This window comes from Ascidia mentula, chromosome 5 (genome assembly GCF_947561715.1).
Source record: "Ascidia mentula chromosome 5, kaAscMent1.1, whole genome shotgun sequence".
Taxonomy (NCBI): domain Eukaryota; kingdom Metazoa; phylum Chordata; class Ascidiacea; order Phlebobranchia; family Ascidiidae; genus Ascidia; species Ascidia mentula.
In genome coordinates, this window is record NC_138570.1 from 5574253 (window position 1) to 5845988 (window position 271736).

The 271736-nt window shown below is 39.5% G+C and overlaps 44 protein-coding genes, 1 long non-coding RNA gene, 1 other non-coding gene and 1 pseudogene across 55 annotated transcripts; 16 read left to right on the plus strand and 31 right to left on the minus strand.

The window, feature by feature from the left end:
* The first annotated feature begins 6198 nt into the window (after positions 1-6198).
* Positions 6199-7591, plus strand: LOC145904070 (UDP-N-acetylglucosamine transporter SLC35D4-like). Its single transcript, XM_082992299.1, has 2 exons — positions 6199-6458; positions 6688-7591. The coding sequence occupies exons 1-2, from the start codon at positions 6293-6295 to the stop codon at positions 7458-7460; spliced, it is 939 nt and encodes a 312-aa protein (XP_082848425.1). The 5' UTR covers positions 6199-6292; the 3' UTR covers positions 7461-7591.
* A 114-nt stretch (positions 7592-7705) lies between these two features.
* Positions 7706-9465, minus strand: LOC145904071 (NADH-cytochrome b5 reductase 3-like). The gene is made up of 7 exons (XM_082992300.1): positions 9321-9465; positions 9086-9255; positions 8793-8952; positions 8544-8732; positions 8372-8482; positions 8210-8309; positions 7706-8141 (listed from the first exon to the last, which is right to left on the minus strand). The coding sequence occupies exons 1-7, from the start codon at positions 9339-9341 to the stop codon at positions 7969-7971; spliced, it is 924 nt and encodes a 307-aa protein (XP_082848426.1). The 5' UTR covers positions 9342-9465; the 3' UTR covers positions 7706-7968.
* Positions 9466-9569: 104 nt separating this feature from the next.
* Positions 9570-14987, minus strand: LOC145904069 (moesin/ezrin/radixin homolog 1-like). Its single transcript, XM_082992298.1, has 17 exons — positions 14905-14987; positions 14743-14844; positions 14400-14535; positions 14014-14142; positions 13760-13843; positions 13576-13703; positions 13259-13361; positions 12897-13068; positions 12482-12588; positions 12289-12402; positions 11965-12087; positions 11548-11679; positions 11402-11487; positions 11096-11192; positions 10597-10889; positions 10241-10397; positions 9570-10064 (listed from the first exon to the last, which is right to left on the minus strand). The coding sequence occupies exons 2-17, from the start codon at positions 14823-14825 to the stop codon at positions 10032-10034; spliced, it is 1977 nt and encodes a 658-aa protein (XP_082848424.1). The 5' UTR covers positions 14826-14844; positions 14905-14987; the 3' UTR covers positions 9570-10031.
* A 3808-nt stretch (positions 14988-18795) lies between these two features.
* LOC145902383 (exonuclease 3'-5' domain-containing protein 2-like) lies at positions 18796-21656 on the plus strand. Its single transcript, XM_082990324.1, has 12 exons — positions 18796-19163; positions 19232-19408; positions 19585-19694; positions 19758-19866; positions 20055-20320; positions 20385-20491; positions 20546-20711; positions 20771-20903; positions 20962-21022; positions 21094-21226; positions 21287-21359; positions 21421-21656. Exons 1-12 carry the CDS (start codon positions 18906-18908, stop codon positions 21535-21537), a joined length of 1710 nt encoding a protein of 569 aa, XP_082846450.1. The 5' UTR covers positions 18796-18905; the 3' UTR covers positions 21538-21656.
* LOC145902384 (tRNA dimethylallyltransferase-like) lies at positions 21585-24161 on the plus strand. Of its 2 annotated transcripts, XM_082990325.1 has the most exons (12): positions 21585-21859; positions 22100-22237; positions 22299-22451; positions 22506-22619; positions 22720-22852; positions 22925-23021; positions 23077-23138; positions 23197-23343; positions 23400-23548; positions 23607-23715; positions 23786-23950; positions 23994-24161. In XM_082990325.1, the coding sequence occupies exons 1-12, from the start codon at positions 21704-21706 to the stop codon at positions 24155-24157; spliced, it is 1587 nt and encodes a 528-aa protein (XP_082846451.1). In that variant the 5' UTR covers positions 21585-21703; the 3' UTR covers positions 24158-24161. The 2 variants fall into 2 exon arrangements, with proteins under 2 accessions (XP_082846451.1, XP_082846452.1); XM_082990326.1 differs by having other exon boundaries at positions 23786-24100.
* An 8-nt stretch (positions 24162-24169) lies between these two features.
* LOC145902381 (eukaryotic elongation factor 2 kinase-like) lies at positions 24170-30686 on the minus strand. Of its 2 annotated transcripts, XM_082990322.1 has the most exons (17): positions 30435-30686; positions 30234-30380; positions 29703-29790; positions 29530-29574; positions 28857-29051; positions 28750-28787; positions 28462-28639; positions 28255-28404; positions 27930-28033; positions 27382-27538; positions 27177-27294; positions 26475-26662; positions 25916-26113; positions 25542-25715; positions 25362-25486; positions 24978-25165; positions 24171-24719 (listed from the first exon to the last, which is right to left on the minus strand). In XM_082990322.1, the coding sequence occupies exons 2-17, from the start codon at positions 30356-30358 to the stop codon at positions 24610-24612; spliced, it is 2181 nt and encodes a 726-aa protein (XP_082846448.1). In that variant the 5' UTR covers positions 30359-30380; positions 30435-30686; the 3' UTR covers positions 24171-24609. The 2 variants fall into 2 exon arrangements, with proteins under 2 accessions (XP_082846449.1, XP_082846448.1); XM_082990323.1 differs by lacking the exon at positions 29530-29574 and having other exon boundaries at positions 24170-24719.
* A 674-nt stretch (positions 30687-31360) lies between these two features.
* Positions 31361-51887, minus strand: LOC145902380 (proprotein convertase subtilisin/kexin type 4-like). The gene is made up of 16 exons (XM_082990321.1): positions 51547-51887; positions 51278-51382; positions 47299-47409; positions 45760-45888; positions 45144-45309; positions 43300-43472; positions 40173-40385; positions 39323-39423; positions 37323-37426; positions 36651-36817; positions 36162-36307; positions 35389-35513; positions 35200-35324; positions 34715-34772; positions 34587-34643; positions 31361-33263 (listed from the first exon to the last, which is right to left on the minus strand). The coding sequence occupies exons 1-16, from the start codon at positions 51769-51771 to the stop codon at positions 32638-32640; spliced, it is 2631 nt and encodes an 876-aa protein (XP_082846447.1). The 5' UTR covers positions 51772-51887; the 3' UTR covers positions 31361-32637.
* A 1920-nt stretch (positions 51888-53807) lies between these two features.
* LOC145902508 (solute carrier family 68 member 1-like) lies at positions 53808-57432 on the minus strand. Its single transcript, XM_082990511.1, has 11 exons — positions 57331-57432; positions 57025-57212; positions 56735-56900; positions 56445-56593; positions 56236-56360; positions 55978-56152; positions 55782-55904; positions 55327-55481; positions 55153-55236; positions 54713-54808; positions 53808-54361 (listed from the first exon to the last, which is right to left on the minus strand). The coding sequence occupies exons 2-11, from the start codon at positions 57208-57210 to the stop codon at positions 54163-54165; spliced, it is 1458 nt and encodes a 485-aa protein (XP_082846637.1). The 5' UTR covers positions 57211-57212; positions 57331-57432; the 3' UTR covers positions 53808-54162.
* Positions 57433-58005: 573 nt separating this feature from the next.
* Positions 58006-61137, plus strand: LOC145902765 (carboxypeptidase B-like). The gene is made up of 12 exons (XM_082990865.1): positions 58006-58064; positions 58138-58216; positions 58349-58419; positions 58485-58539; positions 58684-58791; positions 59022-59222; positions 59389-59499; positions 59581-59784; positions 60131-60217; positions 60282-60366; positions 60772-60884; positions 61066-61137. The coding sequence occupies exons 1-12, from the start codon at positions 58006-58008 to the stop codon at positions 61135-61137; spliced, it is 1245 nt and encodes a 414-aa protein (XP_082846991.1).
* A 621-nt stretch (positions 61138-61758) lies between these two features.
* On the plus strand, positions 61759-88295 carry LOC145903764 (peroxidasin homolog). Of its 3 annotated transcripts, none has more exons than XM_082991901.1 (35): positions 61759-62020; positions 66728-66799; positions 68889-68960; positions 70949-71020; positions 71468-71539; positions 73052-73123; positions 74154-74335; positions 74961-75078; positions 75143-75225; positions 75454-75572; positions 75638-75758; positions 76716-76823; positions 77130-77291; positions 77434-77541; positions 77607-77723; positions 78382-78559; positions 79495-79625; positions 79891-80010; positions 80656-80766; positions 81062-81136; positions 81216-81321; positions 81548-81750; positions 82204-82351; positions 82652-82789; positions 83075-83310; positions 83597-83784; positions 83846-84011; positions 84353-84468; positions 84760-84912; positions 85036-85184; positions 85266-85398; positions 85792-85998; positions 86293-86453; positions 86683-86918; positions 87165-88295. In XM_082991901.1, the coding sequence occupies exons 1-35, from the start codon at positions 61815-61817 to the stop codon at positions 87479-87481; spliced, it is 4956 nt and encodes a 1651-aa protein (XP_082848027.1). In that variant the 5' UTR covers positions 61759-61814; the 3' UTR covers positions 87482-88295. The 3 variants fall into 3 exon arrangements, with proteins under 3 accessions (XP_082848027.1, XP_082848028.1, XP_082848029.1); XM_082991902.1 differs by having other exon boundaries at positions 74154-74326; XM_082991903.1 differs by lacking the exon at positions 70949-71020.
* A 57-nt stretch (positions 88296-88352) lies between these two features.
* LOC145903765 (quinone reductase-like) lies at positions 88353-89908 on the minus strand. Its single transcript, XM_082991904.1, has 5 exons — positions 89755-89908; positions 89595-89692; positions 88868-89006; positions 88596-88738; positions 88353-88530 (listed from the first exon to the last, which is right to left on the minus strand). Exons 1-5 carry the CDS (start codon positions 89876-89878, stop codon positions 88432-88434), a joined length of 603 nt encoding a protein of 200 aa, XP_082848030.1. The 5' UTR covers positions 89879-89908; the 3' UTR covers positions 88353-88431.
* An 893-nt stretch (positions 89909-90801) lies between these two features.
* LOC145903340 (quinone reductase-like) lies at positions 90802-92876 on the minus strand. The gene is made up of 5 exons (XM_082991418.1): positions 92577-92876; positions 92324-92421; positions 91892-92030; positions 91670-91812; positions 90802-91130 (listed from the first exon to the last, which is right to left on the minus strand). Exons 1-5 carry the CDS (start codon positions 92701-92703, stop codon positions 91032-91034), a joined length of 606 nt encoding a protein of 201 aa, XP_082847544.1. The 5' UTR covers positions 92704-92876; the 3' UTR covers positions 90802-91031.
* Positions 92877-93793: 917 nt separating this feature from the next.
* On the minus strand, positions 93794-96234 carry LOC145902149 (baculoviral IAP repeat-containing protein 8-like). Its single transcript, XM_082990020.1, has 5 exons — positions 96135-96234; positions 95885-95929; positions 95206-95460; positions 94682-94936; positions 93794-94390 (listed from the first exon to the last, which is right to left on the minus strand). The coding sequence occupies exons 1-5, from the start codon at positions 96182-96184 to the stop codon at positions 93949-93951; spliced, it is 1047 nt and encodes a 348-aa protein (XP_082846146.1). The 5' UTR covers positions 96185-96234; the 3' UTR covers positions 93794-93948.
* Positions 96235-96992: 758 nt separating this feature from the next.
* LOC145902145 (kelch-like protein 10) lies at positions 96993-104620 on the plus strand. The gene is made up of 15 exons (XM_082990017.1): positions 96993-97207; positions 97605-97838; positions 98407-98604; positions 98702-98810; positions 99072-99214; positions 99463-99642; positions 100222-100328; positions 100474-100628; positions 101031-101133; positions 101401-101564; positions 101990-102081; positions 102174-102279; positions 102641-102781; positions 103337-103554; positions 103974-104620. Exons 2-15 carry the CDS (start codon positions 97798-97800, stop codon positions 104224-104226), a joined length of 2010 nt encoding a protein of 669 aa, XP_082846143.1. The 5' UTR covers positions 96993-97207; positions 97605-97797; the 3' UTR covers positions 104227-104620.
* A 1591-nt stretch (positions 104621-106211) lies between these two features.
* On the plus strand, positions 106212-107800 carry LOC145902156 (E3 ubiquitin-protein ligase XIAP-like). Its single transcript, XM_082990028.1, has 3 exons — positions 106212-106463; positions 106817-107044; positions 107378-107800. Exons 1-3 carry the CDS (start codon positions 106228-106230, stop codon positions 107682-107684), a joined length of 771 nt encoding a protein of 256 aa, XP_082846154.1. The 5' UTR covers positions 106212-106227; the 3' UTR covers positions 107685-107800.
* LOC145902153 (inhibitor of apoptosis protein-like) lies at positions 107335-110280 on the minus strand. Of its 2 annotated transcripts, XR_014402578.1 has the most exons (6): positions 110177-110280; positions 109982-110029; positions 109602-109856; positions 109085-109339; positions 107991-108833; positions 107335-107603 (listed from the first exon to the last, which is right to left on the minus strand). XR_014402578.1 is itself a non-coding variant. In XM_082990023.1 (5 exons), exons 1-5 carry the CDS (start codon positions 110224-110226, stop codon positions 108611-108613), a joined length of 831 nt encoding a protein of 276 aa, XP_082846149.1. In that variant the 5' UTR covers positions 110227-110280; the 3' UTR covers positions 107842-108610. The 2 variants fall into 2 exon arrangements, 1 of the variants encoding a protein (XP_082846149.1); XM_082990023.1 differs by lacking the exon at positions 107335-107603 and having other exon boundaries at positions 107842-108833.
* A 708-nt stretch (positions 110281-110988) lies between these two features.
* Positions 110989-112239, plus strand: LOC145902155 (baculoviral IAP repeat-containing protein 7-A-like). 2 transcript variants are annotated; one of them, XM_082990026.1, is made up of 3 exons: positions 110989-111350; positions 111512-111712; positions 111900-112239. In XM_082990026.1, the coding sequence occupies exons 1-3, from the start codon at positions 111088-111090 to the stop codon at positions 112213-112215; spliced, it is 780 nt and encodes a 259-aa protein (XP_082846152.1). In that variant the 5' UTR covers positions 110989-111087; the 3' UTR covers positions 112216-112239. The 2 variants fall into 2 exon arrangements, with proteins under 2 accessions (XP_082846152.1, XP_082846153.1); XM_082990027.1 differs by having other exon boundaries at positions 111614-111712.
* A 20-nt stretch (positions 112240-112259) lies between these two features.
* On the minus strand, positions 112260-125949 carry LOC145902152 (baculoviral IAP repeat-containing protein 8-like). Of its 2 annotated transcripts, XM_082990022.1 has the most exons (6): positions 125895-125949; positions 114783-114808; positions 114583-114630; positions 113855-114109; positions 113354-113608; positions 112260-113068 (listed from the first exon to the last, which is right to left on the minus strand). In XM_082990022.1, the coding sequence occupies exons 1-6, from the start codon at positions 125916-125918 to the stop codon at positions 112639-112641; spliced, it is 1038 nt and encodes a 345-aa protein (XP_082846148.1). In that variant the 5' UTR covers positions 125919-125949; the 3' UTR covers positions 112260-112638. The 2 variants fall into 2 exon arrangements, with proteins under 2 accessions (XP_082846148.1, XP_082846147.1); XM_082990021.1 differs by lacking the exon at positions 125895-125949 and having other exon boundaries at positions 114783-114881.
* LOC145902158 (uncharacterized) lies at positions 120134-120655 on the minus strand. The gene is made up of 3 exons (XR_014402579.1): positions 120527-120655; positions 120366-120429; positions 120134-120239 (listed from the first exon to the last, which is right to left on the minus strand). It is a non-coding gene; the product is annotated as an uncharacterized LOC145902158 (long non-coding RNA).
* Positions 124228-125812, minus strand: LOC145901564 (baculoviral IAP repeat-containing protein 7-A-like). Its single transcript, XM_082989295.1, has 3 exons — positions 125501-125812; positions 124877-125104; positions 124228-124531 (listed from the first exon to the last, which is right to left on the minus strand). The coding sequence occupies exons 1-3, from the start codon at positions 125731-125733 to the stop codon at positions 124228-124230; spliced, it is 765 nt and encodes a 254-aa protein (XP_082845421.1). The 5' UTR covers positions 125734-125812.
* Positions 125950-126862: 913 nt separating the features above from the next.
* On the minus strand, positions 126863-128558 carry LOC145902154 (baculoviral IAP repeat-containing protein 7-A-like). The gene is made up of 4 exons (XM_082990025.1): positions 128419-128558; positions 128262-128321; positions 127900-128139; positions 126863-127784 (listed from the first exon to the last, which is right to left on the minus strand). The coding sequence occupies exons 1-4, from the start codon at positions 128490-128492 to the stop codon at positions 127361-127363; spliced, it is 798 nt and encodes a 265-aa protein (XP_082846151.1). The 5' UTR covers positions 128493-128558; the 3' UTR covers positions 126863-127360.
* Positions 128559-131500: 2942 nt separating this feature from the next.
* Positions 131501-136321, minus strand: LOC145902766 (uncharacterized). The gene is made up of 9 exons (XM_082990866.1): positions 136182-136321; positions 136022-136108; positions 135664-135903; positions 134863-135545; positions 133782-133908; positions 133013-133228; positions 132820-132879; positions 132455-132694; positions 131501-132336 (listed from the first exon to the last, which is right to left on the minus strand). The coding sequence occupies exons 1-9, from the start codon at positions 136253-136255 to the stop codon at positions 131646-131648; spliced, it is 2418 nt and encodes an 805-aa protein (XP_082846992.1). The 5' UTR covers positions 136256-136321; the 3' UTR covers positions 131501-131645.
* A 5817-nt stretch (positions 136322-142138) lies between these two features.
* On the minus strand, positions 142139-143924 carry LOC145902147 (baculoviral IAP repeat-containing protein 8-like). The gene is made up of 4 exons (XM_082990019.1): positions 143679-143924; positions 143486-143545; positions 143119-143358; positions 142139-143000 (listed from the first exon to the last, which is right to left on the minus strand). Exons 1-4 carry the CDS (start codon positions 143750-143752, stop codon positions 142310-142312), a joined length of 1065 nt encoding a protein of 354 aa, XP_082846145.1. The 5' UTR covers positions 143753-143924; the 3' UTR covers positions 142139-142309.
* A 50-nt stretch (positions 143925-143974) lies between these two features.
* LOC145902768 (baculoviral IAP repeat-containing protein 3-like) lies at positions 143975-145165 on the plus strand. Its single transcript, XM_082990867.1, has 3 exons — positions 143975-144171; positions 144764-144904; positions 145048-145165. The coding sequence occupies exons 1-3, from the start codon at positions 143975-143977 to the stop codon at positions 145163-145165; spliced, it is 456 nt and encodes a 151-aa protein (XP_082846993.1).
* Positions 145166-145372: 207 nt separating this feature from the next.
* On the minus strand, positions 145373-146987 carry LOC145902148 (baculoviral IAP repeat-containing protein 8-like; annotated as a pseudogene). Its single transcript, XR_014402577.1, has 4 exons — positions 146847-146987; positions 146690-146749; positions 146328-146567; positions 145373-146214 (listed from the first exon to the last, which is right to left on the minus strand). The product of XR_014402577.1 is annotated as a baculoviral IAP repeat-containing protein 8-like (transcript).
* Positions 146988-152001: 5014 nt separating this feature from the next.
* On the minus strand, positions 152002-152725 carry LOC145901565 (uncharacterized). Its single transcript, XM_082989296.1, has 2 exons — positions 152651-152725; positions 152002-152305 (listed from the first exon to the last, which is right to left on the minus strand). The coding sequence occupies exons 1-2, from the start codon at positions 152689-152691 to the stop codon at positions 152002-152004; spliced, it is 345 nt and encodes a 114-aa protein (XP_082845422.1). The 5' UTR covers positions 152692-152725.
* A 20-nt stretch (positions 152726-152745) lies between these two features.
* On the minus strand, positions 152746-153563 carry LOC145902157 (putative inhibitor of apoptosis). Its single transcript, XM_082990029.1, has 2 exons — positions 153275-153563; positions 152746-152878 (listed from the first exon to the last, which is right to left on the minus strand). The coding sequence occupies exons 1-2, from the start codon at positions 153505-153507 to the stop codon at positions 152767-152769; spliced, it is 345 nt and encodes a 114-aa protein (XP_082846155.1). The 5' UTR covers positions 153508-153563; the 3' UTR covers positions 152746-152766.
* A 1175-nt stretch (positions 153564-154738) lies between these two features.
* On the minus strand, positions 154739-156378 carry LOC145902146 (baculoviral IAP repeat-containing protein 8-like). The gene is made up of 4 exons (XM_082990018.1): positions 156249-156378; positions 156056-156115; positions 155693-155932; positions 154739-155574 (listed from the first exon to the last, which is right to left on the minus strand). The coding sequence occupies exons 1-4, from the start codon at positions 156320-156322 to the stop codon at positions 154884-154886; spliced, it is 1065 nt and encodes a 354-aa protein (XP_082846144.1). The 5' UTR covers positions 156323-156378; the 3' UTR covers positions 154739-154883.
* A 1930-nt stretch (positions 156379-158308) lies between these two features.
* On the minus strand, positions 158309-160037 carry LOC145903519 (baculoviral IAP repeat-containing protein 8-like). Its single transcript, XM_082991604.1, has 5 exons — positions 159902-160037; positions 159737-159787; positions 159351-159575; positions 159059-159277; positions 158309-158898 (listed from the first exon to the last, which is right to left on the minus strand). The coding sequence occupies exons 1-5, from the start codon at positions 159979-159981 to the stop codon at positions 158400-158402; spliced, it is 1074 nt and encodes a 357-aa protein (XP_082847730.1). The 5' UTR covers positions 159982-160037; the 3' UTR covers positions 158309-158399.
* A 1019-nt stretch (positions 160038-161056) lies between these two features.
* LOC145902135 (sorting nexin-33-like) lies at positions 161057-171004 on the plus strand. The gene is made up of 9 exons (XM_082990005.1): positions 161057-161324; positions 162270-162479; positions 162665-162859; positions 163092-163191; positions 163474-163679; positions 164242-164461; positions 164700-164879; positions 167073-167194; positions 168987-171004. Exons 1-9 carry the CDS (start codon positions 161124-161126, stop codon positions 169260-169262), a joined length of 1710 nt encoding a protein of 569 aa, XP_082846131.1. The 5' UTR covers positions 161057-161123; the 3' UTR covers positions 169263-171004.
* Positions 171005-171122: 118 nt separating this feature from the next.
* Positions 171123-177836, minus strand: LOC145902136 (uncharacterized). 2 transcript variants are annotated; one of them, XM_082990007.1, is made up of 11 exons: positions 177533-177836; positions 176881-177065; positions 176112-176361; positions 174494-174650; positions 173637-173749; positions 173327-173475; positions 172938-173041; positions 172742-172850; positions 172354-172498; positions 171742-171895; positions 171123-171579 (listed from the first exon to the last, which is right to left on the minus strand). In XM_082990007.1, the coding sequence occupies exons 4-11, from the start codon at positions 174563-174565 to the stop codon at positions 171475-171477; spliced, it is 951 nt and encodes a 316-aa protein (XP_082846133.1). In that variant the 5' UTR covers positions 174566-174650; positions 176112-176361; positions 176881-177065; positions 177533-177836; the 3' UTR covers positions 171123-171474. The 2 variants fall into 2 exon arrangements, with proteins under 2 accessions (XP_082846133.1, XP_082846132.1); XM_082990006.1 differs by lacking the exons at positions 176112-176361; positions 176881-177065; positions 177533-177836 and having other exon boundaries at positions 174494-174829.
* Positions 177837-184609: 6773 nt separating this feature from the next.
* On the plus strand, positions 184610-191311 carry LOC145901812 (uncharacterized). The gene is made up of 10 exons (XM_082989612.1): positions 184610-184887; positions 186038-186238; positions 187315-187512; positions 187601-187695; positions 187915-188144; positions 188509-189480; positions 189781-189958; positions 190018-190149; positions 190350-190580; positions 190824-191311. The coding sequence occupies exons 1-10, from the start codon at positions 184813-184815 to the stop codon at positions 191065-191067; spliced, it is 2556 nt and encodes an 851-aa protein (XP_082845738.1). The 5' UTR covers positions 184610-184812; the 3' UTR covers positions 191068-191311.
* A 729-nt stretch (positions 191312-192040) lies between these two features.
* LOC145902106 (uncharacterized) lies at positions 192041-199395 on the plus strand. The gene is made up of 13 exons (XM_082989969.1): positions 192041-192180; positions 192570-192875; positions 193148-193206; positions 193275-193349; positions 193420-193484; positions 193586-193676; positions 194165-194310; positions 194704-194846; positions 195263-195350; positions 195673-195796; positions 196249-196400; positions 196514-196668; positions 197094-199395. The coding sequence occupies exons 2-13, from the start codon at positions 192571-192573 to the stop codon at positions 198595-198597; spliced, it is 2907 nt and encodes a 968-aa protein (XP_082846095.1). The 5' UTR covers positions 192041-192180; position 192570; the 3' UTR covers positions 198598-199395.
* A 674-nt stretch (positions 199396-200069) lies between these two features.
* On the minus strand, positions 200070-200515 carry LOC145903490 (cytochrome c oxidase subunit 6B1-like). The gene has a single exon (XM_082991573.1). The coding sequence runs from the start codon at positions 200436-200438 to the stop codon at positions 200181-200183; it is 258 nt and encodes an 85-aa protein (XP_082847699.1). The 5' UTR covers positions 200439-200515; the 3' UTR covers positions 200070-200180.
* Positions 200516-201384: 869 nt separating this feature from the next.
* LOC145901883 (chaperone Ric-8A-like) lies at positions 201385-204089 on the plus strand. The gene is made up of 13 exons (XM_082989691.1): positions 201385-201536; positions 201872-201919; positions 201980-202160; positions 202218-202309; positions 202363-202580; positions 202677-202776; positions 202835-202929; positions 202989-203136; positions 203192-203284; positions 203343-203490; positions 203547-203694; positions 203773-203892; positions 203950-204089. Exons 1-13 carry the CDS (start codon positions 201450-201452, stop codon positions 204056-204058), a joined length of 1587 nt encoding a protein of 528 aa, XP_082845817.1. The 5' UTR covers positions 201385-201449; the 3' UTR covers positions 204059-204089.
* A 261-nt stretch (positions 204090-204350) lies between these two features.
* LOC145901884 (splicing factor 3B subunit 5-like) lies at positions 204351-204717 on the minus strand. Its single transcript, XM_082989692.1, has 2 exons — positions 204558-204717; positions 204351-204498 (listed from the first exon to the last, which is right to left on the minus strand). Exons 1-2 carry the CDS (start codon positions 204688-204690, stop codon positions 204371-204373), a joined length of 261 nt encoding a protein of 86 aa, XP_082845818.1. The 5' UTR covers positions 204691-204717; the 3' UTR covers positions 204351-204370.
* Positions 204718-205316: 599 nt separating this feature from the next.
* On the plus strand, positions 205317-211021 carry LOC145903869 (polyglutamylase complex subunit TTLL1-like). Its single transcript, XM_082992046.1, has 8 exons — positions 205317-205464; positions 206340-206422; positions 206479-206608; positions 208342-208473; positions 208942-209111; positions 209194-209385; positions 210113-210302; positions 210669-211021. The coding sequence occupies exons 1-8, from the start codon at positions 205384-205386 to the stop codon at positions 211002-211004; spliced, it is 1314 nt and encodes a 437-aa protein (XP_082848172.1). The 5' UTR covers positions 205317-205383; the 3' UTR covers positions 211005-211021.
* A 101-nt stretch (positions 211022-211122) lies between these two features.
* Positions 211123-212256, minus strand: LOC145903870 (peptidyl-prolyl cis-trans isomerase Fkbp12-like). The gene is made up of 4 exons (XM_082992047.1): positions 212124-212256; positions 212011-212058; positions 211837-211949; positions 211123-211449 (listed from the first exon to the last, which is right to left on the minus strand). Exons 1-4 carry the CDS (start codon positions 212158-212160, stop codon positions 211321-211323), a joined length of 327 nt encoding a protein of 108 aa, XP_082848173.1. The 5' UTR covers positions 212161-212256; the 3' UTR covers positions 211123-211320.
* A 2016-nt stretch (positions 212257-214272) lies between these two features.
* On the minus strand, positions 214273-214923 carry LOC145902290 (peptidyl-prolyl cis-trans isomerase Fkbp12-like). Its single transcript, XM_082990212.1, has 3 exons — positions 214839-214923; positions 214667-214779; positions 214273-214401 (listed from the first exon to the last, which is right to left on the minus strand). Exons 1-3 carry the CDS (start codon positions 214921-214923, stop codon positions 214273-214275), a joined length of 327 nt encoding a protein of 108 aa, XP_082846338.1.
* A 1044-nt stretch (positions 214924-215967) lies between these two features.
* Positions 215968-235911, minus strand: LOC145903973 (piezo-type mechanosensitive ion channel component 1-like). Its single transcript, XM_082992172.1, has 56 exons — positions 235774-235911; positions 235599-235691; positions 235324-235446; positions 234944-234986; positions 234665-234774; positions 234464-234583; positions 234262-234373; positions 234033-234134; positions 233698-233860; positions 233345-233425; positions 233136-233177; positions 232440-232521; positions 232240-232367; positions 232023-232169; positions 231751-231894; positions 231270-231348; positions 230868-231049; positions 230481-230629; positions 230200-230326; positions 229990-230110; positions 229156-229313; positions 228494-228682; positions 228341-228430; positions 227881-228081; positions 227597-227712; positions 227441-227529; positions 227200-227310; positions 226441-226603; positions 226032-226240; positions 225497-225640; positions 225271-225439; positions 224340-224429; positions 224204-224274; positions 224047-224138; positions 223523-223604; positions 223273-223440; positions 223041-223201; positions 222908-222984; positions 222595-222690; positions 222286-222460; positions 221784-221972; positions 221469-221526; positions 221046-221169; positions 220770-220917; positions 220558-220644; positions 220363-220493; positions 220140-220298; positions 219538-219685; positions 219098-219286; positions 218708-218800; positions 218321-218496; positions 217338-217460; positions 217192-217274; positions 216830-217007; positions 216674-216763; positions 215968-216530 (listed from the first exon to the last, which is right to left on the minus strand). Exons 1-56 carry the CDS (start codon positions 235838-235840, stop codon positions 216368-216370), a joined length of 7005 nt encoding a protein of 2334 aa, XP_082848298.1. The 5' UTR covers positions 235841-235911; the 3' UTR covers positions 215968-216367.
* A 2112-nt stretch (positions 235912-238023) lies between these two features.
* LOC145903992 (interleukin-1 receptor-associated kinase 4-like) lies at positions 238024-244126 on the plus strand. Its single transcript, XM_082992194.1, has 13 exons — positions 238024-238228; positions 238300-238485; positions 238555-238612; positions 238794-238870; positions 238939-239096; positions 240096-240296; positions 240614-240732; positions 241012-241189; positions 241576-241662; positions 241721-241810; positions 242016-242193; positions 242256-242386; positions 242652-244126. The coding sequence occupies exons 1-13, from the start codon at positions 238069-238071 to the stop codon at positions 243495-243497; spliced, it is 2469 nt and encodes an 822-aa protein (XP_082848320.1). The 5' UTR covers positions 238024-238068; the 3' UTR covers positions 243498-244126.
* A 77-nt stretch (positions 244127-244203) lies between these two features.
* LOC145903993 (dihydrolipoyl dehydrogenase, mitochondrial-like) lies at positions 244204-248520 on the minus strand. Its single transcript, XM_082992195.1, has 11 exons — positions 248387-248520; positions 247645-247791; positions 247324-247462; positions 246816-246958; positions 246642-246740; positions 246254-246444; positions 246094-246192; positions 245703-245873; positions 245179-245429; positions 244753-244919; positions 244204-244504 (listed from the first exon to the last, which is right to left on the minus strand). Exons 1-11 carry the CDS (start codon positions 248414-248416, stop codon positions 244436-244438), a joined length of 1506 nt encoding a protein of 501 aa, XP_082848321.1. The 5' UTR covers positions 248417-248520; the 3' UTR covers positions 244204-244435.
* Positions 248521-253508: 4988 nt separating this feature from the next.
* Positions 253509-255030, minus strand: LOC145902769 (von Willebrand factor A domain-containing protein 7-like). Its single transcript, XM_082990868.1, has 8 exons — positions 254880-255030; positions 254699-254820; positions 254510-254627; positions 254261-254383; positions 254080-254199; positions 253919-253980; positions 253655-253853; positions 253509-253591 (listed from the first exon to the last, which is right to left on the minus strand). Exons 1-8 carry the CDS (start codon positions 254995-254997, stop codon positions 253509-253511), a joined length of 945 nt encoding a protein of 314 aa, XP_082846994.1. The 5' UTR covers positions 254998-255030.
* A 397-nt stretch (positions 255031-255427) lies between these two features.
* Positions 255428-257606, minus strand: LOC145902770 (uncharacterized). Its single transcript, XM_082990869.1, has 11 exons — positions 257552-257606; positions 257347-257439; positions 257178-257285; positions 257012-257122; positions 256762-256905; positions 256484-256672; positions 256209-256301; positions 256040-256147; positions 255873-255983; positions 255640-255786; positions 255428-255579 (listed from the first exon to the last, which is right to left on the minus strand). The coding sequence occupies exons 1-11, from the start codon at positions 257604-257606 to the stop codon at positions 255428-255430; spliced, it is 1311 nt and encodes a 436-aa protein (XP_082846995.1).
* A 1980-nt stretch (positions 257607-259586) lies between these two features.
* LOC145902771 (uncharacterized) lies at positions 259587-262940 on the minus strand. Its single transcript, XM_082990871.1, has 17 exons — positions 262886-262940; positions 262722-262820; positions 262554-262661; positions 262177-262350; positions 262003-262098; positions 261838-261945; positions 261662-261775; positions 261414-261545; positions 261172-261339; positions 260951-261109; positions 260767-260888; positions 260593-260710; positions 260332-260481; positions 260143-260256; positions 260023-260081; positions 259747-259948; positions 259587-259669 (listed from the first exon to the last, which is right to left on the minus strand). Exons 1-17 carry the CDS (start codon positions 262938-262940, stop codon positions 259587-259589), a joined length of 2061 nt encoding a protein of 686 aa, XP_082846997.1.
* Positions 262941-264200: 1260 nt separating this feature from the next.
* On the minus strand, positions 264201-266043 carry LOC145902772 (hemicentin-1-like). The gene is made up of 9 exons (XM_082990872.1): positions 265788-266043; positions 265565-265723; positions 265381-265502; positions 265204-265321; positions 264939-265085; positions 264748-264861; positions 264626-264684; positions 264364-264565; positions 264201-264283 (listed from the first exon to the last, which is right to left on the minus strand). The coding sequence occupies exons 1-9, from the start codon at positions 266041-266043 to the stop codon at positions 264201-264203; spliced, it is 1260 nt and encodes a 419-aa protein (XP_082846998.1).
* Positions 266044-271538: 5495 nt separating this feature from the next.
* Trnan-guu (transfer RNA asparagine (anticodon GUU)) lies at positions 271539-271612 on the plus strand. Its single transcript has one exon. It is a non-coding gene; the product is annotated as a tRNA-Asn (tRNA).
* Positions 271613-271736: the final 124 nt, after the last annotated feature.

Consider the following 271736-nt stretch of genomic DNA (forward strand, 5'->3'; position numbering starts at 1 on the left):
GCTTTTGAAGACCAGCGGGCAATCGTCAGGCAGAGAACACAACGACTTTGTGTCGATAATATCGTCACTATATAAAAATTTAAACAGAATTAGATTGTTTGGAGTACTTTAATCGAACTGCTGTACGTGTGCAAATTATTAACGTTTAAAATCTCTATTATCTGCAAATATGAATATATCAGAACAGCTCAGTTTTTTTCACTCAAGTGTCTCATTCTACAAATATGCTATAATGTCATTTCTGGTATTTTCAAAACACCCCTTTTTGCAAAGTGAAAGCAGTTTAACACCCGCACAAAACGATGATAATGAACAGCGAAAAAACCGTTATAAAGTAACAGAATGCGCGGTAAACGGTGCATAATGTTTTACCCGTGTGATTTTCTAACACTAAATACCTCAACAAGTTCATGTCGTATGCATTAAACTGCGACGAAGATATTGTACCTGTAGATTTGAAGAAGACTTTTTCCATACCACTCCTTTTCGTTTCGATTCGCTTTTATCGACTTGCCACCAATATGGTGGATCAGCGTGCCGGCCCTAAACGGCCACTGCTCCAACATCATTACCAACACGTTGATATCCTCAATCAACCGACCCATCAGTTTCAGGCGAACTTTTTCAGCAACCTCACTTTTACCGGAACGGACATCATTAAAATTGATGGAACCGGTTGTAATTTCTTCTTCAATCATTTCTTTTTCTACAAATGTCTGCAGGGCTGCATCGAGAGTCCCCAGATCCTGAAAAAAGATGTTCTTGTATTCATCGAGAACTGAAATGTAGCTTACTAGTAAATTGAATTGAAGTTTACTAAATAAACTGCTGGGCGTAGTGGACAAAAACAAATTAAGACTTTTTGTCCCGTATATTTACCAACTCTTTGGCAGTTTTCTCGTCAAAACTCATTTCTGGGAACAAGCAGGTCATAATTACATCCTGAAAAAAGAAAAAAATTTATAACAAAAGTAAAGAATGATCCTGACATTTCCAAAATTTCGTTTTTATGCACAATGCATCGTGTATTCATGGCTTTAAAGCTGAATCAGTTATACATAAAACTCAGCAATATTCGCATTTACTTACATTTAAAGGGTTGTTGCAAACAAATGATATCGTCATGCACATGATATTGCGTACTCTCGACACTATCTGGTCGTTTCCGAGAAAGTGGGACTTGTACAACGACTGTTCTTGGAATTCTCTGCAGCAAGTGATGTAATTAGGTTTAAGAAACTACGGAAATACTTAATTCTCCTACTCTGTCACTTGTTTTAACGTTGTAAATTCGATCAATTCTTCCTGCAAAGAAAATGACATGTGGCTTTGCATTTTAGACCTTTAGGCGACAAAAGTAATAATTGTAATTTTTCTACAGCATGTAAACAATAATTTATTTAAATTCCTCCTCGAAACGTACCGTGCTGTTGGTACTGGATTTTTTGACAAGGGGTTGCCCCTCAATATCAATGTCTCTGGAATCATGTACCTGATCTTCATGTGTGGAATCTCTGCAAAACAAAAAAGTGTGATTTTGTCTTAGTTCTGATTGTAACACAGTATACCCGTTTATGCTGGTTCTGTCACAATCATTTCGTATGGTTTGAGTCTTTGTGTTTTTTAACGTGGGGCCGTCATATTTTTTTTCTTGGCAGATCTGCGATAAAACCATGCAATGTCATAACCACAGTCTTACTGCAATAAAAATAGTGATGTATTTTGAATAATGCACAGCAGTGTCGTTGGTGCATTACAACCCCTGTGAAAGAAAAATCGTACAATTAACATTTACCTCTGGCAAACAGAACGGTATAGTAATAGCTTTCTGCAGGTGGCTTTGCACTGATAACCCGCAAGCCTGACTGTTCATTAGTACCACCGGATCCATTGCCACTAAGCAAAAAAACGGCGAAAACGGCTCACAGAGCAGATATTGCAAGGCGTCAATCACTTGCCAAGCCTACAAATGAAAAACGTTTCAGAAAAATACAAGTGTTTTCTTTTTTAACTCGATTTAACACAGAAAGAATAATAGGAAGAAGAGGCTGTGCATGACTTTTTGCCAACGTCAGTATTTCAATGCAAAATCGATCATCAGTTACGTCACCTGGTCGTTTGAGATCTGGCTCAAGTCATGAATTGCAAGCACAACCTTGTATTCGATATTTTCCGTGTACTCTATACAGTCTATCAAGTCCGTCATCGTTTCTACCTAGCAAAAGGAAAGATTTAGTCTAAAAGCTCGGTTCGATGAAGATGCGAGACTAACTTCAGCTTTGACTACATTCCGAAACTGAAGTGCATTAGACAACTTGTTTTTAACGTTGTTCAACTCTTTTTCAATGCAAACTGCTTGCGAGTCCCAAAGAGCTCTAAAAAGATGCCCGACCTTCCAAAAAATGCCAATAACCGCTGGTATCCACACTGAAACTTTCAACCATATCTGGAAACACGATAATATATTTTCGTTTGTAGTTCTCGTTAAGAGTTGCATTTACGGGGTATTTGCAACCATACCTTGTCTTCGCCCAACAAGCTTGCGAAAGTAATCAGAATAGTTCCTATGAAAACAAAATTTAAAATAACCACAAGAATAGTGGGAATCCCGCACGTCATGAGTGCGTTTCTCCTGAAGTGTTGGTAAAAGCCTAAAAACATATAGAGCTGGTTGATTTAAATTGTGACGTGAAAAGCATTATTTCGCACCTTCCCGTTTCTCAACTTGGTCGCTTTTTTGCGGCTTGATGTACCGAAACGTCCTGGTGGTTAAAGATCCAAACGTGTCTTCGATTGCATTGGCGACTAACGTTATGGAAGCTGTCCAAACGTCGTCTCTGTTGGCGTAATGCCAAGCGTGGAAGTCAGCGAAGATGAATTTTCTGTAAACGAAGCGTTGTTATTCAGCATGTGTCAGTTATGTTGCCAACAGCTGGCGTATTAGTGTACATTAGTGCACGATGGTTCCCAACGTTCATAAACCGGTGAGTCGGTGACGCACTCACCCCTGACAAAATGAAATGACGATCCACGCAAAAATGGGTTTCAAAAAAACAGACAAAAAATTGCACTGTATTTTTTCTATGATACTGGCTGTTTTCTTATCATTGCAATAGCTGAAACGCCATGCAGTATCGTATTAGAACAAAATTTATGAAGAAATGGCCTATGGGAATACTATGAAAAGTTAGTTGTGAAGTCCTAACACTTTAAACGTTGAACCATTTGGCCTCCTCTTTTATACACGATTTAATGCACGACACTTTTGTTTTTCTTTTTACTTCAAATGGGAATATTAGTAAGAAAAAGTCTTAGTAAGAAAAGATGGTCACTATCAGGTAGGTCAATGTAGCCAACAAAGTAGATCTGCTCATGCAAAAATTTCCGAAAAACATGCTGTGACCAACCTTATGGGTTTTCTCTCGGTGGAGGCTGGCGATGTATCGTGACCACACTTCCCATTGTTAGATTCAACTTTTCTCATCGACATTCTGCTGAACGCAGAAAACAGCAGCGTTTTAACCAGCGGCAGCATTTTTGTTTTTCTTTTTACCTCAAATGGGAATTTCAGTAAGAAAACATGCCCACTATCAGATAGGTCAATGTAGCCAAAGAAGTAGATCTGCTAATGCTTAAATTTCCGAAAAACATACTGTGACCAACCTTTTGGGTTTTCTTCCAAACCGAAATTTTTTTCTCTCCTCGGTGGAGGCTGGCGATGTATCGTGGCCACACTTTCCATTGTTTGATTCAACTTTTTTTATCGGCATTCTGCTAAACGCAGCAAACAGCAACGTTTTAACCATCGGCAGCTTGCCGTCCCGACCCATGCAAAACGTTTGATAGGCAAGCAGGATCAGTATCACCACTCCCAGGCCAATGCTAAACCACACCTTTCTTGAGATGCCGAGTACCAGGGCTTCGTCTGCTTTTCTGATACTCTCAGCTACCGGGGAAAACAAAAGCACACAAATGATCGTGATAATTGATAATACCAGGAAACAAATGCACGCCGAAAGCATCCATGTTATTCCGGTAATTTTATGTTTCCTTGTGGGTTTTCGTTCTTCCAGTTCTGAAAATAGTTGCCAAATTTGAATAAAACGTTTAATTGCATTTAACTTCGATTACTTCGAAAATAGCATCTGTAACCCACACCACTGCCAATTTGTTGCTGGTAAATGTAGACAAAAGTCGTGTCTATAAGGTATACAAAAGGCAAAACCTTAAATAACTAACCTTTTCTAAGACGTTGCAATATAACAGATTTGCCACTTCCTTGTTTTGCAAAAAGACCCACTGTAGTTGGACTTTTTACACAGTTTAACTGTTGTTTAATGGTACCGACATATGTGTCTCGGTTGAAGCCAAATTGTCCTGTGAAGCAAAATGTCAAGTTTTTTACTATGCGCCAAATGCAACATTTTATCTATAGATAAGAGTATTTTAGTGCATACGCTATAACATAGAACTGCATCTTATAAGCGTGCATCCTATTCAGCAACTGTAACTTACTCATTTTGGTCTTGATACGATCAACTGAATACAGCACGTCAGTAGGTTATGTCTTAACTGCATTTGTCAGTGTGAACGTATAGCCAAAACCCGCGCTTCTTTAAGTAGCTGCCGCTTGATTCGAAGCCCACTTAGAAACTGAAACTTAGCGCACCAATTGCAGCAAGCAATGTGTCCCTTTTTCAACGTGTTTAAAACTGGATGTTTTGAATTTTTTGTCTGTTTTCGAAACTCAAGTTGTTTCACAGTCTCGGATTTTTTTCGCCTCCAGAACAAAAAAATGCTGTTTTCGTTACCAAACAACCCCGACAATGTCTGATCAAGTGTAGGGCGTTACATAAAAACGTCCACATAAATGATAACACTGCCCTAAATATGACATCTGATAAAAAGGCTATACTCTCAAACTCAAAGTTAATCGATTAGTTTAACACAAAATTAACAATTGCACGAGGACTTATAATCGAACTTCACAAAATCATCACCCGCAATCAATCAAAAACCAGGTGATGCCAGCAGGACATCAATTACTTTAGAATATAAACGTCGCAATACATGACATTATATATGGGAAATATGACATTGACAGATGCAGTAGTTTCTGTCATGGATAACAACTAACACCATATAATTGTTGCTGAAGACCTATTTGCGGCGAAACTACTTACTCGTGCGGTTGGTCTAGAAAGTTTTTGAATTTTTGTCTGTTTTTCTCGAAACCCGAAGCGCGTGACGGGCTCGGCATTTATCTGGTCAGGACAAGGCAAGCGTTGTTTTCTTCAAGGAAATGTCGCGATGTCTGTTTTCCTCAAACATTCTAAACCATTGCGTGAATCGATCGACTTAAAAATAAGAAGTTCAAGTTAATGAATTAAGCCTTCAACTTTTTGCTAATCAATTTATATTCCACTTGTGCTTTGGACCAAACAAATTTAATTTCGGGGGAGTTGCGGAAGGAGACGCGAAAACAAAAAAGATCACTTTTTTTCTGCAAGAATTTAGCTCAGGCACACTGGAGTTCAATGCTTACAGCCTATCTACTTCTATTCGTAATTGTATTTTCCACCCATTTTAAATAAGTCAGAATGTTATAGGCTAATAGTGCTGAAAATCAGACAAAGAAGGTTTTTTGTGTCCTAACCTCCTCGCCCCATGCTGGACCCATTGTCGCAGGAATGCTGGACCCGATTCTATATTAAAGTGTGGCGTGGTGGATAGGGAAGAGAGGGGTTGGAGGTCTTTGAATCAGTCGATCCTGCGCCCACACTAAAATACATACATGTAGGCTTGGTCACTTTATTTTAATAAAAGTTAATGTCAGTTTTCGCAGGCAAAATTCCAAATTCAAAATTCGGTTTCTGAACTTGCTTCTTAAACCGTGGCCCACCCTTTTAAACGCGGGCTCAAATCGTGTCATCAAAGTTGATCAACTAAATCTAGTTTATGAAATAATAAATATGTTAGTCTCGAGTAAAAAATTATATTCTGGGAACATTTTTTGTACTTATAAAGGAAAAGATTTGGCATTTTATAAGATCAAAAGAACAAAGGAAATACTTGCTACCGAAAAAGTTATTTGTGATTTTTATGCTTGTTTGTTGAGTGACGTTTCAGGATTTGCATCAATGCATTTTCAGGTGGAATCGGAAACCTAACAAGTAAAACAACATTATCCAACTGTTGTTTTTGCATCTTTGTACAGGTTTTAGCAATGCCTGCAACTGCAAGGTTTTGGTGTGCGGTAAATATGCCACCGTGATATCTGGGATAAATCGCAATGCAGGTGCGACACAACATCGCAGACTATGCCACCTACTGTGTTCTTTACATGACTGCAGTCCTGTGCAACAAATACGTCTTAACTTCTCTGGGTTTTCAATATCCAACACTATTTCAGGGGTGGCAGACGTTGGTGGCGTTTTTTCTTATCTGTATCTATTCAGGTAAGGCATATGCTGTATGTAAGCCAAAACTTTGATTTGCCATAACTTTTAAAAGCAATTTTAGTTATTGTTTTATGTTGTATCTGAATGTTCAAAATGATGTTAAATTCTACTTGTAGAACACCTTTCCATATGTCTATACAATAAATTATGTTTCCATCGCAAACTATTTTAATACTGATTGCATTTACTAACATCAAAAAATAAATTTCCATTCATTTGATTGCAGGAAACCAACTTCAAAACCTCACTTTGTCAGAGCTTGTGCCATGGATTCCAGCCATGTTCCTTTATGTTGGAAGCATTTTTTCTGGTTCAAAGGCTCTTGCCCACACTTCCATTCCTGTGTTTTTACTAAGCCATGGTGCAAGTGATGTAATATTAATAATTTGTGATGACCATCTACCTTCCAGTGCGGTCCATCTTGGCATTCCATTAAAGCTTTCAGCACTCATGCTTGGGTTGTGGAGCATTCACTATGAAATGCCAATGCTTGATCTTTCCTGGATTCTGATTCATGCTGTGTTTTCAGGTGCCTACAGAGCTGTGGCATTTTGGTATACAAACCCCAATTGGCCATATTCTGGTCTGACAGCAGTGCAAAGACAAACCCTCAACAACCTGATCGGTTTTGTCACCTTACTTTCATTTGCTTTTATTCTTGGTCATCACATAACTGCCACAAACCATTTTCCACATCTAGGCAATGCAAATTTTTATGTTGGGTGCATTTGTAGTGGTGTCTTGGGCTGGGCTGTCAGCCAAATGTGGAATAAAGTGACGCCTGGAAGTTTAAACTCCACTTCTCAAATGGTCCAAATGGCTGCTAAGGTTGTCACCCTGCTTGCTTCAATGCATTTGTTTCCTGTTACTCATACACTGCTTTTGTGGAGTGCAATTGTCTGTGGTGTGGCTGGTGATATTCTACACATTTTAGGCAGTATGTTCCAAGAATCTGATGATTTGAGTCATGAAGTACGAGATATACTAATTGGAACTTAAAGGTTTTTATGTCTGTGGTAATTGGTGCACATTAAATCACTATGCATTTCAATGACCTGCTTCATTTTCTATCTAGTATTGCCATGTTATTGTTGTGTAAGCTGCATTTATTGTGCAATAAATACATAGTTTACATATTACACTGTTTTTTTTTCAAAAATCCACTTGTTGTGTCCAACTGTACATCATTTATTTTCGTTGGTTAACCATGAAGTGCAAGCTGCAGTCTCATTGCTGTGTGGAATTAATTGTAATGAATCTTTTAGGTTTGGTTAATTAATGTATTCTAGATAGGCAACTCATCAGGGGCACATAACACACTGCACACAACATGCAACAGCATTGGAAAGCTACACTGGAATGATTCAACAAAGAAAAGCAATGTCAATCACAATTTTGAATACTGTGGACTTGAAAAATGAAAATGCATTTTTTTTACAATATTAACAGAAACAATTCAGCATCCAAATAGTAGCTCGTATTAAAATTCTTGAAGACTCTGATAATGTTAATACTGCACAACACGATTACTCATATGGCCAGCTTTCTCCAGATTTGGTAAGCATGCTCTTTCCACCATAGGTTTAGGTCCACACAAAAACACCATGGTGTCTAGGCCAGGTGCTGGTAGATGATCTCTAACCATCTGTTCGTCAATGAAGCCGGTTGAGTACTTCCACCCTGTGTGTTTACAAAACATTCTACGATTGATGGCTTTGCTCGCTGTCAGTCAGCCATAAATATTTTACCAGTTGGTGCGCGATCCAATGTGTACCATAACTTGAAATGCCCTGGGTCTTTTGAAACACACTCCTCTAATTCCTTTCGCACCAAGATGTCATCTTCACTCTAGTAAAACAACTTGTAAGATCAAACAAACAACTTTAGAAATAATAATGGGGATATATTACCTGATTGGCAAATATCAACCACAACTTGGTTTTGTCAGTTGGATCTTTCAAACATTGCCGGATCAGCTGCAACATTGGAGTAATACCTGTGCCACCGGCAATCATTCCAATCTACACATCACAAAATACACCAATCAAGTTTTGTTTACTCATTACGAAAGGACATACACACCATCTTTGCCCGCTTGCCATATGAAAGGCCATCTTTCACATATCGCACAGAGAACAGTCCCTTGGTTTTGTACTTAATCAGACCACCAGGTCCTCTGACATCAACAGTCTGACCTAGCGGTAAATTTTCAAGATATTGGGACATTTTTCCACCATCTGGATATTTGGGATGTTGGTTTCTAAAATAAACCTGCAACAAGGCAACGTTGTTGAAGACTATGCATCCTCTGAAGAAATTAAGCAATCACACCTTGATGACCAAATCCATATGACCTTTGTCATCATCAGAGGTTACTGGTGTGTATGGTCGAACCACAAGCTTACCATCAATGTTGGCTGATAGATAGACATGCTTTCCAACATCCAAACCAAGCACATGGTTTTTGGATGGAAGCTCAAATACAAACTTTCTGCAGAAAACAACCAAATGGCATAAGAAAGGACAGGAAAGAAAATTTATCAATACAGCATGTCGCCTAAAATTATTACTCAAAGCGGATACAGTAGTTTTGTTATCTTTGCATAACAATACCATATGCTCACCTTGTATTGTGGCTTACTCTGTCCTTGCGCACAAGTTTTAGGGGGTACTTGGTTTCCTCATTCAGTAAGGTTTTTGGTGCTTGTTTGTCTCCCAACTGACAATGCGCATATGCAACGGCGGCAGTTGTGGCAACAGCCGCCAAACCAAACCTCACGTAAGCGGCTGTCGTCTAAAATTTGCAGCAGATTATTAACTTTAAGGGAAGAACCCAAAACATCAAATAAAATCACTTACCGGTGGGGCAACATCAGCCATGGTTTTGTTAAAACTTGTATTCTCTGCTAACTTACGGCGTCAAACACTAAAAACTAAACTAGCCTTTGCGCAGATACAACTTACCCGGGCGTTACCCTTGGTGGAAACGGCTGACTCAGCGACGTAGTCAGGCGGTACGGGTGCGTTTTACGAGGCAACATTTGTGCCACAGCAAACTTTGCAATTCCAACTAACGACTTGTATCAAGTAAACAAACCTACTCGCGTATCGCAGACTCTTGTATTGGCGGCGAAAAAAATTAAAGTCATCAAACAGAATCGCACAGGCTGGGGTTACCAACGACAAACAAAAAAGGAAGGCACCGACAATATATGAAAGAGGTTAGTTGCAAGCTCGATAAAGCACTTCGCACACAACAAAAAAAAAACAACAACAGCTACTCACATTTTTGCTGAAAACACGATCAATGAAGCAATCGTTAATGACATACCAAGCAAGCACCTTGTGTGGCAAGCGCTTGTGAAATAAAGCAGACTTGAATTGGGTACCGTTTAACGGCCGTGTAATAAAAACATGCTTAGCACCATTAAATTTGCAAACAGTGTGGCTACGGAACAGCAATCAGCACAGTTTTGATCACGTTAGCTTCGACTTCGCAACACTGGGGGACAAAGCAGCTCCTTAGATCACAGTTCTTTTCTCTACGGCATGGTCTCTGTGAATGGCACTTTAACCTTCGTAATACTGTGTTCTCATTTGTGCCTAAAAAAGTTTGGAAAGAAATCAAATTTAACACCTGGTTATTCAATATGTGGAGATTGGGAATGCTTGGTTCACTAAAAACCCATCGTGGCAAACCCTAAAACCCCTTAGTCATGAAATCCGAAGCGTGACGTCACACGCTTCGGTTGCCAAGCGAGTCGAAAATTGTCAAGCACCTCGTTATGTGGCATGTACATCTGCTCCGGGATGTGCTGAGCAGCGCTGGGTGGAAAACTTTGAACTCCATGCTCGTCGAACTTCAAAAACTCCAGTTCTGAGCGAAGTGATTGTAGTTGCTTCTCGATATTGCGTGTTTTCAACTGATATTCCACTCTGAAACGGCACTGGCTCCGTTATAGAACATTAATTTACTGTGACACAGGAATCAGACAAAACCTATGCACACAGGGCGGACGCATGTGCGTGCCATTTTAAAACTTTGGACCTTTCATGAACAAATTATCCACAAACATATCGTTTATAATCGCTGTTGTGAATCAGAATTTTTACATAAAAATAGCATTTAACTTACCGTTCCTTCTCGATCTCTTGCGAGAGTTGATGCATGTCGACATTGCCAGCTGCAACCATGTCACCGCTGTTCCTTTTGAGGACTTCGCTGCTGTCAGACAGGCCGACGGTGCTACTGCCGGGTGAGTACATGTGGTAGGACGCCGGCTGGTGGACGTTGGTGGGCATGGATACGGAAGATGTGTGGCCAGGTTGGTTGGTGGCGTGGCCTTGTGCGTGTCCATGTGACTGATTTACTTGCATCCCGTAACCATTATGTGGCATGCTGGCGGACGTATTCGGCGACTGGTGTTGCTGTAATTATTTTGGATAGTGAAGTGAACGACTTTTCAATGTAACGTCATTCAAATTATTGCCAAACACACATTTGCCGACATTTTATTTTTATCGTTTGGTTTTGGAGTCTGCTGTTGCTAAACTATTATATGCCACCATATATATATGATGTAAATAAAAACATCCGTATTCTGCACTTGTTTTATAATCACCAAAAAACTCACGAGGTTGTTGTTTTGCTGCCAGATTTTCATGTTGGCCTCGGCGAGCGCTTTCTTCAAGTTGTGCATTTCGTCTCTCATCTTCTCGGTCTCGACGTCGCTAAAAAAATGGGCCGTTTGTATTTGCAGCGCGATTTATTTTACGGTGCTGAAAGTAAGCTGAAATGGTCTGGTACGCCATTCCGGTAAGAATTTAACTGCTTTTTTGTCCCAAGAAGTCATGAGAAATTTAAATTAAGTTTATTTTTTCCTGTAAATTAAATCGTTTCGGTCAGTATTTGACTTTCAACCGTGTTATTATTTACTTACTGATTTCTTGTGGCTTCGGACAGCTGCTGTGTGAGTTGGTCGTACTTGTGAAGTCGTTGCTTCAGGTGATGATTCGTTTCTTGAAGCTGAAACCAAAATCACCAAACCTTTTTTTTTGAAAACATGTCTGTGTTTCTTAAACATACCTTGCTTATTTCGGCTTTCAACTTCTGTATTTCCACGTCCTCCTGACTAACTTTTATGTTCAGCAGCATGCTCTCCTCTGCCGACACTTTGGTTTTCTCAGAAAGCAGCTCGTTTGCGTCTTCGGACTTGCGCTGATTAACAAATAAAAAATCAGCGACATTTGACTCTTTAATTGTGACAGATCAAAACTTTACAAGAATAAACAGTGTTACCTAAACTAATTGCACACACTTTAAGGCATGGTAACATTAAGTTATGCCACAATATGAGGCATGGCAACAGTAGGTCTCGCCACAATATGCTTTTTGCGAAGGTCAGCATTTGCATCAAAAGTATATCAAAGGTTTTTTTTTTGACAAAGACTACATCGATTCCTACGGAGCTAATTCACCTAAAATTTCGTTACATAAACACACCAAAGAATCAAGAATTGCATTATTTTCTTCTTGCATCTGTTTCAGTTTTTCTTCCAACTCGTCTTTCTCGTGCTGAACTTGAATTCGAAGATCTTTCTCCCGTTTCAATCTGTTCCTTTCCGACTTTCAAAAAAGACACATCATCAGCAAACTTTCGGTGCATCAAAAATGGCCATAATACAGGCTATTTGCGTAAAATAAATTTAGCATGCATGCTTTTTGGGAAAAAACATTACGCTATATCAGAAACACAAATTCATCATTGACTTTTATACTGTCGAGTTAAATTAAATAGCACTAAACACACTTGTTGATTGAAGATACCTGCTTTCTGGCTTTCTCTTCTTTAGCCTGTGCCTTCATCTGTTGTATCTCCATGCTGTCAACCCTTCTCCTTTGCATGAAAATATCGTGGCTTCCTTTGCATAGATCCAAAATCTATTGCATAAATGGTGTACATAAGGTATAACAGAAAGTATTCTGCATAATCAGTTTCATTTTCATCTACAAAACATACTAGCTTGCTTGTGTCAGGATCATCAGTAAAAAATGAAATTTCCTCCACTGCATTGTCAATGTTGGTGGATGATGTCATTATGCTTGGTCGAATTCGCCCCAGGGTGCCTGTGTAGTTACAAGAGGCACTTGCCAAATACTGACAATCACCGGACAAAATGTATATTGTTTATGCCTAATTGCTTTAAAGATATTTTTTTATATAATTGGTATATATTGTAGCACTACAAGTACCAGCATATTGCCTAAGGAACCAAAAGAATGTTTGTGGTCACTTGTCTATGTTAAATATGTAACAGTTGGACAACAAACATGATTTCAAGGTGCTTGCCTTACAGGTTGAGCCAAAGTGACTTGCAATACCATATTGTGCAATTCTAACAACATTTAACGACCCCATTCAGGACAAAACTTACCACCAGCGGGTGGAAGGGTGGTTTGTTTGATTATGAATTTGTTGCCCGAAAAGGACATGTCAGACAACTCGCTCCACTGATAAGCATTTATTGGGGTCATCTTATTGCTCTTCGGATACAAACAAACTGACTTAGCATTAACTCCCAGCCACATCTCAGTTCCATTTACGTCCTTTACAAAATTCACAAAACCTGTTTTACTAAAACTGTTGTTAGAGATAAGACAGGTTCGTTTCTGCATTTATATGTATTGTTTATGATGCAGAAACTGATGATGCCAATGGAGACTGAACCAATTTTTAATAATTAAAAGAACTACCTGATTTCAATCGAAAACATTGTTACTAAACACAAAATCTCACCTTTATGTTAAAGTAGTTTACACCACACATCTCTAGATCTTGCACAATCTTCAAGTATTCCAATTCAGCTTCATCTCGTGTCAGACCATGGTGTTGGGCATACCTAGAATTATTGGTAATATAAATGGAAATATTCACCAAGCAGACTATTATGAATAAATAAAAAAAATTTTTTTTAAAAAAACATTTTATTTTGACTTTTCACCTCCAGATATTTCGCACCCAACATTTAATTTATTTAGTAAATTCAGTGGACAAATTTCAAGTAATAATAAATATGCTCCAAATTTCATAATTCTACTTCCATTCACAATTACCAGTTGGTTATTTGTTCCTCCCACATAGATCCAGTCATGGTCTGAAATTCATCCAGGACATATTGTGGAAGAAGATGCTCGTCCACCAAGAAGCCAGGCTTGTGTACATCCGGATCATAATCGCCAAACTTGGAAATAGATTTTGCTACAGCACTATCGACACATTTAGGATTTTTTAACTCACCTTAGCCTGTACAGCATAAGAAGCCAACAAAATTGATGCTTCTGGTTGACAAATTAGGTCTTCGTTTAGAATTTGTTGTTGAAACTAAAACAAAGATACAAAAAGTAAGAACCTTCCAAAAGTGTAGTGGTGACATTTCTACCTCAAACAACACATGAAATATTGAGGTCTTGGGTGGTTATTACTGGTATTTTTTGCAAAAAAAACTATCAAATTCCTTTTTTCACAAACCTAAATGTATTTAAATCTCTTACTTGCAAGAAAAACATGTGTCTGGTAACTTCTTGAATAAGGTCCTCTTCCAACGCCTCAGGATAAAACTTTGCAAGAAACTTCAAAGGTATGTAACCTTCATCACTTTTCTGAATGTTTTGATCCACAATCTTTGATCACAATAATTATTTTCAATCAAACACCGAAAGGTAACAGAGCATTACACACAACACAAACAGAGCAACACAACCAGGTAATATAATCAGCTCCTAAAATATTCTGCATCTACAAGAGAAAAATCAGTATATACATATGAACACAACTCACAGCTTTATAAATCTTCAAGACAAACCAACAATTTCGTAGCAGTTACATGGGCTATATTTTTGTCTTTAAACTCAGTACAATTTAACAAACTGTTTTTTACCTTTTTGTCTAGTTTGAGCCAAGCTTCCCGATTGTTGCTGTCTGTACAACAAAGTCCGAAATACCAAGTTTCACGAAGACCAATAGTGTGGCAAACAAGATCAAAAACATGCTTTATTTTTGCCATTTGATCAACACTGTAAATAAAACACAATCTTTATATGGGGAAAACTTACAATAAGTTTGGTTATTGTGTGAAAAAATGTAGCCAGGAAAAAGAAGGGAAATAAAGTGGTTAAGTTTGTAATCAAGCAAAAACCAAATACTGTGGCGTGCTTGCTCTTTAATACGTTGCTACAATACAACTATAATGTTGGTTCTAAGACAAACTTGATGTCACTTACCTAAATTCTAGGTCAGCATCCAACGTCGAAATGCGAACAGAAATTAGCCTGGACCGCTTCTTTTTCAATAAGTTAAGCGGCATCTTGCTAACTGTTACAAACCTGAAAAGATACCTCAATAAAGTTAGAAATAAATGGAGCACCTTTGTTTTATGAGCACACCTTAAACGGTAGGCTATATAGTGTTTTGAATCAAAATCGCAGTAAGGAACCAATGACCAAAATGACCAAAACACACAACAACAACGACGAAATGGGCGCACCGTAGCGTTACCCAAAGACACGCATGGCTAGATATATGACCAAATAAGAATAGTGAATTGAAGCAAGAATATACATAAATATTTGCGTGATAGCCGATGATATTTAAACCACCTGTGAAAACTAAAATAAGAAAATATTGCAATGAATTTTTCCGAGGGAACTGCACAGATTGTGCTTTCAGTTTGATTTGTTTCGTGAATAACCAGGAAACATCCCCTGTTCGTTAAAATGCTAATGTTCATTCTTCAGTGTATTTATGACGAAGTGTATTAATGAGGTTTATTAGGAATATTCAAGTTAATTCAACATCTGTTTGTTTTAGTTTGTTCGTGAACGGCAAAAGAATGTAGTGGACACAGAACACTTGGTGATCTGTGCTGTTCCAACTGATTAAAAATTTTTTGTCAATACTGGAAAAGAACGTTTTTATCTGGTATAGTTTCACTTGTTACAACACTTTAATAGTAGGAGAAGACAAGTGCCAGATAATGGGTGTGTAAGCTTTTTGCCTACTGTATTGCGGTATAGACTCTTTAATTAACTCTGCTTCGGTGGCGCTAACGTGAGAGTCTCAATAATTGTTGAACCAAAATCTGTCGACCTATCTCTCTGTCGGTTTCACCAGCAAACACTTGAATCCTGATAAACAGTTTATTATCAGGCTGTGGGAATAGAGCCCGAATCAGAGAACAGCTGTATAGTCTCAGTTATCTGGTATAGTTTCACTTGTTACAACACTTTAATAGTAGGAGAAGACAAGTGCCAGATAATGGGTGTGTAAGCTTTTTGCCTACTGTATTGCGGTATAGACTCTTTAATTAACTCTGCTTCGGTGGCGCTAACGTGAGAGTCTCAATAATTGTTGAACCAAAATCTGTCGACCTATCTCTCTGTCGGTTTCACCAGCAAACACTTGAATCCTGATAAACAGTTTATTATCAGGCTGTGGGAATAGAGTCACCGAATAGAAGATCAAAGATTGAACGCTGATTCCGAATAAAGTAGAAACGAGCCTAATGCAAATAGCCAAATCAACAGGCGCATGTGACTATTTTTACTTGGACTATCGGAAGCTTATTGGTTGGTTTAATCACGTGCCGTAGCCTACATCACTTGGGCTAATATATAATACAAGAACAAAGATGTGGTGAGCACGGGCGAACATTGTATGTGGCATACAGAGTGTTGAATGAATCACTTTACTTGAAAACAAACGATAATTAAAACATTTGGGTCACATTATAGGATTATGTTTACACTTGGGTCGGTAGTTAAGAAATATACAATGCATCATGTAACGGGGCTTGCAATGCTTGTGCGATGCAAAAGAGTGAAATGTACTTTAAACAAAACAACAAGAATACAATACATCGGTTGTAATTCATATTTTGCAGGTTGATTCTGGCATTTCAAAATTATTGGCGAAAAATATAATTTGACAAGTAATTAAACCATACGAGAAATTTGCTAATCAGAAGTTACATGCTCCATGAAAACGAAACAACACCAAACTGTATTGTAAATAGTGCGGGAGAGTGATAGGGAGTAGAGAGTTGCGTTGCGGCTGACCTTATTGTTTGCAGCAAAGGTAATAGACAATGAAGAGTGGGGTTGTGGCTGACCTTGTTGGCAGCAAAAGAAAACCAAGTCCCGTATTTGTGTGTACAGTAGTTCGTTTGAGGGTTTAAATCCACACTTTGCCTCTAAACGACACCCTTATCGCAGAAAAAAGGTGTTGGTCACAAACTGTTCGACGACCTTACATATGCGTTACCGTATAATACAAATGAAAACATGCACAATACTGAACTAAGTTGTCCTCCTGGGTCCGTTGCATTGTTCGACGGATCACCATCAATGCGAAAAAAAGTGATGTACTTTTCAGAAGGCGAATTATAAACACAAGCGTGAAAAACATGTTATATATATATACGTTTAAATACGAATTACAGCATGGTTTTCGGCGCGTTTAGAGTTCGCATGGGCGATCGTCGCCAAAATTGTTTGTACATTGCACCTCACGGGCTGTGGGTGTCCTCTGGTTCGCTGTCAGTCCATGGGCTGAGGGCATCATCTGGTTCGCTGTCAATCCATGGGATGAGAGCATCCTCTGGTAGGCTGTCAATCCATGGGCTGAGGGCATCCTCTGGTTCGCTGTAAGTCCATGGGCTGAGGGCATCCTGTGGTTCGCTGTCAATCCATGGGCTGAGGGCATCCTCTGGTTCGCTATCAATCCATGGGCTGAGGGCATCATGGTTCGCTGTCAATCCATGGGCTGGGTTGGGCATCCTCTGGTTCAATGTCAGTCCACGGGCTGTGAGTGTCTTCTGGTTCTTCTTCTGGATTTTCCGGAATATTCCAGTCGATCCTTGGGTGTTGGAATCTAATTGCCTCAGAGATATTTAGCAATGTCTCAAGGGCGCAAGGGCATGATGAGTCTCTGTTTCCTCTGAGAATTATTCTACCTGTTTTGGAAAAGTAAACAGACCTTCGCGAATTGTATGGATAACTTTTGTATTTCATAAAGTCATTCTGTTCACCAAAACGGCGCACAACGAACTCTTCGGTTGAAGTAATGTCTCAGAGATATTTTACAGTGCCTCGATAGCGTGAGCGCGAGATGAGCCTCTTCGATAGATAAGCCTGCTTCTGCCTCGTCCTGCTTCATTTAAACGGTACATTACAACTCTGCATGCAATAGAATTACGGTATAGTAAAAGCGAATAGAATGAATGTACAGGTACACACTGGGCTTTTCAAAGCTCTCCATACTGAGTGCTGATTGGTCAATAATGTCACGTGATATCACGAGCCGCTATATTACAAGAACATAAAATACAGGATATTGTCAGCCAGGACACATCGAGGTTATATGTAAACCGGTCACTGGTGAACACGTTCTGGTGCAACATTAACGGAAGGTGATCGTTCATGTGTTATCTGGGACGAATTCAAATGGTTATAGTTTAATACAAGGGTAAAAATGTATCCGGTAAGAATATTTTATGTGGTAAACAGGATATTAAATGAATCACTTTACTCAAAAACATTTGATGGGTTGATCATTTGGGTTGCATTAAGACGTTTTGTTTACACTTGGGTCGGAACTTGCGAAATACTCAATACATCAGGTAACGGGCTTGCAAATGTTTGAACAATGCTGCAAAAGAAATAAATTATGCAATACTTGTGCAATGCTACACATGAAACATTACGCAATAGGCTACACGTAATGGTTTCTGAAGAAGCCTATGTTACACACTCGCTATTGAAGAAAAATCAATACCTAATGCATCAACCAGGTCACTTTTCGGGTTATGTTTTCAGAACATGTCGGTAGTTGCAAAGAGTACAATAAATCATGCAATGGGTTTTCCAATACTTGTGCAATGCTGCAAACGAGGCATTGCGTCACAATGTTCATGGTTTGTAATGGGCTGGGGTTACAGGTGAAAGATGAAGTCATCAAAATTACAGTTTGATTAATTCGTGTAATCAAATTATAAGCGTTTAATTATCTTACACACATAATATACGAAACGAAATCTCTTGGTTTGGCACTCTTTAAGAAGACTGACTTTTGTATACTGAATTCAGTTCGTAGACATAAGACTGATACGGCGCATTTGTGCTTCATGTTCAAAGATAGTTATTTTCACATGACAACGGCTAAACCTTAATACGCAATTTTAGTCGAAATCGCGGATTTAATAGAGATCAGCGGTAAGATCTACGATTTCTATCTGCAGAAAGCACGTGTACTGTTTGTTATTGTTGATTCATATTTGTACAATAGGTGTGTTGATTGTTGCTCCGTTCATTCAACCCTTTTCCAAGTGCTGCGTTGTTCAACACACATGTCAAAGTAATGTGGTAAAACAGTTGAGAGAACGACGGACATGTCAACCACTTGGTCGGCAAGCGATATTAAAACCTTTGCTGGGGGTGCTTTAGCGGGTATTGTTGTAGGAGCAACCATTACATGGGCATGGAAAAGAAAACGAAGCGCGAACTTCTTCCACTTCCTGAAAAGTAGCATTTGGCCATTTAATATGGAGGAAAACAAGAATGGCCTGGAACCAAAGTCTATATTTGTTATCAATGAAATGGCAGATTTTAAATGCTGTCTATCTGTCTTTCTAAATGACACTGACAAAGTAGGGTGTTTTATTCATTTACATGTCAAGATACTGTGTTGTATGAATTTACTGAAATGTACTTGCAGGTAAAACTCATTGGTATAGATTGTGAGTGGGTGAGCATCAATGACAAACAAAGGCCAGTGGCATTGCTTCAGTTGTGTTCCGCTATGGGGTTGTGTTTACTCATCCGCATGTGCAAATTCAAAGACTCCTTGCCACCAGAACTTATTGATGCCTTGGGAAATGCAAATATAATCAAGGTGGGTTACGGCTCTTTGCAAAATATATTTTTGTTGCAATCAAGTGTGCTGAAGAATTACTATCATAGAAATTTCTCCAACTACAAACTAGAGTTAAAATATAATTTTGTAAAAATGTTTACAATTTGGTTGTTTTGCTGTCAAAAAAAAGTTGTTGATAAAACTTATGATATCAGGTTGGAGTTGGCCCTGTTGGTGATGCAAAGAAGTTATTTGCTAACTGTGGAATTATCGTTAGAGGATGTGTTGATTTAAGAGGGCTGGCACACAGAGACCGATGCACAGAGTAACACATTGTCTTGTCGTCGCATTGTTCAGGTGTATATTGACCTTTATCTATCATTTGCAGGAATTTGGGTTTGAAAAGCTTAGCTTGCAAGTATTTAAACATCCACTTGCACAAATCGAAGTCTGTTCAGTGCAGCAATTGGGAGGCAGACAGCCTTACCCCTGCCCAGGTAAATCATTGCAGCACATGTCTTTGTACAGAAAAATGGAAACAACACATATAATAATGAAAAGTTTTATTTCTAAGGGTAAAATCTGTTGACTTTCATGTAAGACAAATATATGTTTCTAAAAAGCATCATCAGTGTCTGCAAAAAATACAACATAAAACACACACATGATTTATATATACTTGCAGATAAACTATGCTGCAATGGATGCACTGGTGGCAGTGCACATTTTTTCAAGCCTGTTGCTGAAGAAAATGTCAAACTCACAAACTGACATGGAAAATATCATTTTGTCAAGTGTGAAGCAATCAGTGTGGAACTTAGCCAATAGCTACTGCCAGGGGTTAAAAGATGTTAATTTCAAACAGAGATCCAACAAAAAATCCAACTCAAAGCAAAGCATGCTAACCAGAGATGAATTGCTGACAAAGGGTGTTAAGTCATACTCATCCAGGTAAGTTCCTATGCTTTCCATTTCAAATACCTGATTTTAAAATGGTATATTTATCTATGTTTAGAAAACTACCAGTATACGACAACTGCAAACTACAGGCACCTGATGGCCAACTACTTTCAACATGTGACCGAAAAAAGGCAAACTGGTATCTGGAAAAACATCTGGCAGGTGGGAACTGACAAACCTGACCACTTTTAACATAACAGTGAAAAAATTGTATAGATGAAGTGTGTACCGACCCGTTAACTGTTCGCCTAAAGTTTGAACCATCTGGTCGACCAAAATCACATAAGGACTATTACCTACAAGACAAAGACAACGTATGTGTTGTTTGTGGTAGAACAGATACTATTGTGCGAAAGAACATTGTTCCACATGAATACAGAAGGTGCAATCATGGCCTATTAGATTTGCTGTGCAACAATTCTATTTCTTGTTTATGTCCAGGCACTTTCCTTTGGTTATGAAAGACCACATATCCCATGATATTCTACCAACTTGTGTTACTTGCCATCAAGTTGCTGGCTATTATGATTGTATTTTGCGAAAAACCATTGCTGATGAATATGAGGCTCCTCTAGTGAGTGGTGATACATATTCTCAAATGTCTTGGTATAATTTTGTTTGTTGTGATAAAGGGTTCCAAACACGCTGTGCAATTGTTGGAGGATCCTGAAAGACGTTCAGTTCGCTCGGCAGGTATTTATTTCAATTCACTAGGCTATGTTTGTGGGCAAAAATTATCAACCTTTTGATTGGTTTATTGAAAGGCCGTGCCCTTTCTGGTGCAAGGAATAAAATTCCTGAACTGAGAAAATCGAAGTTGGAGCAAGTCGTAGAAGACTTTTTTCAGGAGGAAATTAATGATGATCTTATACAAAGGGCTTGCGCTTTGGAAACAAGGTTTTACAATTGGTGGTAGTTGATTATTCACATGCATTGTAATCTTTACAATTTTGCAAGGTATAAAAATGAGGCCTATGCACCACATGGAGAGAAAGTGATCCTAAAAATTCTTGCAGAGCAAAACATGACAGTAAGTGTATCTTAAGGTTAATATTTTAGTATTGTCAAAAAACTAAAAATACATGTTTAAGGGTGTGATTCAGTTTGAAAGAAGATGGAGGCAACACTTTATTGATACAATGAAGCCAAAATACTTGCCAGACCTGTGGTCTGTTGAGCACAATCATGATAGAATGCAAACAGGATAGATAATATCTTGTTTATTTATGGACTTTCTTTGCAAAAATACTTTCGTTGTCCAAGTCGCAAATTGTGTTTACATGTGTTATTTTATTGCTACTTGAATTATTTAAAAAGGTGGAAGAAAACATGTGTTTCAGATATTTGTTAATGTAGATTAACACATGAAAACTTATGCTTGGAAGCAGTAGGCTTTCTGCAAAAGCCATGTCCACCATCACTCATCCACTGGTGGTTGTACTGGGAGCCACTGGTGCTGGAAAGTCTAAACTTGCATTGGATATAGGAAAACACATGAATGGGGAGATAGTCAGTGTTGACTCCATGCAGGTAATGGAAGAATTTGGTAATTGTTGTTTCAAATAGAAACTGTTCCAGACAACAACACAGCCGTATGGACATATTACAATTTAAAATAGACTGATTCTCTGGCATAAAATTAACGCAATTCTAGTGGTACCAAACCCTGATAAAGTCTAGCCGTATGCACACAAAACATCAAAACAATACAGCGTGTTAATTTTATGCCAGAAGATCAGTCTATTTTAAACAACATAACCATTTTTTAAGATTTATGAGGGCTTGGATATTGTGACAAACAAAGTTACCAAAGAAGAGCAAGCAATATGTCCTCATCACATGATAGGTATCCTCTCCCCCCGGCTTGAATTCACCATCACTGACTTTCAGAGAATGACTTTGAAAACGGTTTTACAATTGGAATCTCGCCATTATGTTGTGATGTTGCAAATTCTGTTTGAACGTGCAGATACAAGAAATTCATGATAGAGGTAGACTGCCCATATTAGTGGGTGGCACAAATTATTATGTGGAGAGCATTTTGTGGGACTATCTTGTCAACTCGGTTACAGATGAAAGTGAAAACAAATTAGTAGCAACGAGACTTGATGCATACCGGAAGGTAATGTAGCAAACTTTTTATCTTAGCATTTCCCTGTAAATATTGTGTGTTCAGGAACTAGCTACAATGTCCACTGCAAAGTTGCATGAGAAGCTGAAGGAAGTTGATCCAAAATCTGCCTCTCTCACTCATCCCAATAATCGGAGAAAAGTTGTTCGGGCGTTGGAGGTGTAAAGTTTGTTATAAACACTGTACAAATTTTATCTGCAATGGTTTTGCTTTGTTGCATGGAAATATTTTAAGTCAATCAATGTATAAAAATGTGCAGGTGTTTCATGATACGGGTAAACCAATTAGTGAATATTGGGACGAACAATCCAAACAAGGTACAACAGGTACTTGGGGAGGTCCAATCAAATTCCCCAATGCTTGCTGTTTGTGGGTACAGTGTGAAGAAGTTGGTGAGTTCCTGAATAAAACTCTACTGGCAGTAAGAAATGTTTCTGGTTAACGAGTGCAATTGCACTTTTAAGTACTCAAAGACAGGATCTACAACCGAGTAAACAAGATGATTGAGCAAGGACTTATAAATGAGCTGCAAGGTTTCCATGAAACTTTTAATGAAGAAAGGTAAGAATCAATACACAGAATAACAAATGTTATTCGTGCATTTTCATGGTCACAGATTAAAAACTGGCGATGACCCTGATTATGAACATGGAATTTTCCAGAGCATTGGTTTTAAAGGTACTGAGAAATGTTCAAGCCCTTTGCTTTTTTCATTTAATCAGCTCATGAATGACAGAGTTTCACAATTACCTAACGGCACCAAAAGCTACACCAGATGACGTTAAAGACAAGCTTTTCAAATCAGGAGTGCTTAGCATGAAGCTCCACACATGGCAATATGCCAAGTACCAGATCAAAATGATAAGAACAAGAATATTAAACAGTAGGTGTTATTTAACTCAATTGTAAGTTTGAATGCCAATCGTAAGTATATTGCAGGACAAAATGCACTTCCAGTGTACAAACTGAATGCCACTGACCCTCTTAATTGGGATTCTGAGGTCCTGTTTCCTGCACTTAATCTCCTCTGGTTTTTGTATGGAGACCACTACAACATAAGAAAACACTTGATTTCCTTTAGTTTCAACGTAAGATGTTTGCTTCTGTAGCTGTTGGCAATCACTGATTGTAGTTTTTTTACTATAGAAGAATAATGTTATGGAACGAATGGACACCACCCCTGTTTCTGATCGACGATTAGCACACAACTTCTGTGTGGAATGTGACAAACACATTCCGGATTGTCAATGGGAAGGTAAGCAGAGGGTGTGGGCATGTATGTTCTATCTGCAGTTGTAGTTGTGTTATTGCAAATTATGTTTCAGGTCACCTCAAATCCAGGAAGCACAAGAATAGAGCATACAAAAGAAACAAAACACTTAAAGACACATCAAAAATTTTAAAGAGACACATAAATAACGTGGCAAAGATTAAAAAGGAAATGATCAACCCAGATCTTGAAGTGTTGGAAAATACGTTTTTAAATTCAGATGTTGGCTAACTTTCTTGTTTTCACTTCAAAGTTCACTCCACAACAACCTTCAATAAATGTTTGGCCGAAAGGTTTATTCTACCACCGACAGAGGCACAAAACATACGCAGCTGTGAAATGCTGTATATACATTGAGAAAATTGAGGTATCATCACTAAAACAATTCACACATAAGCAGTTGCTTAGCAACTACAATTTTTCATGATCCCCCTGCAGCAATTATTGGGGACATGATGGCTACACACAGTACCTCAAAATATTTAATGAACCAGTACAAAGCATAGTGGTTAAGAAATATAGTAAGATGTGAAGTGCTGCATAAAAACCTGGGGGAACAGTTTGTCTTTTTAGTTGTAAAGAAAACGAACAAACGTCTTTAAAATATTTGTAATGCACAAAAAGTCTTTTTGTTTAGTACGATTTCTTTGCCCAATGCTCGAATGAAATTGTTTGGCAAACAGGATTTGTTCTTTCGAAACAAGTTGGTCACCACCATTCCCTATTACAGTGATCGGTGACCACAGATGTAAAAAAATCAGCACCTTTTTACAATTTGACTGTGGCATGAAACTTTACCAATGCGTTGGTTTAAAAGCAACGAAGTAGGAATTAAATTCACTACAGCACCAATAAAACAGGTTGGCAACTAGTGCTACTCTACTCCTCAATTTCACACCATGCCTCTTCAGCCAGTGCAAAGTACTTGCTTGCCAGTCTGCCCTTCATAGCAGCTGTTGCAGCCTCAGCCGCTTCATTGTAAAGTTCACCTACAACAAAAAACATCTGTAAGTTGTGTTCATGAAACACAGATATATATTATTTTGCTAATAATAGTTCGATAAATGTAAGCCGTTTTTAGGTTAAAAATGCAGAACTTGTTTTTATACAAAGGGTGTGCAGAAAATTTTAGTTTCACATATGCTTTACAAAAAATTGCATTTTGTACCAATTGCTTTTAATTAACACTGAACTATTCAAAATATTAAGCAAACAAACTGTAACGCTGGAAAAGCTAATTAATATACCTGCTTTGTTCGGGTCTTTTTCCACTCCATTACCACCTTTTAGGTAGATATCAGCTTTGTTTGCCAGGATTTCATACAATGGGGCAAGTCTGGTCAATACAGAGTCATAGCCACCCTCCAAATCCTCCTGATCATCATCATTAACAAGCTTATCAAAACACTCCAAGGATTTCTTAAAATCCACCGATCTGGAAACATCACAATTACATTTAAGTGCATTTTAGGAATTTTCTAAACCTGTTTTATTTTCAATGGGTTAAGCCAATGTAACTGACATATTGTGATTCTTTGGCAGTCACCAATATTTTATTTGTGAACTGGGGTAAATAATTAATGCACTAAAAAGTGACTATTTAAAAATACATAAAGTTACATAAGGCTTACTTTTGCTTTGGAAGACCAGTGCCATTATGGTAAGCCTGTGCAATTATGAAAATAGAATTTTTATCTCCGGCTTCAGCTGCAGATTCCATCATTTCAAATCCCTTGGTGGTATTTTCTTCACAAGTCTAAACAACAAGTTTATAATTTCAAAATCCTTTTAAGTTGATAAAACAATATTACCTCGAGGGTTATTCGTGACAATAGGTCATGAGGCATTCCCATGTACAATTTTGCCATGCACAAAATTGCTTCAAGAGATCCACAGTCTGCTGCTGTTTCCAGGTGAAATAATGCAGAATCTTCATGGTAAGGCACTCTTTCAATATCATAGTACTTGGCCATGTCATAATGAATCTAAAAAACAACAGCATGTATTTTACTGCTTCTAGCACTAGATTAAATACAAAATTAACTGATGGTATCAAAATGGTAACTGTTTGTTTCACAAATAAGTATAATTCTGTTGACTTGCTACATAGATGTAAACCTTTGAATGTGCTTGTGTGGGCATTCAAAATTTATGTGGAATATTTGTGTTTTTATTGTGGTTGTACCTTTCCAAGAATTGACTTCCCGACAATCAGCTTTTCAGTTCGTTTCATTTTGGAAATTTCTGCCACTGCACAGGAGGACCTTCTCATCATATTACAGTTATGTGGGATGGCAAGTGAAATGCCTGTGGGAGAACCATAACTCGGTTTGTTACCAGCCGGCAGTTGTCCATTCATTTCTTCCATTATTTCACAGAACTCCTTAAAATCCATTAAAAGAGGATTAACTAACTAATGGCTGGGAAACATTGAGAAATAGCAAAATCATTCAAGTGCGTTATGCACACCTAAATGGGAATAAATAACATCATTTTGTACCTACAGCTAAATTTCAATGTCTATCCTTTTAAGCGATACCGATGATGCCTGCACAGACAGGCGAAATATATATGTCGTAAAACTTGAAACAGACAGACGACTTAGGAATATTTATCATTTTCTATCCTTTTAAGTGTCAGAGTAAACACACAAGAACATGATTTTTAAAATGTTTGGAATAATTTATGTAACGACCGGAACCCACTTATTTGTAAAACCGAGAAAAATAGAATATTTAACATACGGCATGATCAGACAATTCACTGATGGTTCTTTGTCGTCGCACAGAACCATAACCACTCGATGATCCGTCATAATCATCTTCCGAGCTAAGTTTCCGTGATAACATTCGTCTCACACTGTTGCCATTACTTGAGTTGTCCACACCACTTTCCTGATCTTCTTCTTGCAGGATATACAGGTCGTCATTTCCTGTTAACGATGTGGACTTTGTATAATAAGTATGTTTTACTAGGTCTAGGTGTACATGTGTGGTTGAGGTGTGAGATTGTAAGTACTGGTTAAGTTTTTTGGGTCATATGCAGCAAAACAAAAATATATTTTTATGATTTTAATGGACAATAATAGGGATTTTATTCAATATTTTTCGACATATTTTTTTTCAATGCTGGACAATATATATGATTTGGTGCAAATACTGGATTTTAATGGACAATAATAGGGATTTTATTCAATATTTTTCGACATATTTTTTTTTTCAATACTGGACAATATATATGATTTGGTGCAAATACTGGATTTTCGTGGAGAATAATAGGAATTTTATAGTTGAACTTGCATATTATCAGTTGATGTAAAGCATGTTCATCTTTAATAAAATTTGGTAAAATTTTGTAGATACCCTTTGAGATGCTTGCTTAACAAGTTTGCACACATGCCCCGACAAGTAATTCTTGAGTACTGTTGACATAAGTTGCCAACTCACCTTCAGAAGACCGTGGTGGGAGATAGCTTGAATTCTCCAAGATGTTAAACAAGTCCGTAGAGTTTTTAATCATTGGTGAAAGAGGCTCTTCATAACCCGTTGGCAATGTCCCACGCCGCTGTAGAAACAAAATAGATATCACAAAAATTGTTCATTTTCACTGGAAAAACATGTTTAGATTTTGCAAAAGGTGAAATTCACTTACAGCCATAGAGGATGTTTTCTTTGAATTTGTTATTTCGTGATGTGAAAGGTCAAAAGCAGACAGGTTGAGGCTCTCGCAAATGCGGTTGCAAGTGTGTGAGAAGAAAAACAAAGCCATGCCTTTGGTGCCCAAGTTGCCATCACCATACTCCGTTCCCCTGAAAACAAACGGCATTACACTTAATCAGCAAATTATTAACGGCATCAGCTGTTGGCCTGATGTGGCAAACGGTAAACACACTAGGTGATAAGAACTTTATGATACAAAAACAACATTTGCTTAGCAGACGAACAGGGTTTGCACTTTTATGCCAATTGGGTAGTTAAACTCTGCAAAGTCCCATGAGGCTTGCAAATAGCATCGCTATGAAGAGCATTTGCATTCTAACTGCAAATTGGTGATTTGTGTTGAGATAGTATGGATGGCAAAAAAGATATCCATCAAACTGGTCCGATTGTCTGTTTTTCACCCCAGGGCAAATCATGTTTATCATTGGTATAAGAATAACACAAGTACATGCTGTGTATATGTGGTATATTGTCACTTACTTGTATGTGTGAATTTGTGGGTCTGTCCATAAGTCACCCACACCTTGGATATCCACAACAATCAGTCTGTGCTGGGAACACTCAAAGGTGAAATGACTGAATGCCTGCATGTAAAAAAAGCTATGTTTTACAGTTTTACCTTGTTTCATATCATACTCATTTACACAGTTGTATATTAATTGGAGCTTACTCAGTTTTTCGATATCCTTCATATTTTTTTGTCTGTGACAATTTTACAATGTTTTTTACATACTGCACAAAAATTATAGTTTAACACCTTTTACTTTGTGAAATACAGCTGAACTCTGTTATCTATTGTACTGACCTGGGGTGTTGCCCTGGCATCATCATCAAGCACAAAGCCTGAATTTGAGTTGTACTTCACATAATCTCCTTCAATGTAATTTTCTAAATGGAAGAGGGGCTTGCCTGGGCGATCTGTCATTTCAATTACAGCCATTTGCATGATGTCCACCTTAATACAAAAAAATCATTTGTTTACAAAAAAAAAAAATGTTTCGTGCTTCTGTACCTTTTTAGGGGGGTGGTGTTTGTTGTATTCCTCGCCCCATAGTTTTGCATCCATTTGCAATCTGACATCTTCAAAAAGTGTTTTTCGTGTGATAGAATCTTGGTCCATGTAACGCTTCACCACACAAGCTGTGGCTGTTGACCAGTCATGTGTATGTGTGAAGTTGGAAAGTTTCTTCCTGCAAAAATAAAACAAGATTATAGATAGGATAATTTAAACACAGATACCTAAAATCCATATTACAAAGTTAAAGAATAAATAGTACATGTACAATTTTATAACACTTACGCTCGAAAACATTCCCTCATTGCTCCCTTGTTAAATGGCTGCAAAGCAAAAAACATAATGAATGTTTTCTGAAAGCAAAAACACAATTGGTACCACAAAGTGCTCACCTCTTTTTCAACTTTAATTTGAATTGTATCCTCAGTCCACACTGCCTTTCTTGGACTGTATCTGTATCTGTGAGCAGATTCAGTTTGCATAGAATTAATCTCCTGCCAGGAGTCCTGCCTGGTGGCACGGATGTGTGTTGCGGATAATTTCCACATTCTCTTGTGCCTCTGTTTGTTGTCCTTTATTTTTCTTACCTATGACACCCAGAAAGTTTAAGAGAAGGTCACATCAAGTTGTAACACATGCACATTCCCAGCCCATTGCACAGCACAAATCATACATTGTTTTAACAATTCACTTCTTCCTTGACCCAGATTATTCAAACAGAATTTAAATTAGTTGACGTAATTGCACAGTTGTAATCACAAAGCCAAGCCAGAGTTACACAGAAAAGCAGAGGCAGCCACACTTCATACACAATAACACACAGAGATTTTGTAAGTAAACTGATCTGCAATTTGCAACACAAGAAAATGCAAATATACCGGAACAGAAAGAGTGAATGATTGCTGTGTTTTCTGCCAAAAGGAAATCAAGAAGTAATGAAAGTTTTGCAAACTAAGGTATTACCTACATGATTGCCATCTAAAGCGAAAGCCATATATAAGCCATGCAAACAAAGAGAATTGAAAGAAAATAATGTAATCATGAATTTCTACCATTCTGTAACACCTGGTTTAACTGGTTAAGTAGGATTTCACTTTCTTGTTCTTCGTCCTTTATAAAAAGTATGTTTTTACACAACTTGTGCACACAACATTGCTAGGTTAAACACCACACTGGTACCACTATATGTATACACCACTTGCAAAAAGTTTCAATGCAATTTTTGACATTATTCACACCTGATTTGTCATAGAATTGAAGACCAAATGGCGCAGACTGTTTTCTAGTTTTTCCCCATCATTGACTGCATCATCTTTAACCTCTTTGCTGTAAACAAAAAAATAAAATCAATCGGGCAAAAAACAATGAAACATATTTCTACGTCAGCAGGCAGAAGTGTCCACTGAAGTGCCGTCAACACGTATTAAAATTGTGTCCCTGTGTCACACTACACCAAAGAACAAGTGTTGTCTGGGCTGTGCAGGTTATTATATGAAATTAAGTATTGATTTTGCTGTTTACTTCAACAACAATTAGGATGTTCAAGGTTAAACAATACGCTATGTAATGAAAGATGTACAATTATGTGGATAACTTGCAAATTTGTAGCTTGAATGTCTAAAATGAAAATCTTCCACAAAGAGATATGATGGTAGAATAAGACCTTACAATACTTTCATGTATGGTCCATAATGCCCCATAATTTTTTGTGAACTGTTATGAATTATGCAAACTGTTGCAATTATGCAAAGTAGTTTTAAATGACTTACTTTTCCTTTTCATTATCATGATCAGAAGCACTGGACGATTCATCTGCGTCATTGTCAAAGTCAAAAAGACCTCCGCCCATGTCCATATACATTTCATCGTCAGAATCCGAGAGTGAGTCACTCATGTTTAAGGTTCTGATTTCCAAACTAAAGTAACACTTGCTGAAAATGATTATAAAATCAGACTGAAACCATACACACCTTCAAAAATCCAATTCTTTTTAAAAACTTGGAAGGACGTGTTTTTTTGGACAATAGTTTACAAAGATGTCATACTTTCCTAACTAAACAAGATGATGCATAACTATATCAGATGCTGCACTGAACAGTCACAGTTCTTGTTAAAATCTCACGGCGAATCAACTTAACATGTAGGGATGCAATACCACACCACTGCAGCATACGCTGAGCCTTGTTTTGCACCCAAATCGCTTGGAGGCACTTTGCTCAATCGTTTCCTTTGGAAGTCGACGAGGCGAAACGTTAAGCACAGGCTTACAGGTCGAAGACAGATCGAGCGAACGCTGTACGTGACAACAAGCCACACACCAAATTTTTATTACTCACGCAAATTAGCTGATACCGTGACGTAAATATGGCGCAGAGTTGACGATTAGGCTGCCTAATGCAGTTATACCTAGTTGATGCCAAGCTTTTAGGCCACCAATGCAATGCTACCACAGTTTAAATCTTTTACATTCATTGCAAATAAGCTATGCTAAACCACTGACTAATATAAAAGACGACTTAGCATTATGTAGTGCATACTATCAGCAAACTAACAAAACATATGGGCACTTAAGCGTCTGCAAACTTCGTTGTGCAGCGCTGATTTGCTGAATACAAAAGCCTTTAGTCAGCGTGCCTTTCTTGTAATACGAGTCACGCAGCCCAAATGAACCGTAGTTCGTAGCGAGAACGGGGTTCACATGGGTTTACATCAACGACGTTGCGTCAAACGTTTTGCACAAAGAAAGGTTTCAGAGGCGCGGTGCTACTTTAAACAAATCGCGGACGTAACCTAATTTCGTTGTCAACCGAAGGAAACCATTTACCAAACCGCCGTCTCTTTTATAGCGTTGCCCAGTGAGGCTTACGTTTTCCACTCTAATCCAAGAGGCTGTAAATTTGTTTTTTCGTGTCCGTTTATTCGAAATAAATACGAACGAAAAATGCGACAAGAAATGTTCGAAAGTCGCAAGAAAAAAACAACGAATGGAAGTGCACGTGTGGATACCAACAATTAAGCTTGCTAGTGTGACAAACAATATGAGTAGGGCGCTGTTGTGTGGTGATTTAGCATGTTTCAGATTTTAGAAAAATGGTAACAAAAAACTGGTTCGGCTATGACCAACACAAACCCGTTTCAGTGAGTACAGAATCGCAAAACACACACACAAAAATAACATTTCGCGGGCGGCAAAGCAAATTGTGTGACTGTCTTTTCCTTTGACATAGCTTTTACCATTTCACAATGAAGAAAAAACCCTACGTATTTCTTGCAGTTTTATATGAACTGCAACTACATGGGCAAGCGCGGATTGGAAAAAGAGAATCTCTCAATATTTAGCTCATGCTTGGGGGATTAAACCCGCCACCTACAATAGCTACCAATGGCGAACTACAAGCAAGCAACGGCAAAATGAGCACTGCAGGGCGCATAACGGACAAAATATCTTTAAGGCCACATTCGACACGTACGATTTCACCAACAGAATATGATTCTCAAAGCGAAGAAACATGTATAAGGTGTATAAACAAAAAGGACATTAAGATAATTGTATTTTACAAAAATGGGTGTCTAACAATTGCGCTCATTCCCGAAGGGGAATGTACCAGAAGGCAAGAAGCAATTACCTATAGCTTGTTTGTGACAGTACAAGAACCAACAATAACACCTTATCAAGTCGCCAGCTTGCGGAAGACGGGTGTTTCGCAGGTTGTCAGGCGACTTCAAGAAAATAAAAAATATTTTTTAAGAAATGTTATTTATGAACAAAAAGTTATGACCAATAACAAACTACCACATTTTGCGCATAAGGTATTGTGCAAAATATACAATTTCTTCACAAGTAAATTCAACGAGCGGAAAAAATAAAGACAAATTTGTGACACGTAACTTGTGACCGAGACGAATGTTCGGTCCCCACCATTTCATTGTAAAGGGTTTGCTCTCGGTAGTATAGAGCATAAACACTCCATTGCACCTCGGTTGAAAATTGAAATAAATTTACAAGTGTTCTACAAAACATTGCTATATTTCGAAAATAAACAATTAGTTTGATATTGTAAAATGCGGCTGCGATTGGAAAAACCTACATAGCTGTAAACGCAACGGCCACTTTGGGCTCTTGGACGCCATCTGCCGACTGACAGAAATGTAAAAATTTGAAAAAGGGTTTCTTTACATCGCCCGGTCGTCGTGCAGTTGCAGCGTGTCCTCTGGAACATATGCGCCGTTTGCATAACCGTTCGCTGGTTTAGGCAGATAACCATTTCCAACCGGGCGGTCGCTGTACTGTGTATCCTCGTCGTGGTACGGATCAAGTCCGCTGTCACTGTAGAACCGCGAAATGGCGCCGTCGCCCGTGGGAACGTACTTGTACTGTTGTTCCGAGCCCCCGAAACAGCTTTGTCGGCGTTGCTGTCGTAGCACGTACACCAAAGTGAATGTCATGATAACAAGCGCGAGTACAGCCAGCACTAAGATTGTGTAATATCGCCGAGCCGGGTCCGGTTGTACGGTTGGTTTCTCTGGCATCACGCACACGCTAGTGCCGCCAACCATTCTTGCACCCGCAACACATTGCACGCAGTCTCTTGGCAGTTTTCCTGCGCAACTGTGACAAAACGGTGCGCACTGACGACAAACGAGTCCGTCGTTGATGTCCTTCGGTTCCGATCCACTTGAATTGACTTCGATCGTCTTCTCGCCAGTCTGATCAGGCTTCTCTAGCGCGGCGTAGTGGCCGGCGGGACACTGCAGCCCGCAGGTGTGGTCCGGCATGCGCACACTGCCGCTTTTGCACACTGTGAGTGGGACGTCGCACGTTGATTAGTCAATGAACCGTCACGTGATTTGCATCAGGACATTGACAGTGATGACGATTCGAAGGAGAGAAATGCGAAAAACAAACAAATTACTACAGGGGAGTTAGACAGTCGTGTTAGCGAGCCACCGACCTTCTGTGACACTTATCGTAAATTCCCATCGAAGTTTTCAGCCTGGGTTCAAGCATGTCACGACACGTAGCATGTCAACGATCGTTTCGGAGCGGCGAGCAATAATCACAAAACGATCGACCCATGCAGAGCATACAACGTCAATACTTGCTGTTAAGTCTATATTTTCTGGGCCACCAAGCCGTATATACGTTCTACTTAATTCTGTGTGTCTGCGGCCTAGTTGTCAATCTTGTAAAATTTGTTGCAGTACTTTCGTTCGTGTTATTGTGTTATTTAACGCGAGTTTAGTATTTGAGCGTAGTAAGAACGCATTTGGCGTTTAAACCTCGCAACTTAAGATGGGCACTTTAATAATGTATATGACGAGCCTGCACATTTTCACGGATGACAATTTTCCACTTCAGTTTGCGGTATCAGGAAAATTAGACGACGTTAGTGGAATAGCCGGCGCACACTTCTTTTTTCCGTTATACGTGGAACCTATACGGACAAACCAATGCCTGCGGCAAAATCACTAAGATTTGCCACGAATTATGTTAACGTCACGAAATTGTGACTATATCTGGACGCGTAATCTCCATGTGTGGAGCTGACAGGTGGGTGGCTGTCTAACAACGACATAAAGAAAACTTAAAATATAGATTTGAAAAAATAACCTAATAATAAATTAGTTTTGTTATTCACCATACAGGGCTGTGAAAGGTACCGGTTCTTCATTTTATAAATGTTTGCATCTAATTCAGTTTCGTTTAAAGCAAACGGAGTGAAATGTTAGTTATGAGGAGAACAGTCTCTTTTTACCAGCACCGTTTTCAACAGTTGGTCACACCCCCTTTAACACACGTTTTTTTGGTTGTTATGTTCATTTACGAGTACATGCAAGATGCAAAAAAACAGCTGATCAAAAAAAGCTTCAACAATTATCCGGTCAAACCTCCTTTCACAGCCCTACACAAGCATATTAACACAAAAGCAAACACCCAGCGACTCAACAAACACCTGTGTTTGTTGCTACTATGCTATTTTTTCAAATCGAGATATAAGGACCAAAAATTAACAAGCAATCAACACAAGCTTACTGCGGCAATTTAGACGTCACCAAACCCAGTTACACAATAAAGGTCAAGCGACGATGAGGTCGCACAACAACAACAGATGGCAACTCACCCAAACACCCTGTACTAGTTGTCTGAAGACGCTTGCAGTTGGCAGAAGTTGAAGGCACTGTTTGAACAATAACACACATCGTAAACTTTCACTGCCAAATTCGGTTTTTAACTAAAACGCGTAATTACCTGTTGAAACCGGTTTAAATTGTTGCATTGTGGCAGTTGTGCTGAGCGCTGCGGGGTGCTGTACACAAAAACCGAAAAAGGGGAATGAGTATAAGTTAACACAATATTCGCTTGGAAAAGGTTAATTTTTGTCGTTTGTTAACACACAGAAGAGTACCTCATATCGTAAAATAGGTAATTGTTTCTGCACTGCATGCTGTGTTGCAAAATTACCAAACAATCGGATACACCCGAATAGTTCAATGTATTGTCATAATAAAGACCACATTGTTTTAATTCTGGTTATTCACCATGATATCTGTTCCTGGGGAGTACGGGGAGGATGGATTTAGGTCAGGTTATATTATATACTGCAGTATGAGTTTATATGAATCAGAAGGGAGCGGAAAGTTTTTGGTGATTTTAACGGGTGCCAACGGAAAAACCTAAAGATCTACACGAACTCGACAGCAAAAAAGTTTCAAATGATTTAAGTTGACACCGACCTGCGTTTCTGTGACAACCGACTCGCTTGGTTTGGGCGGGTTGATATCACCCGGATGTACTTCGCTCTCTGACCAATCAGAAAGCAGCGTTCCATAAAACACGAGATCGAAGCCAGACAGAGTGCCTTTGGCGGAAAAAAACACAACATAAATATAAGAGAGCAGCGCTGTAAATAAGTCGGGACTTACCGGTGTAGTCTCGAGGGGCGTCGTCATGAACCTCTAAAATCCATTTTCCTCTAGGATCTTCATCCCATGAATGGGTCGTCATGAACGGCCACTTGTCAAACCCACGCCTCGACATGTCGTCACGTCTGTTAAGCAACACAAGCTTAAATGCATGTTCAAAACCATTCGGCGAAATAGGACTTTCTCGGTAAAACGCAAATAAGCTCTCGTGTATCAAATTATGAAATGGTAGCATTGATTCCAGGCGGGCGTACCATAATACACCAGTGTTTTTTAACCGAGGGTTAATGGTACACCAGCACAGCGTGATGAAAATTTGGGTGGGGTCAACAAAACTGAATTTGTTTTACAGCACAACGATCGTGTCAAAACCCAGTTTTCTTTTAAAGAAAACACGTTCGCAAAACAGGATCATTAGTTCTAACACAAAAATTTCCTTTTCAGTTTCCCGATGCTGTTTGGCGAAACATTTTTCATTCAAATAAAACACGCGTTTTGACACAAGTTTATTTTAAATGTAAGGTTTCCACTTTCGTAACGCACAACAAGCGGCAATAGAGAAAAGGTTTCGGAAAAAGAAATTAAATGTTGTAAGCTATCAACAGATCGCAGTACAGTTTGGATTGGCGATTTTTTTGTGTGACTATCACCTCTAAACAGGTTAAAGCATTTCTTGTTTCACATAATTATGCGAGATGTTTGACATGCCCACGATCAAGTTATGTAAGATTGGATACCATTCACAAAACGGCAATTTTTTTTTATCAACCCACCTTTTACCGAGCAGTTTCGACCGCGTTCCGCTTGGAGACAAGAGATATATGGAAAGGTCACCCCTTCTTTGATTGCGCAAAGTCAGTTGAGCTTGGACGTGTTCCAACCTCTCGATCATAGGGGAACCATCAGTACATGCCGTCGCCTTGCAAATGAAATTTTGTTCATCAGTCGTTTTGGTAAATATATATGTATATATAGTAAATATATATGTATATATTTACACACAAAAAAAAAAACACTTTTGAAAACTTACAATAATATCAACATGCTGCTTGACAAATTCTGGGCAAATTTTTTTTTTGTTTTGTTTTTTTGTTTGTTCAGATTTTAATATAAAAGTGGCATTGAATTTGAGATGCAAATTACGTTCTTATTCCGATGATATTCTCATCAAACCGTTGTTATTAAAATTTGTTATCAGTTTCGGTGCTAGTTGTTCTCGCGTCGGAGAAAGAAACCGTTTCCAAACATTTGCAACATCTCACCAATACTGGGACTTGCATGAGAACTTTGGAAGAAAAGACCCGCGGAGTTTGTTCAGTCGATATTACGGTGATTGTGCAGTTGCGTTGGGGCGGCACCTGTGACCATGTCTTGGCCTGTCTCACCATAGCTAGCGCGTCCATCAGTCCGTAGCCGAATGCGTGGCTAACTGCAAGGAAAATTTAAGCGTGTTAATGACAGGAAATAGCAAAACAGTCGTACGTAACCGATATGCGGAAATTTTGGACTGTTTTCGAAACTTTTTGCTGTTTGTATGCATATAAAAAGTAAAAGGAAATGCTGACAGGCGATTTTGTTGCCCAGAGATCTAACTTCCTATTGTCTGGAACACCTGGGGTTGTGAAATGGGACGAGAAGGCTTGGTGACTCGAACGCCGGGTAAAGTGAGCAGCAAACTGTGCAGACTTCCTGGCAGTTATAGTTTACCAACGAATGAGCAACCGACGAACCCGAGAAATTACAACCACCCAGTTTTTTTAAAAGAAAGTAGCCCTGCTTGCACTTTTAGAGCCGAGAAGCTATACTGTTGAGGCCAAGCGTGAAGGCGCGTACACAAAGCTTTTGAAACAGTAAGGCCACCAAGCAACAGAGCGCAAGGTGTGTCCATGAGCAGACAGGTCGGATATGTGGTTAGTGTCAACCGTATAACTTGCCTTTCCGTCCGACACCGTTCGTCACCCAGTCGTCGACTACCAGGCCTTCGGACTGGGCTGTTCTCACCACTAGATGTTGCATATCCCGCCACGTCAGGTTACCACTGGAAGTAACGCATTGTGTGTTACCAACGGACAGGTTGTTAAACATATGGATGTAAAACTATTTATTCTGAATTAAACACGACCTACTAAAAAGGGACGAAATTTTTTTTTTCGAGTTTGGGGTAAATGATATTTTTGGGCAAAAATCGGTGACACAATCGGTGGTGCAACATCAAACATTTAAAATTTATCATCTATATTTCATTGCACCAAGTCGCAGTCGTGTCAAATAACACACGTACTGGACGTCAGTCATACCGCACCACAATCACACACAATATGAGGAAATAAAAAAAGGCGAATCTTATTATCACAGTTTAACCAACAAGGGGATAATAATAAATTTACAAATTGTCATGACAACGACATACACACGTGGTCAGCATTACATAAACTTAATAGTTAAAGTTTAATTCTTACTTACACGTTTACGCCATCACGTATTGTATGTTGTTGTCAACAACAAAAGGTTTGCCGACAATTTGGTAATTACCAGCTTGTAACAACAGGGTCAGCCTGTTTCTGTTATTTAAAGCTGTTGCATTGTGTGCGTATTGCCATTACGGAGGGCACAGGGAACGCTAGGCCAGCATCTGCAATCTATGGTTAAAATCCCATTTTTTTTTCAAGTTATTTGGTAACAACGGATGTGTAGCGAAACTCAAATGGAAAATGAAACCGCGCATGTTGTGAACATAGTGGAGGTACTTGTACTTTAAATACTGTATTACGTGGCTCGAAATTACCAGGAACACTTGTTCGTGACAAGCAAAAATAACCCACAGGTACGATTTGAGCTCACGTGACAAAATGAAACATGACTGCATGTTTGGTGTGACACGGAATATCAAACTTTTCCATTAAAGTTCCCAAATAAACTAATTGCGTTTAACTGATGGCGTGAGGCCAAACAATAGCTGCACAAATGTTATTCTTGACCGAAACTGCGGTTCCTTAAAGTCGCAATAAATGCACCAATGCAAGAGTCATCGCACGAAATGAGTTCTGAATGATAAAAATAGTTTTTGGATCAGCGTTCCCAAATAGTTCCATGGACTCACCGCCTCTTGCACCAACAAAAATTGTGCAAGAGACGAACTACGTGTCAAAAGCTCCTGGACCGAAGGCGAAAGCGCACCCATCGCCATTAGCACTTACGTCGCTGCATCGATCTTTTGCTCCACTAATAAATATTGCGTGATTTTCCATTTTAAGCACACACTGTAAGACATTGACAAAAAAAAGGTTTTGCCACGGCAGGGCATTTTAGGGTACACGCAGGGTCGTTGGAAAAATGGAACTTTTTTAAACGTTGAAGAGGCGATAGAAGTGTAAAAAGTAACGTGGCATCTGCTTTCTTCGGAGATTTTAAAAATTAATGTTATGTTTTCTATTTTAGGGTCGACCTTTAAAACGAGCGTGTTCTGAAATAGAACTAGCCCAGCATGTTGCATAAAAAACTCTACTTTTTTACACATGACATGACCTTTCGGCCGAAATTTAAACGAGAAAAAAGGATGGCGTCCGTGTAGAATTAATTTCGTTATAGCTTCGTGGCTTTTTGATCGCTTCTTTATAGCACTCTCAAACAAGTACAGTAAGAAATGCAGTTTGCATTGACAACTAACTGCTCGAACCGTTAAGACCAACATGAAACGTTACATACAAGTTTGCATGTTAAGTAACAACTGTATAACTGCGCCGCAACAGGCACAGCACCCCCACTTGCAAAACAGCAGGTAATCCTACACGCGCTTTGCACGCAATAGTGCACCGAAACGTATAAAGTAACCTCACTTGGAATGGCATTCGAAGATTTTCGACAAAATTTTCGGGCATGCTGTGCAGGCATATAACCTTTATAAAGTATGTATAACCCCAAGTCTGTCACTCACTTCGCCTCCAGAGCAAGGGCACATATTGCCGCGGCCAGAGGAGCTGATGCCGATGTACCGGTGTGACCGTTTGTGCATCCGTGTCTCAGATCAGTTGTTACCTAAAAATAAGAGAAAATGTATTGAAAATTGGGTGGAGTTGCGATGGCTTGGAGTGAATGCATATTACACACTCTGGTTAACGTCACAGCCCTGCGAAGACAACATAACCTTCTGTTATTTTTATTATTTTACGCATGTTTGACGAGAATGAAACCGAAAGGCGTTTGAATGCTTTCAGTAAGAAAATGGAACGCCTACGCACACGTAGTCCGTGAATACAGGGATTGACGTGCGAACGATTTCTTGTTAGTTTTTCAGTTTTTTCCCCCTGAAGTGGTTGCGTATTGAATGCAAAGTAACTGTAAAACCCTTGGCCCGAACGAAATATTTTGTGCTCGGACGTGATATTGGTCATGCTGTACTGCCAACGGGATTCCCATTCGAAATACGTCTGAGGGTAGTTTCTATTCTCTACATAAAACTGTCTTCTCGATATAGAAATTTATTTTGGTCATTCAAATATCAACACACTCCACTTATTACATGGAATATTATATGTATAATTGCATAAATCATTATACGGACAAACCGGCTGCCAAATGCACAGACCGATTAAAGTTTCTATTTAAAGTAACCAGTAATTTCGAGTTTGCAGCATTGAGTAGTAAAAACACAATATAAGATATCTTTTTATACAACAATTTTAGGCAACAAAATTATACAAGTATTTTTATACGATAACACGTGTTTGAGCTAACAGTAGCAAAGTATTTACCACATGTTCCCTCACAAACGCAATTTTACTTACGATTTGGGGTTCGCCTATTGATCCACTGCTGTAGGTGGACGCCAAGGTTGATGAGCAAGACTCAGAATACCAGGGTTTCTGCATACGTGAGGTGGTGCTGCTAATCGAGAGTGTGTGGATGCTGTTCGTGTAACCGTCGCAGTTACAGTTGTCGGCATGCTTGCCACCGTTACCCGACGCCCAAACGAATATGGAGCCTTTGCCGTGACGACCCTGTGTAGATTGTGAGGAAAGGGTTAACGGCAAGTTTATGCAAGTTGATCCGTTATTGCAACGCGCGACGTCGGGACGCTGGTGCGTTTTATATATGATTTGTCAAAAGCGGATCATCATTTCTATAATTTCGGTTTCACATTTTTCATATACATGTAACACCTCAGATACAATTTACATTCAACTGATATGATGATTTGCACACGTAAATTTCAGACCACGACGCATGCATTAGATCACATCATTATTGACCCCGTAAGAAAGACAAACGACACTGCGACCCTATAACTACATAATAAATATTAGCATGCGGCTTGTCCAAGTTATTGAAGTTGTATAGTTTGCCAAAGGTGTTGTTACGTAAGCGAGAAAAAAAATGTGTGATTTGATAATTTAATGAACAAAATCGTGAGAAATTTTCGTGACCACCTTCTTTTAAACTCAACAGTTGCATTCAGGCCAAAACCGATTGATTAAGAACACATCTTTTTTAATAAGGTTACATCACCACGGCAACCCTAGCGCGTCACAGGGTATAACATAAGATCTAAAACACGTCATCCGTGAATATATTATTTATATAAGGCGAATGGATGTGACAAGCAGAAACAACTCCCAAACCAACCAAATCAATATTGCAATAAAGCGGATTTGAAACTCCACGACCTCTTAAGCAACCACGCAGCGTTTCATTAAACCTCGCAAAAATGGAAGTATCGAATATTTAGCTGTGTGAGGAGACAAACTTTCAACAAGCTCGCATCTAATAAGCTTCGGCTGATGCTGAACCCTACGCGAATCATCAATATTTAAACTGGGACGTTAAGACGACGACACCTGTCCTAAGCAAACGGGCGACAAGGGGAATTATTAAAAAGTTTGAGATATTAATTCCTCAACTATCCACTCGGTTCAGGCCAAGGCAGGCTGTGTGCTGTGTGCTGATTGTTTAATGTTCTCTATGTACGAAATGGAATTTATCTACACTGTAGCAAATGTTGTCTTTTAATTAATTTTTTTTAGCATTATTACAATAGGAATCTGCATTAGAATTAACAAATCAATAAATGAGTTAAAAATGTCGACAAAAATTCCGCCCGTAATTGTGTTTACGCAATAAAAAAAATTATATTACCATGATTAATATACATCGTCGTAATTACACCGGCTCTTTCAGAAAACGCTTCTCACTAATAAACTGCAATTATGTACTGATAGGAGCTTTCGTCATCTCGCCCAACAACATACACATTGTTTCCAACTGGTCATTTATAAGAGCGCAAGTAAATGAAATGGATCTAAACTCGAGTTAAATGGAGATCTTGGCCAGATCTTGACTCACGCCCACCGCATGACGTCAGTGTAATATCGTATTATGCACACGACTTGCCCCGCGAAATTGCAGCAATTTGAATAGCGAGAGAACGCGTTTACGTATTCGATATTATTAGCTTTCCTGTTATAGCAACATTTAGGTACAACAGCCATCAAATTTACCACCCAGTGCACCTAACAAGGAGCCCGGTATAGTGAAACTGGTTTCGCATGCAAAGTACAACCAATGACGTAATAATGCGCATACGAGCTAAAATTGCTCTTGCGTTTCTTTCAAGCAGTTTCTTTTCATTGAATTGTCCCGCAGTTAACGAGTGCGTTAATTACCATATTTAGGAAAAACGGTATGTGGTATCGGAAGTTGCTGTTTTTCCATTACGCAAACCGACAGGGTATGAAGAATGCTGGCAAGTTACACAATAAACGAAATAACTGGAAGCTACCGGATCGGTTGATTTCAATTGTGTTGTGGTTTCGGCATTTTTCGGCGTCGAATTGCCAACCTAACAGTGAACTTTAGGCGACGAAGCGCTCTGTTGTTGCCCGCAGGAGCGTAAATGTTACGGGTCATCTGTTAATCCTAACTTGACCTTTCGCAGTGGAAATTCAATGCGTGCGCGAAGGTCATCGGACATTGTATGAAAATATGGCGCTTTCGGGATAATGTCTCATCCATTGAGTGCATTACTTTACTTAATTTTTAATGGTCTGAAAATGTAAGGTTGAAAGGGTCGACAGAATCATTAGGATCAGTTGCGCAGATGAACTACTAAGTTTTGTAAAGAACACATTTTAAGCGCTATTGAAATACAAAACCAGACGGCGACCGATCATGCATAAAAAATTTGTATGACCTTCTCCAGGTAAAGGTGAGAAAACGTTGCCACAATATTGTTCAAGTTTTAAAACGCTTTCATTATATCTAACATATTGTCGTGTCTTTAAACACACAAAACATACATTTAGTACAAAGGAGCTTTGAATTGGTTTCCTTTTACCGACCAAATGTATATATACAGCAACTGCTGGGATGAAATGAACAAACAAAAGCCCATGTTCCATTTATACCACCGAAACTCCAAATACGCGCTGAGCCCGCACGTCGCTATACAGCCTAATACCTTTGTACACCTTTTATTTATAGATCCAAAATCGTGTAATAAATTATCGTGCAATGAGATAACAGGGATGCGAAACTCATTTAATGTTGCGGGTCATATTTACATGTGCAGATTATCGCGGGTCAGACAACTGTGCAAATATTGACCTTTTAATTTTTATTCTATTTGTGGTACTGTGGCCCCTCAACACTTCGTCATACAGAAACCCCCAGACAAAATCTTAACAAAACATGTGGGAAGGAGACCTTTATTTAAAATACTATGTGTCCTAAATGTCACGTTTTTGCAAAAACGGTTGGGCAAAGGTTTCACGCACAATTTTGAAACGCAAGTAAAAATCAACTTCCCGAGTCCACAGACTCACGGTATGTGAATGTTGACAAAAAAGCATGCAAGAAATTAAACGACCGATGTTTAAAAACGTTGTCAATATGCAAGAAATTGACTCTTCAACTCACCACGCGCACGCCTTCTCTGAAAGCTTGCTTGGCCAGTGGGCCGGGTCCATCCACTGTGCGCCCGTCGTCGTCGGGGCCCCACGACGCGCTATAAATGTCCACGTGGTCGGGGTTGAGGCCGATGGATTTGGATTCAACTACGTCAGTTACCGGGCCGTCCAACATGCGCACGCCTGATGGTAAAAAGAAAAAGGATTTCTCATCGTTCAGTGATTTTTGACTTTTTAGGGACGGTGTCATAGAAAAACGTTAACTATGCTAGTATTCTTTTTTTCAGCAGGGTTCAATTTTTTTGTTCTTTCGAATCGTATTTAGGGTTTACAATTTGTTTTTGTTGTTTTTGTGAAGAGTAAAATCTGTCTGTTAATAGTAATCTACAACGTTCTACTGATTTTCATCCTTGCGAGTTTAATATATTACAAATATATACACGTAACAATATTATTTCTATGCTATGTCGGTCGTCTTAATTCAGCAGCAGCTTCCTACAATTAAATTGTTCCATCTAACGCATTATTGACGTGTACCATTGTCCAACATAGCGTGCCTTAATAAAGTTTCCAACAAAGAAAAACAACCTGTAGCGTCACCTCTATTCATTTCTATGCAGATCCAAACAGAGCAACTTAATTCGGATCGTTGGAAACCGTGATCCAACGCAAAGCGGGGTAACTATTTCAAGGATATTTTCAATGGCTGCGAATTAGGGTTAATCTATTGCGGTAAAGGCACAGTTAAGGACCGCCGACGTTGGTGCTTATTAGCCATCTTTGGCTTCGTGAACGTGACAGTATCAGATAACAGGGTCTCACGTTCAGCTTTAGGATCTTTTCAGACCCTGCAATAACAGGGCCTCGCAAGTCACGAAGTATTTTGGTGGTAAAATCAATGGAGCAGTATTAAGTACGTATTATCACGTTGTTACGGCGCAAAATTCGGTCGTGAAATCATCGATTCAATACAACTGCCTATATTGCTCTTACAACGTGCAATGCAAATTAAGAGATACGTTTTTTACAAAACAGCTTGCGGGAGTAGTTGATGACTACAACGTTGGTTTGGAACAGAAATATTAAAGGAAACGAGCCGCGTCATTTGCTGTTTAGCATCCGTTAAATACAGCACACACTGCTGACGTCCATGGTGAGCTGCTAGGTTTATGAGACTGCAGTCGCAGGCGGCGTGAAGTGTGAAATAAACGCCTCACTGGATCCAAATGACAGTCGTTAAAGCCGCGAAGCCCCCCAAACACCAATTGAAAGGGGCGCGGTCTCGGACAATTATTTTCGTAAACGCGATCGGTGGCTAATTGAAACATAATAGCAGTGCTAAGTGGTGTTTCCCACTTTCCTATCCTTACACGACACGATAGTTGCCTTGCTCAGGAAAACATGGTTGGACTTCAAGCATTGCAATGAAGCCTACCGGTATGCCAAGGGCACTTGAGAAGGCGGAAGAATACGTAGCACATGACATATATGCTAACGTTCTCTGTATTCATAAGAGCACCAGCACTGTAAAAATGCGCTGTGTAACACATCACATACACAGTAAATCTTTTTAATTTTATAGCAAACGTTTTTTCAGCGCTGACCAGAGGTTTTGTTGTAAAGTTTTGCTTATAGTAAAGCAAATAGGAGAGTTTAATCTGTTTTCTACAATTCACTACCGTTCCTTTCCCCCACAAAAAATATACTGGTTTTTAAGAGATCCACGACTTGCGATTATTAATACATTTATAGAAACCATGAATAATGTATTGGGATTATTGGCATAGTCGGGTGCTTAGTCCGTCTCACTTTTCCCATACATTTCAACTACTCTGGAAAACGCAACCTGCCTACCTCCGATATTTGCATTGTAAGCCACTCCCACCGAACAGATGTTGTTGTCAGCGACCGCTGCCACCTCCCCAGCACATCGGGTCCCGTGTCTGTTTTCGTTGCTAGGGTTGAGACGGGGTGCAGGGTCGTCGTCGTGATCGTTGATGTCGCTCGAAGCCTCGGGGTCCTGTAGACAACGCAAAAGCTCTTCCTCTTACTGGTGAATATCATTGTAATAAAGGGTTCGCCATCTGCGCCACGGAAATACTGTGGAGTATTTTAAATCTGGAGCAAATAGCCGACGCATGTTTGATGTAATAAAAAATCAAAATTCAGCGGCAAATCGTTGGAAAAAACAGCCGTTGCTTTTCGCATAGTTTGCGTTTGAACAAGTAAATCACTTAACCGCGACGAGTGCCAAGTGTACACGACCTTTCACAAAAATATACCCTAATAGCTTTCACCCCGCCTATAAGCAGGTCAATAGACCGCATCATTGAGTTGACGGGCTCTTTTGCCCCACAGAACCCCTCTTCACAGCCGAAAACGTATATCCTCAGGCACGTAGAACCCTTCTCCCATAATTACGAAAGACCTCAAACCCACCGACAAAATTCGCCGAACGCCTGAAACTTACGTAGTTTTTTGCAAGGTCGGGATGGGTGTACTCGATACCATCGTCCAGGATTGTGACGGAAACACCTTTGCCGCTGTAACCTTCCTGCCACGCGTCCACCACATGCATGCTCGGTTGCTTGCTGGGAAGCTGGGGAAGATTGTAAGAGGTTACAAGAAACCAAACAAGATGTTGACAACTTTAGTAAGAGGTCACGGATAAGGCGCAATAATTGTTGGATCATTAAGTATACTTGAAACTTTACGTGAACTATTTAGCAGTGGGTAAAAGGGAAACCCTTCAATACCACAATTGAAAAATAAACATTAGCAAAAAAGGTAGTGTCCTGACAAAAATACTAAATCCCACGATGTGTAAAACTAACAAGACTTTGAACTTGCTTCTACCCAACAAAGCGCGGAAACCTGATCGCTGGCGAAGGAATTTCTCCCAAGCAGCAACAAATAAACTCCCACATGATGTGACGTAACGCGCAAATACACGACGAGCTCATACCTACTCGTTGTTTGGGAAAGGAAGACATACCGAATTGGGATACATGCGCAAGAGCATGACGTGACGTGACTTGGAAAAACCAACTGGAACTTTAATGAGTTTCAAACTATCTAATCGCAAAAAAATCTTATCGCGATTTAAACGAAGCTAACAACTTTTCATAGTTGTAACAATACGCCAGATTACAGACCGCAAGAATTTAGGCATCCTTTGCGTTTGCCGCGAAAACACCGAAATCAAGGTTGTCCAATATTTCGAGATTCAACGAAGCAGCATCCACAATTTCCCAACTACTTTAGGCGACTAACGAAAAACAAACGATTTGTTAAAGCTTGTGGTCAGTACATTGCAATTCTTATTGAAGTGCTGTTTAATCCCTCAAGTAGGGAAGGCGGAAGCTTTAGATGGGCGTAAGAGGTTGGCACAAGGAATCGATCGTCTAAATTAACACAAAACCCTTGGAATGCATTTGGGGGTTTACGGACTTCGACCACTTGAGCTAAATGAACTTCTTGGATTTGCGTATGTTGCCCATTTATATTTGAGTAACTGGATGCAGAGGCAGCCGCGACAAATACTTGCAAGGTTGTAAAAACGTAAACACTGTTTGATAAATGGGAAGGAAGCAACATGCGGCCACGCAAATCCAGTTCGATGCTGTTGCTTTGCTAACGGAAGTATAAGCAAGTAGCAAAAACATCAACTATGCATCGGTCCGTCCTCTCTTGTAAACATGCATAATACAAAGTAATACCTGGTAATGCACAAAATTGTTCAAACGTAAATTACATACACCTAATGCGTTTCATAAGCACACACGTGAAGCAGTAAATCAAAACATAGGTTTGCGCCGTGGTACTAACTGAAAGCACAAGGTCAAAGGACGTCATTACAATGGGCGGGGTGTCAAACTTTTTTAGTTCAGGCCAAAAACGGGGTATGACAGGCTGATTTGGGCCGCTGGCTGCCAGGTTGACACCCCCGAGCTTGGATGTGTCAATAATTGGGAAGTGACTGAACTTAACTTGTTGAAAGCCAACTCACCAAGTACCACATTACGCTCCATCGGGGGTCGTTGGGCCCCTCGTCGCCGTTGAAATGCACCATGTCGCGTTTTCGCCGTACCTTGGCCACCTGCTGCTCGGCCCAGAGCACCTGCCACGAAAAGTAAACACAGCGTCAAGTTTCTGGTAAAGTAATCAACGCAAGCTAACCAGCCGTTTTTCGAAAGCATTCGTGACTTTTTGAAACTCTGGAGTAGTAACTCTGACTATATCTAAAATGATGTTGACAAGTTTGGCGCCCTTACAGGTAAACTGAAACGTCAGGCATTTGTGGAAGCGAAAAGATTACCATAAAACATAATGTGTAATTTATCCACTTAAAGTACATAGTGATGCCTTGGGTCGCCGCGGATGGTAAAGGTCTCCAGTTACAAAAATTTAATGCTAAGGCGGGAAGCAGCATTCATTGTGCAATACATCAGAAACTGAATCACACAGCACACAAATGGCAGCGCAACCAGGCCGGTGGACTAATAATTTCCGCTGTATTATAAGCAGAAGCATGTAGCATGGTTCTGAATGACACCGACATATAGTCTCTGGTTTTGCGCACAATAGCCAACAAGAAACTAACGCGATGAACATTTGGATTTGTTACAGAAGCTGATTAATAAACCGAGTACACAAATTAAGCTTAATCCGTTTAGTTGGCGGTTTGGAATGCCAAATGAAGTAAACATGGTAAGTCCGCCTTGCTGATATCCAAAGACGCCCTAGTCGCAATGCCTGTTAAGCAACGTATCTACAGCACATCAATACAAAAAAAATTGTTTCAAATTATTTACTGTCGATATTGCGATGTCTTAATTAAGGAAAAGGTGTCACTAAATCAGTTATTTTATAATAGGATGGATACAGCGAGCAGTTGGTTTGTACACGAAAGATTTGTGGAATGGCGATATTTCCACACACGTAATGATACGGTGGCCCGTAAGGGCAACGCACGAAAAAGTTTAAATCGGTAAATATATTTTAAAATTTCAATATTCGCCGATCGGAGTTTCAATATTCGCCGATCGGAGTTTCAAAATTCGCCGATCGGAGTTTCAATATTCGCCGATCGGAGTTTCAATATTCGCCGATCGGACTTTTAATATTTTTTATTGGTGAGTATTTGCGCATAAACGCACATGCTTTGAAATTACTGTCATTTCGGCAAAATAATTTTTTTTTCAACAAAATATATTTCACGCACGAGTGAACACAACTTCAAATGATTTATCAAAAACAAAACACAAGTATATACACAAATTAAAACAAAACACAAGTATATACACAAATTAAAACAAAATGACCATCCAAAAACATCAAGTGCAACTTTAGCACTCATCCGTTGTCAATTCTGACTATTCTTTTTTTCACATAGGGATATATTGAGGCAGAAATACTTGCAAATTTAGATGCGAACATACACGAAGCAGATAGTGGTGTAGTCGCTTGATACAGGCGAACATTAGAAACCTTTCCGGGCCGTAGGATGTTTTAAATTTTGCACATAGCTTGCCTGGAGCATGCAGATGAACGTGGTATAAGTTAAAATCCCAAAAGTTTCCCAGCGATATAACCTTTACCGCAAGCACTGAATTGTGTATGAAACAAACCAATGAACGTGATTGATTTTGCAACACCTATTGTTTCATTATCATAAAAAAATCGGTTATTGATGACAGAGGTGTACGCAAGTTTAGTCCCATCGTTGAAACTGTGTCCCCCATAGAAAAATATTTTTACCGACATACAATTGACATTTTTTATTCACTCGTGCGTGAAATATATTTCGTTGAAAAAAATCATTTTGCCGAAATGCGCAAATACTCGCCAATAGAAAATATAAAAAGTCCTATCGGCGAATATTGAAACTCCGATCGGTGAATTTTGAAACTCCGATCGGCGAATATTGAAATTCCGATCGGTGAATTTTGAAACTCCGATCGGCGAATATTGAAATTCCGATCGGTGAATTTTGAAACTCCGATCGGCGAATATTGAAACTCCGACCGGCGAATATTAAAATTCCGATCGACGAATATTGAAACTCCGATCGGCGAATATTGAAATTCCGATCGGCGAATACTGAAACTCCGATCGCAATACATATGTCGATTTTAAAATATATTTACCGATTTAAACTTTTTCGTGCGTTGCCCTTACGGGCCACCGTATAATGAAATTCGTGGAAATTTGCCAAAGGCTAGATAAAGTCAGCACTCTCAATGGGGAGAAATGTGCCCTTGAAACTTTCCAAATAACGTGTGACCGAATCTGCGGGCTTAACCTGACCAGACGCGATTATTAAACGCTAACACAGCTGATCCTAATGTCTGAGAGCGTCCACGCGGCCTGTAGTGCTACGTGTAGAAGTTGAACAACACCACGAGGCTGCGCGAACGCGGTTTGTGGTTGCAATGACTTGAGATGGAATTTCGTTGTTGTTTGTTGCCCGCGGGGTCCCCTGTTTGTTTGTGAACATTGCTGAACTCAAAAACACATCCATAGCGCAATAGTTATGGATGTTGGCAACTATTTCACGGATTTAGACGTACTTTCAATCCAAGATGAAAATATTTATATGTTAATTAGAGTAATCCACTATCATTAGAATTGCTAATTCTTGCTTTGCTTTTTTATAGACACTGATGTTATTTTTAACAAAGCGAAATATATTTGTCCAATTTTGTCCAAAAGACAGACAGATTTTAGCCTGAAACGAAAGTTTCTAAAATAGTGGACATATTTAAAATAAGGTGGAAACCGTCAGGGCCACTTGCAACAGAATGGGAAATGATTCCCAGAATCAATTCACAAGTATTTAATTAGAGTAAAGTTCGATTTTGGGTGAACAATCAAATATTTTTAAGTTTCCAACTTTCGCCAACGCAAGCCGTACACTAAGTCACGTAGTCTGGAAACACACGTGTGCGCGTATTATCAACGCTATTCGCGGATTGGTGAAGTTAACCAGAACACCTGCGCATATTCGATAACCGAAATCTCTTGCGCAACAGCAAATGTGTACAGCTGTGACCCTCGCGGCCACAATTAAAATCTGCGTACACACAACGAGCATTGTTGACAAGCTCAACACAAGATGTCGGGTCAGGTTTTTAGTGAAAATAAAAGAAACCAACGGATGGTGAACGTACGCAGTGGTGGGAAAGGGCGGCGACAATCTGTCCACAACACTTAATTATTAAAAGTGTTTAGGCATGTCTGGAAAAAGCAACGTTTTGTAGGTAGTGAACACATTAGGAGGGGCACTGCTTACAAGCTGTCAGCGAGAATTTTGCTTCTACATACCGCTTACTGCTGTACAAGAGAATAAATGTGATGCCAATCACTTGCACAGGACGGAGTGACAATGTGTGGCGTGTGTCACTAATGATCACAATAATACACAGTCATGATAATACAAAAATATCCTTTACATTAAATATGTTTAATTATGGGTTTGCACGATATGGCTGTTACACGACTAAGATTTTCATAAATTTTTATCCTGGCATAATCGGTGTTAAGAAGGGCAGAGTTTAAGAAACCTTGTAAAGCGCTAGGCAAACGCAAGCCAAACCGCGGCAGGGGAGACCTGGAGTAAGTGGAGTACTTACACCTAATGCGTAAATAATAAACAAGTACCTGTTTCGGCTAATGCACCAAAGGCGTCCTAGCGCCCAAAAAAACATTTGTTTCACGTTGATTGCTTTTGAAAAGAATTACACCAGGTAGGTGTCCTTTGCGTTATTTACGACATCCTTCACTCTGTCGTCACAAGCCAGTAACCGTTTATTAGTTAATTAGTTTTGTCTGGCGCGTGCATTTACACATAATTCATGCCACGTGGCTGTTGCATTGTCAGGCGCCAACATTAAATAGATATTTTTCTGGCCTTAGCAGTTATAGCATAAGTTTTGATAGAACCATTGAAAAGAACATTTATTTGTCTGGTAACATAATAAACTTACATTTTCATGGCTTATTAATCTTGTGTGATGTTCAACATTACTTTCCAATGAACGCTTTCGGAGCCTTGGATGGCTGAACCAATAGAAGTTTGTGTTTTGTAAAATCTGAAATAGGTTCACATATTAGTTGTTACAGTTTGGAAATCATGATTGTACGTACATACTGTTGCAAGTATCTTAATGTACATTGAAGTTAGCTATTGTATTCATATACTTCTCAAGAAACTTGATTTTAATTTTATCTAAAAAAACTATAAGAAAAATCTAACCTTTCCATGATTAATAAATCCATGTGTCAGTGCCACATCATTTGCAACATCTTCACCACCATTTATTTCTACTGCCCATTCATTAACAAAACTTTGCTCCGCGCATGTCATCAGAAAACAACAAACAATCAATAAAAAAGTGCATTGCTGTACAGTTTTGCATATGCCTTTATGGTTTGCAGGTGTCGGTCTCGTAGCAAGGCACATGTGGGTCCTTAAAGCCATAACCACCGATTCAGAGAATTTGGCAAATAGTTGATTTCACTCTTTGATGTATAGGTTCTTTAGAAACAATGCATTTCTTGAAAAACAGTATATAATGTAAACTTTGTTGCTCTTTGGAATCTGAAACAAATTAGTTTGAGTCAGACATTAATTGAAATTTATTTTAACTTGAACAATGCATGTCACAAATCAGTCCCACAGAAATTTTTGACAAATGTTGGTATGTTGTCAATGAACAATTTAATTACAGAATAGTTTATATGTTTCGTCACCTATAAACACATGCTATTAAAAAGTATTGTGTACGCTGTAGAACCTAAATGTTTCCTTTAAAAGTTGTGGTCAGGATAAACCTGCTTAATAACAAGGTAATGTGGGCACAAACCCAGTCATTCATTGTTAATTTTATTAAAAAATAACAACAGCAAAACTAACACATCAACTATGCTTAAAACCATAAACTCAAGCCTGTGAAACCACACAGATGCCGAGATGTGTGAACAAAGCATCACAACCCCCAAACATCGCTTCAGTTTAACTACCTCCTAATGAAGAAATATCCACGACGACAATCGCTTTTACCTAAATTTTGTCGGATGAGCGACGTGACAAAAAAAATCCCCATTCTAACGAAATTTTGTGATCACTATGAATTATTATGACGCGCCAAGCAAAGGGTATTGAAGTGCAGAAACAAAATTTTTTTTATCTTGACTAAATGAAGATTTAACGTAGTGTTGCATAAATGTTATACAACCACAATTTACAATGCAGGTTGGTGAATTATTTTTTTTACTAAACAGGAAAACAAGATACGTTATTGGCAAGTCTGTTTTCTATGGTACCAATCAGGCAAGCAAGTGTTTACAACAGACATTCTTATCATAGCAAGTCAATTTACAACAATTTCTATTATCTTGTCTGGTCGAGATTTCATACCAAGTAACAAAGAATTGTCAGTTTTGTAAAATCGCGATTTGCTTACAATCAGGCTCCACGAGAGGGGGTTGCAGTCAGTGCGCCGCTCCATTGCCCATCTAGAGCAAAAGGTGGGCGGGCAATTGGCAGCATTGGTGAAGCGCCCGACTCATATACCAAGAATAAAACCTGATCGGGATTTGATAGGATATCCTGGGTTCAAATCCCGGTGTGGTCAAAAAAATATAGCAAAAGGGGCTCATGAACGCAATTGTTTACTTTAAAATGAAAGAACTCGGCGCACTTCACAATATTTTGCATTGAGACGTTGTTCGAACGTTTCATTCACAAAGCATTTCTTTCAGGGCTCTGGTGCGTCGCATTTAAAAACCAGTGGCTCAGTGCACTTCCCCCAAAAATGAGAAAGGTTTCATCCATAAGCATAAAGTTGACATAACCGCTTGTGTAGCAAGTCAAATCTTACAACGACAGTCGCCTAGGAGTATCGGGCATAATACGGGACCTGTTGAGCAGGAAAAACCTTTCTGTTTGCGTTTGGTGATCACTTATATGGTATTCCTGGTAATTTGCGGGCCCCAATTATAAACGGTTTGATAAAATTGGTCAAATGCGCTAAGGATCGGCCCTGGAGATCAGGATACTTTCGAAAACCCGAATGGAAGTGACGTCTATGGTAAACAAGTTTATACCTAGAGTATTCTTGTTCTCTCGTACATCAAAAAACACGGTTTTCACACTTACTTCTCCACACCGGAGTAGCTGTAATTCCTGGTATACTTTCGAACTGTTTTGCATAAATCTACGGCAAATGTATAGAATTGGTTGCACTTCTTTATTCTTTTCACTAACTTTCAAGTTCACGCGTTAACAAGACAAGGCGACGAAATTCTTTTTCATCGATTCAGACTTTTGCCAATTTTGTGTCGCAACTAATTTGCTGAGAGTTTCTATTGCACTAGTTTCGCAAAAACAGCTAAATAAATCGTCCTTTGAAGTGATGTTATTATGCATATAAGTGCCTGAAAACCCAGTACTTTCTAAACAGCAAGGCGGGAAAACGTGAATACCGGGTTTCATCTAAAATATGTACATTGTGCTCCAAACAACGGGTTTTATTTATTACTGCTAAAGCCTACAGATATACTTAAAGCGATGAGCCATCTGAACGTTTGAAGGCAAATTTACTTAAAATTTCCACGTTTGACGGAAGCATACGACAATACATTGCCTTCTTCCCAGACCTAAAACGTAAAAGTAAACAAAACAAGTGCAAAAACTTGAAATGCAAACAAATAGAAAACGGAACTGCACAAGTTCAAGATAGTTTCCTAAAAACGAAAAAACTGCTTTGTTTCGACTTTGCAGCAAGGCACAACATGATATAATGTACAACCAAGCGGGAAGTGCAGGTTGTTACATAATTAAGGTAAAAATGCACGCAGCACTACCCCTTCAGTTTTCAGTATACTTGGCATCGGTGGTATGGCTGTCCTTGAGGCGATAGAAGCTCCAGACAAGCACTTGCACGACAGAGAGGACAAATGGAATTAAACACAGAGTGGAGAACATGATATTGTGCAATTGCTGGAGATCGCTTTGCGTCTCCTCGCTTTGATCCCCCTGCAAATCCTTCAGCTTTTCGTAGCCGAAGCTGCACAGGAAATGATAATGCCGTATGAAGCAGATGCTGTCAGGCGTAATGTTAACACAACAAAGAGCTTTCCAGGCAAAACCCTATTTAAATTGTTTGACGTTTCCCTTAAATTCAACCATCTTCCTTGGGATACTGTGCAGTAAGTGCACCAGCTTTTGTGTTGAGTTAAATGATGAAACTTTTGTTAAAAAAATTGGTATATTGTACATACCTAATGGATGTGTAGTAATAAAAATAAACTTGCATGTACGATAATATGGAATCTACAAATCTTATTTACGTTTTAGAGTGAAAAATTATATTCTGGCATTACTGTTGTATGTCACAGTACTTTTGGTAAAAACCTACTTGTTTAATATGTAGACAACCATCATTGGAGCAAGTGAATTGGCTGGTTTAGTGATAAGTGCATTTGTACCAAAAACCATTGATGACTGGGGAGTTCTGCAAGAATGCAAAATAAATGCTAACAAATACATCCCTACTTGATATGTTTAAACATGAGTATGTAACAACATGGCATTCACCAACTGACATGCAAAATAGTCTTGAGGGACATTTGTACTTGATCTTAATATTTTGACATTGGCAAGTTACAAGTTGAATATACAGCCATGTGATGGAAACCCATTTATAATTTCCATAATTGTAAGTGGTCTAGAACTATAAGTATCCGTATATAACTGAAATTAGCATTTCTTTGAGCTAGTGACTATATCAGTACTATTTTTCTTTCTTAGGATGTGGGAATCATTATAAACCTTTGAATAGAAAAATACATTTCTTACTTGCGATTATGTATTTTCATATCTTCATCAATTATGTCAGAAAGGGGAACATTGAAAAGACTGAATGCAAGGGATGGCAATGTCCTGAAAAACATGATTTGTAAAAATACAAAGCAGTGGTTGCTCTGCTGTTTAACGTCCAGAGGAAAGTTTATTTATATCTGTTCTACTTACATGTCTAGCATAAAGAAAAATGCCAAAATCCAATAAAGACTCTTTCCACAAATGAAAACTATCACAGCGGCTATTGATTGAAAAAAGAATGTCACCATGACAACGCGATAAACACCAAACTTGGCAATCACATTGCCTCCAAGCAGGATTAGTATCTACAGCACAAGACATAAACTGTAAGCCATCACAGATTGCATGCTAATGCGTGACAAATAGTTTGAAAAATTTCATTTTGACTTCAATGGACGGGTTTCTTTTAATGAGAAAAAAAATGCAAATGCCATGTCCTATAACACATGTTACATTGCAACAAATATTAGATGATACATGCAAAAACTGGCTTCAATATTTGGCAAAATTATATGTATGCAAATGCACAAATGCACAGAAGCTCCCCACATCTGACCTCATCAACACTTTCTGGTGTAACTTTAAATGTAGTATAACATACTCACTTGGGGAAGAATAAATGATGCACCATATAAAGCACTCATAGCAACTGAAGGTAGAACTCCTTTTGGAATCAAATGATTGGCAAAAATAAGCATAAAGTTTGAACAAAATGTAACATGAAACACCTACAGAAAAAGATACTCCAAAATACATTGCAAATGAACTTAAATATAAAAAATGGAAAAATCAAGAATGTACCTGAAAAAAGTTCATGACAACAAAGGCTAGAAAGTTTTTATTTGACACGATTTGTTTGGTCGTTTTGATTGCTCCAGCCATTCCAAAGTCCTCACTTTCTTTTGGCAACAAGTTTTCTCCATCGACATTCGATTCCTGCCAGTCATATTTTGTTACTACATGTGTGCTGGAGTATCTGTCAAAGCACCACCGGTGAAATCAATTGTTGACATGTTGAGACCAACAAACAGTACAGATACTGTACCTTGGTCAATTTACCTCAAGCAAAGAAATGCAATGATTGCCACAAACACACAAAACAATTTTAGGTTGGTCAAGTTGGTCATGTTGTCAGAAACAAGACTGGACCAAAAGACACTGGTGCTTCCGAGCACAGAGGCAACCTTGAGGTAAGTGATTTGGTAACTATTTCTAGACAATTATATGATGCATTCAATGCATCATGCATTGTATTGATGTATGCTTACTTGGTTATACTTAATCAAGCGTAGTCTGTCTTCCTGTTTTGTTGAAATTTCAGCAAACAAAGCACATTGAGCCAGTAGAACAAACGTCAGCATGGCGTCATATGCACATAAAGTTGTTATTAAATGCAAACCAGCAATTGCTGGGCTTTCTGCAAAATGGGAAATATTATTTTATTACATTGATGTGTATTTTTAGCAAATGTTCAGCAAGGCAGAAAAGATGAATATGCTGGTAACAAATCACATATATACATACATTTTTTAACAAAACAATTTACAAATTGGTATACTTTCATAGTCAGCCCATGGAAACCAAGGAAGCAAAAAGGTAATTGCCCATATTGGTCCTCCATAGTATACAGCTAACTTTCGACTTCTGAAAAGTATCCATGTGGAATTGTCCTGCAGGTAACCAAACAGTGGATCGTTGATTGCATTCCAAAGCATGTAGACAACCTACAAAATAAAATTTTCCACAAAAATAATGATTTCTTTGAACATTTGTAATTCAGAATAAAAGCAGTCTTTCTAAATGTAGAATTAAGTTAGACACTTGTACAACATTTTGAGTAATATATACCTGTGCAAACTGAAACCAGGGTTGCGATACTTTGTAATAATCCAAAAACAGTTTTACATAATAAAAGAAAAAGATGGAGTTCATCATGGACGATGCCAGTGTAGTTGCTGCATATGCTGCAGCATTGCGGTTGATAAACATGTTTCCACCCGACCAGTTTTGAAACAGTAAACACTTTAACTTCATACCTGTATTATAAATAAGATTTTTTTGTGTTTTATGTAAACTTTTTGGCAATGCTAACTTGCCGGGTCTGGTGTACTTTTAGCACCACACCTCTCAGCTATTATCCCTAGCACTACAAACCTGAAACTTCACACGAATGTTCAATGACACCTTACGAGTTCCTCTCTATACGCGCTACGCCCGTCAACGACCACAGATACAACTTGCCCGGCCACTTTGACTAATTGACTTGTGCACGATCTGGTTCTGTATCTTATTAAAAGGTGTATTCAAGCGTGTCGTCAAAGCAAGCATTTTTTTCCAACAAAGGTTTCGCATGTTTTCGCATTTTACATTTTAAACCAGAGAGTCAAGCTTTGAAATAGTATCTAAAACATTAAATGCTGTATCAAGAATTAGTCGCATTTTACGCATAATTTTGAAAAGACCTTTTATTCTGTAAAATTCAGCAGTATTTAACGTTGTTTAAGCAAAAACATATTGAAAATGAGGTCGCTTGTGGCTAAAACTGCAGTACAAGGACTTCCAAAATAAATATGACAAATCTTAGATATAATGATGCTCGTATATTTTAAGGCTGTATGGCAACCCTATACAAACGCATTTTGCGTGTAATACCGCCAACTCGCGGAATATGTTAGTAGTCCACATATGAGGTGTAACGTGCACTTTATACAGTGCCGCTGGGTTTGTGTGGGAAACTTAGCATATGTTTTACTTGGCCACTAAGCCGCATCGCAACTCGTAACCTGCAGAGTAAGTAACTGCGTATCTGCAGAGCACAGCACAGTTATCATGAAAATCGTTCTTGCATTTTTGCTTTTTGCCGGGGTTTTTGCGGCTCGTTTTGACGGGTAAGAATATATTATAATGCTCAGAAACATTGGTGCTAATTAAATGTAAAAATAATTTGTTTGTTGTACATAGGGATAAAGTACTTTCTTTATTTCCACAAACACCGGAACAACTCAATGCAATCAAGGAATTTGGTCGTGTACATGGAATGGTAAAATTAAAATGTTTTTATATACTTATTCTAGACATATGTAGAGTACATCATCAAAACCATATTTAAAAATGAAACTATTTGTTTTACACTAATATTCCGTCCACAAGCAGTTTTGTCTGTTTGCAACAGGTAGATTTTTGGACACCTGACTCCGCAGATCTCGTCAGAGTAGGACAAGTGGTCGACATTCGTGTTCCGAGGTAAAATTGCCCCTCCTAAAAAATTCTTTAAATATTTATACAAATAATGCTGGACTGTTTTACAGCCATTTCCTCTCTGTAGTCAAGGACAAGCTCGAGAAGGTTAATCTCTATCACGAGGTTTGTAAGAATTACTATAAAAGGAGCTGCAGACAAAGCCACTGTTTCGCTTATAATAGGTATCATTAGTATAACTTTGTCTGCAGCTAACTATAAAACACTATTGACTCCTAAGAACGAAATTATCTCAGATTATATTTCCAGACTAAGATTGCAAACGTGCAAGAGCTCGTTGACAATCAATTCGACGTTAGGAGATACCGTCCAAAAAGCGCATCGTACGATTACAATATCTATCACACGTATGATGAGGTATGTAACTCATACGAAAACTTCTTCACGTTACCAACAGTGTTATAATAAGGAAAAGCCGGTGTTTCTAACTGTTGCATTTAGGGAATGGTTCCAATGAATTCCGTTTTTTGGTGGTGGTACATTGCTGCTATAGGAGCAGCAGTAGATTATTTATTAATAGGATAATTGATGCTAATAAACAATATCAACATTATTACTTGTTTAAGCGAGTGACTTATTCTATTTAGATAGTAGCATGGACCGACGATATCGTTGCTGATTACCCGAGTTTGGCTCAAAAGTCAACTTTGACCACTTCAACTGAAGGTAGGACTGTTCCATATCTGGTTCTTGGATCGTCCATCGACAATCCCTTGTTCGTGATCGACTGTGGAATTCACGCCCGTGAATGGATCGCCCCTGCGTTTTGTCAATACTTTACTCATCGCGTAAGTCGCTTCGTTAAGGTGTATGAGGTCATTTCGAAATAAATATCCTACATAAAACTGCCAAAGCACCAAGCGTATATAGCAATTAAATAAGTGTCACCGCTACTTTTACATGATTTACTTCTAATACCCTGTACTATCTTGAACATTGTTGAAACTTGGTCAGATGCTGTCGGAGTATGAAACTGACGATACTGTGAAACGCATGATGGACGAGATGACTTGGGTGGTTATTCCCCTTCTTAACGTGGACGGGTACGCGTACAGTTGGACCGATGTGAGCATTATAGTCCTAATACATCAAACATTGTACGACATTACTCCGAGTAAAAACTCCTACTGTTTTCTAAATGCGCAGAATCGCATGTGGCGGAAAACGAGGTCCAACTACGGTACAGCTTGTACTGGTGTGGACGCTAACCGCAACTACGATGTGAACTTCGGTGGAGATGGATCCTCTCCCAATCCGTGCAGTGAAACTTACCACGGGCCTTCGGCCGAGTCCGAACCCGTTATCGCAGCCAGCGCCGCTAAACTCCGCGAGAATGCCGAAATTACTAAGGTTTGGACAGAGTCTATAGAATTGTTTAATTCCAACAAAAAAATTCTCAAACTTTTAATAGTTATACATTCATTGCTATATACAAATCGGTACAACGACATTTTTTATGTAAAGTATTTAAATTAACTTTATTTCTAAGAATGATTATATTTGTCGTTTATATGATATAAGGCACCGTGGTAAAAGCGACATCTGTCCAGGCGACCAACTCTTTTCCTTGGTTTGCCCAACGCAAATAGTCGAAACGTTTGACTGGGTCATAAATAGTGCTGCGCATGTGCGACACGTCTCACGGCACAGAGCACAGAATTTACTATTCACACGGTTGTCCGTTTGTTTCATCAAGGCCTACATCGCCTTCCATAGCTACACCCAGGTGTTCGTGTTCCCCTATTCGTACAAGTACGACGATCCATCCAATCTCGCTCAATTGGTAAGATTCCGGCAACGCACTCTGTCGTTCGCATTCTAATAAAAATTGTAACGTGGTCTTGCAGGATGACGTCTCCTCGCGCGCTGCTGGCGCCATACAAAGCACAACCGGGAAAGTGTACACCTGGGGACCAGGCAACGAGTCAATGTGTAAGGCTTTTTCTTTGCTTCAAATTAGCGTGCACGATAGTAACCACAGCGCCAGAAATGATTTTGTTGTGACTGTATGGGATAAAACCAACGCGGAACTTTCCGAGTTACCTCCGAGTTTTGCTTGCCAATTGTTTTTCTAGTCCTTACAATGAACACACTGTTTTTTTCTGTCTTTATCGAAAGAATTTTTTTATCTTTGATTACGCCAACATTCGGCTTTCTTCAAATTACATATTTTACATAATGTGTGTACTTCGGTTAGACTGAGAAGGAACACATTGAAATGTGCAATTAACAAATCTTTCATTTGTAGTTTAAACCGTACACTTATTAAACACTCACTTAATTGCTTAATTATACGCTGTGTTTTAGCAAGCGCGGTATTTTTGCTTTACGATACAGATCTGGTTTCCGGTGGAGCCAAGGACTATGCATACGACTTGGGAATTCCTCTGTCATGGACCATTGAGCTGAGAGATACCGGGGAATACGGTTTCGTACTCCCAGAATCACAGGTCAGGCTATACAAAGTGTTTGACTAATCTGGAATGGTCGATTTCAAAGTTATATCGCAAAATCCAACAAGGTAATATCGATATTTGGTAATGCTTGAAGAGGGTAAGGTTTAGGGTAAATCAGAAAAGAAAATTTGACCTTTTACGCCTTGTGTTTACGGTTTAACATTCTATTTGACAGATCGCTGGAAATTGCGTGGAAATGTTTGAAGCGATGATAGTCATTACCGAAGAGGCAATCACTAACACCTAACTCCACTTTCCCTCACCGAAAAAGGAGCAATGACGTGCTAATAAAACATGTTAGGTGGCAGAAAACTGCAGTGTTTTGTTTCTTTGTGTTGATCAAACAGCGGTTTAGGAGGCGCGTGATCATTGTTACTTTTATTTTGAAGACCCGAAAAGTATTTTGTCGACAATGGGCGCTAGAGAGCGCAAAACTTAAGAAACGTCGAAAAAGGAAAAAATGGGCGACCGTCGAATCGGCGCACGGCGGTAAACTCGTCTTTGTCCGCTGGCAGAGACACAGGAAATTCGTTGACTAGTTTTATAAACGAAGACTCTCCAGGCGGCTTCACACGCCTCAGGTAAACGGCAGAAGTCGTTGTGACGTAATGTCTAGTCTTGTTTGACAGTCGCGACTGGCTTGCAATGCTTCGTTCTGTTTGTACTGCTATAAGCACAACTCGTGGACGTAGTGACAAGGTCTTAATCTTAATTGAAGTATTTTGAAAGCTTATTCGTCATTTAGAGTAAGAATGGTGTGGTTTAAATTTGTGTGTCAGGTTAAATGGAGAAAAACACTTTCCCTATGTACGGGAAATGAACAAGACAGAGAAGACGATTAGCGCATGTGCTGTATGTTCACAGACTGGTAGCTCCAGTAGGCTTACCCGTACTTAGATCAAATTGAGCTGCTTAGAACTGGCAATGACTACCCGGCGAACCTGTAGCTTGGCTGCCCTGGTTTGCGTCTCGGCACTGCTGGTCGTATTCTACGGACAAGTGGTACTTTCGCAGCGGCGATACAGCTACCAGTCCTGTCCCACCGGATGCGTTTGCTTAATAGCGACCGTGCGATGTACTCACAGAAGACTGGAGAGTTTCCCCAACATCCCTACGGACACTAGAACCCTGTAAGTATGGACCTACGATTTTCTTGCGGTTTCCATTTAAACGCGAACCAACGCACTGCTGTTGCTTCTGCGCCGTCTCGCAATTTACCCGTCGTGCCAATATTTGCGCAGGGGCCGAGCATTTGTGTGGCTAGCAACTTGATTTCTAAAGTGCAGTATTTCACGACCCTGATTGTCGCGCAGTGCTTGTTTATTGCATTTCAAAGCCGCGTTGCAGCTGAACCGTAGTTTCGGTGAAGAAAATAGTTGAGCACGCATAATGTTGAATATGGGCACCGCAAAGCAAATGTTTAACCCAAATGGAAATACCTCTTATCAATTGAGTCTGTAATAACTTAACCTTTCTTCCTTTGATGGGACTTGACAGACTCTTGGGATATAAAAAGAAGGTTTAAGGGTTTCTGAATCATTTTTCTGTTTAATCACCCAACCTCAACTGGTGCTCTGGCGTTCGCCGTCAAACACTCGGAAAAGCGTTGGTGGTTTCTAAGCCCAATCGCACGACCTACGAGTTGTTTTTTATTTCGAGTTCATAGTTTTTTGTGTATATTTCATACTTGAAAAAATACTACCAAAGCTCAACTTTTTATGTTACGCCTAGTGGTTTCTTTGGAATTAGAGAATTTTTCTAAACCTAACAACCATTGCTGTTAAAAAAACTCATTTTTAAACCAGAATTTGTCATTACATTTCCGCAATGCGGAAAAATTTGGCTCCCCGCTGTTACTCACACATCGCCCATAAATTGGTACATTTACAAGTACACGCGATCAGAGAAAGTCGCGCGTCCTGGAAAACTTGCCGTCGCAGCTGTTTTAGGACCACACGGATTAGCTCACCGCAACACATTGGATTTCAGTTAGCCGAAAGGACGCCGATAGCGATTGTCAGTCTTAACGCGATCGCCTCCAGCCGAACATTGTCGCTGTGACAGATTTGTCTCCATGGATCAATCCATTGCAAAACGGATCGTACGTTGAGCTAAAGGCGGCGAGAAGCTTTGTTGAGGCCGCGGGCGTTCCATTGGTAGTGTTGTGCGGGTTGGGACACATTGCACCACCCTGAACATATTATTTTCATACCTCACCCCACACCCACTTTCAAACACTGTTTTGAACAGCATTGAATGATAGGACGTTTCAATTATAATCCAAAATACATAAAGGGTGCAATCGGAAGTATTTTTATAAAAAAATCTCATTTAAAGTAAGCATGCCTGTTTAGTCCCAACAAATATGTCACTGTAATGGTCGCGATGCCTCCAACGGAGGTGTTGTTCGCCGCTGTTTCAAAATCAGCATAAACTAGGTCACAGTGACATTGTAGCTACAACTGGCGATGAGGCGGCCCTGTTTTAAATCTAAGTATTGGGTGATCTTCGAAAATTTGGTTCACCCAAATAGGTTTTCGTTTGATTTAAAGAAAAACTGAATTGACAAACCTGATATTTACTCAAAGTTAACTCAAATTTTTCCAATGAATTCTTGCGATCGCATTTTCTTGAGTCTTGATAAATTCAAAAACGGTACCATGCGCTTGACGCATAATTTATGAGTGATGTTTTCCGCTCACTAAAACGACCGTTTGAACATTTGAAACTTATCGCAGAGGATTTGCCGCCGGATGAGGTAGCTTCATTTCCTAAACCTCAAGACAGATTATCGCGCTAAATTCGCCACACGATCTTTTAATTTCTATCCTGTTGGCGATTGTGGCGGATGATCCCCCTCCCTTGCTTCATAACTTCGGCCCCCCGTGATTAGATCGTCTTACGATATCTCTCGGCATTTCGCGTCACCCCAGCAGGCCTTGTACTTTTTATTTCAAATGTTGCAAGTATGGAAATGAGTATTTGACTAAATGTCGATTGTTTGAAAACCATTTGTCTGAGACCTGCGTGAGTAAATCTTCCGTTTAAGGAGGTCTGAGCAACTGTTGTTTTTTTGGCGTTGTGCTGCCATGGCAACAAAACCGCAACAAACGAAAAAAGCTCTTCCCCGAAAAAATGCCGACAAAAATGAGGGCAAGTCTCTTGTTAAGTTCAACTCAAACTCTGGCAACGGTTTCTGACTACTTGTAAAACGATCCACGTGCCCTTGGCACTACATCTAATAGCCGGCTTAAACCAGGCTCTTTATTAGATCCAAGGTAAACGTTCGTGGAACCCTGGCACCGCCGCGAGGTGCAAATAATCATAGCGTGGAGAATATCGGGCGATATCAACCGATCCCGGCATGACCTAACATGGACTGGCCTTCCTTAAAAGTGCATTTCTTCGGCTTCACCGCTGCGACCGGCAATGTCGCGTGTTGTTATAGTTCGCGATTCGGCCCCCGATCATAAACCCGAAGCAAAGGAAACCGAGTTCAAGCTGTCATCGGCGCGGAATGCTAATTATGTCGTCATACCCGCTTGCTGCCCAAAAAACCACCTCGCTATGCTGCAGGAACGTTGACCTCTAGGAAACGCGAAATCGCAAACATTTGTAAATTGATGTAGTCTGCGAATGCCCCACTGACGCAGGGGGCTACTCTAGTATGAGCTATAACCTGTTGCTACCAGCGGTAATAGATTTTGATTGTATGAACAATACGCGGCGGACGTTACCATTTTTTAAGAATACTGGTGACGAAGGTAAGTCTATGAACGAAAATTTTTTGCCTACGGTAAGTTTGAAAATATCGGCTAGGGCAGAGGAATGCAGCTGCTCCCTTCAGTCAAAGTCAAATAATAAAACCCATCGCGATTTACGACCGCGCAAATATGTTACCGCGTTGTCGGATTGCGAATGCCAATACGTGACTCCAGAATAAGATGTTCCCCAGAATCTCGTGCACAATACAGAGAGAAGGTTATGAAGGACGATCACATTTAAACATTTATTTTCGTGTCGCGGAGTTATGGAGGCGTATAGGCATTTCCTACAGTCCAAAGGCGCAGTGTTGTGACAACGAAAGGGCGTGACGACTTTTTCGACGTGTTGTGGGTGGCTCCGGCTAATGTGGATGCGAAACTTTTCCTCCAGGGCCCAGTGGCTTGTGCGAATTGGGCTGTCGACTTAAAATTGTTTAGCAAAACTAAATTGACCAAGTTGTTGCATTCAGCGTTTTCTATAGTAAACCCACAGAATTGCTGTTACATCAAATCCTGTTTCTAAATCTGGATGATGAATAGCTGAACTGCAAACGCATAAATATAGAACGCTTGCGATTGAGCGGTGATGTAAGCTGGAATAAATGGACGTGGAGTTTATGCCACCAATGTTGACAAATGTGACGTCTTTGGCTGTGGTCTGCAGATCTACAACCAAGCACTTGTGTTTGCCCTTCAAATGTCATATGTTTTGTGGTTTATCGGTGGGTACATAATGTGACCAAATCACCTTCTTAATTACACCGTATGTTCAAAGCCAGGGCTAGATGTGATGCTGTCGTCAATTTATTCAAGAAAAACGAGGCTTGAACAGGCTTTTTTTTTTGCAAACTACAAAACTGCTTTCATGTAAAGAGTGGGCGCCGCTCTTTTGTACATTACCGTCGCTGTCAATCGAATGGCCGTTAAGAGACACTTTCCATACCTTCGCGGGTCAAAGAAAGGTCGCTTTCACAGCCGTTAAACGTAAACAGAGGCCAACAGCTCAGGGGTCAAAGTCGAACCACATCTGGTTGTGTATGTTTGGTTAGGTTTCTGCTCGTATTTTATTTTCGACGGTACTGAATTTCGAATATGCATTTAACACAAATCATTCACGGTTGTACAATTTCCCATGGTATCTTCCATCTTTCTTCGGTATGACGATTCTTCGAATACACAAACACTCATCAATGCAGTTTCGATGATCAAAAACTAATCAAGTAACTTGTTCAATGACATTTAATTTAATTACTCAAAGCTATACTTTCGGCCTAATCTTCACTTTAACCTCTGGTTATATTGAGATGGGTCATTTCTTCTTCCTGTCCTTGTGCTGATTCCATTGGGACCGCTCTTCGCTGTTGTCAAATTACTTCTGTGCGTCATTTGGGATAATGTAATAGAGAAGATGCAAGCACGCACAAATAAACAGGGTTTGCTAAACTCGACATCTGAGCAAACGTAATGCTCAACTACTTCGTTACCCGTGTTCCTTTCATCAGGCAATCAAGCTAAAGCAACCATGCTACACAGATGCCTCTCTGTGCTAAAAAAACGTAATACACATCCATAGTCTTGCACAGAAATAGTACATGTTTTTTGGGCCAGGATGCGCCAGCAGTATTGTTATGACCAAAAATTTATGACTCTCGAATGACTACTGTTTTATTGGACATCGTCTCTTTCCCACAAAGTTTCAGAAATCAACAAAACTGTTTAAAGCAGATTTGGTGATAAGACACGTATAGTCGTGTGTAATTTGCTTACTGTGTCGACATTATGAGAGCAAGTCAACAAATCGTTCGTTATATCGCCGCCCGGCGCAACGCGATTCACAAGATACTAGCAAACGTGCTATCATGTCGCACGTTGTGTAACAAGCCGAGCCGCAAATATTCCTCCTCGCCATCTTCGAGGGCTCGAAAACGAATTTATTTCGAATAGTTTTCAGGCATTAAAGACGAGCCTTTGAACGGTTTTCCTTTTGATAAGCTTTCCGAATTGTTTCCAAATTAGTATGTTTTTTTTTTAAATACCAATATGTGACAATTAATACGTGTTTATTGTTTACAGGGATCTGCGTTTCAACAAGATCTCAGTCATACCCCCAAACACATTCCGTGGATTGCGAAAAATTAACACAATGTGAGTATATAACATATCTCTAACTAACGCTAAGTGAATTGTAACACTACACAACAAAAAATTTAAATTTTATGAGTAAGTGTATTAGAGGACAGTTCCGCGTTTCGATACGTTATGATAATAAGCGTTTGTAAAGCGTAGCAGACGCTTCTGCGTCACTGATATTTTCAATAAATGTTGCTTAGTTCGGTTAGAGCATTATTGCTGTCGTTTGAAACCTCAACGTTTACGGTTAATTAGTGTCACGTCAACACCGCGATGGATTGCGCCGAAGTGATATTCTGATAAGTTTTGGGTAATGATGGACGAGGTAAGGTGCAACGCGATACGCCAAACCCGGCATATTCAAGTTGCCTTATCGTCGCCTGTCACCAGAAAATCGATCAGGGCCCGTGTTGAACTTGTGCGTCTGGAACCTGGACCTGGCACCGCCCCACTATCCGTTACAAGCCCCGACGCCAAAGCGTCTGCACGGGGCCAAGGCAAATATTGAACCAGATCTGTTAGTTGTATAATCCCTGACGCCCCGTCGCGGTCGGGTGACGGCGAATGTCAGCAAGGGCTCAAGCAACTGTAACGCACATCATCGCAAACCGTTGTTTCAATCTTTGCCTTTGGAGTAGAGATCTTCTCCGGGAACGCTCTGCTTGACCTCAAAACCCTTACTCGTGCGCGGCAGTTTGCGTTGGGCCTTAATCCCTGTTGTCAGCAGCAGATTTGGACTTGAATTTCATAGCTGACAGTTGCACGCATTTATCTCATAGATCGTTGATTAATGACACATTTACACGGCATGACCAGATTTGTATTCAATAAAGATGTAAAAAGATTTTTTAAAATCGTGTTCCTTCGTCAGCGGTTTACACTTGCGCTCAAATGGCGTCATGGCTCCTCCGAAATTGGCCAGAAATTATGGCGACGCGACATCAGCACCGGGTCGAACTGGTTCGCGCCAATCTGTCATATTCCAGCGTTAACGCCAGTCTGCGAAGAGCGGTTCAGTCAACAAGGGGCGTTGTATTATTTGGTCGCGCGCAGCAACAAACCACGATTGAGGCCGCAGAAACACAGAGGGCTTAAGATCCGCGTACTTCCAGTATGACTCAGTCGGGCATTTAAGTTTTATCGCCCAGCGGGCCGAAGGAGAGAAACGACACTCAAACGTACGGAGCTCTGCAAAGTTTTGCATCCGTGAGTTCGGCAATGGGTGGAAATTTGGGGTTTGTAACCGCAGTCCTAAGACCGGGCAAGATATATCTCGGCGCTTATTACTTGTTGACCCTGTTGTTACCCGACCTTAGTATGTACGATATCGGGTTAACCGACATCGTCTTTAATCATGTAAAGCGAAACTTGGCGCCTGGCGTCTATAATACAGCCCTGGCCATCTTTTACAAAATAAGGAAAAGGGGGGAGATCGCATTTTGGGAAAATGAAGGTTTAATTTAACCCTGTTTCAACAGGGCAGAGTGTTAGTATCCGGGGCAATTGCAGTGAAAACCTTGCGCATGCAAAGGCACTAATTAGGGGGAAATCGTCTGCGGTGCATATATATACCCTACTTTTTCAGACCGATGAAATTACATACCTATAGACTGCAAATCAACTCCTGTCACCATATGATGTTGACCGTGCAGGACTAAATGCAATGTAAAAATCACTTATCGGTAATCAATAGGATCACTCAACAACCAGTTTATCGCCCGGCATTAGCGGTTGATTGAAGGTTCGCTTTGTTTGACCTACCACATTCCCAAAGGTTTCAAACACTCCCACGTGACGATGGGGGCACATCTGATTCCCTCATATGCAACGGATTAGTGTCCCTTGGGTCGTCATGGGTGACCGGGGCGAAAGTAGAACGGTGAGAAAGTCACGCGAGAGGGGCGCACCGGCGCTCGTGCGAACTATCAATACGACACGGGACAAAGTGGCCTCAATTGCTGCCGTCCATCGCACCTTTAGGATGCATTGGCCCGCGTGCCAAAAGTCAAGTAGTGATTGATACCCGAGACGTCGCGCTAACCCGTCTCGTTTTGAAACCTGCAGTTTTAACATCTCGCCTGTCACACTGTGGTTTTTGTTTCAGGCTGCTCAACAACAACCTGCTCGAGTCGATCGACCAGGATGCCTTCAAAGGTCTCGTGCAACTCAAATACCTGTGAGTAGAGTTTCGTCGCCGATTTCGCTCGGCAGTTTGCTGCTGTTGCTACGCGATTGTTGCGCTGATGCTTGAGCATGGGGAGCATTTTTTTTTAATTGTTCGAAATGTTGAACAACACAATTTTAGAATTGATGATAAATGTTTGGCAGCTTGACAAAACCACGCCGGAGAAGTAAAGTAAAATGACAAGTAAAAAGCAATTAAGCTTCAGTACGATGACGTACCAAGGCGGTCGATTTTGGAGTGGGCGTGTTACGTTGGTAAAGAGTTAAAATGCTTTAACGGCATACCAATCCTGTTAGGGAAAAGCAATTATAGGTTTGCCGCCATGTTAGAAGTTCAAACGCAAAAAGATCAAACGCAAGTATGCGATTACAACTTTGTTCATGGTTACTTGGAAGCCAAACTCGAAACTGGTAACAAATTTGTTGACAACGATACGCAAGGACGATTTCTGCCTTAGAAATTCCTACCAGCAAAGGAGAAATACGCATTCCAAGTACAGCACAAGTGTGCAAACGTGAACGCCCCTGATCTCAGATAGTGTGGCTCGTCAACCACGCTACCTCAGCAAGTTTCAATAACATCGGGCCACACGACCGCAGTCCAACCGACCTGACGCAAGCTGCATGCCGCGGTCTGTGTGGCATTCCCGCTTCAACTGAACTGTTGTAATTACTGACGGCAATTCATTAGATTCAGTTTGTGAACATTTACCAGGCGGCGACACGAGTTTGAAATTGTGCGCTAGACGCTAACAAGGTAATAATAGTTGTACCTCACCTATCACATATACAGGAGAAGAGGAAGTTGCGTGAAGTGAGTTAATTTCAGGATTTTACCCAACGATGCGATTGCTTCAACATGGTAGAGTGTAGCGTACAGGCCTCAACGTACTGTGGCACGCATATTAACGAAAACACACAGCTTATGATAATCTAGTGAGGATTATGAGGGATTACCCCATACTGATGCCCCACTGACAGGTAGCCATCATCGAACTTGTCACAATTGCCGTCTCCAGTTCTACTGACGCGCGTTGGGCATGTATCCGCATTCCAAACATCTGACCCCGCTTGCGATGACAAACAATAACTAACCAAAAACCGGGATCATCCTGATGTCACGGGGTCTAAGAATGACGAGTCCTCATCCCTCGAATTGATGACGCTGATCCTCAGAAATACGCGATCTCCTTATGTGGCGTGAAGAACTTAAAAAACAAGTTGTTTTCGGTTTTGTGGCGTGATTCAGCAGCTGCTTCCATCGAGCGCGAAATGCTCGCCCGCGGTATTACAATAAAGCGAAAACGTAAGGCACGCGACTGGCTCAACAACAAAATATACGATGACCGCGGCCTTCGCGAAACAAACAGGAGAGCCTTGCCTTCAGCCCGTTGCAACAAAGAAGTCACGTGGTTTGCAGTAAATAGCCAATGAACAATCAGTCGTGAAGTTTACCTCGTGTCTGCTATACCGTTACTGGTTTTGGCCACACGGAATTTGGTAACAAGTATACCGTATCATCTTCCGCCCCATGCTTCCTGTTAATCTATTGAATCCATCAAAATTCACCTTTGCTAGACAAACCGTAGCACCGCAATTTATAAACTTGCGGTTAGCTACCATTTACTGAAGTCAGCAGTAAACGACAAGAAACTGGCATGTTAAACAAACATGCCGTAAGCGCAGTGTATTCTCTGGATCTAATTATTATAAGCACCATGATCTTTTGGTTTTCGGCCGTATTTTTGACCAATAAATAAAACCTATTTATCAGACAAGTCTATTCAAATGATTTGTTAGTTACTATAGAGCAACTAATTCTGGCTTGAACAATATGCATGCATGCTCAGCATTATTAATCGCTGCCAAGGCACGTTTGACTTCAAGTAAAGGTTGAGAAGGCAATGACTTCTTTGTTTAAATAACCCTTTTGGGGGGCATTGACAACCGCATACACTTAGGCTGCTTTTGTGTTTCCAGATACTTGTACAAGAACGAGATAACAACGGTGCACAAATACGGCTTTAGAGGCCTTGATTCGCTCGAGCACTTGTAAGTCTTTTCCACTATTTGCATAAACAACTTCAACTGCTCGACTGCCGCGACTGTCCTTTGCCAGATTTTAATAATGCATGCGGGTATTTTTGGGTGACTTATCAAATGCCAAATATCATGGTTGGTTGAATTTAATTCTGCTTTGATTCTGTTGTTACCAGTAATTGAAAATCTCATTACTTTATTTTCCAAGATGTACGGTTGGCCCTAATTACCAAACAAACATCAAATCTAAATACAAGCAACCTTTCAATTGCCTGCTTTCTCGTGATTTATTTGCAACTGGAATTAGTGTTCCCGGAAATGTTTTCTTTTTCAAATAATTTTGGAAACGCAACTTAGCAGCTGGCTTGTGGTGCATGGCTCCATGATGCAGTAACATTGTGGCACTGCTTGCAAAGAGCGGAGACAAGTTATTAATCCGTGTTTGTATTTTTGACGCAGGTACTTATATGACAACAAGCTGGAGACAATCCACCCCATGACATTTCAGAACGTCCCCAAATTGCAGAGATTGTAAGTTGGCGTCACGCATCAGTGCATGTAAACTGCGCGGTGTTAACTACGCTTTGTTGCGGATTTAGAAAGTAAACACCGGGCGTATTTTGAATCAATTTACACTTTTTACGGTAGTGTGTTGAACGACATTGTTATGTATAGGTTTTGAAATGGAAAACTTTGTTCTATCAAACAGAAAAGGTTCAAACGATTTTGAGTCAAACGATAACATTTGGCTTAGCATATTCTTCTCAAAAACATGTTGCAATAAAAACGCAAATGGCGCTGTGATGATTAAACAAATATTTGACCATATTATTTGACTTCTGTTCTCGAACGTAAGTGAGTCCAAGTCGTACCAATATATACGTTCGAGACTCAACAAGCCAAGCCCCACTAATCGGTAAATAATGAGGGCTTGGGCGAGATTTTAATTTGTACTTGACGCCCTTGCCGCTCTGTACACATGTGATTATCTGAACGAATCGTTGAGTTTTCATTTACTTTAGTGTCCATTGAAACAACAGCAGGTTATGCAAGGGATCGAACTTTTGGGTTTAATGTAGATAATGTACTTCAAGTATGTTGAGCCGCCAATGCGGGTTCAAGTTATTTAGAAATTGTTCGTGGGTACGCATGACGTTGACTCGAGTCCACGATGACACAAGCGGCATACACCCAAAAGCAAATGTATTGTATTGGATGTTCATGCTTGACCACTTTTACGAGGCGCATCTGATCCATTTTAAATGAGAAAATCACGTGGCATCTCCTCTTGCTTTGAGACATTTATAAAGATCATCAGACAGTTTCAAACTTAATACTCCAAGCCCCTAATCTTTTGCGCCTTACAGACGAGAAATGTCAACTATTTTGTCACAATCTGCATGCCAAAATCTTTCCATGGGCTTATTTAAAGAACTAAAATTGATAAATCGGCCCTGCGGTCTGTCGAAACTCGTTCGCTCTTGGGGCGCTTGCTGGAAAGGCACAGGGCAGCAACTGTCTGGGGCCGGATTAGCGGTCGACCATCGGTCTTAGCTCATCATCGCCGGGAAATTGCAAATTGACACAGCTATGCGTAACTTTCCTGTTCGGCTTTTGAGAACCCGGGCAGACTTGACCACGAAATGACCCGGCTTATTGCATGCCGGAGAATAAGATAAGAGCAAATGTACGATGACGAACCCCAACGGGCCCGACTGCGGTTCACTATGGCTATAAACAATTCACGGCTTGCAACAAACAATTGCGCTGTTGCTGTGTCAGGCTGGGACCACACGTAAAGCACATAAATTCTTTAGGGCAATAATAATGGCAAATTGACCCAGGCAACATACGTAAAAATTCCAAGCGGCATCTTAATGGCAAACCACAAGGGTTCCACTCCCAATGCGATCGATGATAAGAAATTGAGTTTCCGTGTAGCATCCCTTATTTACCTGAGCCGCGACTCGAGATCATGGTGCTTGCTACAGGTGCGTGAATATACGTGCAGTGGTAACAACGAAACTTGCTTTTGCGTTGCAGATTCTTGTACGGAAACCGTCTTACCACGCTGGCAAGCGTTCTTTTCAACAACCTCAATCATCTCAGACACATGTGAGTGAGATTACTTGGAATTGGGAGTGTTTATAAGCGCCATTGTTACCGTTATGGCCATATATGTGTTACGAGTCATCACTGCTACGATTTATGACCCCGATTCGGATAGGAAACATATGGACATTTCGCATGGACATTAATTGGTGGTTGGCAATTGTTTTGGCTTCGCTGAGGTGATAGAGAGACCGATTGTCTCAAATAAGGCGTGAAGTACGTCCACTTGCGGATATCTTATAACTTAATTATGCGCGTACTGTTTCGTATTTCTTCCGAGTGTCGTCATACTGGCTCATGTGTAAGTTGGATCGCAAAAGCCTACGGAAAAGTAGAGACTTATCGACCGGATTTCCTTCAGACACGATTCAATTCTCTTTTTCTAGTTCAACGAATTTCTCATAAAACAAAGGGCGCGATTACTTTCGAGAGCATTAAAACGCGTCCGATACGGTTTTGGAAACTTGATCCTTGCAGCAGAGTTTTGTAAATAGTTTGACCTGCGGAGCGGTAAAACTTCTTCTTAGGGGCGGGACGCTCTGAAAGTCTAGACGTCCGCTTCGCTGTCGAGGTTTGCGCCCGGTGTATTGGATGTTAAACTTCCGGACCGGCTGGCTGGCACGCTGAAGCGCCGGCTGCCGGTGCAAGGAAAGTAACTCTGACTAATTAGAGGGAGAAAGCCGTCGAAACACAGTTTTCCGGATTAACTTTCGTATTACCAATGTTTGGCGGCAAAACATTCGCTGTAGCACTGTGTTGCTGCGTAATGGGACTGAGTGTAACGTGACACCGACACGGTTTTGATCAATCGATTTAAACTTGAAAACCATGCGCTTCATGTGGGAATTTAAGTTAACTTTAAGGGAAAAAAAGTCAGTGGATTAGGCGTTTTGAAAATGGCTTACAACAAATAGTTTTAGGAATAATTAATAACACCTGTTCTGTATTCTGTTCCTGTATTGCGTTACCAGGTAAATTCCGTCGAAATAGAGTACATTTTTGTTTCTTAACTCTCACTATTTTTTATGAGCAGTCGCGTCGACAGCAACCCTCTAAAGTGCGATTGCCACCTGTCCTGGTTCGCACTTTACCTGCGTTCTTCACGCCAGCGCGGTATCCACGCATCTGCCACTTGTTTCTCTCCGCAAGCGGTGGCCGGCCAAGCTATAGCCAGTCTACGGGAGGACGCCTTCATGTGCCCGGAAGGTTCCTACAGTGAGAGCAGCACCGAGACTTAAAAAATTGCACAGCAAGTTTGGGTGCTGCATGGTTGTATGTTGGTATTCGTTGTTATGCTTCGGAGCCCAGGGATGATACCTCCGCTGTCGGTCCCTTGCACACTTCAAAGTGGCATAAGACCGCCTTTCTGTGCATGTTTTTTAGAGGAAGAGGAATCCCTGGGCTAGTTACGGTTTGGTTTACTTTAGGAAGGAAAGTAGCATGTCCTATGGTTACTAATATAAAGAAGCTTCAATAAAGAAGCATGTGGCTTACTTTCCATCTTTTTGCCATTGTTGTGGAAAATAAATTTAACCTAAAGAACAAAGAGTTTTTGGCACGAAGCATGTCTGACATGTAGGCGGTTGTCTGTAATATTCAAGTGTAATTAATGTATTTAGTGAGCTCTTTGCGTCGTTCAGTGTTTTTGCTTCTTCGCATGACTTCCCGAATATTAGTAGGGCTGACCAAGATATCCCTGTCACAAACGTACCAAGAAACTTATCTTGGCAACTTCTAAGGCATCTTGAATTTCAAAAGTTATGCATGGAGGTGCTTCTAGATTTTACAAAAACCAAATATAACCTGCACAATGTTTAAACCAATTTTCCATTGTTTTAAGGGGAACCAATCATTACCCTGAATCCCGAGGACGTTGAAGCACGTCAGAGGCTCTCAGTTCGTCTCTCTTGTCGCGCATCCGGGCAACCGCAACCGAGGATCAGATGGACCCACAACGGGTACATTTCTTTTGTCTGTTCGTTCTTGCGCTGACTTTAACTCGGTTTGATTTTCTACTCGTAGGGCGCGTATCGAAACTGACTCGAGGGTTCGAATTTTGAACGAAGGTACCTTACTGATACAGGTTCCACGGCAGTCAGACGAAGGTAACCATACGAGTTGAATTTGTATTGCGCAATAGCTGGCCTGGCAGCTAGAGCATCGCTTATCATGTGATAAAGAAAATGCCGAGTTAGATTTGTCCGTAAACATACCCACTAATACAGTGGACCTCACCAGCACATTGTTTACTACATATTTGCCAAGCTTTTACTGAATCAACACTTTATGTCATATAAACTACATGTATTAAACCTTACCTTTGTCGTTTACAGGAACTTATGTGTGTGAGGCGCGAAACTCCGCAGGTGTGGCAAGGAGCGATTCAGCGGAAGTGACGTATGTGGGTCTAAACGGGCCGCCGGTGTTCCGAGTGACTCCAAGTGATAGCGAGGTGCCTCGACCACAGCTATGAAACTTTATTTTAGGGATTTTGTGGTAAATTACATCTGAACGCAGGTTATGATCAACGATCACGTGACCTTCCACTGCCGAGCTCAGGGCAACCCCCATCCAGTAACGAGATGGTATCGGAACGGAAAACGTTTGCCTATCGTTCCAAACTACATCATTATGCCACGTAAGGTTGCTTCAGATGCATTGGAATAATACATTTCCCAAGCACGCGGCGCGATTAAATTCAGAAAAGATGTAAACCTAATGGAAGACCGGTGGCGGTTTTGACCATCCAACTGGTTAAGATTATTTTAATAAGCTAACTTGAGCGCGAATTGGGCCTCTTTTCTTTTGGGCGATTGTTAAACCTGCTTCTGCCTCGTTCTATAAAGAAACCAGAGTTCGGATAACTTCCCGATTAATTAGTGAATTCAAAACTGTTACCAGCTTCATTAAAACGGTACATTACAACCTTGCAATAGAATTAAAATAGAATCCAAGCAAATAGAATAGACTTACAAGCAAACACTGGGCTTTTAAAGGCTCTCCATTTCGAGAGTTGATTGGTCAAATAGTGTCACGTGATATCATGAACCGCTCAAAGTAATATAATACAAGAACATAAAATACAGGATATTACCAGCCAGTACACATCGAAGTTATATGTGTAAACCGGATATAGTTGATTCACGTGTGCTTGGGAGTCACCGGTTCACACGTTTTGGTGCCCACTAATGGAAGGTGGTCCTTCGCGTAGAATCTGGGACGCATTGAAATGGTTAGTTTAATGCAAGAGTATGTATCCTATGAGAATATTTTATATGGGAAACAGGATATTAAATGAATCGCTCTACTCGAGAACATTCGATGGCTAAATCATTTGGGTCAAATTGTGGGATTATGCAATACATGCGCAAAGCTGCTCGCAAAACATTACGCAATACAAGTATTGGTTTCTGTTACGTATGTTCTGGCTCCGACTGCATGAGGCGAATTTTTGAAGTAATGAGGTGTACGCTTTTAAGGAATCGGCAAAACTGTGTTACGAAATACCTGTCTTTAAAGAGCCCATTATTGTGACACTCGTAGCACTTGAGCAGGAATCTAATCAACCTAAGCTATCTTTTTTCTAACTTCGCAGACACTCTCCACATTAGGCACGTAGGACTCGAGGACAACGGTACGTTCACGTGCGTGGTTGCCAACAGCGAAGGAAAAGCCAACAGCTCCGCCCAACTCCTAGTGCAAAGTAGGTGAAGTTCCGGCCACCGCAACCTATATCAGGTTACAATGGCCCAGATGTGCGATACGGGCAGCTTTTGGTGTTTAAACGAGCGTAAAACCTCCACGGGGTTTGGACACAAAGCGTTTGCGGCAGCGGCGCAGGAAAACAAAGACAGAAAGATGACTCACAGGACGGGTTGAGTTTGTTTTTTGGGGGGAGAAGAGATACACAGTACGAGACTTACCTCAAGTCACAGGTGGCGGGTCTGGTTTTAGAAAAAAGATTCGAAAATACCAGTAAATGTACATATCAGAATAAAAATCTTTTCAGGCCCACCAAAATTTACGACGCCTCCGGAAGACAAAACCTCAATTCAGGGCAGGAGTGCCACAATCCAATGTCAAGCCGAGGGTATTCCCACTCCACAGATCACGTGGCTCAAGGACCGTCGACCGCTTAACCGGGACCAACGGTACCTGATCATGTCCACAGGTAAATGTTTAGGAGAATTTTTAACAATAATTCCATTTGAACAAGATTGTGTATCTTGTGTGAATGCGGCAATGCCGTAAAACTGACGAGGTAAATTTGGGCCTTGGGGTTGTTTTTTAAGTTCGAGTTGTTTTCCCAATAGGTTCCTTACTTATTCGAGCACTCTCCGCTGCGGACGAAGGGAGTTACACATGTCGTGCTTCCAGCAAATCGGGAGTTATCGCTGCCGATGCTTACCTTACAGTGATAGGTACAAAATTATACAAGTTTTTACAAATACATTCATTTGCAGTTAACTTTTAATTTGTTTTCCAGTTCCGCCTCATTTTACCGTCAGGCCACAGAATCAGAGAGTCCGCCAAGGGACGACGGTAGATTTCCAATGCCAGGTGGCTGGGCGACCGCAACCACATATAGTTTGGACAGTTAACGGTAAGACAGTTCGCTTCCACACACGAAACCCCAAACTCATATGTAAAGCTGTTAAGGTCTTGTAAATTGGATTGACTTGCTGTGCAGAGAATGTATTCGCTTAATGAGGCACTCCTTACTGAACGTTATGTTATGACCACAATCCTTGCAACAATTACCTCAGTGTATATATAACCTCTAAATTTGCGCCAGGAGTATTTATTACGCTTCGTTAGCTCAGACACACCCACTGTAAACAGCCGCGGTTGACCCTGGAGTGGGAACAGCTGATTTCCCGATTTTGTGCTCGGGACGTGAATTCAACAGATTAACATTGTTTGGAAAGGTTTCGGATGAAAATAAAACTACTTGGTCACCACACGCATAGTAGGCGGATATACTGCCAAGCACTTTTTGAAACTTTAGTCAAGGCCTCGACGTATTAAAACATACAAAAAGATACAGGCTCATTTTTAAAGTGTCAATATTGGCAATGGCCGCCCACACGAAGCATTATAATGCTGCCATCGAATTTTTATGCGTTTAATTGCCGAACAAGGTCGTATACCCCTCTCCCTGCGTCAGTCGACACACGCAATCGCTGAAACGTGCAAACAATCAATTTTACAACCACCCTTTTTTCATCTTGCTCAACTGAGACGTTTTACTGTCGCGACAGGCAGAGCTGTTCCTGACGATCCGCGGTACAATCTTCTTCCATCAGGGACTCTTCGTCTGCTGCGCGCGCAACCGGAAGACGCTGGTTCATTCCGGTGCGAGGGTGCTAACTCTGTTGGAGCGCAACATGCCCAGGTTTCTTTGACTGTCATCCCCCACACACCCCTTGTATTTGCAAGGTACTGTTTGTTTTCCTCTGTTTGAAACTTTTATGTCTTAAATGGTCAACAAAATTTCGTTTTCCTCAAGCAATGCTGCTGTGTAATAACTTGAGCTCTTATTTAAGTTTCACTCTTTAACGAAATTCAGATCAAACGAGTAAGTAAAATTCGGTAGAGGTAAAATTTTATGCAATGTAAAAAACGTCTCTCTTATATAGGACTGTAAAGAAATACAGGGATTCCATAAAAAGGCCAATGTCCGTCAACGTGGGGTTGTCATTCTATGTTTAAAACTGGTTTATGACTCATATCCTTGCCAAGCTTTCCTGCAAAAACTGAGATCCACGCTTGAGGCTTTAAAGCCACGCACCGGGACTCGCTTGTTTATTTTGAGATCACTTGAAAGAGAGAACAATGACATTGCGCTCAGCTTGCGAAGTGAGCGACTTTACGAGGCGGTTTGGCAGTCACGTAGTTTTGTCTTCGCTTAAGTTTATCATTGCCAACCGCTTCCGCAGTAGATTTCAACATGTATGCTCCTCACAACTTATACCAACGACCTCCGCATGCGCTGAAAACGAGACGCAAAGGTGGTCTGTTCCTTATCAAAGGGACCTTGGCCATCAAGGTCTGTTTGTTTACGGTTACGGTGTTGCGAATTATAATTCTCCCCAAACGAGAGACGGCGTTACACCAAACCCGTGAAGGGATAGCATAGGAAAACCCCGGTTCCCGGTTTCCTATCGGAGTATACGAGAGACGTCGTTACACCAAACCCGTGAAGGGATAGCATAGGAAAATCCCGGTTCCCGGTTTCCTATCGGAGTATACGAGAGACGTCGTTACACCAAACCCGTGAAGGGATAGCATAGGAAAACCCCGGTTTCCGGTTTACTATCGGAGTATAATGTACACCATTCTGTCGTGCCTTAAACGACCACACTGTTTTTCAGCTCCCCTACTGACCAAGAGGTGACATCTGGTGGTGACGTGCATATCACCTGCACTGTGACCGGCGGTGGCGCTGGAGAGCGCGGCACTGATATATATTGGCTCAAGGACGGCGTGCGTCTCGTGACAACAAGTCAGTACACAAGGCATAACTTGTTGATGGTGGATAAATGTGGTAACAAATAACATCCTTGGTAAAAGTGGGTGAAACTAAACTGTCCAAACAAATATTTCTAAACACATTTAAAAAAAACGTGTGCCCGTTTTGTCTCCCTGGATATTAATCACCTTTCTGCAAGTTAGGAACAGTTTTCTCAAGCGTCTTTATGTTTGGTTGTCCTGTCTGACACATCAGGTACCACTAAAACTTTAGCTGACTAAATTTTTCGTTGACGCAGACGGCCGATATTTCATCACTGCAGCGCCATCTAGCGTTCTGACGATATTTCGCGCCGGTCGTGACGACAGCGGAAGATACGAATGCCGGGCTCAGAGTGGCATGGACATGATCACAGCTTGTAAGAACATACTGTTTAATTTTGCTGAATATTGTGCCTTGGGAAAATGTAAGGCTTATCATTAAACAAACAAATCTGGCTACATTTGGCGTAACATTAAGGTTAAATTCGACCATTACAAGTAGGGATGCACCGAAAGTTCGGTTTGCCGAATTTATTCGGCCGAAACTAAGGCTTTTATAATCATTCGGTTTCGGCCGAATATTTTTGCAAAATTCGACCGAAACCGAAACTTTTTTACTGCATGCAACACTGATACGCAAAGTTTAGTACAGTTTAGAATCATAGTTCAAACTGTACTAGTGTGTTTTATTTGTTAATTGTCATCGATATCAACTTTAAGCAGTTGGTAGTGCCAAAAAAGGTTGTATGATAGGATCAGATGCATTCCAGCACATGTTTTGTTTAAATTTATTGCGATTTTTAAGAGATGGATAACAAAATTAGTTTCGGTTTATTCGGCCGAATTTATTCGGCAACTTTTACCGAGTATTCGGTTTCGGCCGAATAAAAAAAATGCTTCGGTGCATCACTAATTACAAGCATGTCCTTTTTGTACATGGAGGTCTTATCTCTCGATCCCCTTTAAAATGTGCTCATCAAGCTGATAGATAAGTCGTATGTCAATCGTTTTTTCCCCTGCAGCAATGACACTCAAGGTGGTTGTGGAGAGTTCGGTTAACGATATCGTGGCAAGTTTGTCAAACCTTCTCCCGCCAAACTGCCTGCGGCACGGATGCACCGGAGAGCTTTCGGGTAACTATAGGAAAGCGTGCTATCTTTCCATTTCCGCCATGACAACAATATAAGCACATGTTAATTTCCTTGTAGACTGCAATATATATGTTATGTAGAAGCCATGTAACATTGCGCACATGCGGCGTTTTAATGTATGTTATAGTGACATGCATTGAATAGTCATTTTCAACGGTTGTACATTACAACATTCTTTGAGTATTCTTATTCCACTTTGCATTTACCACCCTGTATTTCATGTCTGCTGAATATCTTCAAAATCTACTTAACCTTTGAATATTTGAACATTTCTCAGAAGGCGGTGACGGACTGGACCAGATTTTTCATCATTTTGTCGAGCCTCACCCCCACAGGAGCAAGCGGCAAAGCGGTAATAATTGAGCTTGGTTCAATTTGAGTTGGCGGAGACGCCTCTTGTATTTATCGCAAAACAACAACGAGTTTCACAGAATCTGGACGTTTGATCAACCTGGCCGAGTTGGAGGAATCTGTGCATTTAGCGAGTACGTTGGTAAACCGTGGAATCAACGAAACTGTGGCTCATTATAACGACAGGTAATTATATACAACTTATTTGCTTGCAGCGGCACCTACTTAGAAGTAAAATGGCTGGTCGCTACACTGAACAATTTTACGCAGCCTGGGGCTTTAAAAAAGACTTTTGATAAATTGAATTGATTGAAGTAAGGTAATGACTTTTTGTGATAATGGATTTCATTGTAGTGCGATCAAGTCGAGAACTTATCTGTCCTATCAAATTACGATGAACTCTTTATCGCAGGCGCAACCGTCAGACAGCAGGCGACCTCCTCAACCTCATGCGTTTCCCGTCGAGTCAGGCGGGAGTGGACTTAACCAAAGCCGCCGAGGTTTTCGATGTGTCTCTACGCATGATCGAGTGTTGTGTGCGACGGGGCATGCAATTGAAGAGGTTTGCACTCCCCAAACAAAAGGATGAGGCTGACGTTTCCCCGACCAGTCCTGGTACATAAATTACACTTTGATGACGTTTGGAATTGTCTGATGTAATTGTAGCTAGGAAATTCCTACATCCCATAGTGAAGCAACTCCATTGATTACATTACTGTTTAGAACAAACGATCTTTATATGCGCAAAAGAGCCATAATAATCAATGAGAGCTGCAGACAGAGTGTATACACGCACTGTTTCGACCTGTAAGGTCTTATCAGTGCAGCTGTTGATGTGGCACTGTGCTAGCTGGTAGACTAGCAGGCACACAGATTTCCACTTTGTGGTACCTTTCGGTCAATCGTCGATATGTTGGGTACCAAACTAGGTAACAAACGATCTTTAATCATTGATTTTGTTCTGGGTACATCCGAATGTTTACCAAAAATTGCCTTGCGATATAACTTAAAAACCTATTTTTAATTGGTGACAATGAAATACTAGGCAGTATCTTGCTTTATTTGTAGGAGAAACAGACATTCATAACATGTCCAACCCATTTGACGTTGTTCCCATTATCGGAACAGAAGTTGTGGAGCTTGTCGCCAACCTGTCCGGGTGTTCCGGTCACCAGTCAATTCCAGATTGCTCTTCAAACATCTGTTTTCACAGAAAGTGAGTTGCTACATTTATGAAGGTCACCCAATTCCATATCAGTTCTTTACATTACCTCTTTCCTATAACTTCCACGTTTGTCTTAATGTTTTCCTTGTGTCTTTTGTTGTTAGACCACGGGTGACGCTCGGCATCTAAAACCTAAAGGTTATTCCAGCGTCTCCCTGCCCATACTTTAACGCTTTCCGATTACTTTACTCTGTAATATTCGTTGTCGTGTTTGGGCAAAAATAAAGCCAATGAATAAAAGTCGTTTTTTCATGCAAAAACTTTCACTAAAACGTGTGTGGTTTCGTGCAGGTATCGCACAGCGGACGGAACATGCAACAATATTCACTTTCCGCTGTGGGGAGCGTCACTTACTCCGTTCCATCGACTTTTGCAGCCGATCTACGAAAACGGTTTCAATGCTCCTGTGGCCTGGGATCCAGAGCGTCGGTATGTGTTCAGATAAACTTTTAATGAGAAAATGTTTTCCGACACAAGTTTATTTCTGGTCCGGGGAATGGCAATGATTGTCTCGCATGAGTGACATGTTGGATATTTGCAAACTGCATGCGTCCCATTTCATAGAAAGTAAAAAACGCAGTGCGATCTCGGGGGAAAATACAACTTACATTAACTTACAAATGTTTCTTATTTAATAATTTAATATGAGAACTAATGTTTACTTGAATTATTTTACACCCTATAACCTTCTTTTGTAAATTTTTCTCTTTCTAGCTACAACAACCACAGTTTGCCATCGCCCCGCAAAGTGTCGGTAGCTGTGTTGATGTCGGCAGGATCCCGCCCTCCGCGTCAAGACCCTGATTTCACCCATATGGTCATGCAGTGGGGTCAATTTGTTGACCATGATCTTGATTTTACAACTATGGCGCCCAGCATCCAGCGTTTCTCTGACGGCCAGGCTTGCAAGGACTCGTGCGATAGAGAAGGTCCTTGCTTTCCAATTGGAGGTAAGATCGAACGACTGTGCTAGTAACGTTTTGTATAAGAAAAGTAATACTTTTTCATATGAATTCGTAATAGAAGTAAACCTAAAAACGACACAGTATTGCAAACGGCAATTTTAGATTTCGAACGCGTTTTAATAGAAATAAATAAATAAATAAATAAATAAATAAGTGCTTTAGCTTAGTTTGAAAAAAAGTCGTCGACATGTCTTTAAATTTTAGCCAGAAACGATACGAAATGCACTGGCACCCAATACCCAGATCTACTTAAATTGGTTTTGGTTTTCAGTTGACGGGAGTGATCCTCGGCACGGAAGATTTCACCACCATCCACACCCACCCTCATCACTTCGTCGGGGTCATCACCGACATTCCTCTTTAACCTGTATGGAGTTCACGCGTTCCAGCGCCGTGTGTGGTTCTGGTATTACGTCAGTGTTCTTCAGCGCCATCTCGCGACGTGAGCAAATCAACCAGGTAAGAAAGGCTCAGTTTCATATGATATAGATTCGTGTTAAAATAAATGATACTTTTCCAGATTACGTCATATCATGACGCGTCAAACGTGTACGGGAGCACGGAGAACGATACGAACAACTTGCGCGATCTCGCCAACGAGTTCGGGTTGCTCAAGGAGGGACAACCTCTCGAGAAAGAACACAAACCGCTTTTGCCGTACAATGTTTTCAGCGATCTGAGCTCAGGTTTTCTATAGCGTTCTTCTCATAGCAGGACGTGAAAATAATGCTTTTAATGCAAAAAAAAAATCATTCCGAAGAGCTGCAGACAGGTGTACACACTGTTTCGACTTTTAAGGTCCCATCAGTGCAGCTGCTGACTGGCAGTGGGCTAGCTTTTATTCCAGCAGGCACACAAATTTCCACTTTGTGGTACCGTCCGGTCAATCGTCGATCAGTTGGGCACCCAACTGGGACGACAGAGACAAACCTGATGAGACCTTACGGGTCAAAACAGTGTGTACACCTGCTTGCAGCTCTCATTGATTATTGTGGCTCTTTTTGCACATAAATGTCATTTTTGTTAGTTGGAAATTTCATTCGTCCTGTGGCTCCTATCGAGTGTCGCAGAGGAGATGGAGAAAGCGCCCAACAACGTAGCGTCCCATGTTTCCTGGCTGGAGATTTACGCGCCAATGAACAGGTTCAAATTTAGATGTACAAATCATATTTGCACGTACGAGCTGCTGTGACTCGTTTGAAAGCTCGTGATTTTTTAACCTTACTGAAGAGTTATTTCGAAATGGAGAGCTTTTACACTTAGCAAATTAACTAACTTTCTGGAAAGATAAATTGTACTAAAGGTTTACACAATTTTGAGCAAGACATTTAATTCTCCCTGGGGGACTGTATCATAAATCCTAATCCTACTTGTAGTAATTAAATATTTTACCTCATGCAAAAAAAATTGACGTATATGTTCACGATATTCTAGGTGTCCCTGACTGCGATGCATACGATATGGATGCGGGAACACAACAGGATAGCGCGTTACTTGAGACGTGCTAACCAGCACTGGGACGGTGACACGATTTTCCACGAATCAAGGAAAATCGTGGGGGCGCTGATGCAGCACATCACATACACAGTAATCACAACTGTTTATAACAAACAACAAAAAACATTACTGTTAGCTTTTAGTAGAACTAGCGAATAAGTAATAGACTGTCTTAGTTTGGTTTCGTTGTAAAACAATACTGCTATTGTGCAGCAATGGTTGCCAAAGCTCCTCGGTCCGTTCATGGATAAAATTGGACCATACAAGTCGTATGACCCCAACATGCCTTCGTCCATTGTAAACGTTTTCGCCACTGCCGCTTACCGATTTGGACATACAATGATCAACCCAATAATGTACAGGTGAGACTATAAGTGCAGCTCTATCATGCTTTGCAGCTATGAGATTACTCAAAAATAAAACCAGTTTCAATATCTGTTTAGGTTGAACGAGACTTGGCACGAGACCAGTCACGGAAACCTAAATTTGCATCAAGCATTCTTCGCACCGTTTAGGATCGTTCATGAAGGAGGAATTGATCCACTTGTGAGAGGACTTATCGCCAAACCCATGAAGGTTATTGTAAATATTTATTGCAATGTTTTTCAAACTAAATTAAATGTATTTTGCGCAAAAAGCAACTATGAACAATACACTCAACAGAAAAAAAAGGCATGGGCACCGAAAAAACTATAAAGGTTATCAAGTCAGGCACCCATGTTTAAGGTGATTTCCTCACGAAGAATCACTGTCTGTCGTAGGATCGCAGCCGGTCGCACTGTAACGTGATGTGTTGCGACAAGCCGCATATGACGTTAGGTGCAGGCCACCTGGTCGTGCTGGTCAAAGCAAAACCCACCGAAACGCAAACGACAACTCGGTTCTCCATATATATTATATATTTATATATATTTACCAACAATGGTCATAAAGTAAATGCCACAATTTCAAGCCAAATTTTCCCCTTAGGCGAGAGACAGCGACTCAAACATGAACTCAGAGTTGATCGAACGCCTCTTTGCATTGGCGGAAGAAATCGCTCTTGATCTCGGGGCCCTCAACATTCAGAGGGGTCGTGATCACGGATTGCCCTTCTATTCCGATTGGCGCGAGTTTTGCAACTTGTCTCGTGCTGATACTTTCGACGATTTGGCAAAGGAAATCAAGAACCCAGAGGTGGGTAGTCTGTGTGTAGAGGTTTGGGAGGACTTATTTTTGACAGATGTATTCATCAAAAACTGTTAAGAAATGTAAGAATTTAAAATAGAATGAAAGGTATTGCATTTCACAAATGGGATTTACATGGTTCCAGCTTGCGTTTATTCTAATAGAGGTGCGTTATTCACATTTACTTGTGAAAATATAAACTTTTGTCTTTGGTTGGGTATGGTTTCATACAAAAACAACCAGCTTGTTGAGTAGTAAAACCACATACAGAAATTTTAATGAAATCATTTATCCAATTTTCAGGTAAGAAATAAGTTGATGCAACTGTACAAGGTCACATCCAATATCGATCCCTTTGTTGGGATGATCGTAGAAGACATTGTTCCAGGCTCCAGGCTCGGACCAACTTTAGGTTGTTTGCTTAGCGAACAATTTAAGAGAACGAGAGACGGAGACAGATTTTGGTGAGGGGAGAATTTTAAATACTTTTGTGCATTTTTAACTTCACTTTTGAGTAGGAAAAACTATGTGGTCATTTAAATAAAACACCAAAGCCGTATGATTCACGTTCATTTCAGTAAAATAAATCTTTTTTGCCACAGAATCAAAAGATCCGACAAACTAGAAATGCTTTATGTAACTTACTAGCTATTTCTCCACGTGTTGAGTTATATTATGTTTTCTTCAATGAAGGTATGAGAACCCAGCCATTTTCAGTCCAATTCAAGTCAGTGCAATCAAGCAAGCCTCATTGGCGCGAGTTATTTGCGACAACACTGATTCGATAAGCCAAGTACCACGTGATGTCTTCCTCAACCAACCCACGTCCGACTTCGTGTCATGTGACGAAGTACCTGCGGTTGATCTCTCTGCCTGGGTAGATTGCTGTCGGGACTGCGGGGACACTGGGTCGTTTGAAACACTATCAGGTGAAAATACTCGTATTTTGTTTTTGAGAAGACCGTTTTTGAAGTTAAATTGTCATATCTCGTCTCATAAGTTTTGTCGCTAAAGGAATCGTTAGAAAACTAGACAACGCTGTTTATCCCATAAGAGCAATCAACTAACAACTATATTGCAATCCTTGATATAAATGTGACACTAGACCAGATCAATAACCACATAGCATAAATTCTACTCCAAAAAAGCAATCCATTGTATAACTTCTATCACAGGATATGTGCGAAGCAGTTCGCGTTCCAAGCGTTCCGCCAACAACTCGCCATTTCCTTTTGAATTTGACCATCAAGAAGACAACGGTTCGTTAAACGTCACTTTAACGTCACCGGCGGAATCACCACGTGTTGCTCACAAATCCACCGAACACATCACGTTTAGCAAGGAAGCCTCGAAACAAACCGGCTCCAATGTAGAAGAGAAAGCCTTCGACAAACTTACCGCACTCGTGGAGAAACTAGAAAAGCATGTCGGACACCTTCAAGCCGAGGTTCATCGATTAGAGAGCAAACTCGAAGTAATAGACACAGATTAGGCAATTTGGCGTGAGATCAACGTTTCAGGATTTGGAACAACACACGCACGTTTTTGTGTAACGGGCCGCCGTGCCGTTTTTTTGCCGACAAAAACAAATCGCCACGTGGTTTGTTTATTTATTTAGCTCAATTGTTTGCGCGTGCCGCTAGCAGTAAGGGAGCATCTGTAACCTTTTTCCTTTCTTTTTTTTGCCATTATTCCTATCAGTCAGAGTTAAGGGATTTGCAACCGCTTGCGCAAGACCTCAAAGTTTGGCGTCAACGAAACTGTCACACAACCATGCTTTCTAAAGTTTTCCGATTTTCGGTTTCGCTGGCAGGCACCGTTGGGAAAACCTTTTGCAGCCAACTTTTTTACGCTTCAGTCGTCGTTTTGTTTGCGTTTTTTCAGTCGGCGTATTCTTGGACCGCAAAGCCCTGGATCTTGCGCTCTGTACATATTTACCCTTTTCGCCACATCTCGCAGTTCCCTCGCCAAACAGCATACCAGTTAGCTAATAAACGCTGCGTACTTATATCCTTGCTCAACCTTCGTTTTCTGGACTAATACATATGGACGTTATTGGATTTGCAGTGCGTAAATAACTACATTTTTACCACATTCTTTATCACAAGAACAAAACATGCATTAATAACTGTAGCTTCTTTTATAGGAAATTTCACTTGACGAAATAACAAAGCACAGCATGAAAAGCTGCCCTCTGAAGCTTAGTCATTTTGTTGTCTACCTATATGTATAAGTAATTAGACCAAGGATGACGCTTGGCACCGAAAACCTAAAGGTTACTCCAGCGTCTCTCAGCCCATACTCTCACATTCCCCTATCTCTTTTCATGACTGAAATACCATGGTCAAAATAAACCAATGAATGAGTGTATAACTAATACAGCACTACATGCGCACGACTATGTACATAGCGTCTAAAACGGACACTTGGGACGTTGTTAAATCAAAATGCCGTGGAATCCACTCGCTGATGCCGAGCTGCGTGTGCCCACCATTCAAGCTGGCTGTAAAGTTTCTCAAAACCAGGTTCCATTTTGCTTCCCTGTAATCGAATAGACACGTTAGCACCGTGGGGTTCCAATCCAACTTCGTATTTTAAATTCTCGCCTGGTCTGTCTTTTGCGGGAATCCGTTTTCATCGAAACAATGTTGAATTTGCGAGATCGTAAACATGTTGGAAATCGTTACGCACCCCAGTTCGCCCAGGAAAGAGCGAAGTTGGACTCCGGCTCTCGCACCGCCGACCAGCCCTATTGAATACACATAACTTGCGATAAAAAATCTGGTTAGATGTTAGAGATACGAACACTTTTGAGACGCTTGTTTACCAACTACGTGCGTGTACTATGTGACGGGTATTGATATTCAATCGCACTTACCCGGGGAATAGGTAATGATAGCGGAGGGTTTTAAAGAGTACGACTGAGGACTGAAGTAATCCATGGTGTTGGACAATGCTGGTGGAATGCTATGGTTGTATTCTGCAGATATCACCACAATCGCATCTGCTTCGGCAATCTATTAAAAATGAATGAAAGGGCAATTAATTAATCATTTTTGCTTACTTTTGGTGAATTTAAAGTTTACAAAAAATATTTGTTGCCTATTTTTAAAAGATGCAGACACATAAAACTTATAATCTTTATACGACAGACAATAGCAAACATTGGCAGGACGCTTCTCGGCTTATGAATGATAATCCCTATCGTTTGCAAACAAGGCGTTGTCAATTAGTTGCAAATATTCGGGTTCGGGTGTGTCCAACGTCTATTTGTAGATGTGTCCATTGGCTTACTATACCCTCGAGGGCGTATTTTGAAATCAAGTTGTGCTTTTTACTCAACAAAATGACATGAGGTAATAAAAAATACCCTTAATTTTTTTTAGAATTTCAGCAATTTGCCTGGGAGCAACAGCAGCACAATAAAAACTGTTACAACCGTGCTTTGAAGTGTTGATAACTTTATCCTTAATTGGGTTGTGAATTGAGAACAACCCTCAGTGCAATGAAAGCAAAGATAGGAGAACTTTTTGCCAATGCGGGAAGTAGATCTGATCCTATCACAGGCCGCACGCTTTAATTCCAAGGTGTTCAATATATCTGACCTGTTTGTTCATATCAATCAATTGCTTTGGAGCCTTATCCGGTGGTCTGTAGAAATGCACGGGCTTCGTCAGAAGTGGCAGTTTGAATTCCAGGGGGTCTAGAGTCGTGTTACCATATAATTGGAGCGATCGAATCAGAAAAATTGCAGTTTATCATTACCTACTAGCACCACGTCTAAATTCTTTTCTTTCAGCTTGCGACAAACGAATTTGGCAACGCGGTCGCCAACTCTCCCTTCCCTGGTTGTACCCAAGAACACGACAACCTTCTTCCAAGCACTCATGTTCTCTGACCCTTAATTTTACAAGTTAGATTGATCCTAAGAAAAGAGTAACAAAACTAATCATTTGAAATGAACGAAATCATATTCATAAAAATACTGCACCCGTCTGCTGTTGAGTCAACCGACAGCTAAAAGTAAAGCCTCTCACACATGTCCCTCAACCCTATACGCTCAGGTGCGTGGTCATATACACGAAAAAAGTGCTGAATCACGATGAGTAAATATACTGTTTCGGTTGCCGAGCAGTTCGGCGCGTAGCTTACGAAAGCACGAACGTTTTTCTCTTTCGTAAAAATGACCCAATCAGTATAAATTAACCGTTTTTTGGCGGTTAAAATCAGGGACCTTTTTCACGTGACAGTGTAGGGCGGAGGGACTGTTTAATCCCCCAGTTTCAGAGCAAACAATGTTTTTTATGGCCCCCTAGACTCTGGGCCCTGGTGCGTCGCACCGGATGCACCCCTTCTCATAGGGCCTGGTCGAAACAAACAGTAAACGAAAATTACCTGTATCCCGCCGTGAGAGGACAGACATGAGATAGAGATAGAATTTTGTGTCTCACCGTGAAGTAAGTTTATGTGAAAATTGGCGTTTTTCAAGTGGAAAGTTATTTTTTAAGCAATCGGAAGAGGAAGTGATTGTGCAAAACAGCTACATGTTTTGAGGTATTTGCTGACTCATGATTTGACGGAACTGTAAACATGAGTACCAAATGACCCAGGTATGACAGGAACATGACTTGCAAATACTTATCTTGACTCTTTTAACATTTCATTTGTCTGGAGCTATGGGTATGAGCCAACGTAGGCAGAACACACGCTCTGATAATAATTTTCAATCAACGACTTATACGATTTTGGCCAAACTCAGTACGAGGTAGAATTTTAAACTTGTGCAAGTAACTGCAACACATTTCACCCTGGTTATGTATTTGGACGGAAGTGCAATATATCATGTAAACATCCAATGAAAAGCATGCAATATGTGATTTGGTAGGTGAAATATTTCACGAAGTATGCATATCGTGCAAATAGGTAGCTTATCGCTGGTATCAAATCGCACACAGAAGACAAGACAACATTTATACAGTTATGCTTCAAGGAAAATTTTTGCTGATCATGTACATAAAAATGTGCAGCTTCGAGGGGATCACTTAGAAGCCACCAACAGTCTCCCTCTGTTGCTTTGCAGCATTTGCCCACCATTCAAGTTGCTTCAGAAGTTTCTCAAGACCAGGTTCCATTTTTCCACCCTGTGAATTATTTAAAAGTTCAATGGCATAAACACAAATCCATAAAAATTTATTCTAATTGGGAAAAACTTAGAATACAGAACCAAAATTAGATTGGAATAATAATTAAAGAGTAGGCTCTAATTAATATTCTAATCTAATTTTTGTTTTTGTCAAAATTTGCCAGTTGGTCCAATGATCTTTTTTTATTCAGAACAAGTTTAAACAAACACAGGCAAATTGTACAGCACAAAGTTCGTCAGTCTTGTACTCTTGTGGTATATATAAATTGTTTGTTGCCATTCTGATTATATGCTTGTAATTCTAATTTAGGAAAAACCAAGGCACCTTATTCCTAATTCTAATGTAATTTATAAAAAACAAGCTCTAATTTCAATTCTAATCTAAGTTAAAACAGCTTAAAAATGTTGTTGTTCCAGTCTGCAACAATTATTTCAGTTTTGTGCACAAGATAAGCATATGTCAGAAAAGCGACTGATCAAGTTTCATGAAATAGTATGAATACTACATGTCAGATAAAGGTACGAAGTTGCACAAACCTGTGTTGTTGCCTTAGGAACTCCTTGCTCATCCAAGGCCTCTGATATTTGCGAAATTGTAAACATGTTGGAAATGGTCACACACCCAAGCTCACCCAGAAATGATCTCAATTGTACTCCTGCTCTGGCTCCACCCACAAGACCTTTTATAAACAGAAAATTGGTTGGAGGTATTTAATATAGGCCACTGGTGAGAGAAATTCTTTGCATTTAAGCACTCACTTGGTGAGTATGTGATAATCGCAGATGGTTTTCGTGAATATGCCTGAGGACTAAAGTAATCCATGGTGTTTGAGAGAGCTGGTGGAATGCTGTGATTATATTCAGCTGATATCACAATCACTGCATCAGAATTATCTATCTGTTTAAAGAATCAGTTTAAGCAAGATATTTTTGACTGTGCAAAATAAAGCACTGCCTGGAAAATTACTACTTTTTTTGGTTTAACTCAAACAAGCTCATTTAAGCTGATCCTGTAACTATTTTTGTGTTGAGTTATTGTCAAATTGTTTCTTATTAAGTGTCACATTCATTTAAAATTGTTGTTACAAAAAGATTGTGTGTTTAGTATTTCGCTTAGTGCTTAAAAAAGTAAGCTAAACATTTAGTTTTAGTTATTTGATTACACATAAGTCATGCTGTTCATGAAATTACCTTTTTGTTCATTTCCACTAGCTCATTTGGAGCTGTATTGGGAGCTCTGTAAAAATGAACTGGCTTGGTCAGAAGTGGAAGAGGGAATTCCAATGGATCTGCAAAATTAAATAAAAATGTACAGACGTCCTACCTTAGCCCTTATTATTTATGCAATTGCACTTTGGATTGAAAATTAGGAACAGCAACTTCAATGCAACTTTATAAAAGACACAAACCAGTAATTTTATACTACTTCAGTTGATTTGCATACCTACAAAAGTAACATCTAATTTTCTTTCCTGCAGTTTCTTGCAGACAAATTTAGCAACCCGATCACCAACTCTTCCTTCCCTTGTAGTTCCTAAGAAGACAACAACCCTTTTCCACGCCTGAGACATGTTGCTTGTTTAGCCTGTTAAACCTAGACAAGTCATTTTCAATGTTTTTTGGGTTGTTCAGTAACACAATAGACTACAAAATTTAAACAAACATAATAGACCACAAAATTTAATCACGCATGCTAGTGTTTAACGGAATAAACAATGAATTTGGTTTCTCAATAAACACAAACACATCAACTACATGTAACACGCGAATAAATCTCTGCGAAGGATAAACAAACCAAACCTCCCTGCAACGGAACGCCCCTCCCAGAAATTTAAAAATCAGCTTAGTCATGCTGCGTCAGGATAAAAGCTGGGTCAATTTTTAGTTATATTTTGATGGTATTTTCGGCTAAACAGATCAGTGGCATAAATTATGCTTCGATAAGGCAATGACCATTGTATTTGTCAAGATAGTGTTTTTGTAGTGACATTTATAGCATGTACCTTATGTTTATTTGTTTTGCCATATCTTTTCGTCGCCAAATGCAATTGTGATGTCCTCTTTACAGGAAACCGTGTAGCCTACTGATGTTTATCATCACGAGGACGACGTAACGCATGTTGTCACTTCTAATATAAAGAAACTAAAGCATTTCCATACAACGGTGTTGTTATTATGTCAGCCAACAACGTATTTGACTGAAGTAGCCTCCATGCCGCCTACCTGCCTTAGTCCCAAAGGCAATTTTCTTTTATAGTACCCTTTTGTGTTCATTTTTTATATTATAAAAATGAAAACTACTATATGTCACTCTACTACCCTTTTTGTGCCAAGCTACCCTCAGTTTGATTACTTTTTTAAACTGTGTGAACGGATTTTAACAAATTAGGGGCCTTTGTAGTTTTCAAAAAAGAAATGATTCCCAGAAACATGCGTATTAAAGAGTTGTAGCTATAGTCACGGGAATAACGTTTTTATTAGTCATCCTGGTAAACTACGGGGTTCTTTTCCACTGCGGGGTTTTCCAGTACACTTTCTTCAGGTGAGAAATCCCTTTCTCAGGTGCGAAGCTAACTTCCAAGTGCGATCCCAAAATAGGACTGAATCTGCTCATAAGCCGGTCCTTTTACACTGCCGCGCATATTTACAATACATATAAAATCCATTATAAACAGTTTGTTTGATTACGAATATATATATATGTTCAAGACTACAAATATTCACATGTGAACAAATTAACAACCAAGCAAGTTTTATCACGCGGCTTGTCATTTAGACATAAGGTACAAAAATATGTGTAGTTTAGTAATTTTCTCCTAACGATAAAACTTGACGATGCTTTCCATACGAGCTCGACAGATGGGACACTGACGCAAAGCGGAGGCACATTTCACACAACAACATACGTGACCACATGGCATGAGAACGCAGTCGCACTTATTATCAAGACAAACTTTACAAGTTTCATCTTCGTCAACGTCGTCACAGTGTTTATTGCTGCTTACTGCGGTAGGCGCTACTGGGGTTGGTGGTTTAATTACAGTTTCTTCTTTTCCCGGAAACGCCGCGGACATAAGAACTTGACCAGCAGGTTGGTTTCTTATATTTCCAACGTCCTGTAAGTCTTGTGGGAGTTGGGAGGTAAAGTTTGACGTATCGTCACTTGCAACTTCTTGTTCTCGAGTTGCTTCGAAGTTTTGAATGTCGCCGACAAGCTTCGCCAGTGATGTGTACATTTCGTGATTCACATTGATGTATCTGAGTACAAAGTGTAACTTGTGATTGTCTGTTTGACTTTCACCCGGTGCGTAAAAGGCCGGCCGGACTGTGGTGCAACACGATATTGCGCAAGTACGTGTTATAGTCCATGAAAATATGACTTAAACTAAATTTAAAACGTTAGGATCAAGATCGCAATCGTACCATGCAGCTAACTGAGTCGATTTTTATCGAAAATATTCCTACATCATTGGGTATATACGCTGTAACACGTATCAGCACACATCCAATTACCACATTACCAACACGCGATAGTTGTTTCTTGCATACCTTTTTACAACGGTTTCCACTGATTCGGGATCGAAACCGAACATAAGCGCTTCTTCATACAACTCGCTCTGCTTTGCTTCCTTAAGTTTTTCTTCCAAGTTAACTCTGTGAATTGGTGGAGGGACATCGAAGGAAGTTTGAACTTGGGTGACCGTGTCACTGGCTTGACTTGAACTTGGTCGGTGAAGTTGGGGGGACTTGTCGGTAACTTGTTTGATGTATTCACTTCCTTTTTCGTTCAGCATAAATTCACAACTGAGAAACACAAAATCAAAATATTTATGTTGGGCGAACGTGTTACAGATTGTTGTGAAAGTGGGCTGAAGCAATATGGTCGACTACTATGGGTATGGTTACAATGCAACATCGCACAAATTTGCTTTCAAAATGTGATCGCTGAATAACTGTCTGGAAGCACAACACAACTACATAGAATCACGACAGACTTGGTGAAATGGTTTGACGTGATTTTGCGGAAGTAGTTGATGATTAAATTTTTACTTGTGGAAAGATTGTTAACTTACTGCGGGTACCACTTGCAGTGTTCGAACCACGGGTCGTCGTTCTTATCCCAATCCTTTAAACCTCCGCCGCATTGGAAACACATCACCCGGTCACCGTCCCCAAGGTAAAACAAGCCTGCGTTGGCCAATTGCACTGACGTTGCCTTGATGTGATTTGGCCACTTGGAAACGAACGTCATCACTCTTGCTTTAAAAGTCGCCTTCTCGGGCCAATGCGCCTGCGCCCTTTTTCCTCTTGCGCCACCGCTGCCACTCCTGTTTGGTCACACAAAAGGCGGTGAATCAGTGGAATGCTGTGCGTGGGCGGCTTGCGACATGACGTTTATTCAAATTGGTGCAACAAAGGATCAAAAGTTGCGCCCATATTACATTCTTGTTGTTGCTTTCTGCCTATGTAAGCGGCAATAAAAACAAGCAAATATTACCAAGACGTGTGCTGGGCTGGGCAACGCAAAAAAACACATTGAAGCATATTAAAACATACTAAACTTGAATTAGTATTCCATACTTTGTGTTATACCTTGAGCAGCAAACGTATTGCTCGAAACTAATCACTTTGTTGATCACCGCTTTTAGCGTAATAACTTGCAAGAATTTGCTCGTGATGCCAGACGGTTGTAAGGATTTCAAAACTTAGGTACGTTGAAATTGTATGATTAGGTTGACCAACTGTACTTACCGCGCAGATGTTACACTTCCATGGATGTTGTTTTTCACGTTTAATCTGTTACACAAAAAACGTTATAAGCTTAACAAAATATATTTTACAATACACAGTGATTTCTATAATCAGGAATCACAATATACTACGTGATATTACATCTAAAACAACTGTAAATAAACTAAACAACCAAATATATCACTAATGCCTTAAAACGCGCACCACCACTGTCGCATTCGCAAACGACAAAACAGAGTATAAACCTCACCTTGATCGATCTTCGGCCTCAGATGGGCAGTAACAATCACTACAATCCATGTTGAGCGGAACGACAACCGAGCAAAAGCGCACAAAGACGTACCAAACCAGAGCAGTTATACTCGTGACGTTTCAACGGTTGAAGAAAATCACTGCTCACCCGCAAGGTGATTCCCCGAAATTTGTACCGTGTGGTCGAACATCAGGTGTCTGTTTTAAATGCGGAGGAGGCGCGTAGATCAAATGCATTTAAGCTGTTGAAACAAAACGAACCATTTTAGTTACTGTGACACGTTTATCTACTACACGGGTTAGTTAAATTGTTATTTTAGAAGAAACTAAATGTTGTAGCAAAAAGTGATTTTAAAATTCAATCATTTGTCTCTAGTAGGGCGATTTAACATCTGTTTAGAAGTTGCAAAATGCTTTCTAAGTTTGGTTTCAACAATCAATAAGCGGTACAATATATGTGGGGTGTATACAATTAATTTCGGCTATACTTTTTTCTGGCCGCTGATATGGTGAGTAAACCAGTCGACAGTTTAACAATTCGTTTCTGCCCGAGACAGCTTTTGGTGAAATCCAATTCATTCAAAACGGTAGACGTTGCCTTATACTTATACGTTTACACTGTGACCAATTGACAAAAAACAAGCTGCGGCTGCTATTACAATTGAAATGACTGTTTGCTGAGGGCGTCGAAAATGTCCTTTGGCGCAATGAAAAGAGTTTCGTATTTACGTGAACGAAACAACTCGTGACAGGACCTGTGTGTTACATACTCGCGTGATTTATCACCTTCTGTGTCGAACAACATTGTAGCTTGCTATTAGGACAGTTTGAAAACGATGTACGAGGTAAACGAACCTCGAATTCCAGAAATGAGAAATTTCAGGGAAAGAATTAGAACTTTTAGAAATTGTCCAAACGGAATCGGGGTCATTTAACTCCCCGTCAGCTGGCAAGTGCTGGATTTTACTATTTCGGAAGCAATCGTGAAGCTCACTGCTTCTATTGCAACTGGAAGCGTAATTGGGAACATGACGATGATCCGTGGAAACAGCATGCAAAGAACTATCCTACGTACATTAATATGGCTTTAGTTATGTAATCTTATTGCGTATATGGTATTAACGTTTATTTATAAGGGTGGTACAGATCAATCAGTCATATAGGAGGCCTTTACATATAATTTGCATTGGTGTGTCGTTTTGATATTGTTGGGTCATAAGCCTACTTCCATATCATTCGTTGAGTATACGCCTCCTGTCTCAACTTCCAGATTTGCTTTTCAAATTTTATTTCTGCATAGGGTGATTGTGTCACCTAGTTGGAATTATCTGATGTATGATTTTACGCAAGATCATAAACAGTAGACATTGCCAGGAATGAGCTGGAATAACAATGTACCTTTGCCATCAGTATAGCAAAATAATAAATACTTTCAAAACTCAAATAAAAGCCGAAGTGTTTTTTACAGATGTGGATACCTGTCAAAAAATAAAGGTCCCAAATTCGTAGCAAGAATTCGAAGATGCGACCAGGCATTAAATGACCTGAGAAATGCCATTCCTGTAAGTGTAGCACTACTTACACAATCAACACCTCCACAATCCTACAAAACAGAAGACTTGGAAGAACTCTCTCATAGGATTGAGGTTCAAGCTAGGAACATGGGATTCGAAGAGTCATCAATTTCCAATGTAACACAAAGGTAAGTTTACACTGACTTTGTTTGAAACAAACGAAAGCCAACAGTCAAGGCTTTGTGGAAAAGTAAGGACGCTATTTCATTGTTTTGTTCACTTGCTAGCGTCTATTTCGTATTTGACAAAAGGGCTTATGCGTCAAAAACTGAAGTTCACAATTAAGTACATCTGAAACAGTGTGTTTAATACAAGTGTATACTACCAACCATGTTCATATTCTAAGCAATGTGGAGCCAATAATAGAGCCTTGCAGCTTATACACAAATGTTCATATTCGTTTTTGTCAACAAAGCTACCGGAAATAATTGTTTATTTTATTTGAAGTTATATTTTTTATTTTTTTCTGGTGTGTTTAGTGCACTTTCTGATACGTTTCCGAAAAAAATGCGTTACAAGTCATTTAGCACAAAATAAATCACTGAAGTTCTACTATTTCACACAAAATTTGACATAATTCCCTGCTTTAAAGGCTTTTGTCTTGTTGTTGTCAAACGTCATACAGACGTTTGTGACGTAACTATACCATTCTTTATTTGTGCGAGTCACAATTATATTGAAATGGTGTCAATTCAGTCGATGGAGGGCGCTAGCAATGGACATCAGCCAGAGTACGTCAGCTTCGTCCATGGTGTCCGTTTCAAACTCTTGTTTGCCGTCGACGTTTAACGAATTGCGCCACAAAGGAATTTTCTGTGACGTGGTTCTCAAGGTACAAGATGCAAGATATCCAGTCCATCGTTTGGTCCTCTGCGCCTGCAGCGACTATTTCAGGTATCATTTGAAGTGTTTTTTAAAGTTATGTAGTTTGTGCTTTTAATTCTCGGGTTACTGGGTACTTTATACAGTGAAATAAACACTTTGTATGCAGGTCTTTATTTCTTGGTGGTTGGAAAAGTGCCGAAAAGCAAGAAATTGAAATTCCTGGCGTTTCTCCGGAAATGATGTCATGTATTATCAATTTTGCCTACACTGGACAGGTTATTAAAGGCGTTTTATGCACAGCTGTTAACTTTTAACAAGTATTTATAAAGTGTTAAACTTACCATGAGTTACTTGGGCTTCTTTGCAATGTAACCTATACACCACAAAGCAATTTAACACAACTTACAATGAAACAACAAGAAAATTAGTTACACCTACGCCAAATGTATTGTGTTCATACATGGAAACCTTAGATTCAGCATGCATATTATTTTATCCACTAATGTCACACATTGCATTAAATGCAAATTTGTAAGGTTGCTGTGACGTCACTGAATGTGGGAGAACTTCTTTCAGCCGCCGACCAGTTTTTAGTGAAATATATCAAGGACAAATGTTGTGCTTTTCTGAAGAAACAACTCACTCCGACCAACTGCATAGATATTCGCCAATATGGAAGGTGCGCATAATGTTTTTAGTGATTTCAATTATCCAAACATATACCATTGGCGTTTAGTCCGCTAAACATCGGGTAAACTAACATATGTTCACTCTATTGCTCTATTTCCCTTGGTAGGGAATGGTGGTGATTAGATTTGAGTGGTGAAGTTCTTAAAACAAAATTTTCCATGGCTTTTAAAATTCTATGCTACTGTCTCCAGGCTCTTTTTCGAATGTAAATTTCCTAAATTTATGTTCATATTGCAGGCACTATTACTGTTCGAAGTTGATTGACGCCGTTACAACCTACATTCTCTTCAACTTCGAAGAAATTTCTCGAAAGAGCGAAGAATTCCTTTTCATGTCATTCGTGGACCTGAACGACATTATTACTGACGACCGACTTAACGTGCGACTTGAAGAGTCAGTTTGTGAGGCGATTTTCAGGTGGATCCTTAGTTTTCGACACTTATTAATCGCAGCCAACGACATACGTTAATGGAAAACTAATGTTTTGATAATCATTGGGTTATCTGTATCAGTGCTTTTTTGTGAGTGTTTTTTAATATTTTCGTTGCCTTCCACCACAACAAATAAGATTTTTTCTGTTTCAATTTGTGCCCCTTCATTATTTAATTTCACTTTTAATTTCAGTTAGCAATTTTATAACTGCTTTCGGTTTATAGCTGGTCGGTTCTTGTTAATTTTGTGCAAACATTACGCTAAATTATATTTGCCAATGGGACGAGAAATATAAATTGTAATTTCCTATTATGAATTAATAATGGACCTATACTACATACGTGTAGACATAAGAAACATTACCCAATAGCCACCTGTACGTTTTATTCGGAAAATATGTTGTTTAGGTCTATTTTTACTGTTTTTACTATCTGTAATGTTTTCTTGGGCAGTCTTTGGACATTTTTGCATCTATATGTGAGTTATGTATAGGCTATGTGACAAGTATAACTACTATTAATCCATATTGCTTCACCACCAAAGAGGCTATACGCATATGTCCAGGTGGGTGCGACACGATAAAATGGGACGAATAACACACCTCAACGCTTTGTTGAAGGGAATAAGAATGGGACTACTTGATCCAGAGTATTTCATGACCAAAGTAAAAGGTAGAGTCAGAACCATATATGAAATGTTAAAATTAATCTATGTAGAGTTTTGATACAGGCGCTTGAAAAAAAGTTTTTATTTGCGTTTTTATTTACCTTGACTTGGTATAAATCCAAGTACAGCAACATCAACTTTGCGTTACAGGAAGTGATTTGGTGATGGAATGCATGCCAGAGTGTCGAACTTTAATCAAAGAAGCGATGAAAGTGGTTTGCGACCTTCACTCGCATGACAGCAACTACATGGCAACGCGCGAAAATCTGTTCAATTCTTTGCTGCGCCCACGTCTGCCGAATGAGGTGAGATTCACGAAAACCGTCAAACGATAGAAACACTGGGTAATGATTTGCATGAAAAACTACAAGGGACCTCTTCTTTCTAAACATACATTTTACACTTTCAGTAACTTCTGGTGCACTGTTTTAGTTGTTTGTTTGGAAACAGTTTATAGTCACCACAAAAGGGAAGTATTTGCTTGGCCGTTTGGTCGGCAAAGTCGCCTGATAGTCACACCAGCTGCACTGATGAGACCTTATGAGTCGAAACAGTGGCCATGTATGCAGCTTACACAAGTTATAGACTATACCTTAAATTCCAATTACTAAAAGTTAGAGTTATGAGGTGGAGAAGGCCCTAAAGCTTTGAGACCATTAATGTTTTCTTCCAAACATGGACAAAAGTCGCCTTTGGTTTTTCCTCAGGTTCTTTTCGCGGTTGGCGGATGGAGCGGGGGAAGTCCCACCAACGCAATTGAAGCGTACGACCCGCGCGCAGAGACGTGGCTTAATGTCAGCACAATTCCAGGTTGGCTGAAACAAAACAAACCACTTTGCGAAACGTGTTTACTTGGCAAAAAATGGACCTCTGTATTTGCATTACGATCTATTTAAACCAAATTGTAAATGAAATGGCTCGAAAATCTGTCTTAAGATTGTAATCTTTGATGCTACTGTTACCTCACGTCCAGACAATGTCACGCGGAAATAGAGCCTTGGCGTGGCTATTCAAAGTCATACATAGGCCTACAACCCGTCGTTTCAACGTTGGTTTACCCATCTGTGTTTTTGGTAGATACAGACTCTGGAAGTGGATACAGGACTCTTGCCGACATTCCAAGAGCCTACCACGGTGTGGCGTTCTTGAAAGGTTCCGTTTATGTAATAGGAGGTTTCGATGGGAGCACTTACTTCAACCTCGCCCGCAGATTTGACGTCACTACCTTTGAGTGGTTCCAGGTTAGCCTAAAACCAGAAAGTGCAAAACATGGACAACTTTAAGTGCAAAATTTTATCCAAGATTATAAGATTGTGGTTTATAATCTCAGAAAAAGTTTTATTTTTAAAACTTCCTTGCTGTTAGCTTTTTCGCCATTATCTTTTGTAAAAATAAAGTACATCCTATTATATGCACAAAAGAGCCATAATAATCAATGAGAGCTGCAGACAAAGTGGAAATCTGTGTGCCTGCTAGTCTACCAGCTCGCACAGTGCCACACCAACAGCTGCACTGAAGAGACCTTACAGGTCGAAACAGTGCGTGTATACACCCTGTCTGCAGCTCTCATTGAAAGTACATCCTCATTTAACTTTTTTTTATTGCTATACACAGGCCGGTAATATTTAAACAAACTTTCACATATAATTGTTGTTGTTTGAAAAAGGAACCACCCATGCAACACAAACGTTGCTACATCAGCGTAACAGTGATGGGGAAAAGGATTTACGCACTCGGTGGAATGGACGGAGAAAGCAGGTTTGCACCGAGTAATTGTTACCGCTATCGTTTCGGCAAAATACGTACAAATTCGTGAGTGCCGAATTTTTGTATGGATGACTTGTTTATAGACTGAGCTCCGGTGAAGTTTTTGATCCGGAAAGGGGAACATGGGGAGCTTTACCAGATATGAACGAAAAACGAAGCGATGCCAGCGCCACCTCTCTTGGCGGAAGGGTAAACTTGCTTGGTTTGGTGGTTTTAGGAATAAGACCAAAGATATTTGAGAAAGGGGCATTTAGTTTGAGTGTATCTTTAAGTTATACTGGTTACATATATGGACTCATTTCTAATCGACACAAAACTTCCAGAAAACAAATATTTCAATTTTGTTTACATATTACATATAAGCTATATGATAAAAAATCGTATTGAAATTTGTTGTATCACCAGTTAAAATCAAACCAAAAGGTTTTTGCCAGCACGGCCCGAAATTCCATTACATATGCGCCAAGTACAGTATTTTTTGTATTCGTCCTATATAACTATTGCCCATGTCGTTGTTAATGGGTCGTATAGACCGGTTTTGTCGAGACAGGTTTACATAGCAGGCGGCTTCAACGGGCAGGAATGCCTTAATACTGCTGAGTTCTACGACCCTGAATGTGTCGCGTGGACCAGAGTTACACCAATGAGGAGCCGCAGATCAGGAGTATCTATAATTAGCTTTCACGACATGGTCAGGAATTATTGATACCTATTGTTATTGGTATATATGTATTAGCCCTTAATGTACTGCCTCAGTGCTCTGCTGCATGTAGCTCATTCATTCAATAGTACTGATGATGAACGCAGTTCGTGTTCGAAACGTCTACCTAACTTAAGATGATTAACAGCATATTAGGTTTGGCTTTTATATTCGAAGTATTGCCATGTCATACTAAAAGTTAGCAGTTAACGTAGACCTATAGGTTTGCTTTGCCTTTGGCAAAAGTAAGTATTGCCATTATAATGGCCAGTGAAACACTGTTGACCAAATTGTTGCTGAAAGATAAGTTTACAAAGATCAAAATGTAATATTTCGAGTTTCATGTCGCGCTCTAAACAGCACCGAGACTATACAAAACCAACGCAATAGCTATTACGTGATGTCGATGGTTCGGTCGCCTTACAAGCCAAACGAGGACGATTCCACAATAATGCAAAATCCAATTTTATTAAAAAGTTGCCAACGTATTTTGAACCCATACGTTTTTGTTCAGATTGTGTGACGTAACAAACCATACATATGCAGGTTTACGCCGTTGGGGGCTTCGATGGCGTGAACCGTTTGAAACATGCAGAGGCGTATTGCCCGACAACAAACACGTGGCGCAACACTTCCAACATGAACAAACCCCGCTCCAACTTCGGTATCGAGGTGATCGACGACCAGCTGGTAGTGGCTGGAGGTTACAATGGACATCAGACTTCTCCTAATGTAGAGGCGTACGACGACTCCGCAAACGAATGGTAAATGTGTTGGAAATGTCCCTTGTTCAAGAAATAATATTCCTCCGAACGTCACCCGTATTACACAGCGGATTAGCGTTAGTGGAGATGTTTAAAATTCATGTACATTTTCTTCCATTGTCTCAGTAAAACACAGACTAATAATAAACAAAGCACCACTTTTCACTTATAGCAGGCGAAACAGTAATGTTTCATGCAATGGTATGATTGGCGGGATCGTCCCACTGCGCAGGTCCTTACTTGGCGATCACAGCTATCATATCGAGATCATTAGGTTTACAGGCTTTGTTGTAATGGCTAAGCTGGTTTACAGCCTAAAATGCCTGGGCTTCCAGACCTGTTGTAATTGGCAGGAGAAAAAAAATGGACGTTTGTAGTTGTATACCTGAGGGTAAGTTCCTTATAAACTTACTTTTTAGGTTTGAAATCAAGGACATGCACATTTGTCGAAGTGCTCTCAGCTGTTGCGTCATATCATCACTGCCTTACAACGTCATCAAAAAGTACTGCGTGCCACGTGACTTCCCCGACGGTTCCTCCTCTATTAACGTAGAGGACAACGTCCTCTCGGAGCGCAGTGGGATTACCACAGACGAAGAAGAATTGGATGAACGTTATGACTTAGAGTCCCTTTCCCGTAACGACGAAGTTGTTTTGGACGTTGATGAATAATGATGCCAAAGCGGTTTTTCAAGTTTCAATACAGTGACAAAAAAAATGTTCGCTTGCAAACTGTACGTTTAGGTAGCTATGGGATTCTGTGTTGATATTTAGGTTAAACGACAACGGTAAATGCACTTCACAAATCAGTATTTATGGAAACGGTTAAATTTGTCGACTTTCTCATGAGACAAATATATTTTGATGCTACCACATTACTTACACAACGTAATGCCATGACAAGTGTTGTGTCAATGCTAAAGAAAACCTAACGCCGTATTTAAATGTCTTTGAAAATGCTTTCTTTATTACTTCTACGTAATATTTGCAGAAACTGACGATGCTTATGGTAACTTACACAAGCGAAATCGATTTTTCACAATAAAATCTGCTGACGTAAATCAGAGCCTTTTTGCTTCAATATATATCTATGATAATGGTAATGCTAACAAAAATATAAGCATAGACGATCAAACACACTGCTGTGGTTTACATAATATAGAGTTAATATTGAACTGAATCTTATAGTATAGAATAGCTATGAGAACCAATTTGCAAATATTGTTAGCGCTGTAAGGTAGCGGTAAAGGACGAATCCTTCAATCAGCGTATTTAACATAACCTGCTAGCACGTTATAAACGTTATTTAAGATTTATTCCGGACCGTTATTGTAAGCGATTGTTTAAATAGGGCCCACGAATACCAATAACACTGTGGTGAAATAAATGCAATGCAATCAAGCACCCTCATAAACAAAGTACAGAAGTAACTGCAGCCAGCCTTGATGGGGCCTTACCATACCATTTAACATCAATTGCTTTGTTCAAAAAATTTCAAAAGATTTAAAACTTAGGTACGTTGAAATTGCATGATTAGGTTGACCAACTGTACTGACCGCGCAGGTGTTATACTTCCATGGATGTTGTTTTTCACGTTTAATCTGTTACCCAAAAAACGTTATAAGTTTAACAAAATATATTTTACAATACACAGTGATTTACATAATCAGGAATCACAATATACTACGTGATATTACATCTAAAACAACTATAAATAAACTAAACAACCAAATACCTCACTAATGCCTTAAAACGCGCACCACCACTGTCGCATTCGCAAACGACAAAACAGAATTATAAATCTCACCTTGATCGATCATTGGCCTCAGAAGGGCAGTAACTATCACTACAATCCATGTTGAGCGGAACGACAACCGAGTAAAAGCGCACAAAGACGAACCAAACCAGATCAGTTATACTCGTGACGTTACAACGGTGGAAGCTCACCCGCAAGGTGATTCCCCGAAATTTGTACCGTGTGGTCGAACACCAGGTACCTGTTTTAAATGCGGAGGTGGCAAGTGATCAAATGCATTTAAGCTGTTGAAACAAAACGAACCAATTTAGTTACTGCGACACGTTTACCTACTACACTGATGGAATTGAAGCTATTTTAGAAGAAACTAAGTGTTCTAGCAAAAAGTGGTTCAATATTCAAGCATTTGTCTCAAGTAAGGCGATTTAACAACTGTTTAGAAGTTGCAAAATGCTTTTTATGTTTGGTTTTATTCACCAATCAATTAGAGGTACAGTATATGTGGGGCGTATACAATTGATAAAGGTTATACTTTTCTTTTGGCAGACAGTTAAACGTATGTTAGTAAGCTGCGAAAGCTGATATGGCGAGTAAACCAGTCGACAGTTTAACAATTCGTTTCTGCCAGAGACAGTTTTTGGGGAAATCCAATTCATCCAAAACGGTGTACGTTACCTTATACTTGCGTTGACACTGTGGCCAATTGACAATAAACCAGCTTTGTTTAACTGGAGCTGCTATAACAATTGAAATGACTGTTTGCTGAGGACGCCGAAAAGTCTTTTCATGCAGTGAAAAGAGTTTCGTACTTACGTGAACGAAACAACTCGCGACAGGACCTGTGTGTTACATACTCGCGTGATTTATAACCTTCTGTGTTGTACAACATTGTAGCTTGCTATTAGGACAGTTTAAAAATGAGGTACGAGGTAAACGAACCTCGAATTCCAGAAATGAGAAATTTCAAGGAAAGAATTAAAACTTTCCGAACTTGGCCGAACGGAATCGGGGTCACCACTCCCCGTCAGCTGGCAAGTGCAGGGTTTTACTACCTTGGAAACAATCGTGAAGCTCACTGCTTCTATTGCAACTGGAAGCATAGTTGGGAACGTGACGATGATCCGTGGGAACAGCATGCAAAGAACTATCCTACGTACATTAATATGGCTTTAGTTATGTAATCTTATTGCGTATATGGTATATATGGTAGATAAATTAGTCACATATAGGAGGACGTTTTGATATTGTTGGGTCATAAGCTTACTTCCATATCATTCGTTGAGTATACGCCTTCTGTCTTAACTTCCAGATTAGCATCTCAAATGTTATTTTTGAATAGAGTGATTGTGTTACCAAGTTGAAATGCTCTGATGTATAATTTTATGCAAGATCATAAACAGTAGATATTGCCAGGAATGAGCTGGAATAAAAATGTACCTTTGCCATCAGTATAGCAAAATAATAAATACTTTCGACATTCAAAAAAAGCCGAAGTGTTTTTTACAGATGTGGATACCTGTTAAAAAATAAAGGTCCAACATTCGTAGCAAGAATTCGAAGATGCCACCAAGCCTTAAATGACCAGAGAAATACCATTCCTGTAGCACTACCTACACAATCAACCCCTCCACAATCCTACATAACAGAAGACTTGGAAGAACTCTCTCATAGGATTGAGGTTCAAGCTAGGAACATGGGATTCGAAGAGTCATCAATTTCCAATGTAACACAAAGGTAAGTTTACACTGACTTGGTTTGAAACAAACGAAAGCCAACAGTCAAGGCTTCGTGGAAATGTAAGGACGCTATTTTATTGTTTTGTTCAATTGCTAGCGTTTATTTCGTATTCAACAAAAGGGCTTGTGCGTCAAAAACTGAAGTTTACAATTTAGTAGATCTGAAACAGTGTGTTTAATACAAGTGTATATTACCACTACCACTGTGTTGAAATAAATGCCATCAAGCACCCTCATAAACAAAGTACAGAAGTAAATGCTACTGCAGCCAGCCTTGGCAACACATCCTGATGGCCATACCATACCATGTAACATCAATTGCTTTGTTTAGAAAATTTCAAGAAAGTGGACAATTTTACACATCTCTTGAAATGCTTGTGGTGGATCTCCTTGATTACGAGACAGTCCGTATAAGTGTCAATGAAACTAGTACAAGTCGTCGAGACAACACCCCGAGAAACATCAACTCCCAACCATCGGCTGAGCCAAAGCGTCTCAAGCGACCTAAACGAAACAGGCGCCAAAACACTGAAAACTACTTTAATATGCAGTTACAACTCAATGGAAATGGACTTTTCTGTTCTCTTATTTGTTTGTTTCTGCTTGGCATAGCTTGGATTCAAGGCGGGTTATGGTAAACGATCAAAAACAAGAACACTAAGATGAGCACCGACGTAATGTGCCTGAGTACAGATGCCTAAATTCTACTGTGTTGCTGCTGTATCCTACTGAACAAATTAGTCCGCTTACTTGCATGTACGTATCACGTTAGAAAATTAATTGTTGCGACATATGTACGTTGATTAGTAAAATTAAATAAAAACATACAAAAAAATAAATCAGATTCTTTTTATCATCAAACATGTGTAGTTGCAAATGCGTTGCCCAGTATAGATAACCGTATAGCTTGTTACAAACTAGCAGAAGTTTACTTTGAGAGAAACATGTAGCATTTCCAAGGAACAAGACCAACCAGACATAATGAAAACAAATATACGGAAAAGGAGCTGATCCACCTAGACTGCGAAGCCGTTTAATGATTACGGTCAATACATACACGGAAATCATAAAAGTGTAGGCGCAACAAGTGAAAAGTTATTTCGTCATTACGTAATATTGAAATGTAATGTTCATGCGGTCACATTTCTGGGTTTGCCTTCGTGCAAATCACTCAAACTTTTCTAATCACTTTTGAATGATTTAAATGTAAATTCCTTTAATACGGCGTATATAGCAGTCTATAACTTTCGGTTTTTGCTGATGCACTGTTTGTTTAAAAACTTTATTTGCATGAACTTTCGCAATCCTAATGACGCTGAAAGTTAATTTTTCACTAGTTATAAAACTTTCTATGGAGATGCTTTCCATGCGAGCTTGAAAGATGGGACACTGACGCAAAGTGGAGGCACATTTCACGCAACAGCACACGTGACCACATGGCATGAGAACGCAAAAAATATAGCAGTTATTATCAAGACAAACATTACAGGTTTTATCTTCGTCAACGTCGAGACAATATTTATTGCTGCTCACTGCGGTAGGCGCAGGGATAAAGATCGTTTAATTACAATTTTTTGCTTTTTGGAAAAGCAGACAACAGAACTTGACCAGCAGGCCGATTTCTCATATTTTCAACGTCCTGTAAGTCTTGTGGGAGTTGGGTGGTGAAGTTTGACGTATCGTCACTTGCAACTTCCGATGCTTGTTCTCGAGTTGCTTCGAAGTTTTGAATGTCGCCGACAAGCTTCGCCAGTGATGTGTACATTTCGTGATTTGCGTTGATGTATCTGAGTGTAAAGTACAGTAGGGTGTGTCATGGGTTTGTCTGTTTGACGTGAGCTATAGAGACAGGTTGTTCGGAGTCACGCGCAATCGCGTCATCGCATTGCGCAACACATGGCTGCGTTGCATTTTCGGACAAAATAAACAAATACCGACTTTTAAGACTGAAACAAATTGTTACACTTCACCCCAACACAATACCATTTTATTTATTTATTTCACCATATACGATAAAACCAAATTGATTGTTGCATACCTTTTTACAACGGTTTCAACTGATTCGGGATCGAAACCGAACATCAGCGCTCCTTCATACAACTCGCTCTGCTTTGCTTCCTTATGTTTTTCTTCCAAGTTAACTCTGTGAATTGGTGGTGGGACATCGAAGGAAGTTTGGACTTGGGTGACCGTGTCACTGGCTTGACTTGAACTTGGTCGGTGAAGTTGGGGGAACTTGTCGGTAACTTGTTTGATGTATTCACTTCCTTTTTCGTTCAGCATGAATTCACAACTGGAAATCAGAAACGTTTATGGTGCGTGAACCGAAACGAGTTCCCGGAGATATTATCAAACCTTTCCTTATAAGGACTTATCAATTTGTAAAAGTTAAAGGACTCCATTAAAAATTTGTCAGTCATTCACACAGGCCTCTGTAAAGATCTGCTGTTAAACTAGTCGACGATTACATCACGTTGATTACAAACTGTTTTATGTGTTCATGTTTCTTGCCACTTTAAGTTTTGCCATGTTGAACATATGAAATGTGAACTTACTGCGGGTACCACTTGCAGTGTTCGAACCACGGATCGTCGTATTTATGCCAATCTTTCAAACCTCCGCCGCATTGGAAACACATCACCCGGTCACCGTCCCCAAGGTAAAACAAGCCTGCGTTGGCCAGTTGCACTGACGTTGCCCTGATGTGATTCGGCCACTTGGAAACGTACGTCATCACTCTTGCTTTGAAAGTCGCCTTCTCGGGCCATCGTGCTTGTTTCCATTTCCTTTTGCCATCATCGCTGCCACTGCTGTAAGATCATGTGAAATATGACGTTACGTTTCCAATAATAAATGGAACATACGTCAAGGAAAGTTGACCACGAAGAAAATAGCAAACAACATAAACCTGATAATGTAAAATACGTAAACTTACCACGTAGATGGTGTATTAGATTGAAGGTTGTTCTTCTTGTGAATAAATCTGTTGTTGTAGAACGACACTTTTAGGATACTATACTACACTATAAAAAACGTAATGATATAACGTATTGCATTGTTTATGAAAAAAAATACATCTTACTAATCGCAACTGCTAAATAGTTCAAAAACAAAAACTGATAATTCATACCTTGATCGATCTTCGACCTCAGATGGGCAGTAACTATCGCTACAATCCATGTTGAGCGGATCGAACGGCAACCGAACAAAAGCGCAGAAAGAGGAACCAAATCAGCACCGTCATACCAACTAAGCCCGTGAGGCACCACGTGGTGTTTCCCCGAAAGTTTCACCGGGGAAGATATTGCATGAGTCGTGAACTATGGCCGTCTCGTGATGCTGTTGCGAGTTGCGCCGTTAACCGTACAAACTCTTTCAAACCGAATTGTTGCATTGCTCTGTAATAGCATTCAGCTGAAATAGCATTCAGCATCATACACTACAATTACACCATGTGTTCCACGATAATACGTTGAAGTTATTGTTCGAAACCTTTCTTGGCCAGTTGTATCCCAGATCTGAAGCTTAAGTTTTTCACCATTGATTTCAACAGTCCTGATATTAAAATCAACACCAATGGTGGTAATGTAGGTTCTAGAAAATGTGTTGTCAGCAAAACGTAAGACAAGACTGCTTTCCCCAACACATCTATCACCAATTATTGACAACTAAAACAATGATCATACTCTCTTTCCATTGTCCTGTTTGAATTAGCACTATCATAAAATAAACACCTACAAAGCTCAAAACAAATATACAGTTTTAACCTACAAGCATCATGGCTGAATTTTCCGTATTTGGAACTGAAACTGAAGTTTTGTTTTAGTGACGGCGGGTGTTTTCTTCAAAAAGCCCCCGATTGTCGCTATACAAAGGCCGAGTGGCGTGTATAAAGGCTGAGTTCCAGGGCCGAGTGGCGGCTCATACGATGTGATGGAAAGAGAAAGGGCGGTCGAGCGCATTGGCACCTATCTTCGGCGTTCTTGAAGTGGCGTCATACCTTTATTTCTAAATCGCTTTATTTCGCCACAGAGCTCTAAGATGACTTCGCAAAACAGTTTTAATTTGAATAAGTATGAATGGAATCAGCCACACAATCCAGAAATGAGGAGTTTTATACAAAGGCTTAGAAGTTTCAGAGAGTGGACGAACCGACGGAGGCCAACATCGCGTCAGATTGCCAGTGCAGGATTTTTCTACCTGGGTATCGGTGAACAAGTAAAATGTTTTTACTGCAATGGAGGTTTACAAGACTGGTCGGAAGGCAAAGACCCATGGGTTGAACACGCAAAGTGGTTTCCGACGTAAGTACAAATAATTAACCGAGAACAAATATTCTTTAAATTCCAAATATAGCAACACCACAAACCCAATTTACCACCCAACTGTTTATCCACAAACAGCCGCTATTTTCCAAGCAAATGTTGTAAAAGAAGTTGTTGTATAGAATCATTTGTTTGAATAGGTGCGGTTACCTTATTAGGACGAAAGGTCCGTTTTATATCGGATCGATATTGCATCGTCACCGAGCTTCGATTCAGCAGCAATCAAGCACTTCATATTTCAGGAGAATGTTTGGCACAACGGGTCGGCTCCAACAAACACTTTTGGATGACGCAACTAGAATGGGATTTGCGGAAAACTCCATTGCATTTCTTACACGCAGGTGCATAAAATAAAATGTAACGGTCGTCAGTTTTTCTTTTTGTAGTGTGTCCACATAAACATGGCAACTGTGCGCTGTCGTTGGGACTATCCTAGTTGCCGTAATTTTTCTGGGCTTGCTTTGCTTTCTATTATTCAAATTGATTGATTGGTTTCACAACATTATCACGAGTACATTTATCGTGTAGAAAATTTGAAACTACTGGGGAGCCATACACAACCTTGGAAGCATTGGTGTCCGACCTTCAAGAGTTCGAAAATGCTTACCCTCATGAGCGTGTGAATAATCCAGGGCGTCCAGATTTAGCCAACGGGACATCGCAATCACATTCCAGAAGAACAAACATTCGCACGAAGCCCAAACGCGTCGTTGGCAGAAACAGACGAAGAACCGACACTAGATGCCTTTGTATACGTTTTAACTGCTACGGTTCCGTTTTCCTGATGTGCGCGCTGATTGTACTGGTACTTGCTTTCGTTTTAACTTATTGCAGATTTGTGTGAATACATATTTTGCCGATTAAAAAACACGCTTGATCTTTATAGTGTGACCACTACATTTCTTGTAGTGACATTTGTATTGGTCAAAAGCATTCGAGCCGAAAAGTTTTTGAATCAAAATGGTTTTTTAAAAAATGTTAGAAAAAATATCGACAAGCTTGATTGAAAATGACATTTCACAAATAATCAACAACGACTTTGGGTAAACTGTCACAACCACATACATATCACCAGTGCTATAAAATAAACATCTCCAAAATAGTGTACAACAAGAGGCAAATAAAGTTACACTATGAAGTTACACTCTGAAGTACACTATTGCACAACGCTACAAGTAGTCACAAGTTTCTCTTGGTACAAAATTTGCCTAAAATTTTCTAATGACTATCAAATGGTAAAAATGTGTGCATATAGTTTAGTAATTTTCTACTGACGATAAAACTTGACGATGCTTTCCATACGAGCTCGACAGATGGGACACTGACGCAAAGCGGAGGCACATTTCACACAACAACATACGTGACCACATGGCATGAGAACGCAGTCGCACTTATTATCAAGACAAACTGTACAGGTACCATCTTCGTCAACGTCCTCTGCACCACTACTTGCTGCGACGTCCACGGGCGTTGAAGCTCGTTTAATTACATTATTTTTGCTATGCGGAATCGCGGACAACAGTGCTTGACCAGCAGGTTGATTGCTTACACTTTCAACGTCTAGTGTGTATTCAGGGCTGAGGTCTTGGGCAATATTCGTTGCTTTAGGTGTGTGTTCTCGAGTTTCTTCGTATTGTTGTATGTCGGTGACAAGATTCTTCAGGGACGAGTACATTTCGTGGTTCACGTTAATGTACCTGCGCAAAGAACGTATAAAGGACATGACGTTTGTCGTTTTGATGTGCGTCATGTTTTAGAACTTATTTTAAGTGTTATTTGTACAATCGTGTCATTATTTTGCGGTCTCAACTTGTGTTGCGTAAATATCCAACAAGTTATGCTTAGAAAACATTTCAGTGTCGATGTCAACTAACGAAACACTTGTGTATTGCTACACGTCGATACCAATACAATTATGTTTCATTCATTTGACCTTTTTCATTTATTTCACCATTAACCACAGCAAACTGACATTTGCATACCTTTTAACAACGGTTTCAACTGATTCGGGATCGAAACCAAACATAAGCGCTCCTTCATACAACTCGCTCTGCTTTGCTTCCTTAAACTTTTCTTCCAAGTTAACTCTGTGAATCGGTGGTGGGACATCGAAGGAAGTTTGAACTTGGGTGACCGTGTCACTGGCTCGACTTGAACTTGGTCGGTGAAGTTGGGGGAACTTGTCGGTAACTTGTTTGATGTATTCACTTCCTTTTTCGTTCAGCATGAATTCACAACTGGAAATCAGAAAACACGAATCTATATACGAACAGAAATACGTGCCTATGTTTAATGTGTAATCTTTTGCTATCAAGGCTATAACTATAAAAATGCCCGTTTTTCGTTGGAAAGTTGTCATGCATTTAAACTATAGTGACGACAAAACTATAGATTTGTTTTCAGCACCTTTATTTGCGCAATGGTGTTAGGAGTTACCTACATTTTGTTGCCAGCATGCTTTAATTTTTAACATGTGAACTTACTGCGGGTACCACTTGCAGTGTTCGAACCACGGATCGTCGTATTTATGCCAATCTTTCAAACCTCCGCCGCATTGGAAACACATCACCCGGTCACCATCACCAAGGTAAAACAAGCCTGCGTTGGCCAGTTGCACTGACGTTGCCCTGATGTGATTCGGCCACTTGGAAACGTACGTCATCACTCTTGCCTTAAAAGTCGCCTTCTCGGGCCAACGCGCCTGCTGCCTTTTTCCTCTTGCGCCACTGCTGCCATTCCTATAATTCACGTGAGACTGTGAGTCAACGGAAAGTGCGAGGCTTGCGACATACAATTTATTGGAAGTGTTGGGTTAAAGGTTATGTTTTGTGCAATCCGCATTGCAAAACTCTCCATAAACATTCAATGAACAAATAACTATGTTTGGATTCAGAGTTGACAACGCAAAACGTATAGGATTCCCAACGTATTAAATTTAGGATTCAGATACAGGACATTAAAAAGCGACCAGTTCAGTCGTTACTTAGAAGCGTGAAAGTTTGCGACTGTGAAAGTTTGTGATACGGGGTGGTTCAACTTAGCATCGAAATATAGAAACAGCAACAACTTTCGATATAATGCAGTATCACAAACATTAACTAAAACGTTCCCAGACTAACAAGGTTTTAAATTAGAACCAACGACCTGGAAATTTGGCCATAGAAGAAAAAACATAGACTGCCAACAAATATTATAAGTTACATATGCTTACCGCGTACATGTTGAATTTGATTGAAGGTTGTTTTTCTTGTGGTTTAATCTGACAAACAACAACATTTTTTTTATGTCATCACATTAACATACGGTATGATAAACCGGACTGTTTTGTTGTGCACAACATCCGTTACATAAAGACTCACAAAGGTTAACTTACTACAGTCAGAAATAAACCAAACAGAGTATAAATCTCACCTTGAACGATCTAGGGCTTGAGATGGGCTGTAACAATCGCTATAATCCATGTTGAGCGGAACGACAACGAAGCAGAACGCAAAAAAGGGAAGCAAACAAGTACTGTTATACCGACAACGTCTGCGGGCGCCAGAAAAAGGCAAAAGGCACCACGCGGGGTTTCCCCGAGAATTTTACCGGGGAAGCTAGATCGGGACAGTCACCGCGGACGTGGCACGTCTCGTCACATATTATTCTTATATGGCGGTTGAATCAATTATTCAAAACCGCTGGAACAATCGATTTAGGATTGACACAATCAACTTGTGGAACACAAGAGCTGGGGGCATTAAAGGACTCGAATAAAACGCCGCAGCTGAGCCTTTACGAAAAATTTCTAGTGGGTACGTTAAAAGACAATGTTTATTTCGTCATAAGCCGTCCTCTGTTTCAAATATTTCTTTTACTTACATTCATATGTGGGGATAACATTTAGGTTGACAAATCCTTAAAATCTGAAATTCAAAACTGTGTTAGCTTTCTTGTAAAATTCATTCTTTTTAATTCTTGAAGTTTACTAATGTAAGTATTGAATCCATGATTTTAAATGCAACAAACTTGAAGTTTATAAATTTAAACAAAAAAGCAGATGCTAATTTGCTGATATACATTATCAACAAACGTGTGGAGCACGACGACGCCCATCATCAGTGCAATTTGAGAATGAGCTACAACTATAATAGAGCGCTGAGAAAGGAAGACCACTGAACAACCAAAGCAAAACGTCACGAACACGTTACAACACAAATCACGTGAGGGATGCATCCTCCAAACGGGGAGAGAGCGACGAAATCCCACCTTTCCTAGCCTATTGTGGTCCGAATTTTCGCCACTGAACAAGCCACGAAATCCAATCTTTCCAGGGACCTATTTGGTTGCCGCGAGCGGAACTGTTGGGCGGTGTATATAAGCACGGATTCCGTCGCCTTTACCAGAACGTCGAACATCTGTGAAGGCGAACGTAAGTGTTTGGTTCACAGCCAACTGCCATTATCGAAACATCATACACTTGACAGCCATAGTACAAGTATGAGTGGCAATAGCAAGTACGAATGCAACCAACCACGTGTACGGGAAATGAGAATTTTCAGAAACAGGATGAAAACGTTTAGATGTTGGCCGATCCCACATAGAGTTGCTCCACACGATATAGCAGAAGCCGGATTTTTCTATCTGGGAAGCAGTGACCGGGTAAAATGCTTCTACTGCAATGGAAATTTGCATGGTTGGGCTGAAAACGACGACCCGTGGGAGGAACACGCGAAGTGGTTTCCAAAGTAAGTGATCGGGTTTCGTGTTTGCCACCTTTAATAGATTGTCCGCAATAGAGTGTCTATAAACTTAATGTAGAAGTACTTACATCTGTGAACAGAGTTGATATATCGTTTTATTATTTTAACTTTGCTCAACACGGCGTGTGGCTACCTAACCTCCGATGTGGCCCAAGGGTTCGCCCGGTTGAAGCCGTCAAAGACGAAACCGTCAGTTGAACTTTGCGCTTTCTAATATTGTCCACCGCCAGCGTGGGTACGTCGCTTGGTATACACGCTGTCTGCTCTGCACATCAGCCGCGGTTGACGGCCATGATGCTAATAACAGTGACTTTAAAGACGGCCGTTGGTGATACTTCGTAAGGAAAATTTCAATTCGTGAAAAACATCTTTTTATCAGTGGCCAAGCAATTTCATCCTCTTGTTTGTTGTTCATAAGCGCAGCAGATTTTTTATGCAAAATATAATATTTTTTTTTGACAAATTTTAAAGTTCGTTAATTATGTAATCTGACACGATATTGGTTTAATTGGAAGTTTTTGGTTCTTTCAGTTGTGGATACGTGATCAGAATGAAAGGCCCGGGTTTCATAAGAAGAGTTTTGGAAAATGCTGAACACCCTAACCCCCGTCCAAGCAGGCTCGTAACACAACATGTTAATCATGGACGGGACTCATACCCATTGTTTAAAAGGTTAGTGTTTATCGTACAAGCAATAATAAGCCAATAATGATCAGTTAGGTGCAGTTGTGTACACTGTCTTGACATATCAGGTCTCATTCATTTTTGACAATTATTCGTTTTTCATCTAATATCACTACATTTATTAAGTGGTTTTGGTGCAACAAACAAAGCATCACAGCAAAAAAGTTCCAAATTGGACAAATTTACTCCAAAACGACCCCCAAGGATGCAAATAGATTCTGGAAATGGCAACTGTGTGCTCATGCAACTCAACTCCACTGGACTTGTGTTCATTTTCTTGTTCTTTGCTGTGATTTTTATCTGTTGCAAATTTATGTAATGTTATAATTGTTTGTGCCGTTAGTATTGGAAGGGCTGTATTTATAAATGTGTATTGATTTTCAATATTGTAGTCCAACAGTCGAAACGTCTGCACCATGAACTTCTCAAACTTTTGCATTGGCTATTTTGTTTGCATTTAAGATTTACGAAACCGTCAGTAATGTTCCTAAATGTATTGAGTTCGTTTCAAACAGAAAACTTTTGTGTTGAAAAGTATATACGAAAACGTTTTTTCTGGATACAAGGAAAAGAATAAAGAAGCAATGTAAATAAACACAGCATAAAAGAACCTGAGTACCTCGAATATTTCTTAATACAACATATGTAGGTAAGAGTTGGCAACTTAACAACAAGCAGCAATTCATTGACGGTAAAACTTGACAATTTTGTTGATGTTTGTGCGACAAATAGGACAAGATCGAAGAGCAGGGGCGCAAACCGAACAACAGCAAATATGCCCACAATCCATTAACACACAGTCGCTGTTGGCGTCCAGGCAAATTTTACACATTTGCTCTTGTTTAATCTCTTCCATCAGGCGCTTCGAATCCTCACCAATCTGAGGTGAATTGACTTCATTGCCGTAAACAAGCTTTTTGCTTACGTTAATCGCCACAAGTCCACTTTTTTCAAGTGGTCAAGTTCTGTTGTCTGCTTTTCCGAAAAGCAAAAAATTGTAATTTAACGATCTTTACCCATGCGCCCACCGCAGTGAGCAGTAATGAACACTGTCTCGATAAAACCTGTAAAGTTTGTCTTGATAAAATCTGGTAAATTTTTTGCGTTCCCATGCCATGTGGTTACGTGTGCTGTTGCGTGAAATATGCCTCCGCTTTGGGTCAGTGTCCCATCTTTCGAGCTCGCATGGAAAGCATCTCCATAGAAAGTTTTATAGTTAGTGAAAAATTAACTTTCAGCGACATTAAGCTTGCGAAAGTTCATGCAAATAAAGTTTTTTAAACGGTCAGTCCATAACAGTGCATCAGCAAAAACTGGAAGTTATAGACTGCTACATACGCCGTATTAAAGGAATTTACATTTATATCATTTAAAAGTGACTAGAAAAGTTTGAGTGATTTGCACAAAGGCAAACCAAGAAATGTGACCGCGTGTAGCATTGTTGTTTAATATTGCGCATGGACAAAATAACTTTTCACTTGTTGCGCATACACTTTTATGACTTCCATGTATGTGTTGGCCGTAATCATTATGAGGCTTCACAGTCTAGCAGGATCAGCTCCTTTTCCGTATATTTGTTTTCATTGTATCTGTATGGTCCTGCTTCTTGGAAACGCTACATGTTTCTCTTGAAGTAAACTTCTGCTAGTTTGTAACGGTTATCTAAACTGGGCAACGCATTTGCAATTACACATGTTTGATGAAAAAAAGTCTGATTTGATATCTGTTTTTGCATGTTTTTATTTTATTTTACTAATCAACGTACATGTCGAAACAATTAATTTTCATACTATGTAATGCAAGTAAGCGGACTAATTGGTGCAGTAGGATACAGCAGCAACACAGTGGAATTTAGGCATCTGTACTCAGGCACATGACGTCGGTGTATTGCACATCTCAGCATGTGTTCTAGTTTTTGATCGTTTACCATAACCCGCCTTGATTCCAAGCAATGCCAAGCAGAAACAAACAAATAAGAGAACAGAAAAGTCCAGTTTCATTGAGTTGTAACTGCATATTAAAGCTGTTTTCAGTGTTTGGGCGCCTAATTCGTTTTGGTCGCTTGGGGCGCCTTTGCACAGCTAGTGGGGCGCCGGTGTTTCTCGGGGTGTTGTCTGGACGACTTGTACTAGTTTCATTGACACTTATACGGACTGTCTTGTAATCAAGGAGATCCACCACAAGCATTTCAAGAGATGTGTAAAATTGTCCACTTTCTTGAAATTTTCTGAACAAAGCAATTTATGTTAAATGGTATGGCATGAGCCCAGCATCATCAGAGAGGTCGCCAAGGCTGGCTGCAGTAGCATTTACTTCTGTACTTTGTTTATGAGGGGGCTTGATTGCATTGCATTTATTTCACCACAGTGGTATTGGTAATATACACTTGTATTAAACACACTGTTTCAGATGTACTTAATTGTAAGCTTCAGTTTTTGACACACAAGATCGAAGAGCAGGGGGCGCAAACCGAACAACAGCAAATATGCCCACAACCCATCAACACACAGTCACTTTTGGCGTCCAGGCAAATTTTACACATTTGCTCTTGTTTAATCTCTTCCACCTGACGCCTCGAATCCTTACCAATCTGAGGTGAATTGACTTCATTACCGTAATCAAGGTTTTTGCTTTCGTTAATTGCCACAAGTCCACTTTTTTGTGACGTCTCGTCGAAATCTTGCGTGGGATTTTCAGAAGGATCTTGATCCATTTCCTCGGTGGAGGTTCGAGCTTCCGTGAAGGCCTGGATCGCACTCACTATTTCCATAAGTGACAAATATTCTGAACCGTCCGATTCAAGTTTAGATTGCACCACAGCTTTCACTGCCGATTCTTCAAATCCAAAACAAAAAGATTCTTTTACAATTTCCGTTTGCAATGCTCTTGACAGTAGAGTTTGTTATGATTCTGCTGCATTGCTACAAACATTTTGTACCCTTGCTTGCTTCGCCACAGCCTGTGAGGCATCGCATGAGGTTCGTGGTTGTTTTGGAGCGTCGAAAGGGCGCTTGATGTCGGGATATTGGCTTGCGACGGACGAGACGTATTCCATTCATTTCGATTTAAGCACGAATTCGCAACTGCAAAAATGGGTGTATATATATTAAAACGTTATAAAAGTAAACGTTTTTTTTAAAGTTAGTTCAGATTTGTTCTTTAAGTATTGGAATTAGGGTGAAATGAATATGAAAGTACTTACTGGGGATACCACTTCGCGTGTTCGAACCAAGGGTCATCGTTGTGTGACCAATGCTGCAACCCTCCATTGCAGTAAAAACACTTCACTCTGTCACTTTTTCCCAGGTAAAAGAAACCGGCTTCTGCGATATGTTTGGGACTTACTCTAATGTGGTTTGGCCAGTTACGAAGAAACGTCATATGTCTTGGCTGGAATTCTGTCATGTGAGGACTACACGGTTGACTGCACTCGAACAAAGACCTGAAAAGTTAAATAGTAAGGTAAGTATAACATAGTATAGCGTAGTGGTATATATTGCGTGAGCGTTTTCGACGTTTTAAGCAATTAAACCTGTACAAGAATAACAAGATAATGACAGTAAATGACTTATTGGTTTTGAGTTTGTGAAGAGTATCCACTTGTCTGTTGAACGTTCTGACCGACTTGTTTGCTGTAAAAAGAGTAAAAAGCTTAGCTTAGTTACACAGATTTCAAGTAAAGCATGGGTTTAAGTTAACTTCAACTGTTTCTATGTTAAAAACACTTACGTTGTAAATTGGTCGCTTCTTTGAAAGTTGCTTACTCTAAAAGTATATGTTTCTACGCTTTGATGCGGCGACATGTTAGAGTATTCAAAAGATGCCCGTGTACACTCTTCCTATAATGAGTTCATTGTTTCCTGATTTCAACTGATAGAGAAGCTGTACTAACGCGCACATGCTATGCCTCATTCGCATTTGTTTCCCTGATCAATCCCGTGGGGAAACCCCTCTAGGTTATTTTATGGGTGCTTGTTTGAGCAGCACATGACATTCTGAGACCAATCGTCTCTGTCCAAGCGTATCTTGCCAAGAATTTCTGTCCAAGCGTTAGACGAAGCCACTCATGTGTGACGGTTAAAGTGCAACGTTAATGGGAGTTTTGTTTGGACTCCTACAAGTGTTACCTTTCTTTCAAAATGTATTTTTTATTTGTTTTATATTGATTAATGGAAGTTTGGTTTCCAAGTTTACAATTTTTTTCAAATCTCGCGCAAATGACATTGGAACTACGGTTTTTTTTAACATCAACATCGATCATGCGTAGAGCTTAAATTTATGCTTCCTCATGTGTGAAGGTTAAAGTGCAAATTGCCAAGAATTTCTGTCCAAGCGTTAGACGAAGCCATTCATGTGTGACGGTTAAAGTGCAACGTTAATGGGAGTTTTGTTTGGACTCCTACAAGTGTTACCTTTCTTTCAAAATGTATTTTTTATTTAATTTTTATTTATTAATGGAAGTTTTGTTTCCAAGTTTACAAATATTTTCAAACCTTGCGCAAATGACGTTGGAACTACGGTTTTCTTTAATATCGAACGGAGGGAAAAAATTGTGTTCCTATATATGCCCCATCCTGACGACTTAGGGCTAGCGTTTTGGTCATAACCATCTGCGTATATTGCCGCATTAAAGACGTGGCAGTAATAGTCCATCATGAATGCCAATAGCAAGTATGAATGCACCCAGCCACATGTACCGGAAATGAGAATTTTCAGTAACAGGATGAAAACATTTAGTGGCTGGCCGAACCAAATTGGAGTCGCTCCACAAGATATAGCAGATGCCGGTTTCTTCTATCGGGGAAACAGTGACAGGGTAAAATGTTTCTACTGCAATGGAAATTTGCATGGTTGGACTGAAAACGACGACCCTTGGGAGGCACACGCGAAATGGTTTCCAACGTAAGTGACTGGATTTCGTATTTGTCGCCTTCAATAGATTGTCGGCAATAGAGTGTCTACAAACTTAATGTAGAAGTACTTACATCTGGGAACAGAGTTGATATTTCGTTTTTACAGTTTTATTTTGTCCTACACTGCGTGGTGGCTCCGATGTGGCCCAAGGGTTCGCCCGGTTGAAGTTAGCCGACATGAACGCGTCAGTTACACACTACGCTTTGTAATATTCTCCACCTCCAGCGTGTGTACTCAGTGACTCACCTGGTACATCTCGCGTCGCTTGGTGCAAACGCAGTATGCCTAAAGGGCTCTGCACATCAGACGCGGTTGACGACCAGGCTAATAACAGTGACTTTAAAGACGGCCGTTGGTGATACTTCGTAAAGAATGCAAAATATACTATTTTGATTTGACAAAACGCAATGTTGGTTTAATTAAAAGTGTTTGGTTCTTTCAGTTGTGGATACGTGATCAGAATAAAAGGGCCAGGTTTCATAAGAAGAGTTTTGGAAAATGCTGAACACCCTAACCTCCGCACAAGCAGACCTGTAACACAACATGTTAATCATGGACGGGACTCATACCCATTGTTTAAAAGGTTAGTGTTTATCGTACAAGCAATAATAAGCCAATAATGATCAGTTAGGTGCAGTTGTGTACACTGTCTTGACATATCAGGTCTCATTCATTTTTGACAATTATTCGTTTGTCATCTAATATCACTACATTAATTAAGTGGTTTTGGTGCAACAAACAAAGCATCACAGCAAAAAAGTTCCAAATTGGACAAATTTACTCCAAAACGACCCCCAAGGATGCAAATAGACTCTGGAAATGGCAACTGTGTGCTCATGCAACTCAACTTCTCTGGACTTGTGTTAATTTTCTTGTTCTTTGCTGTGATTTTTATCTGTTGCAAATTTATGTAATGTTATAATTGTTTGTGCCGTTAGTATTGGAACGGCTGTATTTATAAATGTGTATTGAGTTTCAATATTGTAGTGCAACAGTCGAAACGTCTGCTCCATGAACTTCTCGACTGTTGCATTGGTTATTTTGTTTGCATTTAAGATTTACGAAACCGTCAGTTATGTTCCTAAGTGTATTTAGTTCGTTTCAAACAGAAAACTTTTGTGGTGAAAAGTAACATATACGAAAACGTTTATTGTTGATACAAGGAAAAGAATAAAGAAACAATGTAAATAAACACAACATAACAGAACCTTAGTACCTCGAATATTTCTTAATACAATACATGTAGGTAAGAGTTAGCAACTTAACAACAAGCAGCAATTCATTGACGGTAAAACTTGACAATTTTGTCGATGTTTGTGCGACAAATAGGACAAGATCGAAGAGCAGGGGCGCAAACCGAACAACAGCAAATATGTCCACAACCCATCAACACACAGTCACTGTTGGCGTCCAGGCAAATTTTACACATTTGCTCTTGTTTAATCTCTTCCATCAGGCGCTTCGAATCCTCACCAATCTGAGGTGAATTGACTTCATTGCCGTAAACAAGCTTTTTGCTTACGTTAATCGCCACAAGTCCACTTTTTTCAAGTGGTCAAGTTCTGTTGTCTGCTTTTCCGAAAAGCAAAAAATTGTAATTTAACGATCTTTACCCATGCGCCCACCGCAGTGAGCAGTAATGAACACTGTCTCGATAAAACCTGTAAAGTTTGTCTTGATAAAATCTGGTAAATTTTTTGCGTTCCCATGCCATGTGGTCACGTGTGCTGTTGCGTGAAATATGCCTCCGCTTTGGGTCAGTGTCCCATCTTTCGAGCTCGCATGGAAAGCATCTCCATAGAAAGTTTTATAGCTAGTGAAAAATTAACTTTCAGCGACATTAAGCTCGCGAAAGTTCATGCAAATAAAGTTTTTTAAACAAACAGTGCATCAGCAAAAACTGAAAGTTATAGACTGCTAGGCCTACATACGCCGTATTAAAGGAATTTACATTTATATCATTTAAAAGTGACTAGAAAAGTTTGAGTGATTTGCACAAAGGCAAACCAAGAAATGTGACCGCGTGTAGCATTGTTGTTTAATATTGCGCATGGACAAAATAACTTTTCACTTGTTGCGCATACACTTTTATGATTTCCATGTATGTGTTGGCCGTAATCATTATGATGCTTCACAGTCTAGCAGGATCAGCTCCTTTTCCGTGTATTTGTTTTCATTGTATCTGTATGGTCCTGCTTCTTGGAAACGCTACATGTTTCTCTTGAAGTAAACTTCTGCTAGTTTGTAACGGTTATCTAAACTGGGCAACGTATTTGCAACTACACATGTTTGATGAAAAAAAGTCTGATTTGATTTCTGTTTTTGCATGTTTTTATTTTATTTTACTAATCAACGTACATGTCGAAACAATTAATTTTCATACTATGTAATGCAAGTAAGCGGACTAATTGGTGCAGTAGGATACAGCAGCAACACAGTGGAATTTAGGCATCTGTACTCAGGCACATGACATCAGTGTATTGCACATCTCAGCATGTGTTCTAGTTTTTGATCGTTTACCATAACCCGCCTTGATTCCAAGCAATGCCAAGCAGAAACAAACAAATAAGAGAACAGAAAAGTCCAGTTTCATTGAGTTGTAACTGCATATTAAAGCTGTTTTCAGTGTTTGGGCTCCTAATTCGTTTTGGTCGCTTGGGGCGCCTTTGCACAGCTAGTGGGGCGCCGGTGTTTCTCGGGGTGTTGTCTGGACGACTTGTACTAGTTTCATTGACACTTATACGGACTGTCTTGTAATCAAGGAGATCCACCACAAGCATTTCAAGAGATGTGTAAAATTGTCCACTTTCTCGAAATTTTCTAAACAAAGCAATTTATGTTAAATGGTATGGCATGAGCCCAGCATCATCAGAGAGGTCGCCAAGGCTGGCTGCAGTAGCATTTACTTCTGTACTTTGTTTATGAGGGGGCTTGATTGCATTGCATTTATTTCACCACAGTGGTATTGGTAATATACACTTGTATTAAACACACTGTTTCAGATGTACTTAATTGTAAGCTTCAGTTTTTGACACACAAGCCCTTTTGTTGAATACGAAATGGACGCTAGCAATTGAACAAAACAATAAAATAGCGTCCTTACATTTCCACGAAGCCTTGACTGTTGGCTTTCATTTGTTGCAAACAAAGTCAGTGTAAACTTACCTTTGTGTTACATTGGAAATTAATGACTCTTCGAATCCCATGTTCCTAGCTTGAACCTCAATCCTATGAGAGAGTTCTTCCAATTCTTCTGTTATGTCGGATTGTGGAGGTGTTGATTGTGTAGGTAGTGCTACAGGAATGGTATTCCTCTGGTCATTCAAGGCTTGGTGGCGTCTTCGAATTCTTGCTACGAATTTGGGACCTTTATTTTTCAAAAGGTATCCACATCTGTAAAAAACATTTCGGCTTTTTTTTGAGTTTTGAAAGTATTTATTATTTTGCTATACTGATGGCAAAGGTACATTTTTATTCCAGCTCATTCCTGGTAGTGTCTACTGTTTATGATCTTGCGTAAAATCATACATCAGATAATTCCAACTTGGTGACACAATGTAGAAATAAAATTTGAAAAGCTAATCTGGAAGTCGAGACAGGAGGCGTATACTCAACGAATGATATGGAAGTAAGCTTATGACCCAACAATATCAAAACGACACACCAATACTAATTATATTTAAAGGCCTCCTATATGTGACTGATTGATCTGTACCATCTTTGCCATATAAATGAACGTTAATACCATATACCCAATAAGATTACATAACTAAAGCAATATTAATGTACGTAGGATGGTTCTTTGCGTGCTGTTCCCACGGATCATCGTCATGTTCCCAACTATGCTTCCAGTTGCAATAGAAGCAGTGGGCTTCACTATTGCTTCCGAGGTAGTAAAACCCGGCACTTGCCAGCTGACGGGGAGTGGTGACCCTGATTCCGTTCGGCCAATTTCTGAAAGTTTTGATTCTTTCCCTGAAATTTCTCATTTCTCGAATTCGAGGTTCGTTTACCTCGTACATCGTTTTTAAATTGTCCTAATAGCAAGCTACAACGTTGTACAACACAGAAGGTTAAAAATTACGCGAGTATGTAACACACAGGTCCTGTCACGAGTTGTTTCGTTCACATAAATACGAAACACTTTTCACTGCATGAAAAGACTTTTCGACGCCTCCAGCAAACAGTAACAATCACTACAATCCATGTTGAGCGGAACGACAACGAAGCAGAATGCAAAAAGGGGATGCAAGCAGGTACTTTTATACTCGACCGACAACGACTGCCGGCACCAGAAAAGGGCAAAATGCACCACGCGGGGTTTCCCCGAAAATTTTACCAGGGAAACTAGATTGCAGTATGGTAACACTGACACCAGAAAAACGGGTTCTCGGACTGCGAATTCTACCCTCCATTCTATTACTTTGATGTTTCTTCGTAAATTTCTCCGAGAAGAAATCTCTTTTTTATCAGTGATCCTCTAGTTTGTTGTTCATAAGCGCAGCAGATTTTTTGTGCAAAATATAATATTTTCATTTGACATATTTTGAAGTTCGTTAATTATGTAATCTGACACGATATTGGTTTAATTGGAAGTTTTTGGTTCTTTCAGTTGTGGATACGTGATCAGAATGAAAGGCCCAGGTTTCATAAGAAGAGTTTTGGAAAATGCTGAACACTCCAACCCCCGCCCAAGCAGGCCTGTAACACAACATGTCAACCATGGACAGGAATCATTCCCATTGTTTAAAAGGTTAGTGTTGATCGTACAAGCAATGAGCCAATAATGATCAGTTAGGTGCAGTTGTGTACACTGACTTAACCTATCATGTCTCATTCGTTTTTGACATGTGTACATTTATTTGTTTTTCATCTAATATCACTACATTTATTAAGGGGCTTAGGTGCAGACTCTGGAAATGGCAACTGTGTGCTCATGCAACTCAACTCTACTGGACTTGTACTAATTTTCTTGTTCTTTGCTGTGAGTTTTATCTGTTGCAAATTTATGTAATGTTATGCTTTAGGTGCCGTTAGTGTAATTGGAACGGCTGAAGTTCTAAATGTGTATATTGAGTTGCAATATTTTATGGCAACAACCAAAACATCTTTATCATGAATTTCTCGACTATTGCATTGGGTATTTTGTTTGTATTGAAGATTTACAAAATCGTCTAATATGTTCCTTAGTGTATTGAGTTCGTTTTAAACAGAAAACTTTTGTGTTGAAAAGTAACATATACGTAAACGTATATTGTTGATACAAAGAAAAAAATATAAAAAGATTGTAAATAAACACAACATAAAAGAACCTGAGTACCTCGAATATTTCTTAATACAATACATGTAGGTAAGAGTTAGCAACTCAAAAACAAGCAACAATTCATTGACGATAAAACTTGACAATTTTATCGATGTTTGTGCGACAAATAGGCAAGATCGAAGAGCAGGGGCGCAAACCGAACAACAGCAAATGTGTCCACAACCCATCAACACACAGTCACTGTTGGCGTCCAGGCAAATTTTACACATTTGCTCTTGTTTAATCTCTTCCACCTGGCGCTTCGAATCCTCACCAATCTGAGGTGAATTGACTTCATTACCGTAAACAAGGTTTTTGCTTTCGTTTATCGACACCAGTCCACTTTTCTATGACGTCTCGTCGAAATCTTGCGTTGGATTTTCTAAAGGATCTTGATCCATTTCCTCGGTGGAGGTTCGAGCTTCCGTGAACGCCTGGATCGCACTCACTAATTCCATAAGTGACGAATATTCTGAACCGTCCGATTCAAGTTTAGATTGCACCACAGATTTTACTGCCGATTCTTCAAATCCAAAACGAAAAGATTCTTTTACAATTTCTGTTTGCAATGCTCTTGACAGTAGAGTTTGTTGTGATTCTGCTGCATTGCTACATATAGTTTGTACCCTTGCTTGCTTCGCCACAGCCTGTAAGGTATCGCATGAGGTTCGTGGTTGTTTTGGAGCGTCGAAAGGGCGCTTGATGTCGGGGTATTGGCTTGCGACGGACGAGACGTATTCCATTCCTTTCGATTTAAGCACGAATTCGCAACTGCAAAAATGGGTGTATGTATATTAAAACGTTATAAAAGTAAACGTTTTTTTTTTAAAGTTAGTTCAGATTTGTTCTTTAAGTATTAGGGTGAAATGAATATGAAAGTACTTACTGGGGATACCACTTCGCGTGTTCGAACCAAGGGTCATCGTTGTGTGACCAATGCTGCAACCCTCCATTGCAGTAAAAACACTTCACTCTGTCACTTTCTCCCAGGTAAAAGAAACCGGCTTCTGCGATATGTTTGGGACTTGCTTTGATGTGGTTTGGCCAGTGACGGAGAAACGTCATAATCCTTGACTGGAATTTTGTCATGTGAGGACTAAACGGTTGACTGCACTTGAACAAAGACCTGAAAAATAAAATAGTAAGGTAAGTATAACATAATATAGCGTAGTGGTATATATTGCCAGAGCGTTTTCGACGTTTTCAAGCAATTAAGCCCGGTTAAGTTAGTGACGGTAAATGACTTACTGGTTTTGAGTTTGTGAAGAGTATCTACTTGTCTGTTGAATGTTCTGACCGACTTGTTTGCTGTAAAAAACAGTAAAAGCTTTTGTTAGTTACGCAAATTTTAAGTAAAGCATCGGTTTTTGTTATCATATACTGTCTCTATGTTAAAAACACTTACCTTGTAAATTGGTCGCTTCTTTGAAAGTTGCTTACTCCAAAAGTATATGTTTCCATGCTTTGATGCGGCGACATAGCGGTTAGACTATTCGAAAGATGCCTGTGTACACTCTTCCTGTAATAAGTTTACTGTTTCCTGATTTCAACTGATAGAGAAGCTGTACTAACGCGCACATGCTATATATATGCCTCAGTCGCATTTTTTCCCCCTGGCCCATCCCGTGGGGAAACCCCTCCCGGTTATTTTTGTGGTACTTGTTTATGCAGCAGATGATTTGTTGGGGGATTTACTGGAAGGTCCAAACGTTGGAAGTAGTTACTTCGCTGATCTGCCTCCGATTTGAATGTTTTTTTCGCAGTTTCTCTTATGTGTTACTAAAAACTTCTTGGTTAAAAGTACAACATTTTATTCGTCGCAAAGTCGTCCCCTGTGTCAAATATTTTAACATACGTGTTTTTTGACTTACATTCATGTTCGGGGACAACATTTAGTTTGACAAAACCTTGACTGTTGATAAATCAGAAGGATTTTATGCCTACTATGGAAAAGCAAAGGAATTGTGAATCACCAATCACTAGTAATAATAACGCACCTTACCAATAACTTGAAACACTGAAGACTAAAATTTAATGAAAACGTCACGGAAGTGAAGTACATAGGGATTTACTTAAATAGACTTTCACAGTCCCCGAGTGCTCGAGCGAAATGCTCGAGTGGTACAAGTTAAAGTGGAACATTATAGAGGTAGATGCTAAAGAACCACCCCACAGCTAGGTCGGCAATTGTGATCATAGAAATCGTGCAAATATGTGGAAAATCGGTTTCGGTAAAGAGTAAACAAACACCTGTCAAATGAATTCGGTAGCATTATTTGCGTCAGTTAAACATTACGCTGCCTAATGTTCTCCGCCTCTATAGCGTGTGTACTCAGTGACTCACCTGGTACATCTCGCGTCGCTTGGCGCAAACGCAGTATGTCTAGGCGTTAAAGGTGATTTAACTTTTCCGCCAGCCGCGTTGATCTGAACCTTGTTTTCGTGGGGTTTTTGGCTTGTTGTGATTAATTTTATGTGGTTTTAGGAAATTCTATTTGTATATGGAGTGTTTGGTGATAAAATATTAGAAATTAATTAATGGATTACAATATTTAATGGATTTGCGGTAATTAATATTTTGGATTTTGTTAAAACGTTCTTTAACGAAATATTGTAGATCAGTTTCACTAACATAGTCATTTGGTGCCCTTACAGAAAAAGCGAACCAAGTAATATATAAGTCGTGAGTAAACGCTCTGTACGTGAATATTATATAGATTATTAAGTTAATTGTCTTATAATAAAACTAAATGAAGTTACCCATGAACGTTTTTACGACACAAAGACGCTCAAGGTATTTTAGATATTGAAATGTTTTATCGCGTTGCCGCCAACCGCACTGCAGGTGTGAATCCCCTTGCCGCTTCAAAAAGCGCGGGAAAAATACGCGACCGCTACGCATCGCCAGCCACAACCGTCAGCCGCGTACCGGGCCCGCCCTCCCGGGGTGTGCAGAGCACTTTAAAGTACAAACTCACGTGTGGGGCGGTGTATATATACACTCGTAGCACGTCGCCTTTGCCAGAACGTCGGAACCAGTAAAAGCGAACATAAGTGTTCAGTTCACAGCCAACTGCCATTATCGAAACATCATACACTTGACAGTCATAGTACAGTTATGAGTGACAACAGCAAGTACGAATGCAACCAACCACGTGTACCGGAAATGAGAATTTTCAGGAACAGGATGAGAACATTTAGAGTTTGGCCGAACCAACTTCGAGTTGCTCCACACGGTATAGCAGATGCCGGTTTCTTCTATCTGGGAAACAGTGACACAGTAAAATGCTTCTACTGCAATGGAGATTTGCATGGTTGGGCAGAAAACGACGACCCGTGGGAGGAACACGCGAAGAGGTTTCCAACGTAAGTGACCGGAATTTGTGTATACTACCTTTGATAGGTTGTCGGCAATAGAGTGTCCACAAACTTAATGTAGAAATACTTACATCTGTGAACAGAGTTGATATTTCGTATTTAGAGTTTTATTTTGGCCAACACAGAGTGGTGTCTACCTAACGTTCGATGTGGCCCATGCCATTGGGTTCGTACGGATAAAATAAGACGACACGAACGCGTCAGTTAAACTCTACGCTTTGTAATATTCTCCACCTCCAGCGTGTGTACTCAGTGACTCACCTGGTACATGTCGCGTCGCTTGGCACAAACGCAGTATGCCTAAAATGGCGCAAACGCAGTATGCCTGAAAAATCACTGATTTATCAGTGGTCATGCCATTTCATCCTCTTGTTTGTTGTTTATAAGCGCAGCACATTTTTTGTTCATAATATAATATTTTAATTTGACAAATTTTGAAGTTCGTTAATTTTGTAATCTGACACCATGTCGGCTTAAAGTTTTTGGGTATTTCAGTTGTGGATACGTGATCAGAATGAAAGGGCCAGGTTTCATAAGAAGAGTTTTGGAAAATGCTGAACACCCTAACCCCCGCCCAATCAGATCCGTAGCACAGCATGTGAATCATGAACGGGAATCATACCCATTGTTGGAAAGGTTAGTGTTGATCGTACAAGCAATAAGCCAATGATAACAAGTTGGGTGCAGTTCTGTACGTTGTGTTGCCCTATCAGGTCTCATCCGTTTTTGACATGTGTACGTTTATTCGTTTTTCATCTAATATCACTACATTTATTAAGGGGCTTAGGTGCAGACTCTGGAAATGGAAACTGTGTGCTCATGCAACTCAACTCCACTGGACTTGTGCTAATTTTCTTGTTCTTTGCTGTGATTTTTATCTGTTACAAATTTATGTAATGTTATGCTTTAGTGTAATTGGAACGGCTGAAGTTCTAAAAGTGTATTGAGTTGCTATATTTTAGGGCAACAACCTAAACATCTTTATCATGAACTTCTCGACTATTGCATTGGGTATTTTGTTTGTATTGAAGATTTACAAAACCGTCTAATATGTTCCTTAGTGTATTGAGTTCGTTTTAAGCAGAAAACTATTGTGTTGAAAAGTAATATATACGGAAACGTTTATTGTTGATACAAAGAAAAAAGTATAAAAACATTGTAAATAAACACAACATAAAAGAACCTGAGTACCTCGAATATTTCCTAATACAATACATGTAGGTAAGAGTTTGCAACTTAACAACAAGCAACAATTCATTGACGATAAAACTTGACAATTTTGTCGATCTTTGTGCGACAAATAGGACAAGATCGAAGAGCAGGGGCGCAAACCGAACAACAGCAAATATGCCCACAACCCATCAACACACAGTCGCTGTTGGCGTCCAGGCAAATTTTACACATTTGCTCTTGTTTAATCTCTTCCACCTGACGCTTCCAATCCTCACCAATCTGAGGTGAATTGACTTCATTGCCGTAAACAAGGTTTTTGCTTTCGTTAATTGCCACAAGTCCACTTTTTTGTGACGTCTCGTCGAAATCTTGCGTGGGATTTTCTAAAGGATCTTGATCCATTTCCTCGGTGGAGGTTTGAGTTTCCGTGAACGCCTGGATCGCCCTCACTAACTCCATAAGTGACGAATATTCTGAACCGTCCGATTCAAGTTTAGATCGCACCACAGCTTTTACTGCCGATTCTTCGAATCCAAAACAAAAAGATTCTTTTACAATTTCCGTTTGCAATGCTCTTGACAGTAGAGTTTGTTGTGATTCTGCTGCATTGCTACAAATAGTTTGCACCCTTGCTTGCTTCGCCACAGCCTGTGAGGCATCGCATGAGGTTCGTGGTTGTTTTGGAGCGTCGAAAGGGCGCTTGATGTCGGGGTATTGGCTTGCGACGGACGAGACGTATTCCATTCCTTTCGATTTAAGCACGAAATCGCAACTGTGAAAAAGGCACGAATACATTAAAACCTTATAAAAGTGAAATGTGTTTCAAATGTAAGTTCAGATTTGTTCTTTAAGTATTGGAATTAGGGTGAAATGAATATGAAAGTACTTACTGGGGATACCACTTCGCGTGTTCGAACCAAGGGTCATCGTTGTGTGACCAATGCTGCAACCCTCCATTGCAGTAAAAACACTTTACTCTGTCACTTTCTCCCAGGTAAAAGAAACCGGCTTCTGCGATATGTTTGGGACTTGCTTTGATGTGGTTTGGCCAGTGATGAAGAAACGTCAGAATTCTTGGTTGGAATTTTGTCATGTGAGCACTACACGGTTGACTGCACTCGAACAAAGTTCTAAAAAAAGATGGCATGTTTAATAACAATAAGCAAAGCGCATCTAGAAGTTTTAGTCAGGGCGTTTTTACTACGTTTTTACTATGGAGTGAAATATTACAGCAAGTTTCGGTAACATCACTTACTGGTTTTGTAATTGGGAGGAGTGTCCACAGGGATCTTGAATGTTCTGCCTGTTCAGTTTTCTGCCAAACAAAAGCAAATAAATATGTTACTTTGTTATATAAGTGGCACAATTCCATGTATAGAATATGTTGTTTTAAAGCAACTACAGTTTACAGTTGATAAACTGTTTATATTCATTATAAATACACTTACCTTGTTAGGTGGTCTCTTGTTTGAAAGTTGCTTGGTGCGAAATGAACTGCTTGTATGCTTTGATGCGGCGACATAGCAGCTAGTATATCCAAAATGCCTATGTACACTCCTCCTGTTGTTAGTCTACAGTAACTTCGGTTTGTGTGTGACAATCTGACGCGCTCATGCTTTATAGCGCGTTGAAGCTTTCCCCCGGACAATTTAGCGGGGATTCCCCTGGAGGTTTTTTTGTTGCGCAACGGTTTTTTTGCCAGGCGTCTCCACCGATTTATCACCAGCTACGTCATCTTGCGCAAATGACGTTGCAACGACGGTTTTCTTTAACATCGATCAAGCGTGGGATTAAGGAATTGGACGGTTTTGACTCTTCATGTGTGACGGTTACAGTGCAACGAAGCAGTGATCGGGTAAAATGTTTCTACTGCAATGGATATTTGCATGGTTGGGCAGAAAACGACAACCCGTGGGAGGAACACGCGAAGAGGTTTCCGACGTAAGTGATCGGAATTTGTGTATACCACCTTTGATAGGTTGTCGGCAATAGAGTGTCCACAAACTTAATGTACAAGTACTTACATCTGTGAACAGAGTTGATATTTCGTATTTAGAGTTTTGTTTTGGCCCAACACGGCGTGGTGGCTACCTATCGTCCGATGTGGCCCATGCCATTGCAAGGGTGCCCAGATGAAATACGACGACACGAACGCGTCAGTTAAACTCTACACTTTGTAATATTCTCCACCTCCAGCGTGTGTACTCAGTGACTCACCTGGTACATGTCGCGTCGCTTGGTGCAAACGCAGTATGCCTTAAAAGGCTCTGCACATCAGACGCGATTGACGACCATGATGGGTTTCGAAGTACGCTAGTGACTTTAAAGACGGCCGTTGGTGATACTTCGTAAGGAAAATTTCCATTCGTGAAAAATCACTTATTTATCAGTGGCATTTCATCCTCTTGTTTGTTGTTTATAAGCGCAGCACCTTTTTTGTTCATAATATAATATTTTAATTTGACAAATTTTGAAGTTCGTTGATTTTGTAATCGGACACGATGTCCGCTTAAAGTTTTTGGGTATTTCAGTTGTGGATACGTAATCAGAATGAAAGGGCCAGGTTTCATAAGAAGAGTTTTGGAAAATGCTGAACACTCCAACCCCCGCCCAATCAGATCCGTAGCACAGCATGTGAATCATGAACGGGAATCATACCTATTGTTGGAAAGGTTAGTGTTGATCGTACAAGCAATAAGCCAATGATAACAAGTTGGGTGCAGTTCTGTACGTTGTGTTGCCCTATCAGGTCTCATCCGTTTTTGACATGTGTACGTTTATTCGTTTTTCATCTAATATCACTACATTTATTAAGGGGCTTAGGTGCAGACTCTGGAAATGGAAACTGTGTGCTCATGCAACTCAACTCCACTGGACTTGTGCTAATTTTCTTGTTCTTTGCTGTGATTTTTATCTGTTACAGATTTATGTAATGTTATGCTTTAGTGTAATTGGAACGGCTGAAGTTCTAAAAGTGTATTGAGTTGCTATATTTTATGGCAACAACCTAAACATCTTTATCATGAACTTCTCGACTATTGCATTGGGTATTTTGTTTGTATTGAAGATTTACAAAACCGTCTAATATGTTCCTTAGTGTATTGAGTTCGTTTTAAGCAGAAAACTATTGTGTTGAAAAGTAATATATACGGAAACGTTTATTGTTGATACAAAGAAAAAAATATAAAAACATTGTAAATAAACACAACATAAAAGAACCTGAGTACCTCGAATATTTCCTAATACAATACATGTAGGTAAGAGTTTGCAACTTAACAACAAGCAGCGATTCATTGACGATAAATCTTGACAATTTTGTGGATGTTTGTGCGACAAATAGGACAAGATCGAAGAGCAGGGGCGCAAACCAAACAACAGCAAATATGCCCACAACCCATCAACACACAGTCACTTTTGGCGTCCAGGCAAATTTTACACATTTGCTCTTGTTTAATCTCTTCCACCTGACGCTTCGAATCCTCACCAATCTGAGGTGAATTGGCTTCATTGCCGTAAACAAGGTTTTTGCTTTCGTTTATCGCCACAAGTCCACTTTTTTGTGACGTCTCGTCGAAATCTTGCGTGGGATTTTCGAAAGGATCTTGATCCATTTCCTCGGTGGAGGTTTGAGCTTCCGTGAACGCCTGGATCGCACTCACTAATTCCATAAGTGACGAATATTCTGAACCGTCCGATTCAAGTTTAGATCGCACCACAGCTTTTACTGCCGATTCTTCAAATCCAAAACAAAAAGATTCTTTTACAATTTCTGTTTGCAATGCTCTTGACAGTAGAGTTTGTTGTGATTCTGCTGCATTGCTACAAACAGTTTGTACCCTTGCTTGCTTCGCCACAGCTTGTAAGGCATCGCATGAGGTTCGTGGTTGTTTTGGAGCGTCGAAAGGGCGCTTGATGTCGGGATATTGGCTTGCGACGAAAGTGACGTATTCCATTCCTTTCGATTTAAGCACGAATTCGCAACTGTGAAAAAGGCACGAATACATTAAAACCTTATAAAAGTTCAATGTGTTTCAAATGTAAGTTTAGATTTGTTCTTTAAGTATTGGAATTAGGGTGAAATGAATATGAAAGTACTTACTGGGGATACCACTTCGCGTGTTCGAACCAAGGGTCATCGTTGTGTGACCAATGCTGCAACCCTCCATTGCAGTAAAAACACTTCACTCTGTCACTTTCTCCCAGGTAAAAAAAACCGGCTTCTGCGATATGTTTGGGACTTGCTTTAATGTGGTTTGGCCAGTGATGGAGAAACGTCAGAATTCTTGGCTGGAATTTCGTCATGTGAGGACTACACGGTTGACTGCACTCGAACAAAGACCTGAAAAGTTAAAATAGTAAGGTAAGTATAACATAATATAGCGTAGTGGTGTATACTGTCTGAGCGTTTTCGACGTTTTAAGCAACTAAACCCGTTATAGTTAGTGATGGTATCTGACTTACTGGTTTTGAGTTTGTGAAGAGTATCCACTTGTCTGTTGAACATCCTGACAGACTTGTTTGCAGTAAAAGGGTAGAAATCTTTGCTTAGTTACACGGATTTTAAGTAAAGCATGGATTTTTATTAACTTTAACTGTTTCTATGTTACAAACACTTACCTTGTAAATTGGTCGCTTCTTTGAAAGTTGCTTACTCTGAAAGCATCGGTTTCCAAGCTTTGATGTGGCGACATAGCGGTTAGACTATTCGAAAGATGCCTGTGTACACTCTTCCTGTAATAAGTTTACTGTTTCCTGATTTCAACTGATAGAGAAGCTGTACTAACGCGCACATGCTATATATATGCCTCAGTCGCATTTTTTCCCCTGGCCCATCCCGTGGGGAAACCCCTCCCGGTTATTTTTGTGGTACTTGTTTATGCAGCAGATGATTTGTTCGGGGATTTACTGGAAGGTCCAAACGTTGGAAGTAGTTACTTCGCTGATCTGCCTCCGATTTGAATGTTTTTTTCGCAGTTTCTCTTATGCATGAAGTCTTGTGTTGACAACCTCTGAAAAGCCTTGAAAGTCACTCAAAATAACCTTGAGAATCCTTGAAAATAAAAAATTACTTTAATATCTTTACAATACCATCACCTAGTATGTTACTAAAAACTTCTTGGTTACATAACAGTGCAACATTTAATTCGTCGCAAAGTCGTCCCCTGTGTCAAATATTTGTTTTTTGACTTACATTCATGTTCGGGGACAACATTTATTTGACAAAACCTTGATTGTTGATAAATCAGAAGGATTTTATGCCTACTATAGAAAAACAAAGGAATTGTGAATCACCAACCACTAGTAATAATAACGCACCTTACCAATAACTTGAAACACTGAAGACTAAAATTTATGAAAACGTCACGGAAGTGAAGTACATAGGGATTTACTTAAATGGACTTTCACAGTCCCCGAGTGCTTGAGCGAAATGTTCGAGTGGTACAAGGTCAGTTAAAGTGGAACATTATTGACAGTATTGTTTTCATTGTTACAAGTGGTGGCTTTATTGTAAAATTCATTCTTTTCAATTCATGAAATTAGCTGATACAAGTATTGAATCCAAGTTTTTAAATGCAACAAATTTGGAGTTTGTAAATTTAAACACAAAAGCCAAAGCTGATATGCTTCTATACAATATTTGTAACGTTTCGAACAGGACTGCGACCATCGTCAGTGCAATTTGAGAATGAGCTTTAACAAAGAGAGCGCTGCGGTAGACAGGCAACTAAGCAAGCAACTTAACGCAAAGTACGTCACCAAGCGACAAAACGAATTGCGTGATAGCTGGGACAAAAGGTCAAAAAGGGAAAAGAAAAAGGGGCGTTATATATAAGCTCGATGGTTGCAACCTTTTCCCAGGACAGTGAAAATCTGAGAAACGAACATAAGTGTTTTTATCACAGCCAACTGCCATTATCGAAACATCATATACTTGACAGCCATAGTACAGTTATGAGTGGCAACAGCAAGTACGAATGCAACCAACCACATGTACCGGAACTGAGAATATTCAGAAACAGGATGAAAACGTTTAGAGGTTGGCCGAACCAAATTGGCCTTGATCCACACGACATAGCAGATGCCGGATTCTTCTATCTGGGAAGCAGCGACCGGGTAAAATGCTTCTACTGCAATGGAAATTTGCATGGTTGGGCTGAAAATCACGACCCGTGGGAGGAACACGCGAAGTGGTTTCCAACGTAAGTGACCGGATTTCATGTTTGCCACCTTTAACAGATTGTCGGCAATAGAGTGTCCACAAACTTAATGTACAAATACTTTCATCGGTGAACTGAGTTAATTTTGCCAATACGTCGTGGTGGTTACCTAACGTCCATAGCGGCCTAGACCCATGCAAAGGTTAGCCTGGTTGAACCTTCCGTCTTTTGCGATCTTCCGGAATGTTTTTTTTCACCAGAGGGATACTTGTCCGCGAGGAGCTCATTTTTTTGTCTGTGGCTACGCCAAATGCGCAAGAGGAGCGACGCAGCGCTCAATCGGTCTCGCACTCAATCCGTTCAAAGAAGGTGTATTGAATGCGCTTCGCTTAATCGCTCCGTCCGTCTTTTTTAACGCAAAAGGAGCGACGCAGCGCTCATTCGCTCTCGCACTCAATATGTTCGTATAAGGTTTTAGTTGTGCGTCTATTTTAAGTTTGTCACATTGCATTAGATAAATGACAAACATTTAAAGATAAGTGCTTGACATAGGTTTTAAAGTAGTTTTAGGTGTAGACAATCCACATTGCATGCAGTGTAATGCAGTCCAGCACACTTTATCATTTCTTGTGTTTTTCTCCGATTCCATCGCAAACAACATGCTGTTCAAGAGAATTTCGCGTATTTTTAGATGTGTCATGAAATTATTTTCTACTGCAATAACGGCTCACCACTAAAGCCCAAAATCCCTCACACTGATTTCACTAAATGGGCGTCTCTTTAATAAACGAACTAAAATGATGATAAAACGTACGTACATACAATCAGTAAACACCAATAAAAAAACCTCCAATACTTTTTACTCGTTTTGCGACACTCAAAACAACCGCACAGCACGACGCCCATCTCATGACTACCTCGGTCATCCAGAAAGCACCTCTTTGCACCGGCCAATCAACCAATCAACGGTTTACATCAATGGAGCGTTACGGGATGCTGCAAACATAGAAAAACGACTACAGTGTAAAAATAAAGTGCGAGAAAAGATGGAAAACAAAAGCACAGTGCGATGTGATGTGCGCGTGTAGGCAATAAAGAGTGATTTAAATAAACAACGCAGGTGAACAAAGAAAGCATAAAGAAAAGAATTAGTGCCGTGTGTCGTGTGTCGTGTGTCGTTTTCGCCACAGATGTTTGTTTATTTTACCACGTTTTTTTAGTCAATCAAGAATTACCAAACCTCACATGTTTACACTTTTGAATTATGTATTGGATTGGGATGTTCCAATTCGTCTCACTTCCGGCCAATCCGATTCGCTTCCGGTCGCACATGTTGGTTTAATTCGAAGTTTTTGGTTCTTTCAGTTGTGGATACGTGATCAGAATGAAAGGCCCAAGTTTCATAAGAAGAGTTCTGGAAAATACTGAATACCAAAACCCCCGCCCAAGTAGGCCCGTAACACAACATGTCAACCACAGACGGGAATCATACCCATTGTTTAAAAGGTTAGTGTTGATCGTTCAAGCAATAAGCCAATAATGATCAGTTAGGTGCAGTTGTATACGTTGTGTTGACCTATCAGGTCTCATTCGTTTTTGACATTTATACATTTATTCGTTTTTCATCTAATATCACTGCATTTATTAAGGGGCTTTGGTGCAACAAACAAAGCATCACAGCAAAAAAGTTCCAGATTGGACAAATTTACCCCAAAACGACCCCCAAGGATGCAAATAGACTCTGGAAATGGCAACTGTGTGCTGATGCAACTCAACTTCACTGGACTTGTGCTAATTTTCTTGTTCTTTGCTGTGATTTTTATCTGTTGCAAATTTATGTAATGTTATGCTTGTTTGTGCCGTTAGTATTGGAACGGTAATGTTCCTAAATGTATTAAGTTCGTTTCAAACAGAAAACTTTTGTGTTGAAAAGTATATACAAAAACGTTTTTTCTGGATACAAGGAAAAGAATAAAGAAACAAGGTAAATAAACACAGCATAACAGAACCTGAGTACCTCGAATATTTCCTAATACAATACATGTAGGTAAGAGTTAGCAACTTAACAACAAGCAGCAATTCATTGACGATAAAACTTGACAATTTTGTCGATCTTTGTGCGAGAAATAGGACAAGATCGAAGAGCAGGGGCGCAAACCGAACAACAGCAAATATGCCCACAACCCATCAACACACAGTCACTGTTGGCGTCCAGGCAAATTTTACACATTTGCTCTTGTTTAATCTCTTCCACCCAACGCTTCGAATCCTCACCAATCTGAGGTGAATTGACTTCATTGACGTAAACAAGGTTTTTGCTTTCGTTAATCGCCACAAGTCCACTTTTTTGTGACTTCTCGTCGAAATCTTGCGTGGGATTTTCGAAACGATCTTGATCCATTTCCTCGGTGGAGGTTCGAGTTTCCGTGAACGCCTGGATTGCACTCACTAACTCCATAAGTGACGAATATTCTGAACCGTCTGATTCATGTTTAGATTGCACCACAGCTTTCACTGCCGATTATTCAAATCCAAAACGAAAAGATTCTTTTACAATTTCTGTTTGCAATGCTCTTGACAGTAGAGTTTGTTGTGATTCTGCTGCATTGCTACAAACAGTTTGTACCCTTGCTTGCTTCGCCACAACCTGTAAGGCATCGCGTGAGGTTTGCGGTTGTTTTGGAGCGTCGAAAGGGCGCTTGATGTCGGGATATTGGCTTGCGACGGACGAAACGTATTCCACGGATGGCAGGCAAAGCGTAGCGGTTGCGTATTTTTTCCCCCTATTGAAGCGGCAAGGGGATTCCGTGGATGTGCAGAGCCCTTTAAAGCACAAAATCACGTGTGGGGCTGTGTATATATACACTCGTAGCACGTCGCCTTTGCCAGAACGTCGGAATCAGAGAAAGCAAACATAAGTGTTCAGTTCACAGCCAACTGCCATTATCGAAACATCATACACTTGACAGCCATAGTACAAGTATGAGTGGCAACAGCAAGTACGAATGCAACCAACCACGTGTACCGGAAATGAGAATTTTCAGGAACAGGATGAGAACATTTAGAGTTTGGCCGAACCAACTTCGAGTTGCTCCACACGATATAGCAGATGCCGGTTTCTTCTATCTGGGAAACAGTGACATAGTAAAATGTTTCTACTGCAATGGAGATTTGCATGGTTGGGCTGAAAACGACGACCCGTGGGAGCAGCACGCAAAGTGGTATCCAACGTAAGTGATCGGGTTTCGTGTTTGCCACCTTTAATAGATTGTCCGCAATAGAGTGTCTATAAACTTAATGTAGAAGTACTTACATCTGTGAACAAAGTTGATATTTCATTTTATTATTTTAATTTTGCTCAACACGGCGTGTGGCTACCTAACCTCCGATGTGGCCCAAGGGTTCGCCCGGTTGAAGCCGTCAAAGACGAAACCGTCAGTTGAACTTTGCGCTTTCTAATATTGTCCACTGCCAGCGTGGGTACGTCGCTTGGTATACACGCTGTCTGCTCTGCACACCACCCGCGGTTGACGGCCATGCTAATAACAGTGACTTTAAAGACGGCCGTTGGTGATACTTCGTAAGGAAAATTTCAATTCGTGAAAAACATCTTTTTTTCGGTGGCCACGCCATTTCATCCTCTTGTTTGTTATGCATCAGCGCAGCAGATTTTTTGTGCAAAATATAATATTTTCATTTGACATATTTTAAAGTTCGTTAATTATGTAATCTGACACGATATTGGTTTAATGCGAAGTTTTTGGTTCTTTCAGATGTGGATACGTGATCAGAATAAAAGGCCCAGGTTTCATAAGAAGAGTTTTGGAAATTGCCGGATACCAAAACCACCGCCCAAGCAGATCTGCAACACAACATGTCAATCATGGACGGGAATCATTTAAAAGGTTAGTGTTATTCGTACAAGCAATAAACAGTTAGGTGCAGTTGTGTACATGGTCTTGCCTTATCAGTTCTCATCCGTTTTTGACATTTATTCGTTTTTATTTAATATCATTGCATTTATTAAGGAGCTTTGGTGCAACAAACAAAGCAACACAGCAAAAAAGTCCCAGATTGGACAAATTTACCCCAAAACGACCCCCAAGGGTGCAAATAGACTCTGGAAATGGCAACTGTGTGCTCATGCAACTCAACTCCACTGGTCTTGTGCTAATTTTCTTGTTCTTCGCTGTGATTTTTATCTGTTGCAAATTTATGTAATGTTATAATTGTTTGTGCCGTTAGTATTGGAACGGCCTGTATTTATAAATGTGTATTGAGGTGCAATATTGTGTAGAAACAATCAAAACGCCTGTATCATGAAATTCTCGACTATTCCATTGGCTATTTTGTTCGCATTTACGATTTACGAAACCGTCAGTTATGTTCTCAAGTGTATTTAGTTCGTTTCAAACAGAAAACTTTTGTGTTGAAAAGTAACATATACGAAAACGTTTATTGTTGCTACAAGGAAAAGAATAAAGAAACAATGTAAATAAACACAACATAACAGAACCTGAGTACCTCGAATATTTCCTAATACAATACGTGTAGGTAAGAGTTAGCAACTTAAAAACAAGCAGCAATTCATTGACGGTAAAACTTGACAATTTTGTCGATTTTTGTGCGACAAATAGGACAAGATCGAAGAGCAGGGGCGCAAACCGAACAACAGCAAATATGCCCACAACCCATCAACACACAGTCACTGTTGGCGTCCAGGCAAATTTTACACATTTGCTCTTGTTTAATCTCTTCCACCTGGCGCTTCGAATCCTCACCAATCTGAGGTGAATTGACTTCATTGCCGTAAACAAGGTTTTTGCTTTCGTTAATCGCCACAAGTCCACTTTTTTGTGACTTCTCGTCGAAATCTTGCGTGGGATTTTCGGAAGGATTTTGATCCATTTCCTCGGTGGAGGTTCGAGCTTCCGTGAACGCCTGGATCGCACTCACTAATTCCATGAGTGACGAATATTCTGAACCGTCCGATTCAAGTTTAGATTGCACCACAGCTTTTACTTCCGATTCTTCAAATCCAAAACGAAAAGATTCTTTTACAATTTCTGTTTGCAAGGCTCTTGACAGCAGAGTTTGTTGTGATTCTGCTTCATTGCTACAAACAGTTTGTACCCTTGCTTGCTTCGCCACAGCCTGTGAGGCATCGCATGAGGTTCGTGGTTGTTTTGGAGCGTCGAAAGGGCGCTTGATGTCGGGGTATTGGCTTGCGACGGACGAGACGTATTCCATTCCTTTCGATTTAAGCACGAATTCGCAACTGTGAAAAATGCACGAATACATTAAAACCTTATAAAAGTTAAATGTGTTTCAAATGTAAGTTCAGATTTGTTCTTTAAGTATTGGAATTAGGGTGAAATGAATATGAAAGTACTTACTGGGGATACCACTTCGCGTGTTCGAACCAAGGGTCATCGTTGTGTGACCAATGCTGCAACCCTCCATTGCAGTAAAAACACTTCACTCTGTCACTTTCTCCCAGGTAAAAAAAACCGGCTTCTGCGATATGTTTGGGACTTGCTTTGATGTGGTTTGGCCAGTTACGGAGAAACGTCATAATCCTTGGCTGGAATTTTGTCATGTGAGCACTACACGGTTGACTGCACTCGAACAAAGTCCTAAAAAATATGATGGCATGTTTAAGAACAATAAGCAAAGCGCATCTAGAAGTTTTAGTCAGGGCGTTTTTACTACGTTTTTACTATAGAGTGAAATATTACAGCAAGTTTCGGTAACATCACTTACTGGTTTTGTAATTGGGAGGAGTGTCCACAGGTATTTTGAATGTTCTGACTGTTCTGTTTTCTGCCAAACAAAAGCAAATAAATATGTTACTTGGTTATATAAGTGGCACAAATCCATGTATGGAATATGTTGTTTTGTAGCAACTACAGTTTACAGTTGATAAACTGTTTATATTCATGTTAAATACACTTACCTTATTAGGTGGTCTCTTGTTTGAAAGTTGCTTGGTGCGAAATGAACTGTTTGTAAGCTTTGATGCGGCGACATAGCAGCTAGTATATCCAAAATGCCTATGTACACTCCTCCTGTTGTTAGTCTACAGTAGCTTCGGTCAGTGTGTGACAATCTGACGCGCTCATGCTTTATAGCGCGTTGATGCTTTCCCCCGGACTATTTAGCGGGTATTCCCCTGGAGGTTTTTTTGTTGCGCAACGGTTTTTTTGCCAGGCGTCTCCACCGATTTATCACCAGCTACGTCATCTTGCGCAAATGACGTTGCAACGACGGTTTTCTTTAACATCGATCAAGCGTGGGATTAAGGAATTGGACGGTTTTGACTCTTCATGTGTGACGGTTAAAGTGCAACGAAGCAGTGATCGGGTAAAATGTTTCTACTGCAATGGAAATTTGCATGGTTGGGCAGAAAACGACAACCCGTGGGAGGAACACGCGAAGAGGTTTCCAACGTAAGTGACCGGAATTTGTGTATACCAGCACCTTTGATAGGTTGCCGGCAATAGAGTGTCCACAAACTTAATGTAGAAATACTTACATCTGTGAACAGAGTTGATATTTGGTATTTAGAGTTTTATTTTGGCCAACACAGCGTGGTGGCTACCTATCGTCCGATGTGGCCCATGCCATTGCAAGGGTGCCCAGATGAAATACGACGACACGAACGCGTCAGTTAAACTCTACACTTTGTAATATTCTTCACCTCCAGCGTGTGTACTCAGTGACTCACCTGGTACATGTCGCGTCGCTTGGCGCAAACGCAGTATGCCTTAAAAGGCTCTGCACATCAGACGCGATTGACGACCATGATGGGTTTCGAAGTACGCTAGTGACTTTAAAGACGGCCGTTGGTGATACTTCGTAAGGAAAATTTCCATTCGTGAAAAATCACTTATTTATCAGTGCAATTTCATCTTCCTGTTTGTTGTTTATAAGCGCAGCAGATTGTTTGTTCATAATATAATATTTTGATTTGACAAATTTTGAAGTTCGTTAATTTTGTAATCTGACACGATGTCGGCTTAAAGTTTTTGGGTATTTCAGTTGTGGATACGTGATCAGAATGAAAGGGCCAGGTTTCATAAGAAGAGTTTTGGAAAATGCTGAACACTCCAACCCCCGCCCAATCAGATCCGTAGCACAGCATGTGAATCATGAACGGGAATCATACCCATTGTTGGAAAGGTTAGTGTTGATCGTACAAGCAATAAGCCAATGATAACAAGTTGGGTGCAGTTCTGTACGTTGTGTTGCCCTATCAGGTCTCATCCGTTTTTGACATGTGTACATTTATTCGTTTTTCATCTAATATCACTACATTTATTAAGGGGCTTAGGTGCAGACTCTGGAAATGGAAACTGTGTGCTCATGCAACTCAACTCCACTGGACTTGTGCTAATTTTCTTGTTCTTTGCTGTGATTTTTATCTGTTACAAATTTATGTAATGTTATGCTTTAGTGTAATTGGAACGGCTGAAGTTCTAAAAGTGTATTGAGTTGCTATATTTTAGGGCAACAACCTAAACATCTTTATCATGAACTTCTCGACTATTGCATTGGGTATTTTGTTTGTATTGAAGATTTACAAAACCGTCTAATATGTTCCTTAGTGTATTGAGTTCGTTTTAAGCAGAAAACTATTGTGTTGAAAAGTAATATATACGGAAACGTTTATTGTTGATACAAAGAAAAAAGTATAAAAACATTGTAAATAAACACAACATAAAAGAACCTGAGTACCTCGAATATTTTCTAATACAATACATGTAGGTAAGAGTTTGCAATTTAACAACAAGCAGCGATTCATTGACGATAAAACTTGACAATTTTGTCGATGTTTGTGCGACAAATAGGACAAGATCGAAGAGCAGGGGCGCAAACCGAACAACAGCAAATATGCCCACAACCCATCAACACACAGTCACTGTTGGCGTCCAGGCAAATTTTACACATTTGCTCTTGTTTAATCTCTTCCACCTGACGCTTCGAATCCTCACCAATCTGAGGTGAATTGACTTCATTGCCGTAAACAAGGTTTTTGCTTTCGTTAATCGCCACAAGTCCACTTTTTTGTGACGTCTCGTCGAAATCTTGCGTGGGATTTTCAGAAGGATCTTGATCCATTTCCTCGGTGGAGGTTCGAGTTTCCGTGAACGCCTGGATTGCACTTACTAACTCCATAAGTGAAGAATATTCTGAACCGTCCGATTCAAGTTTAGATTGCACCACAGATTTTACTGCCGTTTCTTCGAATCCAAAACGAAAAGATTCTTTTACAATTTCCGTTTGCAATGCTCTTGACAGCAGAGTTTGTTGTGATTCTGCTGCATTGCTACAAACAGTTTGTACCCTTGCTTGCATCGGCCACAGCCTGTAAGGTATCGCATGAGGTTCGTGGTTGTTTTGGAGCGTCGAAAGGGCGCTTGATGTCGGGATATTGGCTTGCGACGGACGAGACGTATTCCATTCCTTTCGATTTAAGCACGAATTCGCAACTGCAAAAATGGGTGTATATATATTAAAACGTTATAAAAGTAAACGTTTTTTTTAAAGTTAGTTCAGATTTGTTCTTTAAGTATTAGGGTGAAATGAATATGAAAGTACTTACTGGGGATACCACTTCGCGTGTTCGAACCAAGGGTCATCGTTGTGTGACCAATGCTGCAATCCTCCATTGCAGTAAAAACACTTTACTCTGTCACTTTCTCCCAGGTAAAAGAAGCCGGCTTCTGCGATATGTTTGGGACTTGCTTTAATGTGGTTTGGCCAGTCACGAAGAAACGTCAGAATTCTTGGCTGGAATTTCGTCATGTGAGGACTACACGGTTGACTGCACTCGAACAAAGACCTGAAAAGTTAAAATAGTAAGGTAAGTATAACATAATATAGCGTAGTGGTGTGTACTGTCTGAGCGTTTTCGACGTTTTAAGCAACTAAACCCGTTATAGTTAGTGACGGTATCTGACTTACTGGTTTTGAGTTTGTGAAGAGTATCCACTTGTCTGTTGAACATCCTGACCGACTTGTTTGCTGTAAAAATGGTAGAAATCTTTGTTTAGTTACACGGATTTTAAGTAAAGCATGGGTTTTTGTTAACTTTAACTGTCTCTACGTTACAAACACTTACCTTGTAAATTGGTCGCTTCTTTGAAAGTTGCTTACTCTGAAAGCATCGGTTTCCATGCTTTGATGTGGCGACATAGCGGTAGAATATTCAAAAGATGGCCGTGTGCACTCTTCCTGTAATGAGTCCACCTATTTTCGAACTGATAGACAAGCTGTACTAACGCGCACATGCTATTTGTCTGCCTCGGTCGCATTTTTTCCCCTGGCCAATCCCTTGGGGAAACCCCTCCCGGTAAATTTGTGGTACTTGTTTGTGCAGCAGCTGATTTGTTCGGGGATTTACTGGAAGGTTCGAACTGACTGATCTGCCCCATTTTGATTGTTTTTTCGGAGATTCTCTTGGGCCACAAGTCTTGTGTTGACAGCCCCTGAAAAGCCTTGAAAGTTACTAATAATAACCTTAAGAAACTTTGGAAATAAGATAATTACTTTGACATCTTAAAGATACACCAGCACCAGGACCGTTACTAAAACTTCTTTGATACGAAGAAGTGCAACATTTAATTCGTCACAAAGTCGTCTCCTCTGTCAAATGTTTTAACATACGTGTTTTTTGACTTACATTCATGTTCAAGGACAACATTTAGTTTGACAAATCCTTGAGATATAAAGTTTAAAACTGAGATGTTTTGTGTTGATACATCAGAAGGACTTCATACTTGCTTTAGAAAACAAAGGAAATGTGAAACACTAATCACTGGTAATGACAACGCACCTTACTTTAAACACAGAAAACTGAAATTTACAAAAATTTCACGGAAGTGGAGTACAGGGATTTACTTAAATGAACTTACGTCACAGCGTCATATGTATCTTGCAATGCACGCAAGTACGTCATTTTTTTCTATTTTAGAACAAGCGCTCGAGCGAAATGTTCGAGTGGGACAAGATCAGTTAGAATAGAACATAATTGACAGTATTGTTTTCATTGTTACAAGTGTTGGCTTTCTTGTAAAATTTATTCTTTTCAATTCATGAAGTTTACTGATACAAGTATTGAATCCAAGTTTTTAAATGCAACAAATTTGGAGTTTGTAAATTTAAACACAAAAGCCAAAGCTGATATGCTTCTATACAATATTTGTAACGTTTCGAACAGGAATGCGACCATCGTCAGTGCTCTTTGAGAATGAGCTTTAACAAAGAGAGCGCTGCGGTAGACAGGCAACTAAGCAAGCAACTTAACGCAAAGTACGTCACCAAGTTAAAAAACGAATTGCGTGATAGCAGGGACAAGGGTCAAAAAGGGAAAAGAAAAAGGGGCGTTATATATAAGCTCGATGGTTGCAACCTTTTTCCAGGACAGTGAAAATCTGAGAAGCGAACATAAGTGTTTTGTTCACAGCCAACTGCCATTATCGAAACATCATACACTAGACAGCCATAGTACAGTTATGAGTGGCAACAGCAAGTACGAATGCAACCAACCACATGTACCGGAAATGAGAATATTCAGAAACAGGATGAAAACGTTTAGAGGTTGGCCGAACCAAATTGACCTTGATCCACACGATATAGCAGAAGCCGGATTTTTCTATCTGGGAAGCAGCGACCGGGTAAAATGCTTCTACTGCAATGGAAATTTGCATGGTTGGGCTGAAAACCACGACCCGTGGGAGGAACACGCGAAGTGGTTTCCAACGTAAGTGACCGGATGTTGTGTATGCCACCTTTAATAGATTGTCGGCAATAGAGTGTCTATAGGCTTAATGTACAAATACTTTCATCTGTGAACCGAGTTGATATTTCGTTTTCACATTTTAATTTTACCAATACGTCGTGGTGGTTACCTAACGTCCATAGCGGCCTATACCCATGCAAAGGTTAGCCTGGTTGAACCTCCCGTCTTTTGCGATCTTCCGGAATTTTTTTTTGCACCAGAGGGGTACTTGTCTGCGAGGAACTCATTTTTTTTTGTCTGTGGCTACGCCAAATGCGCAAGAGGAGCGACGCAGCGCTCAATTGCTCTCGCGCTCAACCCGTTCAAACAAGGTGTATTGAATGCGCTTCGCTCAATCGCTCCGTCCGTGTTTTTTTACGCAAAAGGAGCGACGCAGCGCTCAGTTGCTCTCGCGCTCAACCCGTTCAAACAAGGTGTATTGAATACGCTTCGCTCAATCGCTCCGTTTGTTTTTTTTTACGCAAAAGCAGCGACGCAGCGCTCATTCGCTCTCGCGCTCAATATGTTCGAATAAGGTTTTAGTTGTGCGTCTATTTTAAGTTTGTCACATTGCATTAGATAAATGACAAACATTTGAAGATAAGTGCTTGACATAGGTTTTAAAGCAGTTTTAGGTGTAGACAATCCACATTGCATGCAGTGTAATGCAGTCCAACACACTTTATCATTTCTTGTGTTTTTCTCCGATTCCATCGCAAACGACATGCTGTTCAAGAGAATTTCGCGAATTTTTAGATGTGTCACGAAATTATTTTCTACTGCAATAACGGCTCACCACTAAAGCCCAAAATTCCTCTCACTGGTTTCACTAAATGGGCGTCTCTTTAATAAACGAACTAAAATGATGATAAAACGTACGTACATACAATCAGTAAACACCAATAAAAAAAACCTTATACTTTTTATTCGTTTGCGACACTCAAAACAACCGCACAGCACGACGCCCATCTCATGACTACCTGGGTCATTCAGAAAGCACCTCTTTGCACCGGCCAATCAACCAATCAACGGTTTACATCAATGGAGCGTTACGGGATGCTGCAAACATAGAAAAACGACTATAGTGTAAAACTAAAGTGCAAGAAAAGATGGAAAACAAAAGCACAGTGCGATGTGATGTGCGCATATAAGTAATAAAGAGTGATTTAAATAAACAACGCAGGTGAACAAAGAAAGCATAAAGAAAAGAATTAGTGCCGTGTGTCGTGTGTCGTGTGTCGTTTTCGCCACAGATGTTTGTTTATTTTACCACGTTTTTTTAGTCAATCAAGAATTACCAAACCTCACATGTAAACACTTTCGAATTATGTATTGGATTGGGATGTTCCAATTCGTCTCACTTCCGGCCAATCCGATTCGCTTCCGGTCGCACATGTTGGTTTAATTCGAAGTTTTTGGTTCTTTCAGTTGTGGATACGTGATCAGAATGAAAGGCCCAAGTTTCATAAGAAGAGTTTTGGAAAATGCTGAACACCCTAACCCCCGCCCCAGCAGACCCGTAACACAACGTGTTAATCATGGACAGGAATCATTCCCATTGTTTAAAAGGTTAGTGTTATTCGTACAAGCAATAAGCCAATAATGATCATTTAGGTGCAGTTGTGTACGTTGTGTTGACCAATCAGGTCTCATCCGTTTTTGACATTTATTCGTTTTTCATCTAATATCACTGCATTTATTAAGGGGCTTTGGTGCAACAAACAAAACATCACAGCAAATAAGTTCCAGATTGGACAAATTTACACCAAAACGACCCCCAAGGATGCAAATAGACTCTGGAAATGGCAACTGTGTGCTCATGCAACTCAACTTCACTGGACTTGTGCTAATTTTCTTGTTCTTCGCTGTGATTTTTATCTGTTGCAAATTTATGTAATGTTATAATTGTTTGTGTCGTTAGTATTGGAAGGGCTGTATTTATAAATGTGTATTGAGTTTCAATATTGTAGTCCAACAGTCGAAACGTCTGCTCCATGAACTTCTCGACTGTTGCATTGGGTATTTTGTTTACATTTAAGATATACGAAACCGTCAGTTTTGTTCCTAAATGTATTGATTTCGTTTCAAACAGAAAACTTTTATGTTGAAAAGTATATACGAAAACGTTTACTGTTGATACAAGGAAAAGAATAAAGAAACAATGTAAACAAACACAGCATAACAGAACCTGAGTACCTCGAATATTTCCTAATACAATACATGTAGGTAAGAGTTAGCAACTTAACAACAAGCAGCAATTCATTGACGGTAAAACTTGACAATTTTGTCGATGTTTGTGCGACAAATAGGACAAGATCGAAGAGCAGGGGCGCAAACCGAACAACAGCAAATATGTCCACAACCCATCAACACACAGTCACTGTTGGCGTCCAGGCAAATTTTACACATTTGCTCTTGTTTAATCTCTTCCATCAGGCGCTTCGAATCCTCACCAATCTGAGGTGAATTGACTTCATTGCCGTAAACAAGGTTTTTGCTTTCGTTAATCGCCACAAGTCCACTTTTTTCAAGTGGTCAAGTTCTGTTGTCTGCTTTTCCGAAAAGCAAAAAATTGTAATTTAACGATCTTTACCCATGCGCCCACCGCAGTGAGCAGTAATGAACACTGTCTCGATAAAACCTGTAAAGTTTGTCTTGATAAAATCTGGTAAATTTTTTGCGTTCCCATGCCATGTGGTTACGTGTGCTGTTGCGTGAAATATGCCTCCGCTTTGGGTCAGTGTCCCATCTTTCGAGCTCGCATGGAAAGCATCTCCATAGAAAGTTTTATAGTTAGTGAAAAATTAACTTTCAGCGACATTAAGCTCGAGAAAGTTCATGCAAATAAAGTTTTTTAAACAAACAGTGCATCAGCAAAAACTGAAAGTTATAGACTGCTAGGCCTATATACGCCGTATTAAAGGAATTTACATTTAAATCATTTAAAAGTGATTAGAAAAGTTTGAGTGATTTGCACAAAGGCAAACCAAGAAATGTGACCGCGTGTAGCATTGTTGTTTAATATTGCGCATGGACAAAATAACTTTTCACTTGTTGCGCATACACTTTTATGATTTCCATGTATGTGTTGGCCGTAATCATTATGAGGCTTCACAGTCTAGCAGGATCAGCTCCTTTTCCGTATATTTGTTTTCATTGTATCTGTATGGTCCTGCTTCTTGGAAACGCTACATGTTTCTCTTGAAGTAAACTTCTGCTAGTTTGTAACGGTTATCTAAACTGGGCAACGCATTTGCAATTACACATGTTTGATGAAAAAAAGTCTGATTTGATTTCTGTTTTTGCATGTTTTTATTTTATTTTACTAATCAACGTACATGTCGAAACAATTAATTTTCATACTATGTAATGCAAGTAAGCGGACTAATGGGTGCAGTAGGATACAGCAGCAACACAGTGGAATTTAGGCATCTGTACTCAGGCACATGACGTCGGTGTATTGCACATCTCAGCATGTGTTCTAGTTTTTGATCGTTTACCATAACCCGCCTTGATTCCAAGCAATGCCAAGCAGAAACAAACAAATAAGAGAACAGAAAAGTCCAGTTTCATTGAGTTGTAACTGCATATTAAAGCTGTTTTCAGTGTTTGGGCGCCTAATTCGTTTTGGTCGCTTGGGGCGCCTTTGCACAGCTAGTGGGGCGCCGGTGTTTCTCGGGGTGTTGTCTGGACGACTTGTACTAGTTTCATTGACACTTATACGGACTGTCTTGTAATCAAGGAGATCCACCACAAGCATTTCAAGAGATGTGTAAAATTGTCCACTTTCTCGAAATTTTCTAAACAAAGCAATTTATGTTAAATGGTATGGCATGAGCCCAGCATCATCAGAGAGGTCGCCAAGGCTGGCTGCAGTAGCATTTACTTCTGTACTTTGTTTATGAGGGGGCTTGATTGCATTGCATTTATTTCACCACAGTGGTATTGGTAATATACACTTGTATTAAACACACTGTTTCAGATGTACTTAATTGTAAACTTCAGTTTTTGACGCACAAGCCATTTTGTTGAATACGAAATGGACGCTAGCAATTGAACAAAACAATAAAATAGCTTCCTTACTTTTCCACGAAGCCTTGACTGTTGGCTTTCATTTGTTGCAAACAAAGTCAGTGTAAACTTACCTTTGTGTTACATTGGAAATTAATGACTCTTCGAATCCCATGTTCCTAGCTTGAACCTCAATCCTATGAGAGAGTTCTTCCAATTCTTCTGTTATGTCGGATTGTGGAGGTGTTGATTATGTAGGTAGTGCTACAGGAATGGTATTCCTCTGGTCATTCAAGGCTTGGTGGCGTCTTCGAATTCTTGCTACGAATTTGGGACCTTTATTTTTCAAAAGGTATCCACATCTGTAAAAAACATTTCGGCTTTTATTTGAGTTTTGAAAGTATTTATTATTTTGCTATACTGATGGCAAAGGTACATTTTTATTCCAGCTCATTCCTGGTAGTGTCTACTGTTTATGATCTTGCGTAAAATCATACATCAGATAATTCCAACTTGGTGACACAATGTAGAAATAAAATTTGAAAAGCTAATCTGGAAGTCGAGACAGGAGGCGTATACTCAACGAATGATATGGAAGTAAGCTTATGACCCAACAATATCAAAACGACACACCAATACTAATTACATTTAAAGGCCTCCTATATGTGACTGATTGATCTGTACCATCTTTGCCATATAAATGAACGTTAATACCATATACCCAATAAGATTACATAACTAAAGCAATATTAATGTACGTAGGATGGTTCTTTGCGTGCTGTTCCCACGGATCATCGTCATGTTCCCAACTATGCTTCCAGTTGCAATAGAAGCAGTGAGCTTCACTATTGCTTCCGAGGTAGTAAAACCCGGCACTTGCCAGCTGACGGGGAGTGGTGACCCTGATTCCGTTCGGCCAATTTCTGAAAGTTTTGATTCTTTCCCTGAAATTTCTCATTTCTCGAATTCGAGGTTCGTTTACCTCGTACATCGTTTTTAAATTGTCCTAATAGCAAGCTACAACGTTGTACAACACAGAAGGTTAAAAATTACGCGAGTATGTAACACACAGGTCCTGTCACGAGTTGTTTCGTTCACATAAATACGAAACACTTTTCACTGCATGAAAAGACTTTTCGACGCCTCCAGCAAACAGTAACAATCACTACAATCCATGTTGAGCGGAACGACAACGAAGCAGAATGCAAAAAGGGGATGCAAGCAGGTACTTTTATACTCGACCGACAACGACTCCAGAAAAAGGGCAAACGGTACCACCGGCACCAGAAAAGGGCAAACGGTACCACGCGGGGTTTCCCCGAAAATTTTACCAGGGAAACTAGATTGCAGTATGGTAATTAACACTGACACCAGAAAAACGGGTTCTCGGACTGCGAATTCTACCCTCCATTCTATTACTTTGATGTTTCTTCGTAAATTTCTCCGAGAAGAAATCTCTTTTTTATCAGTGATCCTCTAGTTTGTTGTTCATAAGCGCAGCAGATTTTTTGTGCAAAATATAATATTTTCATTTGACATATTTTGAAGTTCGTTAATTATGTAATCTGACACGATATTGGTTTAATTGGAAGTTTTTGGTTCTTTCAGTTGTGGATACGTGATCAGAATGAAAGGCCCAGGTTTCATAAGAACAGTTTTGGAAAATGCTGAACACCCTAACCTCCGCCCAAGCAGGCCTGTAACACAACATGTCAACCATGGACAGGAATCATTCCCATTGTTTAAAAGGTTAGTGTTGATCGTACAAGCAATGAGCCAATAATGATCAGTTGGGTGCAGTTCTGTACGTTGTGTTGCCCTATCAGATCTCATCCGTTTTTGACATGTGTACGTTTATTCGTTTTTCATCTAATATCACTACATTTATTAAGGGGCTTAGGTGCAGACTCTGGAAATGGAAACTGTGTGCTCATGCAACTCAACTCTACTGGACTTGTACTAATTTTCTTGTTCTTTGCTGTGATTTTTATCTGTTACAAATTTATGTAATGTTATGCTTTAGTGTAATTGGAACGGCTGAAGTTCTAAAAGTGTATTGAGTTGCTATATTTTAGGGCAACAACCTAAACATCTTTATCATGAACTTCTCGACTATTGCATTGGGTATTTTGTTTGTATTGAAGATTTACAAAACCGTCTAATATGTTCCTTAGTGTATTGAGTTCGTTTTAAGCAGAAAACTATTGTGTTGAAAAGTAATATATACGGAAACGTTTATTGTTGATACAAAGAAAAAAGTATAAAAACATTGTAAATAAACACAACATAAAAGAACCTGAGTACCTCGAATATTTCCTAATACAATACATGTAGGTAAGAGTTTGCAACTTAACAACAAGCAACAATTCATTGACGATAAAACTTGACAATTTTGTCGATCTTTGTGCGACAAATAGGACAAGATCGAAGAGCAGGGGCGCAAACCGAACAACAGCAAATATGCCCACAACCCATCAACACACAGTCGCTGTTGGCGTCCAGGCAAATTTTACACATTTGCTCTTGTTTAATCTCTTCCACCTGACGCTTCGAATCCTCACCAATCTGAGGTGAATTGGCTTCATTGCCGTAAACAAGGTTTTTGCTTTCGTTAATCGCCACAAGTCCACTTTTTTGTGACGTCTCGTCGAAATCTTGCGTGGGATTTTCGAAAGGATCTTGATCCATTTCCTCGTTGGAGGTTTGAGCTTCCGTGAACGCCTGGATCGCACTCACTAATTCCATAAGTGACGAATATTCTGAACCGTCCGATTCAAGTTTAAATCGCACCACAGCTTTTACTGCCGATTCTTCGAATCCAAAACAAAAAGATTCTTTTACAATTTCCGTTTGCAATGCTCTTGACAGTAGAGTTTGTTGTGATTCTGCTTCATTGCTACAAACAGTTTGTACCCTTGCTTGCTTCGCCACAGCCTGTAAGGTATCGCATGAGGTTCGTGATTGTTTTGGAGCGTCGAAAGGGCGCTTGATGTCGGGGTATTGGCTTGCGACGGAAGTGACGTATTCCATTCCTTTCGATTTAAGCACGAATTCGCAACTGTGAAAAAGGCACGAATACATTAAAACCTTATAAAAGTGAAATGTGTTTCAAATGTAAGTTTAGATTTGTTCTTAAAGTATTGGAATTAGGGTGAAATGAATACTAAAGTACTTACTGGGGATACCACTTCGCGTGTTCGAACCAAGGGTCATCGTTGTGTGACCAATGCTGCAACCCTCCATTGCAGTAAAAACACTTCACTCTGTCACTTTCTCCCAGGTAAAAAAAACCGGCTTCTGCGATATGTTTAGGACTTGCTTTGATGTGGTTTGGCCAGTTACGGAGAAACGTCATAATCCTTGGCTGGAATTTTGTCATGTGAGCACTACACGGTTGACTGCACTCGAACAAAGTCCTAAAAAAAGATGGCATGTTTAAGAACAATAAGGAAAGCGCATCTAGAAGTTTTAGTCAGGGCGTTTACGACGTTTTTACTATAGAGTGAAATATTACAACAAGTTTCTTTAACATTACTTACTGGTTTTGTAATTGGGAGGAGTGTCCACAGGGATTTTGAATGTTCTGACTGTTCTGTTTTCTGCCAAACAAAAGCAAATAAATATGTTACTTGGTTATATAAGTGGCACAAATCCATGTATAGAATATGTTGTTTTGTAGCAACTACAGTTTACAGTTGATAAACTGTTTATATTCATGTTAAATACACTTACCTTGTTAGGTGGTGTCTTGTTTCAAAGTTGCTTGATGCGAAATGAACTGCTTGTATGCTTTGATGCGGCGACATAGCAGCTAGTATATCCAAAATGCCTATGTACACTCCTCCTGTTGTTAGTCTACAGTAGCTTCGGTTAGTGACAAACCGTCTGACACGTTCTGCTTTATAGACGCTTCTTTCGGACGATTGAACGGGGATTCCCCTGGTAGTGTTTTGCGTGGCGTAATGCTGGGTTGTTCTCTAGGGGCTTTTCTCGATGATTCCTCCGAAATATCCCCAGCTACGTCATCGCCATATTTTAATTAGAAATCCTGGCTTGGTTTTTAGAAGTGAAACTGCAAGTTTTTTCGAAAAAAAACAACTAGATTTTTACGTGTTGGATAGAATATTTTGTCGATAAATGCCAGATTTTATTTCCTCCGTGTAGCGTGTTGTACTGATAATCAAAAAATACGACAAAGAATAATCTATTGTCGCAATAATATCAACACGGACCTACTTAAAACCGACTTCCCAACACCAATGTTCTTTTCCATATGAAGGTGGTTTCCACATTACAATAAATGACGTCATAGCATAGGCAAACTCATACCCATTCTGCATAACCTGATGAAACAACAAATTTCACTTGACATGTAATCTTTATTTCGTCGCATGGCGCAACGAACATCATGTCGATTTACAGCTGATGGTATATCAATTTCCTGGAAGGCGCATATTGAATAAATGTTTGTACGTTTCAGTTTTGTCTTTTAAACCGTACGTTTTCGTCAGTTTCATTGTTGTTATATCATACTTTTCGTTAAATCTTAACCGTTTTCTTGTTGTCACTACCGAGTCACCATCCACTTATCGCAACCCTTCTGTCAATTCCCAGGAAGTCGCAATCCTTAGTGGTAAAGTACCATTTGGTAATAACAAACCCCACAGCGACAATAAGCTAAACTTGTATTAACTTGCAACACGCACAGAAACTGCGCACTGTTGACGTGGTGTTCAAATTATGTTGTAAAGCCGTAACGCAATGACTGGTGACTAATTGGCATGTGATTTGATTGATCACCACAAAGGCTTTCACCATGATGGTTTCATTCTCTTTTATTTGATCGTTGGCATTTCCTTAGGGCCTTTGTTTGTAAGGTGAAGATCTTCAATGATACAATTCAATTGGGTATTCTGTAAAATCTATATTGTCATAAGGCTCCCCGCGAAAGACTACTTCACCATTTAGGGTATTATAAGCGTATCTGTATTTCATTTGTGATAGACGTACAGGCAAAATATTGATTTGAATGAAAAACTAGGTATAAAGTAAAACTTAACAGAAAAACAATTTACACTTATCACCGATTTTCTAAATCACAGGTTGAAGAAATCATGATTCATTTTACAATTCCAGGCATAAGGAATTGAGTTTTGTATGACGCCATCCTGGTTTCGCCCTGACGCAATCGTATCCTATTGACCACTCTATGGTATCCCAAATCACCAGTTCCGCGGATTTTTTTTGCAGCCTAGCTTTAATAGGCGTTTTTTTCTAAGAATTTGAGTGAATTCGTGGGGCAAGGCACAAAAGCTATTCATTCTTTTGGACAAATTCTTTTTCGTGGAGTTCATTTATTTTACTTAGTTTATGCAATACTTCGTTAACAACAATTGTCTCAAATTTTTTTTCCAATAATATTTCAATTACATGATAGTAATAAACTCATCATAGTAATAAAAAAGTGTTTCTACATATTTCTACGTCATTGAAAAAAAGCTTGTGGCACATTAGTAGCTCTTTTACGTAGTTTTGATTTCCAAAATAACTAAAAACTCATCGTGCATGCAGTTTGTAACAAGACGATAAACATACCAGTATATCCGAAAGCAATGTCAATATTTCGTCCGCTGTTCATCTACGTATTTAAAAACGTTTTTCTTATGAGCTTACTGGGTCATGATTATTACTGCAGCCCGCTGATTATTATTGGCTAATTGGCATCTTACGTATTTTTATGTATAGCACATTTTGCGGTCGGGTGCTTGGCAATATAAAAGCGTATAAATGACACTTGTTTTATTAAGCAACATATGTATAAAATCACATTGTCAAATTGGTACAAGCCTTTTAAGCAGCACTATAAATGAGAGCCGTATCTTGTCAGCGATAAAACTTAAATATTTTCACCATCTTGTCTCGGCATATCGGGCACAACTTTATGCCGGATGCGCATTCCAGGCAGCAACACATATGACGACAATTCATCAAAACACAATTTATCGGTCGGTCGAGACAAATCTTGCAGAGATTTTCCTCTTGCAGGTCGGCAAGCCTCTCTTGGTGCAAATGATCATTCACCTCGAAAGAGTTTGAGCTGGGCCTGCCCCCAACGCAAGCGGAACTTTTTACAACTTTCTGTTTCGGGCTGTTGATTCCGTTCACAGGGACGATCGTCGTTTGTTGCTGACGGGGAATAAAATTTTGTGTCGGGACGGGTTCTTCCGGGGACATCCGCATCTTTTCAAAACGCATTGTGGTGTTAGACGATAGATTCTTTGTTGATATTTCTTGGCTTTTCGTTGCTTCCTCCTCGTAGTTGACAAGCGCTCCCACCAATTCCTCAGCACTCTCGAACCATTTCTGTGTCGCCATAAATTTTCTACAAAAGAAGTCCAAAGTTGCCAAATTTTTTACAAGTACGTTATGTTATGGGGCTAATCATGCAAACATCGTTGGAAAAAAGATAGAAAAAGGACAAATAAACAGGCTCATTTAGCTCCCATTCCGTACATAAGTTTCTAAATATCCCATTGAAATACCTTCTTCCAACTTCCAGAATGTCTTTCTTCTCAAACCCAAGCATTTTAACATCTTCTGTGATCGAGGAGGAAAGCCATTGATCAATCAAGTCCTTGGAGATAAACAATTCTTCCTTGGGTGTTTCTAAGCGAAGTAACTTGGGTCTTTGAAGATCGGGAAAGGCTTTTTTTACATCTTCGACGTAGTCCGAGCCCTTGCATCGCAACACGTACTCACACCTGCGAAGTCAGAAGACGATCGTTTGGAACTCTTTTGACTCCCAAAAATGTTGAAACAAACGTTGATACTTACTCAGGAAACCACTTTGCATGTTCGAACCAAGGGTTATCGTTTCTGCTCCAGTCCATCAGACCTCCGTTGCAGCAGAAGCATTTAACTTTGTCTCCCACTTTTAAGTAGAAAAATCCGGCAGAAGCTATTTGAACAGCAGTGGCCGCAACCAGGTGCGACGGCCAGGAAAGAAACGTTCGAATTCGAGCTTGAAACGTTGCCATGTTGGGGTGGGCTGTGTTTTTCCTGTATTCAAATAAAATTATATTTGATACAACTTTTTATAAACTGTTTCGTGCTGAGTTGTATATCGTCTTCAAGCATACAATAATGATTGGAGTGGATTGATCATACGCAACATTTTTGCAAAAACCGATTAGATGACATATAAGTAGACACAAACTTACCCATCGTAGCGATTTTTGCATTTTGCACTGCAATTCAATTCCTTTCTCAGCCTAAAAACAAATTGCATTCTTGCATAAAGCAAAATAGCAGAGAATTCCTCATCAATAGATATGGTATATGTGCGACAGCTTTTGCTTGAAACAAAAATGCACTTTTGCACCAACCTGGTCTCAATGTTGTTCTTGCGATCACTTGAATCCATTCCAAATTGAACTTTACTTGCATGCCATCGTTGCTGATTCATAGACCGTATTTATCGTTGCACATTTGGTTTAGGTCTTTTGCAGAGGTTCCTCTCTCGAATGGTGCAATACTTGTTGACATCTAGGGAAAGTCCCTGGTATTCTCACAAAATATTCTACGGCATCAATCAATAGGTATTAAAGGAAAGATTATCCAATATGTCGTGTTTTGGCTTGGTCAACCAAGTCGTGACATAAAAGTCATTTTTACAAAAATTGGGCAAAAACACCGTTTGTCCCAGCAATAAAAACTCTCTAGCACCAAAAGTGCAACCCAATAAAGCCACTACCTTTTGTAAATTAACCAACCAAAACACACAAGAAAGTAACAAAAAATGTTAAAATATCGACATAAACTTGTATATTTTGAAATACATTGAGTAAATATCTGGTGGGTAATGTTGGATGAAGCTTGTCTTACGTCACAATCGCGTGCTCGTCAATGCATGACGTTATGAAAAAAACCTTGTGTGATTACTGGTCACTTCACATTGTTGTCTGGTTACTTTTTATGCGCGTGGTTTTGTGTATCAGTGAAACAGCCTCGATTTTTGTACAATAAGTGTTAACCATGCATAAGATTAAGCTTTCAATTATTATGTAAAATAAAACTGGATGATTTTAACTTGTTTCAGACTCAGTTGTGTTTTTATCACTTCATGTTTGTTTCTGCGTAGTGCCATGTTATGTCCTTGGCTATCTGGTATTGGCAGTCGTGTGCGTATACGATTTTTTTGTACTGTTTTTTGCCCTTGTCTATCTGGTATTTTTTACTAGAGCACTTATTTATGGAATACCTACCATTAAAATTTTATACAATCCATAATTTAGTAATGATGATGTTCAGCACAACTTTCAAACCTATTTTTGCTTGTGATGTAACATCTCTTTTTTAACTACTTTTCCGAAAATTTACTGTTAATCCCCCCCAATCAAAACGTGCAAAAAACAAACTTTCTAATCTGGCAAGCACACAAATTATTTAATGTGATTAGTTTTTACAATAAGCGATATAAGCCATCGTATTTAAAATCAACCTAATTATCTTTAAATTTAATAATAAGTATTTTTAGGTTTTCCAAACAAAATTTGTAGGCATTTTAAATCCGCTGCAGTTACATTAAAGCTTTTAAGCACTCAGGACATGACTGAGCAAGCAAGTGTGCTGTACAACTTTGATGGACTAACTGAGAATGGGGAGATATCACTTGTGGAAGGTGAAACTATAAAAATCCTAAATAAAAACATTGGAGATGGATGGTGGGAGGGTGAAGCAAGTGGTGGAAGAGTAGGCCTCTTTCCAGAGGCCTATGTCCAACTCATTGTTGTTCCTGTGCCCGATGATGTAAGTTACCTGCTTTACATTGCACTTAAACATTTTATAGTATCTGGGATAGTTGTGAAAACAGTTTCATCCTTATTTCCCAAAGCTGCAAGCCTTGTGCTTAGGCATTACTAAATAGTAAATATGAAGAGATGGACTCAAAAAGTTTATTGTGTGCAAATACTCCAGAGAACAAAATTTATACATATTTACATTGTTGAGAACATCAACAAAGTGAGACTTTTTGAAATTACTAAAAATTTTATTCAGCATTGCCAGAAAACTTTTTATAAATGTGCCAGTGTGTATGACTGGTTGTAACAAATTCAGGTTATATTTATAAAAAAAATTATTTACTATGTATATATATGTACTTGTTTCTTTTGTACTATTATAACTTTTTACCATGCCACAAACCCACACTTTCCATCATGTAGAATTAATATTGACATACAATTATCCCAAAGCTGCCAGCATTTTGTTTGACTTGACTATCTGTGTATAAAAATAACACTGCATTTAATGACATAGCTGTCACATGACAATGGGATATGCTTGTCATAGTTTGATTAATTGTCCATCTACCTGGTCCTTCCATGACTTGAATTGTGTCCCGCGACGGAAACCGGTACTGCTTTGCACTGATGACTGTCCAAAATAGTGCTGTTTAATTGCTTCCTGCAAAATGTGATTTGTCACCACGCAGTACGCACATGATAAATAGGTTTACGTCATAAAAACTTGAACTGTTGCTATTTTATGACTTCGTTTTTGATGTGAAAATCTTTGACAGTTATGTTTACATAATCATATTTAAATGTAGGAACTCTTCGTCCTCGACATTCACTTTTTAGTCAACAAAGCCTTTCAGTCATTTAGATAAATGTTTCATTTTCTATACATTTTGGTACAATTCTTCTGACAAGAAATTGCGAACTTAACTGTTAGATTTACCTTTATTTTCAGAATGCATTAAACACACCCCGTTACGCTGATGTGCCTCCAGAGGTCTTTGATCAACAACAGAGTTACAACCAGTCCGGACAACGTAGCCCAGCAGCAAACAATGTTAACTATCCCACCAACTACAATAACACACAGAACAACTACAATGATGATGATGCATGGTCAGAAGACTGGGACGATTCCTCCACTGTTGCTACTACTGTTGTACCGGTATGTTGCTTCCAGTCGAAAAAAAAAACAATATTGCCTAATATACAATTGTCAGACATGATTTGGCTGAATGTCCCTGGTCATATTGTATTTGAACCACAAAAGGTTTTCACATTACATAAGCTGGACTAAGTATAGAGGCAAATGGTGTTGGGGGCACTAATAAACATGATTGTTTCATTTAGATGCATGCTGGTGCAGCAAGGCAATATGGTAATGAGGCACAGGATGTATCTTCGATCAACTCAGTTGAAAGTAGATCCTCCAAGGTGTCGGGCTCGGTTAGCAAGAACTTCAACAGGTTTTCTTCCTTTGTAAAACATGGTGGTGAAAGTTATATGTTGGGCAAAGCTGATGCAAGGGTACGACAAGTCGACCAGGTAACTTTGTTACTTTGCTTGACGAAAGATTAGGCTTGTCGATTGTATTTTTATTCCTTAGTCATGAATTCTCAAGCAACTAATTAGAATAATGTAAAATTTATTGTTGCATTTTTTGTTTAGTTTTAAGCTGTTGATTAGTAAACTAGGGTTTAAACAGTATATAGTTTATGTTGTTATTGCCAGTTCATATTGCATGCAAAGTATACACTTTTAATTCTACCTCATTCAGGTTCGAATCGAAGTGGATGGTGAAGGCCCCAAGTGGCAGTATAGTGAACACATATTCACCTGTACCATTGGTCAACCTAAGCAACAAAGTAAAATGAAAGGTAAAAGATGGTGACAGAGACAAATCACAAACTCCAGCGATATTAGTGACGTCATTAAGCATGCAGGCACTTTCAAAACTCTGTGTTTTGTTGATTAGTGCCTCTTACCAAAGTAAACAAATGAGTTTCAAGCTATAACTATTAAGTAGTGTCATCACAGCACAAATGTCACTTGGAACTATATCTGTACAACTGTACAAAAGGGATATTTCCCAAATTTATGTTTTGTAATAATCTACGAACAATGACTAGTTTGGTACACATAATAAATTTTGTTAACAGGTTTGAAGAAATTTGTGTGTTATAACTTGACACCGAGTGACACAGCTGTCACTGTTGAAAGAAGATACAAACACTTTGACTGGTTGTACGACCGCTTAGTGCAAAGATATCCAATGGTTGCTGTACCAAGACTACCTGATAAACAGGCCTCAGGCAGATTTGAAGAGGATTTCATTGAAGGCAGAATGGCAAGACTAAAGTTATGGGTGGGTGACATCAATTACTTGTTTAAACTTATCACAAAGACAAAAAAATGGAACAAAATTGTGTTATTAGTGTGGTATGTTGTGCAGGACATCCTATTGTCAATGTGTGTGGGCACAACTCCTTCTCCGAAATTGCATGACTGTTGTTATGTGCAGCAGTTTTACCTTGCACTCCTACACAGCTGAATAAAAGTTATGCACCCACAGCTTTATACAAATTTACATTGCACTCTTTTGCAGTTAATAAATCATTACATAAATCAAAAACTGCCTAAAAACATTTCTGTCACAAAATAAAAAAAGGTTCAGAATTAAAAAAAAAATTATGTACATGTTACATGTAAGTATAAACCTGCTTAGATTGGCCCTAAAAGGTATTGATGTTTGTAACTACAATTTATGTCAAAGTTCACAATGATTTAGTTCAAATGCTGTGGTTTTGTTTGATCAAATCTTAGCAATTTAGTTTAGATTAAATATTGGTGATTTTGTTTAGTTCTAGAAATCGAATTGAAACTTTCCTGTGTGAAAGTAATATTTTTTGTTTGTAATTTTTTCCAAGGTTGCTTATATTTGTCGCCACCCAGTGTTATCAAAGTCTCAACTTTTCCGCAACTTTCTCACGTTAACCGAACAAAAAGCATGGAAAATGAGCAAAAGGCAAGCAGAAAAAGACGATCTGTCCTCGGCGAACTTTTTTCTTACTGTTGCATTGCCCCCTGCTATCACCTCTGTTACAGATGCTGATGGTCCCTTGGACTTGTTCAAGAAATTTGCAAAAAGTCAGTATTATTTCTTTGCTTGTGCAATGGTTTGCACAGCTTTACATTTTTTTAGAGTAACTCTATATGTTCAACATTTTTGTAGCTATAATAGCAAATTTTGTGACTTTGCTGTAACTTAGTGTTGCTTATCAAACAGATTACTCTTTATTTGAGTTTGACATTCTGAAAAAATCTTAAACCAAATCTGGTGTGTGTTGCTACAGTTATCAATTTTGATGAAAAATTTTGTGCTCAGCAATGGACGACGGTGTGTCCCAGTTTTCGACTTGTGCCCAGTCTTTGTCAAACAAACACGTGGGCATATTTAAAAGGGAATATCAGTCCTTCGGCAAGTCAATCACATCGGTTGCCGCCGCTTTCAACCTCCACCAGACAACTGACAACAAAACGCTCACGAATGCAATGAAAGCAGCAGGTACAGCGGCTTGCACCGCATCGTATATTTATTTTTGGGTTGTGTTTCCCGTTAGCGCAATGACGCTTATTGCCAGCACGCTAATTGTGCGCTTGCGACAATGTAAGGTCTATCACCTCTGCGCATATTGCTGACTCATTAATGTGCGCAGTCAGAGTAATTTTTTACAAAAGTTGTCTGTGATGCAACACTATAAAGCTCAACTAACACAAACTGCCCACGTTAGCATTTTTGTGCGCAGTCAAATCCATCTTACAATCGCCTTGTAGCGCAGAGCACTTGCCGACAGCCAGACTTGGATGCCGAAGGCTGTTTTGGCTTGTGCAATGTAGTCATTCATCCGCGCCCATAACGATCAGTGTTGTTTCAAATCGCCTTTTTTGTGGATGTGATTAACCACGTCATCATAATATTGGCCGTGTGCTTCCTCGCCTAACTTTTTTGACCCAATAAATGCTAAACTGACGCCCACAACCATACCTACTTGGCTGCAAAAACTATTGTTGTGACAAAACACTCGCATGACCAGCTAGAGCAGTGGTTCCCAACCTGGGGGTCGCGACCCCTAAGGGGGTCGCGGGAAGGCTATCTGTGGGTCGCGACATATATGTGATGTTTTCATAACTTGTTACAACACATACCGGTAGGCTACAACTAGTTGGGCCTACTATCGCTTTGTCTTGTCAGGGACGATAAGCAGTAGGCTATGTGCCACTAACATTGTGCACAGGCATTGTCATTGAAACATCACAGCAATTATTGTTATCAACAATGAAAGTATCAAAAAGCAGTTTAGGGCGTTCAGTTGTAAGTAGCAGTGAGATATCAAGGTGCAGTGTTTTTCTTTAACTCTGGTCATGGAGAAGAAGCGTAAATATGTTGAAGAATATTTGAAGTTTGGATTTACCCGCATAATCTGCACTTGCACTGAAAAGCCTCCGTGTGTCTTGTGCAACGTGGTGCAGTGCTGAATCAAGCCGTCTAAATTAAACCGCCATTTACACACCATGCACCCCCAACACGTGAAAAAAAGATTAGGAATTCTTCAAACGTCATGAAGCCGGTTTGAAACGTCAGAGATTTGACTTGGGAGGTAGTTTTCAGATTTTAGCGTTGTCAAATACTCAACCTCGGATTTCAAACGTGGCTATGAAGTTGCAAGTCAGCCGTCTTATGGAGCAAAGTGATTGCCAATAAATGATATACTGTAAAATGCACTTTGATTGATATTGCTGTTGGAAAAAAAATGGTGGGGGTCGCAAGTTAGTTTAAATCAATATAGGGGGTCACCAACCACAAAAGGTTGGGAACCACTGAGCTAGAGCGAGTGTCACGTGACGCAGGTCTCCGAAAATCCCCGAATTCCTTCTAAGGATTGCCTCTTTTTCCTGTGAGTCATGCGTTTCCCTTGTAATTGTCCTCATGGAAGCGAGCGCTGGAAACCGCCACGGTTTGGTTTTCCTGAAAGAAATGTGGGCACAGGCACATTTACCAAATTCGGTTAAAATTTTTCGATATTGCGCCTGATTTCAACACATGTCTGATCGAATTCTTCCACAGTTCGTTTGTTTTGACACCAGGAAACGACACATTGCGTTTAGAAAGGCAACAAACCATATGTTGATTAAAAGACATTAATACATAAAAGACAAATGAACGACGAAAACCCGTGTCGTTCATTGTCAGTGGTACTGGAGTAATCTCCACATAATATTTTTCCCATTACCCAGACAGTCGTAACATTTCCATTTTCTTGAGTTCTACGAGTTCTGAAGAGTAGCTGTCAGAACTTTGTCCAGCGACGTCTTTGTGTACAGTTGTCGGCCATGAAATATATGCTTCGAGATTTGTACATCATTGAGGGAACGGGCACTTTTATTTCCCATACATGACAAAGGCACTTTCCTGACCTATGTGTGGATAGGACCTCAGCAAATACTAGCTAAATATTTCCTTCACGCTCTTCCAATTTGCCGCGAATTTTATGTACATAAGAACCATGCTTTGCACCAGTACAAATACTTTTAGATCCCTTTGTTGAAACATTGGGCATCAAAACATGTTTCAAACTTGCGGTCAATTTTAGAGAACTTATGTCGGCCTGGCGAGTGCTCACAAAATACCCCTTATTCCCAAGTTTGACTTCTAAAAATTAAGGCAAACCTTCACCTAAACCTCCCTTTTTACAACCAGGCCAGTCGTACAACCGGGTCGGTGAGTTGTTTGCCGTCCAACCCAAAGAAGACCTCCACAATGTGATCGACTCTATGTGGCTGTACAAGGGATTGTTGGAAACCCTGCCAGACGTGTGGCATGTAAGTATGACCATATAGTTACACAGAGTGGTATGCAATGTATGTTTTCACTGGTACTGGTCCTAGTTTCGATCTAATTGTAATAAAGTGGGTAATTTCCACGTTTAGTTGAACCCCGATTTTCGAAAACCTCGTTTCAAAGCTGGGGTCATTTGTTAAATCTTTTCTCCCGGCACAATTATGCGTACACTTCATTGACCCAACTTTCGCCTGCTATACAGTTTGACTTCCTCAATGTATTGGTGCAGCATACAACCTAGTATCGAACCATGTGAATAATTGAGAAAACGCAAGACACTATAGTTTAATTGTGGTCGAAGAACAGATTAATTGAATTGCAATATGCCAGACAGCAACAAAGCTATGGTCGTTTGCATCAAACGTTTTAAAGCCATTGTTATATGCTGGCGTAACATAGAACTGTGGTATAAAAGGGTGCACCTGTTTGTTTGAATATAACATAAAATTTTTAGCTTACATTTTGTATACCCAGCCCCTGTTTCGGTCACCTTGGCTGTGGTAAACGGCTGAGGACTCGTGGCGTAGGTTTAGGCGCAAGCCTGTGTTTGGTTCAAGTAAATAATGCTCGAAACGACTATGTAAGTACACCTGACAACAGTATGTATGATCGCCTCTCTATATAATCTCCAGATTTGTGGATAAATAACCTCTTGCATCGGTGGTTAAAGTACCATTAAGATTAAACATGCGATTTTGAAACAAATGAGAAGATGATTGTTTTTTTATATTTGCAATGTACTGGAAGTTGTCAGAAAATCCTAATTGGCGCCTGTAGTAATACTAATCTGGAAATATATTGGTAATATTACTCTTGACATGTTGCGGTCAACAACACAATTGTAGAAAGTTACAAATAGCAAGATTTTCCACATAAAGCTGACGCTTTGTTGACGGTGGCGAATCAGCGGTTTAACCGCAGTCCAAACAAATTGGAAATGTCACAAAACCAAAAAGAAATTCACGAGTTCGGAAATGGGAAGGAAATCCCCGATTTGTTGACAGACATGTTCCGAAACTTCTCAGTCTCTGGTGGCTCAATCCATATGTTTAACAAATGTCGATAAGAGAATTTGCATAGCTTCTGGAAAAAGTAACTACGTCATAATGTCTCTTTAACACATCACGAACACAGTTGCGAGTTCCTCTTGTACCACGAAAGCTGTAAATTCACCCTACGCCCGCAGCAAGTTGCAATAACCCACATACGAAAATTTACTACCAGGTTCAACGAACTGGTATAGTTTTGCCGGGGGTATAGAGCGGTGTTTTACTCTGCGGGATGGCGGCTTTGTGTGGCTCGGTATAGAGTTACGGCATTGGCGTTTGTTTGTTTTATAGGGAAACGCTCATTGTGTCACGAAGTATTCGCCGTTATAGCCGGGAAGTGGGTGTGACGCTTTTTCGCTTTGAAACGGTTACCGTTCTGTTGAGCTGTAACCGCCGACACATTGGGTTTATGTTCTTGCCTTAACATGAACATTTTTCGTGATACGCGGTGTTGTTTGGGTCTTTAGTCATGCTCAACGGGTAGTGACGTGACAAATTGACCCTTGTACGAAACAATCTAATACACAGTTTTTTCCCGTAAGCGTAGGCCTGAAGGTCAAACAGTATGCAAAAATCAACATATTTGTAAAACTAAAGTACATGTGCGATATAGCGACGAACTGTTCGCCATTCACGAAGCTATCGCGTAACGAGAAAACAGTTCTTTTGGAAGAATTTCAATCGTTTTATCCTGCAATGTAACGCAGTTCCTTCACATACGCAGATTCAAACAGGAGCCATGCGCAAAGTACGCGAGTGCAAAAAGCTAAAAGAGGAAGGAAAGATGACGGACGTGGACCTGGGAGCCGTAACGGAACGCGCCGACCGCGTGGTGTGCTGCATGCGCGCCGAAATCGCGCACTTCCACAAAGAACGGATTCGCGACTTCGCCATTTCACAGCGCGATCTCCTGCGGAAACAGGCCGAATTTTTTGAAAGCGTGGCAGGGGAACTGCGTTCAGCACTGGGGTCATTTGATGAGTTGGATCTCGATTCTTGATCTTGGCACGATGTTTCATCGAAGCAGAGGCGCCTTCGGGCTTACTGGACTCCCAAAAAGCGACGACAGCAACCACGCATATGGCGGAGCAGCAAACGACGCTAAACCTGTCCACCAAGGACAGTATGTGCACTTTCTTTTCTCGCATCGAGATCGGGTTTCTCCCAACCTATGGTGATTTTAAAATGCCTTTTCTTCTGTGTATATTCATATCACGTGTCAGTTTGTGTATGTTTAGTCGCAGGCACTTTTATGTATAGTATTCTGTCTGCCTCCTCGGCTTGTTAAACTTGTGGTGAAATCCTGTTCCGTAACCTTGCACCAGTGACGAACTTAAATACTACGCAAAAACGCATTAAGTTTTGGGATGGAGCCATTTATCGACGATAAAAACGTATGGTGATATAGTACAGTAGTTGTTTTTTAATTCCAACTGGTAGAGACTTTTCTTTCGGCGAAAACAATACTATTTTTCACTTTGAAACACTGAGCCGAAGTTAGCGCGAAACTACCTTACGACGCAACTGTGACCTAATTTGTAAATGAAGGATCGAACCTTACGCGTCCACAATTGAAATTATACGCCTTGGTATTTCAGTAGCAATCCAGTATCAGACTAAACAAAACAGATTGGTGTCTAAAAACAACGAGGCGCTTGTTTATACTTGTTCTCAAGACGCGTTCGTCTGTTTACCCTTTTCTGGCGTTTAAATGTAAAAAACTGCACTTTAACAATAACAAGTGCGTTGTTTAGCTCAGGGCTTCCCTGACGTTTTGCTCACGTTTCACATTAATATTTGGATGTTTTATTGCAGCAAGTTAATTGTAATATAATGTCTAAAAACCTCTCAGGAGGCCGCACCAAATGAAATAATACATGCTGTACTTTGAGTGTCGTTGACTTACTGCAAACCATAAAATTCGGCCCGATACCAACGGCATGGGAAGTCCGTGTCAACCTGACAATCTACACACAACAAAAACACCATTTTCACCGTTTATCCGACCCCACCTTCATACATGTCAAATGATACAGATTTTCAGTATTCCTAATGTTTGTATTGCAAGCAAAATGCTCAACATAATTACGATAACTAGTTCAACATGCAAGTTTCCGCCAGTCTTCTCTTTCCACTGCTGGCCTTGGTTTCACTTGTAATCGAAATTTTATCGGCGCCTGCAAGGTTGAAATTTAATCGCATGCAATTCTTTGTTTATTTTTTATGTGACTCTATTTATTGTGAATTGACGCGGCAAAAGTTGTAAATTTTACTTGAACTACAAAATTGTGAACCTATGGTGTTGTCCCTCCAGAAGGTTGGAGCAAAGCTTGTCAGTTTTCTCGCATCTAAGTCGCGTTGCTCTCATTAAAACCATCATTTTAACAGTTCTATTTACGTTTACTCTCACCCAACCACGGTTTCACGAAGCTTGATATGAAAGCTTGTTACCTGGTCCTTCCGAGCAGCAATCAAGTATATTAAAATCTCACATGTACAGTCGGGATTCACAAATACGTCACTCAAGACATCAGTCTGTGGACAAGCTTCCAATAATATGTTGTCAGTTGTGTTTTTTTTACAAATTTCTGGCGTATGGTTTTCGTCCGCGAATTGCAATCAAATGTTTTGCGCGTAGTTTTTTATTTTCTATCCTTCCGTCGCCCCTGTCACCTTATCTTATTTCTCCTTACAACACCTTTACTGATCACACGTTTTACGCAAATAAAGTCTTACATCTGATCACATGACGTCACACTTCTGACGTCAGTGTCGGGGTTTGTTTGCGTGTGGCGGTTGTAGTACGTCTTGTATCACGTGAACTTTAGCGCTGTGCATATATGCCAAGTGCATTTCTCCTATGTCTGCCGTGAAAAGCTTTTTTGGCTCTATCTAGCGGTCATTTTATTTCACAAAGTTTGGACACTTTTGGCGTGGCATCTTTAACTGCACAAAACCGAGATAAATTACAAACAGTCAATTTGCCCCAGGTAACCGTTCGGTAAATCATTTAAATCAAACAATTTGTTTATAAAGTGCGGAGCTGTAGCAAGCAGTGATCGAGTGTAAGTGCAATGTGACGAAGTGCATTTGGCGCTATTAACGTTTGTTTGATCTGTTTTTAAGTCTTAAAGCGTGCATAAAAAAGTAGGGTTTGCGGCCCAACACGCAAACAACTAAATGCAATTAAACATGAAAACGTTATAGCGACATCACAGTTCCCACTCAGGGTGGATCTTGAAGTCACGTGGCACGGGTGCTCTGGGCAAAACGTACATTGACCTGGTGTTGTCCACACGTCCACGGTACGAGTAGACCTAAAAAGGTATTGTGTAAAGAGGAAGTATTTGCTCAGCAGGGCTACGGTTTGTGTGTGCTTTTATTTACAAGTGTTGGTAAACTAAAACCGGTTAAAAGATTAGTTACGTCGATTTTTGTAAAGTTGTGATGTCAACGAAACAGCATTTTTTCGTACGTACCGGCATGTGATGCCATGTTTGGAATTCTCTGTGATGAACTCTGGTTTCAGGAGTGAGCAGACGAAGATGCTTCCGGCGAGCAGCTTTTAACAGATTCTTGATGTTGTCGTCGATCGTCTCGTGTCGAACCACACCGCTCTGGCGCGCCTGGCCCCTACAAACGCAATGGTTATCACTCAGATCGCGTTAGCAAACAGATGGTACACATACAAAAACTTGAGTGTGTGAATGAAGAGTGCGTTGGATGGCAAGTAAGTTAATTTTTACGTTTCACCAACACATCAATATGCCCAATTCAAGTTTTATTTTTCCTCGGCCATAAGACAGAGCACTGCCTTACCCGGTATGAGCATTTTCGTGGATTGTCACTGAAATTAAAGTTATTAGTAAAAGTGAACGAAAAAAGACAGTTGGGTATATTTAAGTGTGTTCGTGAGATACATTCTAATTTTAGGAAAAGGTGGTCCGCCAAGAGGCCGTAAACAATATCAAGAAACGAACAAAATGAAAATATAACTCCTTTATATACCGAAAAATTGTGAACTCATTAGGTTGACATAAAATTATGAGACAATTATTGAGCAGATATCATTTTATTTTTTTTAAGCTTACTTGTTTTCTTGCAGAGCTTTCAAAATAGCCATTAATCGGGCATCGGATTGGCCGTGGACGTTAGATGTTGGTCGGTAACCGGTGGAACCTTCCAGAAGTTTGGTACCGGCGAGAGATGTAAAGAACTTTATGGCCGTGCGACGATCTGTGCAAATAAATTTCCTGTTTATGCTACACAAGTGCCATTATATCTTTTTGAGTGTCCTCTATCCATGTTAAGTGTATCCTATGCTTTATTTGGCAAATACACCCCCAGAAAAGAGTCGGTCTTATGTACATGACACTAGCCCACTTGGTGCATACTCTGTCTGAATATACATCATATGGGCGGTTTAACCGTCTCACGTTGGAATATTTAGTCAGCACTCACTGTTACACAATATTTTACCAGTTTCAGTTGCAGTCTTGAGCCATTCCAATACAGCTTTTTTGGCATTTGGCTCAAGTGTGTTGGATAAGATGCGATCAACTTCCGATCGGTGTGTTTGTCGTAGAACCTGTAGCGAAAAGTCTGGACGTAACTTTCATCAGCACCAACCGCATGCAATATTTTGTAAACTTGTAGTAGGTTTAAATAATCTTACTTGATTTGCTAATCTCTCTTTTCCAGGGTTGTCTTTCAGCCACCGTTTTGCCGCCGAAAATGTTCGAGGCTCCAATGGCTTTGCACTGAATGAAAGTCGAGGAACTGAAGAAAACATGTTTTTAAATTGACGGAATACCAATGGCGAAAAATTCACAAGCTATTGTGTTATGAATCCGTTGCATGATTCTCGCAAACAACCACGTTGTCCCTCGTTTGTTCACGCACATATTTGCACAATGTAAACTGAGTTGTTTATCAAAAACACAAAATGCCTATTTTTATGTGATTGAACGAAAAATCATTGGAGTTGAAGATGATGGTCAAGCGCTAACCGTAACAGTCATGAAATCCAAACGAAAATCCTTTGAGACTCCTTAGTGCACTCACGTGTGGTAATCTTGCCCTCGCCAAACTTTTTGAGCATCTCCTCCTTCTTAAGCACCTCCTGCATGTGTTCCTGTTGCTCGGACTGGATAGGTTTGAACTTGCCCTGTGGCGGCGCGTGGTGAGTGGTCTGAGTGAGGCCGTGCTGGTGACTGTACACACACCACGTTGTTTTTAAAGTTAATGCCTTCCTTGAAACGTCCATGTTGTTACAGTACCAATATAGCGAGTGGTTTCAAGGAACGAAAACAAATGTAAATAAAGTTGTATTGAAATAAGTGTGCAACTATTCCACGCGCTGTACAGTATTTACCCAGTGGAAGCTCTCGTTGGATCTTTACGCATTTCTTCGATCAAACGGACTTCGCGAGTTGTTGGTCGACCATCCTCAGAATATCTGCTGGGAACTCTCCAACTCATAAAAGCCTGAGTAGACAGCGTACAAAATCATTACCCATTATAGCAAGAAAATCACGTTTACTGTTTTTACGTAGAACGAAAACATTACGCGCAGGTACTGAACTGGTTCGTTTCTGCAAGACTTGACACAAGTTCGTACCTTGGCATGCGGTGCCAACTCCATGTTGAGCAGAAATTGCTTGAATTGTATTGCAGCGGCACAGTCTTAACGAAATTTTGTTCAACCTATTTGCTGCTTATAACAGAAAAGATTTGGATTGCACCAAGCACTGCTTTTTATTGACCTAAACAGCTGGCACTTTGATATACAACGGCATCATTAATAATCCTTACTTGTCGCCAATTAACGGCTTCCGTGCGGGAACGTTACCGGCACTAATGGCAATATTATCTCGACTGGCGAATGGAGCCTTTCCACGCGCATTCTTTGGGCGAGAGGCAACAAAGGCCCGGAGGATAACGATTGCCTCAAGGACGAGCGAACAAAGGGCGCAAAAGGCGGCACAGTGAGTGGTTATATGTTATTACGCGCAAGACATGGACGGCGAGTGATACGCGATCCCTCACAAACAGGGTCGTTGTAACCCCGATATGAAAACTGGTGGCCCGTTGCATGAGCTTTGAGCGCTGTGTTAATGTCCTGCACACGAGGAAAAAGGTACGGGTATGGTGTCTTTCGTACGAGGTTAAGTCGGAAAAACAGCGTTGCAATGTTTTGTTCAAATCACAAAACAAGGTAAATTATCTCACCTTGCTCGGCTGAGGGTTATTCCTCCCTTCAAGCGGATGCTCCAGGGGAAGCTGGACTCGCGAACTCTCCATTTTGCTTCTCCTGCTTGCGCTACCGTCCTGCGCCCGCTTCTTGCCCAGGTAAGAAATTGATTCGCTCCAGTCGCGTCCGTACGTGCTGTTGCATGGGAAGATGTTGTTACTGGTGTCGGTGTGCACAGCTTTAATTATTTTCGAGGCGAATTGCCCGGGCGGCACTTCAGTCGAAAGCACCATGCGTTGCGCTTCGAGCGCCATGGTTTTCACTAAACCGATTTATGGAATTGGGATGCTGATAAAACTAAAATGCCGTTTTAAATTTGCTTCAGTGCACTATGACGTAAAAACCTCCTCTGGGTATTGAGTGCATCAGACTGTTGGTCTTTTAACGAACCCGTTTGCTACTCACACCCACATAACTGCTACACCAATATCACATTAATTAATTAGCACACCCAGCTGCAAATTTAACCTCTTAGACATGCGGAAACAGTATCTCAATTACGTCTGAGCTACCCTTCAGTACGCACCGCGGATCTCCTGTCACGTCTACATACGCTGCATGTCTTGTCTTACCGGCGCCAAGCTAAACTCTTTCTTTATTGGCAAGTTCTTTATATCTCCTAAATTCTGCAAGTCCTCCTGCTTTCGTGTTAACAAAGGTACAATGGTACTTCAGCCTGTTGGACACAAAGCCCACAAATTCATCATTCACAGCCTATGACGCTCTCAAGGAACTTGATGTCCCGACAACCAGCGCTATAACCAAGTAGTCGTTAAAACTATGGCTCCCCATAAAAAGTCACGTTTTTAAGTTTATTTAGTCGTTTCAACCTCGTTCAAAATGATATTTACGTTTTATGTTTACTCAATAACACCGCAAGATTTGTACCAAGTTTGAATTCACCTATCCTATAAAATAACCTGGTGGTGTGCGCATTAACGTGCGTTAGCTTTTGTTTATTTCGATGGATTTATCCGACAAAATCGAGATATTCCTTGACATCTATGCTTCGTGTCGAAACGCATCAAGTCAACTGACCCTGTGTGGGGGAATTGTTCGGTATACGCGATGAAGATTCACCTGTCGCAGCATATCAGTTACGCCCCCTTTTCAAATTCATAAACCGTCCGCAAACGAAAGGCGCATCGCGCAAGCCACAACAATACACAACCAGCAAATAAAACCAACCCTTCTCGCGCAAACAATGCTGAACCTGAGCTACCTTCGCCATCCGAGACTGAATGGTTTTACGTGAGAGTGTAAACGTATAGGATACTGGCTTGGTTATTTATTGCATTGGTATTTTTGCAACCCTACCTCATGTGCATGTTTTGTTGGAAAACGTAGTCAGTGGGTTTGACTAAAGGTAATAAATAAAAAAACCATGTACCACATATGTACCCGCTATAACTCTAACGTTTCGCTGCACTGAGAAGCAAAGCCTATATATGCATACGTTATGCGGTGTTTGCTTGGTTAAAGTACGAAAATTGTTCGTTTGGGCCAAATTTTATCTGTTAATATGAGTCACTTTTTTACATCACGGAATCCCGCTGACCAAAGCGAACAAACAAAGCAACAATAAACAATACTTACAGAATGTGAAGTCCAGTTCTGACGGCAGACCTCCTTCAACGGACAGCAATCTCAACGAATGTTCCCGCATGCCGACTTGCCCACGAAGCGCGCATTAACTTTACCGTGTTTTCTTTTGAGACCCCATTCACGGGTACAATGGTGAGCTCGTCGACTCGCACGGAAATCCATGTTTCGGGCCGCCTTCGATGCCACGCGTCGCCCCCTGACAAAGCGAGCAACACGGGCGACGAATTTGTGCGAAGGTGACCTGTGATCCCAGATTGCTTTGTCGTAATAATGATTAAGTTGTAATATTTGTTGAGATTTCAAAAATGCATGATGATTTCTTGAAAACAATATTTCTTGTTTGTTCAGGAATTCGGGCACTTTACAACGTTGAATGCGGGGTTGCGCAACCAACAACTCACCGGCAATTATATGTTTTTTGTTGAACTTTACATTTTTCGTTGTTTTGACATCATTTTTATTAGAGGCATGTTTTGGACAAAATTTTGCGCCAAATTTATATGATTGGAAATATTGCTCTCTTCAACGATAAAATAGTGTTACATGGTTCGGACCTAAAGTGACGGTTTCTAAGAATTATACATAGGACATTTGCATTCTCCTTGCATTTTTACCTGCAAAAATCAAAATGCTCTTGAATCAGAGCGCTGTTTGTTGGGAGAACACAGACACACAATTGGCGTTTTACGTACAAGGGCGAATTGAACAGGAAACCCAAAACTTTACGCAAAGGAAGCTTTCCAGTTATATTAGGACTCACATTGTTTCCGTAGCGACGTGGCAGTGCTCGATTGTCCTTTCGCTTTCAGCCAATCAAATGCAAAGTTTGGACAAAATTTTTACAACGTGGTGCCGACGACGGCACCGTGACGTCAGTTGCAACCATTCCTGTTGGTTTTTTTGAGGTTGGAATGTTTTCTCTGGAGGATTTTTGTACTGCAATGTCTGCGGTATATGAAATGACATATAATTGCACAAAAAGGACCGCGTGTCGTTTAAAAATATCATAAAAATCAAAGTTAGCTAAAATAACGTGCGTTTGAAAAAATGCTAAATGCCGGTTTGGTACCAGAAATAGACACCAAGAGATTCAATCGTATTACTTTTATTAATTGTTTAAAAGTCATTGCTGTCTATTGATGCGAATTACTTAAATAAGGTACAGGAAGTTTCCTGTTGCCTAAAACATATGGAAAAATATCTTGCGTTGGTCGGTATGCCGAAACTAATGAACATATCCAACAAATATAATTTTACATTGAACAGAGAACGCAATAGTTTCATGGCACGTAGATTGGAGCCCAATAACACAGACCACTATTTCATGATAGACTTTAAACCAATTTATTTAGGCATAAAAATTCAGATAGAGTTTTCGACAATAAATGTTCAGCGTCTTTGTCTATGCCCACCCGTTTTTCCAATTATTTTTTTCTCCACAAAGAGATTCGAACCCAGGTACCCTCACCACGAATTTCGTTGATAGATTTTCGTCTTGGTATATCTAAGTCGGACGTCTTGGCCTATGTTGCTAATCGCTCGCCCCTTTTTATCAATTAACAACGACCATTGTCCAGTGACAGTGCGACACCTAACGGTTGTTCTTACATCAGATTCTTGTTTTTTATACTTTACAAATTGTACACGATTTTTCGCAACCACCTAACTTCCTTTAAAAAATCGAAACCTCGCCGCTTGCCATCATTGACTGACTTTGTAGCTCTTTGCCCACGAGAATGCTTTATTACTCACGGTACGAGATGATATTTGCTTCTACCTGGTACCGTAGGTAACAAGGCAGCATCGAGAAGCAACGACACAGTCATCTTTCCACTCTGTGACCCAACAAAATCCTAACAAGGCCCTAAACCTTTCGTGCCTATGCACCGGGTCGAGTTGAACGCTTATAATCAACGGGTTGCAGGGACTCAAGCACTTCTTTTTCCACACCACGTCAGCGCTTGAATCCATAGGATGCAAAGTGCTTGTCGATTCGGCCGGTCGCCAAACGCTTTATAGCATCACTAGGGCGGAAATGAATTCGCCTGCGATACTTCTATTTTCATTTCTTGGCCAGCGACTGAATATTTTCCGCTGTCCCGCGAACGACCGGTGGAGTCCTGGTAGAGCCAAGCAGGCAGCGCGGTAACTTTCGAGGACCGGAAGCAATAGGGCTTGGCGACGTCGTGTACTAGTCCGCCGCATATTCGCACTGCGTCATTCTGCCCTATTTGGCGGAAAATCGCGGCATATGCACTTGTTGAACGGTGATACACTGGTACTAAAGACTACTGTTGTACGCTGCTGTACGAACAAATGTCTTTCCCGTTTCGTGCAACTTGTTCATTACACCTGCTAGGCTACAGCTTGCTGATATTATGTTTATTGGGTTTGTTCATTACATGTGTTCACCGTCTTCAAAAAAATTTCTTTAGCAGAAACCCGCATCTATAATTTTGATAAAATAACTAATTAACTCCGCCGCTCAATGAATGCCAATGTTTAAAAATAAGTGTCAAGTCTTTACCATGGTGTAATTAATAATGACCTGTCAACTAAAGAATTTATTGCTAATACGTTAAAACTGGACCAACCAACACACTTGCATCGCTCAATGAAAGTGCATTGGATGGTGAATTTCCGCACTTTCCAGGCGATGAATGGGAGTCACGTCTTGCCATTCAATCCCCCCATCTCGCTGGCGCACAAGGAAACAGATTGTCAGCATAAGTTTGTCGGCAGCCTATTAGTATTCCAGTAATCAGGTTGGAGACTTACTGGCGCTATTTAAAAACGTGTTTCAATACCATAATGTGTTTAAAACAAGATCGTATCGCATTTGGCTTCCAGTCAAGATTCGTGTATGACGACCGAAACGTGGATCAAATAAACAGTTCTTTTTGCCGGAAGAGCTTTAAAGTTGGATGAAGGTTCATGGCTTAAACTCAAAGAGAATCTTTCAATTTTTCATTTTTGTTGGCAACTAAGTAAAGTTTTAGAACATTCTTATGCTCAAATATGCCGCCCGATGCACACAAACAACCTGTACAAGCAAAGCATAAATACTCAATAGAACACTTGCCAAGTATGTTCTGTATCTCTTGAGCAGACATGTATGTTTCAACATTTCCAATACTTTTCATTTTTATTCCGTTACACAGAACGTACCTGATTCCAAACTATAAAATATTTGACTGGTGTTCAAGTTTTTTCGAACTTCTGTATGTTCAGATCTTAAAAGTAGATAGCAATCTGAGGCTGAACATAAGCATGTCGCAGAGGTGACGACAGTCACGTGACCTCACATTCACAAGTCTTGTTCGTACCATTTTTGTACTTTCTTGCTCTAAGTAAACCCATTGTATCTTCCGACACGTTTGAGTCTATATCTCTCTACAGCAACATTCTTATTTATAAATCTTATACAACAAATCCGAACACGTCGTTGGACACAATGAGCAATGCTGAATACTATTTTTCTCCTCTCATAGCTTTACTTCGTGTCATTTACGCTGCTCACCATAAACCAACAGGCATTTTTACTGAAGGCGTGAATTAGCGTAATAGCATGACTAGCTACTGAAGCTATACTCATGGCGTCTGGGGCGCTCTGGCCTAAGTGGCCACACTTACGGACAGTTGTGCAAATACAGTCGCGGGAACCCGGCCTTTTTGAACAACCGGCTTCGATCCTTTGACAAATTTGTTGATTTCTTACTTCTATTAAGAGAAATAACACACACAATCGATTTTATATTAGTGAGTAACAGCTATTTGTGCAGATACCGCGTCGTACGTCAAAGTTAAACTGAAACAATGATAGGTACCAGGAACCAAAATAGTTGGCGGCAGTGCAAATTTCGGCTGTACTGCTTGTGCGATGCATAACAAATCCAACACTTTACATCTCGCCATATCTTACACACGTGCGTCCAAAAGGATTAAGATAATTTTTTAGACAAAGTGCAAAACCATACACCGAAGTTAAACATTTTTTCACAGTTAGTAATGTAAACTTTCTTGTTCAGCCCTTATACTTAAACCTACCTTTCAAATGACACCTCCAATGCAACACGTGGCTGCATGTGGGACCAAAACTGAGTTGAGCTGATCGCTCCTAATACCAGAGTGAAGCGCAAAAGACAATCGCCTCAGCAAATACTTCCTCTAAATTGGAAGGCGCAGGAAGAGGCATGTCGCTATGAGTCACTTTCTTCGATGGAAACCATGAAGCAGCCGGTGATACCATGCCTGATACCATGCTTGCTCAAAAACACAACATTTCCTAATGCTCTGTCTGATGCGTACTGATGCATGCTTGATGCAATGAATATAATAGTTTATGTTGGCAGTAATGTATAGGCTTAGTGTGATACTAAATACCATAAGTGCGTTAATAAAGGCTGGTAATAACTCTTCTGTGTGTGGTGTAACAGCTTTGCAAAAATTTCACAACACCAGGAAATTTTAAATTAAGATGAAGCCTTTAAAATACAATTCTATCGTATATGCATTCTGTACAACAAAATTAATTGTTTTATTTATTCTGATTCACAATGCGCGTTGCAACTATCTTTATTGACTATATTTACGACAAACGCATCCCTATTTCTATGTCACATTGATTCAACTTTTTCCCGCAAGGGGCGGTACAGGGCAAACTTGAATCGCCCAATATGCGCTTGTGTCTGAACAACGAGGAAACAAAATGTAGCGTAAATTGCCTTAAATGGGATTTTTATATTTTGGGCTAAGATGACATCATTTTCACGTACTTTTAAATGTATCTTTTTTATTTTCTCTTATTCCAAGCGCATATTGCCAGAATACATGTTGTACCACATTTAATAGCAATCCCAGCTTTTGTCACCTATCAAAGCAGCCTGTCTTACCGCTTTAGCAACAACATGTGTCAATGTATTTAGCTTGAATGCTAATTAGTTGCCCTTCGGCCTCGCAGGTTGGGAATAGTCAGCAGTAGCGTTGTTACTCGTTGAACTTGTTTACAACGTATGTCGCTGATGCGCAATCCTATTCCGCATTAGCGCTTCGGGATTTTGTGGTTTTGGTGACGTGAGGTTGTTTGGCCGACGTGCAGGCTGGGGAACGAACATGCCTGGATGCGTTACAGACGCACTTCCCAGCTGACAAAAGAGCAGTCGGCTATTTTTGTAGGAAACACTGTGTTCCAGCTGTGGCAGATATTGAGACGATACAACGTCCCTCGCGCGTTGGATTGGCAAAACCTAAATAGCGAGATGGAGCGATTTCGCGCAAAACTGCGGGTCGAGTTTCTCCCATAAAAGGTAACGACGGAGATTCCGACTAAAGCCTAGGTCGCGCACAGCAACGAAGGCGACAGACCGCGCGCGTGTAAAAGTTGCATGCACGTAAAACCACAGCGCGGGTGTCGCTGTTACTCCCTATGAAGTTTAGCAATGCCTAAGTAACAGTATCGCTTACTGTCTCTTAAAAAACGAATTACTTTTTCTGCAGTTATTTCATTGCACAGATAGAGTTGCAGATCAGTTTTCCGCAACAGACCTCACACAGACAGGTGGAAAATCAAAATATATAAAAACAGTTCAATCGTATCGTATCGCTATTAGGCCTATATCGCGGCGGGCGCGTTATTCTGTCAACGCGGCATTAATGAGTGTTCGTGAAAGTCAATAGCACGCCGGTATTTGAATACGAAAAGTCAAGTGCGTACGATTCTTGTTCTTTAAGGTTCAGTTGGGATAAATGACACTTTTAGGATCGACTTATTTCATCGTACCTCCCAAACCCCCAATTGACATACCACTAATGTGGGACGAAATTCGAGCTTCGAATCCAAATTGTTACTTCGCGGTGTCGGCGGCGTGAATTCCACGTACTATTTTGCGCACCGCTGATATTTGCTGACGGGTAGACTATTGAGACGCAGGATTTATGCGTCACATAACTACAAAAGTTTTGGTTCCAACGATCGCTTGTAAGGGAGGTCGGCATTGGGTGTCAAGGTATATAATTGTTCGTCGTATTTGCCGTTTGTTGATGTGAAACGTGAATTATGAATCTGACGTTCTTCAGGTGAAAAACAACAAATATACACCTTTTGTTTAAAAAAGATTGTATTTTCTGACGTGAAGTACGTGAGTATTTAAAGTTAGATTCACAAGTATATAGCAATCAGCGATTTATCTACTAAATACCTTAAAAATTAAGGCTGTAACTACTGCGAATAGATTGTTGCTGCGCCTAAAAAAGTTAAAATACATCGTCGAAATGACATCACTGCAGTTTTAAGTGCAAGTTCCTAAGATTTCCACCAGGGGAGTTGTGTGGTCACAGGAGAGATTAAAGAGCGCAAATTTTGGCATGTCGATAAATTAGCGATTATTTGGCTAATGCGACCAGAAAGGGATTTCGTGCTATGTAATAGACTCCTGGTTTCCTGTTTACGAGCTTCCACACAAGCGCAAGGGACTTTTTTGGTTAGTGCTTTAATGTCGATTGTTGTGTGGAACAAGGCAAATATGTGAGTTACATCAATCAAAACATTGTGGTAGTGAAAACAGTCCGATCCATTAAATTTGCGGAGATTTGGTCACAAACCAATTTGTTTGGTCATAAACCAAGGCCAGGTATTCCCAATTTGGCGTAAAGTGCTCACGAATACATGTAAGGCTGTTTCCAAAAATCTATACATCTCAATCCTCGCCAAGCGATTGAAGATGCCAAAATAAAAGGATCACGTTTTTTTACGCAAGTCGGCGATCCTTGGTTGAAGATAACCATTTAAGGTAGTTACGTTTCGAGAACGCTTCGATTGAACAAACACCGACGCAACTTCCAATCAGCGCCGTTGCGGCGTGTGCCGCGCACAAAGTTGCAACTTACGCCTGGAAGCGTCGATTGTTGCCGCAACAAACTACCAGTTAATTTCATTGAAATTTTTCCCAGCGAAGATCCATATTTAGCTCCAAACAGTGCTAAACATAGCGACCTGTCACTTGAAACATGATGAACGTAGGATAAGGCGACATAAGGTGTTTGTTCTTGCCGGTAAGAGCCTTTCGAAGCCATCATGTGCGCTGTATGATATGTGCTCGTGACGTAGAAAGACTGTTTGTTGTGAATCCAGCCACAGTTGTAACAGAAAGAGCACTGTCGTGCTATCTAAAGGCGTTGTATTTTGGTGAACCGAAATAATGAGTAAGGGATGGAAATTGTGATAGTCGAATGTTTTATGAAACAGTCAGATTGAAAATACTCAGTGGTAAGAAAGAATATCGGTTAGTTTGCATTGCCAGGTGATAATGGCAGTTAATATGCGAATTGGGTAATAATTTTTTACGTATGGAGAAGATATCTAGATATTGTTTGCCAAGTTTGGATGACAGATTACTGTATTCACCAGCTATAGACGAATGCGCATTAACCCGCGTTGGTATTGAAAGATAATTGAATTATCAAATTGACCATGCGGTCACTTGGCCTGTGCTGATCCTTAGAATAAATCTGCAACCTAAGACCACCCCTTGGGACTAACCTTCTGCAGGTTATGACCTCGTTTTGCGGGTCAGCCAGGTCTGAAATTATCCCATAGAGCGAGCCTGTGGTGACGTCGAAGTAGGGTGCTCAAACAATCCTCGCAGTGTCCCAGTCGCGAGTAAACGCGTCCCGGTTCGCACTAAGAGGCCTTCGTTTGCCGCAAACACGCGCACAATGGCGAGTTCTTTGGCGCGGGGCGATCAGAGATTCGGTGTCAGTTCTTACAGATGCAGAAGTGATTCGTGGTTGCGGAGGTTGGTAGCACGCGCTGCATGAGAGATGGTTAAGCACTGGGGACCGGTTGCTGCGTGATGAAAAGGGGCACGCAGAATCGTTTGAACTTAAGTGTTTATTGCTTTAATGCAGTAAACTATATATAACATCTCACAGAAAGTAATTCGTGTGATACCTAATTCCATTCATAAAGTAAACGTGCCGCCGCTTAGACTAATCAATTTTGACACAAAATCCACAGGCTTGTTAAAAACGAGACAAACGTGCGCGTAACCGCGCAGACCGAAGTAATATTGACGAATCAACACAGCGAGTTTGTGTTTGTCTTCGCTTGCGCCAGGCAAAATTCTCCAAATCGGCGACTGAAAGTCAAGGCTGAACAAAGAACGCTAGTACAGTGTTTAATGGCAGAAAGGGTGACGTGCGTTTATATGATGTGCAGTGACTGGCGCTCCGCGGGTCGGGATTAAAATCCAGTCGCTTAAAAGTTGGTAAAAAGGGTTTCCAGCTGAAAGAACTCGTTGAAGGAATGCTTTTGTAAGTGATTTTCTGCGACAAGGACAGAATGCGCTCCGAGCTAATTTTGCGCTCTAATAATTTGAGTAAATTTCTCGGCACGAATCAAACGCTTAGAAAAGTTCTGTGAGGTAGCTGATTACGTGACCTTTATTTTAAAGTTAGATATGCAGTTTCGCCAGATCATCACATATTATCCAATCTTCTACCACCCGTCACAGAGCTTTAGATGCAGGTTTGCTGATCATACAAAAACAACCAGTTTGTAGGAGTGTCTGGGCGTAGACGGTGGCCTAGACAAGCCCACCACACCGTGCTTGTTGTGATCACGGGACTTCAAACGTCAACACAAGTGCGTGGCTGTGGTTTTCTTACTGCTAGGACCCTTGGTCTCAGTAGCGACATGGGTAACATCCGATTGTTCCTGTGGATCGCTGTGGTCACTGCAATATCGTACGTTGCCCCAAACAGCGCCCAGGTAAGTGTTTGTCGGCAGAGTTAACTAGATTTTGTGTCATGTTTTTGCTATGTTAACCTTAAATATTTAACAGCACGTTCTGTGTTTACTAAAAATCCTTGATTGAAGTTTACGCTGTTAGTATTTGCTTCTTAAACCTAAACGTGCGGCAGGTAAAATTAGCAGAACAATATACTGATAAAGAATAACAATTAACAAAACAAGTGCAAAGAGCTCCAATTAATGCAAAATTTTCAACTGTTTTCTTGATGAAATACGAGCTTAAACGCGGCCGGAACGAAGTTTCTATAACAGAAAGCCGAAAGCGGAATGAAATATAAAAAGTTCATTTCGACACCACCAAGTCGATGTTTTTCGACCAGATAAATGTCACCAACTGCAACCCACGCCCGTGAATTACATCAATGTGGCGTTGTTTGACATTTTGAGTTTATTTTCACATCCGCCAGAGGCCGAAAACTTTCTGCGTCAGAATAACTTGGGACGAAAAGTTATCAAATGTCACGTCCATAAAGTTTATTTTGTGTAGTAAACAGGCTGATGTAATGGATTTGTCGAAACGGCATTGGATATATACGTTATCAGCCGATCATCGTTGCTACGAAAATTGTGGTTTGGTATGTTGCTGGAACTCGCGTGTGGTCGAACACCAGTGCTTAAAATGTCAAACAATAAACAACTACCCGAGATACAGCATACGTAGGGTAACCAAATAAGTACACAAAAACGCATACACAAAATACATAAAAAGTCTTATATAATGTCACGGAAGAATGTTGCAAACAAAAAGAATTAACCCCAGCCTATATCGTGATATTGTCACGTACAGCAAGTTTAATTGTGGTAACTGTGTCATGCTCATCATTGCCGATAAGGAGCCACGGAGTTTACTTAGTATAGGAGTGCCGAAGTCCGGCCGGACTGAGTCTATTGCTCAATAGCAATTGCAAATATTTGAGTTTTATTAGCTGCATAACCAAACAACCAAAGCACAGTAGGTGTTGAACAATGAAATGTTAAACAATCAAAAACAACTTCAACCGAAGGAATATCGTTGTTATAAAATGCATTATTGCCGTCGCTAGGGAGTGAACTTTATATAATATAACATTACTGTCTAAATTCAAATGCATATATTTTACATTTTCAGAATGCTCTTTCTGAAGGCCAAATACGCTCAGTCTCAGTGGGTTCAGACTGCCAATGTAGTTGTATTCTTAAACCTGTGGACCTGGGACCCTGTCCAAGAAGACCACGAAGACGAAATGTTCGATACACTGTCGACACCGTGTCGGGCGGCTCTGACTGCCGGTGTTCGTGCTTCGCCCCCGTGCCAACTGACACTTGTCAGGTTTGTGGTTTGACATTGCTGAAGAATGATGTCTGTTGTTTTTGGATTGGCGCAAACACACAGAGGCTGTGCAATATTTCCCCTGTGCACACGTCATGTAACTGATAATCAGATGTATTACATTATACGATCGTAGCACTCTGTATGTACAACCACTTGAAATAATTGTGGAAAGTAAAACGTTAATTGTAATAGTGATGATGCTCTAAGGAAAATAATGATCCCTTTTTGTTTTTTACATTTTGCGTAATCGATATCACAGATCATGCTGAGAAAAAAGAACAAAGGCAAGTTCGCGTTTCGCATCAGAACAATTCCATTTATTCGATAAATGATAAGAATTCTTTAAGGTTAAAACGCAACGAAGACGATATCTAATCTTTTGAATTGTAGGCCTAATTTTTTGAACATCTTGTATTTGTTGAGTTCTACGCTGCCGACATGCGGGGAGCTCTGACAAAAAACAGAGTTCACTGTCTATTGTGCGTTTATATACTTGTAAGACTACAGACGGTTAAGTGTTTGCAAACAATTCTGTTTAGGATTGCACTCATTTAAAAGCTTTGTACATCGTTGCATAAAGCCGTGCTATACTTGCTTATTTGAACAAGCTCTGGGATAAATCAAATTAGTATCCTGGTAATCTGCTCGACTGTTTGTTAAACTCACCGCAACTGAAGCGCGCTCATGTTTTGGGGTTGCTATTGATCCGGAAAATTCACGGTTCTTTTGTGTGCTTAAGGGTCTTCCACGTTCTCGAACGCGGCCGGCTTGGGGCGCATCTGTTACCTAAACCGCGTTACGGTTTTGCATTAACATCATGGTTTGTGTTTAAACCTAACCATCTTTGGGCATTGGAGTGCAGCTTTAGAGCTTCAAGTTCGTGCGCATAGTTTGGTAAATTGTCGCTACAGGTCGTTGATGCTCATGGCATTAAAATACCGAATAGTGCTGTTAACTGGAGTTTCTACCTATATCTACTTTTACTTTTTTTTTCACACACAGATAAGCTGGAAACAATAACTCCAGACACGCCGCTATGCTTTTGAACAGATTTGTTTTTCAATTTTACGTAGTTGCCAAAAGAATCGGACGATACAGACGCTTCACCCATCGTTTCACGTGATTTCAAATCGACATATCGGGCAATTACGTCATCGGACAGGAAAATAATCCAGTCGAGGTTGAAGACCATAGAAAACGCTTTGCGGCAGTTGGAAAAGACTTTGTTGGGCGATAATATTGATGTCTCGTCGCCATCCAATCCATCCAAGGTATACGACAATTAGTGCAAATGAATTTTGTTTAAGTGGAAATGTACTTTAACCAAAATTCACATTAAAACACATGTGCTTTTTTTAGGTTGGCGAAATATCGACAATAAAGGATGCCCACAATACGACCAAAGTTGAGCTGGGTACAATACGCAACAAGACGAGCGAGCAACAAATCAACAGGTTTGGCGAAGGTTCAACGTAATAAATCGTACCAACTCTGTCTGTCTGTCGAGTAACACATTAAAATTCTTCATCATTTTACATGTGGTGTGATAAAGAGCTTTCACGCGTATTTTTGTTGAACATAATTATCTGACAGTGCGAACCGACAAACTATTTAAGATTTGTAATTTTGTTTGTAAAAAGAATCACTGAAAACCTTTGTTTTTAAAATTACAGAAACAAACCCGTGGACAACGACATACCGCCTGAGGGAAACAGAACGACGAACGAATCTCAACCCCTTGAAAATAACGACTCCATCTATGACTTTTTAGACCAATTCGAATTGTTTCACAGCAACACGACGACTGGTGATACAGACTTAGTGACAAACGCTTTAAAAACCACGGCAGAAACACCAGTAACAACAAATCCTGAAACAAACCAATTGAAAGTGTCTGAAGAAGGTAAAATTTGCTGCACAACAGAAGACAGTTCAATAAAGTTTACCTCAGTAATTTCAACGCCTATGTTGACATACACAAGTCACATGGGTTTGCAAGCTAACAAAGTTTGAATAAAGTCATAGGTAAAAATAAAGCCCTTTTCAGCATACAAGTTGCAGCTAGATCACGTCCCTGGTTCGAACATGCGACCATTCGCACTCCAGGACATTTTTTGGATGACTTGAACCCAAAAAAAGTGACAAAGAACAAAAAAATAACTTTAACTATGGGGCAATATCAGCATATATAAAAAAAAATTACGTGCACATTATCTAATCGAAAATATTGATTATGGAACATTGCCAAACACTCTTTGTTTTGACAGACTCAAACATGCCTCTCGTGCACCCTCCAGTGGTAAACCCTGGTCATGCGGACAAAGTCACCCCAGGCGTTAAACCTCCAAAACACAAGCCAACCATATCTCCCGGTACACACAACGAAGGCGCCGCTCAACGAACCTCCCCTGTCGTTTTCACTGTTGTTAACACAACGTCAGAAAGCGTTATGACAACGACCGATGTCACTCCCTTGAGACTGTCAACACTAACTTTAAGTACCGATGCGCTAACGCAGTCAACTACACAATATTCGACAAAAGCGGAATCTATGCCAAAGACCGTGGCCAACGTCTCTACTGGACAACCTGTTAAAAATAGCACGTTCACAAACGGACGTGTTCATTTTATTCCTTACCGCGACCATGATTTTGACGTCATCTCTGCCGATCAAGATGACGCAAAAACCGGTGACGCATTGACCGAGGATAAGTACAGCTACGAGTACGACGACGACAAGGAGGTGGTCAACACGCCACAGTCGTCGCTCGTAAGTGGAACGGAAGTTAAAAAGGGAGTCGATGAGTTTGACGTTGGCACACACAAAAGATCAACCACCAGTTCATCAGTTCACGTTACAACTGCTCCAGCACTTGCCACAGAAATTAATACAACTCGTAATAAAACAACACAGTCTACAAAGACTGAAGTGTCGCCCACCACTTCTTCCAGCACATCTCTTGATCATCAGCAAATAACATCGTTTCAATCAAAGAATGCGGATGCTATGTTAACCACATCCTCCACAACTTATTCTACAACCGGCACACCGACCACCACAGCTTCAGGTGGGTCGGTTACACGTATTGAAAGCGGTGATGGTGACTTGAAGTCGAGTTATTATTCTACCGTGGACGACGACGAAAACATTTATCCAACAGATGAGGATGATGTTTATTTCGATTACGAAGAGGAAACTACCACGGTCGCCACAACAACCACCGCAAGTCCGCCGGAAGGTGAGCGTTTGTTTAGATCTGTGGTCGTGTGTAGGTTGTAAGTAATAGAGTTCCCTTGGTATGGTTGTTAAACCGATAAAGGTTTCGGAAAAAAAAAATTAATATTTGTAGTTAGTTTACTAGTTTCAGAGAGGTTTTATGTTGCTGTTGCTTCCAGGCATATTATATTTTAATAATTTGTTCTTTTGGCACAATTAAACGTAACTTTTCAGAGAGGTATATGTTTTATCCAAAAGAAATTGTAGGGGGCCATATGTACAGTTTCATCGATTTCTCCATGTTTCTTATATTTGCATTCAGCTCGTTGTGGAACACTTTATAATCTCTCCGTTCCACATCTGATTCACGACTTTGGTCGGCGGGAGGGTAATTGGTTGGTGGACCCACTCGCCGCTGGAGTCATGAGAGGAAAAATCTACGTGACCAACTTTTACTACGGCAACACTTTGATCGAATTTGATTCCATGGCAAAATTCAAGTAATTTAAAATCTATTTCGTGGCCAAATTTATCGCTGACGTTTTTTCCGATTATGCAGGAAGTTTCGTTGGAGTCATTCTCACATGCTCCCGTACAGTTGGATAGGTACCGGCCACATCGTATACAATGGATCTTTTTACTATAACCGCGCCTTTTCGCGAAACATCATCAAATACGATCTAAAGAAAAGGTTTGATAAACTTAAAATTATCTTAAAACTAGCCATTTAGTTTTGTTCCAGAAGCCAAATTCGCATGTATAGTGATATTGCATAACACCAAGTGGTATCATTTTACTAAGCGCCCATTCGCGAAAAAGGTTATTGTACCTTACATGACGTAACCCATACAGCCTCATGTATACGCATACAGTATAATTGATTGTCATCAGGTTCGTCAGTGCATGGGGGCATTTGCGCAACGCTGTGTATGATTCGACGACCCCGTTTACGTGGCGGGGACACACCATGGTGCACATGGCTGCAGATGAATCCGGTTTATGGGTGATATACGCCGCGTACAGCGACTTTGGGCGCCATCCAAACTCGCAGCACTACGTCGTAAACAAAATCAATCCGGTCGATTTGCAGACAATTCACAGCTGGAGAACGCCAATACGAAGGTATTATTACGTTTTTATTAGCATTACGGAGTAGGACATTACATATTTTAAGAAGTGCGTTGACGTATCTTTCGCAAATGACGTAACAAATGTGTTGTAGCCTATATCCCCAAAATTACAATTCCAGTACAAACACAAAATTGGTGTTGGCAAAGCAATATCTTGTTTGATGCAATAAATCCCACCTAACGAATTGCTGCGTCATTAAGCAGAGTTATGTTTCAACTTTACGTTGTATTATAGGAGAGGTATATCCCACCTTTTTATCATTTGCGGTGTGGTATATGCTACTGACCGCTACGACTCTCGTCGGGCTCGCATCACACATGCATTCGACACTCACACTGGCGTGCGTCGATTCCTCTTCATTCCTTTTCTCAACCAATTCGGTTACAACGTGCAGTTGCTCTACAATCCCGCGGAGAAACGTCTGTACTCGTGGGACAAAGGACATCAAGTGCTCTACGACATTAATTTTACTTACTGACAAGTCTTTGAAGCGTTCCTTTCATTGTTGAAATGCATTCTGTGTGCTGGGCCAAGAGTTATTTCGCTGGGCGATGGCTTAAAGGTGTCCAAACAAAGTTAATACCGAACCAAGTGCGCATGTGCTTTGTGTGACGATGTACTACAAGCCCAAAACCACATTTACTTTGTAGTTATATTTATTTTCATATTTGCGCAAAGAGGTTTATTTGGCAACATGTGGTGTTGAAATGCAAAATAAATACTTTTCCAATAGAAATGCAAAAAGTCCAATATTTTTTTTGTTTTGTAGTATGTAAAAAAGATTGAATCACAAGGTACAGATGTCAAATAGGTAATGCTTACTGGCTACACATAGAAATAAGCCATCATCAGTAACAATCTTTCAATAGTTTTGTTTCTGTGACCAATCTTCAGAAAACATAAACTATCACATATTTCGATCGACATCAAAACCTATATCGCTACTTCTTAGTTGGCGTCTTTTGTTTGCAACGAAGTGATACGGACAGTGGCGCAGCCGGCCCGAGATTTGGCAAAGGTTAACTGCCTTATGGATTCGGGCCAGAAATAGTCCCTCCCCTGCTACACTCGGATGCTCCTAATTCGTTTGCAGCACACCAAACTTTTAAGTCAGTTTAAGAATTAAAAAGAAACAACAGGTGGTCCTGGTTAGGTGAACAAATTGCTTTGATTCGGGGCTACTGTTATTTCCGAACGGTGTTTTTTAATTGGTGTCATTAAGGAAATTGCAGTGGTAGTCTTTGACATTTTTAAATCAAATTTCCCGCGGCGCACCTGAACCCGCTTCACGGTACACAGTTCGAGAAACCCTGCTTTTAGATGTCCAATGTATGCATGCTGTCACCAAGCGTACATATTTATTTGTTTTGTTTTACGTTATATGTCGCTAGTGAGCGATAGTATTGAGACAACGCTGTTGTCAATCCCCAATGGAAATAAGTTCGGCAGAAGTAAACAGGGTAATCCGACAGATGGAAGCGCCATTCGGGAGATGTGTTCGGTTCCGACACTGTGCTGTATTATAAAAAATAGATCAGAAGAACATCAGTGGAGAACTGTCAAGATTGTAAGTAGTTGGTACATGACGAAGGTATGTTATTTTATTTTGTAGATTGTCAGAAAATTTAGTACGATGTGTTGTATTGATAACCTAGCTAGAAATATAGTATTGTTGTACTTAACGCAGGCAGATTTCAAACAGTACGGCCATGAACCAAACTCATAACCTAACTGCCATCAACTGTAAACTCATCAAATTTTGCTGCTTCAACATTTTGGACGTTTGAAATTACATGTAAAAAAAACAGGGCATGGAAACTTTTACATTTGTTCAAAATAAATAGTATGTAAATTGAAACATGTGATTTTATCAGTTATGATATAGGTATTGGGATATCATTTTATTAAAATAAGGTAATTACTGTGTATGTGATGGAAACTGCTTGGTCATCACAAATATTTTTTACATTGCTTTCTCAGAATGAATGACCAGCAGGAATCTGCAACTAAATCTCAACCTGCTAAACATGAAGATTTGCAAAAGATCACCGGCCAAAAGTCTCTCACTTCAATGTCTTCATATGAGTCGGATTCAGGAGTTATAAACCGGATGCCAAATATGACAACCCAGTATGAACAGACCCATTTTCTAAAAAAGTCTGACGATGATGACGATACTTCGCTAAGATCCACACCTGCTGGTGAAGCTTTGCTTACTGGTGAATCCCCACTCGAACAAAATGGTTTGAAAAACAATCAGAGTATGGATCGAAGCTATCCACACCGGTAATATAAATTCCTACAAATATATATATTTCGCCTGTCTACACTTCAAACAAACGACTTAGATTAATTGCAGGAATTGTTAGAAAATCTATTACTATGCCTTTGTTGGCCATTAAGAAAAAAGGGGTTCAAAGTATACAAACTTTCACGTTTTAATTGTTATAATTTTGTTTCATTGAAATAGTTAAATTAGCTCTGTTGTCTAGTCCACGAAATGTGTATATAACTTAAAACAACTGCATTCATAATAAACCAGATTTGGTACTTCACAGATGTGAGGAAATTTCTTTATTGAACAAGGAAGTCAACAGTAAAGAACCAGAGGATAATGGCAAGTGGTGTTTATGCCAATTTTCAAAGTTATCAAACTTGATTGGTGATTTTTTTGTTTGGTTTTAGGCTATGGAAATGATGAAATTGATGCTGTACCAACAAGGTCGGAGAGAAAACTTTCCAAAGACAGTCAAATTCCAAGTAAATATGCCACTAAGGATTTTTTTAAGAAAAGCTCGGTGATACTTTAAACAGGATTTGTTTCTTTTAGATAAGATTACACCGCAGGTAACACCTTCTGAATCTTCAAACCCTTCTCATGTGGAAGACAATCAGGTATTTATATTTTTTTGTGTTTAATTGACAGTCCTGTAGAAGATATGGAATTGTGTTAATGGATATAAGATGTGGAAAAATATAATTTGTTTATATTTTAGGACAACCTATGCTGCCAAACCTTCTTTGCTCTATTTGAATGGAAAAAAATTCTTGAGAAGTTTTCTGCTGTAGACATATTTTTTGCATCAGGTACGGGTATATTGTTTACAAGTAGTTATATTGTTAAAAGGTAAAACGTTTCACAATATTTTCTAGTTAGTTAGTCATGCTGGAAATGTAATGCACCTTTATGTCAAAAAACTGCATTGATTAGACTTAAGGAATTTTGGGCTGTTATGATGTCATGTTTTGGCATAAGTTGTTATGCAACGAGACAAATGTGTATGACATGTCTGTGCAGATCCATTTCGGTACATAAATTATTGAATAATGTTGGGTTTTATACAAAGAGAGGGGACAACAGTACACTGACAGTTTAGCTGCAGGCTGTGTAGTTAATCAAAAACACTGCTGTGCCAATTAATGCCGTCATGTTGCATTAACCCCCAATATTACATTTTACATTGTTTTGGTATTGCTGGAACATGGTTATCCTATATGGGACTAAAAATGCACAAAATATAATAAAGTGACATTGGTGGTTGTCTAGACGTTTAACATATGCTTTCTGTTTACAGTTTCTGTTGGATTTTATATTTTTGACATTGTGACCGACATACTTAACGCCTACTCTTACTATGACAAGCAATCAGAAAACAAAGATAATCTTCTCTACTTTTGGTTGACGGCTGTGTTGATTGTTGTGCCTTCAATAATATCACAAGTGAGTCCATGGAAAATGCTTAACTGCTATTGTCGTATTGGTAATGCATGACTGGAACATAAATAATTGATGAGTCTAGCCGTAGTGTGTCCTAGCATTTCTGTGCAATTGATAAGATCTCAAGGAAGCTACCAAGATATTCTGCACACACAATTCCTTGAAAAGTCCTTGATTTCAACATTTGCTTTTCATGAAATTAAATTTTTCAACTGTCATTTGTAACACATGTCGGGGTAAATAATAATTACATTACCATGATGACTCATTAAACCAATTAATGAAAATGTGGTATGTTGTTAATTACTTTGATGAACATTTAAAATGACAAACTTTTTGTTTGCACACGACTGGTCATTGTGATTGCAAATATATTTATTGATCTGTATTTAAAAGGCATTTTCCCTTTGGTGGGAGGCAGAAGACGAGACACTTATTCGAAAACAACGCCAAGAACAAGGAAGGAACCAAGGCCATTCTTTTTGCTACTGGTTCTTAATTGCCCAAATGCACATATTTCAAATTGCCCCCTTGTTTAGGTAAGTTGTGTTATTTGTAAACTAGATGTTTTTACTTGTCATTTGAAACAAAGGCAAATTCAGCCTGATCTTTTCAACTCTATTTATTTTATTTTTTGTACAAAATAACAATTAAAAAAAATTACCTTCATCAGGCCCATTTTTAAATTATATTGAAATTATTGTAAATGTCTAACTCTACTTTTGTCGGAACATCATTTTCGTTAAACTTATTTATCACAAACCTAAAGGCAATAGATGGTCCTTTTCAACATAGATGGTCCTTCTGTCTGTGTGGTACTATTGCAGACTCATCAAGAAAATTAAGACCACATAATATGTATTGATTTTAGTTGAAACCCGGGTTCACAGAGAACAATCACTCTATGCTTTTGTTAATACTTGTGCATGTGGATTAATCTCTGATATTTAAACAGATACCTACGTGCCACATATTTCGGATTGAAGTCTCGTATTGAAGAACAAAAGAAAAACACTCATAAAGAAATCTTCTACGATAATAAAGTAAAATATACCTGTTTAGGCATTGTAACCATGCATAGAATGAAATAACAGAATTAAAATTTATTGTTGACAGTCAGTTACTTATGTTGGTATTCATAGTGTCTCCATTGCATTTTTTATTTATTAAGTTTTATAAAACAGCTTACAACCATAAAATAATAAGTTTGACAGTCAAACCCAAAGTCTCCATTGCATTTTTCATCCACATGTCTGCACGCTTTAAATCATTTGGTGGCACAAATCATGCAACAACTCATTTTGTGGTGTAGGTTTGCTGCAACAGCATGCAGTGATTTTAATTACGAAACACTTTCTTTTGCAGTGGAAATATGAATACTGTGATGTCAGCTTCCTGCGCTTGTTTGAATCTTTTCTGGAGTCAGCCCCTCAACTGGTTCTGCAGATCTATATTATGGTCACTACAAGGCAAACACCATTTATTACAGGTTGGTCACCAATTTGTGACATGTTAGTTACCAATTAAACGATATTGCATTACATGCCCGATACTGATAGCGGTGTGTTAATGTTCGTTGTTAAGCTAATGATTATGTTTTACCAAACTTATGCACCAAAATTTGAAGTTTAGTTGTTGTCATGTATGTTTGGAATCACAACTTTGGTTATGATTTATTTTATCCATGTAAACACCAACCCAATTGAAAAATGGTACTTGTTTTGTTAAACAATTTTTTGTTTGTCTGAAGCTTACACAATTTTTTGTCTTTGAAAAACCTTTAAAACAATTCCTATTCCTGAAAACAAAGGTTGTTTAATGAAGGGCTTCTTAGTCCATACAAATTTCATAACATTCCTGGAACCTTTTCTGGCTGATATTAAGACATAGCATGTTTTGGAAAACCTGTTCATATTTCTTTATACTGCTTCTGTTTCACAGTAATGTCATGCCTTGGCTCGTGGGGGGGATTGTCGATGGCTTTTTTGAGTTTTCAGCGTGCCCTGAGAAACTCACGAAAAGACAAAAAGCAAATTTCCATTGTTGGCAGCATTTTTCTTGTTCTCTACAGATCTTGTACTATTTTGTCTAGGGTAAGTGAAAAATAAAGTGCTAAATAAGTTTTATAAAGATACCATGTTAGTTTGGTTGTCCTGGTGCTTGTTTATGGCTACATCTTGATGTGAAACTTTGATTTCTTCTGCAGGTTTTTGCACTAGCTCTCCTGCTAAATGTCCATATTTGGGCATGGCTGGGTCTTTTTATTGTCCACTGGGGCCTAATGACCGGTTGGATCATTCTACAGGGAACCAACTTTTGTCAGTCAAAAGTGAAAGAAATTGTTTATGACATAGTAATTGGGTAAGTGTTTAATTTCCTGCATAAAATGAACCCGGTTTGGTGACCAATGACCTTTATAACTACACCCTTATTTTTGCTAATTTCAAATTCAGTTGCTGATTAGTAATGCTGTTAATTTATTACAATGTTAAAACTGGTAAGGACACTATTCAAGATTTAATGTGTGGTTTGTTCCAATAATAGCTGTCTTTTAATCATGGATTTTCACAGTGTTTGCTAGTAAACAGGATTTATTCTCCTATAGCCTGTCTTTGATTTGAAAACATGTGAATAACTAAATCAATATTTTTACTACCTTTGTATTAACTAACACTTTTAAGTACATTTCAAAACTGATGTTTTATGATACTAGACCTTTAAGGCTTTGTAGTAACGCACCAGAAACACTCATAACTGCTAATTCCAGTGTTATATTGCTTTTTCAGGTTTTGCTACAACTTTGCATACCTCAATGTGACTGGCAAACGAAGCAACAAGTACCGCATGACAGTTTTCTACATCGTAATGTTGATAGAAAACTGTGTGTGTGCTGGTATTTGGATGAAATATCGTCATGGTGGTGGAAGTTTAATTGACGCCCTTATGGGAAGCAGTCTGGTAAAATATGGAGAAGAATTCTTGACCCAAGATGTAGCTCTGACAATTGTTGTCCTTATTCCTTCAAGTTTTATTCTTGGTATACTTTTCATGTTGCTTTACTATACGTTTTTCCATCCTACTACCGGTGACTTGCCTTGCTGCAAAGAGGGCCAAGAAACAACCAAAGAGGAGAGCGAAGTTGAAACGGCTCCAAACAATTCTTGCGTGGAAATGCGGACCCACAGCGTTCGCACTTACCGGAAAAGCGAAACATTCCGCTCCTGGCCGAGCGGAAGTGTTAACCTGGATGAGACCTCGGGCCAAGCAAGGCCAGCGCGTCCAAAATCTGAAGTGATCGAAAGTAGCGCTTCCTCTTTATTCGACGAACCGAAGCCAGCGCAAACTGTGGCAACGACGCAACCCGTGGAGGTAAATTCATCTTACAGTTCCTGTTACTCGCTTAGACATGACGATGTGACGACCTTCAATCGTGGCACAACAGGACAGGCCATTGTTGCTTATTCCACACAAATACGCGACTCTGGTGAGACGACAGTTTATCCACAAAAAGGGGTGGTCACACACACACAGGAAAACGAAGTAAAGCGTTTGAAAGTCGAACTTCTTATCCAGGAGAAAAAGAGACAAAAGCGAGAGCTTGAAAAAACGCTCATGCAACTAAGTTTGAAACCACACTCGTCACCGCAAGCCACTAAGTCTCCACAATCCCCCACTGAGGAATTGTTTAACAGAAAAGAAAGAGCGAAACTGTTGGCAGTCACAGAACCGTCGTCGTCTTATTCGAGACCTTCGAGTCGTCAATCGCTGCTATCGTCACCTGTAGCCGTGCCTATGTCTGATCGGCCAATGTCTTCAGTGACGGAAAGACCTGTCAAGAAACCACTGCCGCCATCGCCTCTCACGCACAGCAGCAATGAAACAAAGCTCAGTTTCACAAACCAGCCTTCTGCCTGTCATTCCTCTCCCAGCTCAAGAACTTTAGCTTTTCACCGAAAGCGTTTAAACAGCGAAGAAACAAATTTACAATCAACCAGTATGTTTAATATGGGCGCTATGCCAGCGAAGTGTGGAACTTTTCCAAGGTGCTCCAGACGTCAAGACCTCAGTACGCCGAGCCGATCCGCGCAGAGCAGTACATTGAAGACCATTCGTGAAAACAAATTAACCATGCATTCCTCTGGCGGCAGTCGAGATTATAGCGCGTCTTTGTCAAACATAGCAATCAAACAACAACTAGGGGGTAGTTTAAAAAAGACCAAGGTACCTCGTGCTATGAGCTTTACTGTTTCCAAAAATGAGCAAGTAATATCCATAGAAAGTACGCTATGAACTAAGGTTTAATGAAGTTAGATTTGTTGTTAATTGCTCTCCAAACCTAATGGTGTCTTAACTTACTTGATAGTGTTGCCATTACTGTTAACAATGTATGACACTGCAACATTAAAAAGTAATTCTTAGATTTTAAAACTAAACTGTGCAATTGTCCAATGCAGTAATGGCATTTAAAACTTGTTTTCCATTTGCGAAACAATTGGAGGTTTGTGGTGTTCTATTGTGCAATTTGTTTGCGACCTGCACAGTATTACCAGCACAATACATCGTAGTAACAGATCTTATGGATGGTTTAGGCAATATGTTGTTACACTGTGGGATTGTGGGTATTATTGTGGCAACAGCTGCTTCTGTATGTGTACTATTGCCATGGCATTTTTATTTTACCGAACAACCCTCATAATTTTACTAATTGTTTTATGTGTATTGTTTTTTTACTATCATCACTGTTCAGCCATAATTTCTCCATCTGTGTTTTGTATTGTAACAGTTCCACATGTGTAACTAAAAGGCGTAACTTTGTGCACATCAACAAAACATGTATTATAGTCATACAAAAAGTGGTGGCATTAGAAAGGTTATTGTTAATACATTGACAATCCCAATTACACAACTATTTATTAAAAAGGTGAAATGACAACTAAGGGTGCTTATGATTTCTGGCAAGTTTGTAAGACTTTTACACCTGCCATGCTTTTGTTCAATCTATTGTTTTTCCTTGTAACATGCGAAATGACTTTTCAAGCTATCATGATTAAACAAAATAGTACAGCTGCATAACACCTGTAATTTAAATCTGCACTGTTGTGTATAAAATATAAAAGTTTGAACAAGCTTATTTTTTATATGATGGCTGTCAAAAGTTAGTTGGAACATTATCTAATAAATACGGCAATTTAAGTTGTACATTTCCACGGAGCCCAGATGTTTGTCAAACCAGTATTTCCACATTTGTGTTCCAGGGTGAATAACAAAAATGTAATCAAGTCATTTTATGGATAAATATTTTTAGGTGATAAATTGGAAAGATGTTCTCGGGCTTTGCTTGCACAATATTTAGTTTTTGATTTGGTTTGAGCTACAGGGTCAGAAAAATTGGTGTTTTTTGCTGACTATTTGAAAAGGTCTTCATAGTTGATTATGACGTATAAAAGCCCAAAATATGCACTATTAGATTTGCTAAATATATCATGACAAAATTACACAAAATAAGGACAATATTGTTCTTGTATAATTATGCTACGTATTTTTAACATCTTTTGTCAAATGTGTATATTCTTCATTCTTAGATATGTTGTTTAGGTGGCAGATAAACAATTGTTTTTTGCTTGATTATAATTTTGTCCGCCAACAAATGTGTAATATGGAACACGCGTGACTACACAACGGTTGCTGCACCCTCAATTTAAAGATCTTATTAAACTGACAAACTTTATACCTAAAAATGTTAGCCTTGCTTTGCTAAACAGTTTCTACACTTGGAATAAAAGTTTATTACTATTGTTAATCTTTCCGGTTACCAGAAATTTGAAAAACCAATTTACAGCAACAGAAAATCCAGTGATAATTTCATATATTGTTTAAAGCTTGCCAGGGAAAACTCCTTCTTCCCTCCACGAGTCGAACCTTTCAACCCACTCACTGGGACAGAGTGATTGATAGCACAGTTTGAAATAATCGCACTGGTTGGTATCTTTTCCCTTTTCGGACATAATGGTGTTGCATCTATGAAAATCCACGTAGTCCTGGAAGCAGTGGCGAGCCTGATTTGTTTGCGGAAATCGCGGATCAAATGGCGCTGTGCGAAAGAACTTGATTCTTTCCTCCATTGAAGCCATTATCGTTAACTTTCAGTTTGCACAGCTTATCAAAAATAACTTTGTATTTGGTTCTCGTACGTGACTGTTGTCTCTCGAAAAATAAACCAAGGTGAATTATATTTACTGCTGTCGCGTGTCGTGTGTCGTGTGTCGCGAAGTACGAAGTTATGATTATAAAAAGTCATGCAAGTTTTTGGGCCAATGGAATTGTATTAATACAACTGGGTTTTGGTAGATTGCTAAATTAACTATTGTAAACTCGCTATAGAATTTACCACAGTGCAATTGTTAATTATTGGGTTGTATTAAAGTTACCAAAGCATTCCATACTCACATTAAAACGAATATAAATTTCACTGAGGCAGAAAGAAATAATTTAGATGTTGCGTATTGTATTGGGACAGGATACCGAGTCCCCCCCCCCCCTTTTGCCTTTTTGGCCTTTTCACGCTTTAGTAGTTATCGTCGTGTTTACGTTTTACGTACTTGTCCTGATAAAGGTTGGTTGGATAACGACTGAAACGTGATGCGACCAAAAGAGCTTTGAATTTATTGAACAGAGTACAGAAGGTCATTCGTTAGATTCGTTACCTACCTGGCTCACCAGCTGTAGCGTCAATATATAAAAAAAAATCCTCACAACTTTCGTAGGTTGAATAAACTATTATAGCTGTGGGTAAACAGAAAATTTACCTACTGTATTAATGCGTGGAACAAGTTGACATAAACATTAATCTCGGTTGCGTGCGAGAGTTGTGCTTATCAGATTAAATCACATGGATACTATGACAAGGCGATTTTGACGCAAGATTATTTTACGAATGTTGGTTAAAACGTTTTGAAACGATATAAATACACTGAGAAATGCTATACGTTTATAAGAAACTGCCATCAACGTGCGAACAGGTATCATTTTCCAAGTGAAATGTTTAAATGAACAAAGATAGTCACTTGATGGCGCTAGTGTGATTGTATGTTTATTCCAGAAGAGAAGAGGTTGGACACTGGGCAGAAGAGGAGTAAGTAGAAATGGACTTTGCCAGTGCTGCGTTAAACGAAATACTAACCGGAGATGCCAACCGAGTTTCATCATTACTGAAGAACTACATCAAAGCTGTAAGTTTATCTGCTCAGTTAGATATGCACCACATTGGAAAGTTTGTTTTTGTGCGGAGGATTTTGTTTCGGCGATCGTTCATTGCGCGGTCGATCGCAACGTTTTTTCGTATGTTAATGCATTGGCTAATTAAAATTGCGCGGATTATCGGTAAATTTTCGCAAAAGTGCGCGGGGGATATTTTTTTCCAGTCTGGGATATGCACAGTTCACATTTTTTGTACAAACAAAATAGCTTCTACTCAGTGGTTCTGATTCAACAGTACCAAACCACACTGCAAAATTACATATATAAGCCTGCATGATTTCTTCTTACATCATTTTTGTCTTTTTAGCTGCAAGATAACCCCCAGTTCCAGGAAAATGAAGGACAAACCAGAGAGGTGGCGCCTGCTTAGAAATCCTTGTATACATTTGCTTTTCTATCCCATCTCTTTTTTTAGGAGCTTGCCAAGGCAATCATTGACACTTTGTGTTCAAATGTAGAAGAAGTCCCTTACATTGGAGAAGCAGTGGAAACTATAAGATTTCTTTCACGAGACAAACACGTTGTGTCTCAGGTTCTAATTACAAAGCAAGCCAAAAATCTACTTCTCAATCTTGCCCAATTGCCTGCAAATAGAGGTATGTTGTATGGCAAACTATTAGTTGACAATCATACATAAATCTGTTGTTACGTAGGTATGTCATTGATGTCACATGATAGTCAAGAATTGGAACTGAATGCTAGCAAGTGTTTGAGCAATGTTATATATCTATCAATGGATGCAACGGTAATTTTAGTGGTTGTTTTAACTTTCACAACTTCATGATGTTGCTTTTTCAGGAATTATGCAAAAATGCTTCTTTCATCAAGGCGTTAGTACAGAAAAGTTATTCACACAAAAATCACACCCCAAATCAGAATGCTGTAACTTTAAAACTATTGTTTCTTGTTTCTGCATTAAATCCTGTTGGGCGTAAGATGATTACAGATGAATTTGATGGCCGCAAAAGTGTTCTCAGTTTCTTACAATATGTTCTTCAGAACTCCAAAAGTACCAGGTTAACTTGTGTTTCTGTTGATGTTGTTTGGAACCTGTTCATTCCCTAGTTTGCATTTAATAATTATAGTAAAGCATTATATTTGTGAAATTATAGTAAAGAACTGAATGAAGAGGAGACAACCCTGTGCATTGAACTACTTCGAGTCCTTTTTAACTTAAACATGGACTTGAGACGTGCAAAGATTTACGCTGAAGTATTTCACTTCGTTTTCTAATGGAGGATAAAAAAAGTAACCGATTGTTTGTTCTCAGAAAGAAATTGAGGAACTTAACGTAACGATGGAGTGTTGTAGAAATATTCTTTTATCATCCAGCTCCAATCCAGCATTAACGGAAGGCCTTCACTGGTAGATTAGTAATCAAATAATAAATGTTATTCATCTCGTTAACATGATGTTTCTTGCAGCTCTGCAGGAAATGCAATCTACAGCATTCCACCCTCATGTATGTCCATAGAAAAGCTGCTGCTCTCTGTGCCAAACACCGATGGTAATGAAATATCAATGAAGCCAGTTATGGTGTTGGTAGATATTTTGAGGCGGAAGGTTATGAATGTAAGTAGTTGAACTTAAAAAACAAGAAAACGAAACCATCGTGCTTTTCTTTTAGAGTGAAATAGCCACCGAAGTTCTTCAACCAATCTTGGCACTGCTAAGTGATCTATGTCGCTGTTCAAGTTTGATTCGGAGACATTTAAAAGATGTAATGATATTGTGTTTCCTGAAGTAAAGTTCTGTTAGATTTTATCACTTCATTGCAGTTAATATTACCACCACGCAAAGACTTTAGACACAGGCCAGAGGAGGGTTTGACGTTTCGGAATAAGCTCATCAAGCTCTTTACTCATACCAATACCAGTGTCAAGCATGGTGTTGCAGATTTTTTATTTGTATTATGCAAAGAAAATGGTAAGTTCACTTCTATTACTAGACAATTACGCACAAGTCTAACAGTTTTGTTGCAGTTGATCGATTTGTGAAGTACACTGGATATGGCAATGCAGCGGGGTTGCTTGCAACTCGCGGTTTGTTAGCGGGGGGCAGAGGTGAAACTGTGTATTCAGATACAGATTCAGACAGCGACACAGAAGAGTACAAAGTGGCCAGTTCGAAGTAAGTTCATGTTCGGTTTCTTACTTGACCAGCACTGTGACATCGCATTACCATATTTTTAACCACACCGAACACCAGAATAAACCCTGTGACTGGTCATGTACCACCCCCTGTTCGAAACCCATTAGAGGGAATGACAGAGGAGCAGAAAGAGTATTTGGCAGCACAGCTTGCATGTGACATATCTAAACTATCAAGGTAAGCTAAAATGTCTAAAATATGATTACACAAGCAATGTTAACCCTACACTTACAGCAGTGACAGTGTTATTCAACCGATGGGTATAGCTGCAGATGGCTCCCTTATTCCTTTGCAACAGAAAGTTCATGAAATGAAGTTAAGAGAGGAACGTGATTCTGATTAAATATGCTTAGGTTCTTATTTTCAACTGTACTGTGATGTTTCTGTGCCACTGCCTGTTGTGATTAATGCTCTTCCATTGCCAGAAAAATTTTTGTTTGTTGATCATGTTATACGTGAACATGCTTTATTATGGGATGTTTTCAACGGACACATCTTTACATAAGTAAAATCAGTGCAAAACCCATTGTGCTCATGCACACCATCACTTTATGAGATAATAGTTGTCAATAAAACAAATCAAATGAAATGAAGGCGTTTGCTTCAGGGAATCCTCTTGTGTTCTATGATTGCAAAATTAACTAAAACAAAAACTTCAGTCCACATTTGGTCGGTCAGGTGGAGGCCCACATGGCTGGAACATTTTATCCAACAGATTAAACCGCACTCTGGCCTTTGACTCATTCTCCGCAATTGCGATGTAAGTCAAAAGATCATGATGACCTGCGTAAATCAAAAATAATTCAACTTTTCTGTTAGAAATCCGCCGCTAATTACCATACCCAGGTATGATGCAAGAGTGTCTCTGTGCTGGTTGGTCATCCACTCCCATTTGGTGGTATCAGAATGCCCTGTGCCAACATACTTTGACTGCAGGTGCTCCATTTGGGAGAAAATATTATAACGGTCACCCATTTTTTTAGTTTATCAGCTCACACTAATAAATCTATCAAAAAACGATGGTAGTTATTCGTTAGCACCAATGCGGTATAAATTTGTAATAGTGTAGCAATTACACGTGCAAAAACTCCCGTAACAACAATTTTGCTCGATGACAGCTGTACACAAAACTTCCAAAATACAACCGCGTTTAGATTGTAGAAACGAATAACGAAACATTACGTTTACAAATTTGCCGTTAGTGGGCGACAGAGATAAAGCACAAAAATCACTGTTATTTTTGCAACGAAAACTAAACATTTATGTTACTATAATACGTAACTTATGTATTCTATTTCATCTTTACCATGTAATGACCAGTGTGATAAACTGCAACAATGCAGATGTGAAACCATTTTTTTGTTCTTTTTACCTTTATTCCTCACCAAACGTTTAACACACAGAAATCAAGCCGGTGTTGCCCAGAAACAGAGAACCCTTTTAACGCCATATTATTAATTTGTCAAATTATGCTATAAAACACGTTTATAAAATAGTCAAATACCGATTTCTTGACACAACAATATCATTATTATGTGTAAAATCTTATTTTCTGTAACGGTTATACACATGTCAATCAAATTAGGTAGCAGGACTGGGGATTTTCGTTGCTATGCACAAAACCAAATTTAAACTCCGGATTTTGTTTATGAATTTTAACATATTGCTATGAGCGCAAAACTCAAGTATGCGACAGATCTGGAAAAGTCGGTTTTAATCAACAATTTCGAGAAGAGAGGATGGTCCCAGGTACGACAATCTTTTTTGCGTGGGGGTTGCACTGTGTGTCTAAATTGTACCATTCAAGGCCGCGACATTCTTACCTTGTTCATGACTTCTGCTGTCTCTTATAACCACAATATCTGCCAAGCTCATTAGTTTTACACTCCCTGCAAAGAGAGCCTCATTTATATCACTGGGGTCAATAAGGAATGAAAACTTGGGTAAGCAAGCCAGAAATTGGAAGTGCAGTGCCAGGTTGAAAAGTTTGTTATTTCTGCGGAGGATTTTTTTTTGGTGATCATTAGTTGTACAGAAGATCACAACATTTTTTATACATGTTAATGCATTAGCTAATTTATATTGTGCAGATTATTAGTAATTTTTTGCAAAAAAAGGGTAAAACTTTGCTGTAATCTCCAACTTTGTTTTGGTGCCCTTGCATCAGTCACTTTGAAATTGTACCAAAAAAGTACTTTGAATATTCTTGGGTGCTTTCATTGACTCTCTGAGTTTTAACATTTGTTTTTTGTTTGGTTACTTGGGATGTGCCAGAATAGAAAAGATACATGTTTAGTTGAATATGAATACATCAACTCAATATTTAATCAAATGTTATAATAATTTTTGTATTGGTATAAAAAAATTGTTTCACCACAAATTTGTATTGTTGCTTTAGCAACATAATTGCAGGTTTCTCATACAAATTGTTACCACTGTTCATGATTCCAAGCGCCTTTTGAAAATTAAAAAACAGGAATTCGCGGTACCATTTTAGTTATTGAATCAATTTTCATATCTGATCTGGCACATTCATAGTTTCAACAGGTGTTTGTTTAACATGTCTGTTTTCTGTGCTTTTTATCTAGTTGCAGTTAAGTTGGTTAAAGTGAATTATGTTTTAGGTATCCGCTGACGAAGACTGGAATTTCTATTGGACCAATGTAAATACAACACGGAACATTTTTAGTCTTGAGAATGGCTACAGGTAGAATAGAAAACATGTAATTTAATATCAAAACTGTAATAGGTTCATGTTTGAAGGTTGTCGGACGACCAAATTATCAACCACTTTCCTAATCACTATGAGCTGACACGTAAAGATTTGATGGTAAAAAATATCAAGCGCTTTCGCAAAGATCTAGATAAAGAAGGACATCCATTGGCAGAAAAGGTTGGTGATAAACAATTAATAAAGTAAATTGTTACTGATGCTGCCAGGCATATTTATTGCTTAATACTGCTCTTCTGGCAAACTTTATTGTATTTACGTTTCTCGACGTTTCGGCTATTATGCAACAGCCTTCATCAGGAGGAAGTATCTAAGTCAAATCGTCCACTGTGGTAGACTTAGATACTTCCTCCTGATGAAGGCTGTTGCATAATAGCCGAAACGTCGAGAAACGTAAATACAATAAAGTTTGCCAGAAGAGCAGTATTAAGCAATTAATAAAGTATTTTGATAGTCTGTTCTTCTGGAACATTAAAACATAACTTGTACGTTTCACCTGCTATCCAGCTAGACTTCCTCAGGGTAATTAACAAAGTGTTATGAAAATTTTGTTATATTTGTATCCTGGTGCAAAGCATTATTTTCAAAAATGATGCAACTTTATTATAGACAAGTAGGGATGGGCAATTTAGAATAGCGAATCCGCAGGATTCGAATCTTAAGCTATCCGAATCCAAATTGTCTTCAAATCGAATAATAGGTTTCGCTATTTATCTTTAATGTACGGTTCATCACATAACTTTCCGTATATAATCGATTGTATAATCGATACAAATATATATAATCGATAAAGGTAAACTTTAGTGCCCTACAATGACAAAATATCCACATGACATTAATTAATATAAGCTTTATACAAAATATCCGCATGATATTAACTGAAGATGCCACTCTCGATTGTAAGCATCACAAACGGTATAGGTTAAAAAACTTTACAAGACTCAGCTTACAATCGAGTAAATACGGTGCATGTGTTTTTTGAAAACTTTTCGTCAATTAACTGTGGTTGTAATATGATGACGTTTAGGTTTAACAGCCATAAAGTTACGCACTCGCTTGACAGGCAAGCTCTTAGAGAGCCTAAATATAAATTACACTGCAATAAATTTATTCTTTGATTGTGCTTTGTTATTGCAGTCGTGTAAGAATTTCTTTCATGTTTATTGTGCTTTAGTGCAAAAGCGAAAACAAAAACAGAATAGGATTCGGTATTCTGGATTCGATTTAACTATTCTAGAATGTTCTAGAATAGTGTATTATTCTATATTGCCCATCCCTATAGACAAGCTTATTTATAGTCAGGATAATTTAAAATGTGTTTATTATAAATATTCTTCTGTACAGTAAATCAAGTTATCTTATGTATTTTCACATGTCACAATATCACATTGAGGATATATTTGGTGCAACTGTAATTATTATCTAGTATATACTGTAGGCCTCAGTCAGTTCAAATCTGAATTGTTCCCATAAATTTGTAGGATTAGGCAAAGTTTCTGATTGTCTGAAAATGTTTGGTTCAACTGACTACTAGGTAGTTAGCAGGATTTCGAAAAAAATATATATTCCATGTTTTTTTTTACTGAACATAAATAAGACATCTCTGTAACCTAAAGATAAAAAAAAATCACTGCAACATATATGTTTCTAACCATTACTTATAAAGCGATCAGGGTGCATGGACTGTTACACCACACTCACAGCAGTAATATTGTTGGTTAATTAATTGATATAACAGGGTTTAATACAGAACAGTGTAGTGAAGAATTAAGATTTTGTTACTATCATTTGCATTCCAACTTCATATAACTTAGGGGAAATTGTGGATTATCCAATATCCTGATTACCCAAGGTCTATTGTATGTAAATTTGTATTGCTTTCTTTTGATTTGCAGGATGACTCTGGTCGATATGTTCACCTTGATTCAATTCCTGTTACATTTCTACTCCCAGCAGATTATAATTTGTTTGTGGAAGAGTTTAGAAAAAATCCATCCAGCACCTGGATAATGAAACCATGTGGAAAAGTATGTACACTAAACTCATACAGTGTGTCCTGTCAAAACCATATATGTGAATATTTTAGATGTTTGCACAATTAGCTGTTGTTTAAAGAGGTAGCATTTCAACTTTTTTTGAAAAAATGAATAAATCAAATTAACCTGAAGTCTTGCCATCAAATACAGCAAAGTCAAGTTTCATATATATTTCATGCTTACATTGTACAAAATTTGTATCAATAAATCATAATAATGGTACATCTTTAATCAAATAAATTGCATTACATATGTTAATGTGGCTTTTTTCACTTTCCCCAGCAAACATAATGTCCTTGAATGAAAGAAATGTAACAGTGCTATTTGACAAAAAGTATTTGTATACAACTAAATGAAATTTTAGGTGGCCACTTTTTCTCTGTGTGTAATGAGTTTTAGTTACACTGTTGCTGGGATGGAAAACTGTGTTTAAATAACATAACCACATTTATATTTTAGGCACGGGGCATTGGTATTTTTCTCATAAATAAACTTTCACAAATCAAGAAGTGGTCAAGAGATAGTAGAACATCTTCATTTGCACCACCATCTGCAAGAGATGCCTATGTCATATCACGCTATATCGATAATCCTTTGCTGATTGGTGGGAAAAAATTTGACTTAAGATTGTGAGTTGCTTGCAAGTTAATTATGTGATTTGGACAGGTAGTTTATACGTTTACTTGGCTTCACTGTGTTTTTCATCTGCAGGTATGTGCTTGTTACATCATATAGACCTCTCAAGTGTTACATTTACCGTCTTGGCTTCTGTCGATTTTGCACTGTGAAATATACACAGAGCATGAACGAACTTGATAACATGTTCGTTCATTTAACTAACGTCTCCATTCAAAAGCATGGTGAAGAATACAATCCTGTCCATGGTGGAAAGTGGACAATTAGGTAAACTTCAAACAGGTTTATAATGTCCATGTATTTAGAGAACATAACAGCAAGCTTTGTGTTACACCACTAAATATTTTAACTATATTTTATCAAACCACACAGCTATAGCAAACCATTGCACCATTATTAGGCTTTACAGGAGCCAATATACTTGAATTGCTCAATATTGATACATGTTTACCCACCAAGTCTAGAAAAAAAAATCAGCCATTTTGATAATTCTCTGGGTGTGTTACAGTTTACACATTAAATTTTGAATCCTTATGCACAAGTAAACTGAACCGGAGGTGTTCTAAATATTTCGATCTGGATCATAAACACTTTTTTTAGCAAAGGTGTTGTAAAATATGGTTTACTGGCATCACAGATAATCTGGATCCTAGACACTTTTTCTGACAGATTGAAATAAAATTTTAAAAATCAAGTACCCTGTATGGTTTGATCTCATGATCCTGGTTATAACCTACCCCGGCTTTGCCGACTGAACTATAGGAGCTCAACTGCTGAAATGACATTTTGTGGCCACATCGCACTAGTTTTGTGTGGCAGTGTGACCGTTGTCATGAGTTTAAAGCTCACCAAGAGCATGATTTTAACTATTTTGTATTGTTTTGTTGGAATAAGGTGATCCAGCTTGGCTGTGAGGCCAGTGAACCTTACAAACATAGAGTTTACCATAGTTTTTTTATTCCAGTATTCAATTTGACATCTTGTTTGTGTTCAGTAATCTCCGCCTTTACTTGGAGGGAACAAGGGGTAAAGTTGTGACAGACAAGCTGTTTGACGAGATAAATTGGCTTATTGTCATGTCACTAAAAGCTGTATCAGGAACTATGGCAAATGACAGACATTGTTTTGAAGTCTACGGTTATGACATTATAATTGATGACAAACTGAAGCCATGGCTAATCGAGGTATACAGCTTGGACCGTGAAATATTATGTAATATGAGATGTCATATTTTTTCAAAAAGTAACAAGCCCTGTTTCAATTCTCCACAACAGTGGTTCTTATGCAAGGTTATGTCAAAGGTGCTTTCAAATACAAAAGTTTTGCAAAAGCTAGTCGAAATCTCTATTGCCTGTGCGGCAAATTGTTTAGTCTTGAGTTCCAATTTATTCCAGTTTTTGTTGGCAGCTTTTTCTGTTATCAGCGGTATATTTTGTTTAAGTAGCTTATGTTGAAGTTATGAACCACTGCTCTACGCCCTTAGTTGAAATTTGCATACGAATGTCTTCTCACCATTAACTAATTTCTTATTTTAATATCTTAAATTACAGGTTAATGCATCGCCCTCGCTGTCTTCAACCACAGCCAATGATCGCATTATGAAATATAACCTTGTCAATGATACCCTTAACATTGTCATACCACATGGGGATCAACCTGATGTGAGATGGAACAAGATACCACCTAAAGAATCATACGGCCACTATGATTTGCTATATGACGAGGAATTAGCCAATCAACAAGACCAAGGGGCCACAGGCACTGGTGGAGGTGCTAGTGGGTCCAGCACGGAGCGCGATTCCAGGTCCAGGGGGCTTCTGGCTGGAGTAGGGGGCATTAGAGGTCGGGACCACAGTAGAAGCAGAGCACCAGCAACATGGAAGTGACAGTTTTAAGATCCAGTAAAAGTGTAGTTGCTGAACGTTACTGAAATTGTTCTAATTAACAGCAAAACAGCTTTCTTATTTTCCTGTCATCCGTAATGAGCACACATTAGACGATCACTGAAATTTCTTGAACTGCAGTTTATTGTTACATCATAATGTGGTATTTTAGTAGAAAATGTACAAATTTTTTAACACATGTATTGTGGTTAATTATTCCAAACACCAGTGCAACATGGCAAATGACTTTTGCTATCAGACTATGTATCCCCCATTGAGGGAAAAGGGCCATAATATAAGGCAATAAAGTACATCATGATTATTGAAAGCCGAGAAGTTCCACATCAAAAATCAGTGTGGCGTTAGGTGGTATTACACCCGCTGCCCCTTTGGAACCATAGGCATAGTCTGGTGAGCAAGTCAACCTTGCCCTTTCACCTTTGGACATCTGCATTAAAAGAATTTTGTTTCAGTGAAAAATGGTTTGTCAAAGTCAGACAAGACTTCATTAATCCTCCCTTGAGAAAGATTAAATAATCATATTGGTATACACCATCTGACTGCACACGAAAATCGACATGCGAATGCCTAAACATAAAATAATTAGCAGAAAGACATGTTATTGTTTTCATTGCAAGCAGGATTAGGGGTTGCGCATGTGATGTGCCCACGCAATAAGATTTAGTCTTGCACGCCAAAGATCTTATCCGGAACTGCCATATTCTGCAGATTGGGTTTTTGCAGTGTTTTTTTGCCTAAGCATTCACATACAAATTTAAGGTGTGTTACATTGTTTAATTTTTAAGAAATGGTTTACATAGCTAAGCAAACTTGCCTTTGCCACCCCTTCATCCCAGCCTCTGATCACCTGTCCTTGTCCAATCTTGAACTCAAACGGCTTGCCACGATCTCTTGACGAGTCAAACTTTTTCCCATTGGTCAATGTTCCTATAATGTCGAAATATAAAATCAAAACACCTATTTGGCAGAAAAAAACAAAATGGCTTACCAGTGTAGTGAACTCTGACAGTCTGCCCCGGTTGTGGATAGCATTGTCCTGCAAATCACGCAAAGAATATCGTTAAGAACGGATAACATGTTCAACAGATATTGATAATTTACCATCGCCTGGGGTAATAACTTGTACGTCCACACCCATTGTAAGTAAAAAGGTAAAATGATTGTATGATGAGCAATGCAATTGCAAAAACTTATAACCTCGCGTTTGTAAAGGAAAGCACACTATCCGCGTTTCTCAATTCAAACAAAAAAAACTCGTAATTACAAGGTCAAAAGAGTATGTAGTAAACTTTTTAATATGTACTGATTTCAGCATTAAAAATTAAAACAAACTCGGCACAAAATTATCTTTAATATATATTTTGTGAAACTGCAACATCTTTTTAATTAAATCTATTGACAAATAAAAAACAATATTTTTCTCTGAAACATTTCCAAGTTTAGTGGCCTTGTAATTGTAAGCGCAACCGGTAAATGCGCAGGCGTGGCAAACGTAAATCCACAGGGGTGACAAGGAAATATTTTCATTGACATAGATACTCCCCCCTAAAATAAGTTAGTTTAGGTTTGCTAGTATAACGCTTAGACAATTTTATTAAAAATATAAAGTTAAGGAAAAAGACCAAAAAGTGTTTAATGACCACTTTTGTCAATAATGTTTCTATTTTGCAACTTAAATTCAGTCGCAGAAACTACATTATGAAACCATTAATTAAGAGGCGCTATGCCCAAAAAGACGAAATGTGAATGTTTAGCCGTCTTCTTCATTCACCCAATTGATGTTGTTTTATGTTGTCCGCCGCAATCCGGAACAAGGGTTCGTGGACAAATTGCGAAGGGGTAACCTATAATAAACCGTTACAATACGAAAATCACAGGCCAACAACCTTATTGACATTTAGGAAGAGTCACATTAATTAAAGCATTATTCATACAGATGCTATTGTAGAAAACAAGTGTCACCTAGAGGCATTCATAGAAAACAGCAGTGAAAACTTCTCTACAAAACCTGTTTAATAATGTTGGACTACGCTTCATCACATGAAAAAAATCCCAAGAAAACAAAAAAGATGTGCCACATTTTCGTAGTCAACGTTAAAAGAACAATCTAAAACACGCAATTCCAATGAAGTTCGATGTACAGTAGGCCGGAAAAGAAATTTATAATCTTTTTTCATATCAAACAAAACTTGCCCACTTTAGTCATGATAAGCCAATACCTATTTACATATCCCATAACTTACTATGTTTGACTTTAGTTTGCCTAGCTTACAGGTAAATGTAATTTTTGCCGTCACGAAATGGACACAAGTTACGTGTAACCACAATGAAAAAGCTTTATTCGAAAACACGATGCTTTTGTTTAATTTATCCGCTTGGTATAGAATACTTCTATTGCTTTACCGACCCTCTGATCCATGTAAACGAGCAGGATTTGAACCTATAACGATATCCTGGCCACGAATCCCGAACAGGTTTACTTCTTGGTACATGGGTCGGGCGCTTCACCGATGTTGCCAAATGCCCGCCCCATTTAATGGTTTTGAATATGCTACGAGGAATCGGCAAATTAGCGAGATCTAGTGGCTATCGGTAGTAGCCTATAGGACTGGGGACCATAGTAAAAATCCAAACGCCATTCAGTTACGGAGAAGTTATTAGGTTGTTATTAGGTACCAGGTGCACTGATGAGACCTTTTAGGTCGAAACAGTGGCTATCTGTCTGCAGCTTAATTACACAATTCATATTATTGGCTCCACTTTGGTTATTAGGTTGTGTTTGATCCAGGAGTATACACCTTAGTCCCACGGCTTCTTTAGGGTATTTTGAATTGAAAAACAAATTATATTAAATCATACTAAAAAAACCAGTAGCTTTTTATACAGGATCAGCCTGGCTTATAAATCAGGAATATATATTTCGCCCCATGGGCATCTTCAGTTCCTTCAGTAAACACATTTAATGTATTCCTGATTTATAAGCCAGGCTGATCCTGTATAAAAAGCTACTGCTTTTTTTAGTATTATAAAATAAGTTGCAGTGATCGCTAGGCCTGCATCTGCAGTTTTGGGTAGATCCCAATATTTCAATTTTTGAAGTAGCCTATAGTGTGTTGTTTTACCAAAATGCTGAAAAAATAATGTAGCCTATATAGGTATGGAGTGTAATTATTTTCAGCACAAATGCAAAATGGAAAATAGCTTTTGCCAACGGAGTGTGTATTCCATAATAGGACGCAACAAAGCATGATTAATGAATGTCAATTAGCTCTACATCAAAAACCAGAGTGGAATTTGGTGGGATTACACCTCCCGCCCCCGCAGCACCACATGCGCATTTGGGTAAACAAGTCAACTTCGCCCTTTCGCCTTTCGTCATCTGCAAGAAACATTTTTTCTCGCCACAAAAATGCATCAAATGTTTATTTGAAAAGTGATGTTGTTAAATCCAGGCAAAAAAACCCATTTATTAAAAGAATATAAAATCAGCATCATAAGTTCATATAATGTGAAGAAAAGTTTCAAATCCACTTTTTTCAGACAAGTGGTTTATGTTTTTTACCTCAGAATTAACAATATAATGCTTTTAATTTGTGTTATGTAATTGTATTTGTATTATATGACGTATTGCTGAGCAAACTTGCCTTGGCCACCCCTTCGTTTATACCTCTGATCACCCGCCCGTCTCCAATCACGAACAGAAACGGCTTGCCACGATCCCTTGACGAGTCGAATTTTTTCCCATCGAGAAACGTTCCTTCAATTCCAAACGAATATCGTCACAAACATTTAAAAACACAAAATTCAATGCTTTACCAATGTAGTGAATCTTGACTTTCTGTCCGATTTGTGGGTGGAGTCCACCAAAACCGGGATATATTACTTCCATGTTCACACCCATGATGTAGGAAAAGGTGAACTGATTTCATAGCAACCGAATCTGCAACTTCACGAAAGTAAAAATCAAACCAACATTGAGTTTCAAGTCCAAAAGGGTAAGTAATAAAATAAATATACTCGGCAATCACCTCGTTAGCGATACACGACAGAAGGTATTGAATTAACTACGTTTAGCCGGTGGAATTTAAAAGTAAAAGCACGCGGACTATCAGAATGAGAGTACGGAAAAAATGAACATATCTAGCTTCATAACCCAACATTATAATGTTTTATCAAACAACCGAAAGGTCTAAGAACCGACTAATAAACACAGCCTGACAGACATATAAGCCTAACCTAAAAACATAAATGAAACAGTACATCCGCTCAAAAGCTTGAGTGTCCAAAAATTATTAGTGAAGTTTAGTCAACTAGAGTAGATTCACGTAAAGTAGAATAAAAGACACAGTAGACTTCACAACCCATACTCGTATCTCATTGGTTAGGGTTAACACTAATAGCTTTGTTTTATCTCGTGATATAGTGGGATAAAAAGGACCGGTGTATATAATAAGGTATAACAATTAAGCGTTTAGCTGCTATAACAGGAAGTCATTTGTTCACTTGACATGTTCTGGTCACTGCCGAGCTAAAATCCAATAAGTGCACAAAAAAACATTTGGTGTTTAATTCAAAATATATGGATAGCTACTTTATTTTTGAGTAATCATCGTGTTTCCGCTGCATCACCTATACTTGTTGCAATTTTTTGTAGTTAAATTAATTCAAGTGGAAACAATCAGTAACAAAATATCATGCCTGAAAAGAAACGTATCATTTTTGCAATAGGTTTAATAACTAGGCCTGCCCTCACTAATTTCAACACACTGGTGTTCCTCTTTGCCAGGCCGCTGATTTCATTTTTTGTGACATAAAGCTATTTAAAATGCCCTAAAAATTACTGCAAATATTGCAAATTTACGATATAGTCTCATTGGCCTTCCTCTGGTCAATGACTTGTATGTTTTCACAACAATCGTTCTGAGAGACGAAGCACAAACGACAATCAGCGAAAGGATACATTTATAAAACGATCAGCCTCAGTAAAATTCGGAATAATCAAAGCTTGTCTGCCAAGGTGTGATACAATATACAGAAAATAAATATAAAAAAGCGGTAAAAGGCAATCACATGCAATATGAAACATGAAGAATTTCCAAGGAACAAGTGGCCACTTAATAACTCACTATTACTTCCATCTCTTTGCTCGTAAAATCTCGCGTTAAAAGTAATCATTGCAACAAAGAAAGGATAATCACAAGCCCAGTCGATTCAAACAAGTAGGTCTTACAACTTTAATGCCACTTGCACGACTTGCAACAATGTAAGTTCCGACGACAACCGAAAAATTCCGACGACATCCGAAAAATTTCGACGACAACCGAAACCTTCCGATGACAACCGATTCAGTCCTGCTTGACCCGAGACCACTTGATAAGCAGTTTGGGCGAGCGATAGAGGAATATCAGTTTTGCAAACAGATCCTCTTCCAGTTCAAACTCCCCTTCCTCTCGCACGAGGAAGATGTCATCACACAACTGCAGAATGCGATCCACACACGGCAGCTCCCTGTTACATATGGAAAATAGACGTAATTTGTCAGCTGCGAAGCGTTTGTTATTATTTGAAAGTTCCAGCATGTGCATATTTTCCGTGGCCTTGTATATTTAGCATATTGGTAGGGTGACGCATAAAGGCAACTACATACTCACAGGAACATGATTGTAGACGTTGAACCCCAGAACACAGAACGAACAAGCTTTCCAACAACCAACACTACAGATACGTAGAGTCCGATGATCCTGCATTAAAAAGCATTGCCATAACGCCACGACGCACAAAAACAAATACACACATCTACAACCTACCCGTAGCTGACGAGAAAGTTGAGGCTAGAGGGAGACACCTTGTCGCTGAGTATAACCATCGGCAGTTGCAGGGCCACGGAGCCGGTCTGAAAAACGCTCCACCACGAGGTGGCGTTGTTTACGGCATCGGTTCGAAGGGCGAGACTCACGTTCAGATAATTGCTGCTGACTGGCTGAGCTGTAAAGTGCAAAATTCACCTTATCATCGTACACACACAAGAGAAATGTTTTTAGCTTCTATACTTCAATCAAAATCTAACGAATGAATGATTAATACGCTCTTGATCGAAAGTATTAAAATTTCAGCGCTATGGATTGTTTATGTCACATGGATTTTTTTTAATTGTTGCCAAGCAACTGACTTGCGTATAAACTCGTGGCGGCCGTTGCTTTCGACGAAGATGCAGGAGAGTAAATGTACTGAGGGTAGAGTTGGAGGATTGTTCTGCACAAAAACAAGTTTAATTTGAAACAAATGAAACATCTCGGTCGGAATTGACAAACTCACGCGGCAGTGACAGATGCATTCCCTGTCAGTAGACTGTGCAGATTGTTTCTGGCGAGTGAATTTGATGCGAGGTAGACCGTGTTTGATCCAGCTGCACTGGCCACTGTTGTTTTTGACGAATCTCTGCAGCAAGGCGAATAATTTAGAAATGTTTACTCACAATTCACATCAGACACTTTTTTTTTTATTAAAGGATCCCTGGCCTAGTATGTTATTTGATCTGTATTTTTAAAACAATCTACGTTTTTAAAAATTGACCAACAAGTTTCCCAAACTATAGTCTACAAGCCTTATATTCACACATCTATTTAGTCATATATGTTTGTGTACATCCATTTGGATTTGTGATCAGCGAAGGTTATTGTCCAGTTCAGTGTATGGCATATTGGCTACTTTGATTCTGATTAACTGGAACAACGGTTGGATGTAAGTGTTTTGATGGAAAGGTATAGAACACATCTACATACCGACAAAAACTAAAAATAAGTAAATGAAACAAGTGACATTGGTAATGTTAGATTTGCGTATAGAGTAGTATGGTAATATGAACACGAGTCAATTTCCTGAACTGCGTATGTGTGGTTTAGTGGGTTTTTACATTATCCAAGATGGACCAACCACCGCTACTGCTAACAGCACTACACGTTGCTAATATACATACTTGCAAGAACGTTTCTTCAATAGCAAGCCATGTTCGGTCCTAATTAGCCGTCAAAACACGTTTCGTTAATAACAAGTCAATGGAATATTGCAGCCCCGAGACCAGATAAAGAGTAGTGTGTATATCCTTTGTCCAAGGTAATTAACAGAAAAATAAATTGCGAACAAACCCGAAAAATTGCCTGCGTGACAACCTTTTCGAAAACAGACAGTGCCTTCGATTGGGGTACACAAAAACTGGAGCATAGGGGATTGATCTGTCAACATTTCAGCCCAAACAAAGCACACAAAAGCAATACAATATCGTTATATTTTGTTCTTACTTTGTAAGAGTCCAGTCGAACATCAAGGAGACATCATTTGTGTTGTTTGGATGAAGTCTAGCTGCAAGCAGCGCACGTTGGGGTGGACTGATTATCCATTTGGTCTTCGATTGGCCGTCAATCGTCACTTTTACCACTTCGTTGTTGGAAAAGCTCGTCAGAAACGATGCGGCGGTCTTTAAATTAATGACGGACGATAAAACATAACTGATAGTAGTTGCTGAGCATTCTGCATTACCATGATGCAATCACATTATGTTAAGGAAACTTAATATACTGTTTGTTGAAATTGATTTGAGGTTATTATATCATATTGATGCTATGATTTATTATTTACCACATGAACAGACCAGCACATGAAAATAATAACAACGTCGGAAAACATACCGGATTTTTTGCGAAGCCACTTTGAAACGCCGAGTATTCAGACGATGTCATAGGAAGGATTTGACTCGTGTCAGCTGCTACTTGAAACAATGGCTGAAAAATCACAAAATCTGATCAAAACTACTGGAAAATATCTGAACAAGCCGTATTCACATTACACCGAATTCAAATGAGCTTGTAAACGACGGAACACTAACAACAAGTTTCCCCTTTGGTGTAAAATTGACTCCTAATTTTTTTAAATCAGATATTTGCAGGTAAGGGATACTTTAGGATAATGAGCAACAACTTAACAATTCTGTTAACTTTAGGCCTGTAAGGTCTTGTCTTTGTTCAACAATGACTGTTTATGAAGCATGACCACAATATAGAACGCATATTCCAATCTACCTCAAACGTTCCGAGAGTAATTCTCACGTCCACTTGTATAGGATTGTTCGTCACACCCGCAAACGTCATTACGACGTTCATGAGAAGAAGCGGAAACCAGATAATAAAGAGAAGGACGAACACCAGTAAACCTCCAATCAAATATTTGAGCCAGATCTGCTTGGCTACACCCCTTGGCGATGGATATTCCTAAAAATGGGAAAATACGTCGTCCGAAGTTCGGTAGATTGAGTAGTCGCGGTTCGGTACGAAGAATATACGCGAAGTCGCCACAAAAATTTCCTATTTGATGTGTTCGTTTGTAAGGATTGGATTATAGAATCGAAGTCCCTTATTTAAATATCAGCACTGAACTAACGACCACTTGGCTCGTAATATCATCCTGGTTTGTTGTACAATTGGAAACAAAGTACTCTGAAAAGCTAGTTCACATAGATTACCTTTTCGAAAACCCTCCAGCATTTAAGCTCAAACACCTCGGCGTGAATGGATGAGAATTTCATCCATTCTCCCATCCCCATGGTCGTCTCAGTGTACATCCAGTTCATGATTGCGGTCAGCTCAGCTAGGAAGGGTATGGCACGATATCTAAATAATAGGTGAACGACCATTTTTTCCGGTGTTGGTGATAATCCAGTAAAGTGACCAACAACCGGTGTACTGCGGTGTGGCCACAACTGCATGGTATTTTTAAAATCCTGATTAACGTTTTTATGTTTGATAAACTTTTGACGTTACATCAGTTGAATATTCGCTAAAGCTTGTCCAAACTTCATGGGTAGACTGCGTTTATGTGATTACGAAATTCTATTGTGACGTCACAACTCAAATTACGAATTGGGTTGAGGTGTGCCGCGAGATTTTTAAATTAATGTGACGTCACGACAAAAAGGATAAGGGGCACTGCATGGTCTAGTATAGCTAGAAATGTAATGCGGAGTTTGTCGAAAATTCTCAGTCACCAGGAATCATGCACCCAAACACCCGGCACAAAACTAGTTATTTTAAGCGCAAAGGTTTGCTCTAGAATAAACCCACATACCCTTTAAACAAGAAGAGGTTGGTGGTGCCGAAAGATTTGGTGAGGAAGTTGCCGCACACTTTGTTAGGGTAACCGACCCTGATTTGGTAAGCTGAGAGGAAGAAGTAAAGAGTTTTGAAGAAATACCAGATCTGTGCCACGTAGTTCTGATAAAATGGCCTGCAAAAAGAAAGTCGATTGTTACACTGCAATTTTCTGTTTAACTGAAAATATATCCTAGTACCTTTGGTTTATGGCTGGTAGGATGAAGAACAACCAAACGTGAATGCCTACAACAAGAATAATTTGGAAAATCATTTTTCCGATAAGATTCTTGCGTAGATACAGAGCTCGGTCGATGAACATCATTGTGAACTGCAGAGGAAAACAAAAAGATTGTACCGGGAAATTTTAGGGCCACGCGCAAAAATTTGCCTACCTGAATCAGCAGCATGGCAAGAAAACCGGTGGGGACGCGATTGGATTGCAGACTCGATACGACATTGGCTTGCTGCGTTGAATAAGCCTGACGTACAAACATAACTTGAGAAATTAACAAATGGTTGGAGGTTGTTTCAGGGTTTGAGAAAAAACAGTTTATTTACCCAACGTTTCACATGTATGAAATAGACCAAACGTGACACTACATACCCCGAAAGCCCAATATCCGAAAATAATGATAACGAAGTCTATGACGTCACAGAGGAACATGTAAATGTAGACGTCGGTAACGGCAGTGAACCTCTGGTGCAAGATGGATGAAAGATGCTTGAAAGGTCGTTCGCACATGTTCAAAGCCCTGAAGGTCAAACAAAACTCTTTTGAAAAAAAACAGAGAAAATGCGTTTCATATGAATGTCTAATGAAAATTTCGAGCGCGACTAATTAATAATTTTTCTGTTACCACGGCAACAGATTGCGTCACACCTTTTCCCGACCGACTTCTTTTTCTTCCCCTTTTTAGTGGCTTCCTGTTCAATTAGTTGCTGGTCGGCCTGCTGAGAAGTACTCGGTTCATTCCGCTGCTCATCAACTTTGTCCGTTCCGTCAACTGCCAAAGAACCTCTATGTAAGTGCGGTGTGCCCACATATTTGTGCGTAAAATATACACTGACCATATGAGTTTCGCGATGCCACATTGTTTAAATTACATAGCATTTGCAAATACGGGACAAATTATTCATTCCAGAACGTAACTTTATGCTAAAACCTATCTAATAGACGTTTATATATTCCGACGGTATTGGAACATAAACTCGTATCAACTGGCGTGCCATGAACAATTAACTCGTGTGTCAGGAGTCGCCGACACCTTGGGTATAGCAATCAAAACTATGCAGATATACGCACCTTCTTCTTTTGCACATTCTTCTTCAAGGGCGTCGCTTTTGTCCCACAATCCGTTGACCTGAAACAAGATGTTTTTATCATAAATCTTATTAAAGCTGATAACTGTATATGTATAGGTTATCGTTGCAGGGCAAAAAAGCTACGTACGTTAACCTTTGGATCATTTCAAATGTTATTATACATTGATCTTTATATTTCTTGGCACTGCCCGTTCTAATGTAATACAACTAAACTTGTTACAATGGATTTCGTGTAAGAAAAACACATACGCGGTTTCATAATCTGAACCTTCCATCATTAGTATTTCACGCTCACCTTCAGTATGGATATGTGGAAGAAAACAGCAAGAAGTTCGAGTAAATCCATCACCATCCACGACCCCTTCTGCTCTATACCGATAAAGCGGGGTGGCCAGAATGGGTCGTTTATGTTCAGGTTGGTTTGGGCTTGCGAGTTCCACGGGAAGAACTCGAATTGGAATATGAACTTGATCACGATCACCACCTGCAAATAAGGCCGATTGTTTGCATGACTTAATTCGTAAAAACAATTCTGGAAAGGGGTAACATACGATCAGCGTCAGTGTACGAGGTCTTTTATTAAACAGAAATGTTAATTTCGCCTGTTGGCATCATCAGTTTCTGTCTCAACTAGAGTGACAATAAACAACATTCACGGCAAAAGTTCAACAGTGAGTCCTGGAACTCACTTTCATGACTGTCAAAGTAAAAAAAAACACGATAAAATAGTGTCCGACAGAGAGCAAAATAAGCAGATAAACTCTTCGTATAAACAATTTACCCATTTTACAACGAACCTGTAAGTAAACCAACACAAAGGTCCAGAACTCCTTGGTGGGTCGCGGAATGCAGAAGCAAGCCCAGAGGAACACAGCAAGAGGCAGAACAAGGGACATCATCGAGGCGCTCAACATCAAGTTGAGAATGATTAGAAAATAACACACAAGATCCGTGTGAGCAATAACCAAGTACCTAAGTAACAATCCTGGTCACATTTTACTTTAGTTTTAGATGATACTATAAATATTACGGAATTACGCCTTTTTGGAGATATTAAATGTATGAATTACGTCTTTTTGGAGATATTAAATGTATGAATTACGTACCACAAAGCGTAGAAGAATCTGAGGGCGCGATGCTGGTCTTTGTCAAACTCGATTGGTTTTAGCTCCACATATTCACTTTCGCTCGACGCCGCACTCCTGCGTTATTTGATATTGTTGTCGTTCAGCGCACAACAAGGTTTTTTACAAGCAAAAAAAACTTTAAGCGAATCCGAAAATATTAAAAGAGTCGAAATAAGCAAAATCCATTAAAACACAAAGAGTTATTTTAAAAAGCAAATATTACGAGGGCCCGAAAGGCTGATGCATATGATAATTGCGTACAACAATTTTATCAGGAAACATAAAAATGCACCTGGCAGGGGATTCTCCTTTGCTCTCTGCTGCCCCATCCTCAACCACAATGGCAACATCACTCGATGACGCTTGTGGCTGTGACGTAACAGATGTGAAACACGGTAAAAGAAAGCTAAATTTAAAAGCAATACCTCGGTGGCGCATATTTCCATACTCAGCTGATCTTTCTCGGCGCTAAGTTGGAGACTGATGTTGCGGTAATCCGCATTTGATTTGTTTAGAACCAAGGTGGCGTAATCCACGGCGGACAGAACGAGCTCCCAAACGAACACAGCGCCCTTCTTAACCTTGCCTGGAGACAAAAGGATTTTGGTCAACAGCAAGTCGGTTTGTTGTCTGAATATTTTCAATGATAATCCTAACCGAAAAACGATTCGGTTTTCTTCTCTTTTTCTTCCTCTTGTTCCTCTTCCGCTCGATCCTCTTGCTCCGGTTGTTCTTCCTCCACATCCGTATCCTTACGTTTGTCCGCACCGTCGACAGCATCAGTCTTTTCCTCATGTTTGGGTTTTTCCACAAATCCCTCGGTCACTGAAATATGAGCATTAAGTTGGAGATGTGACAAAAGCAAAGTCGGAGAAAATAGCTTCGGATATTTGTGACAAATTCACACCTGAGTCCTCTAACTTCTTTTTATCGGACTCGCGTTCCTTGAGTGTTTCGTCCAAACCCACTGTGCCAACTTTGTGTAACATCTGAAAAAGCCAAGTTTGTTACACTTCTCTATAAAGCAACTGGCGAACACCAAACATAAATAGTTGCATGTTGTAATATTTGTCAGGCTTAAGATAAAGTTTGATGTCTTCACTGCATTTTTCCAGTTTAATTGTGTAGAGTACCTCTTTTCAGGAAACAATATATTAGGTTTTGTTACTGAAATTCACCTTCTTGCAACGACACCTGTGCCTGACACAAGTGGAAATTCACACCTAAAATACACAAAGTCCTTGTTTCTGAACGCAGTTTATTTTAAGAACGTTTTGCGTTTAGACACAAGGTCTTTTTGTATATTGAAATCTTTTTATCTTTTTATCCAACTCTTTTCAGAACAGAAGTAATTTCAAAGTAATAATACTTATCATCAACAACCATATTAGAAGTTAACAATTCTCGACACGCTGTCAGATAATCACGCACTTTGGCCGGGTTCATTATTTCGTCCTTCTCCATTGTCGAATCTTTCCTCGCTACGTCTTCCTCAAACATGTAATAATCGCCAGCACGAATTGCTGCGAAAAAACATTTCACATTTTACACAAACCAAGTTATTCAATCTGCATAATAGATAACCTACCATCCGTATGCGTCGTAAGAGCTTTCATTCCCTTCTGCAAATCGGCGTATCGGTCCTTCAGACTCTGCATTCTGAGTACAGAAAAATATACATTAAATTGTTATTGCATAAGTTTTGTTCCCAGCAATGATATTACGATTGGATGATGATGCCGAGTTCCTCTTCCTCCTGCTTCTCGCGACTCTGGACTTCCTCCACAAGTTTCTTCTCAAACAATTCCGCACCTCTGAACAAAGTGCAAAGGAATCAGTCAGTTGTAGGCGGATTAAATTAATAAATGTTGTTTAACGGCGTGTGTTCGTGCTGTAGGTTGTTGTTATGTGATTCGCAGATATATCTTTGCGTTTGTGTTACAATGCCTTCCATTGTAGTGTTATTTGTAGTTTAGAAGATATAGCAGTGTTTCCAATTTCAATTTTACTTGTTTGTTTATTTTATCAATTCAAGTGTAGATTTCAGTGTTTATATGTATTTTTTACATAATGCAGAAGTTGATGATGTATATGTAGGCGAAATCGATTTTTTTTTCATTTTATTAAACTGTCTGACTTATCCGAAACATTTTCTTACAAAAATTTAATCAGTTTATTTAGTTTCGCGAGGGCTGAGTGAAAAATAACCAATCAATGATGATGTGTTTTTCTCCCGTCAAACCTTCACGGATACTTACGGAAATATTTTGGATGTGAAAAAAAAAAAATAACTTATCATCACACGTTGCCGGCTTTTAATCCTTATAATGGAAATCGACTTACATTTATTTTGGACCGTTACTCAATAAGGAATCAATTTTATCCACTTAAATAGTCGAATGTGGCATCCCAGCCCACCATTAAATGGGAAATAAGTAAGTTGTGGGAGAAGGTGATGAGCAAAGTACGACAACAACTTCCTGTACTTAGTCGTAAAGTCGTCGTGAATCAAGGAATATATCGCAGTGGAAGATAATTAAGGTTTTTAACCGTTTTTTGTTCAACAAACCCATGAAGAAGATGAGACGACAGCCTTAACCTTAGTGGATTTAAAATCTTGCACACAACTAATATACCAGCCGAAAAACCACTTACCTAGCTGCCAGTTGAAGAGAAGCTTTCATGTCGTTGGAAACGTGCCAGAAGTAATAAGAGGTGAATATGCGTCGTTGAATGAGCAGCAAGAGAAAGCAAACAAAATCCCACGACAAGCCAGCGTTCACGTAGGAAAGTTCGCACGATGCAGGGTTGGCAACAGTTTGAACTGTGGTAACAAAATATATTAGAGGAAAGATGTTGGGTTTTTCGGGTCACGTGATACCTGTGAGTCCGTAACCGCTGGGATAGGAACAGACCAGGCTCATGATCTGGACGAATGCACAGGCCCGCATCTGCAAGGTATCGATGTAGACGCACGAAGCGATTTGAAGGGATGCCTTGAGAGTTATCACTGCCACGTTGTAGCCTGAATACAAATTTAGATGTTTACCGCATTTTTCTTTCGGAAATGATTACAGATTTAAACAAAATTATGGCAATCTAAAACACCGCCCGCATATTTAATGGCATTTGTAACTTGATTTGTTCGAAAACTACCAAATCAGAAGGTTACAGTAAAGGATATGTTACTTTCCAAAACGGTTTGTTTGAAATCTATGTCACAGTTAATCCACCCAAAGCAAACATCACTACAGTAGCAACAATCATTGTTATTTCTTCCCCAGACGTTTTGCAAATATTCGAATAGACAATAGTTCAATAACAATCTTTACGCATCAGTACATAATGCATTTGCACACAAACAATGTTTTGGGGAAAAAAAACGTATGTGTTTGCCTGGCAGGATAAGCATTTACCTAGAATAAGGTTCCAAATTTTTATCAGACGACTTTGCTTGCCAACGATGAGGTGCTGTTGCCGTGACAACAAATAGAAGAAGCTTATGAGATATCCGAGACAGAACAGAGAGATACGAGATGTCCCGGCCAGGAAGATTATTGCCATGGTAACCCATATCATGTATTTAAACACGAATGTCTTGAGTTGATCGAGCAGGGTGCGAGACCTTGCAATGAAATATGGCATTGTAAAAGTGTTTGAAGACTGTTTTAGATTGAATTAAAATTATTGTTGGTTTCAATCTCCATTCTACATTTTCCAGCCAAAAAATTTACCGAAGTTTGTCAAAAAAATAAGATCTTATTGACTGAGAAAAAAATAGTGCGACAATAAAAGCACTTTTTCGGGTATTTTTTAAATACATACTTTCTCATTAAAAAGCTCTTCTTGGGGTTCGAATTCATGGTGACGACATCCAGTTCAACTCCGGTCAGGTAACGGTTGTCACCACCAAAGTTCTTCCAAGCGGTGTTTTCGTTTTTGAACACAAACAATTGACTGACAAAGAATAACAGCTGGAAAAAGTCGGCTGCAAAGAAAAACGTAAGTTTGAATTAAATCAATTTGTTCATTTGCAGTTTTTCATATCGCACAGAAAGTGTGTTTCGGAACAGACCATAAATTTAGGTAGCGAATTCTTTGATCAAATATCGCCGACAAAGGCAATATACTACTTTGTAAACACTCGTCTTTCCTCAGTAAAGGTCTTCGTTTTTATTGATATATATTTATATTTTGCCAACTATAGGCGTCGTCAATATCAGTTTCACCCTGGGTTTTTTTTTTCACTAAAAAATTTCTGTCAAATGACCGAAATGCCAGCAAAAATTTAGGACATTTTCAATTTATTTTGGTCATTTACGGTATAATACTTTCGTTCGCAAAAATGTAAGCAACTTGAATAATCTACCAGCCAATTTCCTTTGGGACATTGTGTCCAAAATGGCTTTTATTTTTTGTGCCATTTCTAAAAAAATTGGGTCAATGACAGACAAATGACACAAAAAAAAACCCAGGTTTCACCTATTCAAGCGGAAATAGCAAAAGCATTTCTTCTTATTGCGAACGCTTTACACAGCTTGGTAGATTGTCCTGCAGTATCAACAGTATGTAATCAGTACCCACCTATGAGGTTTCTGCTGTTCGGAATGACGACGTAATCGGGTAAGTAAAGCCATCGAATCAGACGACTACCATGGGTTGAGTTACCAAGGGAGTTCCACGGATAATTGTTATCTGAAACATAAAATATTCACTGTCAATTGAATGCCATATCGTGGGAAAAATTGTCTATTAATTTTTTTCCTATTTTTAAAAAAAACAAAGAAGCTGTATGTTATTTGAAGTTTTCAGTTTGGATACTTACTGGCGCACCACATCGGTGGCATTCCCAGGCATATTATATACTGTCCAACGAGCATAGCGATTAACACAATGATGTAGAACCTCCAATACCTTAGAAAAACTCCACGTCAGAAAACAATAACATACAAAAAAATTCACCTTTTTATGTATTTTTTACCTCGACAAAACTGGTCTTGTGGCGATGGACATTGATATGATGAGCAACATGGCGTACAATGTAGCATATACGTCCATTCTTACCCAGATGGTAACGACCGTCATGACGAAACAGGCCTGAAAATACATTCTTACGTGGCATGTTGTGAGTGTGATTTCGCCAATTACTCGAGTGTGTTGGATAATTTTTCTTTTTTTAAATATGGATCTATGGTACTTTCTTGTTTAAATAAAATCCATTAATCGACACCAACCACTATTGGTTTAAATTTATAAGTTCTGTACCTCCACGCCAAACTTGTAGAAGAAATAGTTGAGAAAGTATTTGAAGCAATTTAGCAAACTGTCGTCCATTTCCTTATGTGTGACACTTGGGTAGAAAGCCGTGATGGGATATCGTGGTTCGTTGCGCCACAACCGCCTCCACTCTTGTTTTCTCACAATTGTTCGTTCCAGCGCGATCATCAGCACAATTGCCAGATATCCCTGTTCGGGAAATTGATAGCGGTTGGATGATTCGTAAAACGCTGTATTTTTTTGGAAATATCGCTAGTGTTGTACAACGCAGGTTTTTAATATTGCCCAAAAAACGAAAAGCAAACAGTTTTGCTTTTATTATCGGGATCGTATACGTTTACAAGCGATGGAAACCATCGATATGCGTCGTAAACCAAGGGTTCATATTTTGACTCACAAGTTGATAAAACAATTATAAAAGAACAAAAAAAGATTAACACACAATTACCTCAACATGGTAGAAGAAAATGGCATTAGGAGCCATTTTACCAAATCCAATCCAATCCACAATGTTGCTGGTAAAATTTACTGAAGACCCCTTCGATTTAAAATAATAGCAATTTGTAACAACCCTTTCTATGGAGCAAAATAGTGTATATACCTTAGAGAGGAAGTTACAGGTGTACGTAAGGTGGTAGTTGATTGTGATGAATTGTAGTTGGTAGAACATGGTCCCAAGCGTGACAAGGGCAACGTACACCATTGTTATAACAAATAGTGGGGTGTGGGTCTTTTTGGCCGGCAAAAGGCAAACCCATATAATCACTAAGATGGCATAAACAACTGAAACCTGTGAAAATGCATTGGTTTTGTTGTAGTCTGTTACAGTTTATAGGATATTTTTATTAAACCTAAAAGTATATTTTATGAACAAAGCCCAGACAACAGGAATTATTCTATTCTGCTTGGTGGAGTAGACTGATCTGTCTTTACTGGGCAGATATACAAAATTCTCACAATCAGCATTAGTGCAATCTTTTATTATGTATATATATATATTTAGCAAACAGAAATATTAATTTTGCTGATATATATATATATATTTAGCAAACAGAAATATTAATTTTGCTGAAAATGCATCATCAGTTTCTAAAATCAATATTTGTATATACTTTATAATAAACGCTCATACTGACTCTGATCATCTGACACTCTTCACGAGTAATTGTGTATCAATTCAAAACATTTACAAAAACAGATGTGTTCTGGTGTGTTGCAAACATGTTTTTCGCGGATTGTCAATCTGGAATGTTTTATGCATACCTGATAGGCTGCTGCAGCAAAGACAGTTATAAACACCAATCGCCATGCATGGAATTCCAAAGCTCTCAAAATAAATGAAGACAATTCTTTATAACCAAGAACAATCCATTTCCACAGTTTGTTACACATCCTTGCAAACCAACCCTTCTTTTCTTGTTCTGGAAACGAAAATGATCATTAGGATATTGGTTAGCAATGACAAACTTTGGAACAAGAAGCAAAATTGAAATTTTGAGATGAAGCAGTATTAAGTCTTTGCACCAATTTTTAAAAAAATTTGACCTTGATGAACTTTCCAGTCTAATTCACATATTTATCACAAAAAATCACTATCACAGAAAGGAATATGTATTTTCATTGTCCATATAATTGAGCAAGTCCAATTAACCAGAGATAATTTTGATGCTATCATGACAATTAAATCGGGACTTTTTAAAACTGAATAATAATAAATAAATCACACTTATGAAGTATATCAAGACCAAAGTTGTGCAATTGATTGAATGGGAAGATCTTAATCACTCTTACACACTGTTATGTTTTATTCAAAATTTCATAATTCACGAATCTTGCAACTGACACACATGTGCCATGCGTTGCTAATACTCCTTCAATATATACAGTTATGTTTAGAGGTAAGAACAATCATGCTACTGTTGGCAACAAAGCAAAGGTTTGTCATATCAGATGAATGCCTGACAAGAACTTGTGTACATACAACATAAGAAAGTGACAAATTTTATGAAAGAGGAACACTTGTTTAAGAAGCAACAATGCAAGATTAATGTAAAAATCAAGTAAAATTAAAGCAAGCAAACACCACACATGACAAACCTTCAACACCCGACATACCACGATTGATTTCATTCATCTCAAAATTCTCTGCATCTCCCACTTCCCCAGAGTGCACGCTACCACCAGGACTGCGACTTATTTGTTGGGGTCGACCAGTGATCTACAGCATAGGATTTTCGTATTAACTCACAGACATTGTCCGAAATAAAAAAATATATATTCCACGTCCAATTGACTTTATGTACAAACCTCAAGAAAACGATTGTTGAAATAGTGGAGTTGAAGCACCACAACAAGAAGAAACAAAGCTGGTAATAGTATCATGATTAGCAGCTCCCCAGCAGTTGAGGACTGCACCAGACCAAGGTCAGCCAACCTGAATGACGAGGTAATAATCATTATGTCTAATATAGTTCTACCTTTAAATAACACACATTTTGGCACAATTAGGAGCAGTTTTAATGTTAAGGTGATTGATCTACAAGCATGTCAGTTAGGCAATGTATCACGTTGCAAAATAACATCCTTACTGGGAAGTGTTGAAGTGAGTGAATGATTTCCAGTAGCCAGGAAACGACTTAAATTGATAAGTGTATATTAAAATCAGGACAATCATCGTGTAAAAGACCAGAACTTTCCAATACAATGTCAGTGTTTTTCTCCAAGCAAGCCAGGAAACCTGGATAAACAAAACGTTTTTTGTGATTCGTTTCCTCTGGTTTTGTCTCGCATGACAGCAAAACAAATTATCATGCATCGTTCCTTTAATAAACAGAGTTTTCCTTTTGTATATGTTCAGCTTACTGAACTTGCAAATAAATCAATAGTAACAATTATATTTTTAAATTCTTGCTACTATTTGACAAACTACATTCTTTACAATTACTGAAAAGGAAAAACATTCAAACACAACTTACTGTGTAAGTGGCTATGTTCAAAAGAAAAAACGCCATGTATCCCACTTTTATGCCAGTTGGGTAACCTTCTGTGCTGATGGCGATGTGAAACCCAATGATAACAAAAATCCAATATTTGCAAAACATCTCCATGAGCCACATTGCCATTTTATCCGTCCATGTTGACTCTGAAGAGGCTTCAGCTGCACAAATTTTCACAAATTGAATTTATTAACGAACATAACAAAAACACACTGAAACAATTTTTTTGTTAAATTTGTTTTTTAGATAACCTGTAAATTATTTCATCCCAAACAAGTCTTTTATGGCTACATAATCAAAGGCAGAATCTATAATTTGGAAACAGTGCATTTTTTTATGATGTTTTAATACGGATAAATTTTAAAACCCTTAAATCGTCACCTTGTCCTCTTGAGCCTCCATGCTTTCGGATGTAAATGAACTGGTGGAAAACCAAAAGAAAAGCACAGAAATACAACACCTGTAGATCAATGTCAATTAGGTATTTCCAAGAGTCACATCAAAGGCCTCCAAAGGATGTTATTAGCCATACAGAAGACATTACACCCATTATATCATAATTTTTTAACCAAAAAGATATGCAAATTAACCTATTCACACATTAATTCGAAACAATAACACTTACACAATACATGCATAATCAATGAGAGCTGCAGACAGGGTGTATACACGCACTGTTTCGACCTGTAAGGTCTCATCAGTGCAGCTGTTGAGCTCTCATTGATTATTATGGCTCTTTTGCGCATATAACATGCATAATATTTCCGCAATAGACTTACCAACAGGAAAACATTCATTTTTAAACCGGCAATGCTTAAATTACAGTATGTCAACATACCCACAACATTTTTACATGGTTTACCTGGGCACCAAGAGGCAAGCACGGGTATGGGTAATGTTGAAGTCCAAATGCAGATAAGTACATAACGGTGGTTTTATTTTGAGAGTCAGTCTGATTTATCATGGTAGGAAGTTCAGCTTCGTTCAAATCAAGTCCGTAAATAAACTGCAAAAAAGAGTTTATTGGAACAAACACTGCACGCAAAAAATTTCATGGCTGTATTTAATCAAAATACATTGTCAAAAGGTAAGTAATGTATTCATATATAACCAAAAAATGAGTGTTGTTAGGACCTGTAGTAAGATCAGAAGCATCCCATATAATGCAAATGCTGGTGAACACACCAATGTGGCTTTTGATCGATTTGGAACCATCCATAGAATACAAGCCCAAATTAAAAGAACAAACGTCAACCAGCTGTGGTAGGTCACACTCCACAACTGCAACAAGGTTTTTTTTGTAAAATAGTGTTTTTTAATACGTAAAGAAGTTTAGGACACTGATCCTTACCATCATTATAATCAGAGCCACCACATAGAAACTGTACATTTTAACTTCCTGAAGAAATCGCGAGATTTGTACCAAAGTGCTTTCCTTTTTCCCTTTATCCTTTGTACTTCCATCTGTATCCTCCAAATCTAAAGGTAGTACAGATTTTCCAGATTATTTATTGCATTGCAGATTTACTACATTAAAAAAATGCAACAAACCTTTTTCTTCATCGCTTGCTGCGATTATAGGTTGTTCAATAGCTTCATAATTTTGAGGTTGCTCTTCTGATTGAACAAGAGGCTGTGAATTGAGATAAAAGTGTAAATTGAATAAAAAGGCAATTTGAAGTTTAAAAAGGTTTTTTTAGAAAACAAAATGGATGAAAAACAGATGCAAAAACACAAGAGGTTTTGTGCACAAAAAACTGAACAAGTGTTTCAAGGCATAACCAAAATAAAAAACAAACAGTGAACCAATAATCATTGCCATATCTCTTGAGACAATATATCCCAAAGGCTACAGTTCAATTTACCAAAAACCCAAACCCAGCAAATCAGGCCTATTTGGTTACCAAACAAGCCATTGACATATAATGTGGTGCAAAAGAATGTTTTGTCATGTTGCAGTATTTGCAAAAAATGTCAGTGTCAGGTACCTAACAACCAATACGACTGCAGCAGGTACTTGAAACACTGCCGGAAGCTGGGGGGTCCCAGTCTAAAAATAATGACTTACACATCCACTCTTCACCACTAACACCACCACAGGGTGAGCCGTAATTAATCATTGTTGCAAAATGATCTCAGGGATAAATAAGACTGCTTCATGCAATGGATGCTAAGTAATAGTTGTGTAAATCACAACCACACGCCAAACAGCTAATAGATGCACTAACACATGCAGTATATGCCCACTTGTATTGTTACAGCCATTTCTTCACAGGCTTTCAAGGCCGCCTATGACAAAGTTTTTGTTTGTTGCGAAGTATTTTAGTTTGTGTTATCTGTGTTTTAAAAACAAATCAAAAAACACAGCAGATATTTATCAAAAGTTTTCTTGAAAACTGTGTTATTCTCCAAATTAAAATGAAGTTAATGCAAAGGACTTGTTACACTTTAGTTACCTTCTTTTCATCATTGGCCTTCTTGCCTTTTTTATGAACAACTCCATTTTCCGGAGATACTATGTGTGCAGTTGAAAGCATCTGGTGCCGGAAATGGTGGTATATGAGGGTTATATATGTAATTGATGTGTTAGTTTAGTTGATTTGGTTTGCGTAGTGTAACAGATTAATTTTAAATCTGGTTGGTCATTAACGACTTAGAACTTGCTATATGATGCTGTCCTTTTAGCAGCAAAAAGGAGCAATGCAAAAATGACACATGCAAAAATGATGGTACAGTATGGCAAATGCAAATAAACAAACACTGGTTATACAGTATATATTTCATTCATCCAAGGGTTTATTTAATTTACCTGAAGATCAGCATAAAACATTCTTACACCGATGGCCATTAACCAATGCAGTGTGAATACACATGCTGGGCTGACAAACACAGACCACTTGATGTTGCCATACACTAGAAGTCTGAATGTTGCATTGCAGTTGGTTGAAATGATTGGAGTTATGCCAAATAACCTAAATGCAATTCATAATTCAGGTTAAATTTACTTTGCATTTTTCTTGTCTAATTATCAAATTTTTGTATAGTTTATTTAGGCTGTTACTTTAACTACCAAACCAATTATATAACCACTGCCATTAATAAAAAAATGTCCTATTAGGTCGAACAGTGGCCCTATATAATTACCTGGCATAAATGGATGTTGACAAGATGTAATGCTGCATAAAGGCCATTTGATACACATACAGCATGAGCAGCTGCAATGCTGTCAGGACACACAGAGCCGCCCTACATAAAGCAACATTGTGTTAATTTTGACCTAAATATACACAAGCCAGCGTACAATATAATATGCAGGGGTAACAAATCAAGTTAGGAACATTAAATAATTATCAATCATATCCCTCACGCCCACCTCAGAGCTGCAACAGCAGGTGTTAATAATGGTTGGTTAAAAGCCCATACAAATGAGAGAGCAATGAATACTACAAAATACACTGCAGATATTACACTTGGGAAGGCGATTCCTGGAACAGAAATACAATTTAACCATTAAACATTATTAGATTTGCATAAACATCAATTCTGGTTTTGAGTAACATGGAAGTTATTGTTACCTGCCAGTGCCATAAACAGTACAGTGAAACACATGATGGTGGCATTTCTTAGATAAATTAATGATGACTGCTGCTTCCGGGAAATAGAGTTGTCATCCTGCTGAACAGTGTCATTACGCACTTGCCCTAAGAAAGCATAGTTCAAACAAAGGTTTACATGCTACATGTAGGGTATACAGGATTAAATAATGCTGCAAAAACACATACCAGATGACTTCTTCACAACAATATAGGTCAGCAATGATATCAGGAACACTACCACATCCGGGAGCAACAGTCGAAAAATGTTTCCAACATCAACTATGTCCAACCTGGTTAATATCACACAAATAAAAGTAAGCGGAGGTCACTTGCAAATAGGTAAATTCATATTAACTTTATAAATTTGGTGTCAGTGCAATTTAAGTCATGATGATAGACAATAAAAGATTACAAATGCAACGAAAAAACTTGTGAAGGGAAGGTAACCGTTGTTCTTACCGTTGAAATCCAATATACCTTGCAATGCTTTCTGCAGTTGAGCCTTAATATCAAAAGAAGCATGTAAATTGCAAAAAATTGCCCCATATTAAAACATTAAAGAGTAATTCCCTAGATAAAATTGTTGACAGCTGAGTGTTATAATGAGGTTGATTTGTTCCTCCCCTGTGTATTAACCAAGGAATTTTAAACAAAGGCACTCTATGGATAATGGACTTGGCAAAACATTGGCATTAATTTCATTGCTACACATAACTTTAGAACACAAAATTTTGTGTTTGTTTAAGTTTAGCAAGTCAAACATTTTTAGTTACCAAGTCCAGATAAGTTTACAAAAATAACAACAACATAATTTTTCATTTATAAATTTGTTCACTAACATCCTGATCCAACAAGAGATCCATAAGGAGAATTTACCAACAAGGCAATTTGAAATCCAACATGCCCAAGAACAAATAAGCAAGAAACAATGACAATGGTCAATGTCCATGCTCGCCACACAGCTAAAAGTAAAAATACTAGTGGTTTCATTTGTAGTACATTTGCACAAAAACCAGAATAATAATTAGATTGCAAATAAAATAGTGTTAATATGTACAAATAGAAAACCAATTATTACAAAAAAGTGTTTAGAGGTCATTTCGTTTGCACTTACAAGTAGTTGAAGGTGATAATCTTGGAGAAAATGGAATAATGAGCAGGAATAACAAATAAACTGCAGACAAAATGTTGTAGCGAAAAATGACACCTGTACAAAAGTAAACACAAAAGGTGAGGCCATTTTTCTTTTGATAAATATTCAATACAACAATAAAAAAAAAATCTCATACTTGCGAGCAACACCAAAGGCAGAACGATCCAATAACACACTTTTGCGGTACCCACTATCACTGCCATTCTGTCTTCTCCAATCAGGTCATTTGACGAAGACGATTTGAATGCCCATGCAATTACACCTATTTTTCCCCTGTAACTAGTTGAAGAATATACGGTTAAAAGAACCATAAAAGTAAGTAAATACCGTCTTGACAGTACAACGCAACGCCTAAGTCACACACTGGAACCAGAATGTAAACAGAGGTGGCATTTTTCTTCCCTTCACCACATGACACTGCCCTATTTGCAGTCATGCGTAACTCGCCGGGTTTATCTGCACGCAATGAATGAACTTTCCTGCTAAATTTTCGCTGGACTGTTGGTACTGATGCGTCATGCTTATACGAAACTATAGCAATGCACGCGTTGGAAAATCTTTTTCAATTTGCTAAAAAATTCTGCAGAGCTATGTTCGTACATACTCAATTGTGGCTGCATAAATATAATCGCGTCCCGAAGGCGTAAAACCATCGTTATTTGTATGTGATAAAGTCATCTTATGTCATCGCACGACATGTCAGTTTCAATGTTTGAGGAATTGCGGAACATATCCCCCTATGTGAACTTTTTTTTTATGCCGTGCTGCTTGTTTCTAAAAAATGTACTAATTTTAGGCTATTCGTGCTTATGTGTTTTTTTTATTTAAACTTGATTATCAATGATATTGCGTTGTTGGGCGGACCAACTGCGCTAAAAGAACAAATTTTCAAAATTTTCGGGATTTGAACCCAGGATATCCTGGACAGGAATATGGGTCGGGCGCTCGACCATACTGCTGCCAATCACCTGCCCAGCGTGCCTTTTTTGGTCCTGGTCGTTGGGATACCCACATCATCTAACGATGGAAGCGAACGAAAGCCAACCATTCGACACAGCTGAGGAGTGGGCGATGAAAACAGCACGCACGAATTTAAGTGCTTTCCGAAACAAAGTCGGAAGGCTAATGTTTGCTTTTGCTTGAAAGATTGTTTTGTTTGGTTGGTCAAACAGCCAATGAAGGCCCGACGCAAAAAATTCCCGTTCTGTATAGACGTAAATAACCTAAATGCGCTGGCTCATAATAGCCTAGCCCTAGTAGAAATGAGGAAGAGTTGATCTTTTGCAAAGTAAACCTTTGCAACATTAAGACGTCTTAAAAATGTAGCCACAAAAAACATATAGACTGCGAACTAATTAAGGTTGTTCCATCTGGGATAGGCTCATCACCGGAGGTTTTTTACTTGGTTTCGTACCCAAGTGGTTGACAGCGACTACAGAAATTCGCCACAAAGGGGAAGTATTCGTCTGTTTTAAATTATATGGCAAGACCGCATCAAGACCTTCACCAATTATATATACTGATGAGGCGTAATATGTAGAAACAGTGGGCCTGTTTGCAGCTCATCACTTAAACTTGTATAGGCTATGTGTATTTCTCATAATATCCTTTTTCCCCAAATTTGCCAACGTCGGAGAAAATAAAATACTGTCTTTAATTCTAGGAGTTTGTCTCATTTTTGAAAAGCACGTATTCGTATTCTTGTTATATTTTACTCTAATGTTGGTGAAAGCAAGCTTTTTCATGTTTTGCTAACATTACAGAACATCACACCCGTGCAAAAAGCGTTTGGATTTTTATGTTTTTACTAAATTGAAAAATAAGTCATGTTTACATCAATTGATAAGTCTTACTTGTGCTTATTTTAGTTTTCAGATCAATTTAAACTCAGCGCATATTAACCTCTCCACAGCAGTAACTGGACAGAGTTTAGGAACCCTGCGCGGGTTTGTTTTTGTTGGCCCTACTTTGCCTCAGGAAAGATAATGACGATATTATCGCGTTTAGCCGTCTGCGTAATTTCCAGGTCAGGTTCTGCTGAACCAAAGAAAAGTCCCAAGCTACCTCTGGGATTTTTCAACTTTCGTGGTCATTCGTGCGTGATATTGACAAAATCGTGACGAGTTTCCAGACTCAAAGAACTGTTTGTACATTTGTTTAGTAGTGGTGGTGCAATCGTGAAGTAGACTGTGTTAAACTTCTGTCTGGAAACAGGATGAAATTAATTTGTTAAAATTTTGGGGGCAATGTTGAGTTTGGGTCTTACACCAGACCCGACCCTTGCATTTTTACCTGCATATAATGTTTACCTTGTTAACTTTGTTTTGTATGCATGTTGGTTAGCTGTGTTTTATTTTGAATGTTTTTGTTTTCACGTGACAGAAAGGTACATCATGCATATAAGAAACTGAATCACACATCTCTGGTTATCATGCAGTGCAGCATGGCATCGTCCAAGCTGGAAAGCATTTTAATCAATCCTTACTCAAGTCGGAAGTACATTGACGACATTCCAGCTGATAGAAGATCAAAGCTCTGTACTGAAATAGATTACACCATACACAAAAATCAGGGGTACTGGGAAAAACTTGGTAAGTGGGTTTTATTTGACAGGTCCTATGAAGAAACTAGTAAAACAACTTTTGTTTGTTTTGGTTTGAAGTGAGTAGACTTGGCTTTGATGAAACGCACAGCAAAAAACTGCTGCTTGCATTTGAAATGCATGATAGCCCCACAGAAAATCTGCTGCGCGATTGTTCATTCAGGATGCTCCGAATTCGACACCTTTATGAAATTTTGATCGAAATTGGTTTGGTGCAGTTGGCCCAGGAATTTCTTGGAGAGTTTGGTATGCCATATTTCGAATTCCATTTGGGAGCAATTTAATTGCTGTTGTTTTAACAACTATTTTACTTAGATCTCGATGAAGATCTGCCACCAATGTCAGCTTCTTTAATGATGTCGCTTCCACCACGGTATGGCTAAATTCACATTTTGTTATTTTATAAATTGGGTGACGTTTGATTGAGTGTACGATGTTGCCGTATGTACGTGCAAGCATATTTGTTAAGAGCAGACATATATGATATATACAAGGTGTTGTGGTTTGCTTGGTTGTGTTAGATGATAAACATTCCACTTTTGTTTATGTTGCAGGTCATGTGATATTTTACCGTATGAAACTGGTTTTCAAGCTTTGCCAAAGACAAAGGAGAAAGCTGGTTCTACCAATGGTAAGTAAAAATTTTATTTGGATATTTTCGGAAGTTGCAAGCTGTTGAACTATGTTTCAATATTGTAGGATGGCATGGAATCAATACTTGTCACTTTTCCTTCGAGGACATTAAAACTGGAACAAACCACTTCAGTCTAGAAATGGAACTTGGTGCTGGGGCATTTGGAAAAGTGTACAAAGTGATTTTAAACAAGACCCTGTTTGCCTGCAAAGTTTTGAAGATTGTAAGTAGTTAGCTAAAGTTATTAGAAAAATGCGCCAAACTATGTTTTTATAATTAGTAAAAGTTTAAATCATTTTAGAAATTTTGACATTTATTAAAAAAAATGACAGTTTTTAGCATTTAACATAAAACCTGACATATTTACCAAATAGGCAAGGGAGTGTTAAAATAGGAACCAGTACATTCAGAAAAGCGATGTATATGCAAATGACATGGTATTCTTCGAAGACAATATCACATTTGTGTTGATTTCCTGTGGTAATGTGCTTAACATTAGGGTTTGTATGGTAATAGAGTTGCCCTTTCACTCACTACTGTTCAGTGCACTGTGCAGATATTAATAGTATAGACATGGGTTCATGTGCTCTACTTTAAGATAATAATTTATTTTCTCCAAAGCAGCTATTTTGATATAATGTTGACTTGACATTTTTATATAAATGCTTTTAACATCAATTTATCTTTGTATAGAAAATCTTTCAATGGTGAACTGGGTCAGTAATTACGCAGCCATAATTTAGTTGAACAATTTGTGCACAATTGTTTGAATTTAGGACTATCTTGTCAGAGATAAGATATTTCCTGATCTTCATAGCTTAAACTCATGCTCAGCTTTAAATAATAAAACGGATCATTTTTCGTTAGATGATTCATTCTTGCTTTGGTGGTTGGCAAACAAATTGAAAAGGGAGCCAGGGCCAAGCATGGCCTGGCATAGTTTATTACAAAAATCCCTCACTGACTCAACGTTAACCCGACCGGAAAAGGGTTCTTTGTTGCAATCCTGTAACATTTTGGCTATTTTTGGAATTCAAGTTACAGCAGCGAATCGTATTACAAAATTGAAGATTAAAGTTTTTATTAATTTGTTCTAAAACATCTCACCACAGTCCCCCTTATGTGAAAACTGGAATACATTTCCACGAAAATGTTGCGTAGGACGACGGTTCGACAAACCTCACCTTTAATTCCTAATTCGAATAATCTGCCCTATTACCAGGACAAGGATAACGAACTGACCACATCCGTTATTGAGACGCACCGCCAGCACGATGATCTCCGTAACGAGCTTAATTATCTGGCTGAGTATCGGCACCCGAACGTTATCGCGTTGTACGGCTGGTCGTTAGATGGGCCCGATCCATGTCTTATATACGATTATATGAAAAACGGATCTCTGCAAGACCGCTTACAGTGCTTGGTATGAATTGTTAGTTCACCAACTGAGCTTTACCTAAACGTTTTGTTACATACATCGATGCTAATATTTATGGCATTTTCTATTTTGTTTCGAAAATCCACCTTTTTCCAGCGCCACTTGCTGTGCGTGACACATATGGAAACTTTTCATTAAAAATTACAACATAAAATAACCTCGTGCTTACTGCGTGAGGGGCTTATTTCGACTACATTTTCTTAACCAAGGCAATTTTAGTTTATCCTAAATTGCATTTAAAACACAAACGAGCCACCACATGATACCTTAAGTTGTATCAAACATTTGTGTGTACTTTACAGAACAAGTCTGAGCCGATGAATTGGGATATTCGCGTGCGGGTGGCTTGTGGTGCGGCCCGGGGCCTTCAATTTCTTCACACGATGAAGTCGAAACCTCTCATACATGGCGACATCAAAACGTAAGTGCCCCTAAATGAGTGTCACATTCGAGTTTATTGTAAATTTTAAACCTTTGTTCTGTTTTTTTTATTGTGTTCTCTAAAGCTAAATTGTGATGCTTGTTTGTGTTAAAAATGGATATGTATAAAGTTGTGGCGTTTAAACATTGCTGAATCTTCACGCGCCATTAAACTGCGTGTGCCATTTGTTGACGATCAGAATAGGATGTAAGGCTACCTCATATCTTTTTTGTCTATTTGTTGCAATCCTTGCCTGTTATAGGTGTTTATTTTTAACAGTGCCAACATTCTGCTGGATGCGAGCTTCACTGCAAAACTTGGTGACTTTGGGCTAGCGAGGGAAATGCCGACCAACGCCACAACTGCGACCTACATACGACTCGCAAATGAGCACACCCCTGGAACTCTTGGTTACCTTGCCTACGAGTACATCCAGACCAAGAAGCTCTCCGTACAGGTTCGTCCTCAACGAGAGTTATATTGGCTGTTTTTGCTTTTTGATCTTTACTTAAAAACAAGGAATTTATAGTAAGCTGGGCCTGCTTCGGCCTGATAGGTCTCACCAGTACAGCTATGGTCTCGCTTACAATGCTCTTGTCAGTTAAATAACTTCGGCAAGACAAGGAATGTAATTTGAAAAACTCATTTGTTTTGCAAAATCGAAGTCTTTATCGTACCAGGACAGGAATTTCAAGACAGAGTAAATTTGCAATGGTTTAGTGAGTTTACATGTAAACCTAATGATCTCGATGCTACGTGTGATCACAAACTGCGCAGTGCGGCGATCATGCCATTACATGAAACATTGGTGCATAGTTTCATAATGTCGATTTTTTGTTGCAGGTGGATACCTATGCGTTCGGCGTGGTTTTGCTTGAGCTGTATACTGGACGTCGGGCTTACGATCGATCCAAGGAAACTCCCATGCTGGTGAGCTTGGAAACTGTTGTACAGGAAAACAGTGTTTTATAGCCAAAATATGTTACAGAGAGACTACATGGACAACATCGCTTCAGATGCTGACAGAATTGGCAAGGAAAAGACGTCAGAATTGCTGTACAATCTGCAAGACCCGCGGGTTAGTTATGTTGTAGCTTGGCTGTTGAATCAGGTGTCTTTAAACAACGGAGATACAAACAAAACTACACTTACATTAAACGAAAAGCTGTGATAAAATTGTCAACTATATCTTTATTCCAGAAGTTAAATTAATATAAAAGTTCTGTGCAAAGGAACATAAATCGCATAAAGTGCGCCGATTGCAATACGCCGTTCTTGTGCAGATCACCAAACTGCCCCAAGAGCTGGCCTCCCTGTTTGTTTCCCTCGCTCTTGACTGCAGCCACGAAAAGAGGCACAAACGCCCCAAGATGGCCCAAACTCTCTTGGACCTCGAAAAAATCGACCAAAAAGTGGCAAAGATTTACGGCAGAAAATCCGAGTCGCTGCCTGAAATTATTGGTAAGTGCGGAGAGATTTACCATGAAGACAACATCACACTACTCGCGTCTGTGTGTTAATAGACGTGCCCACAGCGATGTCAACTACGACCACCCAACGATGCGAGTGGTTTGCGAAGCACAACGGACAGGTTGAATCCAGTCTCAGCCGGATTCCAGTCGAGTCGGAGGACCATTCGCTGCTTGGTGAACAGGTAGCCATGGCGTTTTTTATACATTTGTAAGGAGTATAGCATACGCCTTTCCATGGTTGTTTTGAGGTTAGTTTTTAGTGCACCTACGCACATGTAAATTGGCTTATGGTAAACGAATTATCTTGTTAAGATTACACGTAAATCTGAAACCTTAACGGTGACTGTTATCAGTATAAATTGTTAAAAAAAGCTGCCACAAAAGTGGAGTTGATAAAAGGAAATGCAGTTTGGAACCTCGTGCTTACGTATTCTCACTTCTATGCAGAAGCTGAGGAAGTTTGACTCTTTGAAGTCCAAAGCCCTTGATCACGACTTCGATCGCCTGCACATCCATCAGTCGTCTGAAGACGAAACTGAGAGCCATGGTCCATCATCCACTGGTACCTCGGTGAGTGGTCAATACCGGGTCGTCAGCAAGGACACCTTCGACAACCATCGACCCCTTGGAAACCATCAGGCTCACTTGTACCCACCATCTGTAAACAGCAACATCGCTAATAGCAGTTGCTTCTCAGAGGATTTTCATGGCTCCAGCGAATCAAGGAATCACATTGATTTGTACAGCCCGGGTCCGTTTAACATGCCGGGACCGAGCAACACCCAGGCATCGCCCAACAACCCTTACAACCTAGACTTGAGCCGGGCTCCGAAGCCAAGGTGTTTGTATGAGGATAGCTCCCAGCAGGGACAGCAGCATCTTGCCCCCTCTTCGCAGTGGACGACACCGCCTCTTGATTGCACGCCCGACACCTTCACCAGCTTGGATCTCGACCACCAGGTGAACCACCCCCATGCTGAGCGAAGCCAGGTACCCAAAGATCTGCCCTTAGCCCATGGAGGTGGCTTTTCGGCGAGCCAGTTGGATGAGAGTAGCCCATCGGAGGCGCCATACCACGACATCTCGTCGTTCCAGTTTCCGTCGCCAAACATCCCGCACCCTCGCAGCTTTCCGTCTTATTCAGCGACGTCATCGCAGTCCTCTCCGCCGCCGGTCAGCATGAATCTGATCAAGGAGACCCTGATGGTCCGGATCAACGAGGGTCAGAGCTACACGCAGATTTTCAGAGACAACAACAGCAGAGTGCCGACCGAGTCCAGCACGAGCGACTGATGGTACTGATATTTTTCTCTGCCTACGCCTGTAAAACAACTTCTGTTAGATTGATGGCTATCATACAAAACACCCAACTTAATCATATTGTTCGTCCACAACGTTTTTGTCAGTCTTGTTATGTAGTCATACATTAAATCAGTGTTTCGCAACCGGTGGTACACGTACCGTTAGTGGTACGCGACGGCATTCCAGGTGGTATGGGAGCCCTTTTTCGTAATTTGCGGACATAGTTCAAATTTAAAAAACCGTAAGTGATCACAAAATGTTTGTTACTTCATCCCCTAGGTTACTTTGTAACACTCAACTAGGTGGTACGTGTCGAAGTTGTTTTACCTCCAAGTGGAACGCAACCACAAAAAGGTTGGGAATCACTGCACTAAATGTTAAATACTTATTGCTCAGCTTTTGTAAATTTGTTTGCAATTTTCTTGCTTGTGTTTGTATCAAGTAGGCGCATCTTCCCTTACCTATAATAATACTTTGAGGTTCCTTTGTGTTGTGCCACTTTCCACCAAACTTAACTTTTTTATACAAGAAGCAGTAGGTATTGCATGAAAATCATTGCAGCTCTTTTATCATTATTGTTCGACTAATTTTACTATTTCACAAGGGCAACAGTCATGTTGCACTTCTTTGGTTGTACAAATTGCAATAAACCTGTCTGTTTTAGTTGCTGTAAAAACACCCTGCACCACTCTCTTCAGCATGTAAAAGAAAAACCAACAGTTTTTAATATATTATACCGTAAAATGAAAAGAGGCACAAAAGCAAATGGGCAAATCATAAACAACAGCTATACGTTAGCGACTACTCTTTTTGTGTATGAGAGCTTAACTGTCACATAAACGGAACTTGACTATGATGCTGGAAAAGCTGTATTGCACGCCGACGAGTCAACTGGTGTACCCTAGGTTTAGGGAGCTGAAGTCTGACGCCTACACGTTGTTGATTGGCTTACCACAATAAGCCATCAGGTTGGCTTCTCTGAAAGCTTCAGAGAGTGTCTGAAAAAAAGCAACCTTTTTAAACAAAAAAGACTCAAAATTAGGACAGAAATAAAAAAAAAAAAGAATAAACCTAATATCTTCATGAGAAACTGTCTGAAAGTCAACACACAAAAAGAATATTCTATTTATAGCGAAGAAGGTTATCATAAAAAAAAAATCCACTGTGAGTAATAAAATTGAAATACTTCAGCTAAGTGGTGAATTTAGATACTCGTATGAAATATTTAATAACTGCCGAGACTTACTGGATGAGCATGACATACTCTTGCAATATCTTCAGCCGAGGCCCCATATTCCATTGCCAAGACAGCCTCGTTAATCATTTCACCAGCCCCACCACCAATAATATGTGCTCCCAAAATCCTATCTGTTTCCTTGTGACTGAGAATCTTCACAAATCCATCTGTGTCAGCTGCAGCAAAAAGGGTAGACATGTTATTGAAGATTAGATGTTATTAATAGAAGTACAAACTACACAACTTCATTATTTTAGTTGTTTAGTAAACTGCAAGCTTAAATGACTCTTTTTTTTTTCATTTGAACTTCATAACAATCTATGACTATAAAACATAAAGATTACAGGTAACACCTTATAAATCCTAGACACAAAACATTCCAACCTAGCTCTAGAAAACTACATGATCAGAAACAAAACAATAAAGTCATTGTACCGTTAGTTTTTGCTCTGCTGTTAGCGGAGAACGGAAACTTTCCTATCTTGTAAGGAATATTTTCTTCCTTTAGATTTTCCTCAGTTTTTCCAACCCAGCCAACTTCTGGGTGTGTGTATATGACAGAAGGTACACAATTGTAATCGATATGTACCGGAGCACCAGTCATGCCCTCCACACATATGATACCCTCGTCTTCTGCTTTGTGTGCAAGCATCGGTCCTTGGATGCAGTCCCCAATGGCATAAACACTACACAATTTTTTTGGTGTTAAGTTTACCAAATAACCAATTTACATAATGAAGATAGTTGGAATGAGCCAAAAATATCTGCATTTTTGGGAATGTAACATTTCAGTCAGGCAAACTTATTTTCTAAAATTGCAAAGTTTCAAAATACTTTTTGCCACAAAATGGATTTCTGATTGTATAATGGATCCAGTCTTATAGTGCAATTAGGGTCACTGTAATTTGGTTTAAACCAATGATAACCTTTAAAACCTTTTTTTACACATGGAAACTAACTTTGGGCAGGAGGTTTGAAACCGTTCATTCACACCAATAGTTCCCCTGGGTTCCAACTTAACACCAACATTCTCAAGACCAAGGTTGTTGGTGTATGGCCTCCTTCCAATGCAAACAAGCAGAACATCGCATTCCATTGTCTCTTCTTTGCCACCTTTTGCTGCCTCAACACTGTACAAATAATTCGGACAATGTTACACTTTTTCACCCAAAACTGTAAATGTTGAAGCAAACATTTTGGGAACACCACATTTTTACTTCAGCCAAACTTTTAGTATGTTTGTATTTATGTTCACAATTAATTTATCTTGAAGCCTGTAAACTATGTAAATGTACCTAACCCATGCAAAAAGTGCAATAAAACTGCTTTTAAAACTTCAAAGGTGCTTACTTCACTGCAATGCCTGAAGCATTCTTTGTTGCTGAAATAACTTTGGTATTTAACTTAAACTTCATTCCTTGCTTGGTCAAAGTCCGCTGGAAGGTTTTTCTAAAAAGTTAAAAAATAAAATTGTGATACTTCAGGGTTCGTGAAAGGTTTTTGTACTTACGACACTTCCATGTCTATTCCCATTCCCCCGACATGGCCTAAAAACTCCACTGCAGTAACTTGTGAACCAAGCCTTGACCATACCGATCCAAGTTCAACACCTATCACACCAGCACCGATCAGTATCAAGCGCTTTGGAACTTCCTTGAGGGAAAGAGCGCCAGTGGAGGAGATAATTGTTTCTTCATCAATCTATGAAGTAGTACAATGTGCGTTACTTAGCCCCTTGTGATGATGTTGATTCTGATAATCTGTATTCAGCCGTTTTAAAATACAATGGCTTAAATATATAAACCGTTATGTAATGAACTAATTGTGGGTACATACAGTACATATCACACAGGATGTAACAAGACTTTTTGATATATAAGAACTTTGATAAATTTCACCTCCAAACCGGGAAAGGGCGTCACTTCTGACCCTGTTGCAATCAAAATATTCTTTGTGTTAATCGTATCTTGGCTTCCGTCGGACTTTGTTGCCACAACCTGATGTCAAAGATATAAAGAAATACCAAGTTAAGACTTCAGTTTTATAACATAAGTATTTTCAAGATGTAGAACCTGTGTGGGACTTTTAATGGTTCCATGACCATCCACTCTTGTAACTTTATTTGCTTTGAAGAGGCCTGCAATGCCTGATGTAAGGCCAGTGACTGCATTCCTTTTTTGTTCCATCATTTTGTCCAAGTTTAACTTTACTTCAACTGTAAAGTTATGTTTTATTGTAAGTCGGTGAATTCTTTTAGCACTGCAGTCAGTTTGTTTAGTTTAAGAAATTCATATTTTGCTGACCCTCTTGATGTCATGCAACTTCATATTGTTTGAAATATTTTCCCACATTTTTATATAACATGGTTTCATTGGATATTTTTCAACTACAATGAGACTAATAAAAACATGATCTACTTTACTTTTGGTAGAACATCAGAAGGTTTTATCTCCCTTCATCTTTACCAATTTTCAAAATGCACAACTCATTATGTATGTTTGAAAATAAAAAACTTGTCACACAAACCAAAGAATTTATCACCAATTTAGAACAAAGACTTCATCAATATTACATCCTTACCATCAATGCCTCTCATAGCAAAGTCCTTTCCAGATGCCAGGTGGTAGTAATGTGAGTTGTTAAGAAGAGCCTTGGAGGGAATGCAGCCAACATTTAAACATGTCCCTCCAAGTGTGGACTCTTTTTCAATGCAAACTGTCTGCAAAAGTAACATAGGTCAATGGAAATTAAACTACAAAAAAAAACAGATATGTATGTGGGTATTTGTCAACAACCGGCATTACAAGGTTTTTTTGAATGTTTATGTTTTTCCAGCGTTTCAACTTACGTTTACACAAATACAAAACATAACAGTTAAACTCACACGAATCTAACTCATACCTTGAAGCCTAACTGAGCAGCTTTAATAGCGGCGACATAACCACCAGGACCTGAACCAATGACGACCAAATCAGCATTGTGTGTTGTTCCACCACTGTAACTTGCAGAGAGAACTTGTGGTAGTCGTCGTGAATGAGGTGAGCTAACCTACAGATAAAACTTACTGTCAAACTTATAGTCTACAAGAGCAATTACAAATATAGAAATCAAATAATACTAGGTAGGTTCGGTACCTAGTATAGGGTACCCTGCAGATCGACGTTGACCGAAAGGTACCACAAAGTGGAGACTAGTGTGCCTGCTAGTGTGAAAGCTAGCACAGTGCCACACAACAGCTGCACTGATGAGACCTTACAGGTCGAAACAGTGCGTGTACACACCCTGTCTGCAGCTTTGCAATATTATGGCTTTTTTTGCACATAAATCAAATAACTTGCATGGATTAACAATAAACAACAGCACAAATATTTTACTAAGCACAGCAAGAAATTTGTATTTATTTGGTTGTCACTTGTCAGGATTTTAAGTACCCGGTGGCCCCTGATTGGTGAGAATGGCATGCGTGGAGGATTTATAAATTTTTATCAGCAATATGCGCATAAACAAAAAGCTAATGCATTAACATACGAAAATCGACAGTTTTTCCGCGCACTCGACTTTCGCCAAAAAAAATCCTCTACGCAAATTACATAATTTCCAATCTAGTGGCCTAACAACAACTCTTCAAATTACCAATACTCACATTAATTATACGTGAAACAAACTTTAACATCCTTATATCCTGTGTTGACTCCCTAAGATTTATTTGCTACAATAATTAGAAGAAAAACACTAACAATATGAAACGTTACGAGGTTGGCAAAACTATCACTCACGAAGTAAAAGGAGCTGACTCATGTCCTTCAACTTAAACATCCAGACCTCTACAATCTGTTGTGTCATACTTTTGTCGAAAAGTCTTGGAATTATGATGTGGATGGTATTTTTATGAAGATGTCAACATACCCTTTTGTTGTTTTCGATCATTTAAGGTAACATATTAAATGTATTCTGTTATTGTTGAATTAGTGCTGCATCGACCAATATTGCCGTTTTGTTCGCCTTGCCGTGGTCTTCGTAAGCAATCTGGCGACTCATTCAATTAGAATTCGTGTTTGATTTTTTAGTGCCGGAAAACTTTTCGGGAAAATAGTACAGACTATTGCGTTAAGTTAAACACCTACCACACTGTCGACTAATTGATGCAAAAGAGAAGAAAAACAGACGAGGAGAGAACAGATACAAGTATCACTGCGCCGGACTTTGCCGTTCTTGTCGTTTTATTTCAATTTGATTCAAAGTTGTTTGGAAGTATGTTCAGTCAGGTGGACATGGTGTTCTTAAATAACAATACGACGCTGCAGAATCTCCTCCGAGTCTAGGATGTCACATTAATCAGGTGGTCAAAAAACAAACTAAGGTAAATGCAATGTTAATTTACTGGCTTATTAAAGTCAGTATACTAGGAGTCAGTAAATAATAGCAGTTGATAATACGACGTGTAACACGTATTATTGACAGCTTTTTTATTTATCCAATACACCACCAATACAGCAAAATGTTACAGAGGTTATATTTCTCACCAAAATACAAAATAGATAGGCTAACTGCATTTTAAAAGTTTTCAATTATCAATAAAGTGCAATAATGAATTACTAGGAATAATTAAAGCAGCTTGTCTCCACAAATCTCACTCAACCACTTTCGTCCCACAGGGTGGTGCTGTGTTATAAGGGTGGTTGCAGGTTCCAACCGCGGGATCAAACACAGTACCTATAATATACATGTTATATATATGTGGCATGCGAAAGGCAAAAGTCATGTAAAATGTTACACCTTCAGCGCAATCTTTTCGCCATATATTTCCGAATGAACACTGGTAGAACTTCGCACAATCAGTTGGGTCTGGTAAGTAGGAATGCTCCTCATCCATCTTGCAATAATTGGGGTCGACAATTGGGTCTTTCGGGCAGGGCTCGGTTTCGCTCATGCAAAAACATTTATCCATGCTCCGGTCCCAGCAAGAACGTGTCAGGTTACACTGTGAAACTTATAGTAGTAAAAACTCTGTGCAAAACCGCCAATTTACTTCACATTTTTGCTAACGTACGTCGTGTTCATTGGTGTAGCCATTGGGAGGAGGTCCAGCAATTAAAGATGTTGGGCAAAAACCTGTAACAAATTTAAAATATGATTAGTAAGCCAAATTGTGCCTTTTCTCTGTATCTGGGCGTTTTTATCGTTTTGTGAATTTGTGACTAGTCACCTAAAGTAACTTCTTCTTCAAGAAATTCCAGTAGTTCGTTCGGCGACGAAGGTTTATCGGTAAGAAAAATCGTTCCTCCGGTTTTATTGGCAAGCATGTAGTATGCATTTTCACCAGACACTGAAAACATGTAAAAAAGTTAATGCCGGTTGTCTACATAAAAACCTTGACTGTGTTACACCTGATGCACTTCGCCTCCTCCTTTTTTCTGTTTGTCCAGTTCTTCCGTCGATGGCTCTGTAATATTCTGGCGGGTCTTCGCATTTACCGCAACATCTTGTTAGTATGGGAATAAAGCTACATCCTACAAAGGGTATGATATGTTACTACATTAGTAATACAAGCCAATTTGGCACCTTCCCTATTATCATGTTTTTGATTTTTAGTAATTGCACATTTTAGTCTATTTTTTAAACGTGTGTTTGCTAACAATTCATATTTTTGTCCTTCAGTAAAAATAAGTTTATTTTGACACTGGCAGGACTAATAAATTATTAGACAAAAATCGTGCCACAATTTAAGCAAACCTTTCTTCGTATATTTTTGTCTGACAGATTCCGCCATGTATTCGTCTTTTGCAAGAGCATCTGTGTAGAAAAAAATCTTGCAAGCCCCGGCATCATCTGGTATTGCGTCAATGGCGTTCTGGTAAAATTAATTCCTGCTTTGTTTTTGTTCTGTGTTAATCTTTGAATTGTTGTTAATTGTTTTCATGAAAATACCTCAAGCCCTGTAAAAGCGTATTCTGGACAATCATAACCACCATGAGCTATTAAACCACCAATGGCGTTTATTATAACCTCAACATTAGTGGTAGGGCCAATAACAGGGCCATTTTGAGACACTGTAAACAAGATTAGTTGATTGTTGAATTATTCACGGATACCAAGACTATGGACTTAAAATCCATACATGGGTCATTAAAAGATGTCATTAACCAGCCCCCTGTTGGAAGTGTGGCACAATCCTTGCCCAGACCGTTGACGCATTTCCTTATCCATTCCTTGACCCCTTCAATCTCATTGGCCATCGAACCAGTATTGTCAACTACGAAGCCAAGATACGTGACAGCTGCATAAAAATACAGGTTGCAAGGTTAAACTTTTGATTTTAGCTTTTTTAGCAACATGTATTAAGTAACTATAAGAACTCGCGAAGAAGGGTATTCATTTACTAAGTTTAAATCAAACATCTGCGAAATATTACTTGAAACAACAGTTGTTGTAGATGTGACCGTTGAAGATTGGCCAGGTGTCAAGTCGGTGGTTGAAGGTGGAGGACTGACGGTTGTCGTGCTTACCGGAACACATGGAAAATTTTGTTTAAAGTCACAATAGTCGATATTTGGGTTAAAATTCTGACCAGGAGGACATGTTGTCTCCTCCAGACGAACTGTTGACAAAAAAAATTGAATAGTGAACATGCTCAACGAAAAACTAAAATCATCATCATTCTGCATTAGTAGCGTTTAAACGTGAATATTAAACACGGTTTATCATACCTCCGAAGCATTTATAAAAAATATCGCATGTCCCTGGTTTGGCGATTGGAGGTGGTTGCGAATTTGATCCGTCATTATTCCTGCAATAATCGACCAGATGCGGAGCTGCAAAAAAAAGTAACAGTGATAACTGAACAAAACAATAACCTATTTTCACGCAGAGTCACGGATACTTACGAACACCAGCCAAATTCTGACATGGATAAACGCGGATAGCATAGTTGCACATACCAATGGTGGAGTCAAAAGCCATACCATCTCCACACTGATGAACATATAGCTTCCCTAAACAAACATAGGAATAAACATATTTCTGAAACAACACATTATCAAGAAAGTGTTTATACCGTGAGAACATTGGTAATATTGTTTACAATCCCCTTCTTTTTTAAACAGCCCAGTAGAAATTGGATTGGATTGTTCGTCCATGCACTCTGGGTCTGAAAACGTAGTTTGCGTTAATAAAGTTTGCAAAAACTATCATTCGTAGATAAAATATATGTTACTGCAATTAACTACAAAGGTTTTGCAAACCCGCCTAAATAACTATGAAGGATTAAGCTAATCTTTACCTGAACACAAACATTGACCGACGAACAAACCGACCAATATCAGGAAAGTCGTTTTCATTTTCTGAAATATGCAACAACTTCAAAAACATGGATGTGGTTTACTCTGAACTGGTCATTAGCATTTTATACAAGATGATCGGGCTGTAAATTCAGCAACTTTCGCTTTCTCGGTGCAGTGTGCTGTGTGCTTGAGCCATGCTTTGCTTTGTTCAAACAATTTTATTTCTTGCTAAACGTTCGAATGGGTTGACAATTTTTCTCGTTCTGGATTGTTTCTGTTGGCTTGACAAGTCGTTAATCTATTTATTTGGGGGCCACGGCCCGCCTAATTGGTCAATTGATTACAATTTAAAGTTTGTTTGACGACCTTAACGAGTTGAACAACATCAGTCCGTAGGAATCATTGTAATCAAAGAAGCTTTTATGAGTGGAAAATTCTTGTGGTAAAATATTTCTATCGTAAAAATAATCGTTAAACCGTGTTTGTGTGTTTGTTGTATTCCAGAAAGGAAGAAGCCACTGCTGGAACGTTTCAACGCATAAAACTTCGACTTTTCTCGCAATAGCATTTTCGTGCATAAATCCAACGACGTATTCACTTTTCCAGGCTTCGTTCTCGAAATGTGATTCGAGCATAAACAGAATGTTCAATTTACTGGAAATATTCGCATTTATTCGTACGAATCCAAAATACCATTTCAGAGCTCAAACTTTTGACCTTGGACCGTATTGCTCCACGATAAACTCTGTCAAAGGTTGTTAAAAAGTGATGAGATACGTTACCACTTGCTGTTGCAAAATTTTTGCAAATTTCATGCAAAAGTTACCATAAGGTCATTGAGAAAAACGTCCAAGTCGATAAAATACGTGCTTTTTTACATGGACGTAGAGTGCGCAGTGTTGACAAACTGGTGCAGAACTCTTTAAAACGCAACACGTACAAAGTAAACAGGCCAGAGACATCCAGTGTCAACATACCTTCGGTGTTTGTATACACCACACGAGCATGTGATTGAACCATGGTATAATTAACTCTCAACAGCTGACAAATAAAATTGCTGACCGTTAGTTTTAGCCATGGTCCTCATGACAGCCTTCCAAATTAAATTCATGCGTGATCCAAACACATTCACACCTACAACTTCTTGAATTAATTTATTCAATATAATGATTTTTTTATGTTGACAGCCAGTTATCGCTGAGTCGTCGTCGTCGAACAGCTCATATGTTGTTGTTTTGTTTTGTTTTTAACTTTGCATCCCCCCGAACCTTCCGATACTAACGCACAACTTATTTGTGAAGTGGAATAATGAAGACTGGAGAAAACCAAAACAAGCCTGTCAACACATTTTGTTCTTCTTTTCAATTTTATTTCGTCAATTAACTGAACGCAAGTTTTGCTTTCACATAATTTCAAATTGCTTGTCAAAAAAACAAATTAAGTTAGTTGTTTGATGGACTATGATATAATGCGTCTCCACATATCTCACTCAACCACTTTCGTCCCACAGGGTGGTGCTGTGTCATAAGGGTGGTTGCAGGTTCCAACCGCGGGATCAAACACAGTACCTATAATATACATGTTATATATATGTGGCATGCGAAAGGCAAAAGTCATGTAAAATGTTACACCTTCAGCGCAATCTTTTCGCCATATATTTCCGAATGAACACTGGTAAAACTTCGCACAATCAGTTGGGTCTGGTAAGTAGGAATGCTCCTCGTCCATCTTGCAGTTGGGAGCAATTGGGTCTTTCGGGCATGGCTCGGTTTCGCTCATGCAAAAGCATTTATCCATGCTCCGGTCCCAGCAAGAACGTGTCAGGTTACACTGTGAAACTTATAGTAGTAAAAAACTGCATGCAAAATCATTAACTCACGCCTGTGCCAACTTACGTCGTTTTCATTGGTGTAGCCATTCGGAGGAGGTCCAGCAATCAAAGTTGTTGGACAAAAACCTATGCATGAAAATATGGAAAATATTATCAGTACAGTAACATGTGACTTTTCTACAGCAATGGTTCTTCCTCTTATTTTTCTAAACTTTAACTATTCACCTAAAGTAACTTCTTCTTCAAGAAATTCCAGTAGTTCGTCCGGCGACGAAGGTTTATCGGTCAGAAAAATCGTTCCTCCGGTTTTATTGGCAAGCATGTAGTATGCATTTTCACCTGACACTGAAAACATGTAAAGAAGTTAATGACGAATTGTCTCCATTAAACCCTGACTGTGTTACACCTGATGCGCTTCGCCTCTTCCTTTTTCCAGTGTGTCCCGCTCTTCCGTCGATGGCTCTGTAATATTCAGGCGGATCTTCGCATTCACTGCAGCATCTTGTTAGCAATGGGATAAAGCTACACCCTGCAAAGAGTACATATATGTTACTACATCAGTATAATTGATGACGTTTTTTATTACGTATAGTTTGATCTGTGTTTGTTCATATATTTTCCAATAAATCGTGTAACATAAAATATGACAACAAACCTTTCTTGCTATATTTTTGTCTGACAGCTTCCGCCATGGATTCGTCCTTTGCAAGAGCATCCGTGTAGAAAAATATCTTGCAAGCTCCCGCATCATCTGGGATTGCGTCAACGGCTTTCTGTTAAATTTTGTTGCTTCATGAGTTTTATTATATCGAAGGAACGAGCGTCACTTTCTTAATAAGTTTACCTCGAGTCCTGTAAATGCGTATTCTGGACAATCGCCACCACCATGAGCACTCAAATTGTCGATGGCATTTATAATCACTTTAACGTCTGTGGTAGGGCCGATTACGGGACCATTTTGAGACACTGTAAATGCGTTTTTGTAATAATTGAATAATCATCACTAAAAGGCATAAAATCCATACGTGGATCGTTGAAAGAAGTCATAAGCCACCCTCCTGTTGGAAGTGTAGCGCAATCTGCGTAAAGACCGTTGACGCAGTTGGTTATCCATTGCTTTACACCAACAATTTCATTGGACATCGAACCAGTATCGTCAACCACGAAGCCAAGATACGTGAGAGCTGCAAGAAAATACCGGTGAAATTCATGTATTATTAATATTTTTTATTATTTTCCTGTTTCTTTGCGACTGAAAACAGAAAAGAATTAAGCAGGAGAATCGCGGTAACTTTTTTTTGAGGGGGGCCTGATTAGTTAACATTGGTCAAATTTGCCAGGGGAACCGCGGCTCTCCTGCATAACTGTTTTCTGTTTGTAACAGCTGTCAAGGGATGTTAATCACGTTAGTGGCAAAAACAGTGAAAGAACATAAATTCAGAGTTGCTTGGTAAAGCGAACACTTGTCAATTTCTTTAGTAAATAAAGCTGTTTCAGTGCATGCTTACCAGCAACTGAAGCAAGAGTTGTTGTCCCAGGAACGGAAGAAGTAGTTGTGGATATAATTACAGCGTCAGTGGTAGTCATCGTTGTTGTCGAAGATGTTTTGGTTGTTGTCGAAGGGTTTAGAGGAATGTTTGTCGTACTGGTTAGTGGATCGGTTGGTTTCGTAGTTGCAGGTGTGACTGTGCTTGTACCTATACGGCGGCATTGTTTGTTTTCCCACTTGTTGTTAGAGAAGAAATTCAAACTCTTCAGGCAAAAATTGAGTTCGTGTTTACTCACCACTTGTGGATTTTGGTGTTGTCGTCGTTTCTGGAGAAGGTGGTGTGGTTCCCGGTACGCAGTAAGGGGAGTTGCTTTCATAATCACAACCGCCAACATCAGGGTTAAAAACCAACCCTGGCTGGCACTTTTGTTCCCCCATTACACCTTTGAACTCAAACACGGTGGGTTGAAAAGCAAAGACAATAGAAAAAAAAACATAAAACATCCAACTTTTGCATAATTCAACCAACCGTTTGAGCAGTAATAATAAGAATCACATGTTTCCGGTACGCGCGTTGGGGGCGGTTGTGGGTCTTTTGCTGTGCCATCTTCGTTCTTGCAATAGCCGGAAAGATTAGGATCTATAAAAAATCAGCATCGTTTAAACAAAATCGGTTTCAAGTTTAGATGCACTTACCAACACCAGCCAAATGTTCGCAGCCGTACACCTGGATAGCGTGGTTGCACACACCAAGTGAAGGGTCGAATGCCAAACCATCAGGGCACTCTGAGACAATCAGCTGCCCTGAATAGATGAAAACAACCGTATATAGTTGGCTCGATATATTATAAATTTGCAGTTATACCATCAGAACATGTGTGGTATTTATCGCATTCTCCCTCCTTTTCAAAAGGTCCTTTGGATATTGGATTGCCATACTCGTCAACACACTCTGGGTCTAAAAACGCATTTGGCGTCAAATTATTTGAAATATGGAAGACAAGTTGAGAAAAGCCGATTTAAAGTAAAATACTTCAAAAAAACACAAAATTTTAAAAATAACCATTACTTACCCAAACAAAAGCCGTGACCGACAAACAACGCTATCAATTACAAGACAACATTTAAGTGTATGCTTACGAGCAACTGAAGCAAGAGTCGTTGTCCCAGGAACGGAAGAAGTAGTTGTGGATATAATTACAGCGTCAGTGGAAGTCATCGTTGTGGTCGATGATGTTTTGGTTGTTGTCGAAGGGTTTGGAGGAATGTTTGTCGTACTGGTTAGTGGATCGGTTGGTTTCGTAGTTGCAGGTGTGACTGTGCTTGTACCTATACGGCGGCATTGTTTGTTTTACCACTTGTTCCTTGGAGAAGAAATGCAAACTCTTCAGGCAAAAATTGAGTTCGTGTTTACTCACCACTTGTGGATTTTGGTGTTGTCGTCGTTCCTGAAGGTGGTGTGGTTCCCGGTACGCAGTAAGGGGAGTTGCTTTCATAATCACAACTGCCAACATCAGGGTTAAAAACCAACCCTGGCTGGCACTTTTGTTCCCCCATTACGCCTATGAAGTCAAACACGGTGGGTTGAAAAGCAAAGACAATAGAAAAAAAACATAAAACATCCAACTTTGTTGGCTAAACGATAAACTTTTGCATAATTCAACCAACCGTTTGAGCAGTAATAATAAGAATCACATGTTTCCGGTACGCGCGTAGGGGGCGGTTGTGGGTCTTTTGCTGTGCCATCTTCGTTCTTGCAATAGCCGGAAAGATTAGGATCTATAAACATCAGCATCGTTTAAACAAAATCGGTTTCAAGTTTACATGCACTTACCAACACCAGCCAAATGTTCACAGCCGTACACCTGAATAGCGTGGTTACACACACCAAGTGAAGGGTCGAATGCCAAACCGTCAGGGCACTCCGAAACAATCAGCTGCCCTGAACAGATAAAAACATAACTGTATATTTTTGGCTCGATATATTATAAAGTTGCAGTTACCATTAGAACATGTGTGGTATTTTTCGCAGTCTCCCTCCTTTTCAAAAGGTCCTCTGGACATCGGATCGCCATACTCGTCAACACACTCTGGGTCTAAAAACGCATTTGTCAAAGCATTCGAAATATGGAAGACAAGTTGAGAAAAGCCGATACAAAGTAAAATACTTCAAAATAAACACAAAATTTAAATAAGACCGTTACTTACCCGAACAAAAGCCGTGACCGACAAACAACGCTATCAACAACAAGACAACATTCATTTTTTTCGAGATATGAAGAACAGCCGAAGGGCCAACTACTTATATACACACGCATGTTGAAACTGTGTAAATTCCCACCAACGGTTTTTTCTACAGTTGTTTTACTTCCTGGCGTCATATTTGCCTCAAGCTCAAGAGGCGATTCCTAGGAACTGATGTTTGGACAAGATTCGAACAAAGAATTTATTGGTTGACTTTAGATAGGGTCTCGTTTCATTAAAGTGTGCAATGTGTTGCTTATCAAACCACGGGGGGCGCGTAGGCAGGTGTGTCATTCATTTTTAACGTACAGTATACAATGTGCCATATGAATACTGCCGCGCACTGTACGTTAAAAATGAATTGTAGTAACCGCTATTATTTTTGCATTGAAATTGCTGTGGACTATAAGAAAATCGGCCACATCAACTGAAAAGAACAAAGAATGTCTTTGAATTTCTAAGAAATTCAATATCTTGAACTTTCACGAACAGAAACAAACATCTGTGAGAAATATACCAACTGCAATTTTTCAGGTACTTCCGAACCAGTTTCCGTGTACTTTAGTAGTCTTTTATCAGCTATATATTTAAGGAGGCACTTTCCGTTCGCCTATTTAATCGATGAAATAGAATTATAAAGTTTGAATAAATATCTCTAATGGCTAGAACAACATCGAAGCCGTTAATAAAACGTGGAAATATATTGCATTTAAAAAGAAGTGCGGTGAAAATGCCCCCGACTCTCAAATATTTGGTTAGTGTTCCCAGCGGTACGGAATTTTTCTCTATACCATATTGCGAAATTGTAAACAGCGGCGCCAAACTGTTGAATTCATTAACTAGGACGAAGTCATTTCAGTTGCTACATTCCAAACTAAGTTCAAAAAGCGTCTATCTAAACAATCAACGTCACTAGCAACAAAAGTAGATGGAAAATAGATTTGTTATATGTTTTGTTCAGAATTAAAAAAAATTACAACACAGAAACACTTAAAAACCTTACTAACACATTAAACACGGTTTTACTCAGGGAATTACTCCAACTATTATCTCCATTTTAAACAAGATTATAATGACCAGCGACTGTCTGTAAACGGATGTTCGACTTGGAGGATAACTACCTTATATCCTTATATTATTATACCGAACATTTAAGAATTTCCAGCAAGGATTTGCACAGATGACTCATTCAAAGCGCGCCCACAAAAAGTGCCAACAAGGCGGATTCACAGGTTGCTTTAACAAACGCGATTGCGGTCGTGATAATATTACAGATGCGTGGTTGACAAAGACTTATTTTCTTCCATACATTAGAGATTACTCTCATCCTGGAGTCGTTGGTTTATCATAAAAACCTTCATGGATTTAATAGGGTTTCGGGCAGCAACGGACGTAAGTAAATATTTAAAGTGTTTTCAGTACGACGTTTTAACTAATTTGGCATTGATGAACTTGATTGCGTATACAGTATTTTTAAACCTATGTACCAAGCACTATGCTGGAAAAACAAGCCCGCAAGATATTAAACCGTGGGCTCAAACACACATGGTCGGCCTTTGTAGTTGTATTGACAGGAATATCTGTTGTTGCAACCCACAGAAAAATAAAGTTCAAAGACCGCTTCCAACAAACACGTAAGATTTATGATTTTATTATCCCAGACGTGCGGTTTCGGTCAACTTTGAGTGTTTGATCTGGGACAAGGTTTGACAAGGTACTCGACCTTTGAACAGCATTCAGCACCTTAGCACGCTTTCAACTCGTTGAAGTGGTGACACACAGTTGAAAAATGCTGTGTTTTTATATATGTATTGCTTTATTCGCGAAGATTTGATTTTGGAGTTCAGACTAACAGTGCAAATAGTACACATTTTCAATTATGTCAAAAGGGAAAATACAGTACAAATATAACACATTTTGCTTTGAATATTACGATGAAAAATTACGAAAAATTAGTTTGCTGTTTTTACTCATTAATTTTTCAGATTACTGATGAAACTCAGTCCCCAAGTTTAGTTCCACAAGGTGGCTTCGTCCAATCGGGATGATTGCAAACTGAAATCGCCGGATCAAAAACGGTTCCTGTGAAGTGAACAAAATACAATTCGATCTTATACAGTTCCCAATCGACAAGTTTTGATGTCAGTGAAATGAATTACCAGAAGGACACTGTTGAGGGTATAAAGTTCCTTTCACACACTGGTAGAACTTCGTGCAATCGTTTGGGTCGGGTAAGTAGGAATGTTCCTCGTCCTTTGGGCAAACCACAATGGAGATTGGATCCTTGGGACAGGGTTCAGTGTCGCTCATGCAAAAGCATTTCTTCATGCTTTTGTCCCAACAGGAGCCAGTAACATTGCACTGAAGTTGAAACATTATAGGAATGTTAAAGACTTTAACTTCAATAATGCATTATTTGTTTATGAATTTCTTACGTCGTGTTGGTTATAACCATCTGGGGGCGGTCCAGCTATGGATGATGTTGGACAGAAACCTGTACAGAATCGCGTTTACAAGCAAGAGCACTTCATACTAGGATAGCCCAATGTACTTACCTAAAGTAACTTCTTCTTCGAGAAAGTCCAACATTTCTTCTGGAGATGATGGTTTGTCTGTGAGATATATGGTCCCACCAGTTTCACCCGCCAGCGAATAATATATCGTTTCGTCTGAAGGAAAACGTCTTGTCATTTGCTAATTCATGTCAACATGAGCATGATACAGTTTGAGATGATGAGGAGTACCTTCAGACGAAGTGATTTGTCTGTTTCTTATTCTTCGTTTTTCAATCAATTCGGAACTTTCTCTACCATCTACCACGTTGTAAGTTTCCGGATCCGGCGTTTCGCATGGATGATCGCAACATCCAGTAAGTATAGGAATAAATGTGCATCCTGAAAGTCACGTGTTTATTACCAGCCTCATTAAAACCAAATTCTAAGCAGAAATATGAGGTTATTACGTGAACGAGACATTAAACAAAAGTAATGCCATCATGCTTGTACCCTTTTTGATAAATTCCTCCTGCACTGAACTTGACATGTACCAATCTTTTGCAAGAGCGTCCGTCCAAAAAAACATCTTGCAGTCCTTTGCTCCGTCTGGAATAGCATTAACTCCAGTCTGCAATTACATTGGATTGGTACCTTATTTTCGGCAAAGGTAAAGGAATATTTTACCTGAAGTCCGGTCATAGAATATTCCGGACAATCGCCTCCGCCGTAAGCGTTAAGATTACCAATTGCTTCAATTATAACGGAGACGTCAGTGGTCGGACCAACAACAGGACCGTTTTCGGATACTGCAAACAGCAAACATTGCCTTGCAACTTAACAAGAAACGATCGATCTTAAGCTAAGTTACTTGGGTCGTTAAAAGATGTCATCAGCCAACCGCCTGTGGGAATATACGAACAATTCACTTCTTTGCCATAAACGCAGTTTTCCATCCATTCCTTTGCACCACCAATTTCGTTGTACATTGAACCAGTGTCGTCAATGACGAATCCGATATACGTTAAATCTACATGATATAACACTTTTCAGTGCACGAAGTTTCGCTTTACAAAACAAAAAAATGCTTACGATCAACTTGCTCAGTTGTAACCTTATTGTCTGATGGGGTGGTTGACGAAATAGTTGTATCAGTAAGAGGCAGGGGATCCAAATTCACTGTCGTTTCCAAGACGTCTGGTGGTTTTGAGAGAGCGGTAGTGGTTGTAATTATAGATTTGGTTGTGCGGGTTGATGGCGCTGAAGTAATTTTATGTGGATTGTTTTGTCCTTGGCATTGTGCACATTTAATAATTCACAATTGTAACATTTACTATTTGTCCCTTCTGTTGTCGCTGCTTGTGTTGTGGATATTGTACAGTTGGGTGAATTGTATTGGTGGTCACAATCTCCATTGTCGGGATTAAAAATCAGTCCAGGGGCACACTGTTTCTCAGACAACTTACCTGTCAACACAGGAGAATTTCAATAGCTTTGATTGTAATTGGTCCCGATCAAATTATAGTTTTGGTGGACATTTTGGTCGTAAAGTGTGTAAACAGGCCAAAAACGACATACTTACCATCATCTGTGCAAATATAGTAAACGTCACATGTGCCCGGTTTTCGAGTGGGAGGTGGGGTTGGCTTTATGGCGCTACCATTTGCATATGAACAGTAGTCAGCAAGACTTGTGTCTGTAACGAAGTCATGTCAGTCTTTACCCAGATTGCTTAATTCCATCAATGTTTTTCTTTACCAACTCCAGCCAGGTACTCGCAGCCCTTGACGTTGAGAGGATCGTTACAATTGTATATGGAAGGGTCAAAAGCCAAGTCACCGTTGCACTGCTGTGTATACAAGACTCCTGAAAAACAAACTCTTGAGAATCCTGGTATTGCTGCTGTTCAACACGAAGCTATACCATTAGAGCACACGTAATATTCTTGGCATTCTCCCTCCTTTTCAAACGGTAGTGTAGAAATTGGATTTCCCTCGGAGTCCTGACACATATCGGAATCTAATAAAAATAATTCCAGTATATACATTTTTTGTCTAATCCAGAGCATACGTTATTGCACATCGTCCAAGAGCTTACCTGTTTTTTGCGTTATAGGGTCAGGTAGACTTGTGGTTGTCGTAACAACCCGAACAATGCTTTCCAACAAATCGGACGTTGCTGGCTGAATTGCATGGACATCTTGCTCAGTAACGTGGTTCGGGAGATCGGTGGAGGAAACGATCCCCTTCATGGTGGTCGGTGACGTGTCTACTTGGAAAAAAAAATTTAAGGTGCTCTTTCTGGGCGTCAACAGCAGTTTCGAGGATGTTATTTTATTCATCACAACGCCGTTCCCGAGAGACAAAAAAATGAATTGTAAATTCTCTTTTGTCCACTTTGTACTTAGCAGTAGAAAACTCATTTGTACATGATTAGACAAACAGAACAAAATTGATTGGTAAACGCCTTCGTACCGACACCATCCAAGTACTCGCAGCCGGTAACTTGAATAGGCCAATTGCAAACACCAAGCGTAGGGTCAAAAGCCAATCCATCCCCACAAGACTCGTTGGCAAGCATTCCTAAAAATCAAGTTTCGTTTAACGATCGCTGTTGTGTTCTTTCTGTCAAACAATAGTTACCATGCGAACAGGTGTAAAAGTTTGTGCAATCGCCATTAATGCTGAAAGCAGGTTCGGTGATCGGCTTTCCGTTTTCATCAAGGCACTCCGGATCGTAATCTGTACAGAGCGCACAAGGAAATGTGAGTAGTCGAAGTCTGTTCAGACAAGAAAATCCATCTCACCTGAACCAAAACTTAATCCAAATACCACGAACATAAACAAAATACATGTCTTCATCCTTTCTGTTGATGACAAGGCGACTTGATGAACAGGTACCAATCAGCGGCACACATTAATACGACCCGTGATATGACGTCAACGTGTTTGCGAAATGAAAACTTACGACATTAAAACCTAAAGTTAAACAGTCAAGATTTATACGCCAATATAAACCGTGCTCGACAAGTGTGCACACGCCATGCTGTATGGCGACGCAAACATTTGCACTTTGATATTTGCTATCAACGATCCGTTTCTAAAACGTAATTTTTCAGATTGAAAGTATATAAGCTTATAATTGGTTTTTCTTCGGATCCCAAGAACCTTTACTGTCTGCAAACAAGTAAGGTCACTTTAGTGAAGCTACTTGTGTAACGTTTCCAGTCGTAAGAAATGGGGTATAGTAAACAAGGTGCTCGTACTGCGAAACATCAATTCAACAAGCGAGCTAGGCTACTTAAGTGACTAAATTCTAATTTATCAGATACCGAATTCATTGAAGAATAAAAAATATGCCATTCAGGCCCCACGAAAAGGGGGGAAGAAAATGCGTTTATAGGGGGCATGAATTTCAGTGTTTGCTTTAAACTGGGGGGAATTCATACCACAAAAGCTTGGCCCTTTCATCATGTGGGTCTCCCATCGACAATTCTTTTTCTCTCAAAGGGCCCGATGCCATTTCGTTTGTGCACGGATTTTTTGTTGCTCCAACGGCAAAGCGACGTTTATGACCCGGCCTGATTTTGTGCAAATAAAAATCTTTCTGGCTGATAACAACATTTTTCAGAAGGTTGTTTGTGTAATTCATCAATTTTCCCTAGTTTCCGTGTACTTTATTGGTCATTTGTCAACTACATATTTAAGGAGGCAATTCGCCTAACTTATCGATGGAGTAGAATTGTAAAGTTTGAATAAACAACTCTAATGACTAGAACAACAACGAAGTCGTAAATCAAAACATGGAAATATGATCAGGGACAAAGTTTGATGTCGGTATTCGAACTTTGAGCAGCAATCAGCACCTTAGCACGCTTTCAACTCGTGATAGTGGTGACACACAATTGAAATGGTGTGTTTCTATATACGCTTTGCTTTAATCGCTAACATTGGGTTTTAGAGTTCAAACCAAAGGTGCAAATAGAACACATTTTCAATTATGTTAAATTGGAAAATACAGTACAAATAGAACACATATTGGTTTGAAAATTACGATAAAAAATTATTAAAAATTAGTTTGCTGTTTTTCCTTATCAATTTTTCACAGTTACTGATTAAAACTCAGTCCCCAAGCTTAGTTCCACAAGGTGGCTTCGTCCAATCGGGATGATTGCAGACTGAAATTGCCGGATCAAAAACGGTTCCTGTGAAGTGAAATAAATGCTATTCGTTGATCTTATAGTAGCTATATGTGACAAGTTTGGATATCAATGAAAGGAATTACCGGAAGGACACTGTTGAGGGTATAAAGTTCCTTTTACACACTGGTAGAACTTCGTGCAATCGTTTGGGTCGGGTAAGTAGGAATGTTCCTCGTCCTTTGGGCAAACCACAGTGGAGATCGGATCCTTTGGACAAGGTTCAGTGTCGCTCATGCAAAAGCATTTCTTCATGCTTTTGTCCCAACAGGAGCCAGAAACATTGCACTGAAGTTGAAACATTAGGTATGTGAAATAACTTGCATTATTTATTTATCAATTTCTTACGTCGTGTTGGTTATATCCATCTGGGGGCGGTCCAGCTATGGATGATGTTGGACAAAAACCTGTACAGAATATCACGTTTACAAGCAAGAGCACTTCATACTAGGATAGCCCAATGTACTTACCTAAAGTAACTTCTTCTTCAAGAAAGTCTAACATTTCTTCTGGAGATGATGGTTTGTCTGTGAGATATATGGTCCCACCAGTTTCACCCGCCAACGAATAATATATCGTTTCGTCTGAAGAAAAACGTCTTGTCATTTGCTATAATTCAAGTCAACATGAGCATGATGCAGTTTGAGATGATGAGGAGTACCTTCAGAAGAAGTGATTTGTCTTTTTCTTCTTCTTCGTTTTTCAATCGATTCGGAACTTTCTCTACCATCTACCACGTTGTAAGTTTCCGGATCCGGCGTCTCGCATGGATCGCAACATCCAGTAAGTATAGGAATAAATGTGCATCCTGAAAGTCACAAGTTTATTACCAGCCTCCTTAAAACCAAATACCAAGCAGAAAAAGGAGGCTATAACGTCAACGAGACATTAAACAAAAGAACAATTTAAAGCCATCATGCTTGTACCCTTTTTGATAAATTCCTCCTGCACTGAGCTTGACATGTACCAATCTTTTGCAAGAGCGTCCGTCCAAAAAAATATCTTGCAGTCCTTTGCGTCGTCTGGAATAGCATTAACTCCATTCTGCAATTAAATTTAATCGGCATCTTATTTTCGGTTTTAAAATGTAAGGGAATATTCACCTGAAGTCCGGTCATAGCATATTCTGGACAATCGTAGCCGCCGTGAGCGTTAAGATTACCAATTGCATCAATTATAACGGAGACGTCAGTGGTCGGACCAATAACAGGTCCGTTTTCGGATACTGCAAACAACAAACATTGCCTTGCAACTTAACAAGAAACGATCGATCTTAAGCTAAGTTACTTGGGTCGTTAAAAGATGTCATCAGCCAGCCGCCTGTGGGAATATATGCACAACTCTCTTCTGTGCCATGGACGCAGTTTTCCATCCATTCCTTTGCACCACCAATTTCGTTGTACATTGAACCAGTGTCGTCAATGACGAATCCGATATACGTTAGATCTACATGATATAACATTTTTGAGTGCACACTAAGCTTCGCTTTACAAAACAAAAAAATACTTACGCTTATCTTCTTCAGTTGTAACCTTAATGTCTGATGCGGTGGTTGACGAAATAGTTGCATCAGTTGGAGGAAGGGTATCCGCATTCTCTGTCGTTTCTAAGTCGTCTGGTGGTTTTGAAAGAGCTGTAGTGGTTGTAACTATAGATTCAGTTGTGCGGGTTGATGGCGCTGAAGTAAATTTTTGTTGAAAGTTTGTCGTGCTTGAAGGTGGTTTTAAACCAGATGTGGTTTTTGGTGGTGCTGGTTTATCAGTCATGCTATCAGTAGAGCCCGAAAAAGAATCTCTTGTGGTCAAAATCGTTTGGTGAACAGTTTGATCAGGCTTCTTTGAAGTTGTGGACGCTGGAGCAATTGGTTCGCTAGTAAATGGGTGTGTAAGCCGTGGTGTGGTTGTTTGTGGAAAAGGATCTCCTGTACCAGTCGTTGTGACTGGCCGATAAGTTGTTTTAGAAGGTTCTTGAGTATTCGTTGAATCCGGAGTGTTTGTCGGGATGGAAGGTGATTTTGAAGTAGTGATGGTCGTTGTATCGATGTTGTTTGTCGTGGAGCCTGAAGACAAAATTGGTTTCAGGACATATACGGCCTTGGCATTATATACATTTTATAATACACAATTGTAACATTTATCACTTAAAACTGCTGTTGTCGCCGCTTGTGTTGTGGATATTGTACAGTTGGGTGAATTGTATTGGTAGTCGCAATCTCCGTTGTCGGGATTGAAAATCAGTCCGGGAGCACACTGTTGCTCATACAAATTACCTGTCAACACAGGAGAATTTAAATATCCTTGATGGTAATTTTGTACCAATCAGGTAATAGTTTTGGTGAACATTTTGGTCGTATAGTGTGTAAACAGGCCAAGAATGACATACTTACCATCATCTGTGCAAACATAGTAAACGTCACATGTGCCCGGTTTGCGAGTGGGAGGCGGGGTTGGCTTTATGATGCTTCCATTTGCATATGAGCAATAGTCAACAAGACTTGGATCTGTAACGAAGTCATGTCAGTCTCTACGCAGATTGCTTAATTCCAATGTTTTTCTTTACCAACTCCAGCCAGGTACTCGCAGCCCTTGACGTTGAGAGGATCGTTACAATTGTATATGGAAGGGTCAAAAGCCAAGTCACCGTTACACTGCTGTGTATACAAGTCTCCTGAAAAACAAAATCATGAGAATCCTGGTATTGCTGCTGTTCGACACGAAGCTATACCATTAGAGCACACATAATATTCTTGGCATTCTCCCTTCTTTTCAAACGGTTGTGAAGAAATTGGATTTCCCTCGGAGTCCTGACACATATCGGAATCTAATAAAAGTAATTCCAATATATACGTTTTTTGTCTGATCCAAAGCATACGTTATTGCACATCGTCCGAGAGCTTACCTGTTTCTGGCGTTAAAGGGTCAGGTAGACTTGTGGTTGTCGTAATGACCGAAACAGTGCTTTCCAACAAGTCGGACGTTACTGGCTTACTTGCATGGACATCTTGCTTAGTAACTGTTTGATCAGGCTTCTTTGAAGTTGTGGACGCTGGAGCAATTGGTTCGCTAGTAAATGGGTGTGTAGGCCGTGGTATGGTTGTTTGTGGAAAAGGATCTCCGGTACCAGTCGTTGTGACTGGCCGATAAGTTGTTTTAGAAGGTTCTTGAGTATTCGTTGAATCCGGAGTGTTTTCCGGGATGGAAGGTGATTTTGAAGTAGTGATGGTCGTTGTCTCGATGTTGTTTGTCGTGCTGATATGTGGGTCAGAATCTTCAGTCCAGGTTGTTGAAGGTGGTTGGTAAGTTGTTTGCGAAGGTTCAGCTGCAGTTGTAAGCAATGGTTTGTATGCCTCGTTAAAAGATAGTCTTCCGCCAGCATTGGCCGTTAACTGTAAACTTGATTTGTTTGTCGTGTCGATGGTAAAAGTTCAAGTGTTGGGGCGATGGCTGTTTATTGCTTTATAACGTTTTATTGCGATCGTATAATCAGAAGCGTTTGGCGAGGTTAACAGTTATATTTGTGGCCCACATGTGACACATATCGGAATCTAATAAAAATAATTCCAGTATATACGTGTTTTGTCTAATCCAAAGCATACGTTATTAAAGATATGTCCGTTTATGCATTGTCCGAGAGCTATACCTGTTTGTGGCGTTGGAATATCAGGTAGACTTGAAGTTGTCGTAATGACCGAAACAGTGCTTTCCAAGAATTCGGACGTTACTGGATTACTTGCATGGACATCTTGCTCAGTAACGTGGTTGGGGAGATCGGTGGAGGAAATGACCCCTTTTGTGGTGGTCGTGGAGGGGTCTAGTCAAAAAAAAATGTAAGATAGTAATTTTTGGGCGTCAACTTCGGTGTTAAATATGCTAATTTATTCAGCTCAACGCCGTCTCCGCAAGACAGGATTGTGAATTATCTTTTTTCCACTTTGTGCGGCGTCACCTAAATGTCACAGGTCATTCCAAGATCGGGAGAACCCACAGGCAACGGAAACTGCGATTTTGAACTTGCAAGACATTACAGTATCGTTGGTGATCATTACCGACGGTTGATTTCGTTGTAGTGGCTGTTTCTTGTGTTGGTGTTTTGGTGGTCGCAGGCACGCATGTTGGAGAGTTGCTTTCCCAGTCGCAAACACCAACGTCAGGATTAAAAACTAAACCATTTGGGCATGTTTCTTCCGCCAATATGCCTATTTAGGAAAAATCTTTTTTATATAAGCGTATGGAAAAATCTGTGACCGACAGTGGTCTGTGTATATGTCATAGTCTTATCATTAAAAAATTGCAGTTACTTTTTGCCTGTGTATATGTCAATACTTACCGTTCACGCAATGATAGTAGATGTTGCAAGTTCCTGTTTTGCGAGTTGAATCTGGCGGTGGATCTTTTATAGAACCGTCTTCATTTTTGCAGTAACCAGACAAACTTGGATCTGGAGTAGGAAACTCATTTGTACACGATTAGACAAACAGAACAAAATTAATTTATAAACGCCTTCCTACCGACACCATCCAAGTACTCGCAGCCGGTAACTTGAATAGGCCAATTGCAAACGCCAAGCGTAGGGTCAAAAGCCAGTCCATCTCCGCAAGACTGGTTGACAAGTACTCCTAACAGAATCAAGTTTCGTTTAACGGTCGCAGTTGTGTTCTTTCTGTTAAACAATAGTTACCATGCGAACAGGTGTAAAAGTTTGTGCAATCGCCATTAATGCTGAAAGCAGGTTCGGTGATCGGATTTCCGTTTTCATCAAGGCACTCCGGATCGTAATCTGCACAAATGTGAGTAGTCGAAGTCTGTTCAGACAAGAAAATCCATCTCACCTGAACCAAAACTTAGTCCAAATACAACAAACATAAACAAAGTACACGTCTTCATCCTTTCTGCTGATGACAAGGCGACAAGATGAGCAGGTACCAATCAGCGGCACACTTAAATACGACCCGTGATATGAGGTCAACGTGTTTGCGAAATAAAAACTTGCGACATCATAACCTGAAGTTGGGGACTTTCCTGATACAACTCTGCGTGGAACTGAACAAATCTTGTCTTTAATGAGGGAATCCTCGGGTACAACAGTCAAGATTTATCGGCCAATATAAACCGTGCTCGACAAGTGTGCGCACGCCTTGCGGTATGGCGACGCACGAAATTGCACTTTGATATTTGCTACCAACGATCCGTTTCTATTTGTGTGGTCGTAATATTTCAGATTGAAAGTATATAAGCTCATAATTGGTTTTTCTTCGGATGCCATGAACTTTTACAGTCTGCAAAGGTCACTTTAGTGAAGCTACTTGTGTAACGTTTCCAGTCGTAAGAAATGAGGTATAACAAACAAGGTGCTCGTACTGCGAAACATCAATTCAATAAGCGAAATAGGCTATTTCATTGTGACTAAAATACAATTTACCAGATACCGAATTCATCGAAGATTAGAAAAACCATGGCATTCAGGCCCCACGAGAAGGGGTGGAGAGAATACTGCTGACCGGGACCTATACAAGTTTAAGAGGCATAAATTTTAGTGTTTGCTTTACTTGCTGGAAATTTATACCACAAAAGTTTGGCCCTTTCATCATGTGGGTCTCACATCGACAAATCTTTTTCTCGCAAAGGGCCTGATGCCATTTAGTTTGTGCACGGACTTAATAACGGCGGAGCGACGTTTATGACCTGGCCTGATTTTATGCAAATAAAAATAAGAATATATGCACGAGGACAATTGCAAAATAATAAACTAATTTGGATCAATTCGAACCAAAGTCCCCTGGCAGGCTGTCGATCGTGCACCCTATCATGATATATATTTCTATGTTTATTCGAATACAGCGATCTTGCAGACAGCTCTGTTTGTTGGTATTCAGAAAAATATATTACGCCTAAAAGGCATCATCAGTTCTACAACTGCCACTGATGAAACAGAAACAAAGTAGTTAGGTTACTTAACGCAAAAAAACGTGTAGGTGCGTATTAAAAAATGAAAGTGAAATGGCGTCCTCATTATATCGAAAAACATAATAATAAAAGTTTGATAAAAACTAAATAGGGCTGAGCCCGTCTGTTCTACTAAAACAAAATCTGAGTCCTGTTAAAAAAAACCTCTGGTGATTACACAGAAGTGAGCGCTTGAGCAAAGCAGAAGCAACTCAACAAAAAACAAACAAGGGGGAGAAATGCACGTCGCAAACTGCAAGGCCTGTAGGCGAACACAGTGTAACCGATAAGACTCGGCAAATGATAAAAACCTGGCTAGGGGCAAGAAACAACACAAACAAAGGCACCAACCCACTACAACGAAAACAAGCGAATACATAGGCGGCACGGATATAATTATACTAATGAAATTCCGCAATCATTTTGCATGAAGGTGTTATCATGCTTTGCACAATAATTTGCTCCCGTGTCTTATGCAGCCATAAGTCCAACTCCCGGCAGGTGGTTTATGCACAAACGTCACGACATGACTATTTGGCAGCGTGTGTAGGTTTGAGTAGTGGTTGCCTAGTGCTGTGGCATCGCTGTCTAGCGAGCACTCAAACTTGTTCCAGGTGGATCTGTAGGTGTTTCAGCGGGTGGAAAACTTATCATTTGTCTGCCCAACATACTGGGATCCGCATGTTTTACAGGAGGCCACATATATCCCATAGTCGCGGCAGATTAGTCGCTGGCGCAACTTGATTGTGCCGTTAGGGGTACATAGGATGGTGGTCGTGGGAACCATGGACTCGTGGTAACCAAAATCACCACAGCCCAAAGACCACAAGGTGCCGATTGGCTTGTGTCTAGAGGCTGTTGGTGATGGGCAATCTGCTTGTGGCACAGTTTGTTGGACATGTTGGTCCTCTGCGGTAAACAGGCCCTATTAACGTACCGGTAAGCATAATTCAGGGGTATAGGCCTTATCCTCCGCGCATTTTTGCGAAAATTTACCGATAATCCTTGCAATATTGGTTAGGTAATGCATTAACATACGAAAAAACGTTGCGATCATCCGCGCAATAAACGATAGTCAAAAAAAAATCATCCGAGCAAAAAAACAAATCTGGGTTGGATTCAATAAAGCATGATAAAAGCGGTATTTACCACTTATCGTATTTTTAATTTGTTGCGACCACTTCGGTTACGACATTGTGTAATGGATACAGTACAACAGTAAGAAAAAACAACTATTATTTGCTTTGGAACCGATGTAAGTTGAGACTGCTGGCAAAAGTAACAAATATAATGATCGAAGCGCGGGGTTTGCACGTGTCGTCTCTGTGGCGCAATCGGTTAGCGCGTTCGGCTGTTAACCGAAAGGTTGGTGGTTCGAGCCCACCCAGGGACGCTTTTTTCCCGGGATATTTTTTCTACGTCAGTACAGTAAATAATGCGTTTCTGATTCTCCTTCTAATGCAAATTCAACAACAAATTGGCACACAGCAAAGTAGGTCGAATTTTTCCTTTACTTT

Coding starts and splice junctions, on each gene's coding strand:
- LOC145902383 (XM_082990324.1), top strand. CDS start 18,906: ATGTCAACCACTTGGTCGGCAAGCGATATTAAAACCTTTGCTGGGGGT. Junction 19,695..19,757: donor CACAGAGACCGATGCACAGA/GTAACACATTGT, acceptor TATCATTTGCAG/GAATTTGGGTTTGAAAAGCT. Junction 20,904..20,961: donor ATGAATATGAGGCTCCTCTA/GTGAGTGGTGAT, acceptor GTTGTGATAAAG/GGTTCCAAACACGCTGTGCA.
- LOC145902145 (XM_082990017.1), top strand. CDS start 97,798: ATGGGATTCGAAGAGTCATCAATTTCCAATGTAACACAAAG. Junction 97,839..98,406: donor ATTTCCAATGTAACACAAAG/GTAAGTTTACAC, acceptor GTGTCAATTCAG/TCGATGGAGGGCGCTAGCAA. Junction 100,629..101,030: donor GCCCACGTCTGCCGAATGAG/GTGAGATTCACG, acceptor GTTTTTCCTCAG/GTTCTTTTCGCGGTTGGCGG.
- LOC145902772 (XM_082990872.1), bottom strand. CDS start 266,043: ATGACTGATAAACCAGCACCACCAAAAACCACATCTGGTTTAAAACCA. Junction 265,322..265,380: donor ATGCTATGACCGGACTTCAG/GTGAATATTCCC, acceptor ATTTAATTGCAG/AATGGAGTTAATGCTATTCC. Junction 264,862..264,938: donor ACAAATCACTTCTTCTGAAG/GTACTCCTCATC, acceptor GTTTTTCTTCAG/ACGAAACGATATATTATTCG.
- LOC145903973 (XM_082992172.1), bottom strand. CDS start 235,840: ATGGCAGTGATAGTGGGTACCGCAAAAGTGTGTTATTGGATCGTTCTG. Junction 230,630..230,867: donor TGAACATAGCCACTTACACA/GTAAGTTGTGTT, acceptor TTGTTTATCCAG/GTTTCCTGGCTTGCTTGGAG. Junction 219,287..219,537: donor GCTGGAGGGTTTTCGAAAAG/GTAATCTATGTG, acceptor TCCCATTTTTAG/GAATATCCATCGCCAAGGGG.
- LOC145901884 (XM_082989692.1), bottom strand. CDS start 204,690: ATGGGTGACCGTTATAATATTTTCTCCCAAATGGAGCACCTGCAGTCA. Junction 204,499..204,557: donor CACTCTTGCATCATACCTGG/GTATGGTAATTA, acceptor TGATTTACGCAG/GTCATCATGATCTTTTGACT.
- LOC145903992 (XM_082992194.1), top strand. CDS start 238,069: ATGCAGTGCAGCATGGCATCGTCCAAGCTGGAAAGCATTTTAATCAAT. Junction 238,613..238,793: donor ATGATGTCGCTTCCACCACG/GTATGGCTAAAT, acceptor TTTATGTTGCAG/GTCATGTGATATTTTACCGT. Junction 239,097..240,095: donor CCTGCAAAGTTTTGAAGATT/GTAAGTAGTTAG, acceptor CCCTATTACCAG/GACAAGGATAACGAACTGAC.
- LOC145902769 (XM_082990868.1), bottom strand. CDS start 254,997: ATGTCCAATGAAATTGTTGGTGTAAAGCAATGGATAACCAACTGCGTC. Junction 254,628..254,698: donor ACGCATTTACAGGACTCGAG/GTAAACTTATTA, acceptor AAAATTTAACAG/AAAGCCGTTGACGCAATCCC. Junction 253,592..253,654: donor GCGAAAAGATTGCGCTGAAG/GTGTAACATTTT, acceptor TGTATATTATAG/GTACTGTGTTTGATCCCGCG.
- LOC145904069 (XM_082992298.1), bottom strand. CDS start 14,825: ATGCCGCTTAACTTATTGAAAAAGAAGCGGTCCAGGCTAATTTCTGTT. Junction 13,704..13,759: donor CTTATGCTGTACAGGCTAAG/GTGAGTTAAAAA, acceptor TCTATTTCCAAG/TTTGGCGATTATGATCCGGA. Junction 13,362..13,575: donor GAGGAACAAATAACCAACTG/GTAATTGTGAAT, acceptor CAATAATTCTAG/GTATGCCCAACACCATGGTC.
- LOC145903340 (XM_082991418.1), bottom strand. CDS start 92,703: ATGTCTCAGGCGTGGAAAAGGGTTGTTGTCTTCTTAGGAACTACAAGG. Junction 92,422..92,576: donor ATTAGATGTTACTTTTGTAG/GTATGCAAATCA, acceptor TTAATTTTGCAG/ATCCATTGGAATTCCCTCTT. Junction 92,031..92,323: donor TAGTGGAAATGAACAAAAAG/GTAATTTCATGA, acceptor TTCTTTAAACAG/ATAGATAATTCTGATGCAGT.
- LOC145902381 (XM_082990322.1), bottom strand. CDS start 30,358: ATGAGTGACTCACTCTCGGATTCTGACGATGAAATGTATATGGACATG. Junction 26,114..26,474: donor GTGAATTGTCTGATCATGCC/GTATGTTAAATA, acceptor ATGGATTTTAAG/GAGTTCTGTGAAATAATGGA. Junction 24,720..24,977: donor AAAAGACCCGAACAAAGCAG/GTATATTAATTA, acceptor TTTTTGTTGTAG/GTGAACTTTACAATGAAGCG.
- LOC145903519 (XM_082991604.1), bottom strand. CDS start 159,981: ATGAATCAGCAACGATGGCATGCAAGTAAAGTTCAATTTGGAATGGAT. Junction 159,278..159,350: donor CATGCAAAGTGGTTTCCTGA/GTAAGTATCAAC, acceptor CTGACTTCGCAG/GTGTGAGTACGTGTTGCGAT. Junction 158,899..159,058: donor ATTCTGGAAGTTGGAAGAAG/GTATTTCAATGG, acceptor CTTCTTTTGTAG/AAAATTTATGGCGACACAGA.
- LOC145902147 (XM_082990019.1), bottom strand. CDS start 143,752: ATGTCGCCGCATCAAAGCTTACAAACAGTTCATTTCGCACCAAGCAAC. Junction 143,546..143,678: donor ACAAGAGACCACCTAATAAG/GTAAGTGTATTT, acceptor TTTGTTTGGCAG/AAAACAGAACAGTCAGAACA. Junction 143,359..143,485: donor TCCTCCCAATTACAAAACCA/GTAAGTGATGTT, acceptor CATATTTTTTAG/GACTTTGTTCGAGTGCAGTC.
- LOC145902157 (XM_082990029.1), bottom strand. CDS start 153,507: ATGTACGAGGTAAACGAACCTCGAATTCGAGAAATGAGAAATTTCAGG. Junction 152,879..153,274: donor CACGCAAAGAACCATCCTAC/GTACATTAATAT, acceptor TGTTTTTTACAG/ATGTGGATACCTTTTGAAAA.
- LOC145904071 (XM_082992300.1), bottom strand. CDS start 9,341: ATGGCTGATGTTGCCCCACCG. Junction 8,953..9,085: donor AGAGTAAGCCACAATACAAG/GTGAGCATATGG, acceptor TGTTTTCTGCAG/AAAGTTTGTATTTGAGCTTC. Junction 8,310..8,371: donor GGTTGATATTTGCCAATCAG/GTAATATATCCC, acceptor TTGTTTTACTAG/AGTGAAGATGACATCTTGGT.
- LOC145902152 (XM_082990022.1), bottom strand. CDS start 125,918: ATGGATTGTAGTGATTGTTACTGT. Junction 114,809..125,894: donor ATTGTAGTGATTGTTACTGT/TTGCTGGAGGCG, acceptor GATTGTTACAGC/CCATCTCAAGCCCTAGATCG. Junction 114,631..114,782: donor CAAGCCCTAGATCGTTCAAG/GTGAGATTTATA, acceptor GTTGTTTGTCAG/ATTAAACCACAAGAAAAACA.
- LOC145902766 (XM_082990866.1), bottom strand. CDS start 136,255: ATGTCGCCACATCAAAGCTTGGAAACCGATGCTTTCAGAGTAAGCAAC. Junction 136,109..136,181: donor AGAAGCGACCAATTTACAAG/GTAAGTGTTTGT, acceptor CGTGTAACTAAG/CAAAGATTTCTACCCTTTTA. Junction 135,904..136,021: donor CACAAACTCAAAACCAGTAA/GTCAGATACCAT, acceptor TTAACTTTTCAG/GTCTTTGTTCGAGTGCAGTC.
- LOC145902153 (XM_082990023.1), bottom strand. CDS start 110,226: ATGGATTGTAGCGATAGTTACTGCCCATCTGAGGTCGAAGATCGATCA. Junction 110,030..110,176: donor GAGGTCGAAGATCGATCAAG/GTATGAATTATC, acceptor CTACAACAACAG/ATTTATTCACAAGAAGAACA. Junction 109,857..109,981: donor TCTAATACACCATCTACGTG/GTAAGTTTACGT, acceptor ATGATCTTACAG/CAGTGGCAGCGATGATGGCA.
- LOC145902146 (XM_082990018.1), bottom strand. CDS start 156,322: ATGTCGCCGCATCAAAGCATACAAGCAGTTCATTTCGCATCAAGCAAC. Junction 156,116..156,248: donor ACAAGACACCACCTAACAAG/GTAAGTGTATTT, acceptor TTTGTTTGGCAG/AAAACAGAACAGTCAGAACA. Junction 155,575..155,692: donor CACGCGAAGTGGTATCCCCA/GTAAGTACTTTA, acceptor CCTTTTTCACAG/TTGCGAATTCGTGCTTAAAT.
- LOC145904070 (XM_082992299.1), top strand. CDS start 6,293: ATGCAGGTGCGACACAACATCGCAGACTATGCCACCTACTGTGTTCTT. Junction 6,459..6,687: donor TCTTATCTGTATCTATTCAG/GTAAGGCATATG, acceptor ATTTGATTGCAG/GAAACCAACTTCAAAACCTC.
- LOC145902106 (XM_082989969.1), top strand. CDS start 192,571: ATGAATGACCAGCAGGAATCTGCAACTAAATCTCAACCTGCTAAACAT. Junction 193,350..193,419: donor CAAAGACAGTCAAATTCCAA/GTAAATATGCCA, acceptor TGTTTCTTTTAG/ATAAGATTACACCGCAGGTA. Junction 193,677..194,164: donor AGACATATTTTTTGCATCAG/GTACGGGTATAT, acceptor TTCTGTTTACAG/TTTCTGTTGGATTTTATATT.
- LOC145902135 (XM_082990005.1), top strand. CDS start 161,124: ATGACTGAGCAAGCAAGTGTGCTGTACAACTTTGATGGACTAACTGAG. Junction 162,860..163,091: donor GGGTACGACAAGTCGACCAG/GTAACTTTGTTA, acceptor TACCTCATTCAG/GTTCGAATCGAAGTGGATGG. Junction 167,195..168,986: donor CCCTGCCAGACGTGTGGCAT/GTAAGTATGACC, acceptor TCACATACGCAG/ATTCAAACAGGAGCCATGCG.
- LOC145902136 (XM_082990006.1), bottom strand. CDS start 174,769: ATGGCGCTCGAAGCGCAACGCATGGTGCTTTCGACTGAAGTGCCGCCC. Junction 172,851..172,937: donor AAGAGAGATTAGCAAATCAA/GTAAGATTATTT, acceptor TTTTCGCTACAG/GTTCTACGACAAACACACCG. Junction 171,896..172,353: donor AAAGCTCTGCAAGAAAACAA/GTAAGCTTAAAA, acceptor TTGCGTTTGTAG/GGGCCAGGCGCGCCAGAGCG.
- LOC145902765 (XM_082990865.1), top strand. CDS start 58,006: ATGAAAATCGTTCTTGCATTTTTGCTTTTTGCCGGGGTTTTTGCGGCT. Junction 58,792..59,021: donor TCTATCACACGTATGATGAG/GTATGTAACTCA, acceptor TATTCTATTTAG/ATAGTAGCATGGACCGACGA. Junction 59,223..59,388: donor GTCAATACTTTACTCATCGC/GTAAGTCGCTTC, acceptor AAACTTGGTCAG/ATGCTGTCGGAGTATGAAAC.
- LOC145901812 (XM_082989612.1), top strand. CDS start 184,813: ATGGGTAACATCCGATTGTTCCTGTGGATCGCTGTGGTCACTGCAATA. Junction 186,239..187,314: donor TGCCAACTGACACTTGTCAG/GTTTGTGGTTTG, acceptor AATTTTACGTAG/TTGCCAAAAGAATCGGACGA. Junction 190,150..190,349: donor AAATACGATCTAAAGAAAAG/GTTTGATAAACT, acceptor GATTGTCATCAG/GTTCGTCAGTGCATGGGGGC.
- LOC145903764 (XM_082991901.1), top strand. CDS start 61,815: ATGACTACCCGGCGAACCTGTAGCTTGGCTGCCCTGGTTTGCGTCTCG. Junction 62,021..66,727: donor CCTACGGACACTAGAACCCT/GTAAGTATGGAC, acceptor TATTGTTTACAG/GGATCTGCGTTTCAACAAGA. Junction 75,759..76,715: donor AAACTACATCATTATGCCAC/GTAAGGTTGCTT, acceptor CTAACTTCGCAG/ACACTCTCCACATTAGGCAC.
- LOC145902768 (XM_082990867.1), top strand. CDS start 143,975: ATGACGTTGCAACGACGGTTTTCTTTAACATCGATCAAGCGTGGGATT. Junction 144,172..144,763: donor CACGCGAAGAGGTTTCCAAC/GTAAGTGACCGG, acceptor TGGGTATTTCAG/TTGTGGATACGTGATCAGAA. Junction 144,905..145,047: donor TCATACCCATTGTTGGAAAG/GTTAGTGTTGAT, acceptor ACATTTATTAAG/GGGCTTAGGTGCAGACTCTG.
- LOC145902155 (XM_082990026.1), top strand. CDS start 111,088: ATGACTTCGCAAAACAGTTTTAATTTGAATAAGTATGAATGGAATCAG. Junction 111,351..111,511: donor CACGCAAAGTGGTTTCCGAC/GTAAGTACAAAT, acceptor TTGTTTGAATAG/GTGCGGTTACCTTATTAGGA. Junction 111,713..111,899: donor ATTGCATTTCTTACACGCAG/GTGCATAAAATA, acceptor TTTATCGTGTAG/AAAATTTGAAACTACTGGGG.
- LOC145903490 (XM_082991573.1), bottom strand. CDS start 200,438: ATGGCTTCAATGGAGGAAAGAATCAAGTTCTTTCGCACAGCGCCATTT.
- LOC145901565 (XM_082989296.1), bottom strand. CDS start 152,691: ATGGGATTCGAAGAGTCATTAATTTCCAATGTAACACAAAG. Junction 152,306..152,650: donor ATTTCCAATGTAACACAAAG/GTAAGTTTACAC, acceptor TGCTTTGTTTAG/AAAATTTCGAGAAAGTGGAC.
- LOC145902154 (XM_082990025.1), bottom strand. CDS start 128,492: ATGTCGCCGCATCAAAGCATGGAAACATATACTTTTGGAGTAAGCAAC. Junction 128,140..128,261: donor TCTTCACAAACTCAAAACCA/GTAAGTCATTTA, acceptor TTTATTTTTCAG/GTCTTTGTTCAAGTGCAGTC. Junction 127,785..127,899: donor CACGCGAAGTGGTATCCCCA/GTAAGTACTTTC, acceptor CCATTTTTGCAG/TTGCGAATTCGTGCTTAAAT.
- LOC145903993 (XM_082992195.1), bottom strand. CDS start 248,416: ATGTTAAAGTTTGTTTCACGTATAATTAAT. Junction 247,792..248,386: donor TTGTTTCACGTATAATTAAT/GTGAGTATTGGT, acceptor TTTTATCTGTAG/GTTAGCTCACCTCATTCACG. Junction 246,193..246,253: donor GGAATAGACATGGAAGTGTC/GTAAGTACAAAA, acceptor TTAACTTTTTAG/AAAAACCTTCCAGCGGACTT.
- LOC145902770 (XM_082990869.1), bottom strand. CDS start 257,606: ATGAATGTTGTCTTGTTGTTGATAGCGTTGTTTGTCGGTCACGGCTTT. Junction 256,148..256,208: donor ATACCACACATGTTCTGATG/GTATAACTGCAA, acceptor TCATCTATTCAG/GGCAGCTGATTGTCTCAGAG. Junction 255,787..255,872: donor TTATTATTACTGCTCAAACG/GTTGGTTGAATT, acceptor TTGAGTTCAAAG/GTGTAATGGGGGAACAAAAG.
- LOC145902149 (XM_082990020.1), bottom strand. CDS start 96,184: ATGGATTGTAGTGATTGTTACTGCCCATCTGAGGCCGAAGATCGATCA. Junction 95,461..95,884: donor GGAAGTGTAACATCTGCGCG/GTAAGTACAGTT, acceptor GTGACCAAACAG/GAGTGGCAGCGGTGGCGCAA. Junction 94,391..94,681: donor GTGGAAACCGTTGTAAAAAG/GTATGCAAGAAA, acceptor CTTTGTACTCAG/ATACATCAATGTGAATCACG.
- LOC145903870 (XM_082992047.1), bottom strand. CDS start 212,160: ATGGGTGTGGACGTACAAGTTATTACCCCAGGCGATG. Junction 212,059..212,123: donor AGTTATTACCCCAGGCGATG/GTAAATTATCAA, acceptor CGTGATTTGCAG/GACAATGCTATCCACAACCG. Junction 211,950..212,010: donor TGTCAGAGTTCACTACACTG/GTAAGCCATTTT, acceptor TCGACATTATAG/GAACATTGACCAATGGGAAA.
- LOC145902384 (XM_082990325.1), top strand. CDS start 21,704: ATGCTTGGAAGCAGTAGGCTTTCTGCAAAAGCCATGTCCACCATCACT. Junction 21,860..22,099: donor TCAGTGTTGACTCCATGCAG/GTAATGGAAGAA, acceptor CCATTTTTTAAG/ATTTATGAGGGCTTGGATAT. Junction 23,951..23,993: donor AAATACGTTTTTAAATTCAG/ATGTTGGCTAAC, acceptor AGTTCACTCCAC/AACAACCTTCAATAAATGTT.
- LOC145902156 (XM_082990028.1), top strand. CDS start 106,228: ATGAGGTACGAGGTAAACGAACCTCGAATTCCAGAAATGAGAAATTTC. Junction 106,464..106,816: donor CATGCAAAGAACTATCCTAC/GTACATTAATAT, acceptor TGTTTTTTACAG/ATGTGGATACCTGTTAAAAA. Junction 107,045..107,377: donor ATTTCCAATGTAACACAAAG/GTAAGTTTACAC, acceptor TGCTTTGTTTAG/AAAATTTCAAGAAAGTGGAC.
- LOC145901564 (XM_082989295.1), bottom strand. CDS start 125,733: ATGTACGAGGTAAACGAACCTCGAATTCGAGAAATGAGAAATTTCAGG. Junction 125,105..125,500: donor CACGCAAAGAACCATCCTAC/GTACATTAATAT, acceptor TGTTTTTTACAG/ATGTGGATACCTTTTGAAAA. Junction 124,532..124,876: donor ATTTCCAATGTAACACAAAG/GTAAGTTTACAC, acceptor TGCTTTGTTTAG/AAAATTTCGAGAAAGTGGAC.
- LOC145903765 (XM_082991904.1), bottom strand. CDS start 89,878: ATGAGTGCTTGGAAGAAGGTTGTCGTGTTCTTGGGTACAACCAGGGAA. Junction 89,693..89,754: donor TTTAGACGTGGTGCTAGTAG/GTAATGATAAAC, acceptor ACACGACTCTAG/ACCCCCTGGAATTCAAACTG. Junction 88,531..88,595: donor TCCCGCAAAAGACAGACCAG/GCGAGAATTTAA, acceptor ATTCGATTACAG/GGAAGCAAAATGGAACCTGG.
- LOC145902508 (XM_082990511.1), bottom strand. CDS start 57,210: ATGAAGTTAAAGTGTTTACTGTTTCAAAACTGGTCGGGTGGAAACATG. Junction 56,901..57,024: donor CCTGGTTTCAGTTTGCACAG/GTATATATTACT, acceptor TTTATTTTGTAG/GTTGTCTACATGCTTTGGAA. Junction 54,809..55,152: donor ATGAAAATACATAATCGCAA/GTAAGAAATGTA, acceptor GCATTCTTGCAG/AACTCCCCAGTCATCAATGG.
- LOC145902771 (XM_082990871.1), bottom strand. CDS start 262,940: ATGAAGACATGTATTTTGTTTATGTTCGTGGTATTTGGATTAAGTTTT. Junction 261,340..261,413: donor GACAACAGAAGGGACAAATA/GTAAATGTTACA, acceptor AAATTACTTCAG/CGCCATCAACCCGCACAACC. Junction 260,482..260,592: donor GGAGGAATTTATCAAAAAGG/GTACAAGCATGA, acceptor CGTGACTTTCAG/GATGCACATTTATTCCTATA.
- LOC145902380 (XM_082990321.1), bottom strand. CDS start 51,771: ATGGCTTTAAGGACCCACATGTGCCTTGCTACGAGACCGACACCTGCA. Junction 39,424..40,172: donor CAATAGGCGAACCCCAAATC/GTAAGTAAAATT, acceptor TCTTATTTTTAG/GTAACAACTGATCTGAGACA. Junction 33,264..34,586: donor AACTAGTACAGGGTGTTTGG/GTGAGTTGCCAT, acceptor TCCCACTCACAG/TGTGCAAAAGCGGCAGTGTG.
- LOC145902290 (XM_082990212.1), bottom strand. CDS start 214,923: ATGGGTGTGAACATGGAAGTAATATATCCCGGTTTTGGTGGACTCCAC. Junction 214,780..214,838: donor AGTCAAGATTCACTACATTG/GTAAAGCATTGA, acceptor TTGGAATTGAAG/GAACGTTTCTCGATGGGAAA. Junction 214,402..214,666: donor TAAACGAAGGGGTGGCCAAG/GCAAGTTTGCTC, acceptor TGTTTCTTGCAG/ATGACGAAAGGCGAAAGGGC.
- LOC145903869 (XM_082992046.1), top strand. CDS start 205,384: ATGAGCGCAAAACTCAAGTATGCGACAGATCTGGAAAAGTCGGTTTTA. Junction 206,423..206,478: donor AGTCTTGAGAATGGCTACAG/GTAGAATAGAAA, acceptor TCATGTTTGAAG/GTTGTCGGACGACCAAATTA. Junction 210,303..210,668: donor TGAAGCCATGGCTAATCGAG/GTATACAGCTTG, acceptor CTTAAATTACAG/GTTAATGCATCGCCCTCGCT.
- LOC145901883 (XM_082989691.1), top strand. CDS start 201,450: ATGGACTTTGCCAGTGCTGCGTTAAACGAAATACTAACCGGAGATGCC. Junction 202,161..202,217: donor CCAATTGCCTGCAAATAGAG/GTATGTTGTATG, acceptor GTTGTTACGTAG/GTATGTCATTGATGTCACAT. Junction 202,777..202,834: donor GTGCAAAGATTTACGCTGAA/GTATTTCACTTC, acceptor GTTTGTTCTCAG/AAAGAAATTGAGGAACTTAA.